Here is a 288,358-nt window from a genome sequence, read left to right on the forward strand (position 1 = left end):
TCAGTCGAATTTCCAGTTGTACATAACTTCTCTGATTGCAAATCAACATCTTGTGATTTCATTACACGATGTTTTAGTGGGATGCACAGTTTGTAACCATCTTTATCATTCACCAAACAGATAAAATGGCCAGATATAGCTTTGGTGTCAAAGTTGGTACGAAATTTCTTTGGCAAATAAATGTAGCATTTTGATCCAAAGGAACGTAAAGAGCTAAAACTGTCTGACACTTTGCCAGTCCAATTCGAAATGCATTTTACCTTGAACACTTGACTTCCCAGTACGACTGAATAGGAAAACGGCTTTCGAATGCATGAGGCCAAAACTATTTAGGTAACTTGCGACATAATAAAGTGGAGCAAGCTCATTCTGCTACGTGTCGACTTGCTTGTTCGGCAACATCATTTTCTTTAGGCATATCTGGACACGTGAGACGAACTTCAATATGAGTCCCATGTTACTATTAAACTCTCCACCATTGTCAAACCGAACCACTTTTTACATACATATTACGACCAGCACTCCTTCAAAAATATTTTCAAATTGTTAGCTGTTTCAGAGGTATTTCGCATGGAGTATATCCAAACGAAACGAAAGTAATCGTCTTTGAAAATCACATAGAAATGTAAAAAATTATGGAGTCAACAGCCACTGGTCCATTTACATCAGTATTAATAAAGTCACTGACAATTTGTGGATGATCTCTGCAAGGACTGAACGGTTTGCAATGGGATTTGCTAAGAACACATACGTCGCAAAATGAGTTGGCATCAGAATACATCACTGATACCGATATACCAAAGTAAGACAGCACATCTCATATATGACGAAGTCTCTCATGCCAACCTTGCAACTGTTCTTCTGAAGTTGCTAAGTAAATTTTTATTTGTGAATCTAGATAACAAACATGCATTTTCATACTGTTCAAGGAACTAACAAGCTTTCCAGTCCTGCGTGTTTAACTATGTTGCCGAATGATAACACTTTTCTTATCATAAGTTGCATTATATCCACGTTGTGTAGCTTTGCAAACAGTTACATACCAAACATCATCTAGAAAAGCAGGTACCCACTTGTTGTTTATGTATACTTCAGTATTTATACTGCCAAACCCAAGTGCAAAAATAGCTTCGTTGCCAGTTGTCTGTACACCTTGAGGAATCATAAACGCCATTTGTTTGGTGAAACGCGGCGTGTCGTGCCAGAGTCAGAAATCCAAAAACCAGCGATATTAGTGTGAACAAACAAGCCAGTGGCGAAAGATCTATTTGGTTTGCTGTTCACTTTTGAAATGGATGTAGAACTATTATTGCTAACTGTCCCCTTTATTTCTTCTGCGACCAAGAATTTTCGACACTTTGCAATAATTTGTTCAACTTTCTTGTAATATAGGCATGAGCGAGGTTCTTTCTCCTTTGGTTTATTCCATTATGTTGTGAATTTTTCTGTTTTCACTGTTGCTCATCCGATTTTGATTTTGCGTAGGAAGTGCAAACTGCCTGAGTTTTTTCATGTGAAGCTAATAGATTCTCAGTTTAACGAAAATTCTCAATAAGAAGCTTTGTCGCCTACTCAGAGTCAGGAACACGGTACCAGACTAACCAATAACGCTGGTATCCGGGACCTAATGTTTTCAACAAAAAAACGATGATGAAGCAGCGAAAGTGGCAAGGTTGCCTTTAGATCATTTCTCTTAGTTCATTTGCACAATCGACATGTGTTTTGTTACACATGTGACATTATCTTTCGTCGTTTCAAAGAAACAGTGGACCAGCGTTTATAATAGTTTCTATGAAAATTGTTCAAACATTGGTAAAAGGTGTTCCAGATTTCGTCAGCATCGGGATTCTTTTGTATGTGAATAGCAGCATAGCCTACTCTACTCAGGCGGGAGCCATAAATATGTCAACATTGCATATCTGTCAAATAGACGGCTGGAATCGCAGAATCGACGTCTCGTTGTACATTCTTTAACATAAAACCTGGTCTGTGGCGCCAATCGCGAGATGGGTCAAATAACATGGCCACGCTGCACAAATTGGCAACACCATAGGCTGCGGCAGTCCCTGGAGCAAGTCTGTTCGAGTTACTATGCTACGTCTACGCCTATGGTCTAGCGGTAAACAGCGCATCAGCGTAGCATATGAATGCAATGTCTCGCAGTCGAAACTGCTCATTGCCTAAATTTCTAAAGCACCTTTCATCTGAATGATGAAGTCCTGAGTGTAATGGTAGCACAGTTACAATATATTCAACTTTCTGACACAGCAGTAATCATAGATCCGTTCTGCGACAGATTTCTTGGAAGACTGTCTGCCTGTGAACGCGCCATGAGCTAGAACTCTCCGAGGCCCACCTGCTGGCGTCCGGCAATGGCTGCACTGCACTCTCTCGCTCTGTGTCGAAAGCGTCTGCTACCATTCATCGCTTTGGAGAGTATAAAATGCTTTATTGTTGTTGAGTAATTCACCATAAAAAATGTCTACCATTTCCATTTCACGCTCGACAGAAATGGAGGCAGACGACTCGTTTTTACAAGGGGCGTTCAGTAAGTAATGCAACACTTTTTTTTTAATACACCATGTCAATCTCCACTCTTGTTACTACAAAATCCTATTTTTCACGATAATCTCTGTACAATGCAATGGCTTTATCCCATCTTACTTGGAGGTTCAAATGGCTCTGAGCACTATGGGACTTAACATCTGAGGTCGTCAGTCCCCTAGAACTTAGAACTACAGGGCTATTACAAATGTTTGAAGCGATTTCATAAATTCACTGTAGCTCCATTCATTGACATATGGTCACGACACACTACAGATACGTAGAAAAACTCATAAAGTTTTGTTTGGCTGAAGCCGCACTTCAGGTTTCTGCCGCCAAAGCGCTCGAGAACGCAGTGAGACAAAATGGCGACAGGAGCCGAGAAAGCGTATGTCGTGCTTGAAATGCACTCACATCAGCCAGTCATAACAGTGCAACGACACTTCAGGACGAAGTTCAACAAAGATCCACAAACTGCTAACTCCATTCGGCGATGGTATGAGCAGTTTAAAGCTTCTGGATGCCTCTGTAAGGGGAAATCAACGAGTCGGCTTGCAGTGAGTGAAGAAACGGTTGAACGCGTGCGGGCAAGTTTCACGCGTAGCCCGCGGAAGTCGACGAATAAAGCAAGCAGGGAGCTAAACGTACCACAGCCGACGGTTTGGAAAATCTTACGGAAAAGGCTAAAGCAGAAGCCTTACCGTTTACAATTGCTACAAGCCCCGACACCCGATGACAAAGTCGAACGCTTTAAATTTTCGGCCCGGTTGCAACAGCTCATGGAAGAGGATGTGTTCAGTGCGAAACTTGTTTTCAGTGATGAAGCAACATTTTTTCTTAATGGTGAAGTGAACAGACACAATGTGCGAATCTGGGCGGTAGAGAATCCTCACGCATTCGTGCAGCAAATTCGCAATTCACCAAAAGTTAACGTGTTTTGTGCAATCTCACGGTTTAAAGTTTACAGCCCCTTTTTCTTCAGCGAAAAAAACGTTACAGGACACGTGTATCTGGACAAGCTGGAAAATTGGCTCATGCCACAACTGGAGACCGACTGCGCCGACTTCATCTTTCAACAGGATGGTGCTCCACTGCACTTCCATCATGATGTTCGGCATTTCTTAAACAGGAGATTGGAAAACCGATGGATCGGTGGTGGTGGAGATCAAGATCAGCAATTCATGTCATGGCCTCCACGCTCTCCCGACTTAACTTTCTGTGGAGTTATGTGAAAGATTCAGTGTTTAAACCTCCTCTACCAAGAAACGTGCCAGAACTGCGAGATCGCATCAATGATGCTTTCGAACTCATTGATGGGGACATGCTGCACCGAGTGTGGGAGGAACTTGATTATCGGCTTGATGTCTGCCGAATCACTAAAGGGGCACATATCGAACATTTGTGAATGCCTAAAAAAACTTTTTGAGTTTTTGTATGTGTGTACAAAGCATTGTGAAAATATCTCAAATAATAAAGTTATTGTAGAGCTGTGAAATCGCTTCAATCATTTGTAATAACCCTGTACTTAAAACTAACTAACCTAAGGACATCACACACATCCATGCCTGAGGCAGGATTCGAACCTGCGACCATAGCGGTCTCGCGATTCCAGACTATAGCGCCTAGAACCGCTCGGACACCCCGGCCGGCTTACTTGGAGGGCCTATATGCCCACATGGTACCACTCCACTGGTTCACGTTGGAGCCAACGTCTTGCTGCATCAGTAACATCTCAATTATTCACATACTGCTTCCTGTGGAGTGTATCTTTCGTTGAGCCAAATAGATGGAAGTCGGAAGGTGCTGTAAGGTGGATGAGGAAGTGCAGCCCAATGAACATTTGTGAGCTCCTCTCGAGTGTGCAGACCTGTCTGAGGCCTTGCGTTGTCATGGTGGAGGACAAGTTCATTTGCATTTTTGTTCTGACGAACAAGTTAAAGTCTTTTCTTCAATTTTGTGAGAATAGCACAATACGCTTCCGAGTTGATCGAAATCGAAAGGAAATCAAGTAGAATAATCCCTTCAGAGTCCCAGAAGACCGTCGCCATGACTTTATTGGCTGAAGGGATGGCTTTGAACTTTTTCTGCGGAGCAATGCCGCCACGCCGTGGATTGCCATCACATCTGTGTGCGGCCAGTCGGCACGTGGGAGATCGGATAAGTTTGTGTGACCTTATTGCGATGATGAGAGACGCCTCGCCCAACAACTCACCGAGCTTTTGTTCACTTCCAGCTCCCTGTAGACATTTTGCAAGCGCCTGCAGATAACTGTGATGCTCTGGCTTTCCTCCAAAAGAAATTAAATGACAGCCCTCTGCTTAGAACGCACCTCCATTCCAGACGCCATTTTGAAGGCTACGTATAGCGCCGCCAACTATCGGAACTTCATGGAACTATAAAGGCTGAAGTGACAATATTCCATAATGCCCCACAACAAGTTCCGAATTTTTCACCCGAAACTGGTCGAGAAAAAAAAGAGTTGCATTACTTATTGAACGCCTGTCGTATATAATGAGTATTGTATTACGCTGACATGTAAGAGAATTAACTTTATAGTTTGTGATCCACTCACAATACCTCACTATGTTATTTAACGTTATTATTTATCTTTTATATCTCATTTCTGTTCCTTTTATAAGCAATTCTTAATGCAGTTTTTTCATCAAGCGTTTGAATGTTTTAGTCAAGACACAGTGAGTAACTGTGGTGTAATGGATTTTACTGTCGTTGTTTGGTTTCATAGCATAAATGTATGTAATAAACTGTGTGGATAACTCTCGTTGCATGCTCTATAGTAACAAAGGCGCACTGCACAGTTTGAGGTCGACACATAGCTTCATGGAGAACTTAACACCGATTCAAAGTGATATTTAAGGTATTGAATCAGATTTAAACCGATTAAATGGAAAACTGGCGCTATCCAAAACTGGGACTGAGGCAAATGTAATGCACCACGGGCCATAGATGACAGGGGTGAATGACAGCTGCAGAGATGTGGACAGGCAAACAGAAATGCAACTATTGAGCTGACCGACCAGATGAATCAAGAGGCTATTAACAATGTCTCCTCAATGACCGTATAGGACTCTGCAGCAGACGCCTGATTCATGCACCCATGCTTACTGCTGTTAATCAGCAATGAAGCTGGAATTTGCCCATCAATACCGCAACTGGACGTGCACTGGGTGGCGACAGATGAATAATGTTTTATGCTTCATCATGCAGATGGCTGTTGGATCATTGGAATGGTTCAGGCAAGAGAAGGGAGCATTATGGTCTCAGGAATGTTTTCATGGCATTCCCTGGGTGATGTCGTCATTCTGGAAGGCACAATATATCCACACATGTATCTATCTATCCTTTGGGACCAAGTCCATGCCTACATGTAATTTTTTTTCCCTTGATACAATGACATCTACCAGCAAGGACAACGCAATGTTTCATGCAGCTTGAAGTGCATGTGTGTGGTTCAAAGAGCATGATGATGAGTCTGCTGTACTCATCAGATTTAATCCCAATCGAGAATCTGTTGGGACTGACTGGGGGAGTGGCTATGTATGTAAAAAACAGTATTCCATTTGAGTCCATAGAGGTATCACGACACTGCACTGAACAGATATTTGAATGTTGTGCAGCGGCAGTTGAATTTAATTGTTGTTGCTTATAGGTCCCCTAACTCCGACTTCAGAGCATTTCTGCTCAAGTTAGAGAGGGTTCTTGATTCACTTTGTAGGAAATACCAGAAACTAGTTATATGTGGTGACTTCAATATAAATTTTGTATATGATGGTGCAAGAAAAAGGATGTTAGTAGATCTGCTAAATTCATATGATCTGATGCAGAGTGTATTTTTTCCAACTAGGGTGAAGGGGAACAGTAGCACAGCCATACATAATATTTTTATTCATTTTTCATTACTAGATCGGCATTCTGTTAGTAAAAGCGTAAATGGCCTTTCAGACCATGATGCACAAATTTTAACACTAAAAGGTTTTTGTACTCAAACCAATGTCATATTTAATTACAAACTATGTAGGAAAGAATCCAATAGCAATAGAGAGTTTTTTAAACCTTCTCAAGGAACAAGATGGCTAGATGTTTATAGTGCTGATGCATAGATGATAAATACAATGCTTTTCTTAACACATGAGAGTTGCTTTCCATTAGAACATTCTAAATGGGGTACTAGCAGTAATGGGCAGACAGGGTGGCTGACTGGTGGGATAAGGATATCATGTAGAACAAAGGGGGAATTATATAAAAATGTTAGAAGTAGTCACAATAAAGTTACAGTAACCTATTACAAACAGTGTTGTAAGGTGCTTACAAATGCTATTAGAAAGGCAAAGAGTATGTGGTATGCAAATAGAATAGCTAATTCACAGGATAAAATTAAAACCATATGGTCAGTTGTGAACGAAGTGTCTGGTCAGCACCACAAGGTCGACAATATGAAGTCAGTTCACAGTAAAAATATTTCTGTTACTGATAAATCAGATATATGTACAGTATTTAACAATAATTTTCTGAGCATTGCTGGTGAACTGGTGAATTAAATAAAAATTTAGTTTCTGCAGGAAATCATATAAAATCATATAACTTTCTTGGCAAATGCCTTTCTGAGATTGATGTCCGAACTAATCCTCTGTGATACAGACAAGAGGGAGATTGAGTCAATAATTAAATCACTGAAGACTAATGAGTCTCATGGTTATGATGGAGTGTCTAGCAGAATATTAAAGTACTGTGCTGCACATATTAGCACTGTATTTAGCCATATTTTTAATTTTTCCTTTAGGAATGGTCAGTTTCCTGAGCGATTAAAGCACTCAGTAGTAAAGCCACATTATAAAAAGGGATAAAGGGATAATGTAGATAATTTTAGACCCATTTCTATGCCATCAGCGTTTTAAAAGGTTATTGAAAAGGCTGTGTATGTAAGGATAACTGATCATTTTATATTAGTCGATTTGCTATTAAATGTACAGTTCGGCTTAAGAAGTCGTTTAACAACTGAAAATGCTATATTATCTTTTCTCTGTAAGGTACTGGATGGGCTAAACGAAAGGTTTCGAACGCTTGGCATAGTTTTTGATTTAAGTAAGGAATTTGATTGTGTTGATCACAAAATATTGCTCCAGAAGTTGGACCATTACGGAATATGGGGAGTAGCTCACAATTGGTTCACCTCTTACTTTAGCAAGAGGAAGCAAAAGGTCATTATTCACAATGTTGATAACGGCTGTGATGTGCGATCTGAGTGGGGTACTGTCATGTGGGTGGTGCCCCAGGGATCAGTGTTGGGGCCACTCCTGTTCCTTGTTGTTGTTGTTGTGGTCTTCAGTCCTGAGACTGGTTTGATGCAGCTCTCCATGCTACTCTATCCTGTGCAAGCTTCTTCATCTCCCAGTATCTACTGCAACCTACATCCTTCTGAATCTGCTTGATGTATTCATCTCTTGGTCTCCCTCTACGATTTTTACCCTCCACACTGCCCTCCAATGCTAAATTTGTGATCCCTTGATGCCTCAAAACATGTCCTACCAACCGATCCCTTCTTCTGGTCAAGTTGTGCCACAAACTTCTCTTCTCCCCAATCCTATTCAATACCTCCTCATTAGTTACGTGATCTACCCACCTTATCTTCAGCATTCTTCTGTAGCACCACATTTCGAAAGCTTCTATTCTCTTCTTGTCCAAACTAGTTATCGTCCATGTTTCACTTCCATACATAGCTACACTCCATACAAATGCTTTCAGAAACGACTTCCTAACACTTAAATCTATACTCGATGTTAACAAATTCCTCTTCTTGAGAAACGCTTTCCTTGCCATTGCCAGTCTACACTTTATATCCTCTCTACTTCGACAATCATCGGTTATTTTACTCCCTAAATAGCAAAACTCCTTTACTACTTTAAGTGTCTCATTTCCTAATCTAATTCCCGCAGCATCACCCGACTTAATTTGACTACATTCCATTATCCTCGTTTTGCTTTTGTTGATATTCATCTTATATCCTCCTTTCAAGACACTGTCCATTCCGTTCAACTGCTCTTCCAAGTCCTTTGCTGTCTCTGACAGAATTAGAATGTCATCGGCGAACCTCAAAGTTTTTACTTCTTCTCCATGAATTTTAATACCTACTCCGAATTTTTCTTTTGTTTCCTTTACTGCTTGCTCAATATACAGATTGAATAACATCGGGGAGAGGCTACAACCCTGTCTTACTCCTTTCCCAACCACTGCTTCCCTTTCATGCCCCTCGATTCTTATAACTGCCATCTGGTTTCTGTACAAACTGTAAATAGCCTTTCGCTCCCTGTATTTTACCCCTGCCACCTTCAGAATTTGAAAGAGAGTATTCCAGTTAACATTGTCAAAAGCTTTCTCTAAGTCTACAAATGCTAGAAACGTAGGTTTGCCTTTTCTTAATCTTTCTTCTAAGATAAGTCGTAAGGTCAGTATTGCCTCACGTGTTCCAACATTTCTACGGAATCCAAACTGATCTTCCCCGAGGTCGGCTTACAGTAGAGCTGCATGTCCTCGGGAAAAATTACGGCTGTAGTTTCCCCTTGCTTTCAGCCGTTCGCAGTACCAGCACAGCAAGGCCGTTTTGGTTAATGTTACAAGGCCAGATCAGTCAATCATCCAGACTGTTGCCCCTGCAACTACTGAAAAGGCTGCTGCCCCTCTTCAGGAACCACATGTTTGTCTGGCCTCTCAACAGATACCCCTCCGTTGTGGTTGCACCTACGGCACGGCCATCTGTATCGCTGAGGCACGCAAGCCTCCCCACCGACGGCAAGGTCCATGGTTCATGGGGGGGTCCTGTTCCTTACTTATATAAATGATATACCCTCTAGTACTACGAGTAACTCTAAAATATTTCTGTTTGCTGATGACACTAGCTTGGTAGTAAAGGATGTTGTGTGCAACATTGGCTCGGTTTCAAATGACCTAAGTTCATGGATTGTAGAAAATAAACTAATGCTAAATCATAACAAGACTCAGTTTTTACAGTTTCTAACACACAATTCAACAAAACCTGACGTTTTAATTTCACAGAATGGGCATATGATTAGTGAAACTGAACAGTTCAAATTTCTAGGTGTTCAGATAGATAGTAAGCTGTCGTGGAAAGCCCACGCTCAGGATCTGGTTCAAAGTCTTAATACTGCCATTTTTACTATTCGAACGGTATCAGAAGTGAGTGATCGTTCGACACGAAAATTAGTCTAGTTTGCTTATTTTCATTCGCTTATGTCATATGGTATTATATTTTGGGGTAACTCTTCCTATTCTAAAAGAATATTTTTGGCTCAGAAACTGGCGGTTCGGGTAATAAGTGGTGTAAGTTCACGAACCTCTTGTCGACCTCTGTTCATGAGTCTGGGTATTTTGACATTGGCCTCTCAATATGTATATTCCTTATTGTATTTTCTTGTTACCAACATTAGCTTATTCCCAAGAATAAGTAGCTTTCACTCGGTTAATATTCGCAGAAATCAAACCTACATTTGGATCGGACTTCCTTAACTCTTGTGAAAAAAAGTGTGCAGTATACTGCTGCATCCATTTTCAATAAGCTGCCACTCGAATTCAAGTAATCTTAGCAGTAATCCATGCGCTTTCAAATCGAAACTGAACAGTTTCCTTATGAGTCACTTCTTCTATTCTGTCGAGGAGTTCCTTGAAAAATTAAGCTGATTCTTACTGTATTGCTGACAGTGTTTGCTTAAACTTATGGACTGACATTTTTCAGATTCATGAACATTTATTTTCACCTGTTATTACTTTTATGTTGTAATTTCATGTACTGACACGTTCCATGACCTTGGAGATTTGCTCCTCAATTTGGTACTACAGAACTTGATGTGTAAATAAAAAAATAAACCTCAATCGAGCTGTTCGTTCCGTGGTAACTTCAGCCGAGAAACCATATGCAGTTGGCCTTAGCACTGGAGTGGGTACCTTCCAGATCCTCACTGAGCCTCCACCTGCACGTCTCACAGCTGTCCGCATGCTGCAAAATGTGTCATTTGGGCTTTTGACAGGTGGTCACATTAGCCATGTTTAGGACAGCAATGACATCATTTATTACGTCATAGGATTTCCCCACGTATCCCCCTCTGACAAAGGCAAATTTCCTTAGGTATAAAATGGTGGGAAATTCAAATTTTGGCAGGAAATTCATAAAGTCAGGAAACTCAAAAAATAACTCAATTGCGTAAGTGTGTTTCCCCCACCCCCACTCCAATGATGTTGGGTTGTTGTCATGAATATAAATTGTAGATAAATTAAAAAATGATATATCTTTCCTGAGACAAAATTGGTTTTGCGGGTTCTGGCTCGTTTGTTAGACAAAGGATGCCAGCCTGCTGATCTGCTTGACATACTGTATGACATCAGAATGCAAGATGGCTGACCTGAAATACTGGCACAGCTCTACTATGACGTCAGAATCCGAGATGCTAGGACAAAAGGAATTATCTTGCCTATAGAGACCTGTAGGGTTATTTATATCAGTCAGGAAAAATGCAGGAAGCACTGTGTGGTTCTATTCTGTCTGTCCTAGATAAAGTAACTCCCCTCTGCTTAAACAACTGTTTATGTTTGATCAGTGCATATGCCATACAGCATTGTAAATCTATTGCTCCTGCAAGTTTGGATCTTTCCACTTTATATCTTTAACACCAAACCAAGGGAGGGAAAGGGCCCTCCGAACATGCCACCGCTGGGAGCAGCTGTTAAAGTAAATAAATCAGAACTGTGTTTCCTCTCCTCTCCTACGATGGTGTTTGGTTCTGTGTTGTGAATTTCTTTGCTCCTAAGAGTTTCTTTAATTTTCCATGTATTTATTCTTTGAAGTTGTTGTTGTTGCTGTGAGTCACCTTTTAGATATTAAAGGAAGAAGATCACTATTCCTAAAAGTGTTGTGTTCTTGCTATAACTTTGTATCCTAAGTTCATCCACAACAGGCTATGGGCCCAGGTTTGAACGCTTCAGGCTCTGAGAATTATAGTATTCGTTCGTGAGACTATTTTTCCGTTTACAAGGATATTCATGGGACTGCAAAATCTTTGGAATGGCAGACACAGTGCTTCAGTTGAGCGATGCTATTAGTCGTACAAACAATCGCAAACTGTCAAGTGAAGATCAGTGGGAAACATGGAAATGGCAGATTCACCTTTGTTTAAAGGAAAATTCTCTTTATGCGATTATAGATGGTACACGTCAGTGTCCGTCATTAGCGGAAGGAGAAGAACCGTCCGACGCATATCGGGGCTGGCAACAGGACAATGTTCGGGCAGCTCGTATCATTGGTACGGCGCTTGATGAGGAGCCTGCTATTCATGTAAGAAAGAAGACTGACGCAAAAGAAATTTGTGATACCCTTATGTCAGTATGCGAACAATCTTCATGGCAGCGACTATATACGTTGTTCGACTGTTTCTTTGAACGTCAAAAGACGACGCCACGTCTATAACAAAACACACGTCGCTACTTGCGAACATTTTCCATGACTTGTGTAGTGAACTGAACAAAATTAATCCAAATGCAACTTTGCCCCTGTCGCTGCTCCACAATCGTATTTTCAAAACATTAGGACCCGAATAACAGTTTCACAGGTCGACCCGGTATCGTGTACCTGAACCTGAGCAGACGACACAGCTTCTAATTGAGAATTTGCATTCGATTGAGAATTCGCTAGGTACACAGGCAGCTGGTGCTTTCTACGCAAAATCAAAATCGAATGAGCAACATCAAAAACAGAAGAAATTTGCAACAGAGGGGAGTAAGTCAAAGAAGAAAGAAAGTCATACTTGTCTGCATTGCAAGAAAGCTGGGCATATTATCGTAAACTACCGAAAGCACATGGCCGCAGAAGAAGCAACAGCAACATCTAACTACAACAATAATTCGAGTTCCAGTTTAAAAGTCAGCAACAAACCAACTACATTTCGAGCCACTGGCTTGATGTGTCATGTTAATTTTGATAGTGCAGATTCTTGGATTTCGGACTCTGGAACGACACATCACATTTCACAAAATAAACGGCATTTCGCTACATTCGAAAAGTTCCCGATTCCACAATGTGTGCAGACAGCTGACAAAGAAGTTATTTTTGCACATGGGTTTGGCAATATTCATATTGAAATATTCAAAAACAAAAGGTGGACACCTGCTTTGCTTGAAAATGTCTGGTATGTACCTGATGTCAGACACCAACTTTTCTCTGTCTGTCAAGCTACACAACATGGATATAATGTGACTTATGATAACTAAGGTGTTACCATTCGGCGACGTAGTGAAATAGTCGCAACAGGAAAACTAGTTGGTTCAGTATACAATATTAACATGAGAGTTTGTCGTCCGGATTCACAAGTAATGATTAACTTAGCAACTTCAGAAGAACAACTACAATGTTGGCATGAGAGACTCGGTCAAGATAAATGTCATGTACGAGATGTACTCTCTCGTTTCTGTATATCAGTTAAGTTCCCTAATACTACATCGTTTTGTGATGGATATGTTCTTCGCAAATCCTACCGTAAATACGTCAATGTCAGCTGTCTATTGACTCTATAAATGGTTTTCGTTACTAAGTGATTTTCAAAGACGATTTTTCTCGATTCGTTTGGATATACACTCCTGGAAATTGAAATAAGAACACCGTGAATTCATTGTCCCAGGAAGGGGAAACTTTATTGACACATTCCTGGGGTCAGATACATCACATGATCACACTGACAGAACCACAGGCACATAGACACAGGCAACAGAACATGCACAATGTCGGCACTAGTACAGTGTATATCCACCTTTCGCAGCAATGCAGGCTGCTATTCTCCCATGGAGATGATCGTAGAGATGCTGGATGTAGTCCTGTGGAACGGCTTGCCATGCCATTTCCACCTGGCGCCTCAGTTGGACCAGCGTTCGTGCTGGACGTGCAGACCGCGTGAGACGACGCTTCATCCAGTCCCAAACATGCTCAATGGGGGACAGATCCGGAGATTTTGCTGGCCAGGGTAGTTGACTTACACCATCTAGAGCACGTTGGGTGGCACGGGATACATGCGGACGTGCATTGTCCTGTTGGAACAGCAAGTTTCCTTGCCGGTCTAGGAATGGTAGAACGATGGGTTCGATGACGGTTTGGATGTACCGTGCACTATTCAGTGTCCCCTCGACGATCACCAGTGGTGTACGGCCAGTGTAGGAGATCGCTCCCCACACTATGATGCCGGGTGTTGGCCCTGTGTGCCTCGGTCGTATGCAGTCCTGATTGTGGCGCTCACCTGCACGGCGCCAAACACGCATACGACCATCATTGGCACCAAGGCAGAAGCGACTCTCATCGCTGAAGACGACACGTCTCCATTCGTCCCTCCATTCACGCCTGTCGCGACACCACTGGAGGCGGGCTGCACGATGTTGGGGCGTGAGCGGAAGACGGCCTAACGGTGTGCGGGACCGTAGCCCAGCTTCATGGAGACGGTTGCGAATGGTCCTCGCCGATACCCCAGGAGCAACAGTGTCCCTAATTTGCTGGGAAGTGGCGGTGCGGTCCCCTACGGCACTGCGTAGGATCCTACGGTCTTGGCGTGCATCCGTGCGTCGCTGCGGTCCGGTCCCAGGTCGACGGGCACGTGCACCTTCCGCCGACCACTGGCGACAACATCGATGTACTGTGGAGACCTCACGCCCCACGTGTTGAGCAATTCGGCGGTACGTCCACCCGGCCTCCCGCATGCCCACTATACGCCCTCGCTCAAAGTCCGTCAACTGCACATACGGTTCACGTCCACGCTGTTGCGGCATGCTACCAGTGTTAAAGACTGCGATGGAGCTCCGCATGCCACGGCAAACTGGCTGACACTGACGGCGGCGGTGCACAAATGCTGCGCAGCTAGCGCCATTCGACGGCCAACACCGCGGTTCCTGGTGTGTCCGCTGTGCCGTGCGTGTGATCATTGCTTGTACAGCCCTCTCGCAGTGTCCGGAGCAAGTATGGTGGGTCTGACACACCGGTGTCAATGTGTTCTTTTTTCCATTTCCAGGAGTGTATTTCATGCGAAATAAATCTAAAGTGGCTAACAGTTTGAAAACATTTTTGAAGCAGTGTGATGCTATTGGTCATAAGGTAAAAGTATTTCAGTCTGACGGTGGAGAGCTTAATTGTAACGTGGTGCTGCTGTTCTAGGAGACCATGGTATTGAGTTTCGTCTTACGTTTCCAGACACTCCTGAGCAAAATGATGTTGCTGAACAAGCAAATCGACATATAGTTGAATTAGCTCGCTCATGTTAACGTCTAGCAAGCTACGTAAATCATTTTGGACTCATGCATGTGACACAGCCGTTTTTCTACTCAATCTTACTGGGAAAACACCCTTCGAATTGTGGAATGGCAAAGTGCTTAACAGTTTTAACTATCTACGAATTTTTGGATCGAAATGCTTGCTTATTTGCCAAAGAAATCTTGTCCGAAGTTCGATGAAAAGGCTATTACCTAGTCATTTCATTGGCCACCTGAATGACAAAGTGTGGATTCCATCAAAACATTGTGTGATGAAATCACGCAATGCTGATTTTCATCCAGAAAAGCTATGTACAACTGGAAATTCGATTGGATTGGAATTTAATTCCGTACCTGAAGAAACAGGAGAGAAAAGTGAGTCTACAGTTGATCAGATTGAAACTAGTGACCGAGACTATTTTAATGAGTTACCAAATCGACGTCCAGTTCGTGAAATACGTCCCCCAGTAAAATTTAGTGACTACGAATTGGGATACCAGCCTCTCCACTCTAAAGAAGCAGATGCATAGTTTGCCTGACAAAAGCAATCCATGAAGAGCTTGCACCAACATACTTCAACGAAGCTATGGAAAGCAGTAATTCCAATGATTGGTTTAATGCGATGAAAGAAGAAATGAAGGCATTTGAAGAAAATGATACCTGGGACTTGGTAGAGCCGCAGTCTAATATATATAGTCACGACACTTACTGCTGTGAAAGTTGTTACCATTTGACAGTTCAAGTGACACTAGCGCCCCTAGCGGCCAGAAAGCTCGCCTTCCCCTGACAGCAGATGCGACGTAAAAATAATGTTTGTTTTTAATTCGTTTTGTACGTAATTTACAAAACAGTTAGTATATTTTTGCGTCACAAGTGTTAGGAGAACAGCGAGAGACATAAATGATCGTGAAATATAAATAAACAGAGCACGAACCATTGAATGAAGTGACATAAGCTGCAACATATTCTTGAAGAAATAATTAAGAATTAGCATACAATCGCACTTACTCCCCTGAAAGTAAGAGAATACACACTGTATATCCCACATATGAAGTATATAGATGCTCTTCCTTGTGTAAAAATGAAGCGACACATCACTTTTCATTACGTTCTGCTTTGCAGGAAGCCTGCTTCCAAAAATATAATTTCCATCTTATTCTTTGTGGTATCAGGTTATCTCAATAAAAAGCATGACTGTTTTAAAACTTTGTTATATCCCATTGATACATTTAACGAAAATAAGATTCAATGAATGAGTCAGTCCTAACACTTTAGCAACCCAAATGAGCCAGCTTCATCACTTTTTTATTTCTTCTCTTGCTCCTACAGACTAAGTCTTGATTCCTGAATTTAATAATGTAAAAGAGCCTCACTTTCACAAACAGTCTTATTAACAGCAGCTTGGTTTCAGCACAGCATCCAGGTGGAAAATTGGGGATGTCCATCAACATGTTCACAAAGAAAGCACCACAATTACTTATGTGAGCATATTCATCAAAAGTAGAAGTCATCTTAGTCTCACAATGAGTTAAGAATTCTTTGACATCTTCTGTACAAATAAATAGGCTTCCAAAGCTGCCTTAATAACTTTTAAAATGACAATAAACTTTGTCATTTGCATCTAAGTCTTGGCTGCCATCTACAAGTAGTGTCCTACATTTATAACAGTCATGAATTGTAAGCATTTTCTTTAATACATAACCAAACACATATCTCACGCTGTTTGCCTCTCTGAGGTCTGTTTGGATTTCCACATTTGGTAGTCTGATCACTGAACTCGCGTCACTGATGTCCAACAGTGGCGAAACAAGTAATTTGGGCTCTGCTTTCATATCCACTGATTAATTTTGCATGTTAATGAATATAACTTGGTTCCATCCAAAACGTCATCAACAAATATGTTCAAAGCGCTTATGTTACCCAAAAGTTCTTTAACACACTTAATCCTAGGAGAAAAATCTTTCCCATCAACATCTACAAATTTCCATGACTGTCTCCATGGCTTCAGTGTCTTTAATATTTCCAAATGTCTTGAGGCACTAGTAATGCAGTTCCTTAAGGATACAGGCCCTTTGACACTATATGCATTAAATACGTCAAAAATATCGTTTACCTTTTGGCAAATCTCTGCAGTAGCAGAGGCAGATGATGATATGGTGCCACAAGTAACAAGTGTCTCAATGCCTGCTGCTTCTGTATGACTCAACACATGAACTGTAGTGCTTACCTTCATTTTTGAAAATGCTGGCAGTTGGACAGCTCTTTTAGTGAGCTTGGGGGCCAGCTTGTACTTCCTTTCATAATCACTTGAGTACAACTGACAAATGTCCTTCCATGACGCAGTGCCAATCCATCCTTCATCTGTTGTGTGGATAATGTTATACCTGAATAAATTATTACGTATGCTGTTTATCAAGTGTGGGGTGTCATAAAAAAAAGTAGATCTTACTCCCTTCGTGTACTAAGCTTGGATTAACTGGTGTGATACCCAGTCTGTGCCTCCACTACACAAAATTCGAGCCTTGGTCAGTCACACATGTTTTTACAACGAAACCAATTTCTGTGAGTTTTTTGACAACTTCAAATAATATGCGCATCAGATGGGTGGCTCCTACTGGTCTTTTGGAGAAATAATATACTAATGGCTGTTTAAAATTTGAGAAGATGTCGTTAATCATTATAACTAATGCAGTATTGGCAACCACAGATGTATGTGTGAAATCCATGTCTTCAATTCCAATAACACGATCCCTGGAGCTGTCATATATCAAATTTTCCATTAGTGACATCTCATCCATAGACAAATTAACAATTATATCAGTTTCTGGTAACTGTTGCACTTTCTGCTTTAAAAGATGAAATATATTATTATTTATCGCAAAATTTAATTGTATATCTTCCACATACCTTTGTAAGGTACATACTGATGGAAGGCTAAAACAGTGTGATAAAAAACTGTATGCCTGAGTACTATAATACAACAAATTAAGTGCAAGTAATTTAGTTTCATCCTTCCATCTCGCACCACGTTTTCCATTCAGTGGTATACTGATTTGGCTTATCAATAAATCGAGAGCACATTTTTTCAAGGACTTGGAACCAATACTTTTTAAAATGAGCTTGTCCTTTTGTTGTACTTGTGTCTTGTGACGTTGTGGTTGCAGTTTATTCTTACGATGGGCACTTTCCTTGTCACATAGTAATTTTGTATTAAGTCTAATGATTTGCACGTTTTACATTTCACACGATTTTCCAATATGCGAATAATTTCACGTAATCTAAGCATTTCATTTTCAAAAGATGTCTGTGTTGCAGATTCCGTTGTTAGTGATTTTATATATGTCTCTCGTGTAGTAACACTTGTGGTAGCTGTTTCTTCTGTGTCAGGAGACAGTTTTATTATTTTTGCAGTAACACTTTCACATTTGTATGACAATTTTCTCTTCATTGTCACTAGTTGTGGCTTATTCGGCACGTCAAATAACGTAGGAACTGCATTCCATACCAATGTCTTCTTTTCCGCGCTCATGAGCTGGTTTGACTCGAAATGTAATGCACAAAACTTCACGTTACTGTGCAAATAAAGGACATCTTTTTGCAGCAGGTCCGGTCCTCTACTATTTATTAACCGTTTCTTGCTCCTAAAAAAGAAAAACAAATGCAGTAATTCAATACAGTTTAGAAAAAAATTGTAAATAAAGAGCGCTCTAATGTGATGTTTCATACCTCTGAGGGTCCTTAGGAAACCTGAAGAATGACAAATGTGGTGTCTTCTTCCTATTATTACTGCAATTGATTGCGCTACATACGCTGCCTTTCGTAAAACCCATGAATATAAACGATACTGTTTACATTTACTGAATACCGTATTCAGCAGCGCAGCTTCTCCACCGCTTGGGGCGCTGTTGTCGCGGTGTATAACAAAAATCAGCGAGTGTCGCGACTGTATATATTAGACTGTGGTAGAGCTGCCGAAAGGAAAACGTGTTATCGATAATCGATGGGTGATTCATATTAAATATAAGTCTAATGGATCGATTGATCGATACCGTGCTCGGTAGGTTGTGCGCGGTATGTTTCAACGTGCCGGAATTGATTAGTGTAGAGCTGCCGAAAGGAAAACGTGTTATCGATAATCGATGGGTGATTCGTATTAAATATAAGTCTAATGGATCGATTGATCGATACCGTGCACGGCAGATTGTGCGCGGTATGTTTCAACGTGCCGGAACTGATTATGATGAAACGTTTTAGTCCAGTTGCTCGTTATGGCGCTATTCGTGCTGTAATAGCGATTGCAGCTAAAGAAAATTCTAAACTTACTCTGTTCGACGCTAGAAATGCATTTTCATATAGTGACATGAATACAGAAATACAACATGCCTCAACCAGAAGGTTTCGATGACTGGTCAGGTCGTGTTTGTCGACTCAAGAAATCATTGTATGAACTTAAGCAATTACCTTGTTGCTGGAATAATAAGTTTCATTCATTCATGAGAAAAAATGGCTTTATTGGTTCAGCAGCAGATCCTTGCATTTATATTCGACTAAGCAAAACAGAAAAATTGCTGATTGCTATTTATATCGATGATGGGCTTATCGCAAGAACAACTGAAAGTGCGGTGAATTCATTTTTATATATGTTAAAGTCTGAATTCAAAATAACAGTGAGACCCTTAGACTCATTTGTAGGTACGCAAATAGATCAACTAGAGTTTGGCTTGTTTATTTCACAGCGAGCATACACAGAGAAGATTCTACATCGTTTTAACATGGCTGATTCAAAACCAATAAAAATCCGTGTGATAATGAACAATTAGACAGTGAATATAGTAATACTCTTGACAACAACGTTCCTTATTGTTCGGCTGTGGAATCATTAAAGTACTTGGCATTCTCAACTCGTCCAGAGTTTCAAAAGTTGCTCGATTTACGGCTAAACCCACTCCTTCTGATTGGAATGCTGTAAAACGTATTTTCAGATATCTCCGAGGTACTTCAGACTAAGATCTCTTCTATACTTCATCTGCCGCGCGGGGTAGCTGTGTGGTCTGAGGGCACCTTGCCACGGTTCGCGCGGCTACCCCCGTCGGAGGTACGAGTCCTCCCTCGGGCATGGGTGTATGTGCTGTCCTTAGCGTGAAGTTAGTTTAAGTTAGATTAAGTAGTGTGTACGCCTAGGGACCGATGACCTTAGCAGTTTGGTCCCATAGGAACTTACCACGATTTAAATTAAATTAAATACTTCATCTGGCGGTAAACTTTGTGCCTATGCTGATGCTGACTTTGCTGGCAACACTAAAACAAGACGATCAACAAATGTTTTTGTTTCAATGATTGGTGATACGGCTGTATCGTGGACATCTCAATTGCAGAAATCAGTTGCACTATCCACCACTGAAGCGGAGTTAGTTGTTGCAAGTGAAGGAGCCAAGGAGTTAGTATGGCTCAACAGACTGCTGTTGGAGATCAATGGAAAAAGAAACACGCCCATATTGTTCATTGACAATGCAAGTGCCATTAAATTAGTGTTCCACAAACGTTCTAAGCACATTGAAGTACGGTATTATTTTGAGCGTGAACTCTATCAAAATGGAGATATCAATGTAGAATATGTGTGTTCTGAAAATCAAACAAATTTAAAGCAATGTGTACCAAAATAAGACTTCTTAGCTAATGTGTTTGACCTTTTTTTTATTCAAAAGGTGTTCAGTGGACCACAGTTTGATTTGGGGAAGTGTTAAAGTAAATAAATCAGCACTGTTTCCTCTCTCCTACTATGTGGTGCTTGGTTCTGTGTTGTGAATTTCCTTTCTCCTAAGAGTTTCTTTTGTTTTCCATGTTTTTACTCTTTGAAGTTTTGTTGTTGCCGTGAGTCCTTTTAGATATTAAAGGAAGAAGATCACTATTCCTAAAAGTGTTGTGTTCTTGTTATAAAATTATATCCTAAGTTCATCCACAACAGCAGCCTTCTTCTTCTTCTTCTTCTTCTTCTTCTTCTTGTGTTACGGCCTCTGTAGGACCACAGGTAGCCTCTTCTTGGACTGCATTTTCCTCTTCCTCTCCCAGAACCCCTTCATTCTTTCTCTTCTTCTCTCCGCTCTTCTTCCGAGATCTTCAATGTCCGTTTCTCCTGTCGGCTCCACTGGTGACACTCTAATGTTTTCCTGTATGCTTCTCTGTCACTGATCTCCGGCATATTGGTCGGTGTATATTTGTTCCTCCAATTTTCCTTTCCTTCTACCTTGATCCCCAATTCCAACCAGTCCTTCCGAAGTTCAACAACCCACTTGGTTCCTGTCTTTCCCCTTGTCCTCCCTGTTGTTTCCCACACTCTCTTCATCATTCATCTACATCTACATCTACATCCATACTCCGCAAGCCACCTGTCGGTGTGTGGCAGAGGGTACCTTCAGTACCTCTATCGGTTCTCCCTTCTATTCCAGTCTCGTATTGTTCGTGGAAAGAAGGATTGTCGGTATGCTTCTGTGTGGGCTCTAATCTCTCTGATTTTATCCTCATGGTCTCTTCGCGAGATATACGTAGGAGGGAGCAATATACTGCTTGACTCTTCGGTGAAGGTATGTTCTCGAAACTTTGACAAAAGCCCGTACCGAGCTACTGAGCGTCTCTCCTGCAGAGTCTTCCACTGGAGTTTATCTATCATCTCCGTAACGCTTTCGCGATTACTAAATGATCCTGTAACGAAGCGCGCTGCTCTCCGTTGGATCTTCTCTATGTCTTGTATCAACCCTACCTGGTACGGATCCCACACTGCTGAGCAGTATTCAAGCAGTGGGCGAACAAGCGTACTGTAACCTACTTCCTTTGTTTTCGGATTGCATTTCCTTAGGATTCTTCCAATGAATCTCAGTCTGGCATCTGCTTTACCGATGATCAACATTATATGATCATTCCATTTTAAATCACTCCTAATGCGTACTCCCAGATAATTTATGGTATTAACTGCTTCCCGTTGCTGACCTGCTATTTTGTAGCTAAATGATAAAGGATATATTTTTCTGTGTATTCACAGCACATTACACTTGTCTACATTGAGATTCAATTGCCATTCCCTGCACCATGCGTCAATTCGCTGCAGATCCTCCTGCATTTCAGTACAATTTTCCATTGTTACAACCTCTCGATACACCACAGCATCATCTGCAAAAAGCCTCAGTGAACTTCCGATGTCATCCACCAGGTCATTTATGTATATTGTGAATAGCAACGGTCCTATGACACTCCCCTGCGGCACACCTGAAATCACTCTTACTTCGGAAGACTTCTCTCCATTGAGAATAACATGCTGCGTCCTGTTATCTAGGAACCCCTCAATCCAATCACACAATTGGTCTGATAGTCCATATGCTCTTACTTTGTTAATTAAACGACTGTGGGGAACTGTATCGAATGCCTTGCGGAAGTCAAGAAACACGGCATCTACCTGTGAACCCGTGTCTATGGCCCTCTGAGTCTCGTGGACGAATAGCGCGAGCTGGGTTTCACATGACCGTCTTTTTCGAAACCCATGCTGATTCCTACAGAGTAGATTTCTAGTCTCCAGAAAAGTCATTATACTCGAACACAATACGTGTTCCAAGATTCTACAACTGATCGACGTTAGAGATATAGGTCTATAGTTCTGCACATCTGTTCGACGTCCCTTCTTGGAAACGGGGATGACCTGTGCCCTTTTCCAATCCTTTGGAACGCTACGCTCTTCTAGAGACCTACGGTACACCACTGCAAGAAGGGGGGCAAGTTCCTTCGCGTACTCTGTGTAAAATTGAACTGGTATCCCATCAGGTCCAGAGGCCTTTCCTCTTTTGAGCGATTTTAATTGTTTCTCTATCCCTCTGTCGTCTATTTCGATATCCACCATTTTGTCATCTGTGCGACAATCTAGAGAAGGAACTACAGTGCAATCTTCCTCTGTGAAACAACTTTGGAAAAAGACATTTAGTATTTCGGCCTTTAGTCTGTCATCCTCTGTTTCAGTACCATTTTGGTCACAGAGTGTCTGGACATTTTGTTTTGATCCACCTACCGCTTTGACATAAGACCAAAATTTCTTAGGATTTTCTGCCAAGTCAGTACATAGAACTTTACTTTCGAATTCATTGGACGCCTCTCGCATAGCCCTCCTCACACTACATTTCGCTTCGCGTAATTTTTGTTTGTCTGCAAGGCTTTGGCTATGTTTATGTTTGCTGTGAAGTTCCCTTTGCTTCCGCAGCAGTTTTCTAACTCAGTTGTTGTACCACGGTGGCTCTTTTCCATCTCTTACGATCTTGCTTGGCACATACTCATCTAACGCATAATGTACGACGGTTTGGAACTTTGTCCACTGATCCTCAACACTATCTGTACTTGAGACAAAACTTTTGTGTTGAGCCAACAGGTACTCTGAAATCTGCTTTTTGTCACTTTTTCTAAACAGAAAAATCTTCCTACCCTTTTTAATATTCCTATTTACGGCTAAAATCATCGATGCCGTAACCGCTTTATGATCGCTGATTCCCTGTTCTGCGTTAACTGTTTCAAATAGTTCGGGTCTGTTTGTCACCAGAAGGTCTAATATGTTATCGCCACGAGTCGGTTCTCTGTTTAACTGCTCAAGGTAGTTTTCAGATAAAGCACTTAAAAAAATTTCACTGGATACTTTGTCCCTGCCACCCGTTATGAACGTTTGAGTCTCCCAGTCTATATCCGGCAAATTAAAATCTCCACCCAGAACTATAACATGGTGGAGAAATCTACTCGAAATATTTTCCAAATTATCCTTCAGGTGCTCAGCCACAACAGCTGCTGAGCCAGGGGGCCTATAGAGACACCCAGTTACCATGTCTGAGCCTGCTTTAACCGTGACCTTCACCCAAATCATTTCACATTTCCGATCTCCGTCAATTTCCTTCGATACTATTGCACTTCTTATCGCTATAAACACGCCTCCCCCTTCACTGTTCAGCCTGTCTCTGCGGTATACATTCCAATCTGAGTTTAGGATTTCATTACTGTTTACGTCTGGTTTCAGCCAACTTTCTGTCCCTAGTACTATATGGGCGTTGTGACCGTTTATTAATGAGAGCAGTTCTGGGATCTTTCTATAGACGCTCCTGCAGTTTACTATTAGCACATTAATATTGTTATTCCCTGTTGCATTTTGCCTACTCCTACCTTGCCGCGTCTCAGGAGGCGTCTTGTCGGGCCTAGGGAGGGGATTCTCTAACCTAAAAACCCCCATGTGCACTCCACACGTACTCCGCTACCCTTGTAGCCACTTCTGGCGTGTAGTGCACGCCTGACCTATTCAGGGGGACCCTACATTTCTCCACCCGATAGCGGAGGTCGAGAAATTTGCACCCCAGATCTCCGCAGAATCGTCTGAGCCTCTGGTTTAAGCCTTCCACTCGGCTCCAAACCAGAGAACCGCGATCGGTTCTGGGAACGATACTACAAATGGTTAGCTCTGACTCCACCCTGCAAGCGAGGCTTTCCGCCTTCACCAATTCCGCCAACCGCCTGTACGAACTGAGGATGACCTCTGAACCCAGACGGCAGGAGTCATTGGTGCCGACATGAGCAACAATTTGCAGTCGGGTGCACCCAGTGCTCTCTATCGCCGCCGGTAGGGCCTCCTCCACATCTCGGATGAGACCCCCCGGCAAGCAGACAGAGTGAACACTGGCCTTCTTCCCCGACCTTCCCACTATTTCCCTAAGGGGCTCCATCACCCGCCTAGCGTTGGAGCTCCCAATAACTAATAAACCCCTCTCCCCGTGTGCCTGCTGGGACCTTGCTGAAGGAGCAGCCACATGTCCACTCACAGGCAGAGCGGGCGATGCCACACGGCCAGCCTCCACATTGACCCTCCGCCTCGTGTGCCGCGAACGCCGCTGAACCCGCCACTCCCCTTGGGGAGAGGGTGGCCCAACCGCGCTCAGTACCCGCGAAGATGTCTCGACAGCAGGGACAGTGGGTGAAGCATGTAACACCTGGGGTTTACCTTGCGACGCACCAGACTCCCCACTGCCGCTACACTCCGAGGCAGCAGCCTGAAGATGGCTGACCGCAGCCATCAACACGCTCAGCTGTTCGCGAACAGTGGCCAGCTCCTCCTGCGTCCGTACACAGCAGTCACACATCCTATCCATCCTAAGGAATCAATTTACTGAAGAGTGTTAATCAACCTTTAACTAGACTGCTAATTCACTAAAGGTGGCTGTTTATTCACTAAACTGTGGTTGCTAGCCACTTCTTGTAGAAAACAATGAAAATAGCACTACCTGTCTCTGGACTGTATTGAAAACAAACACTAGCACTACTGGCACTATGGTTGACTACAGGGACTCTCTCACTGACTGTATTCAAAACAAACATGAAATCTATGGAACACTATTAATAGCACCCGACAATTAAAGCTTCCTAAAAGCAAATACACACGGAAGAAGAAGTGACAAGTAAGAAAAATACAGTTAATACTTAAATTGAGGTAGCTCGCTGCACAGCAGACGCGAAGCAGACGGCAGTTACGACGACACTGACACTGACACTGACTATGGCTGACTAAAGGGACTCTCTCTGACTGTATTCAAAACAAACACGAAATCTATGGAACACTACTACATTCTGTCCATACTTATCCTAACTACATGTCCAGCAAACCTGGCCCTTTTGAGTCTGATTTCCCCGGATATTGTTCTCATGTTCCGGTACAATTCTTCCCTAGGTCTTCCTATCCGCCTCTCTCCACCTCTTTTGGGACCTAGTATTTATCTCAGTATTTTTCTCTCTTCTTTCTCTAGTTGTTCTGCCCCATTTCTTCCTAGTGTCATCGTCTCAGCAGCATATAATTTTGCATTCCTCACCGTTGCCTTGTAGTGGCTTATCTTTGCCTCTGTCGATATATTCTTTTTATTGTATATCTCTCTCATCATGCAGAAGACTGACATCATCTTCTTTATCCTCTCTGTTATTCCCTCCTTGCTTCTGTTCCTTCCTATTATAAATTCTCCCGGGTATTTAAATTTGTCCATCATTTGCACAGTGCCTTCCGGTGTTTCCCAGTCTGCAGTGGTATTTAATGCCTTTGTCTTGTTATAGGCAACAGCAGCCTGTGTGCACCAGCTGCCTCAGGATGACTGGGTCTGGTAGCGAATAGCCACTGCACTGTGCTGCATAGAAAGAGTCCTTACGTGGCCAAACAGGGCCCTTTTGTGAGCCCCAGCTCAATGGTTGGTGTGTCGCAAGATACAGCCGTCAGACATGAAGTGCACGCATAAAATGGAGTATAGAACTTGTGATACTACTGTTGAGACAGCAGTACAGCCACAGCCAGCATGACCCAAGTTAAAATGATGTTAAACTAGAAAAATGCAGGAGAAACACCTGTACTTTAGTCCAAATGAAAGGGATTCAAAATTCACATAAGCTAAAAATAATCTATAACCCATACATATGTTCTACACGGAAATTGAAATATCAAGAGATGCACAATCATCTTCCTGATGGTGGTAGAGGTTTACAAATTCTCCTTCCAGCTTGCCTGCCTATATCTCTGCCACAACCATTAAAGTAGCTCAACCTGCCACAATGGAGACACAAGAGTACATTTGTACTAAAGCACAGTGGTTAAAAGAGGCCAACTTGGGTTTCTGCAAGCCTAGCAAGCTTTACAGGACCTGTTGCTGCACCTGAGAACAGGTTGCGCTGTTAGTCCAAAGTTACTACTGAATAGCCAGATATATGTTACATAAGTAGTTTCACTGCATTTCAGTTATCTTAATGGTGGGAAGCGCAAAATTAACAAACCACACTTACAGGAGATTGTGGAGAAATTAAGAATTGGGGAATTTATACTGTTCACTAAACAGTGCCCAAGTCCAGCATCAGAAAAGTTTTCATATGTTTATGGGGCAGCTTCAAATAAATTGGTAGATGTCTCACAATGCAAACTGTGCAAAACGTTACTAAGCATCCATTTGGGAACTGGATCAGGTTACGACACGTTTGTAAATTTGATCAGCAGTTTCCTCACTCCATAAATATTTTGAAAGAAAGCAAAGATTGTAGTGGCTGGCAAGTGTTTGTAAATTTGTGCTAAGGACTTGAGGTCACTTACCAGTATGTAAGCTTTCTAAATTCAGGACAAATATTGATTCAAATAGGAAAAAAAATGGCTCAGTGAATATTGAAAACCATGTTCTTGTGGTACACAACGTAGTGCAAAGGAAGCTTACTATGAAAGAAAAGCTTCTTCCTTCAGACATGTACTTTCTGGATTAAAATAATACGAAAAACGAACTTGGTGTTCGCTATAATTCATTTGGGGAATTTAGAATGTACTATTTTGGCCATTTAGAATGACTTCAGTCATCCAGTAATACACATCCAGGAAAAAGTAATTAAAACTAGTATAACATGGATGAAACACACTAAGGTTACAGAAACTAGACTTCCAAAACCTTACGTTTGTTGGCATCTCCAGCTTCTTAAGTGTAAAGGATCTTGACTATCAGAGACAGTTCTGCCTACTATGAGAAACATGTATTAGAGGTGACCTGATGATGCCTCAAATTGAGAATAGCCAGTACTAGACGATAGAGGGTGAAGACGCATAGAAAATCGTTCATATCGAAATAAATAAATAAGCCTGAAATACGCCAAAAAGGAAAAAGGGACAAATAAAATCCATAATTTTCTGGGCTACAATGACCCTAAATGATATATATCATATTGGGCCTTGTCTTGCGATACTCAGGTAAAAAGCCTCCAAACCCTTCTCACAGCACTACAATGAAAGCATATAGGGTAAACTGCTACATAGCGAAGCACCACGGGAAAATCAGTAGGAAAGCAAGATTCCTTTATGAAACTTCCTGGCAGATTAAAACTGTGTGCTGGACCGGGACTCGAACTTGGGACCTTTGCCTTTCATGGGCAAGTGCTCTACCAACTGGGCTACTCAAGCATGACTCAGGCCCCGTCCTCACAGCTTCACTTCTGCCAGTACCTCATCTCCTACCTTCCAAACTTAACAGAAGCTCTCCTGCGAACCTTGCAGAACTAGCACTTCTGAAAGAAAGGATATTGCGGAGACATGGCTTAGCCACAGCCTGGGGGATGTTTCCAGAATGAGATTTTCACTCTGCAGCGGAATGTGCACTGACATGAAACTTCCTGGCAGATTAAAACTGTGTGCCGGACCGAGACTCAAACTCGGGACCTTTGCCTTTTGCTGGCAAGTGCTGTACCAAAGGATGGAGCCTGAGTCATGCTTGGGTAGCGAAAGGCAAAGGTCCCGAGTTCGAGTCTCGGTCCAGCACAGAGCTTTAATTTGCCAGGATGTTTCATATCAGCGCACACTTGGCTGCAGAGTGACAGTCTCATTCTGGAAACATCCCCCAGGCTGTGGCTAAGCCATGTCTCCGCAATATCCTTTCTTTCAGGAGTGCTAGTTCTGCAAGTTTCGCAGGAGAGCTTCTGTTAACGGGGCCTGAGTCGTGCTTGGGTAGCTCAGTTGGTAGAGCACTTGCCCGCGAAAGGCAAAGGTCCCGAGTTCGAGTCTCGGTCCGGCACACTGTTTTAATCTGCCAGGAAGTTTCATATCAGCGCACACTCCGCTGCAGAGTGAAAATCTCATTCTGGAAGATTCCTTTAGTCTGCTTGGGTTGGGCATAGCTCGGTTTGGATGGTAGTAAAGCAGTCTACCTGTTCAGCAGATAACATGTGGCATTTGTCTGGCTGGCTAACAGGCAAGCATGGGCAGGTTAGAAGTGGAATGTGTGCACCTCTGGATGGTGGGCACTTGTGCACATAGTTGATGCACTATGCTCATAAAATTAGCCACAAAAATATGAGTTTGGAATAAATGTCTGCCATTTTCTCAACAGTAACATAGCCAGGCACCCCTATACTGCTTTTGATGGAAACATATGATTTTTTACAAGAGTAGAAGCTTGTAACTATTTTTGCACAAGATACTTCATGACAATAAAACGCAACTACCTTCACAAAAGGGTGCAGCGCCAATTGATGGCAGGTGACTATAACAATGGCCAACGACATACCAAAGGCCACTACCTACATCTTGTGGAAGAGCTATGAACGCTATACCTCAACTGCTGCACCTCGCATGCCAACGCCTCTCATGGGTCGACGCAGCATAAAGGCTTGCAGATTAAATGTCGTCACTTATCTAAGGCTTGTAGCTTAGCAGAAGTAGTGTGAAAGTCTGTAACTTTGATTAACATGGTAATTTAACACGTTATTTAGATACACAGAGTTTCGCTGTAGATGTGCTTTGGTGCGATGGAAATTTGATATTGATGTAGATGAAATATTATGCCATCCAGAGTTTTGAACAGAGTGAGACCCCGCCATTAAGAACAACATGCTCTTTGCTAGGAACTCATCCACTCAGTCATAATTCCCACATAAACATTCCGCATTTTGCTCATGTTGTGACATCTCAAAACTGTATTTAGCACATTGAGATCAGCGAATGTACTGAAAAAAAAAAAATCAATTTTCCATGTACCAGGTGTGATCTTGTGCTAGCTACACTGAGTACTGTGCTAACAACATTGAATCTTGCTTTTAAAACAGGGAATATCCATTGAATTATCACGTCAAGGTGTACCCAGATTGTTTCAGTCATTCAAACAAAGTCCACCTCTATTCACACCCAATACAGTGGCATGATTCTGTGTTACATAGATTGGACAAGCTCTTGATAGGCTGAAAGGAACTGAAATGTGCAATTTTTGAATTTGTAGACCCTTTATCGTCTTTCTTGAGTGAGATATGTTCAGATTAAAACGCTTTCTACTGAATTAGACATATGCACGTAAGGTGAGAGTGCAGAACACACAATGCGAACTTGCTGATAATGATTTAACACCATCCCAACAGTCCTTCGATCCGTATCATAAAGTAAAATCCACAGAGCAGTACTGCATCTACTTTTCCACGTCAATTGGACAATTTCCATGTCAGATCAACTCACCACACCAATGGACATATACATCGAAGAATCAAATGCAGTTACCCTCTGAAAAAACGAGACATGACAGCAAGCATGAAACTGAATTTCACATCTATGGGTTCCCTCCTCACCATCCATGCTGCACACATGACATCACATGTCTCCATAGCATTTGTAAATAGGGACAGGTGACATGAGTACAGAATATTGTAGAATATACATCGAATAACATGTAGCAGTACTAACCACTGAATTATCACGTTAAGCTGTCCGAATTTCCGCTACAGATCTAAAACCACAACACCTAGGGAACTAAGAATCCCACACACATTTATGATGAATACTGGTGCTAGTGATTTAACAGCTTGCAACATTTCCAAAAAATTTAATTCTTCCATCTGCTTCTCCTGTACTTTACAAAGCCAAAGAATGACTCAACTCTATCTGTGGTCACAAGCGTAACAGTTTGATATGTTTCATGCAATTTAACATGTTTAGCAGTACTACATGTCACAGGTACATAATGTTTACGTATATAGCCATTGGTATACCTTTCAGTTCTCTTCTAGTCTCGGGCCTGTATGTCAGTTTAAATAGTATGCTGTACTGATGTTGTGGGCAAGAACAGAATACTAGATAACTTCTCTCTCTCTCTCTCTCTCTCTCTCTCTCTCTCTCTCTCTCTTCCCTTTCCCCATCTCTCTCTCTCTCTCTCTCTCTCTCACACACACACACACACACACATCAACAGAGCTGTACTGTACTGCATTGGTCTTTAGGACATAGAAAACTTTCGTCATCCCTTATGCACAGAAAAATTTGCTATAAATAGTTCATACAGATGTGTGGCTCAGTTGATAAAGTACTATCAATAATAACAGCACTAGTAATAGTAGTGGTAGTAGTAGTAGAAGAAGAAGAAGAAGAAGAAGAAGATTGGATAGATTTAAACAGTAGGTCTCATAGCGTATTCAGATTGCATAAAGTTCCCAACTAGTTGTAGGATTCTCAGCCAACTCTACTGCAGAGATTACACACTTTTGATGGATGACTGCACTATTTTTTAACTAACACTAATTTTCACTGTAATTATGCCTTGGTGTGATGAAAATTTTATATTGACGTAGACAAAACATTAAACTCCAACCACCCTTTAAATAAACAGAATGTAATCTAATGTCTGCACTAGCACTGCATTTTTTAGTGATTCCTCACACAAACTGTAAATGTTTTACATTGTACGCAGGTCATCTGACATTTCTAGCAATTTCTATCCATCACTCACTATTAGTGTCCAAGCTTACGAGCCATTAAGAATATACTGGAGAGGCATGGAGAACTGTTTCCAGACAAGCTCCATGATGCAAACACAGTTATTTCCAGACTTTGAATTTCCACTATAGTCATCACCAAGGCCACCAGCATTGTATCGTGCTGCAATGTACATTGTGTGGTGTTACTCTCTGCTACATTAAATGTATTGTTACGGGATTGTCATTAGATCGACAGTTCATTGCAGTGTTAATTTATGAAAATACATGATTTACTGGCATTAAAATAGTGCTGTCAGATTATGATTGATATCAGTTATATCAGAATTTAGAACAATTAACTGCAATGTTCAACTCTAAAGTGCTGATAGTGTTATTGGATTACAGTGTGTAAGAACCATCCAAGAACGGTGAAAATATACATCAACAATGAGAACACCTTACAGTGTACTCACTTTCAGAAACCTGACACATGTCAGCAAAAGCATCCAGTGTGTGATATCCTTACATGTAGCTGATTTTATGGAATTGTCTGTAGACATCTTACAGAGACCACCAACTAGAAAACTTCAGAAGAAGTCTCTGCTATAGATTTCTAGCATGTTATTAACATGTGATATTCCAACACACTAAAATATTGAGTGGGGTAACAGTATTTATATTGTGGTGGCTTCCTAAATTGTGAAATTTTCCAAATCCCACAGTCTGCCCTAGCAGATGTCTCTCCCCTACCAGTCACATCTAGTCCCCCAAAGCACTTGCACCATAGTGGACACCTATTGACTGGAATGTCTCTCTGCAGAAAACCGCAATGTGCCTACTGGTTTCTGTCTGGAATGCCTCCAGGTACAAGGAAGCACGAGTGTTGAATGGCCGATGCAGCATCAGCACGAATGCCCCTCCTTTTGTCCTTTTGTTGTGAACTAGTGTTACTGTTTGTGAACCAGTGCTTCCATTTGAAAACTGTGCTTTCCTTTGGGACCAGCAGTTTCAATGAGAACCCTAGGACTGCCACATGATGGTTATTCAAGGACAAATCAGGTGACTCAGCCTTGTGTATGATTTGGGCAGTGCCATTGGTTTCCTAACAGGACCAGTTGCAATCTGGTGGTTTATGACTCATGCGCCATTTCCCTTTAGTTTTCCCGAGATGCTCTGGAGAGTCACCTTACAAGTTCTGGAGGCCATAAATTTCATGGGCAGTGACACACGTAAATGCTCTGTACATTGTGGTGCCTTGTGATAGCGCAGAGCACCAACGTAGACCAATCCAATGAATTTTAATGCAGCTTTGTATCTTTCTTCTTGCACGATGCCACCTCGTCACAGTGTACCCCTTTACTTTTATTCATCACTGCCCATGATATCTTCTAGAGGCCAAATTTTAGTATTTACGTTGAGCTTTCGAGCTTCGTGTAAATCTTAATGAAGTCTCCTGCCAACGACCTTTAAACATGTGTTTGTTCCTGTGCCAGCACTGATAGACAGAACCTTTACTATGCAAGTCACATCTAAATCGGGTACAGATGTGATATTTCACTTTTTGTTTTTGTTAAATGAAGTGCAGGAGTACCTACCTTAATAAATAGTTTATGCTGCCAAAAAATCGCCCCTTACTTTATCGTTGCTTCATTGGAATGCGCGCTCCACGTCCTCCTTCTTTTCCTCTTAATTTCTCCCGCCTGATAGCTTTGATGTGCATTTTGCAGTGAAATATTTTCGACACTAGCAGTGTTATCACACTGGTGACTCAGTCTTCAAGCACCCCCATCTACCGTCGTCGTTCCTCATAGGCAGCACACACTGCGTCTTCCCCATTAGGCTATCCTTCACGCACCTCTTTGTTTCCCGCAAGCTCCACACGTTGTTCGGTCATTGTTTCCACTCCGCATCTGCACTCTTACAAGCGCCAAGAGTACATTTTTTTCTCTCCCTCTCGACTGGATTCATCCTGCACTCATGACCAAAATGCAGCATATGTTGGGTAGCTGTCCCGCCAAGCTGGCCCATGAAATGTTGTCTACAGCAGAGAGTTTCTCATCTGTTCACATCACTGTAACTAGCCTATCTGAACCACTGGCTCAGGATTCTGGTAACAATCAGTTTCTCACACAGTTTAATATCTCTTTAGCAGTGTTGTGCCTCAGGCACACATTCTATCAACCCATCAGTCAAACAGAGCTTTTGCCCATCTCCCCACAATTCACACCTGTGCCTCATGCCTATTATTTCCCTGTGCTGAGGCAATCTTCACTGGGTCTGGAATCACAAGCAAGACAACAAAGTTTTCACTTACTACTGCTAAGCTCGAGCCCACTGTTGTGGCAGAGGATCACATCATCACCAGCCCTCTGCAGTGTGACAACTACCACGAATTAAAAGAGCACCTGATCGTGTGATTGGCGTCAACTGAAACACAGTACTCCTGGGCACTACTCTCTTCAGAGGAGTGTTCTGACACGAGGCCCGTCCAGCTCTTGCAGCACCTCCATGCCTTAGCTGTACTCCAGGAATTTGTGTTACAAACTCCATGAATTTGCAGGACAAACTTCTTTCCACAACAGAAATTCTTGCTTGCCTGTTGCAATCCATATAGCACTTGCTACACAGGGCTATACAGACATCGATGCTGCCACCATCATAGGCGATTGAGTGTTTTCCCCCACTGCAGCAGCAAGTCCCCCAGATGTCCCAAAGCACAACTGTCAGTGGTGCCTCCACAGCTTGTGCCTCATGATACATAGTCAGACCATGCACAAATTATGGTGCTTTTGAGCAACAAGATGGTAAACTTAACTGCTGCCCTTGCTCGCTCACACCAGCTTGCTTCCACTCCCCCCAATTTGCCCCAACCTGACACAGCCCAAGGTCATTAACAATACAGCTGACATGACCGCACATGACCCAGCGACCACCAATGAGCAGACCCGAGCAATGTGCAGACCCAAGCAGACTCGTTACCCCCCACCTGTCTGGCAAGTTGGAGAACTTGTGTGGCAGTGGGCCTGTATGCTGGTATCACAAGCACTTCAGTAGTGATGCCACCAACTGCAGGCCATCATGTTCATGGCACCCAAACACAGTCAGAAACCAGCAGTAGGTGTGCCCAGTTGCCCAGAAATTTCCCAGTATCTGTTCACGTTTGACTACCATAACCCCACCTCACCAATCACCTACATCATCAACACTGACTTGAACCTATCCATCTATTCGTGCAAACTCATCACCTGGTCCAGCCCCACCTCCTCCTTTTCCTCACCACCACAAATAGCTCTGTCATCACTACCTACAGTGCCCACACCTGGAGAGTTGATCCCCGGTCTCCCTGAAGAGCTTCTTCGAACTTTCACCATGGCTGATGTCATCGACCCAATCCTCAGAACAGATTTTATCTCCCATTTCAATCTTCTCCCCGGCCTAATACAGCTTTGCCCATTCGATGGCCCCTGCACTTGCCGCCCCACCACTCGCTTGCCATTGAACAATTTTCTTAGACTGGCTCTTTTGCTGATCCCCTTTACCCATTCCTGCACCTCACCTGTCGCCCCAGAATCCCCATGCAAGTTGCATCACAACACTTTGCACTACATCATAAACACTCCAGGACAACCAGTTCAGTGCTGTACATGTGCTCTCCTGCCAGACAAATGCAGGTTTGCACAGATTGACACCGAGAGTTCCACTGCTGTTGAAATCTTATGCCTGAAGTAAAGCTTTTTGTTCACTGCAGTTTATTTAGTACCTAAGAAGGACAGGACCTTGCACCCTTGTGATGATTATTGGTGGCTCAATGCGATGACCATTTCCAACCATTATCCCGTGCTGCTGTTACCCAGATATAGTGATGACCCTTCTGGCTCCACAATCTTTAGTAAGATAGATGGCACGAAATCTTGCACACAGATCCTGATCACACAGGAAGACACAATAATAGGGCCATCATCACATCTTTTCCCCTCTTCAAAAGCCCCTTCATGGCCATCAGTCTCTGTAATGTTGTGCAGATCTGGCAACATTTATTAGACAATGTCCTCCACAGTGCACCGGGCTGTTTTGTCCACATGGACTACGTTCTTACTTACTCCTGGGACTTGGCCAAACACTGTGAGCACATCGAAGGAGATTTTCGCCCTCCTGGATAGAGCAAGGGTCATTCTCAGCCTAGAAAGATGCGTTTTCAGGGTAGCTGGGATTAATTTCTTACGTCACACGATTTCCGATTCCAACTCAAGAGCCTTGCCTGAGAAATTCTTTGCAATCTCTAAATTTTCACATCCCATGACACATAACATGCCTCACAGATTCGCAGACACAGCAATTTTTTGTTGTTGTTGCTTCCTTAAAAAACGTTGCCTCTGTTCAGGAACCACTCACTGCTGCACTGCAAGGCGACCAAACAAAGGGTAATAAACCTGTACTGTGAACCCCACTTATGACAGCCAGTTTCAAGAACCCTAAGCACTACCTCGCCACTGCAGACCTTTTGGCACACCTCCATCCCTCCACCCACATTGCTGTCGTCACTGATGCAAGTCAGTTCATGACCGACATGTCCTTCAACAGTGCACGGGGACACTTAGCAGCTGCTGGCCTTTGTTCTGGCTAAGCTGTCCGAGCTCCAGTGTAAATGGGCTGCATACAATTGGGAACTGCTCGCCATCTATGAGGCAATGAAGTAATTCTGATTCAACCCTTTGGTTGAGGGACACTCTTCCAGCATATGCTAGTGGTCATGAAAGGCGTTGTAATAGCTATACGAAATGTGAATGCCATCTTCCGACTGATAGAGCAATCATATCGGCAGCATATTGGCAAGGTATTCATTTTCATGGACAACAATTCGCACCCCCATTGTGCACATCTTGTGAATGAATCCCTTCAGGATAACGACATCACTCGACTAGAGTGGCCAGCATGTTCTCCAGACATGAACCCTATTGATCATGCCTGGGATAGATTGAAAAGGGCTGTTTATGGATGACGTGACCCACCAACCACTCTGAGGGATCTAGGCCGAATCGCCGTTGAGTAGTGGGACAATCTGGACCAACATTGCCTTGATGAACTTGTGGATAGTATGTCACGGCGAATACAGGCATACATTAATGCAAGAGGATGTGCTCCTGGGTATTAGAGGTACTGGTGGTACAGCAATCTGGACCACCACCTCTCAAGGTCTTGCTGTATGGTGGTACAACATGCAATGTGTGGTTTCCATGAGCAGTAAAAAGGGCGGAAATGATGTTTATCCTGATCTCTATTCCTATTTTCTGTACAGGTTCCAGAAGTCTCGGAATCGAGGTGATGCAAAACTTTTTTGACGGGTGTATATTGGAGCATCACGCAGAATTATTTCCAAACTTTGAGTTTCAAATACATCCAGCATGTACACTGATCATTGAGTCACCAGCATGTGACATGCACTTGATATGTCAGAGCGGAAATGAATTCTATGTGCAGAATTGTTTCCAGACCTCAAGCTTTCACTATCACCAATATCTGAACCACTTGTCAAGCCACTACCATGGTATAAAATAGCTATGACCGATTCCACCCACACCGGCATCTCGCTGTTAGCAGTGGAAACACAAATTTGCAGCAGACACTGATAGCAGTTGCTCAGGGACCCAGCAGATCCTGCTGAGCTATGCCTTCAGCAGCTCTGACTACAAGTGGCATCTGCTGCTGTGATGTAGGATGGCCAGCGGTAGCTACACCGCCCAGTCTTCAGTCTTAGTCAGCCTCCGACAGTTCGCTCATGCATTGGTAGTGGAAGCCTCATATTGCACAATGCTTGTAATAACTGGACTTTACTGCTATTTCTTCTTTTGTAAAGTTTCTTTGTAAGACTTGGAGGAAGCTCCAAGTTAGTAAAACTTGTGTTTCATGTATTTATGTGTTCCCTAATCATTTCTGCACCTTCCTTAAGACAACAGCTAAAAGCTGCTGCACCACTCTGTAGCCCCCCCCCCCCCCCCCTCTTTACCACTGTGTATGAAGTAGTACATGCAGTATTATTCCCTGCAATATACAAGGTGAATGTGAGAGACAATAAATGTGTAGTTTCAGGCATCTCCTCAGATCATGAGCTAAGTGTAAAGATAACTTTTGAAAATCCACCATTTAGTAATATGAAAGTAATGCTCTCAGGCTATTAATGGTGTCAATTATGTAAGGATTCAAAGCAAATAACTGCTATGTTCAATGCTCAAATGCCTACAGTGTTACTAGATTGACACACAATATGTGCAGTGGACTAGACAAGAATAGCGAAAATATACAACAACGAGAATACCATACAGTGCATTCACTTTCAGAAATCTATGATCAGAAACTTGATGTTTGCTACTTCAGTCATCTAGAGGGCTGTGTATGAGTGTGTAAAATGGTTCCCATTTGTCAATGGATGTTTTGGCAATGTCTGGTATGCACTTACAGAGCTTAATTATGGAACACTTCAGAGGAAGCCTTTGCCATGAATTTTGAAGCATGCTGAGATTCAGTGCACAGCATGTACAATGCATCTGTAACATCACTACCTGACAGAGCTAGAGAATTACATGCATATTTATACTAGTCCTGTATCTTACTATGTTAAACTAAATTTAAAAAATGGAAATAAATGAGTATTTATTTCCCTGGACTGTGTTTCATTTCATCAAAAAACATTAAAAATCTTGAATGAAATATATAGTTAATATTACTAAAGTACAAACAACAGCAAAATTATTTAGATGTTCAGTAATCAAAGTCTGGAAACAAATATGGAGACTGAATACATTTCTGCTCTAATTTATCAGATAGACTGTGCAATGCTGGTGGCACGATGATTGGTGTGTATGTTGGATGTATTGGAAACTTGAAGACTGGAAGCAATTATGCGTCCTGCTCCAATATATTTACATCTACAAACATACTCTGCAAGCCACTGTACAGCACATGGTGGAGGGTACCCTACACCACTACTTATGATTTCCCTCTCTGTTTCACTTGCAAATAGAGCAAGGGAAAAATGACTATCTACATGCCTTCATATGGGCCCTAATTTATTTTATCTTATCTTTGTGCCTTTATACACTATGGATGTTTGTGATGGTAGAAGCAGTCTACAGTCAGCTTGAGATGCTGGTTCTTTGAATTTTCTCAATAGTCTTCCTTGGAAAGAATGTCACCTTCCCTCCAGGGAGTCCCATTTGTGTTCCCAAAGCATCTCCATAACACTTGTGTGTTGTTCAGATCTACCAGTAACAAATCTAGCAGCCTGCTTCTGAATTGCTTTGGTGTCTTCCTTCAACCCAACGAGGTGCAGGCAAACACTTGAGAACTACTCAAGAATAGGTCAAACTAGTAACCTATATGCAGTCTCCTTTACAGATGAACTATAATTTCCTAATATTCTTCCAATAAACAAAAATCAACCATTTGCCATCCCAACCATAATCCTTACATCCTTGTTCCATTTCATATTACTTTGGAATGTTATGCCCAGATATTTAAATGACATGACTGTTTCAAGCATGTCACTACTAATGCTGTATCTGAACATTACAGGTTTCTTTTTCCTACTCATGCACATTAACTTACTCTGTCCTACATTTAGAGCTAGATGCTATTCATCACTGTACTGGTAGATAGGACAGCTTGGCTGTGGAAGTGTCTGCTCGCTGGACTGCCGCAACTCTCTGTCCCCCGGAAAGTGATGCTGACTGCCGCCTTGCTCAACGCTCCCTTCTCAGCCGTGCACAACAACTCTTCTCTTGTCACCTCAGAGTGTGGCCGCAATGTCTGTTCTCCCCTGCTGTCCGCCCCAGACTCCCATACTCGCACTCACACCCTCGTTAGGACCTGCTCCGACAGGAGGCGCTCGCGATCGCGATCGCACATAGTGCCAACCTCAACCAGAGGAGTAATCAATAACATCTTGCGCCTGAGAGCTGCACCATGGCTCAATCACACTAACTACAAATTTTGTGTAAGCTATCTTGTATCCTTCCAGTCACTCTGCTTTGACACCTTACTGTACACCACAGCATTAACAACAAACAACTGCAGATTGCTGCCCACCATATCTGCCAAATCATTTACGTATATAGAGGATAATAGTGACACTGGCCAGTCATTGCATCATAGAGTCAATCTGAGTCAGTTTCTTCTGTCTGGAGGTGGTATATCTCTGATGATGTATCATGATAATTATCAACCTTTCACTGTGGAATGAGAGGTACAAATGGTGGGTCTGCTTGATGGTTAGTAAAGCCTGGATGCTGAAGACGAGTGATGGGAGTTGATGACTGCAGTGCTATGGGATTTAGAACAACTATCTTGGACTGCTCTCATATCCCCAGGACAGCCACTTGGTGTCTGATGTCATCAAAGATGTCACAGATCACCATCTCGGATTCTAAACTTGAAACCAGGTGGGTTAGTAGGCCCTAACTGTAGCATAACTATAGCCAAAGTCATAGAAATAAAGTTGCCCTGCTCCATGGTTTACTGTGTTGGAATGTCACATGTGAATAACATGTCAGAAATTTATAGCTGACACTTCTTCTGAGTTTTTCTGATGGGTAAGCTTTATCAGGTTTCTACAGACAATTCCATAAAATCTGCACATGTCAGGATGTCACATGCTAGATGGCTTTGCTGACATTCATTAAGTTCCTTAAAATGAAGGCACTGTAGGTTATTCTCATTGTTAATGTATATTGTCACTGTTCTTGGATGGAGCTTACACACTGTAACCCAGCAACACTATTAGTGCTTTAGAGTTGAAAATTGCTGTTAATTGTGCTAAATTCTGATATAACTGATATCAGTCATGGTCTGACTGCAGGAAATCATGTATTTTCATAAATAAACACTACACTGAACTGTTGGTCTGATGACAATCCTATAACAACACATTTAACATTGTGGAATGTAACACTGCTGTGCTATGCAATGCTAGTAGTGTCAGCAATGGATATAGTGGAAACCCTATCCAGTATATGCTAATGGCCAGTAAGCTTGGACACTAGGGATGACTGGTGGATAGAAATTGCTGGAAATGTCAGATGTCCTAGGTAGAGTCTAAAAGATTTACAATTTGTGTGAATAATCACTTAAAAATGCAGTGCTAGCCCAGACATTAGATTACATTCTATTTATAGGAAGGATGGTTGGAGTTTAATGTTTTGTTTACAGAGATCTCAAATTTTCTTCACACCAAGGCATACCTACAGTGAAAATTGGTGTTAGTTAGAAAATGATACAGTCATCCATCAAAAGAAGGCATGGATTGTTGCAGTAGAGCGTGCTGAGAATCCTACAGCTAGCTGGGAACTTATTGCAATCTGAATTTGCCATGAGATCTATTTTGAGACCTACTGTTTGAATCTATTGAATCTTTTTCTACTACTATTACTACTACTACAACTGTTACTGCTGTTATGAACACTAGTACACCCTAAAGACTGATGCAGTACTGCTCTATTGACTGTGTGTTATCTTGTGTTCTGTTCTTGTTCACAACATTAGTGCAGCATATCATTAAAGTACTGACATAAAAGACTTAGACTACCAGAGAACTGAGGAACTGAAAGGTGTATCAATAGCTACATACATAAACATCTTATAGACTACTTAAGACATGTAGTACCACCAAACATCTTAAATTGCATGAAAAATATCCAAATCTTATGGCTTTGATCCTCATAGTTAGAGCTGTTATTTGGCTTTACATGGAAAGTTGATTAGTTTTTAGTATATTTGTTGATTTCAATGCAAGATTCAACATTTTTGCTATGATATTCAATGTAGCAAGCATAAAATCACATCTGTTATGTGCAAAATTATTTATTGTGTAGTATATTTGCTAGTTTCAGTGTATTAAAGACAGTTCCAAGATGACACAAACTAAATACAGAATGTTTATGCAGGAATTATGATTAAATTGGTGAGTTTGTAGCAAATAGCATGTTGTTGTTAATGGTGGGGACTGACTGTTTTTGTTCACAACCCAGGCTTGCATGATGTTTCGCCTACATTGATATCAAATTTCCACCACACCAAGGCATATCTGCAGTGAATATCTGTGTGCCTAAGTAACATGTGAAATTATTGTATTATTCAAAGCTACAGACTTTCACACTGCTTCTGTTAATCTACAAGCCTAAGAAGAGCAATTATGTACAACTCTGCAAGCCTTTATACAGCATTGATTTGTGACATGAGTTGGCACACAGGGCCTGGCAGTGACAGCTCCCCACCCTGCTGAGTCGGCATGCGGCCTGTGGTGGTGGCAGTGCATGAATCACACCGAGCATTATGCAGTAACTAGAGCTTTCACACGTCATTCCCGTTAGGCATCTGGCTCCACTCTTGAGGTAAGGTGTTCACATTCCTTCCACCAGATCTAGATAGTTGCCTCTGCTGTGTCGCTGGCAATAGCTACAGTCATATGCCGTCAGTTGGCGATGAACTCTGTTGTGAAGGTAGCTGAATTGCTTTGTCATGAAATATCATGCACAAAAATGGTTATAAACCACTACACTAATAAAAAATCATATTTTCCCATCATATGTATTTGCCACATTTTGGATGGCTATGATTCAGATTGTAAGTAAGTATAAGCATGTTTCATTGTCAAATGTTGTTATGTTTCACTATCAAATGTTTTTTCTACATTTCTGCTGCATATGAGAGTGGTGAGTTTATGGCAGTACTGGTGGGGGAGGTGCTGGCTGTGTTACTGTCAGTAAAATAGTAAGCATCCATTGCGCAGTACCTCAAACAACCCCCACCCCTCCTATCATCAGGAGGACAAATGTGCATCTCTAGATTTTTCAATTTCCATGCAGTACGTATGTGTGGGTTACATAGGTTATCTTCAACTTATACAAATTTAGAATACCTGTCCTTTTGGTTAAAGTACAAGCATGTTTCATGCATTTTTCTAGTTTCCCATCATTTTAACTCAGGTCATGCAGACTGTGGCTGCAGTCCTCTCACAACAGCATTCTGGTACTGGGAATCAGAACTTCTATACTCCAATTTGCATGTGCACTTCATGTCAGTGCACATAGCTTGTGGTACATCACACATGAATAGTACCATTCCACCATGGTAGGTCTTTGCCATCTTTAATTACTTTTCTTTGAATACACATATATATATCTATGCCTTCCACAGCTTTAATTATAGTTCTTCTTTGTTTTACAGATCTGAACTAAAGTCCTCAGTTTATCTCTTAAATTAGTTGATAATGATGCTGTCAGTCTGACCAAACACAAAAACTCTCCTAGCTTTCTTTATGACCTTTTTGTCATTGATGGCCATTGCTCCTGTAATAGCATCATTGTTGCTAATCCTTCTGTCATTAGTGCCACTCTTGAAAAGATTGAGTCTATTTGTAACAAGGTGATCTGGAATATTTCTTTTTCGTGTAGGCTGTCAGACTGGTTGTTCAAGGCAGTTACCAGACAAAATTTTCAATATTACTTTGCAAGACTGTTTCTCCTTACAACTCATAATGAATGCATAATTTTCCCATTCAATGCTAGACAGGTTAAAGTCACCACCTACTACTACTACTGTGTACACACAATATTTTTATGCTATCAAGTTAAGGTTATCTTCAAATGACTGCATGACTAATGTCTTCCCCATGAATCACAGATATTGCCAAGGTAGGTTGGCTTGTGTGCCTTTACAACAGAGATAGCTGTACTGTATGTGTAACCACAATGGAGGGGTATCTGTGGAGAGGTCACACAAACTTGTAGTTCTTAAAGAGGTCAGCAAACTTTTCACTAGTTGCAGGGGTGACATTCTGGATGATTGACTGATGTGTCCTTGTAACATCAGCCAACATGACCTTGCTGTGCTGGTACTGAAAATGGCTGACAGCAAGGGAAACTTCAGTCATTACTTTTCCCAAGAACATGCAGCTCTACTATATGGTTAAATAATCCTCTTGGATTAAATATTCTGGAGGTAAAATAGCCCCCATTTGGATCTCTGGTTGGGGACTACTCAGGAGGAAGTCGTGATCAGGAAAAACAAAACTGACTTTCTGTAGATCAGAGTGTGGAATGTTAGATACCTTAATTTGGTACATTGGTTAGAAAATCTGACAAGTGAAATGGATAGGCTGAAGTTAGATATAGTTTGGATTAGTGAAGTTCAATGGCAGGATGAACAGGACTTCTGATCAGCTGAGTACAGAGATATAAATATAAAAAGAAATAGAGGTAATGCAAGAGTAGGTCAAATAATGAATAAGAAAATAGGAACACCACTAAGATACTATGAGCAGCATGGTGAGTGTATTATCATAGTCAAGATAGACACAAAGCCAACACCCATCACAGCAGTGCAAGTTTATGTGCAAACTAGCTCCACGGGTGATGAAGAGATTGAAAAAACTGTATAATGAGAGAAAAGTAATTATTTAGACAGATAACAGAAAGAGAAATTTTGTTGTGACAGGTGACTGCAATTCAGCAGTAGGAAGAGGAAGACAAGGAAAAATACACTGGTGTCCAAAATTAAAGCAACAAACTGCTATTCCCCCATCCTATGTCTTATTCATGATATAATCATACAAACTGTAAGCAGATATCATTACAATCACATTCTGCATGGAAAATGGCATTTCAGTAAATGGACAACCACACCAGTAATAACATCAGGGCACCTATCAAGTGGAGTAGTGTTTGCAGGGTAGTCTGCCATCCACAATCGCTGTGTACGCAGTCACAGATGGTGCCGTATGGCACAGAGAAGACGCCTACAGACTCTCTGCTGTGGAGGGCCACAGGAAGAATGGAAGCAGGAGAGTTGCTAACTGATGTAGCCCGATGGCTTAATGTGAATTGTTCTGTTGTTTCTCAGATGAGATGACAGTTTATAGGACAGGGCCAACCACATGTGATGTCAGAAAGAGTAGACTGTTATTCAGCTGGAAGGGCAAAATGGTACTGCCTTAGTACTGCACTGCAACTGGAATCTGCCCTCACAGCATCCCCTGGACATCTTGTATTGAGGTGAACGGTGTACAGAAGGCTTCAGCGGAGTAGCCATTATTGTTGGAGACCTGCTGTTTGTTTACCTCTGGTGTGTCTTCACACAAGGGAATGTCTAGAGTGGAGCTGTCAACATGCCACCTGAACGGTTGAATGGTAGGCCAAAGTTCTTTTCACAGATGACTCCCAATTTGGTCTGGAGAATGATTCTTGATGGACTCACATCTGTAGGGCATGTGTAACATGATTTTCGGATCCAAGCATTGTCGAAAGTGGACTGATATTGAGGAGGATCCCTAATGATGTGGGCTGGAATTATGTTGACCACTTGAACACCTCTTTATGAAATTGTACAGGTGAATCACTGAGATTTAACTGCTGTCAGGTACCATGAGGAGATCTTGGAATCTCATGTGTGGTTGTTGCGAGATGTTGTGAGCCCAGACTTTGTATTGATGGACAATAATGTTTGACCCCATAGAGCATGGGTGGTTGACATATTTTTGCAAATAGATGATACTGCTTGCATAGCGTGGCCTGCTCGCTCTCCCAATTTGAATCCCATAGAGCATCTCTGGGATGCACTAGGGAGATAGGTTGCATCATGTCAGTGTCCACCAACCACTCTCCAAGATTTGTGAGCAGCTCTGCAGGAAGAATGGACATTATTGCCTCAACATTAGATTGATGGCATCACTCACAGCATGTCCCATCATTTTCAGGCCTGTATTGGTGCCAGAGGTGGTCACACCCCATACTGAGCACGTTAACCAGTTGTCAGAATGTGTGTGCAAATCTGTTAAGTGGGAAAAAAATGAATAAAATTTTTGTCTACTGTTATGCATGTTGCAGTTCATTGTGTTCTATTTTCTTTATATTGTTTCTACCTTACTATCACCTCTTGATACTGTTTCCTGGCAAAATAAATGCAACTTTGCAAAATTTCCAGTTGTTGCTTTAATTTTGGACACCAGTGTAGTAGGAGAATATGTCTAAAAGTTTAGAATAACAGGAAGTGTAAAATGGCTCAGCAAGAGTGACTACAGGGCAAATGCGATGTTATAGAAGCACATATAACTAGTGAAAAGATAGATACCATGTACAGCAAAATGAAAGTGGCCTTTGGAGGAAATAGAAGCAGTTGTATGAATATAAAGAGTTCAGATGGAAGACCAGTATAAGCACAGGAGGGAAAGCTAAAAGGTGGAAGGAGTATGTAAAGGAGCTATACAAAGGTAATGAACTGAAGGCACTATTATAGAAAGGGAAGAGGATGAAGGTGAAGGTGAGATGGAAGAAGATATGATACTGCAACAAGAATTTGACAGAGCAGAGAAAGACCTAAGCCAAAAAAGTCACCTAGAGTAGACAACATTCCCTCAGAAGTGCTTATATCCTTGGGAGAGCCAGCCCTGATTAAACTATTCCACTTGTTGCATAAGATATATGAGATGGGGGAAACACCCTCAGACTTCAAGAAGAAAGCAAAAATTACAATTCTGAAGAAATCAGGTGCTGACAGGTGTGAATATTACTGAACTATCAGTTTAATAAGTCATAGTTGCAAAATACTGACATGAATTATTTGCAGAAGTTTGGGTACCAGATAACTTTAGGAACATGTGAGGCAATACTCACCCTACAACTTCTCTCAGAAGCTAGGTTAAGAAAAGGCAAACCTATGTTTATAGCATTTCTAGATTTGGAGAAAGTTTTTGAGTATGTGGACAGGAACACACACTTTAAATTTCTGAAGGTACCAGGAGTAAAATACAGGGAGTGAAAGTTTATTTACAACTTGTCCAGAAACCAGATGGCAGTTATAACAGTTGAAGACACGAATGGGAAGGAGCTGTTGAGAAAGGAATGATGCAGGGTTGTAGCCCATCCCCAATATTATTCAGTGTGTACACTGAGCAAGCAGTAAACAAAAACAAAGAAAAATTTCAAAGGAAAGAAGGAAGGAAGGAAAGATCAGTAAGAAAAATAAAAATTTTATGGTTTGGTAATGACATTTTAATTCTTTCAGAGACAGCAAAGGGCTTGGAAGAGCAGTTGAACAGAATGGACGGTGTCTTGAAAGGAGGATATAAGATAAACATTAACAAAAGCAAAACAAAGGTAATGGGATGTAGTCAAAACAGGCAATGCTGAAGCAATTACATTGGGAAATGAGATACGAAGTAGTAGATAAGTTTTGCTGTTTGAGCAGTAAAATAACATAAGATCCTCAAAGTAGAGAGGGGATAAAATCTAGAATGGCACTGGCAAGGAAAGTGTTGGTAAAGAAGAGAAATTTATTAACATCAAATATAAATTTAAATTTTAGGAAGTCTTTTCTGAAGGCATTTGTGTGGAGTGTGGCCACATATGGAAGTGAAAAATGCACAATAAACAGTGCAGCCCAGGAGAGAATGGAAGCTTTTGAAATGTGGTGTTACAGAAGAATGATGAAGATTAGATAGGTAGATTGTGTAACTAATGAGGTGCTACTGAACAGAATTGGGGAGACAAGAAATTTGTGGCACAACTTGGTTAAAAGAAGATATTGGTTGATAGGACATATTTTGAAATGCCAAGGAATCACCAATTTAGTATTGAAGAGAAGTGGCAGGCAAAATGGGGGAGGGGGAGGGAATAATATCATCAAGGGAGACCAAGAGATGGATACAGTAATCTGCAATGGTTATTTGGACATAAAGAGACTTGCATGTATCAGAATGGTGTGGAGAGCTGCGTCAAACTAGTCTTCCGACTGAATACCACAACAACAACAAAAATAATGACACATAACTAATGACTGTGAATCTGGTGGTCAGGAGAAACATCTGGTTGTTAATCTAAGTCCACTGTTCCAGGTTACTCTTGTAAATATTAGGTAATGATTTGATTCATTTTGGACTTTGCTAGACTTAATGCTTCTGCTTTTTGCTACAAACAGTCCTCCTAGCCCACCTCCATAGTCAAAGTCCCTAATGCACACCTGTGTGGTGGTGTTCGACCCAGAAGTGAGGCAGTTTGAATCAAAGTGGTGAATGAAATTTTCACTGCCAGTATTTTGCTGACAAGGAAAGGAGAGGTGGTGGTATAAAGTGCATCATCACTCCTTTTGTCAATTACAAAACTCTCAGCAGAGTCTCATGAAGTATGGGCATGTGATATTGTTGATGGTGATCTGTCTGTTGGATGGGGACATAAGCTATGCTTTGCAATCCTCTTGGTACTATTTGAGAGGCACAGGCTATGTTACAGCACCAAGTTTCACCGTCATTATCATCATCATCATCATCCAACCCAAACATAACATTACACTATATATGCATCAGTTACACTCACTTACACTCTACAAATACACATGTGACACAACTTTCATATATCTGCAAGGAAAGGGGCCAATGCACATGGAGGAAGAACACCATTTCTGATAGGCAGCTGAACTCAGTCCTTGGGATATCACAGCCAACAATCCACACAACATTTATGTTTTTTTCTCCTCCTTGTGAAGAATGTAATCTGTATTTCTGACATGTGTTCCATGAGCTGTCAAATTTCCCTACTCTCTACTTTGGGATTCAGTTCCTAGTGTGATGTGGGTGTGAACATTTTCTATAAGTAACCTGAGCTCTAGAACTTTAGTACAAATACTCTGCCAGTTAACATAATTATAATAGTTAGAGGTTTTTCACTCTTCTCATTTGGTATTGAGTCTGTTGAAACAATTAGTTTATCTGATGGTGATTTTGCTGTTGGAGTTTTGTCCAATCTAAATTCTGACATTCAAGAGACCATTTCTGGTGTATTGTGCACACCTGACCTATCCAGAGCAATTTTACAAGTATCTGCTATGTAGTGTAGGTCAATGAATCTACAGCCAGTCTCATCACAGAGCTTTGCCAGTTCTGCCTCTAGTTTAGATCCTTCACTAGGCTCCAGACCAGAGGATTCCAATCAGTTCATGCAACAATACTGTAAATTGATGGATATATAGAGACCTCATGAGTAAGGCTATCTACCTTATGTGCTTTGGCCAATCCCTGGAAAGAACTGAAATGGTCTCAGAACCCAGTCCACATATGTCACTGGTGGTGACATAAGTGATGACCTGCAGCTGACTGCAACCTTTGCTCTCAAATGTTCTCGGGATGACATCTTCCACATGGTGGACAGTAGATACCAAGTCCACATTTGGTTAATTTTCCTCCTGTGATTCTATTTCACTAAGAGGGCCTTACATAAGCCTGCCTCTGGGACTATCTACAACTTACAGCCCTTTCTCTACTCTCTGTGGGTGCCGCAAGGACTGAGGAGAGACTAGTACACTAGGAGGCAACAAAGGCCCACTGGCTCTGTATTATTATCAACAGGAGATAATATCTCAAACTTATTTATTAGACTTATGCAGCAGCCCTCCTCACAAAACAGCTCTAGATCTGGCCATGTCCTGCAATCCATGATGACCACTTCATGCCAGACCAAGGTTCTCTGCAGACCACATCAGCGAAGGAGGAGCTGAGGAGCTTTGCAGTTCCTTCACAATAGGAGACTGCCCTACTATTCCATCACTGGCGAAGTTCACAGCAGGCATATGAAGCCAGTTGATAGTGGCCAGCACAGCTTCCCTTTGTTTGTGAACATCAGCAAACTCCTTCATGACAATCTGACAATGGCCACAATCCCTATATGTATCTATGTGTGAGTTATTTTTATTATTATTGGAGGAGGAAATTTGTGTTTAACATCACTTCGACTATGAGGTGATTGGAGATGGAGCACAAGCTCATATTAGGGAAGGAATGGGAAGGAAATTGGCCATGCCCTTTCAAAGGAACCATCCCAGCATTTTTCTGAAGTGACTTAGGGAAAACCTAATCAGCATCACCAGACATGGGTTTGAACCATCGTCCTCCCGAATGGGAGTCCAGTGTGCTAACCACTGTGCCTCCTGACTTGGTCTTATTATTATTATTATTATTATTATTATTATTACTAAGGACAAAAAGGAGTAGATGAATTAAGTGCATAAGTGCAAGATAAGATTATGATTACATAAAGACTAAACCAGGAGCAATGCACAAACTTTAGTTGCTGCTGCTGTGGGATCCATGGTGTGTAGTGCTGACAGCATGAGATCTGAAGTACTACTGACATCTATTTAATGGTCACTGGTTCTAACAGAATCAGATGACAAAGGCATTGCATTATACATCAAATGCATAGAAGGTTAGTTCTGTTAATTGCAAAAATAAATATGGAAATTAAAATGCACTACACACATAAATGCACACACACAGGCACACACACACACACACACACACACACACACACACACACACACACACAGAGAGAGAGAGAGAGAGAGAGAGAGAGAGAGAGAGAGAGAGAGAGAGAGAGAGAGAGAGAGAAGCACATAATAAAACGTAAACTAAGTGCAATGCTCAAACTTAGGCAGCTTGACCGCTAAGAACTGCTATTTTCATCACACAGGACTGAAGCAACTGAATCATATTCTTTAACAAGTCTTTGATTACCTCTCCTTATGCCCCAAAATGAGGACTAGTCTTCCTCCTTCTATTACCCATCTCATTAGTTCCAAAATGGTACTCTGTTGCCTATGGAGATGAAGTAATATTATTTTCTGTCCCTGCACTACTCCTGCTACCAAAACGTTCCCCTAGAAGTTATACCCTGGCACATGCCATATCCCATACATCCATGCATCACCTCATGTTATAGCCCTTCAGTGCCATTATCTATGCTATCAGTTGTTCTCTTTGGATTATCTTTTGCATTAATGAAGGTGCCAGCCATAACTTCTGCACACAACTACACATTTTAAACTTGCACTATCTTTCCTAATCTGTTATGCTTATGTTCATCCTTCCTCTCCTTCTTGGCTCTTGTATGACACCAATAAATAGTGAATCTGTTTTCCACAGCCCATCAGTAAGAATTATCACAGCATTTTCCACTAAGGAAACAATGAATAACAACAAATCAGAATCATTGGAGCCCATTAACAAGTTCAAATGCTCATAACATTAGCAGTATTTTCCCTTCTCTTCACTCAGTGTCTTTCAGTTGTAATGCTACAAAGTGAGTCTAAAGTATTACTTTCTGATTCATTTAAGTGAGTCACAGTTATCATACTATGATTAAGTGGACACAAGGCATTCTTATACGAATAGTACTTTCCTCCTTTTACATTCATTTGTTTAAATTATACAGGGTGGTCATAAACAGTCTGAGAAGGTTATAAGGGTACTGCAGGAGAGGCTGTACTGAGAAATAACTCTTAAGAAAAAAATTTTACATTTTGCCATTTTTGAGTTCTTTGCACTTGAAGCCATTGTGCATGTAAGAAATCATTGTGTGTGCAACATCAAGCATTTGTATGTGCTAAAATGCAGTAATGCACAGACATTTGTTTGTCTGATAGTTACCATTAACCATTTGTTCAAATACTCATTACCAGCTAAAATTTACCTTTTTCTAAAGTGATAAATTTAAACTAGGTGACGAAAAGCTGTATTTGTTCAGTCTAAGGAAACCAAATGATGAACAAGTCTCTTGCAGGTTGCATGAATTTGCATGTGTGACAGCCTTTTTGGCTAATTTCAGTGCTAAATAACTTGGAAATAGCACAACATATCAAATTTTTCTTAACAATTATTTCTCATCACAACATCCACTGCAACTCCCTTACAGCCTTTTCAGACTGTTTCTGCCCACTCCATAGATACCACAAGACAATTCAGTGTGCCTATACAATTTCTACCACAAAAATATCTTAAGTTTGAGATTAAAAAGCTCTCATTTTTCATTAACAGACTTAAGCTCATGTGGAAGCTTACTGGAAGTGTATGTTGCAGAGTTCATAATTACTTAACAGTACACAGAACATGCATGCTACATGAAGATCATCCTTCCAGTTAGGCTTGAATTATTTTTGTGAATTTAAGCGGTTTGCATTTTGATAGAGTGCACTGCATCTGTCCTTTGAAAGCAATGTGAAATCATTGGCTAAAATATCGGGTGCTTCTACTGACCTGATTTTAATAGGTATTGATTACATAGTTTAAAAAAGGAGAAGAAATACTCATATCACTATATTTCTAGAGCTGTTACAACTCCTGTTGAGAGTCAACCTTGTCTTCCAAATGAAACAATCCACAATATTAAAAGTTTTTATCCTCCAATAGCTTTTGGGAAATGTTTCTTGGAACCCGGGTATTCCATATCTATCATTATTTTCCTGACAATGTATCACAGAAGCAATTTTTTGCTGAAAAATATATATTACATTAAACTGACATGTTTGTGTTTTACTTCACATATTAATACAAACTGGATGAAGCCTAATTCTATATTTCATCCTAATAAGACCAATATTCCAATTCAGAGCTTCTAAATTACGTAGTTTGTTTGGCATTTGTTTACTTACAACTTTTTCAAAAAAACTAATTCTTTGATTCACATAAAAATGTTCTTTCCACAGGATCCTTTCTCTTGGGAGAGGAAAATGTAGATATGGAACGACTTTGTTTTAGTGCTGGAATAGATGGTGCTGGAATCCATTCTGGTTATACAAGCTGCAAACAACAAACATGTAAAGAAGAGTGCATGAAGAATGACTTCCATGGAGGAAGATGTTTTTGTGGAAGTTGCAATTGTTATATATACTAATTTAGTAGTGATCTTGGGATTTCTTAAAACCCAAATCTAATGTTTTCTTTTTTTAAAGCATTTCAAAAAATATTATGAATCTGTAATCTTATAGTTCAGAATAAATGTTATATTACAGTTTGATTCATATTATCATAACACTACATTTGTGTATAATTTAAGGTATCTACTCACTGAATAGTAGAAGTATTGCATTGTCAAAAGACACAAACAACAAGACTGAGAGCTTTACTAACTTTTGGACAAATCCTTTTCCAATCTGTAGAGAAAGCATCCCACCCCTTCCCTATAATTCATATGAAGTTCATTTATTCATGACATAAATTGTTTAAGAAAATTATGAAATTATTTAGTTTTAGTCCATTTTCATATCTCTTCGAACATTATTTTCAAAACTAAGAGAAAATAGCACATCAAACCACCTTGAATGACTAGAGATAGGATGTTCATATTCACAGCACATTTACATTAGTATGTTCTGCAGAAATGACTAGCATTTGAACCACGTCAGCCTGCAGGTTCAATGTCAACATATATATCACAGCACAATGCCACCTACTAGTAAAGTGTCTCTGCAGCTGTAGTTGTGGCTATAAACGGAAGATAATGGATCAGCATGACTTGAGCAGACATGCAGGATGCCTCGCAGACATACGCGTGAACCGTACTGTCAAATCAGTGAGTTCGAAAGAGGGCATATTATTGGCATGAAAGAATGTGATACATCTATCCGGGAAATTGCTGCTCATGTGGGACAAAGTGTTTCTGCAGTGCAATGGGTGTTTGCAGAAAGGTTCACAGAAGGCTGTAGAAGATGATGAGGTGGGTGAGTCTTCACCACGCACACCACCCCCTGAGAAGATTGATACCTTACCCGAATGGCATTGCAGGACAGATCTTCAACCTCTGTGGCCCTGGTGCAACAGCAGAACAGTGTAACACATTGTACATTATCAGGGGTGACAGTTTATTGCCATTTGTTATGGCACGGGTTACGAGTGCATCGTCCATTTTTATGCCTACCTATGACGAATGTGCAAAAACATACTGATGGAAATGGTGTATGGAACAGCATCACGGGGGACAGGAATGGTCTCAAATAGTGTTTTTGGATGAATCTAGGTCCTGTTTGTCTGAAAATGATGGCCGCATTTTTGTTTGCCACAGACAGGGGGAGTAGTATCATAATGACCGCGTTCACACAAGATGTACAGTGCCTGCTTGAGGCCTTATGGTGTGGGGTGCTATTGGGTACAACCGCAAATCACAGCTGGTGCATGTCCAGGGCACTGTGACCAGTGTGACCTACATGAATGACATCCTGCGATCCATTGCCATACCCTTTCTACACAACACGCCAAATGCCATTTGTCAGCAAAATAATGCATGACCACATGTTGCTGCATGAATACATCCCTTCTTGGTGTCACAGGATGTCAGCCTTTTTGCCCTGGCCTGCCAGATCACCAGACTTGTTGCCATTCGAAAATGTGTTGGATATGGTGAAATGATGGGTGCAGTGCCGTGACCCAAAGCTAAACATCACAGATGAACTTTGAAATCAGATGAATGCAGCATGGATGGCTGTACCACAAGATGCCACTTGCACCTTATACACAGTGATGCCATTATGTGTGGAACAAGTTATCAGGGCGCATGGTGGCCTTGGTGCCTACCAGGCAACAAGGCGCATGCTGAACCAAGGTGACTGAAAGGGCTATTATTTCTGCAGAACATACTAATGTACATGTCCTGTGAATATGGACATCCTATCTCTAGTCATTTGAGGTGTTCTTTTTTTCTGAACATGAGTATACATAAATGCTTTGTGAGATATAGTGATCATTTTTAATCTACTAAAAAACTGATATTAGTCTTGACCAGCATATTTATTAATTTTATTCTGCCTTATGCATTTTGGCTTTACACTGTTCCAAAAGGCTCTACAAGAGAAATAAATGAAAAGTTAACAATGAAAAAGTATTGGCACAGTTACATAAAATAAACATTATAAAAACAGAAGAAGCAAACACTCAGAAAAAAACACTGGCAAAATTACATAAAATGTACATCTCGCTTTCTTTGTTGTTTTATGATGTGCATTTTATGTAATTTTATCAATTTTGGTCATAGAGGGTTTGCTGCTTCTGTTTTTAAAAGGTACATTTCATGAAACTGTACCATTGTTTTTTCACTGCTACCTTTTCACCTGTTTCTCATGTAGAGCCATTATGAATGGTGTAAGGCCAAAATGCACAAGGCAAAATAAAATTAATAAATATGGTGGTCAAGGCTAATATCAGTTTTTGAATGTATTTTTCTTTGTATGCAACCGGTATTAGTTTGTTGCTTCTCAAGCAGAGTTATTTAGTGTAACAAGTTGAAAATTAAGTAAACATAAAGACAGAATTAGACAATATGAAAATTTTTGGAAAACTCAGTACAGCCTCAATGGAATACAAGAAAGAAACACCATTGATTTTGTCCAATTGGTAGCACATATTTTCACTGAAAACATGATACACAAGGTGACACTAATGAGTAGTATGGAAGCCACTCACACACAACACATAATTCCTGTGATTTACTGCTGACTCATGCTCCCCACATTTTGTTAATGGTATGGCACTGTGTTGCAGAGTGCAGTGATTAGTCGGCCCCAGACTGTCTGGTCCATGTCTGTCTTGATCAGCTGATGAGGTTCCTCACCCTCCTGAAGCTAGCCCCACCAAGCTGCTTACTAATCTCATGCCTCCACTGCAATGACTGACTGCTGTGCCCTCTGTTCCCTGCCTCGCAACATGTAACAAAAGTAATATGGCAGTTGTGCCATCAGCTTCTGCTACCCGATACATTATGGTCACTCGCACCTGCCACATGACCAAACAAGTGTTGCAAGTACCGGACCCACACCTTTCTCTCTAATACAACACTTTTTTTCCATTATTCGAGAACAGAGTCAAAAGAAACACACAGAACTGGCTTTAAAATAAGCACATCTAAGCTTAATTATATGACAATGAGCCAAAACATTATGACCACCTGTTTAATAGCATGTTGTTACACTTTTTGAACACAGTACAACAGAGATTCTACTTGGCATAGACTCTAAAAGTCCTTGGTAGGATTCCAGAAGTATTTGGCATCGGATGTCTATGCACAGGTCACACAATTCCTACAAATCATGGGACGGTGGTTTACGGGCACACAGCTGGCACCCAGTATGTGTTCCAGTGGGTACTGATCAGGCACATTTTCTGGCCAAGACATCAACATGAGTTCCCTATAATGCCCCTCAAACCACTGTAGCATGATTCTAACCTTGCAACGTGGACAGTTATCCTGCTGGAAGATGTCATTACTGTATGGGGAGACTTCAAGCATGAAGTGATGCAGGTGGTCTGCAATACTGTTCACATTGTTCACTGCTGTCAAAGTACCTTTGATTACCACCGCAGATTCTGTGAAAGCCCAACTCAATGTACCCCATAGCATAGTTCTGCCCTCACCAGCCTGCAACTGTGACACAGTGCATGTTTCGTGCAGGTATTTGCCTGGATGACAGCATGCAAGGACCCAACCATCAACATGGTGTTACAATAAATGTGAATCATTCAATAGGCAACATGTTTGTATTGATACACAGTGTAAGCTCAGTGATGTGCCCACTGCAATCATAACTGATGATGTTATTGGGTCAACAAAGGAACGCATAGGAGTCATATAATGTGGAGCTCCATGTTCAACATTGGCCTTTGAACAGTGCACTCCAAAACAATTTTGCCTGCACCAGCATTGTACTCATCCATCAGATCTGCCACAGATCACTGCCTATCCTGAATTAAACAAAGGGGGATCCTCCAACCTCAATGTTTGATGATGAGATGTGGTCATCCAATACCATATGGTCTACTCATTATTTCAACATCCATCAACCACTCTCCATAGGTACTCATGACAGTAGTATGCCAACAAATGAGCAGCTTCACCATTTCATAGGTTCCTATTTCCAGCCATAGGGCCATAACAATGTGCCCTTTGTCAAAACCACTTATATCAGTGGACTTCCACATTTGTGGTCTGTATCTTAGCTATAATGACTGCCCATTTTTGTCTCTTCCACTTGCATTCTTTCCTTACTGCATCACATGCCCACAACACCACCAGGAGGCACTCAACCTCATGATGGGCAGTGGTCATAATATTTTGGCTCATCAAAATATGTATTTACACTCTTAGCTTCAGTTATTCTTATGCCTAATTTTTTTTTTATTTAAAGTTTTCCTCTTCATCATTTTTCACTCCTGCAGCTGGTATGTGTCATCATTTCTTCCTGATTTCATCTTTCATTGCTTGTTGTAGGGAATACATAGGTACAAGATAAGTTTACAATGTTTCATTTTACTTTCTTCAAGGTGGTTCTTTTATAGCTCCTGGATATTCAGTTAAACTTCTTATAAAGCTGTTAGTCTTATTGTTTCCTTCTGTAACAGACTCATGATATCAATTATATCATAGCACATCTCATCTCTGATGCTTAGCTTCTTTTTGTTCTTCCTCATACATCAAAATTCCAATCACCTTTGCATATACACCTACCCATTTTCTACAAGTCAGACATGGTACTTTCTCTCCAGTCTTGTCTTCCATAGAACATATTTGTTGTTTGCCTTCCTGTGTCACATAAATTAACCTCATTTCTTCTTAATACTTCATAACCTCATTTCCTCTCATTTCTCCATGATAGTTCTTAATAATTCTTCATAACATTTCACCAATAATCTCATCATTTCTTCATATAAATACGGCATGGAGATATGTCCATCAGGTATATTTTCCCCTAGAAATCTGCAAATGGGGCAAGTGACCATGTAATGCATTATGTATTTAAGGCCCTGCGACATTAGGTGCACATTCATTTCATAATGTTTTAAGTCCAACAACCCTGCACACTTTATAGGTTTCTCTTATGTGTCCACAGCATCTTTTTTCTCTTTAAATCCACTAACCAGTACTTTTGTAAAGACATAAAAAGCTTGGGCATACAGCTGACCTCCAGAATCAATTATTAATTCTTATCTTTGCCCCTTTTAGATTAATTTTAATAATTATGTAATTACCATCTTTTCCTTTAATTCCTTAAATTAACCTTGTTGCTTTGCATATTACACTTTTCCCCTTATGATTTGTATTACTTTCTACCTACTATCTGCTTGTGGGTCAACAGATTTCATATCTCCACGCCAACGGGAGATTCCTGCACACTGATTGGCTGGCTGCTGCAAGCCCATTCTCTGCCTCTCTGCTTCATACTCTTCTCCACTCAGACCACACATGTCTTCTTCTCTGCCTACCATCTTTGCTTTGCTGCATTCATAATGAAATCCACTGCATTTACTATTATTTTCTTTCTACTTCATGATGGACTCTTTTTTTCTTCTGTCCACACATATTGAGGACCCGGTTTTGTGCGTCCAGTGATTCTTTATAGGCCATTGCTGTTCACATGCTATTCTTGTTTGTGCCACCATTCTTCCATTCTTGCCCTTTGTGTGGCTGCATACTTTGTTATTAATCAGTGTGCATATTATTCATTCTTGTTTAATTTGATTTCTCTTTCCAAGAAAATGTTTTCTTTTGCTTGGAAATATTTGATTCTGCATCTTCACACCAATTCTACTAGTTGGTTATTTCTAGCATTTATTGTCATCTTTTTTTCAATAGAAACTATTACAGACTACAATTTACCTTCTAGTCTGGTACCGCACGCCGCGGAATTTGAATCCGCACCAGACATCATGGACGTCGAAGACCCATAGAGGTCTCTGCACCATCTGCTGTGGCAGCACAAGCCTCCTGGCCCGCTTTTAGTGTGAGGGGGCCACCGTGGAACTCGTGGTCCCAGCAGCCAATAGCAGCGCCCCCGATAGCATACTTAAGTGCCTGCCTCACGCTCACCCAGCAGTCTAACACTGCATGCGTCTCAGGACATATCGCCCCAGACAGCATATTGACTTTCGTGTTTCTATTCCAGTGGATGTGGTTGTCTTGTTTGGTTCGTTACTCTGTTGTCTGATCTTGTTGTGTCATAACGTCCTCCGTTGGTCGTGTCCGTCCCCTCCTGTTGTGGTGTTGTTCGCGAGCCGCTCCGCGGGTCCCGCCGCGTTTCCGTCACTACTACCCCGTGACCGTTCCGGTTGCCATTACAGCATCTAGTATTTGTTTTTATAGTGTCTCTTCCACACATTTTTGCACTGGTTGTTGTATATCCTGTATCACTTGCTTATACTGCCCACTTTGGGTTCTGTCTGCACTAATTCCTTCAGTGCCATTTCAGGCTGCTGTCCCAGATTTTACTTAATTTCTGTTATTTCTACTCAACATTGAGCATTTGTACATGGATTTTGTAAAAGCATTTGGACATGTTTTCTTTGGTCCAGCCCTCTGCTCTCCAGAGTGCTTCCTTTACTCTCAAAACACATACAAGAATAAAGATATTACAGGTAATTGCTGCACAAAATAAACTGGGAAAGACTGAAATATGGAAACTAATTGATGAGCTGAGTGTTGATGTAATCTGTTTGCAAGAACCATACTGTAGAAACAATAGGCACCCACATTTATCTGTAGATATGTTAACAGTTACTAGGCACGATGAGGCAATGTCTGCCATTGTGTTTACGAGTACGTAGTTCACTGTGACAAGCACATGGTCACAGTGGAAGTGAAGGATGTACAGACAAAGTGGATTGTAGTAAGCATACGCATGCAGTATTCCCATCCCATTGTACCTTATGTAGATAAACTCAGGGCAGTAGTTCTATATGAATGAAGTGCGCGTTTCTTGAGGCAACAGATGCAATTGCAAAATCCTCTCTGCGGCACAGGAGGCAAACTGCTGAATGAGCTGAGATACTAGAGGACACAATACAGGAACTTGTTTTACATCTAAAAGGTCAAACAAGTACATTTGAGGGATGAGCAGGTGTAGCCGCTAACACAGATGTCACTTTAGCAAACTGCATGGCAACAGCTAAGATTAATAGTTGACAAATGTTCCAGCACCTAACATCTGGTGACCAAATGCAGTTGTCATTGAAGGTAAAAGTGGCAATAATAGAGAGACACAAGCAGAGGAAAGCATTATTGGATTAGACATCAGAAAAATGAATTGGGATGACTTAGTCGCCTACATTGGTACATTCTTCTGGTTCAAATGTCGCAATGGAGCTACAATCTGGGCTGTGTTGGGTGTAAACCAGATATAATGTGTCAACTTCCCAACAACTGACTGTGATTCCATCACATTTTGTGGGGCAGGAAGGTCCCAGATGGCCAGCAAATGTGAGTGAAGGGATGAACACCTTGGCTATTAAGAACTTGGCCTGTGTATTGAACTTCAGTCTGAAAAAAGGGACATTTGTCCAGGTAACACTTCAAACCTGCAGCTGAAAGTACTTGAAAAAGCATATGAATTTTACTGATATGTTTCTCCAGCGTACGTCCTGACACCACAATATTGTCTAAGCAATTTGAACAGAATAAAACTTTTGTGGTAAGCTGTTCTAATTCGCACTGGAATATGGTAGGCACAGAGACGCTGTCAAAGAGTAACAGCAAAAATTTGAACAACCCTACGTGTGTGCTGATAACAATCATTTTCTGAGACTCCTCATCTACTGGAATTTTTAAATACTCATCACATAAGTCAATTTTTGAAAAATAGTGGCTGCACCAAGCCTTTCCTCTAATTCCTCAGGACAAGGCAATGGATAAGTACCAATTATTGTTTGTGGGGTCACAGTAGATGCAAAGTCAACACAAAGACAAAGTCTTCCAGAAGGCTTTGGTAAGATTACCAGAGGAGAAGTCCATCGACCAGTTTTGATAGGAGCAATAACACCACTGTTTTGCCATTCTTTAAGTTCACTTGCAACTTTGTCTCAAAGTGCATGAGGAGTGGGATGTGCTCAAAAAAACTTAAATTATTTGCTCTGCCAAGTCCACCAGAAAATAAATCAGAAAACTCCTCAATCAATTTAGTAATACTTTCTTTTGGGTTGAAAGCAGAAACAGAAAGTACAATGTCCTGAATATATAGATCAAACAAATCAAAAGGGGCTAACCCAAAAATATTTTCACAGCCTCACAAACACAACATTGTAAATGTCGCTGTTCTAGTGTGAGACTGGAATGTGGCAGGCTAAATACATGTACCAAGCATTGGGATGTCATGACCATTATATGCAGTAAGTTGTCTGCAAGATTTTGTCAACTACAGTGAGCCCAACTGTTCATAAGTGGTATGATTAAGCAATATAATGGAAATGCCAGTGTCTAACTGAAGTCACACACAGCATCCAGCAATGAATAAGTTCACAAACAGTTTGTTTGAATGCCATTGCACAGCACTTGAGTGTGGTGAAGGCGCATCCTGAATTTGGTCATTACTAGTACCAGTAGCCAGTGTAGAAAAAACTACATTCACTGAGTGAGAAGATGCTCTACGAGCACTTATGAGAGTGAATGTGGTTAGAGTTCTTATTTTGTTGCAAGCACACAGATTGTACATGACCTGGCTTTCCACAAGCAAAGCAAGTCACATTCCTTGAAGGGCAGTGTTGTCTTTTATGTGTAGAAAAGTAGTGGGACCATGATTTAATTGCAGACACATGTGTTAACACTTGTTTACTCTGGCCGTGGCATGGTGGCCTGTTCGCACACAGTGGTTGGTCACAAGGCCCTACTTGTTTGTCACTTTGCATTACACTGCAGACAGGAGCTACCTCTAAATCTACCTCAAAGTTTTCCACAGCACACGAGTCCTGATGATCAATAATTTGTAGCATTTGTTTCAAGAGTAGGATCAGAATGTTTAAGAATTTTTCCATAAATCCTACAGTCTGGCACATTGTACATAGTTGCACAATGAACCATTGTGTCACTATAGTACTGTCCACAGCTACACTGAAAATGACACTGTCATGTCAAACCCTGTAGTTCAGTGACTGACTGATGGTACGTCTGTACAGGTTGCTGCACCTCATTACAAGTTCTTTTGATTGTGGGGATTTTCCACAATCAAGATAACTTGTAACAAGATGCAACAGCCACTTTCTGATCCTTATAATAGTTAATGAGGGTGGAAACTAAACCTTCAAAAATTAGCAACTCCAGCCTACTAGTCAGGAATAACTTCTGAGGGAGGCAGCAAACTCCTGTGCTGGCTGTTGATAAAAAATAAGGAAGTTTCTCAGCACTTTGCACTTGATGTATAGCACAATGAGTGTTGAACTGAGTATGGTACTCCTTCCACTCCTCTTGCTGTTCATCAAAAGTTTAGAACTGTGGAACGCACAGAGGCAGTGCTGTGGATATGGCTGTTTGTCTGTTGTGTCATGATGGCACATTAATGAGCTGCTGGATTGCCATCATCAACTGTGACATTTAGTGGTTCTGAAACTGAATAAACTGCATTAGATCATTGTCAGCAGCAATTGAAGGTGTAGGCACAGATGGTGTGGGAGGCGCGTTAAAGACCATTTCAATGAGAGGAGCACCACAACAAAGTAAAAACACACAATTAGTAGCAATGTGCTACTGATAGAAAAGAGAGAAATATTAGTGATGTGCTGTGACAGAACAGTGTAGAGTGAAGGCAGTGTTGGTTCTGGAATCATTGTCACCAGATATTGTGTTGGCTACTATGGGAGTCAGCATGGAAACAAACAAGAAAGGAGAGAAACTGCAATGGCCAGTGGCAGGAATCCAAAATCATCTGCACAAAACACTTAAAGATTAAATTAACAGTTTATTTCTAAAAGTAAAAGAAATTTATCTTCTTGTGCCTCCTACATGCAAGTACTTTTCACTATTGCTACTTGCAGAATGAAGGCTAAGTATCTTCTTCCTATTAATCAGTACTGATGCTCTAGGAGACTGAGACTGAACTCAGCTGACCAATGATGAGCAGCTGTTTAAATCAGCATTGACAGGAAGTGCTGAAATCTGTCCTCCTGAAGGTGTGGCACTGCCCACTCTTCCCATTGGCACGCAGGTCAGTGCCTACTTGATGCCGTTTTACAGTGCTGCACTGGTAGGTGTGCAGTCAATACTTTAGAACTGAACACTTTTTAGTCTGTTTCAGCAATGATCACCAACCACATACTGTTGCACTGTTTGACTATGCTAATGGCCCAAAAGCTCTTGCAACACATTTGCTGTTTTCTGGCAGTGCTGGCTTCTGTGTGTCATGATGTGGCATCTACTTGACCAACTTGGCTCATTCTGTGGTCCAGCTTCTTCTCTCTTCTTTCTTGTATTGGTGATCTCAGTGTATCTGATGATTTGGAAACTGTTCCTACAATCATTATTCTTTTCCCAAAATTGCATCTGAAGATTGGAGCAGTTCAAGTCCTTTTGCACACTGACAAATGTAAGTTTCTCTGCCTTTTTCTTAAGCTAGCTCACATATTTTTGCTGTCTAAATTTTTAGGCAATCAGATCTGATTGTTCTGACAGCATGGAGGGTGAACTTACAATAAGGTACTTGTGACAGTCTGAGAAAGTTCTTAACCATGTGTATGCTGACAAATGCCATATCTACAACTCCAATAACTCTAATCATAGTTCCTACCAAAATACTATTGTCAATTTGATATGGTTAAATGAAGTTCACACAGATCTGAAAGCACTCAATTTATTATACTTTAAACACAAGCAAGATAATTCCTATGAGCCTAGTTACACTCGCTATGCAACCACATTCATAAACTTAACACTGTTTGAATTGTGTTTACTATTGCTGTTAAGTTGTTTATGATTGGCTTTAATTTAAGAGTGATTTTCTGACTTTTTAAATAACCTTAGTTCCTTAAATTAATAACTTTTATACTTGACCACACACAATCATGATCCTCTCTAACAGGCTTAGGCAAGACTGACTGACAATGCAAACGGCAGGCACGAAGCAGCACAATTTTAGTACAATGGGGATTCCCCATCACCGATACCAATTGCAGGATCAAAGATGCATGAGGGTACATTTGATCTGTCCAGGAAAGGATAGATATCTGTACCCTCACAAACTGTTGCCAAGAGCAGATCGATGAGCTAGTGGGTAGAACATGTGCTTAGCACAACATGCTTGATTTCAATGGCTGTTGCACAACCAGTGAATCTGTTTCCTCCCTCCCCCTCCCCCCCCCCCCCCACCCAATACTAGCTTCTCTAAATTACTGTAAATGGGAGTTGATCCTGCAATCCTCCTGGTCCCAGTCTCCCTTAGCCCCCCTGCCCCATATCATCCTTCACTTATGCCCCAGGACATTAGTCTACACATATGCAACCACACCCTCCTCTGCACAGTCCCTCTTACTCTGGTCTCTTCCTCTTACAATCCCCTCCTCCATTCCATTGTGCTCTGTATGAGCTTACTGTGCCAGTGCCTATGTTGCATTCCTATAATGCCTCTCCCTTCTGCATTCCTAAGTAATTCATCTGCTGCCTTTCCCTCATAACTGTCAACTACCCTTCCCCAAACCTCCTATTCCACTTCCCACCTTCTTTCTGCACTCACACACCCCACCTGAGACTCGACTCCACCCTACACCCTAGTCATGATTCCACCTGACAAATCACTCCACCTCAGTCAAGGTACTAAATTATTTACATTCTATCAGGGTATTCCATTGCCATTTTTTATTTACTTCAATTCCAGTTTATTTTCAATACACAAGAGAGACGTTCTATTTCAAAGTCTAAAGGACACTCGTGTGCAATACTGAAATAGTATAATAAAGCCATCCAGCGATTTAAATGAATTTTAAATGGAGAAGTAACAAACAATAGCAATTCTACAGCAAACTGTGATACAATCAGTTAAAAGTATACAGTCTATTACAGAATCATATTACCACCTAGTCCTCCAGCTAGGTGCATACAAAATGAATGTCTTGCAGTGCTATCTTCATATGTTTCAGCAGGGACAAAATGAGAAAAACTGATGATAGTTGTTTACATTGGACTATCTAGAGAATAGTTCATTATTCCTTTATGTGCTGTTTCATTTGTAAGTACTTCTGAGGAGCTCAAATGTGTTATCCACTAATCTAGAGTGTAGAATTTGCTCTATTTTCCTCTCTCTCCACACTCTTCCTGATCAACTTCTCTAAAAAATCAATAAATGAAAATGGGTCTGATGATAAGTCTTCTTGTGTGAGAATATGTCTGCAAAAAAATCTGAATATTACTGGATATTTCTCTTTACACCAAGAACATGACAAAATGCACCATCAAGGAACAGTCAACTACTTTTAAAATAGCTACTTGTAAACACAGAACTACTACACAACTGTTTTAACACTATTCAGTAGGGAAAATTTGATTGGTGAATCATGAGAGATTACAAATTCATCTTCCTTTTTTCTATGCAGCAATGTAAAAAAATGGTTTACTTATTTGGAAAAGATATCTAATTGTATTCCTCACTATATAGATGACAGATTTAAACCTCCCCATTGTCACTACAACCTAAAAGGATAATTCACATATGACATTTTCCAAGCTTTATACCCCTTCAATATTTGATAAGGATGAATGATAGATATATCAAATTACCACATTGAGCCCACCTTTGATGCTTGTCTTTATCACGATTAAGCCATTATGTTCAATAACTTCCATTAGAGTGTCCACCACATTTTGAATGAGTTGGTGCCACCCTCCCCCACCCCCCCCCCCCCCCTCCCTCTGCCCAACTACACATTATCTCATTAAAAGTATCCAGACACCCTTATGTAAAATGGAATTGACTACTATACATCATGATAGGCAGGCTCACCAGTATAAAAGGAGGCAAGGAGTACCGTGTTGTCAGTAGAGAAGCAGTAACAACAGAACGGGTCAATTAGGAGAGCTCATTGACTTCGAATATGGACTGGCCATTGGAATGTCATCTGACTAACAAATACAGCATGGACATTTAAGCTAAAGCTGCCCAAGTCAACTGTTAGTGATGTGACTCTGTGAAGTAGTGAAGTAGAAATGCAAACAAACAACAAAAGCTAAACCAAGACCAGTTGGACCTCATGTACTGACAGACAAGGACTGTTGAACACTGCAGAAGGGCGGGGGGGGGGGGGGGGGGGGGGGGTAAAAAATTGCATAAACCAGCAGAAGGAATCACTCCTGAATTACAAAGTGCTACCAGCAGTCAGTTAGGACAATGACTATGCATAGGGAGTTAAAAAGAATGGGATACAATAATAAAACAGCTCCTTACACATGTTTTGATAATCAGCACTAAGTGATACTTGATGTGGTGTAAAGAGCAATGCCACAGAACAGTGGATGACTAGAAATGAGTGATTTGGAATGATGAGTCACACTATATCCTGTGGCAATCCGAAGAAGGGGTCTGGGTTTGACAAATACCTGGAGAATGTTACTTGTCATCATTTGTAGTGCCAAAAGTGAAGTATGGATGAAGTAGTATTATTACATAGCGCTATTTTATGTGCATAACACTAAATGCAGAAGGATAAGAACACATTTTACAGCTTTGTGTATTGCATATGGTAGAAGAACAGTTTGGAAATGATGATTATTTGTATCAGCATGAAAAAGCACTCTTTCATAAAGCAGCATCTGTGTGGCAATCATTTGTGGACACAAACATTCCTGAAATGGACTGACCTGCTGAGAGTCCCAACCTGAACCCAATGTAACAACTTCGGGATGAGAGAGAGTGTTGACTTCATTCCAGAATCCAGTGTCCACCATCACAACCTTCTCTGGTTTTGGCTCTTGAGGAAGAAAGGGATACAGTTCCTCCATAAACATTCAGACACCTCATTGGAAGAGTTCCCATAAGATATCAAGCTGTTGTAAAGGTGAAGGATGGACACATCCGATATTACTGTCCACTAATAGATCTCCGGGTACTTTCAGTCAGATAGTGTGCAGCAAGTCTACACTGGTATTCCTTCTTGTCATGACAGTTCTTTTTCTGAGGGAATTCACTAATTCACTGCCTGCCTTAGAAAGGAGTTCCCAATGATGAGCAAACCGCCATTGGTGGAAGACCGACCACAATCCTAATACACGAAGTGACTCATACTGAGTGGTCCAACAGTCAATACCGACATTTTCCACAATTTTTATTTGAGTGAATATGAAGCAGCTATTTGAAGTGCATTAGAAGGCAGAGTCATATCAGGATTTAAGGCTAAACTAGAGGTATCTGAAGAACCCCAGTTATTGCTGCTAAATCCCCATCTAACACACTGCTTTCACTATAAGATAGAACTAATAAGACAACTGATTTAAAGGGCAATGTTACTTCAAACTTTGTCTTATTACTGAGATTTTGAATACATGTTAATGTGTTTTGATCAGGCAACAGTGACACTTATGATAGTGTGGAGCCACACTATAAAATTTCATAAACACATAACTAGAAGACATAAAAATAAAGTGCTAGTGTACATGCACAAAACTTGGCAAAGAAGCATGTAATAAAACAAATAAACTAAAGCTTTTTGCAAATGAAGTACTGTGCAGCTGATACTACTACTACTGTGAAAGGTGACGAACTATAGTCACTGTTATATGCATTACAAATATGGTTAAGTGTAAGGGTACTACAACATTTTCTGTGTTTACATTCATGTGATAACTGAATAAAGAATAACATTTTTCGTATACTGAGCTTATGCACAACTTTTATAAACTGCAGGAAAACAATAATTCCACCAAAGCTGCAATTATTTTATTTTTATTTTCACAAGAATGAATAAGGAACATGGCAACTTTGGTGGAAACATTGACTTTCATGCAGAGGAACAATAGTTTCACTGAAGGTGACAGAGATGGTAATAAACACATCATAATAATGGTAGGAAAACAAAGTAATTTTGCTGGGTGACAGTCACCTTCAAAGCATTCTCAAGAAATTAGAAGGTTATATGAAACTGTGACTGTCAACCAAGATCTGAATGGTCTCTCTGATCATGATGAATAAAACCTCACAATACATGGCATAAGTATTAGTGAGAATGTGACAGCTCTATTCGAAAACAGTTAGGACAATAAATGAGGAAATTACTGAGGTGTTTAAATCATGTCCCCAAGATGTGGATTAAAGGCTTGTGTATGATGAATCTGAAGCCAATTCCAAGTAGAATTTGCACAGTGAGGAAGTGGAATTAATATTTGAAAATACGTTTTCAAAAAGAATGTATGGGATTCAAACCAAAGAATCCACCAATAAGGTATGGATCACTTCTGGTGTAAAGACGTCATACAAAAGAAAGTGAGAGTCTTACATCAGATTCAATATTTCATACAACCCAGTGGAGTTAAATCATTACATAAAAATAATGAATACTAATTAAAGTCATTAAGCTTAAGATAAACAACTGTAGCAATAAAATCAAAACTCTCCAGCAGGTAACATGGAATGAGACTCATGCCACACATTCACATAGAAGATTTCTTTATAAACATTGAAAATAACAATGCAAGTAATAAAAGGATAGGGTCAGAAATATTTAATGGGCATTCTTCAAGTGTTGCTGAGAACATAGAGAGCAATGGTTCTTTAGAAAAGACCACTGAATTATTGAAATAACGTTTTCTTGAACAATTAAAAGGGTGGTTTGAAAAGTTCTCAGAATCAACACAAGAGGTCAGCACTAACGCAATGAGTTGTTCACGTGATATCCATTGGGCTGCTGCCTGTAAACATGTGGCATGTCAGTACTCTTGGAAGAGAGCTGTGGCAGTGATATGGCTCTGTTTTTGTTGTGGCGTAGTGATTTGCAAAGATGGAAAAATTCAAATGTCTCTGAGCACTATGGGACTTAACAGCAGAGGTCATCAGTACCCTAGAACTTAGAACTACTTAAACCTAACTAACCTAAGGACATCACACACATCCATGCCTGAGTCAGTATTCGAACCTGCAACCATAGCAGCAGCGCGGTTCCGGACTGAAGTGCCTAGAACCGCTCGACCACAATGGCCGGCTGGAAAAATTCAGATTCAAGCAGTGATTAAGAGGGAAGGACATGAAACAGGCCAACTTGGAGCAGGAGAGGCACCACAGGACATTTTAATTTACACTGTCTATATTTTTACAAATAAATTCATAAAACTTTGTTAGCATGACCAGAAAGGATTCAGGATTTACACTCATAGCAGAGGAAGTTCAAAAACATAACAAAACAAATTTTTTTCACATGTGAAATTTCATCATTTTTTCACTTGGTATTGGCTGCATTTGTTGCTGTAGGTACACTTTTCTTTATAAGTAAGAGAGGTTCTTCAATGAATTTTGCACAACATACAAACCATACTTACAGGTGTATGAAACTTTAGAATTTCCCAAATCTGTTAAAAACTGTGGTAAAATCTAAACACAAAGTTTAGAATGTAACAGCCCATTCATTTTTCCATAGATTAAATAAATTCTAGAGTTTCATACACCTGCAAGTATGGTTTGTAAACTGTGCAAAATTCATCGAAGAATCTCACTTACTTATGAAGAAAAGTGTACCTATAGCAACAAATGCAGCCAACAGTAAGTGAAAAAAATCATGAAATTTCACATTTAAAAAATATTATTTTTTTCGTGTTTTTGAACTTCCACTGCTATGAGAGTGAATCCTGAATCCTTCCTGGCCATGCTGACAAAGTTTTATGAATTTATTTGTAAAAGTATAGACAGTGCAAATTAAAATGTCCTGTGGTGCCTCTCCTTCTCAAAGTCGGCCTGTTTGACGTCCTACCCCCCTTAAGTTCTTTGTAAAGAAAGGTATGAAAGCAAAGGACATTCACGCTGATTTACAGAATACACTGGGGGACTCTGCTCCTTCATATTCAACTGTTGTCAAGTCGACAAATGAATTTAAATTTGGTCAGGAGAGCTTAGACGATGATCTGCGCAGTGGTCAGCCAAGATGTGTAACTACTCCAGAAATCATTGTAAAAGTGCACAAAATGGTCATGGAGGATTGCCAATCGAAAGTGCTTGAAATTGCTCATGCTTTCCACATGTCATCTGAAAGGCTATATCACATTTTAACTGAACAATTAGAAATTAAAAAGTTATCTGCAAGATCGGTGCCACGACTCTTGATGCTGGATCAAAAATGCATGAGAATGTACATAGCGGACCAATGTTTGGCCCGTTTTAAGAGAAACGAACAAGATCTTTTGCACCAGTTTGTGAGCAGAGATGAAACTTGGGTGCACTACTATACCCCAGAGATAAAAAAACAGTCAAAGCAGTGGAAACATGTTGATTCCACTCCACCAAAGAAAGCAAAGACAATTCCTTCAATGGGAAAGGTCATAGCATCAATGTTCTGGGATGCAAAGGGTATTCTGTTTGCAGATTATCTCCCCACTGGGCAAAAAATTACTGGAGAATACTATGTTAACGTCCTGGACAAATTGCAACAAAAGATATGTGAAAAAAGGGCTGGTTTAGCAAGAAAGAAAGTAATCTTCCATTAAGACAATGCACCCCCGCACACATGTGCCATTGCCATGGCAAAATCACATGAACTAAGGTATGAGATGTTGCCACATCCACCTTATTCATCTGATATGGCTCCATCAGATGTTCATCTCTTCCAAAAACTGAAAATTTTTCTTGGTGGACCAAGATTCACTTCAAATGAAGGAATTGATAGCCGGAGATGACAACTATTTTTCAGACCTGGAGGAAACTCATTTTCGAAATGGGATCAAGGCACTGGAACATTGTTGGGCCAAGTGCATTAATCTAAAAGGAGACTACATTGAAAAATTAGAAAAAGCTTCAGTGATGTAAGTACTTTTTTTCTATTTTGTTCTGAGAACTTTTCAAACCACCCTCGCACAACAGCTAATAGTAGATAAATTAAGAAAAACTAACACTTATTTTAAGAAGCAAAAAATTAGATAGTTAGTTAGTTAGTTACACGTTCTGTAGATCATTTTCATGATAGATCATAATGTTCACATAAGAACAACTAGACCAAAAAAGGAAGGTGCCAAAGGTATGGCACTCTGCACCACAAATGCCACAGAGGCCCCCCCCTCGGTACTGTGGAGCATGGCAGAGAGAAGGCTCACGAGATGAAGTTGTAATCTTGGTGCCAACGTGGATGTAGGCGGCAGCTGGCATGGGAAGTGGGGGTGGCAGTGTTGCAGCCCAGTGGTTCCAATGTCTGCATGTGAGAGGTGACATTGAGCAGAGATGAATCGGCCAAAGGCCGGATGGCTGTATCAGGAGGGAGGTCATCGTTGAGGGCCACGCCAGTTTGAGTCTATTAACTGAGACTGTCTGGGACCGTCCGTGGAGCTGGACGACGAACGTGTTGGTATTGCAATTTAGCACATGGTGAGGGCCCAAATAGGGTGGCTGAAGGGCTGCCCATACGGTGTCGTACTGCTGCATAACTAAGTTGCATGTAGCTAGGTCCTTCTGGTGGAATGGGGGGGGGGGGGGGGCAGCGGGGTGCAGAGGTGCACGACATGTGTACAAACATGCTCAACCTAGGCGGGGACATCTTTGGATGCAGTGGAAGGTGAATCCTTGATGAACTCTGTGGGGAGAAGGAGAGGCTCACAATACAGAACCTCGGCAAGCAAGGCATTAAGCTCTTCTTTATGAGCCAAGCAAATATCCAGCAGGACCCATGGGAGGGCCTCTGACCATAGGACTCCATGGCACATTAGGGTGGCCTTGAATGTGCGGTGCCACTGGTCAACAAGGCCATTCACCTGCGGGTGGTGAGCTGTGGTATGAAACTTGGTGACACCGCAGAGTCACCTGAAGAGGACGAACTCAAATTGGCATCCCTGGTTGGTGGTGAGAGACAAGGGACAGCCAAATTGAGCAACCCACACTGAGATGAAGGAATGGGCGATGGTCTCAACCTTGATGTCAGTAAGGTGGACTGCCTCAACCCAGGGGGTCACACGGTCGATGACCGATAAGATATATCTGTAGCCCTCTGGCGAAGGAAGGGGAGCAACGATGTTGATATGGACATGCTGGAAGCACCCTTTCGGGATGCCAAACTTGCCCAGAGGAGGTTGGACATGCCTGCTGACCTTGCTGCACTGGCTCAGAATGCATGCATGGCACCAATTGCGACAGTCATGCTTCACACCAGGCTCCGTAACCAGCTGCGTCATGGCCCATGTCTCAGGGTGAGCTAAGCCATGTAAGGCGGTAAAGACCCTATGGCGAAGGGCAGCGGGGACCAGGGGGTGAAGTGTGCCCATAGAGGTCTCAAAGAAGGACAGGGATTGCCAAACCAGGTAGTATATGGGGCTGGACAGAGATCGATGAGCCGTCTGATTTTATTCACTGTATATCATTGTCATTGGCTTGTAGTCAGGCAAGTTCCTCCAGATTCAGCAGTGGGGTTAGCACACAAGTGTAGGAAAGGTAGTCTGCCACAATGTTCTCCACACTGTGTATATAGAATGCATCGGAAGAGTGCTGACAGATGTAGTCCACATGGCAGAAATGCCTGGGCAGAAGGTCCTTAGCCGGATTACGAATAGTGTCCACGAGTGGCTTGTGATCAGTATAGATCATGAATGGACGCCCCTTGAGGTCACTAAGAAAATGTTTAATAGCCTCATACACAGCGAGTAGTTCACGGTCAAATGCCAACCACTTGCACTGGCTCTTATTCAGTTTCATGGAAAAGAAGCAGAGGGGTTGGGTGGAGTTGGCGATGTGCTGTTGTAAGACGGCACCCACAGCTGAGTCACTGACATCAGTCATGATCGAGACACGGGCCCCAGGGTCAGGGTGGGTGAGTGTGATGGCTTTGGTGAGAGCAGTTGTAAGGTTACCAAAAGTGTCGAGCATCGGTTGGGTCCTCTCTAACTTCCGTTTTCCAGTGGTGTTCTTGCCGGAGAGAGTGTTGGTAAGGGCCATTTGGACGCAGGCAGCTTGAGAGTTATGGCGGTGGTAAAAGTTTCACATAACCAGAAAACGACAGAGCTGAGCATAATCCTTGGGCGGAGGAAGTTTGAGTATGATTTTGACCCGAGAACCCGTCAGTCGGAGGCCATTGGCAGAGATGCAATGGCCCAGGAAGATAACGGATGTGGAACACTGTTGAGATTTATCATGGTTAATCACCACACAGCTGGCCTCGAGGGCTGAATGGACTAAAGTGAGGTGAACTTGATGCTCCTCAGCGGAGGTAGAAAAGATAATGATATTGTCTAAGTAAGCGTAAGCAAAAGGCAGAGGGAGCAAATGGAATCAATGAACCACTGCCATGTCTGCGAAGCATTTTTCAATCCATAAGGCATGTAACAGTATTCAAATAGGCTGAAGGTTGTGATGATGGACGTCTTTGGAATATCCGGTGGATGCATAGCAATCTGGTGATATGCTTTGGAACACTCTAATAAGGAGCAACTGCATGACATCTTGGATATGTGGAATGGGGTAGTTATCAATAATGGTGTGTGCATGAAGGGACCTGTAGTCCCCGCACATGCGTAAGGTGCCATCCTTTTTGGGAACAAGGTGAATAAGGGATGACCAGTTGCTATCGGAGGGGTGGAGGATGCCCAAAGCCAACAGATACTGAACGATCTCCTTGGTGTGCAGAAGTTTGGAAGCATTAAGCTGCCTGGCCTTATAACAAACAGGTGGGTCATTGGTGGTGTGAATCTTGTGGCAAGTGCCATTACTGATGGCAAACAAGCACATAGGGAAGTCAGCATGAGGAGTCAAGAAGGTATCCACAGGCAACGTCAGTTCACTGACCTTGATGAACCTGAACAATGTAGGCGGGGCGTTGGCTGCAGTCGGTGACGGAAAGCGTGATGCAGGAGTGAAGTGACCACAAAGTATCAGGAGAGGCGCATGCAGTTGCGTCTTGGAAATTCGTCCACAGCGATTAAAAGAAAACAGCAGGCAGTGGAGTGCTCAGAGCTGGAGCAGGTTGGCGAGAAGACTCTGTAGTGGTGTGTGCCGGGCTGCCTCGCTGCAGGGCTGCAGATAGGCGATGTATGGTACACCATGCATGTGACAATTCAGGAGAGGCAGAGGCGTTGCGGGTGCATAAGTCATCATTCTGGGTGCAAAGTTTGTCCATCTGGGAGCACAAGTACGGCAGATCAGAGAGTCATGTGGAGAATGTAGCCAAGGAGGTGGAGAGTGAAGTGGTGCTGAACTTGGGTGTGCACAGAACTGTAGAGCCAGAGACTTGGCAGAGTGTTGCGGCCTGCAGGTCTGGTGAAAGTTCGTAATGGTGTATAAAATCCAACTGAATCAAAGGTTCATCCATGCCGGCAGCATGTAAAGTCCAAGGGAAGGTGTGAAATGGTGAGAGGTGAAGCGACATCTTGATGGAGCCGTGGAACAAAATGGGAGAACAGTTAGTGGCGATAAAGGTGAGGGTAGAGGGGGATAGCACGTCGACAGCATACTTGGCCAGTATGACGCTAACATCGGCGCCAGTGTCGACAAGAAAGAGGATGCCAGTCAAGATATCCATGGCATAGAGGCTTCGTGTCACTGAAGCGAGTGGAGTAGCATCAGAAGATAGGCGCCATGAAGGAATGTGGTCGGACGTGGCGTCTTAACGTGCCCGCCAGTCTCCTTTGGGTACGTGCAGGGCATACAGCAGTTGCAGGTGGTGTACCTGTAAGTAGCATGGAACCATCACTGCGGGTAGGCAGGTTGGCAGTACAGTGTGGTACGGGCGGGGGTTATGGCTGACTGCGGCGAGGCCGGTAGCTGATCAGGCCGCTGCTTGGGTGAGGTCGGCAGCTGTCAGGAGTCTGCTGGCTGTTCATCCTGTTGGCCGCTAAGTGACAGCTCCTGATAGGCAGCTGAGGCGCCAAGGCAAGTGCGCTAGCTGCTGCCAACAGGGCACATAACCAGGGGCGCAGGTGAGGCAGCAGAGCATGGTGAAGATGCTGGTCATGACAGGAAGTGTAGGTGACGAATGATGGTGTAAGCCTGATCCCCCATGCATAACTCAACCTCAAGTGGATCAGTAACATGAGACATTTGGTGTAGCTCAGGTCCAAAGGCAGTTCGACCATCCACAACGTCCAAAGGGTGGCGTCAGGCAATGCTTGGTCATCGATTAAACGATTAAAGCACATAGACACCGCCAAAGTTGCGAAGGGGTGCAGTCATCAAGACGCTCCTTGTGAATAATGTGATGGATTTCCTCCACCAGAGGGTGGAAAAGGCACTCAATAAGTAGTGATTTGGTTGTTGACTGTGTGAGATTGGCAGAGAGAGGAGAAAGTCACTAATGAGGTCTGTATGTGCTTGGAGATGACTCAGCAGGTAGACAAAATGGGCACTGTTGTCGCAAATGCCGTGGATGTCCAGGAGGTGGTCTACTAAGGCTAACCAAGTTTTTGGATTGTTGTTTTGCAATGCAGGTAGCTTAGGGAACGTGCCTGGTATCACATGTTGAGGCAGCACCGGCAGGTGGAGATCGGTGTGGACAGAGCAGGACACCTCTGACGCCGAAAGTGCTCTAGCAGTGAGCGGTGCATCACCCGAGGTTTGGGTGGTGCGATGGCCACAAGCAACACACTATATGGAGTAGGCAAAGGAGGTGGAATGTGTGTAAGCTGGTGAGGTGTGTCCGATTGGCAAGCCTGACGAGGAGCGTGAAGCGGGTGTAACGGCCGGTGCCATAGCTACAGCAGGTGAGGGGCAGTCATGGTGGAGCCGTGGGGCTGCAGACCTAGTAACTGGTGCAGGTGGAATGGCCAGCGCAATTACAAAAGTGAGCAGATGGCAGCGGTGGTGCAACCACGGTGCAATGGTCGCAGAAACCGGCGCGGTCGAGGCGACCGGCATCGTCGAAATGGCGTGCATAGGGGTGGGTCGGGGGGGGGGGGGGTGACACTATGTAAATGAGAATTTACTACCTCATGCATAGAAATGCTTGATTCACAGTTCTGGAAAATTGCTGGCATGTCAAGCCATCCCGAAGGTAACGACGAACATGAAGGGTAAACCACAATGTCTTTAACTGGAAGGTCCTCCATGTTACGGTTAGGTGGCAGGCACTGTCCACATTGTGGCTGTTGTGCTGTCATGCTAGGTTAGTTGAGAGATAACACACTTAATACTGAATACACATTTATTAGTCACTTGTACACATAACAAATATGGCAGTTGACCATGTTACGCACTGAAAGTTCACACAAGAGCAACTAGTCCAAAGAATGAAGGTGCCAAAGATAGGGCACTCTGCACTAGAGATGCCACAAGTGTTACACAAGTTTCTTTGTCAGCTGAAGATGGAAGGGCTTTTTATATTTTTATAGGACATGGAGAGATACTGATACACTGTAATTACGTGTTCAGTCCAATTTAGATTTTCATTTATTATTGCTCCTGGACTTTTTGCTGATGGAAAGAAGTTGATATTTGTCCCATTTAGGGTTAAAGATGGTAGAGAGTCACAGTAATTCAGGCTCATGAGTCTAGAATGACCAACCAGTACTGCCTGAGTTTTGAAGGTACATAATGTGTTATAATTTTAACCTCTGGTATTCAACATTGTTGTGTGTTCTCACCTTGTGTTTTCTTTTTAAGCACAGCCATTCACCTCCTTTGACAGTTTGTGTACATCTTTTAGTATGTCACCAGCATAGCACAACAAATGCTCTGATGTCTTATCTATGATTATTCTGTTGCTGTCACCAGCAAACAAAATTTTGTCTCCCTGCATCGTAAACAAAATTGGGCACAATATATACTCCTGTGGGAGACATATGTTGATATATTTGGCATATGATAGGTTTTTCTCTGTGCAACTGAAATTTCTAATCGTCTGTAAAATTTCTACTTTATGTACTCTTTTTGTGGGATATGATTGAACCCACCTGTTTACTACTCCTCTTATTCTCAGCACCTCTAGTTTGTGAAGTGATCTATTGTGTCAAACACCTTGGACAAATTGAAAACAATTTGTGTTACAGAACTGCCTCTGTCCAGGGCTACATTATGAGTTTAGTAAATTCAGCTATTGCTGCTTCTGTACTACTTTCCTGTCTGAAGTCAAATTGCAATTTTGTTAGTAGATTAAGTTTATTAAGCTAGGCCATAAGTCTATCTTTCATGACTGTTTCTGTTAGCTATTAAAGTGAAGATAACAGTGATACCATTCTATTGTTTTCCGTGTTCAGGGTCACATTTTGTGTATTGGCAAAACTATGGCTCACTTTAAGTACTTAGGATAGGTACCTGAACTGAATAACTCATTTATAACATGTGTTAGGGGACCCTTTACGCTACCAGTGAATTCTTTGAGCACACACATTGAACTTCATCTACCTCCAAGAATTTTTTTAATTATTTAGCCTGTGCACTACATTTCTGGCTTTCTGTTCTGTAGTGGGAAAAAACACTATTGAATTTGGTGGTGGTGTGTGTTGGGGGGTGTCACCACATGCTTCCAGGAAAGCACATCAGGGTTCATTTTTAATTTGCTGGGTACAGGCTTACTAAACCTGCATATACTGAACTGGGGAGTGCAGTGGAATGTTGTGTGTCACAGGGAATGGAGATCTTGGCTTGACCACCTGGGTAGCAAGGATGATAGGAACCTCTTTCTTGTTTTATTTTTTTTAAACCCTCAGTTTCAAGATGTGCTGCATGCTAATGAGACATATGGCTGCTGAGGAGGGAAAAAGCCCTCAGTCTCAAGGTATGCTACATTCTAATTATATAATCCTTGTGTCAGAAACTTACAGGTACATGTACATACATTTTACACAGTTATGATTAAATTACTTTTGACCAAAACTTGGCCACTTCCAGTGCATTTTCTGTTGCTTGTTGAAGGTCATCTTCTGTAAAGGAGACTGGACACAATCGACACTGAAGCATGTGCTGGACTGTCTGTTCTTCTCCACAGTCACACCGAATATCATTTGGATCAGTGTATCCCCATTTTGCCATGTTAACTTTTGATCTTCTAACTCCAGATCTCAATCCATTCAGGGACTTCCAAGTTGTCCATTCCCTGTCATGGCCTGGAGGTAAAGCTTCAACAACTATTTTTTCAACAATGGGGAAGGTAGGTCCTAGCCCTCCATAGTTGTAACCTAGCTTTTTGAGCAGTGGTTATAAGTTCCTTTGATGTCTTAAGGAAACTATTCCTTGACTTCAGTCATTGCGGATGTTGTTCATGCCCATACAGAGGATGAGTAATTTCCTGTTCCACCGCCTTTCTTCCCTTGTTCACAGCTATCTCTCTTCGAACAGGTGGTGGTGCTATTCCTGCGAGGTGGTAAAGCCATCTGACTGGAGTGGGTTTCAAGCAACCTGTTATAATTCTGAACACAGACTTTCACAGCTGAGCAGAGCACATCATCCTGCAGCTGCAAGCCTGCACTCTTTGTCACACAAACAAGTTTCCCTACCATTGAAATACTGAAGGTTGCCAAAACTAATGTCAAAAAGGATATCAGATGCTCATGGCAGGCAGCAGAACAGACACAGAAAAATATTTCTGTTAAAATGATCTTGCTACTGTTCCTAAAATCCAAGCTGGAGACAAAAACCAATAGATCTAAACAATCAGGTCTGAAGCCATCAGACCACGTGATCTTAGTCCTGATTGATGGATCAGATGATGACCATATTATGACAAGTCCATCAAGTACCCCCAGCTTTGCTGCAGTCTCATCATCACAGAGGAAATATGGGGGGAAAGTTAGAGGAAAACCTCATCATTATGAAGACTTCCATACTTCAGTTGAGTGGGTTCAGGACACAATTGGACGTAATATGTTTACTGGCTCAGGGTAGAGCAATTCTTATCTGCCTTCAAAAGAGACATTTTAAATTCTCTGGTGCCCCTGCGCTACTTGGCTACATTCTCCACAAAAAGGACAACCTTAGTGGAGAGAGAGCTAGAGGAGGAGTGGCTATTTTCATAAACAACTCTTACCACTCCTCAGGTCTCCTTTCAGTACCAGCCCACAAGCAGTTACTGTGTCCATGCATGTGCATCATATGTTGACAATATGTTCACTCTGCCTGCCTCTGCATGAGGTGCTAGGTGAAGAGGCTCTCTGTGACCTACTTATTCAGCTCCCCCACTGCTCCATCCTCTGTCATGGTTTTAATGCACACAGTGTACTTTGGTGCTCTGCAACCAGCCCCAGGAGTAGAGCAACTGAAATCTACTCTTGTCCTCATGTCTGTGTTTGTTGAACATTCAGCGGAGCATGCAGTTCAGCACTGCAACACAATCATTCAACAATTTCAATCTCTCAGCATGCTCTCCAGTCTTTGCACACACCACTCAATGTGAAGTGGTTGATGACTTGCACTCAGGTGATCACTTCCTGATCTGGTTTCACCTGTGAGACAGAGTGGTGCCCGACATAAAGCTACCACAATAGGTGTTTAGTAGGGCAGAATGGACACTTTACAGCCAACTTCCTGTGTTTGAAGACCGTAACAGCGTCCAGGAATGGGTGGATCATATTACCCAAATGATCCACCACACTGCTGAAGCATCCATTCCACAATCTTCCACGCAGCTGAAAAGGCAATCTGCCCCTCGGTGGAGGGACAAATGCCACAATGCAATCAGGTTCAGGCAAGTGGCTCTGCGTACGTTCAAGTGCCAGTCAATGGCAGAGAAATATGTAGCCTTTCGGATAGCAAGGGTGAAATGTCAATGAATTATTAGAGACAGACCAAGAAGAGATTATGGTGACAGTTCCTGACCACCATAAACCATTCCACAAACAGTACAGTCTATGGGAAACCATCAGGAGGATTTCTGGGAGAGGAGGGAGGTGCCCAGTGGCTGCTATAACAGAGAAGGGAAGTCTCCACATCAACCAGTGAGACATTGCCCAGACTATGGCATCCTATTTTGCCACAGTCACCAATACTCCAGTTAGGATTCAGCTTTCTGATGTTACAAAGTTGCTGCTGAGAGGAGCAGATGGGTCTACAGTTCCAACACTGATGAAGAATACATTTCCCCTTATCCATATGTGAGCTGAATTATGCATTATCTGAAGCTTGTGACATATCACCTGGTCATGATAGTATCCATTATAGTATGTTATGGCATCTCACAGGGCAGGGAAAATAAATCCTCCTCACCCTTTTTAACCACATTTGGGCATCGGATCACTTTCCCAACTCGTGGCAGGAGGCAATTTTAATTAGTTTTAAAACCCGGGAAGGGACGCATATACATGAGTAACTATCATAGTGTTGCCCTCACCAGCTGTGTGTAAAAGACCTTGGAACAGATGGTCAGCTACAACCTTGTGTGGATCTTAGAATCCAGGAAGCTCCCTAATTGCTTTCAGTGTGGGTTCAGGGGGGCATTTCTTCACCTCTGATAACCTGGCCCTCCCAAAACTGGCTATACAAATGACTTTCCTGTGCTGGCATCACCTCCTGGGTATATTTTTTTTACACTAAGAAAGCCTATGATACTATTTGGAGGCATATTATACTTGGGCCACTCCCTGCATGGGATTTTCAAGGATGGCTTCCCATCTTTATATGGTCCTTCCTCTCATGACACTGTTTTAGATATTGAGTTGGTGACTTCCTCCCTGACAACTTTGAGCAGGAGAACAGCGTTCCTCAATGTAATTCTTTGAGTGTGACTGTCTTTGCCATGACTATTAATAGTATCATGTCAGTAGTTAAATGTCCTGTCCAGTGTTCTTTGTTTGTCAACGACTTCTCTCCTTGAGCCTTGCAACAACTTATCAGTTGCAACTGACTCTTCAAAGAAATGGTGATGTTTCCGGGCTTCACATTTGGCTTGAAACTTACATGGTTGCGACAGCTTAAAAATCTGAAAAGACAGTCACTAAAAGTTCTCGGTATTTTAAAATGTCTTAGGTGAAATTCTTGGGGAGCAGACCAAACGTGCATGCTCCAGTTTTGCGGGGCCTCCATGTGACCTTGGATTGATTATGGGTGCACTGTCTGGAGAGCCTCTTATTTAAAAATGTTGGATGTGGTAAAGGAATTTGGCTGGCTACTGGGGCCTTTCAAACCAGTGACATTGCACTGAAATAGTGAGTTTCAAATCAGACACTGGTCACTCCTGGTGTGACAGGTCATGCCACGTACATACGCTTACCATACCACTGCTCAGCCACCAAAGGAGAGGCTCTTTCAGACTCGACACTGAGCAATGAGGCCATACAGGATTCATGAATTCTTTTAGAGATGGGTGTGGCTGGATTTATCATTATACAACAAGGTTAGAATAAATCACCACTTTGGGTCATAAAGAGATCCAGAATTATTTTAAACTTGATGAATTTTAAAAGTAAGTGCTCTCCAGATTTTATGTTTCAATCTCTGTTTATAACATTTTAGATAGGCATCATGGGTTTACAGTTGTTACACTGATGGCTCCAAATGAGGGGACTCTCTTTGCTGTTCAGTTGTATTCCCAAACTGTCTTCATGATTCAACTTTCTTGTGACTATTCTGTATTTTCCACAGAGCTACATGCATTCCTGAAGGTACTGGCACAGATGGGGTGTCTTCAGGGCAAACACTTTTTCATCTGCTCAGATTCCCTTAGTGGTCTAGTTAATCCATGACCAACTGAACATCCTACAATGGCGGGGGAAGATGATGCTATGCTGCTGTGTCCTAGCGTATATAGGTATTTGGGAAAAGAACAAGCAGGCAATGCTGCCAAGGAGGCCTGCAGGTAACATGATGTTACACAATGTGGCATTCCTTCGCAGGCTGTCATTATGCTAGTGAGTTTGAGATCCATGCAGTTGCTGGAGGAGAAGTGGCTGGCAGTGAAGGAAAATAAGTTGTGCTTAGTGAAGCAAACTATCTGGTTATGGCATTCCTCATGCCAGTCACTTCAGCAGGATGAGATGACCCTGACCCACCTCTGAATTAGGAACTGTCCCCAAATGCATGGCTTTTTACTCTGACAAGATGACCCCCCCCCCCCCCCCCCCCCCCAGTGTGTGATATCTATCTGTGGTATGCAAATTACCATTCACCATATTTTAAATGAGTACATTTTGTATTTTGATGAGAGGACAGAAGCAAATTTGATGGTGATCTGCCTTCTATTTTAGCTGATGACGAGATGAGTGTGACAAAGAGTGTCTGGACTCCAGTTCAAGCTTTTTGGTTGAATATTTTAGTGCCTTGCAGAGAAGCTGGCTCATCCTTTTTGCTCCAGTGATCATATAGCCACAGCTATTTGAAATGCTATTTTAATTCTTTCCACTGCTTTTTCCATTTTTAGTCTAAGATTTAAACCTGACACATTACATAATATTTGTATCTATCAATGTGTGTACAAGCCTTTTTATTACCTTTCATTTGTAGATGAAATTTTGTAATTAAATTTTATTGTTACTCATCCTTAACATTACAGGCCATATCCATAGTTTTTCTTAATTTACTGATGAAGATATCCAAACTGCTGTCAGGCGATCTGTACACATATCATATGGTTAATTCTGTTCCATATATTCCAAAATTACTGAGTAATCAAGTATCAGATCTGTCTTCAAACTGTAAACCTTTCTTTACATCGTTTAAGATCATCCATCTTTCAGGGATATTCTATCATAAAAACATGCTACTTCATAAGAGGTTAAAGCTACATTCACAGTTTATTTTTCCTTATACCAATATTCTGTGACACACACTACTGAGGCATATGAGAAAAAGAGTTCTACTTCAAGCAGCTGAATTTTATTACTCACCGACTGACTGAAATTGAGTATTGTTAGATAACTAAACTGTACATCACTACTTACCTTGTAGATTTCCACTTTTCTATAGTCAATAACAATTTGTTCAGGAGTACACAATGCACTGTTTTCCATTTCTCTGCTGCACTTATTCTTCGATTTTCATCTGCAGCTGAAGTCTCTTGTGCGTCTGGCTCCCCTGCTACTTGTTCAGCTGCTGCTGTAGAATTTTCTGTAGTTTCTGATCTGGCAATTTCCTTCCTTAAGCCTACTGTGATGGTAACTGCATCTGCAACAGTTGGAGTAGGCCTCTCCACAGGTATTTCCAGTGCCACTGGTTCATCTATTGTTGTGTCCTCTTCCGCTGACAGTATTTCATTACTTTCCCATGAATATACAGTTCCCTCTGCAACGGTAGATTCAGTTCACTCGCCTGCTGTCTGGATGCTACTGTTTGTCCTGTTTTTCTTGCTTGTTTTTTCACTCTTCTGTCCCTTTTATTGTTTGTACTTTCTCTGGCTCTTTTGGTGCTGATTTTTCTGTAGTGAAAACCGTTTCACTAGCTGGTAATGAAATTAGGGCTGAGGATGGTGGCAGCTGTATAGTTTATGACTCTTAATGGAATTTTCTCTGATTATGTATAGGGTTTTTCCACATATACACCTTTTCCTTTCCCCGCAGACATCATGGCCAGTGACTCAGCTCACATCTGTATGGTGCTTCAGCACATAACTGCTTTGAGTGAAGTGTTAGATGATCCAGTGACAGGAAATCATATCCATATGATACTGCTGTGGCACTTAGTCCATGCTCTACTTTGTTGATGCTGTGCCACTTTATAAATGTACCTTATTATCTGCCTTATGTTTGAAAACTAAGTAACATTTGTCAGCTATTGTCCTGGAAGTTGCCATACCACTAAATTATTGTATCTCCTAGTGCATACTTCATTAAGCATTTTGCTACAAAAAAATCTGTGTTTATTGCTAAACTAAAAATACTAAGTTTCAATTATTCACACTGCTCAAGTCCATATTCTACATAATACACACTTCACCTACCAGTTCATTTAACGTATTAACTATCAGCTGTACTCATTCTACTTTAAAAAATTCCTATTTACAAGAAAAAACTAATGGTTATTTTGACCTATTCTTAAGCTTTCTTGGTACCCACGGCTTCCCACTTCTAAGCCAGGTATACTCCTGGCACTGGCTTGCATTAATGACCTCTTCATTGGTGTATGCAACAAATTACACTGTGGGACTAGGTGCATGGGGCTGTGTGCCCTAGTAAATTACGCTAAGTGCATGTTACCAGAGTTAATGGTTCAGCCCTCAAGCATTTACTAAATACTACCATTGTGTCTAATCCCAATGGAGCAAAAAACAAGACAGCAGGAACCCTAGGAAACAAGGTTCCCACAAGTGAAACTCCAAAATCTGAGATGCTACTTACGTATGTTGCTATTCCAGTTGAATCACCATTACAGTCTCCATCTGTTTATGACACCAGTATGAAGTGTACCTTCTTCTTTGTCTCCAAATCATCCTACTTTTGACACCACTAAATAGAAGCCAGGGCATTCAGTGACTACTACTGGTTGGTTATAAGCCGCCTGGTGCTCATAAGGAGGCACTCAAATTCCACTTTAGGCATCCATTGTTCAAAGTTTTCATGGGAGACAGGAGGGGAGATACGAGTGACATTGTGGGTGGTCACAGAGAGACAATCTATGAAGAAAACAATTCTTTATCATTCCATACAATTTGAACAATTATATGGGTGTCCCCTTGTTACTGGTGCAGCTTGTCATCTTCTTGTAATATTTCTGCTCAGCATGGTACGAACTGTCATTCACTGACTCAAAAGTGGTGTTTGGGGCACTGGACATGGCTCTGATGTGGCACGAGGCAGTCAGCTGCATCTTCTGGCATTGCCCAGTCTCAAACCTTGTACTGATGGCTGGAAAAGAGCAGAGGGCAGTCTCTGGCTGCACAGAGCTAGGTGGTTGCTCATTCATGTCTTGGACTAGGAGACGGTGGCAGGTATGTCGGCGGTGGCCAGGCAGCAGTGGCGACGGCAGCATAATCAGTAAGGCAGTGATCAGTACAGACAAGACATCGTAATACTGACCAGCTGTTCAACACAGGTGGGTTGGTACTGGGGGGTTTAAATACCGCTGTCCGGCGCTGACCGTGCAAAAGAGGCTGCGTTTCTGCGTAATGGGGAAATGTCTTGAACAGGGCCATTGATTGAGATCCAGCTGTCGCCATACTACAGTGGGTCGAATGCAGGAGCTTCATGAATGTTGGTCAACATCCCAGGCCACAGACTCGGGGTACCTTTGCATAATGCGAGTGCCTCACTCCTGCTGCATCAGCAGGTCAGGGACTCCATTGCATGGAGGCAGTCACAAATCTCCTAGTTCCAGTACTGCTGTGGTTGTGCATCATGTCGTTACAAGATGTTCACAAAAGAAAAGGACACAATAGGAATTTGTGAAGAGAAAAGAAGACATTGTCATTTTGGTGAGAGTGTTACATGTCCATTGCCTTTACCAGTGCACCTACCTCACTCAACAGGTGTCACTGGTTAGCAATACAAGTATTTCACATTTAGGTATAGTGTTTCACACATTAATTCCTCAGATTGTTCCTCTATTGTGACGTACACTGACAGAAACAAAACTGCAACACCAAAAAATATTTAATGTAGGATAATGAAATTTCATGAATACGTTTTTCTAGGTAACATATTTATGTGATTAACATTACAAGATCACATGTTAATGTAAGCATGAGGTGAGCCATTGTAAATGTGACAGGGTGGTACATTAATAATTGGTGTAAGCACCAGAATGTTGAATGCAAGCATGCAAACTTGACTGCATTGTATTGTACAGGTTTTAGTTCATGGGATGGGGTTCCATGCCTGTTGCACTTGGTTGGTTAATACAGGGAAAGTTAATGCTCGTTGTGGGTAATTCTGGAGTTGTCTGATGGTGTTACATATGTGCTTGATAGGAGACACATCTGATCAAACAGGCCAAGGCAACATGTTGACACACAGCAGACCATGTTCAGTGACAACAGTGCTATGTGGGTGAGCGTTATCCTGTTGGAAAAAAAACTCCCGGAATGCTGTTCACAAATGGCAGCATGACAAGTCAAATCACCAGACTGTCATACAAATTTGCAGTATGAATGCATGGGGATAGCCATGAGAATGCTCCTTTTATCATACAAAATCGTATCTCAGATCATAACTCCAGGTGTAGATCCCATGCGTCTAGCACTCAGACAGGTTGGTTGCAGGCCCCCTACTGGCTTCCTCCTAACCAACACACAGCCATCACTGGCACTGATGCAGAACCAGCTTTCATCAGAAAACACAACAGACCTTCACCCTGCCCTCCAATTGCTCTCGCTTGACATCACTGAAGTCGCAAGTGGCGGTGGTTTGATGTTGGTGGGGAATGTATGCTACAGGGCATCTGGTCCAGAGCTATCCTTGATGTGGATGATTTGTAACAGTATGTTCTGTCACTGTGGTGCTGGATTAGATTAGATTAGATTCAGTTTTCGTTTCATAGACCCAAAAAATGAGATGATTCTCATGGGTGTGGAACATTTCAGAAAGTATACATAAAAACATAAAACATTGGAATATAATACTTACTACACTGATCATTTGTCAGGAGATGGTCGAAGTAGGATAATGAAATGCAGTAAACTGGAACAGCTAATATTTACAGAATTAACACACTGTCAGAGTGAAACACTGTTATGCACTATTAATAAATTTATATATATACTAAGAGGGTATCTGTTCTTTCGGACATGTCCGAAAGAACAGATACAATCTTAGTATATAGTTAAGGCTCACTGGCCACTTGACCATCTTCTTCTTCTGTGCGAATGCACAAACAGTGCCCGAACTCTTACGGGGAATCGGCAATGCGCCGCGAGTAATGAGTATAATGGGCAGGGGCACTAGGAATGTAGTGCGGGACAATACGTTGAGAATGTGGGTTTTGCGGGAGGCGTGCCAGAGATAAATCCCTGCAGTCACGCTATCCTCTGTGTCCTCGGTGGCTCAGATGGATAGAGTGTCTGCCATGTAAGCAGGAGACCCTGGGTTTGAGTCCTGGTCGGGGCACACATTTTCATCTGTCCCCGTTGACGTATGTGAATGCCTGTAAGCAGCTAAGGGTGTTCATTTCATTGTAATTAATAAATTTATCATACACAAAATATCTAATCTTGACTGTTGTGATCAAGTGTTGTCAAAACTGAAATCTAACAGATATTTTTACTTAAGCTGGCTTAACAGTCTCTGTTAAGATATTCATCTATGGAGTAGGAGGAGTTGCCTATCAAAAAGTCTTTCAAACTCTGTTTAAACCATGCTTTATCTGAAACCAAGTTGTTGCTGGCAATTTATTGAAAATGTGTGTTCCTGAATATTGGATCCCTTTTTGGTCCAAGGTAAGTGATTTTAGGTCTTTATGTAGATTGTTCTTATTCCTAGTATTGATACTATGTATTGAGTTATTGGTTGGAAATAGAGATGTATTACTTGCAAAAATTTCATTAAGGAATAAATATACTGAGAAGCAGTGGTTAGAATACAAAATTCCTTGAACAGGTTTCTACAAGATGTTGTTGAATTTACACCACAAATGATTCTTATCACACACTTTTGCACCCTAAAAACTTTTGCTCAGTTTGATGAGTTTCCCCAGAATATGATCCCATAGGACATAATAGAATGAAAGTAAGCAAAGTATGCAAGTTTTTTTATATTCATGTCTCCTACATCTTACATCATTCTCACGGCAAATAGACTTGTTTAAGCGCCTAATCAATTCTATGGAATGCCCTTCCCAACTGAATTTATTATCGAGCTGTAACTCCAGAAATTTTGACACTGTCAACCTCTTCGATCTGCCTGTCTTCATATGTTATACTCATGCTGGAAGGAAATCTCTTACAGGTTCTGAACTCCATATATTGGATCTTCTCAAAGTTTAATAACAGTGAATTAGCTTTAAACCACATGCCAGTGAAAATTTGATTAGCAGCTATTTCTAAATCTGTACTTTACTTGCTACTTATTGCAATGTTCGTATCATCTGCAAACAAAACAAACTTAGCATCTGGCAACGTAACGGATGAGAGGTCATTAATGTACACACAAAAAAGCAACGGACCCAAGATGGAACCGTGAGGAACACCACATGTAATTAATTCCCAGTTGGATGAAGACCAACTGCTTACTGCACAGGTATTTCACGACAACATCCTTTGTTTCCTGTTAGATAGATAAGACTCAAACCATTTCGCAGCATTGCTGGTGACACCATAATATTCTAATTTACTCAAGAGAATGCTGTGGTTCACACATCAAAGGCCTTTGGCAGGTCACAGAAAATGCCAGTAGCCTCTGCTGTACAGTTTAATGCTGCAGATGCCATGTGATGCACCAGAGCCATATGCCAAATATGATGGTCTTCTCTCTCAGTAGTGCCGTATGGCCATCCAAAGCCCAGTCTTCTTGCAACAGTACATTCTTGTGACCACTGCTTCCAGCAATCATTTACAGTGGCTACATTCCTGCCAACTCTTTCTGTAATATCACAGAAGGAACATTCAGGTTCTCATAGCCCCATTTCATGACTTCATTCAAACACAATGAGGTGCTGATAATGGAATTTTTGTCACCTGAAAGGTGTTCTTGACTAACATCAACTCACCATGTCCAATCTCAGAGGTGACTAACGCTCAAGACTGTTACAATGTGTATTTAAAGCAAAAATGATTTGCATCTTCATAGTGGCGCTACTAGTGCCAATCTTATGTGAGAGGCATGAAATTTGAATAGACATATCTTTCAGCTGTAGAAACACACCTACCAGCTTTTGTTTATGTCATACAATTCCTCCTTGGTGTTACAATTTTTTCCCATCGGTGTAATGCCTCATGCCAAAGAATTTGAACATCCCAATCAACAGAGAGAGAGAGAGAGAGAGAGAGAGAGAGAGAGAGGCCTATATAGCAGCACAACTCCAAAAACACATGAAAGTATTCGCTCACACCCAACAATGAATACAATAAATCCATTGTCATGTGTACTGTTTTGATAACTATCCAATACCTGAATTAACTTGCAAGACATATCAACCACCAAGCAAAACAGTTGAAGACTTGAATATTATCAGGAACACATGCCCAGGTAATAGGGACATTATTGTTCATTTTCTCCCCCTCACATACCATTTGACTTCGTGTACCATAGTCTTTTACTCTGGTAACACATGACTGTGTACTATAGTTGTTTACTCTGGTAATACAGTACTTTGATACCGCAAACAGTAACATTCATAATCCCTTTGTCATGACAAACTAGTCTGCAGTAAACAATTTATTTAACAGGCTGAGAAATCCTGAGAACTGTTTTAATACTGTTATATGACTACCACACATATATGGTATTTTACAATGGCCTGTGGTTTTTTATAGGTAAATTACTTCACTCAGCACCAATTATGAAGGCAGCTCCTGTAGTGTACTATCCACAAGCCTCTCGCTTTAGTCTAAAATAAAGATATATTTGAAAATGAATCTACCTTCAGAAACCTCTAAACATATTAAATGAAACTCAGAAGAGATAGAACATGCTTTGAGCAGAAAAAGTTGACAGAAAAAAAATTAGAATACCATCTGTGATACAAATGTAGTGATATCACAGCTTAAAATACATGACTGATTGTAATGTCCGCACAAATGAGATCTGTTAATTAAAAATAAAGATTCATCCCAGAAAGTATTGACATCAATATTTAAAATTTCATATCAATTTTAATAATTAGAATTTTCAGTTACATTAATTGTTAATTATTGTGATTCAGTTTACAAAAACTGTTCCCAGTAAAGTACGTCTTACTGAGAAATATACAGGGGTTTTCAAAAAGTTTTATCTGATTTCCCAAGTCTAAATCTTCTAACAAGGGAACCTCCCCATCGCACCCCCCTCAGATTTAGTTATAACTTGGCACAGTGGATATAGGCCTTGAAAAACTGAACACAGATCAATCGAGAAAACAGGAAGAAGTTGTGTGGAACTATGAAAAAAATAAGCAAAATATACAAACTGAGTAGTCCATGCGCAAGATAGGCAACATCAAGGATCGTGTGAGCTCAGGAGCGCCGTGGTCTTGAACCAAGAACCTCTCGTTCCACAGCTGCTCACGCTAGCCACAGGACCACGGCGCTTCTGAGCTCACACAATCCTTGATGTTGCCTATCTTGTGCATGGACTACTCAGTTTGTACATTTTGCTTATTTTTTTCACAGTTCCACACAACTTCTTCCTGTTTTCTTGATTGATCTGTGTTAAGTTTTTCAAGGCCTATCCACTATGCCAACTCATAACTAAATCTGAGGGGTGTGTGATGGGGAGGTTCCCTTGTAAGGGACTGATGATAGAAACTTAATGTTGCATTTTAACTTGCACTTGAAAACTAAAAGTTTACCTTGGTACCAGTAGCAAGTTGCTGGTTCAGGTCATCTGGTGCAGCCCATTGTGCTCCAAGTCAAGGTGGCTATAAGACAGCAAAACAATGTGTTTTGTGTTCTCCATTTTAACATGTAGAATTCAGTTACAACTGTGCTGAGTGATTTTCATCAAGAGTATGGTACTGCAACTCCTACAGCTCAAAGCATTTGACGATGCAACAAGTGGTTTCAAGACACAGGTTGCTAATGGGGGGGGGGGGGGAGTCCAGAGATTGACCCTGTGTGCTCGCTCAGTCCAGAAATAGAATGCATTCAACAGAGTTTTGGATGTAGTCCACACAAATCTAATCATCGTATCAGCAAACACTTAGGCATGCCTCAGGTATGCGTTGAATTTTGTGCCAACATCTGTGTTTCAAACCATACTGGATTTAATTTGTACGAGCCCTTCATGGTGGTGACAAACAACATCGTGTAGAATTTTGTGAATTTATTCCAGGTGTGGGGCTAGGAGACAATAATTTCTTTTCACATTGAGTGTTCAGTGATTAGGCTTTGTTACATTTAAGTGGAAAAGAGAAAGTATGGGGAACACAATAGGCATATACCATAGTGAACCAGGAGAGAGACTCTCTGAAGCTTCATGTGTTTTATGCTGTTTCCTTAGAAAAGATTTAGGGCCTATTCTTCTTACAGTTACAGGAATCATGTACCTAGATATGTCTGAGCTTTTTTCACAACTGCAGGAACATACTAAAAATTTTTGGTTTCAAGAGGATGGAGCACCACCGCAGTGGCACCTGCATGTAAGAGCATTTCTAAATAGTGAGCTGTCTCAATAATGGATCACCCTTTCTTTGTTCAGAGTTTGTGAAAAACTCTACGTGCCTCCCCTACTTATGACATTACGTGAACTGCGATGCCACATAACGACCATGCTAACTCCAGACACACTTGCAAAATTATGGAATGAGTTTGACTATCATTTGGATCTCTGTAATTTGTCAGATGGAGGGCATATTTTATCCATGAAAGGTAACGAAAATTTGAATGTAAACATAATTGTCAGAACAACTCATAAGGTTATATCAGCATGCAAGTTAAAGATTTTTTCCTTGGCATTTACCAGCCAATGGTGGTCTGTCTCTGCTTACTTTTGCAAAGACCATATGTTCAGTACTCCTGTTGACGATTTCTCACCATTTCACTCAAGGCCTCCATCATCTACTGCCCTTCTTTCGCTGCTTTTAATTTTGTTTCACCACTACTGTACTAACTGAAAATGCTTCATGGGTATTTGAACCGTTTGTTTCTTTAAGGTGTCAGAACACTAACTTTTAGAGGAGCCTCCCTGATGCGTGTCTTACTGATGAAAATGTACTTTGTTTCTCCTCAATAATTGCAGTCCTGATTTTAGTGCTATGTTTCTGTACGTAAGAAGCATGTCAATGTGGGCTCTCCGTTTTAACTTACTGGGACAATGTCATTTGCACAGGCATATATCGTGTACAGTATGTTGTTGTGCTCTTCAGTCCTGAGACTGGTTTGATGCAGCTCTCCACGCTACTCTATCCTATGCAAGCCTCATCATCTCCCAATACCTACTGCAACCTACATCCTTCTGAATCTGCTTAGCGTATTCATCTCTTGGTCTCACTCTACAATTTTTACCCTCCAATACTAAATTGGTGATCCCTTGATGCCTCAGAATATGTCCTACCAACCGATCCCTTCTTCTAGTCAAGATGTGCCACAAATTTCTCCTCTCCCCAATTCTATTCAATACCTACTCATTAGTTATGTGATCCACCCATCTAATCTTCAGCATTCTTCTGTAGCTTCTATTCTCTTCTTGTCCAAACTATTTATCATCCATTCACTTCCATATGTGGCCACACTCCATACAAACATTTTCAGAAACGACTACCTGACATTTAAATCTATACTCAATGTTAACAAATTTCTCTTCTTCAGAAACGCTTTCCTTGCTATTGCCAGTCTATATTTTATATCCTCCCTACTTCGACCATCATTAGTTATTTTGCTCCCCAAATAGCAAAACTCCTTTACTACTTTAAGTGTCTCATTTCAAAATCTAATTCCCTCAGCATCACCCGACTTAATTCGACTACATTCCATTATCCTTGTTTTGCTTTTGTTGATGTTCATCTTATATCCTCCTTTTAAGACACTGTCCATTCCGTTCAACTGCTGTTCCAGCTCCTTTGCTGTCTCTGAGAGAATTACAATGCCATCGGCAAACCTCAAAGTTTTTATTTCTTCTCCATGGATTTTAATTCCTACTCCGAATTTTTCTTTTGTTTCCTTTACTGCTTGCTCAATATACAGATTGAATAACATCAGTGATAGGTTACAACCCTGTCTCACTCCCTTCCCAACCACTGCTTCCCTTTCATGGCCCTCGACTCTTATAACTACCATCTCGTTTCTGTACAAATTGTAAATAGCCTTCCGCTCCCTGTATTTTACCCCAGACACTTTCAGAATTTGAAAGAGAGTATTCCAGTCAAAACTGACAAAAGCTTTCTCTAAGTCTACAAATGCTAGAAACGTGGGTTTGCCTTTCATTAATCTATCTTCTAAGATATGTCATAGGGTCAGTATTGCCTCACATGTTCCATCATTTCCATTGAATCCAAACTGATCTTCCCCGAGGTCAGCTTCTATCAGTTTTTCCATTCGTCTGTAAAGAATTCACGTTAGTATTTTGCAGCCGTGACTTATTAAACTGGTAGTTCAGTAATTTTCACATCTGTCAACACCTGCTTTCTTTGGGATTGGAATTATTATATTCTTCTTGAAGTCTGAGGGTATTTTGCCTGTCTCCTACATCTTGCTCACCAGATGGTAGAGTTCTGTCACAGCTGGCTCTCCCAAGGCTATCAAAACTCTTCACGCAGTATTGTATCTCCCATTTCATCTTCATCTACATCTTCCATTTCCATAATACTGTCCTCTAGTACATCGCCCTTATATAGACCCTCTGTATACTCCTTCCACCTTTCTGCTTTCCCTTCTTTGTTTAGGACTCTGTTTCCATCTGAGCTCTTGATATTCAAAAAAGTGGTTCTCTTTTCTCCAAAGGTCCCTTTAATTTTCCTCTGTAATTTTCCCTTAGTGATATATGCCTCTACATCCTTACATTTGTCCTCTAGCCATCTCTGCTTAGCCATTTTGCACTTCCTGTCGATCTCATTTTTGAGACTTTGTATTCCTTTTTGCCTGCTTCATTTACTGCATTTTTATATTTTCTCCTTCCATCAATTAAATTCAATATATCTTCTGTTACCCAAGGATTTCTACTAGCCCTCGTCTTTTTACCTATTTGATCCTCTGCTGCCTTCACTATTTCATCTCTCAAAACTACCTATTCTTCTGCTACTGTATTTCTTTCCCTCATTCTCGTCAATCGTTCCCTAATGCTCTCTCGTACACTCTCTACAACCTCCAGTTCTGTCAGTTTATCCAGGTCCCATCTCCTTAAATTCCCACCTTTTTGCAGTTTCTTCATTTTTAATCTGCAGTTCATGACCAATAGATTGTGGTCAAAGTCCACATCTGCCCCTGGAAATGTCTTACCATTATATAATCTATCTGAAACCTTCCAGTATCTCCATGCCTCTTCCATGTAAACAACCTTCTTTCATGATTTTTTGAACCAAGTGTTAGCTATGATTAAGTTATGATGCTCTGTGCAAAATTATACCAGGTGGCTTCCTCTTTCATTCCTTACCCCCATTCTATATTCACCTACTACGTTTCCTTCTCTTCCTTTTCCTACTATCGAATTCCAGCCACCCATGACTATTAAATTTTTGTTTCCCTTCACTATCTGAATAATTTATTTTCTCTCATCATACATTTCATCAATCTCTTCGTCATTTGCGGAGCTATTTGGCATATAAACTTGCACTACTGTGGTAGGCGTGGGCTTTGTATCTATCTTGGCCACAATAATGCGTTGACTATGCAGTTTGTAGCAGCTTACACACATTCCAATTTTTTTATTCATTATTAAACCAACTCCTGCATTACCCCAATTTGATTTTGTATTTATAACCCTGTATTCGCCTGAGCAGAAGTCTTGTTCCTCCTGCCACCGAACTCCACTAATTCTCACTACATCTAACTTTAACCTATCCATTTCCCTTTTTAAATTTTCTAACCTACCTTCCTGATTAAGGGATCTGACATTCCATGCTCCGATGCGTAGAACACCAGTTTTCTTTCTCCTGATAACGTCATCGTCCTGAGTAGTCGTCACCTGGAGATCCGAATGGGGGACTATTTTACCTCCGGAATATTTTACCCAAGAGGACGTCATCACCATCATTTAGCCATACAGTAAAGCTGCATGCCCTCAGGAAAAATTATGGCTGTAGTTTCCCCTTGCTTTCAGCGGTTCACAGTACCAGCACAGCAAGGCCGTTTTGGTTAGTGTTACAAGGCCAGATCAGTCAATCATCCAGACTGTTGCCCCTGCAACTACTGAAAAGGGTGCTGCTCCTCTTCAGGAACATGTTTGTCTGGCCTCTCAACAGATACCCATCCATTGTGGTTGCACCTACGGTACGGCTATCTGTATCGCTGAGGCATGCTAGCCTCCCCACCAACGGCAAGGTCCATGGTTCAATGGGTGAGGGGGGGGGGGAGGCAGGGGGGGGGGGTTGTACAGTATATGAGGATGATAAAAGTTTGCCAAGGATTTGTTGCACTAACACACTGGCTAACTAGATGATGTAGTGAAAGTTTCTGAATTGGACACAACATGTTCTGAATTGGACACAACATGTTCTCTCTTACACACAAGGAGTTTGCTAGTCACGGACTTCTATGCAGAACTTTAAAATCTACATTAATCACTATGCCACGATTGTAAGAATATCAATAAAAATGTTTTAGCGTTAAATCAATGTGATGGAATATGGAATAATTGCAGAAAATTATCCAAGTATTTTGTAAATTGCCACTTTTAATTTTAGGTTTTTTACTTTCATGTGTGAAGAAAAGTTTTTATGTGTCTCGGCTAGTGTTTTGTAAATATCATTGTATTTCATGAAAATTTTTACTTCACTAAAATGGGGAGCACAAAGGAAGGAAGGTTGGGTATTATCTATCCTTGTTGTCATTAGAAACTGAGGCCAAGTTGACACTGGAAAACCCTGTGGAAGTAAATCACCTGCGGCCTAATAAAAAGAATCTTCCTGGCATTCATCTGACGTGCTTTATGGAACATCTTCAAAACCTAAATCTGAACTCCTGAGAGGAAATTTGAACCAAACACTATGAATAAAGTTTCTTAACTACTGCATGACCTTGCACAGTTCATTATAATACGAAAACATTAGCTACATAGCATTATATGACAAGATTATTATTGATGACTCCGTGTCTCCATACGCTCTAAAAAGAAAGGCTTTACCCATGCAGTTCTGTGAAAATACATCAGGGTGTATACATGGACAAGAAAAACAATTTTTCCAGATTTCCTGGTTAAAAATACACTTTTCCTGGGTGACACTTTTTTCAGAGTGAAAATACACTATACCCAGGGTGAAAGTACATTTTTTCCATTTTGAGTGAAAGATATTTGATGCATGGCAACATGTACACTGTGTATTTTTGTATTATGGAAGTATAAATATGAATTCCACCAAATACACCACAGTTGCTTCTGAGGCATTGAAATCAAGACTGTGATGTGCTCTTGTTAGCCAATCATAGCTCTTGTAATGTGACCTCTCACCAGCCAATGACAGCAGACATTCAGAGCATAGGTCGTGATGTAGTTAGCCAACAGCAACATCACTGGTAAGTAGTGCGAACACAAAAATATCAGAGGCCAAGTATCCAGTGAAATAGAGAAGGAAAAGCAGCAAGTCGATTCATGGCACTTAATGTATAATCATCAAACAGATCCAACTTGTCTCATATCAAGGAAGAGGTTATCCAATGGACAGTACTGCTAGAAGGCCAATCTGAGACCTGCGGCCTATCTTTTTGGTTGAATTCCCCGCAAAATACAAACCTGCATTCCAAAGAGGGAATCACACAAAGGCATCAACTACAGTACAGTAAATGGACAGCACTGAACAGATTAAGAGCAGGAGTCACAAAACACGAAGTAAACTTGGTTAGGTGGGGTACTCTGCAGATCACCATAGCAAATGTGGAGAAACGCAGATGATTGAACATTTGCTCAAGCACCCATAGATGGACTTTGTTTGCACAGCGGAAGATCTATATTTTTGGGCAACGACAATGCCATTAAAGCTGCAGTTTAATAGTTATTGGTTGAAATTAATATATATACAGTGAAGTCACAGCAAAAACCTATGCTTTAAAATATAACACTGCTTGTAAATTCCCCCCCCCCCCCCCCCCCCCCCCCCCCTCAAAGGTTTGGTTGTGCAGGATCCTAAGAGCACAGCTTAAACTGCAGCAGCTGAATATTTCTGACAAGCACAATTATAAATTTCACTGCAGTACACCAAAAATTCCGCGGGCTACTTGGCTGAATAAATGTTTTGCAGAGCACTTCAGCTTCTCTGTAGAAAAGCCAATTGTGTGTGAAATTGCTCAAGAACTAGCCTCACACTTTTTCTGAGGGATAATTATACTTTTTGCCATCATTGTATGATTTGTAATCTAGGAAGGAACTAAAATACATATGAAAAACTAACCTCGAAGCGTGAGCTTTTTTAACGTGCATTACTGCATTACCCTTGAAGATTTACCAAACACAAATGAGTCAGTAAAATTTTTATAATGGTATAAAGGCTGATCTTGTGGAACCAGAATATTTCTAAATGGCTGGTCCTCAAAGTGTTATATTTTGAATGAGATTCGAGTTCTCCATGCTTTAAGAAGTTCATCACACATTCCCACAGGCAACATAATTCACCTTGTGTAAAAAGAAATTTACTCTGGAACTGACGCTTCTCAAATCACCATTCACAGTATTTTCCCATGACCCGTCAGAAACATAATCTTTGTCCTAAAGCCATTGACACATTTTGCCATCAGCAGATGCTTGTGTGTGCTTTGTGTTGTTTGTTGTTGTAAATGGAGGATTTTCTTTGCAACTGAAGTTTTATTTTGGTGTTATTCTCTCGTTTATATTTTATTGCTGCAGTGTTATTCTGCAGTAGCAGACTGAAGTAAATTCTCTGTTACAGTATCAGTTCTTACCAGGCAAAATTACAAAAAATTAACTGAAAACTAAAACAATGAAAAATTCCTAGTGTTGTAAAAATGCCCTGGTTTTTCCCACATTTTTCCTGGATGTAAAAATTACCAGGTTTTCCCAGATTTCCCAGAGTGTATACACCAAAACCAAAAGTGAATAGTGTACTGCTAGTACATTGTTGGCAAACAGAAAAATCAAAGTTGGCTGAACAAATAACTTTGTGAAAATTCCGTGAATGCATATGCTGCCACTGGGTGACCATTTCATTATCATGATAATAATTATTATACAACAATTGTATATGCAATTGAGGTCCTCTGTACACATCTGCATAATACATTGCTCTCCATGAAACGCAGCACTACATATTGCATGTTCCTACTAAAATTTCAGTCCCAGTCCATTACAGTTGTACCAACACTGTTTCAGTATCAAATGCTATTTGGTCAAAAGGCTGTAACAACACACTCTACATGCTAATGCAATTATTAAGGGGATATGATGAGAAAAATGTAAGACATGGGAGAATTACCAAACTACTGAAAAATTATACTGAAACAGTAACTTTGCTTCCGCTGTTTTGTGATAGATGGCAGTAGTGGCAAGTGGTGGTGCAGGTGGTTGGTCAACATAATGCCATCAAAATATTAGTCAATTTGTGATTTCATCATGAAGTAATTATCAATCACATACGTCAACTTACAAGTCCAGTTCTCGTCATTTGTGGGAAGTTTTTATATTTTTGCTCTAACATGAAGAAATCTGTGGCTGAGGCTCAGAAGGTAATGGGTAAGACCTACGGTGAGGCACCTATTAGTGAAAGGATGTGCAGAGAATGGCTTCAAGAACGGTGATTTGGATGTCGAAGACTGGCATGCGGGTGGAAGAGAGTAGGTTTCTGAAGCTACTGACACTGACAGAAACAATAACAGTGATTGCTATCACAAGCAACTGATGCATTTGAGACTAGCACTGAAATAATTGGAAATGTTGAAATGGGAAGTCCGACTCCACCCGCTGTATTCTGCAAACATAATCTGTCTAACTACCACCTTTTTCGATCCACTGCACATGGCCTGGCTGATCAGCACTTCCGGTCATTTGTACAAGTGCAAAATTGGATCAGTTCATGGATTTCCTCAAAAGACGCCCAGTTCTTCCGCCATGGGATACATATGCTGCACGAAATAAGGGAGAGAGTAGTCACCAGCGATGGCCAATACTTTCAATCGTAAATTTCTTTTAAGTTTTTTGCAATAAAGCCACGAAATTCATTAACAAAATGGTGGAAACAAGGTTGTACACCTAATTAAAAAACTATGAAACACTGTTTCACCACTGATACAAAGTTACAAAGCTTTGCAGTACAGAAGGGGTTTTAACAAACATGCAGAAGGTGACGACACGTTTAGGAACTGTTGCTCAAACAGTACAGTCAACTCAATGGTACAAAATGTCACTGTAAAGATTTAACAAACTTAATAGATGTGCCCATGCTTTAGTAGTTTAAACAAGCACTTATAGTGAGTGTAAACATTAAGAATTGTAAATATCTGTACACAATTCACTGCTCAGCCCTTCTCAATGTTTTCACTATGGATGTATATAACTTACATATAAAGTTAGATGGCATAAGTAGCTCAATATAAAAAATTATGAGCAAACAATCCGCAAGTAAGCTCTCACCTCAGTATTTCACAGTTCTGAACCAAATAACGTTACATACACATGGTGTACTTGCCAAAAATTGTTATTGTGTACCGGGTCTAGAAGTCTTCATTTGATTACCATTTAGAAGATAATAACACTTAAGAGCTGTTCAGACAGAACCAAAACATGTCACATTAGTGTGTTTACTTGGCATGGGGAATGTAATAACAAGTCACAAATTGACTAACAAAACAATATATTTTTACTAACAGTATTGTGTTTTCCAACACACAACTATTTCACATTCAGGTTTCATTTCTAATACTGAAGCACAGTTACTAAAACATAATCATGTCGTCAAGCTCTCATCATTATTGCAATAAATATGTGTGGGAGGGGCAGGAAAAGTCAGGGTATACAAACAAGAATAACAAGCTCAAAGCAACAGATCACATCTGTTCAAATGCTTTGAAATATGCCTAACATATAAAACCTCTATTTATAACATTTTAAGGATCACAGTTCACTGGTACAATCTGTGTAATTTAACTATCAAGTAAAGCTATAACTAGAAAAGAAACACAATGAGTATTTTCTTCATAAAAAAACACATTACTGGGAGTAAATGAAGTAAAAAACGAAACAAACAATAAAGAAAAAAAGGAACATTTTTATCTAAAAATAAGTGGAATGTTTGAATGGCAAAGGAGACCAACTTCAGTCTTATATTTCTGCAAAGAAATGGTGCCAACTTTTTAAGGTCACTGAAATTTGCATATTGACATTGAGATATTGTCATTTATCCACCAAAAAACAATTTCCTTAAAATAGGAAAATGTCCTTTAAAAATGAAAAATACTGTAAATACTGTCTAAGGTTTTCTGTCATGATAGTACAAATACGTTATGAACTAGGCTCTGATAAATTAATATTTCACTGTACAAACTACATCAACACATTACAATATATTGTTCGTGGAACATGAAATTACCAACAGTACATAACTATCAGATTTTCAGTAATAAATAGTTACTCAGTTACTACAAACAACTATTCATAAATATATTACGCACAGAGTATATACATTTTTGCTCGATTTCTAAGTATTTTTAAAAATTAACATTTCATTGTGTTCATTAACTTTCCGCACATAAATAGTAGGCTACTTATGATAATAAATTCTTCATATGCATTCAGCCTCACAATGGTTCTAGGAAACTGTGCTGCAGGCCATTTCTTTACAGCATAAAGTAATGTCTCAGCTCAGTGACACTTTTGTAACTCTAAAAGAAATACATCTGATAATTGGTACAATTTTTCTGCTAAACAGCATACACCAAAGCTCATGTGCAAACTGCACAATTCCAGGTACCATAAACACGAATAATTTCTCTTACAAGAAAGTAGTAGCAGCTTTTTCATGAAATGGTTCGACGTGGGGTGACAGGTGGAGTGGAGTTGGCAGTTCCTACCCTTGCAGGAATTGGAGGAGGAACACCAGCTCTTGCTGGTACTGGTGGTGGTTGCGCTCTGTCAGGGATAGGTGGCGGTGGTAGCTGCCGCTGTGGCAGAGGTGGTGGCTCCATCTCTTGTGCATTACTACCTGATGAGTCTAATCGTGGAGGAGGTGGAGGGGGCCCACTTGGTCTTGCTGGGCAGTAGTCATCCTGAATCTCCTCATATATTGCATTGCTGTCTTCCTGTTGGTTGTAGACTGTCTCTGGAGGGGTGGTAGGAATTTTCTGTTGCACAGGTAAGGGTTTTGAAGGAACACTGATCACCCCTGCCTGTAAGAACAGTGTTTGAATCATCATGATACTCAAAATATAAATAATGCCAAATTACTTCTAACACATTAAGCCAGCATTTAGACAGTATGTAAAAAGCTAAATGTACTTTTAGTCATAAAACAAGCACTAAACAGGGACTTTCTAGACTAACAGAGGCAATTAAGTTACAACTTAATACGAAGGAAATGGATTATAGGCCATCAAAAAAGGTAATGTTTTTTTTTTTTTCGATAACAAACATACTCCTCATTTTGGCATATTCTATGGTCCAGTCCCTTGCAAGTCACACATGAAGGAAATTGAATAATTTCATTGATTTATTTGTATTTGGATAAAGTTTTACATCTGCAAAATTAAAAGTACTGGAAGAAAGGAGAGAAGCAAGTTTTGGATCAAACACTGTGCTGACAGCAAAGTCATTAGAGATTAACATAATCTCCAACACGGCAATAATGAGGGAGGAAATCAGACATTCTCTTTTCAAAGATACCGTGCCAGCATTCACTTAATCAATTTAGGGAAACAATGAAAAACGTAAGTTAAGATGGGGATTTGAGCATTGCTTCTTCTGAATAGAGTCCACAGCACCACCTCAATTGGTGAGAACACATCAGGTATTAATTCAGCACCATAATAAAGGGGATAAGTAATTAACTACAGCCTTGCTGAAAGAACTCTCAACTATCATCACAGAATTTACTTGAAGTTATTTCAGGGTGTCACATGAAAAAAAAAAACAGAATTGAGAGACAAATTTCAACCTCTTTCCTCCTGAATAAGTCTAGTACCATTTTGACCATGCACACAGTGCCTCCTTACTTGGGTCAGCCATTTTTATTATACTGTGGGGTGTTATGTAAATATGTTGCGATTCAGTCTCCTACAACAAGCAGTTTACAATAGTTGATATCCAAGAAATACTGATTTAAGTTACCTCAAACACTTCAAAATTGTGTACTGCGTAGTCATGACTGTTTTCATGTGAGCATTGGTACAAAATTATATCTAACCATCTAGATGACCCTCCATAGACCAATGAAGAATGGAAACACTTTCTGTACAGGATTTGATTTAAAAACAGATAATCATTTTTAGGAAACAATATATTACGTAGAATACGTAGACAAAAAAGTGTACAATTAGAAAGAAAGGAGGTGGTGTGTGTGTGTGTGTGTGTGTGTGTGTGTGTGTGTGTGTGTGTGTGTCAGAGAGAGAGAGAGAGAGAGAGAGAGAGAGAGAGAGAGAGAGAGACCAGGGGGATGGGGTGGGGGCAGGGGCAGGGAGAGGAGATCCACTGTTGGGAAGTATGCAAAGATTTGTCCATGTAAAAGAGGACATTAGATGGCACTCGCAGCTCCCTCCCAAATGGTAATACACTCCTGGAAATTGAAATAAGAACACCGTGAATTCATTGTCCCAGGAAGGGGAAACTTTATTGACACATTCCTGGGGTCAGATACATCACATGATCACACTGACAGAACCACAGGCACATAGACACAGGCAACACAGCATGCACAATGTCGGCACTAGTACAGTGTATATCCACCTTTCGCAGCAATGCAGGCTGCTATTCTCCCATGGAGACGATCGTAGAGATGCTGGATGTAGTCCTGTGGAACGGCTTGCCATGCCATTTCCACCTGGCGCCTCAGTTGGACCAGCGTTCGTGCTGGACGTGCAGACCGCGTGAGACGACGCTTCATCCAGTCCCAAACATGCTCAATGGGGGACAGATCCGGAGATCTTGCTGGCCAGGGTAGTTGACTTACACCTTCTAGAGCACGTTGGGTGGCACGGGATACATGCGGACGTGCATTGTCCTGTTGGAACAGCAAGTTCCCTTGCCGGTCTAGGAATGGTAGAACGATGGGTTCGATGACGGTTTGGATGTACCGTGCACTATTCAGTGTCCCCTCGACGATCACCAGTGGTGTATGGCCAGTGTAGGAGATCGCTCCCCACACCATGATGCCGGGTGTTGGCCCTGTGTGCCTCGGTCGTAAGCAGTCCTGATTGTGGCGCTCACCTGCACAGCGCCAAACACGCATACGACCATCATTGGCACCAAGGCAGAAGCGACTTTCATCGCTGAAGACGACACGTCTCCATTCGTCCCTCCATTCACGCCTGTCGCGACACCACTGGAGGCGGGCTGCACGATGTTGGGGCGTGAGCGGAAGATGGCCTAACGGTGTGCGGGACCGTAGCCCAGCTTCATGGAGACGGTTGCGAATGGTCCTCGCCGATACCCCAGGAGCAACAGTGTCCCTAATTTGCTGGGAAGTGGCGGTGCGGTCCCCTACGGCACTGCGTAGGATCCTACGGTCTTGGCGTGCATCCGTGCGTCGCTGCGGTCTGGTCCCAGGTCGACGGGCACGTGCACCTTCCGCCGACCACTGGCGACAACATCGATGTACTGTGGAGACCTCACGCCCCACATGTTGAGCAATTCGGCGGTATGTCCACCCGGCCTCCCGCATGCCCACTATACGCCCTCGCTCAAAGTCCGTCAACTGCACATACGGTTCACGTCCACACTGTCGCGGCATGCTACCAGTGTTAAAGACTGCGATGGAGCTCCGTATGCCATGGCAAACTGGCTGACACTGACGGCGGCGGTGCACATATGCTGCGCAGCTAGCGCCATTCGACGGCCAACACCACGGTTCCTGGTGTGTCCGCTGTGCCGTGCGTGTGATCATTGCTTGTACAGCTCTCTCGCAGTGTCTGGAGCAAGTATGGTGGGTCTGACACACCGGTGTCAATGTGTTCTTTTTTCCATTTCCAGGAGTGTATTATTATTGAAATCTCATCAGCTTGATTTTTCCACAGTGGAACATCTACTTTAATGTCAATTACAATTTTACCATAGAAACACATATTTTAATCTAAAAAAATTTACACAAACTGTAATTTCTACAGATATGAATCCTAATTATGATGCAATGCATCAGAAATGTTTGCAGGTACCCCCAATGGTGGCAAAGCTTTATAGAATCACTGTGCCCTTCTTTGGTTTCACCTGACAATTCCAGTAAGCGAACGTCACTGGCATGTTCAGTGTGCTCCCCCTTATATCGAATGTTACAATGAAAAAGCCTTTCCACATGAGATGCAAGACAATGTGACTTAATAGTTGCTAGCCCCTTCTGATGCAATATAAAACTGACAAATTTTCCATAGAGAGACAATCATATGGATGAATGGTTGTATCATTCATGAGAAGCTAACTTGAGCAGTAGTGAAAGCAGTTTACATGTAATACCTGGAGGAGAGAAAAAAAAATGATGGAGTCAAGTAGAAACATTCTTCTGAACTGTAAAAACTATGCCAATCCTCAGAACTTCTGTATTGGTTCATTCCCACAATACACAGTGTCCCATTTATATTGCTCACCCAAAATAACTTTTTTTCTTATGCATTAAATGAAAAATTGTTTCCACCAATGCTTTTATCCTCATTGGGTAATTCTTGCTGACAGTATGTGTTTTATGTATCACCACAGATGTAGGAGATATGGGGTAGAGGTTAAATTTTTTAAATGGAACCATGTACAATTTATTCAAGAATACACTCACCCTCTCCAAGAAATATTCAAAAATGTACCCCACTGAATCATTTTATCCATGAAACTAGTAGCTATGGAAATGATAAATAGCACATAACTTGAAACTTCCTGGCAGATTAAAACTGTGTGCCAGACCGAGACTCAAACTCAGGGCCTTTGCCTTTCACGGGCAAGTGCTCTACCATCTGAGCTACCCAAGTATGACGCACAACCCGTACTCACAGCTTTAATTCCGCCAGTACCTCATTTCCTACTTTCCAAACTTCACAGAAGCTCTCCTGCGAATCTTGCAGAACTAGCACTCCTGGAAGAAAGGATACTGCGGAGACATGGCTTCGCCACAGGCTGGGGGATGTTTCCAGAAATAACAACACAGGTTTCTGAAGAATATCAGGAATCATGTTCCAGAATAAGTCAACAACACTGGATACAAATATACTGCATGTAATAAAATACAGCATAAAGGAGAAAAGCTAAAAGTAAACACACACACGACTGCCCCCCCTCCCCCCCCCCCTCTCTCTCTCTCTCTCTCTCTCACACACACACACACACACACACACACACACACACACACACACACACACACAAACAAAACAATTGATGTACAAAAACTGGATGAACTAATCATAGCACTTCTGTATATGTTAGATATTTGTGTCTTCCTTTGAGCACATGTTCAGCAAAGGTGGAGTCTGATTTATTTAATCTCCAGCTGCATTCATGTTCAGTCAGCCTTGTTGACATTGCCCAGCCCGTTTGACCAATGTACAGTTTATTGCAGTCAGTGCAGGTTATTTTGTAGATCCCACTGTTGCTTAGTTTATCTGTTTTGTCCTTCCTGGTGAATAGGAGATTAGCTGTAGTGCCTCTTACATAAAATGATGTTTTATAATTTTGGGATTTCAGTCTTTTGCCTAGGCTAGTTTTTCTGATAGCTTACCTAGATATGGTATAGTACAGCAGTTGGTTTTTGGTATGGTTGTTATTGCAGAGGGGGCATAAATGTAGGGCGAGATTTTCCTTCTTTGTTTCTTGTGTACGATTTTGTCAACTAATTCAGGGTTACAGCCATTGTTATATGCAATATATTTAATGGTGTGTACTTCTGTTTTGAAATTTTGTTTTTACACTGGCAACGCACCATGGAATGGAAGGCTGGATGTTTGTATGTTATTGGGTGTTGTGAACATGAGGATATTACTGTGTATGTTGTTGTGGGTTTTCTGTAAAATTTGAAATTATGTGTATTTGTGGTGATATCTATGTTAAGGTCCAAAAAGTTAATGGATTTTTCATCTAGTTCCATGGTGAATTGTATGTTTTTGTGTTGTGAATTTAGATGTTCTAGGAATGTGTTCAGTTGTCTGTTGGTACCTGTCCACATACACAGTACATCATCTACATATCTGTATCAGTATTTAATATTATTACTGAGAGGTTCATTTTCTAGGAACTGTTTTCGAAATTGTCCATGAATATTTCAGCTAAGAGGGGACTGAGAGGGGACCCCACTGCCAATCCTTCTAGCTGTTTATAAATGGTACCTTCAAATTGAAAATAATTTTGTTTCAGACATGTTTGGGTGGCAAAATTTATGTCTTCTACTAGTACTGGGTTGACACCTGCTCTGTATAATAGTTCTGTCAGAATATCAAGGCATTCTTGGTCTTATGTCAAAGCGGTAGGTGGATCAAAACAAAATGTCCAGACACTCTGTGACCAAAATGGTACTGAAACAGAGGATGACAGACTAAAGGCCGAAATACTAAATGTCTTTTTTCAAAGTTGTTTCACAGAGGAAGATTGCACTGTAGTTCCTTCTCTAGATTGTCGCACAGATGACAAAATGGTAGATATCGAAATAGACGAGAGAGGGATAGAGAAACAAGTAAAATCGCTCAAAAGAGAGAAGGCCGCTGGACCTGACGGGATACCAGTTCTATTTTACACAGAGTACGCGAAGGAACTTGCCCCCCTTCTTGCAGCGGTGTACCGTAGGTCTCTAGAAGAGCGTAGCGTTCCAAAGGATTGGAAAAGGGCACAGGTCATCCACGTTTTCAAGAAGGGACGTCGAACAGATGTGCAGAACTATAGACCTATATCTCTAATGTCGATCAGTTGTAGAATTTTGGAACACGTATTATGTTCGAGTATAATGACTTTTCTGGAGACTAAAAATCTACTCTGTAGGAATCAGCATGGGTTTCGAAAAAAGACGGTCATGTGAAACCCAGCTCGCGCTATTCGTCCACGAGACTCAGAGGGCCATAGACACGGGTTCACAGGTAGATGCCGTGTTTCTTGACTTCCGCAAAGCGTTCAATACAGTTCCCCACAGTCGTTTAATGAACAAAGTAAGGGCATATGGACTATCAGACCAATTGTGTGATTGGATTGAGGAGTTCCTAGATAACAGGACGCAGCATGTTATTCTCAATGGAGAGAAGTCTTCCGAAGTAAGAGTGATTTCAGGTGTGCCGCAGGGGAGTGTCATAGGACCGTTGCTATTCACAATATACATAAATGACCTGGTGGATGACATCGGAAGTTCACTGAGGCTTTTTGCAGATGATGCTGTGGTGTATCGAGACGTTGTAACAATGGAAAATTGTACTGAAATGCAGGAGGATCTGCAGCGAACTGACGCATGGTGCAGGGAATGGCAATTGAATCTCAATGTAGACAAGTGTAATGTGCTGTGAATACACAGAAAGATAGATCCTTTATCATTTAGCTACAAAATAGCAGGTCAGCAACTGGAAGCAGTTAATACCATAAATTATCTGGGAGTACGCATTAGGAGTGATTTAAAATGGAATGATCATATAATGTTGATCGTCAGTAAAGCAGATGCCAGACTGAGATTCATTGGAAGAATCCTAAGGAAATGCAATCCGAAAACAAAGGAAGTAGGGTACAGTACGCTTGTTTGCCCACTGCTTGAATACTGCTCAGCAGTGTGGGATCCGTACCAGATAGGGTTGATACAAGACAGAGAGAAGATCCAACGGAGAGCAGCGCGCTTCGTTACAGGATCATTTAGTAATCGCGAAAGCGTTACGGAGATGATAGATAAACTCCAGTGGAAGACTCTGCAGGAGAGACGCTTAGTAGCTCGGTACGGGCTTTTGTCAAAGTTTCGAGAACATACCTTCACCGAAGAGTCAAGCAGTATATTGCTCCCTCCTACGTATATCTCGCGAAGAGACCATGACGATAAAATCAGAGAGATTAGAGCCCACACAGAGGCATACCGACAATCCTCCTTTCCACGAACAATACGAGACTGGAATAGAAGGGAGAACCGATAGATGTACTGAAGGTACCCTCCGCCACACACCGTCAGGTGGCTTGCGGAGTATGGATGTAGATGTAGATGTAGGTATGTTTGTAAATAAGCTGCTTACATCAAAGGATACTAGTTTTGCAATACTTGATATTGGAAGGTCTTTAATTTTGTTGACAAGGTCCACTGAGTTTACAATTCCAAACTTAGATTTGAGTTTTGTTTTGGTTTCGATACAGGAATGTAATTCATTGGCGATTTTGTAGTTTGATGCAGTGTAGGTTGGAACAAGTGGTCTTAGAGGATGGTCTTTTTTGTGTCATTTAGGGAGTCCACACAGTTTACGAGCTGTGGGATTCATGTTGATCAAATATTTAGCTTCATAATCGTGTATTATACTTTTGCAGGACGTGGTTAAGTTTTTAATTTCATCATTAAAGGTTTTTGTGGGGTCTTTGTTAAGAACACAGTAGGTATTGGGTGTGAGCAGTAGTTTCACTTTTTCAACATATTTACTTTTGTCCAGGAGGACCAAGGTATTACTTTTATCTGCTCTTGTAAGAATTGTTTTGTTTTGGATGATTTTCTTCTTTAGGTTATTCAGTATGCTGTGGTCACTAGATTGAGTTGTAGTAGTGTTACACTTGACCATTTTTGTATTTCACGCCTTGCTATGTGTTTGGCTGCAATGTTATTATTTATTCTGTATTCTATATCAACTTTTAATACATCAAACCGCTTAGTGGAAGGTTTATGATGAGGAGCCTATTTGACACCTTTTGCTAACACTTCGATTTTCTTTGTGGAAAGGACTGTTTCTGATAAATTTACCACTTGTTATGAAAAGTTTTGTTCAGTTTTGTGTTTATGGTTGCACTTCGATGACATAGGTTATTTATTTTAAGTTTCTGGTGTAAGAACATATCATGGATTATGTTTTGCACTTATTCCCTCATTTCATTATCAAAAACGCCGAACTCACACTGATGTAGATTGCTTGTAATTCTCATGTGTATCACTTTTAGAAACAACCGAAACAAAACTTTTCTGAATGAGTGGTAAACTGAAGGAACATTCTGTCACAAATAATAGGAAATCGTCTTGTGAGCAATACAATATTCTTCACTAAAATTTGCAATGCCTTATCTGGACTGAGGTCAAGTTAACTTCTGCAATCTTTGCAGATACAATCCTGATTCACAATGGATGGATTGTAAGAGTAACAATTTCATTTACTTGTTGATCACTTTTACCATAATCCTCTCACTACCACATGAATTATCCTTAATAATGAGGCTGAACTGCACAAAGAGTATTGGGAGGGGGTACCAGATTTAATTGTGCAACATGCATCCTACAGACATGAAGGCTACAGTCATAGTAATGTTTCTTTTATTTATATATTCTTTCATAACAAACAGAATGACTAATTTCTTTGATTCAGTGTGTTCAGAATAATGTGACTTGCTAATACAGCTTAACACACAGCGTGCTAGCTTGCGAAACAGGGAGATGACACATATGTATGCCGGATTGTGACTCAAACCTGAGACTGTTGCCTTTTGTGAGCAAGTGATCTACCGACTAAGTGATTCAAGCACAACTCATGAACCATTCTCACAGGTTTACTTCCCAGTACCTCATCTACCTTCCAAACATCACAGAAGCTCTCCTGCATACTTTGCAGGACTAGCATCCTGGAAAAAAGGGTACTGCAGATACGTGGCTTAGCCACAGCTTAAAACAGTACTTACAGCTAGTGAAATGAATGTGTCCCATATTATATTAGTCAAAGGAAACTTTAAAACTTTAATCTTAATTGATTATGGATTTGAGTAATAACTGTACAAAAACAAACCTTAGGAACTTGTTTTCTGTGTTGATATGGTGATGCTCCAGGTGAAACACTCGGCAGAGGTGGTCGACCAGGGGGGGCTGGTCGGGGAGGTGCCTTTAGCGGCACATCAGACTCTTCACCAGGACTTGGACTGTATGATCTGTCCACACTATACACGTAATCTGCTTTGTCTGTACCTATAAGAAAATTTGTATTTCAGTTTCACAAATGTGTATTATTATGTATTTTAACTTAATATCACTTTTTACATTTGTACTAAACTAAGTATACTGGTTTTACAGTTTTATATGTGAGGGTAAGTTGATATTATTTTCTTACTTTCAGATTATTCTTAATGGATTATCACTTACACTCTTGATCAGTTGTGGATGACACATCACTTGACACCTCAGGTAAAGGTTCGATGTGATCGCATAAAGGTATTGTGTTATTGCTGCAGAGCTCTATTTCCTTCAGGGCCTGATCTTGCCAATTTGGAGTTTTTAAGGAAAGATTCAATGCATGACCACAAATCTGGAAGAAGAGAGAATTACTTTCCATTAAAAGAAGGTTTGCTATTAATGTGTAACACAAAAATTAAACGAAAAGAGTTTTGCCTGTAACAATGGACTTAATGATGAGAAATACACGTAGTTTTAAACATTCAAACAAATATGCACAGTGCTTATAAACAAAGCTGTACATTCCATGGTTATCACACTAATATTACTCATCAAATGCACATACAATGTGTTGCTTTTGAAGAAACTGTTTTTGCCTGGAAATGGTGAGCATACAATATTTACATCAGTGACTTTTTTACAATAGGTACTATGAAATTTAAGATTCTGATAAAACAAGCACCACATATACAACAGACATGATGATAATTTCTAGAGGAAAGCTTCTTACAAATCCAAGTGATACACAGATGGAAGAAAAAAAAATAGTTGAATGGAATGGAGAACAAATACATACAGAAGATGAAAATACAAGGGTTACAAAGAAGGTATATGGTAGTTGGTGGGAAGAAGGCAAATGTGAAAATGGAAAGAACAGAGAAACACTTTCAATTTCAGAAAAAAAGAATGGAAAAATGTTAATTCAAGGGAAAGATGTATTTATTTCCAGGTTTTGTAAATCACTCTTGCCAGTACTTCTATCAAAGAAAATGACGATTACAGTGACATGACCTGATGGAAATCTAAACACAGTGTAAAGACATTTTTTAATCTTTCATCATAAATTTCTGTTTATTTGTATACACAGTCCTACAGAATTTTAGAAATGATATTTTCCACCTGGACTGTTATTAAATCCAGTATATTTAATAATAGTCCAGGTGGGAAATGTCTTTTTTATCATAATGTCAAAGCAATGGAAATTATAAAATGGTACTTTATCTGATAATTCAAATTTGTGCACAGCAAATTTTACATGCCCAATGACATACACTGAGGGCTTGAAGTGGGGACCAAAACAATTTGGACTAGGGAACCACATTAAGAAAGATTCTAGTTTCATACAACATGAAGAGAGAGAGATAAAACAATGTATTCCACTCCCCTATGTTTACTGGGTGAAAGATTGAAAGTAATTTATGGTGACTATGGTAAGCATTAAATTTAAAGCCAATTAATGTGGTAAACACACACAATGCTAAGTAAAAAAAAAGAAAGATACAGTATTCACATGTCACACTGCACATTCATTCCACATTCAGGTTATTTTGCATCATACATGCAGCAGAAAGGAAAGTACATCAATTAAGGAACATGAAATAATTTATTCATCAGTTTAATACAAAAAATGTGGTTCACTGCGGAAGTGTCAGAGTATGGATCCAAAGGTACTGGGTTCAATCGCCAGTTAGTGATAGAATTTTTATCTGTCACTTTTCTTTCACATCTCACAATGTTTGTTAACTTTACAAAATGCTGAGTTACACACTGTGGTTCACAAACCACGTCGAACTGTAGGTTGCCCTATAATTGGTGCAGTAAATCTATTCAAATTTCTGAGGGTCGCAATGGCATACCACCTCTAACAGGACTGTGCTTGTTAGTTCATTGTGATGTCAAACTAACCTTTGGGTTGATGCCAGCTTTACCACTATAAAACGATTCATATTTATAGTTCTATACAGGGCAGCTCTTAATATGTTTGTTTCAGACTGGATTGTGGCTATGTTGCAAGACCTTCATTTACAACATATATTTGAACAATCATCAAGTAATAGTTAGATTATAAAAGATATTTACAACACCAGATGAAGAAATATCTTTGTCCGAGTGTATTTATCAATTCATTCACACACTGTGACTTTTGACATAAAATGTCAGAGCATGGGATACAATGAGGAACCCTAAGTGTTCCACAAATTGGGTTTTGGAATAATCTTGTTGAGTAAATAACTTCAGCTGAGGTGAAGCTGTGCCACATTTAACATAAGGAACACCCCTGCGAGAAAATGGACTCCAAAAAATGAGGCACTTGGGCATAGGCAGGAAAATGTGGTGTTTAAATAATTTATTTTAGACATGTTTCTCCAAGAAACATAATTGTACAATAATCTATTACTTCTGCCATTAGCGGAGGTTGCTACTGAATTTATAGAATACTAAGTAAAGACCTAATCAACAGAATTAGTTATTCAAACAGGTGCCAGGACAAGCCACCTACCTTTAGTCTTTTCTTTTTCACTTACACACAAACAGTGTACATCATGACAGTTCACCACTCTACTGACTAACCTTCGTAACCAGCAGATGGAGGTGCAGAATCCATGCTTCTGCAGCATTGCACTGCCTTCTTTAGTTTCTGCACCACCACTGCTGTGTTAATGGGTAAGCCACAGCTATGCCAGGTTTTTGGGTCCAGTGATTAACAGTAACTTCAGAGGACTGCTAGGCCTCAATGGCTCTGAAAACCTTTCCTATCTATATTTTCATATCTTTATTTTCACTGTACTGAGACACATGTAACAGATCAGTATTACAGATTATGTTTCCATGTACGCTTGAGTAAACTATTGTCTCTCTTTGGTAAAAGATAGGGATGCTATGTTATCAATGACAACTGTGATGACTATACTGAAAATAGTAGTTCAGTATATAAGATTTTCTTTTTCAAAGTAATCACAAAGAAAATACCATATTTATCCAAGAATATTTGACCCTGAATAAAAGATGACCCCTTTTATAAGATGCTACAAAAAATTTTATTTCTAACATATTCTGACCAATCAAACTTACTAACCATTTTATTAACATAAAGTATATGTGTAAAAAAGTTAACATTATATCTATTATAAACTTATATCATGTATTGATTTTCTACATTCTTATAATACAAGAAGAAATAAAATAAACAAAAAGAAATGATTTACACTACTTTTTACCCTCACTTTCTTTTTTGCTTACTATCTAAATCAGTCATTTGTGGTACCACTATTTTTGGCTAAAGTGAAGATATGGGACATTGCCGGTCGTGACGGTGTTTCTCTATTATTCAGAGAATGACAAGGGATCAGTTTTGTATAGCCAATGGGATGATAATTTCAAGTAACCAATGAGAGGTGAGAACCAAGACAATGAATTTCTAGCACTGAAATTGAAATCATTCTCTTTTTCACTATGGTAACAAATATTTGATCCCCCCCAGAATTACACGGTTGTGGTTGTGGTTAGGTTGGGACCTAAGAGCAGTGCATATATTGCTGTGAGTGAAACAGATATCAGTAACATTTATAATCTTTGTTCTCACAAATATTTAGCTATTTCCTTCAAATATGAAGAGGTTGAAAAATCAGCCAACCAGTTGCAAATAAAGGTTTATTAGCCCTTGACCTAGGTTTTGATATTTGTAAAAATATCTTCTTCAGTGGGCCTCCTTCTGAAGGAGATATTTTTACAAATATCAAAACCTAGGTCAAGGGTTAATAAACCTTTATTTGCAACTGGTTGGCTGATTTTTCAACATCTTTTCAGGTTTACACAACTGCTGTTTCACAGCCATGTTTAAGGTCCTCTAAATATGTTGTGATTTCTGAGCTGGGGGTTATGATGGGACCTGAGAACATGACCAGAACACAAGGATTCACCTATGCTGCCATACACTAATCCAGATACAGGAAGTTATAGTCTACTCCGAAACAGTGGATCACTGCTTTCCGAGGAGGAGGAGCGATGCTACATGCTGTGCCTTGTTCATCATGACGTAGATATTATACTCACTGGCTGGCAACGAGAAGGTCATCAGTTATTACCACACTCTGAATTTATTTATCAATTAACATTTGTGATTTCTGGAAGGTTCTGTAACTTGCAAGAATGTACTATGTACGTAAGTAATCTTTTGAACCAGGCAATTTTGTTCCATGAGCACTCTCATGTGAGCTCAATATAATTGATTGATTTTAGTGTTAAGTTTGCATTCTCGTTGACAGCTCTGATCTCCATAAATGCATCCTTTCGTTTCAACAACTCTAGTGGGTAATATACTATGTCTAAGTAAATAAGTGATAACGATGACATACCTGTGTGTGAGACTTGCTGGCTGCCACCAGAGCACATTGCCCATCACGAAATGTGACCCACATTGTGTCTTCAACAAATCTGACAAGAATTACTTCTCCAATTTGACTCAGTTCTTGTAGAAGAGCCATCATGAAATTATCATCAAAGAGATCTTCTCCCGTAGCTTCAGAATCAACTGCCTGTGAATTAAGTACTTGGACATTATGATATAATATTACCAAATATAACTGATGTGTAAAAAATGTAGAACATGCAGCTTCCATAAAAAAACAAATAATCTTCTGCATATAAGAAATAAGGAAATAAAGGTATCTACGTTTTGTGCTATAAATGATTCAATGTAATGAAGTGGCTGATAGCAGAAGGGTTTTAATAAATGACACAGATAGTAAATAAGAAAGGACAGTGACTACTTAGGAAAGATCAATACTATGAAATTAATACAGTTTGCAGTGGAAGATGATAAGTGGGAAAACTGTGACAAACATGAGCAAATGAAAAACATTCAGAGCAATTGACGAGTGGGCACAGAATGATTCCATGGAAGTTTGCCTTTCTTTTTCCATTCCTCACGCAATCTTATTTCCTTCACCCTCATACCTACATTGGCTCCAAATAGTATTCACAAGCTTTTATTATGTTTTAGGTTATTTTATTGATTTTGATTTTCAGTAAGTAATAATTGACTTTCTTCCATTTCCTGATCAATTAATCAGCTATTGTTTTCTGATCCTGGAGCACCCATACCACATCCAGCTACGAATCACATAGATTTACACAGCAGTATGATACATTACACAGTAACTGTGAGCACCTAGGCACAATATAACTATGCTCGTATTCTTTATTTTATAACAGTGATGGGCAGGACACATGTTACACATAATATGCTGTTCAACACAGTCAATTGTACCAACTACATGTGAGATCATATATTATCAATTACTGTCAGCATGATCCTTATGCTAATTCTTTTCCAAAAGCTCATTAATTGAAGCAACATCTACATTGTCTATACCTGAATTACCACTGTTGCATCTGGAGGCCCAATATCCTGAATAACTTCCATGAATATTTGGCTTCGGCGCTCTTCATCTACGTGGCCCACATCAATGTCAATTACTGCGATGACTGGTCTATGGTCACTTTGTTTCAGCTCAGCACGTCCATAATGCACAAGCCTTCCTGGATTCCAATCACTTGGTAAGTCTGCAAAAATAAAAACAGTAAAACTTTCTGAGATCTAAAACAATATTCAACAGAATCGTGTTTGATACTGTGTGAAAACATACACCATATAATCTATGTTTGTCAAAAATTTGCAGAACCAATGTTACGTCAGTAGTTAAATCACAGAAGCAACCTGGTGATTATATTAAGTCATTAAGTCAGTGATTAGTACAAATTGTGTGATAAAGTCATTGTGAATCCTCAAAATAAAGTAACATGCTGCAGCATGGGCACCACAATGTGGTCAAATCATTCTAGAGAGATATTGATTCACACGCCTTGCAGTGTTACCTACAATTTTTCTCAGGTAGTTGGTGCTAGGCGTACTGAACATAGATGGATATCAACAGTATACCATAAATGATCAAATGGGTTAAGATCAAGTGATATGGGAGGCCAAGCCATAGTCATAGTCACAAATTCATTTGGGGGCAACTAAAGAGTAGTGACATTTCACACAGTCATGTTGAAACATGCATCTCCAACGAAGTACTCTAATGTCAGAAAGACATGCAAGAATATCCACCTAACATGCACCAGTCTTTGATAACTAAAGCTAGACAATGTGATCATGTGTAAATGGCTCAGACAATAACTAAGCCACCTCCTGCCTGGACACTACTTTACTAACATACAGTCTCCACAGCTTCTTGCGCCATTCACAACAGCCATGGTGACAATTGCCTTAATAGCTAAACCAACAAACAAGATTCACTGGACCATGTTACACGTTGCAACTGTTCCATAGTGTTTGTGGGTTCATGCTGAGCATTTAACTCTGTGTTGAACAAAGGGACACAAGCCAGACATCTGTTGCATTTGTCTCTGTACAGACCTAGTGGAAATGGGTTCCTGAAGAACCATATTCAAATAGGTCAAATAGGTGATGATCTGGTCCACAGTAGACCACTGACAGCCCTATAAGGTTCTGTGGAGGTAATGTGATGTCCATTCGTCAAACACCTGGGATTGCCATATGCAGCCGTTTATGCATGCGGGAACATTATCTTTGTGATATCTAATATCTACCACTGACTGTTTACCATGAAACAAGAATTATTGTGTTACCTCCTTTTTAATAATGAGACCTAATGAATAGTGATTGAGTACTAACAAAAATTCCCTGCATTGAAGATGCGCAGCAGAGGGTGCCCCATACCAACCCACCGTTGCTGGATTCTGTTGGTGTTTCATGGCTGACTGTTCAAAGCTTCTACAAGCAGTGGTATAACATGTGGGACCACAGAACACAATGTCAGAATTGCGGCCGGAAAAAGATCCCGATTAAGAGGGGCCAGAGACACGTTTTAAGGCTTGTGAATAAAAATTGTTTCCAAACCCAACAGGAATTGTTGCAGGCAGTGAATGTAGTAGGTCCATCCCAATCTGTTGGGGAAATAACATTGTGATGGGAACTGCATGCAATGAACATTTAGAGTCAGTCACTTTGCAAGGGACCATTGCTCACACAGACACATAAAGATGACAACAGCAAAGTTCATGGGCTGGAAGAATATGTGACTGGTTGTCAGAACACTCCTTCATTCTATTACATCTCATCTCACATGGCGTGCAAAATCATTTGACTCTAACTCCATATTAAATCTGTGGGATATGTTGGAATGGCAGGAAAATGCTGACATCAGCACCCCTGCATTTTGGTGTAACTGCATCATCAGTGAGTGGCTTAACCTGGATGTGACACACCTGTATAGCCTTGTGGACTCTCTTCCTAACCACAAGTTATCGAGTGCATGGGTAGAATTACACACTATTAAATGATGCTTGAAATGGTTTCTCTAGGGTTGACTAATTTTTGTCCGATGATCTTGTGTCTCAACATAAGTTACCACAAAGTTTTCTGTGCCACGAGTCTCTTAAATGGTTTCATAATGGTCTATGAATTGAAATGATGTGAAAAGCCCATAACCACCATACAGTCAAGTAACAAAAATTATTTATAGTTCCTCTTCTTTTCTTGTGTCGATTTACTAACTTTTGCTTCAATTACAGACATTTTGATCACATGAAAAAAACCATTTTTATATGTTTCACTAGCTAGCTATTCTGGATTAGACATCTCTAATATTTCTCATAACTAAACACTGAACTTATAACAAGCTATGTAAGATCAAAGCAAAAATTAAAATGTTCATTAATATGGGAGAAAGGTCAGTAAACTAATGCTTAAAAAGTTTTTACCTGTAAATAAGATATACAACAACTATGGTATTCATTAATATGAACTAAGAACAAAAATTACTTCCACATTTCATGATTTAATCTCACTAGGTCACAATGTAAACACATGAATGAAAAAGTAGTCATACCCACGTCAGGGATCTGCTTCCGCCGCTTCCACAGTACCCTATCTGTCCATGCAGGTGCTCTGCATTTTTCACTTGTGTCATAGTCATCTGAGAATAGATCATACTTGTATGTTGGAGGGAAATTAATATTTCCTTCAATAAAATTTTTGAATACAAGACCTTGATCTTGTTGATTCTGAAAAAAAGAATTTTTGTCATTATTTGCCAAGTAATTTAGGTAACATGATCACTTCAATGGCATTTAAGAAAAGAATTTCTAACATAATTCAGAGTAACACACAAATAATTTACATACTTTCTGTGAGGAAAGAAACTTCAGGGGGGACAGAGGGGAGAATATTACATATATTACTCATTGCAAAAGCATACCAACGTTATTTTCAATACTATACAATAATTTTTGCACAGAGAAAATTATATCCAATGCAGCAACAAGATCATTTACGTCACACAACTCTTACTGGACAATATGTTCAGGATGTCTCAGAGTTAGGACACCTAGACTGCATCTGAATCCACATTTTGCTGGTGGAGTTGAAGGTGATAACTGGAAAATGAGTGTCCAGGCAAAGAATTTTCACTCATTACTCTCTCTCTCTCTCTCTCTCTCTCTCTCTCTCTCTCTCTCTCTCTCTCTCTCTCTCTCTCTCTCTCTCTCTCTCACACACACACACACACACACACACACACACACACACACACACACACACACACACACACACTCACTCTCTTCAGTATTTCTTTAAAAAATGTTAGTATCATCGTTTAGGTACATCAGATTACAAGAGGGGATGATAATGCTCAGTCAATAGAGTAGTGTAGAAGGCAGGCGGTAGGGAGATCATCATTCCACTCTTCTGGTCTGTCCCGTAGACTGCTAACTGTGTGTTAAACATTTAGTAGTGAATTTCTCTTTAGTGCATATACAGGGTGTTACAAAAAGGTACGGCCAAACTTTCAGGAAACATTCCTCACACACAAAGAAAGAAAATATGTTATGTGGACATGTGTCCAGAAACGCTTACTTTCCATGTTAGGGATCATTTTATTACTTCTCTTCAAATCACATCAATCATGGAATGGAAACACAGCAACAGAATGTATTAGCGTGACTTCAAACACTTTGTTACAGGAAATGTTCAAAATGTCCTCCGTTAGCGAGGATACATGCATCCACCCTCCATCGTATGGAATCCCTGATGCGCTGATGCAGCCCTGGAGAATGGCACATTGTATCACAGCCGTCCACAATACGAGCACGAAGAGTCTCTACATTTGGTACCAGGGTTGTGTAGACAAGAGCTTTCAAATGCCCCCATAAATGAAAGTCAAGAGGGTTGAGGACAGGAGAGCGTGGAGGCTATGGAATTGGTCCGCCTCTACTAATCCATTGGTCACCGAATCTGAGAAGCGTCCGAACACTTCGACTGAAATGTGCAGAAGCTCCATCATGCATGAACCACATGTTGTGTCGTACTTGTAAAGGCACATGTTCTAGCAGCACAGGTAGAGTATCCCATATGAAATTATGATAACGTGCTCCATTGAGCGTAGATGGGAGAATATGGGGCCCAATCAAAACATCACCAACAATGCCTGCCCAAAACATCCACAGAAAAATCTGTGTTGATGACGTGATTGCACAATTGCGTGCGGATTCTCGTCAGCTCACACATGTTGATTGTGAAAATTTACAATTTGATCACGTTGGAATGAAGCCTCATCCGTAAAGAGAACATTTGCACTGAATGAAGGATTGACACATTGTTGGATGAACCATTTGCAGAAGTGTACCCGTGGAGGCCAATCAGCTGCTGATAGTGCCTGCACATGCTGTATATGGTACTGAAACAACTGGTTCTCCCGTAGCACTCTCCATACAGTGACATGGTCAACGTTACCTTGTACAGCAGCAACTTCTCTGACGCTGACATTAGGGTTATCGTCAACTGCACGAAGAATTTCCTCATCCATTGCAGGTGTCCTCGTCGATCTAGGTCTTCCCCAGTCGTGAGTCATAGGCTGGAATGTTCCGTACTGCCTAAGACGCCGATCAATTGCTTCGAACGTCTTCCTGTCGGGACACCTTCATTCCGGAAATATGTCTCGATACAAACGTACCGCGCCACGGCTATTGCCCTGCGCTAATCCATACATCAAATGGGCATCTGCCAAGTCCGCATTTGTAAACATTGCACTGACTGCAAAACCACGTTCATGATGAACACTAACCTGTTGATGCTACGTACTGATGTGCTTGATGCTAGTACTGTAGAGTGATGAGTCGCATGTCAACACAAGCACCGAAGTCAACATTACCTTCCTTCAATTGGGCCAACTGGTGGTGAATCGAGAAAGTACAGTACATACTGACGAAACTAAAATGAGCTCTAACATGGAAATTAAGCGTTTCTGGACACATGTCCACATAACATCTTTTCTTTATTTGTGTGTGAGGAATGTTTCCTGAAAGTTTGGCCGTACCTTTTTGTAACACCCTGTATACTGACAGTTATATTGTTCGCACAGTGTTAATTGTGGATGAATGAGAAGGAAACACCAAAAGAGTTACAAAATCAATCTCGTGAAACACCGCCACAAAATGGAAATGACATCTGTAACTGCACCAGTGATCTGACACACAGTAATTTAGTTTAGTTTCTGTTTCTCACTTATTTCTGTGCGGAAATGAACTATATGTGTGTATTTTACTGTGTAAACTAGTGTTACTAGTTTGCTCTTAAGTTCTTTTGTGTAAATCTTGGTGCATATCTGTGAGAGGTGATCTGCTGGCCAAAGAGCAGTCTCACATGACCCTGTTTAAATTTCGTGACCATTGCATACAATGCTCAGTGCAGCTGCTGCCATGGAACAGAAAGGACACCTATTGTCTGACACACAGTAATTTAGATTAATTTCCATTTCTCACACATTACCACGAGAAAGCAAATTGTACTTGGGTATTTTACTGTGTGGACTAGAGTTACTAATTTGCCCTTAAGCTTTTTTGTATAAATCTTAGTGCATATCTGTGTGAGGCAATTCGTCTTCTGAGGAGCCATGTCACATGACTCTGTTTAATAAGTCAGTGCCTGAGAGTTAGCTTGTTTATTTCCTGCAATAGCTTTTGTGTAAGCTGAAGTTCTAATAAAAACTAACTGTTGATACATCCATTTTCAGTAGAGAAATTTATTCCTGTTTTAAGGCCTAGCAGATCTTTTGAGCTGTACTGATAACTCTGCACAGCAGATTTTAGTGTTTGTTTATTCTCTCACTTATATTTGGCCTTCATTCCATCTTCAGTTACACCTCAGTGCTTTTGAGATTCTATTCAGTTTGATTTAGGTAGGGACCGTGCTTGTTCTGAGCGGCCACAAAGAGAACTGGCTGCTGTCCTTAAACAGCTGGAGGCTATGTTGGCCATTGTCGAAAGGCTTCTGGCTACTGCTCGAGGAAGTGGCGACATCAGGATGCTGGTGATGAGACATTTGACATGATTGGTGCCGCTGAAATCCCTTGGTGACCAGGATGTTGTTGCATTTTCTGATGCGCAACATCTGCTTGTTTGTCTTTACTAGTCAGTGAATGACAGTCAGTGGTGGGTTCATGTGTCACTGGGCAGAAAGGCGAAAAAGAGAAAGGTCCACACGACTAGTTCCTTACGCCTTAGCAACAAGTATGAGGTGTTATACAGGGTTATACAGGATTGACAATCCTTTTGAGCCAGTACTGGATGTAATGCAACCCATCAGTGTGGCAGAGGGGATCTTGTCCACGTCACAGAAGAGGCCCGTTGGTGGCTATCGGGCATACTGGGTGCAACCACTTGCAAATAGTGGCACATATCAGCACCAATGACGTCTGTTGCTTGGGTTCTGAGGCCATCCTCAGTTACTTTCGGAAGATGCCCGTGGGGTGCAGGCTATGCTAATCATTTGCATCGTACCCAGGGTCGATCAGCGTCCTTTGGTTTGGAGCAAAGCGCAAAGTCTAAACCAGGGGCTCAGACTACTCTGTGATGGTATAGCATGCAAATTCCTTGACCTCTGCTATCACACGCAGAATTGTAGGGTTTCCCTTACTAGGTCACGCATGCACTACATGCAGGAAGCAGTTACAAGTGTAGCAAAGTATGTGTGACATGCACATGGTGTTTTGTTGGGTTAGTGAACATCCCAAAAATATTTTTGCTTAGAAAGAGTGACAGGATGCAAATTGCAGTGTATCTTAGGCAGCATCAAATATTCAGTGCTGAGGTTGAAGATGTGAAGCATAAATGGCAAAAAATCCAAAACACAAAACATTGTTCACTATACCTTAGACAAGTATGTTCCAAGCAATATCTTAAGGGATGGGAGAAACACACTGTGGTGTAATAGCTGCATTAGAAAACTAAGACAGCTTCATCCCAGATTCAAGAGAAGTCAAAACATACCTGACAAACAAAAGCTGAACAAAGTGAAAATGGGCATACAATGAGCAATGAGAGAGGCATTCACATGACTTTGAAATTAAAATTTTGCCAACCAATCTGGTTTTGGTCTTACATAAAGTCAGTAAGCAGTTCAAAATTCTCTATTCATTCACCCAGTAACCATACTGGCACCAAAACAGAAGATAACACAGAGTACGCTGAAATACAGAATTTGGTCTCCTGAAATTGTTTTCCACAGAAGACAGTAACACAATCCCTCTTTTCGATCATTGTACCAATGCCAAAATGGCTGATATTGTGATAGCTGATAGTAGAATAGAAAAGAAATTAGAACTGCTTAGTAATGAAAAGGAACCAGAATCAGATGAGAAACCTACACGATTCTACAAAGATTATGCAGAAGAACTTGTTCTCCTTCTACCAGCAGTTTATCGTCGATTCTGGAGCAACAGAAACTCACTTGCAACAGGAAAAAAGTGCAGGTCATTCCCATTTACAAGCAGGGTCATAGGACTAGTAACACTAGTCTGCACTGCCACAAAAGTGACATAATGCTAAAGAAAAGGTAGGCAACTTTGGATGTTGTAATGCGTATTGTAAAGCCAAATTTCTGACCGCAGAAAAATTAGTTCTGCATACAAAAGAAGTCATGAATTCCAATGGAAGTTGGTGAACAATATTATGAATGTCAAAGAACATGGGCTTCACAGTAAAACGAATTATGGGAGGAAATTACTTATGAATTAGAGCCATATTGAAGATGCAAGGACGGTATTTTTATGAACAATAATTTGCAGGAAAGTGCAGCACCTTACATTTACTACAGTGATGAACAAGTGGAATGTGGAACCATGCAAGGTCAACATGTTGAAAAATGTCATTCACAAAGGCTAAGCTAAAAATGATTTTATTCCTCAGGGTAAGGCATCAACATCTAAGATTTCAGAGAAGTAGCACTGCAAAATGATACACAAACAATAAAAAAAGTTTTGCATCCCCTCGGTTTCGAGAGTTCCGGAGCCTGTATAGAAGATTGGAATAGAGATCAACATAATAATCATTTCCACCTTATTTATTGCTCATGAAAAGCACACTTTGCATGCTGTACCACCATACAGCGAGGCCTTCAGAGGTGGTGGTCCAGATTGATGTATACACTGGTACTTCTAATACCCAGTAGCACGTCCTCTTGCATTGATGCAAGCCTGCATTTGTCGTGGCATACTATCCACAAGTTCATCAAGGCACTGTTGGTCCAGATTGTCCCACTCCTCAAAGGCGATTTGGTGTAGATCCCTACAAATGATTGGTGGGTCACGTTGTCCATAAAACAGCCCTTTTCAATCTATCCCAGGCATGTTCCACAGGGTTCATGTCTGGAGAATGAGCTGGCCACTCTAGTCAACAATTTCGTTATCCTGAATGAAGTCATTCACAAGATGAGCATGATGGGGGCACGAATTGTTGTCCATGAAGATGAATGCCTCGCCAATACACTGCCGATGTGGTTGTACTATCAATCAGAGGATGGCATTCACATATCGTACAGCCGTTACGGCGCTTTCCATGAGCACCAGCGGCGTACGTCAGCCCCACATAAGGCCATCCCAAAACCACAGGGAACCTCCACCTTGCTGCACTCACTGGACTGCGTGTCTAAGGGGTTCAGCCTAACCGGGTTGCCACCAACACGTCTCCTATGACTTTCTGGTCAAAGGCATATGAGACACTCATCGGTGAAAAGAACGTGATGCCAATCCTCAGCAATCCATTTGGCATTTTGTTGGCCCATCTGTACCACAATGCATGGTGTTGTTGTTGCAAAGATGGACCTCGCAATGGATGTCAGGAGTAAAGTTGGACATCATGCAGCCTACTGCTCACAGTTTGAGTCATAACACAACATCCTGTGGCTGCACGAAAAGCATTATTCAACATGATGGCATTACTGTCAGGGTTCCTCAGAGCCATAAACCACTGCAGTAGTAGCCCTTTGGCGGCCTGAGCGAGGCATCTCATCGATAGTTCCTGCTCTCTGTATCTCCTCAATGTCTGAACAACATTGATTTGGTTCACTCTGAGATGCCTGGACACTTTCTTTGTTGAGAGCACAAAGTATCAATGCAGACATGATCGAACCTCAGTATTGACCGTCTAGGTGTGGCTGAACTACAGACAACACAAGCCGTGAACTCCTCCCTGCTGGAATGACCGGAACTGATTGGCTGTTGGACCCCCTCCATCTAAGAGGCCCTGCTCATGCATGGTTGTTTACATCTTTGCGCAGGTTTAGTGACATCTCTGAACAGTCAAAGGTACTGTGTCTGTGATACAATATTCACAGTCAACGTCTATCTTCAAGAGCTCTGGGAACTGAGGTGATGTAAAACTTTTTTTGATGTGTGTATATTTTTTTAACAATGGTTTACAACCAGTTATTTTAGTATCTTCACCCATATTGTTACTGTGATTAACAGTTCCACTAAGTGGAAGAACCAAATACCTCACTGCACTTAACAATCAACCAGACTTTTCTTTTGGCTAAAGCAGCCCCCACAATTTGTCACAAACCACAGCAGAATTACTACTACCTAATGGTGAAACAGAATGAGCACCAAGCTATATGAATGTTGCAGTGGAGAAATATATGATGTTTAAAACTGGAAAGTGCTCACAGCAATCGACAGCATTATACTTTTTCCATGGGCTGACTGCATGACTTTGAGAATAATTGCCAGTTGAATATGACTGACAAGAAATTAGCAGCAATTTTTAAAGGAACCTTTCAGCACAAATCTTCACACAGCTGATTCATTTGAGCTTGACAGTTAAGAAATCAGCATGTTGTTACTGACCTGAAATAGGCATGTATCAATCTATCAATAGTCTAGTCTGTGAGGCTGTTGCACCTGTAGACACATTTCAAATTTTTAGTAGCTAGGTATCTGTCTATGGAACAATAATTATGTACAAATAAATGTCCAGTAGTAGTTATGCGAATGCACATTAAAATATTTTTTATTTTTCACAAAGACAGCCAACATCATTTCACCAACTGAACCAGTACAATACTATTTACATTCAATTGGTTACTAAGGTTGATTTGAATGTCTGAAGCATGAGTGAACATCAATCAATATAATTATTTTGAAATAACTTACTTTGAAATCAGATAACTTGAGCAAAAAAGTTACATATGACCTGTCTTAGTTGCTACAGGTGTGCTTTGCTAGAATTTTCCATCTGCAATATCCATCCAATAAAGCTTCTGTTAAAATTTCAGCTCAATATCTCAATTTTCGCAACTGAAAATTATCTGTGTGACACACAAATACAAACACACACACACACCACACACACACACACACACACACACACACACACACACACACACAACCTGCATCATCAGAGAGAGAGAGAGAGAGAGAGAGAGAGAGAGAGAGAGAGAGAGGTGGGAGGTGGGAGGTGGGAGGAGGGCAGTAGACAATATGTTACTGAAATAATTTACTAACCCTAAGTTGATCATACTGTAGAATTTTATCATATTCTTTCTTCTTAATCAATTCCTTCATTTCATCTTTATCCATGTCCACACGATAGTTGAAGTCTCCACACCAGAAAACATAATCATGTGAATTAAGTGTTCGGCTCTGAAACATAAAAAAAAAAAGTAATGTTACTCTCTCTCAACAGTTTATGATAATGTATTTTCACCCAGAAAGTGAACAAATTTTATTTCCAGTTTTAATATACAAAAACATTAGCAGAATTAGATACAAAACAACCTGCCCCCCTAAATCCACACTCATTTAATGGTATGCAGTTATGTTCTGCTTTAATTGCCATTCTACATAATTTTATATGTATATGCTTATGTATGCTAAGTTTATTTGTTACCAGCTATGTACATTTATTTTGTGATATATACAAGGTATGTAAAAAAAAAGTGTACTGGGAATTTTGTAACTTCCTGGCAGATTAAAACTGTGTGCCGGACTGAGACTCGAACTTGAGACCTTTGCCTTTCGCGGACAAGTGCTCTACCAACTGAGCTACCCAAGCATGACTCATGCCCCATCCTCACAGCTTTACTTCTGCCAGTACCTCGTCTCCTACCTTCCAAACTTTACAGAAGCTCTCCTGCGAACCTTGCAGAACTAGCACTCCTGTCTCCTTCTTTCAGAAGTGCTAGTTCTACAAGGTTTGCAGGAGAGCTTCTGTAAAGTTTGGAAGGTAGGAGAAGAGGTACTGGCAGAAGTAAAGCTGTGAGGACGGGGCATGAGTCGTGCTTTGGTAGCTCAGTGTAGAGCACTTACCCGCGAAAGGCAAAGGTCCCGAGTTCCAGTCTCAGTCCAGCACACAGTTTTAATCTGCCAAGAAGTGTCATATCAGCGCACACTCCGCTGCAGAGTGAAAATCTCATTCGGGAATTTTGTAATTTCACGGGCTGTATTAGTCTAATTCGCACAATTTATTGTTGCCCTGTTGGTAAACAGTCTGAAATGTATCTGTACAATGGTAGCCATACTGGATGCTTAGTATGTCACCAGTTGTCATGAAGGTTACATACGTTTGCTTATGAATGGACAGTATTGATCGAAAGAGACAAATGGATTGGAGAATTTGCATTAAATTTTGTTATAAAAATGGGTAGAAGGTAACAAAGTTTTAAAAATGTTGACTATTGCTTTTGGTGAGTCTGCTATGAGTAAAACAAGGGTTTACAAGTGGTAAAGGCATTTCTGAGATGGCCGTGAAGAAGTTGAAGATGTTGAATGTTCTGGATGTCTCAACACACCAACAACCAATCAAAACATAGAAAAAGTGAAAGAAATGACTGTGAACGGTTGCCGAATCACAATCAGAGAAGTTTCTGATGATGATTAATTGGGTCATGCAATTGAATCTTTTCAGATGTTTTAGGTATAAGACATGCCACAGCAAAATTTGTGCCAAAGGTGTGGAATTTCGACCAACAATAGTGGTAAATAAAAGTAGTTCAGGAGATGCTAAATGAAGTCAACAATGACGCAGAACTACTGAAATGCGTCATAACACTCAACGAAACATGGGTGTATGGTATGACGTCAAAACTAAGGGTCAATCATCCCTGTGGAAGCATTCTGGATCTCCAAGACCAAAAAATGCTTGGAAATGCAATCAAATGTAAAGGTTCTGCTCATTGTTTCCTTTGATTTTCATGGCATAGGACATCATAAGTTCTTTCCAAAAGTCAAATAATCAATAGAACTACCCACATATTCAATGCTGTTTGCAAGAAACAATCCGGAGGGGGGAGGGAAGGACAGTCTGGATTTGTGGCGTAACAATTTGTGGCTTTTGCTACATGTAACGCTCCTGCTCACACTTCATTGCTTGTTTGTGAATTTTTGGTGAAAAGCAACACTGTAATGATGCACCAGCCTCCATATTCACCAGATATGTCCTCATGTGAATTTTTTATGTAAGTGTATAATATCTAATGGGGATTACTTTGAAGGAGATAACATTAATGTTGATTATTTCCAAAAAATGAAAATTCCCAAAACTTTTTGAACATACCTTGTATGTACTGCTGTGAGATTTATTATCTAGAGAACTTAGTTTCTTATGAAGTTACACAAAATTTGGTGCTACACCTTCAAAATTTAATGAAATTTTATAAATTGGAATAGCACATATGGATGTTCTTGCTACCATGTATTTATGAGCTGATATTTTGTGAAATTCAATGTTTGCAGTGATATTCCTGTGGGTCTGGGTTTGCCTGGCAGTAGAAAATAACGACTTGTATGATATTTCAATAGGCATTTCACCTTCACAGTGACTGCTTCACTTACACATTGTGATGTTAATGAATCTAGTCAAATTGCCTTATCACTAGTCAGATGAAGAAATGACCTGAAGATGAGGTACAAAATTTTCATGTATGTCTCGCAATATTAATAAATTAATCTAACTCGTTACAGTGTTCAAACTGTTGCTGCTTTTACAGTAAAAAAATTAAGTGCCTTTAATTCCACTGGTATTTGTTATCACAATTAGGTGGTTGTACTCAGTCTGCACAATGCATGATTATAAAATATTTTTGACAATGCTGAGCAAATAAAGTTGCTTACTGGCATGAAAGGTTGCAGTAGCTCAACAAGTATGAAAGAAGAAAAATTTGGTTTTGGGAAGTACAGTTTCCATCATCTGGACGGAAGGAAGATATGAATAAATCTGACAGTGGAAAATGTTTGTAACTTATTAAAATACTAAGTAGGAAGACAAAAGAGAGTCCATCCAACATTTGGAAACAGCAAATTAGAAAGTTCTCATAATATTTTATTTAGTGACTTTACATCAGATCATGAAGTGTCTGTTTTGCATTACTCTGTTATGTTTTTCTTGGCTCTAGGTCCTAAATGATATCCTACAGGGTTCTTTAATAAGAACACACCTTTTCCTCACTCCCTCCACATAAGAAATTAATGATCTGGAAAGTCTGAGACCAACTGCTTGTTCAGGACAGCCTGTAGAGCTGCTTTATATCCAAGTGTGTAGATCTTTTGGTTTACTTTGCTGATTGAAGTTTCGTGTATGACTGTTCCTCAGTGGAAGAAGAAGAAAAAAAAAAAAAAAAAACATTTTTCTCTGTAGTGTTCATCTCATCTTTAATAATTGTGAAATATTAGATTTTTTTTTTTTAGTTCAGTAGTCAAGAGAAGCTTTCACTCGCCAAGGAGAAAACAGCAATTAGTTAATAATTTACTTATTCATTTATTCTACTGTATGGCAGCTACTACGTAAGAGTGCGCCCCCGGTAGGTGAGTGGTCAGCACGATAGACTGTCAATCCTAAGGGCCCGGGTTCAATTCCCAGCTGGGTCAGAGATTTTCTCCGCTCAGGGACTGGGTGTTGTGTTGTCCTAATCATCATCATTTCATCCCCATTGACACGCAAGTCACCGAAGTGGCGTCAAATCGAAAGACTTGCACCAGGCGAGTGGTCTACCCGCCGGGAGGCCCTTGTCACACGCCATTATTATACTACGTAGGAAGGTTACAGACCACATAAAATTAAAAGGGGCTTGAAAGTTTCCACTGATGAGCAAAGAGAATTGGTTCAAAACATTTAAACGTAAGTAACTACACTGGAAAGTGAATGACCATTTGTCTAGATAACTGGATGAACTACAGTGTCCGTTTCATTCAAATATTTCTTTTTAAATGTGATTACAATGGCATGTTGGCAGCAACAACAATACACAGTTATACATATTTTATAATTATTCAGTAACCGCACCTGCTGCAGGGCGACTGTATTCAGATGTTGAAAATTTTCAAATTCATGTCTGACAGTAGCAAGATGAAACAAATTAACAAAGAGAAATCACATAAATAACAATTCATACAAAAATAACAAATGAAACTACCAGAGAAATTTTATATATTTATTGTGTACTTATATTAGAAATCTATATGTATATACCATTGGAAAATTAATTTTTCTGGTGATTTCTGCATAATCAGCATTCCTGTCAGTGACCTGTGACTGTCCTGCAGCAAAGTGTGCACAAACAAAACACAGTGATGTGCTGTAGAATACACAGCGAATTGCACAAGCTCCTTTATTCCCTGTGAGGAAAAGAATAAAAGTTGCAATAAGTATAAAAAACGTAATATAGAAATGGAAAAATGTCAATTCCTAACAAATAGTATGTATTTATTACACAGGAAAGACACACAATTTTCAGTTAATGGAGGTATATGAATAGCGTTTGGGAAAATTCGTTCATCAAATAAATCACTACTTTGCTTTTCTTTTAATTCCCCTCCCCCAGAGATATTTTTGTGACTTTTTACTTCTTCAACTATACTAACAGAAACATTTCCTTATTTGAACCTATCTAAAAGAACTTTTGCTTTTCACGGGCAATCCTCTCACCAGGAATTTGGAAAGTAGGATAAAGCTTTGAGCTGGGTCATGTGGTATACTCAGATAGCTTAAATGATAAAAGCATTAACCACAAAAGCAAGAGTCAACATTAAACTTTTAGTACAGTGCACATTTTTAATCTCTCAGAAAAATGAATTACAGCAAACACTTCGCTGAAAGATGAAAGAGTCATTCCAGGTAATCATTTTGATTTATATTTATTATTTTTCACATAATCTGCAGGTAGAATATCACACACTATTGCTCAGAATACATTAATACATGAGAAGTACAGTAAACCCACAATATAACAATGGCTCAAGTCAGTAGTATGACACTTGATTTGTATATGCATTTAAAATTACTCTGTTAATTTTAATTAATGCACAAAGATGGAGAAAATCATGGTTTTACTAAATAGAAATTTAACTGAGGTTGCAAACATGGCTAGAAATGTGTCAAACAGCTTAGGTATCCTGTAAGTATCAGAAAAGTAATGATAATTTATTGACAACCAACCTGTAGCACCACCTAACCCTGTCTTCACAGAGTCCACAGCAACGTCTCTTATATGAGGAGCATGTTCAGGTCGAATAAATAAATACAGGCAAACCCCAACTAACTGCATGTATGTTACTAAAACATACTGCGAATCTCTGGACAAGACTTTCTGTAGTTCTTCAGCCCATGCTTTTGCATTTTCTGAACTGAAAAAAATTGTTTTTCGCATTTATTCCATAATGTAAATCATAAATTTTACTAACAAAAATAAAAATTGGAGTAAGTTTATGGATAATGTACTGAGTTTATAACTGGAAGAAAGTATGAAGTCATAGCATGAATGTAAAGGAGAAACCAATGACAGCATGTTATTTATATAAATAGCTGTTATACAATCACATAAAAATGAACTGTGATGTACTATTCAACTAGGTTGAAGCATACAACAGAATGCTTCATATAATTGTGTAGTTAGTTACATGTTCCATAGATCATTTGAATGATTCTTTTATCAAAATGATGTTGAACAAGTCAATTAACATGTTATGACCAATGATTAGTGTTACCATTAATGAACACTTCACTTTTTAGTCCTACTCATACAACAACACATAAAAAGAAGGTTGCTTTTTTTCCCTCTCGGGCTACCAGTTTTTAAACAGAAATTCGTCCATGAATACGAGTTGTCCAGAACAAATGATTTTAGGTTAGCTTTACAACTTCCTTTGCTGCTTGTCGGACATTTCCTGTTACTGGGAAACAACAAAAAATTTTTGTTGCTGCATATTGAATTCCTTTATTGGCCACTGACAGCTTTAATAATAGGCAACATAGGTCGATTTTTCCTCTAGTGTTATGCGCATGAACATCACTGCCCTTCTCAAATTGTCATAGATTATTTATGGTGAATTTCTTTAGTGAATATATGCATTGAGATGGTGCAGTTAAAATGCTTAAGTACTTGAAGAGATAACTACATGATGACTGTGGGCGAACACTACATTTTATTCTTACTGTTCGTTTTTGTGCAATCAATATTTTCTTTCTAAGTGGTGAGTTACACCACAAAATTATTCCACAAGAGACGTAAGAAAGTAAACAGAAACTCTTCATAAGAGATAACTTTATCTGTTACAAGAATATACTGCACAATTAATTGTCGAAAAATTGGAGATGAAACTTGGGTCTATGGATACACCCCGAGATGAAAATTCGGTGTTCCCAATGCAAACGCAGTGAACCTCCTCATCCTAGAAAGGCACATCAGCCAAAATATGAAAGCCATGCTCCGTTTTCCCGATACTGAGGGTACAGTGCGAAGAGTTAATTCAAAGGCGTAAAGAGCAAATTTTAGAAGGGTGTACTGTGATGTTTGCAAAATGATGTACAAAGAAAGAGGCCAGAAAAATGGGCCAATCATTTCTTCCTTCATCATGACAATGCCCTGTGCCACACCTCGATTTTGATTTGCAAGATATGGCCGTAGAAAGTGTTCCTGTCTGACCACATCCACTTTACTCAGCAACTTTAGCACCATACAACTTCTGGCTCTTCCCAAAAATTAAAATTGTGCTTAAAGGAATCTGTTTTGTTGCCATTCCTGACATTAAGAGGGCCATCACGGAGCAGCAGAATGCCTTCCAAAAGAAGCCTTCCGGAAGTGCATCCTGTCATGTATTCAGTATTGTGATATGCTTTGATGGAGATTAAATCAAATGCCATGTAAGAATATTACTTTGTTTCTAATACAATTATTCATCACGTTTTTTGATCACACATCATACATTCAACTAAAATGCTATATACTGTCAGTGGTACATTAAATGCACTGCACAGTGTTGGATCCCCTCGCTGGAGGAGATTCCTAGACATGTAAAGAAAACTTCATTCAGCCTCAGTGACTCGAAGGAGCTGTACCATGATCTGCCTGCCGAAGATGCATGGTCCTTTGCTTCAACAGTTACACCACTGGATGTAGAGGGACTTTAATGGTGCCACTGTAGGTAGGGTGCAGGTCTCCTTGGCTACTGGATCTGCCATTTCATTTCCTTAAATTAGTACATATCCTTGTACCCAGGTAAATATCACTTCATTCTGTGAGTGTTTTAGACAAAGAATGTCTTTGATGTTCTAGAATGCTTTCTCTTTCTCACTCATGGAGACTCTGTGAAAGTCTGTTCCATGGGCACAATACTGGTGATCATGGATTAGCTAAGAACTTATATGCTATGAGGAGTTGTCACCATACAGACAGTTGTGGTTCACCAGCCTCAGTACATTACATTCAGTTACAAGAAGCTCTTCTTAGAGCAGTTGAGAAGGCAGCAGTAGGAAGGTGACGTAATGTGGTGTGAGGCACCGATGACAGATGGTTTATTTGGTATATGCACTGTGAGAAAGACCACCTAAATCTTGGTCATTCTCTCCAATTGGCTGCTGAGTTTGGTAGCAGCATGTCAAAATGATAAAACTTCTGTTCACTTCAGTTCAATTCAATTCATTGCTCTTAACACATAATTTTACATGCATGTGCATTTTCAACAAAGTACAAAGATTTTACAATTACAATATTTTTAGTTTACATTATTTCTTATTACACTGTAAGTCATGTTAAATTCAAGTTATAAGTGCATTTTTAGATAAGCCACTGCTTGACTCCCTTTTTAAAAGTATCCCCTGTCAATATCTTAACTTCATTTGGTAACAAGTTATTAAAACCAGCTCCTTTGACATAGGGACTTTTCGCTGTTAAAGTTAATCTTCTGTTAACCATATGAAAATCTTTTTTATGCCTTATTTCATAGTTGTGAATATCCATGTTTCTTTTTGTGACCTTAGTGTCTTCTTTCACTAGCATTATAGTTTCTAGTATATACATGGCATAAACTGTGGGAATATTGTGTCTAATAAATAGAGGTTTGCAAGAAGTTCCTGGTTTTACTTTTGCTATGAGCCTCAAGGATTGCTTCTGCAGTAGACATAATCAGCTTGCTCCTTCCGCGAAAGTCGATCATTTGTGCATAAACCCAAGATTTTATAATCTGTACAGGGTTTTGGTAAAATTTCATCAATCACAGTATTTTGTCTGTTTGGACCATTTGGTTTAAAAGGAATAATATTAGTTTTTTCTCTGTTTACTTTTAGGTTCTCTCTTTCAAAAAAGAGCTCCTGCCTTTTCAATAAATTTATGTATCTTTTCAACTAGGCTGGGCTCACTGTCTGCATAGCAGACGCCAGATGTATTGTCTGCATACATGGTGGTCAATTGTTTATTGTCAAGAGGACTTGGAAAATTATTTACATGGCATATGACTAGGACTGGACCTAAAATGCATCCCTGAGGAACACCGAAATGTATAGTTCTTATACTTGACCTTTTGCTCTCCAGTATTTCTCCTTTAGAGTAAGTAATCTCTGTGCACTGTTGTCTACCCTTTAAATATGTTTCTAGCAATTGCATGACTTTTCCAGTGACACCACTCTTTACAATTTTTGATACATGCATATCATGATGTACCCTATCAAAAGCCCTTGAGAGGTCCAGGAATACTCCTGCTGCTTGGGAGTTTTCATTTACTTTTTCAAGTACATTATGGAGAAATTGTACTGCTGCTGACATGGTATTTCGGCCTCTTCTGAAACCATGCTGGAAATTGCTTAATATGTCAGCATTGTTGTAATGTTCCAAGTTTTTTTTAAATATTATTTTCTCTTATCAGCTTGCTGAAAGCTGAGATCAGGGCAATTGGTCTGTAGTTCTGTACATGCTTTATTTCCCCCTTTTTGTGCATTGGTTTCACTACAGAAAGTGTCAACTCGTCAGGGAACACACCATCTTCAAGAACACAGTTTATTAGATGAAGTAGTGGTTTCATTAGTTCATGTTTGTATTTCTTCAATAGATTTGGAGAAATTTCATCTAATCCTGCTGATTTTTTGTTTCTGAAGTTATCAATAATCTGCAGATTGTCATATATGCTTACTGGGGGTAGTGCACTACAGTTCTGTATGTTACAGGACTCAAATTAGTGCTGAATATCCTGTTTCATAGAGAGATCATTTTCAACAGTATCTATGAAGTAATTATTAAAAATATTGCTGACTAGAAGAAGATCAGAGATATCTTTATTATTCACAGTTAATTGTACATTACTGATTTTAGTTCTGTTTCATTGTTTTTGACCTAATTTACAACTGACCAGCAAGTCTTTGAAACATTATCTGAACCTCGTACCTGTTGGCTGATTCTTTCCAATTTTAATCTCCTGACTTCTTTGCGGTACTTACATTTGTACTGCTTGTAGAGTTCTTTCTGTAACTCCGAGTTAGTCAGTCTGTGTAAACTACATATGTTTTCCATTTTTTCTTTCAGATCTTTTGTTTTAAAATCTAATCGCACAGGTTTTGATTTTGAAGGTTGATTTTTCTGGATATTCACTGTTTTTAATGGCATGGCTCTATGTAAGTGCCCAGTCGTAGTTTCAGTGAACATGTTCCATTTATTGTTGGCCCCAATGGTAGTCATTATGGATTCCCATGATTACTGAGACAAACTATGTCTTAATGTAGCAATGTTGTTTTCAGATAATATTCGCCTGTGCTCTTACACTCAGTCTGAATTTGATATTATATAATTTAACACTAGTGTTTGGCCTAAATGATCTGAGGGGTGACCATTTATTATGTCTGTTGAGATGATGTGATCATAATTTATAACAACATGACAAACTGAACTACTATGTGTGTTAGCTATCCCTGTGGGTGCTAATCCAAGAAGATCTTTAGCCCCATAAGACAAGATACAATCTGTAGAACGTTTGCTTTCCTGACCATCATGTAAAGTGCTGATGTTCAGATCTCCCAGTATGACAAGATTTACACTTCTACAGCCTGACATTAATTTACTTAAAACTCTATCAAGTGATTTCAGAAAAGCATCAATGTTGCCACAGGGTGATCTATATACACCTATGGCATAGAAAGAACAGTGCAAAATGTGATTTTAACAATTGCAATTTCAAAATCTCTGTCAACACTTGTTCTGTGGTGGTTATGAACTTACATTTTCTCAAGTAGATGGCAACGCCACCACCTTTATTGTGTGTTCTGCAGTAAAAAAACTAAACAGCAAATTTACTTGCATTTCATATAAAATGCATCTCTAAATACCAGGCCATCATTCCATTACTTCAGAAGTGTTAATTAGCAGCAGAATAATAAACAACTGCTAAACGAAATGCCTCATGGAACACTTTGGAGAACTTCGGGTCGTGCCTAGGCTGTCACATCAGAGCTCGATTGGCAGTCTTGGACAACACATGTTATCTGCGTGGTCATTATCAGTTACGTTTTAATTAGCAATCTCTGGTCTGAAAATGTAAGAACTCGATCAGCAGTTGAGGAGGACAGACATGTTCTCTGCTGCTATCAGTATTGGTTAAGAAATCAATTAGAAATCTCTGGTTTCTGGACACTTAAATGATAACTAGTTCGATAGTAATTATGCAGTTCACTGTTTTGTTTACTCTCTGTGAAAGTGTGAAGAATGGAAGTTATTTGTGATTCATAAAGTGGACTATAATTGTGCACTCAGGAACAGCATCTAGGCATAGCTATGTTAGTGCCAGCGTTCTCATCTGCAGCAGCAGCATGTCAGTAGTATGTTTCCTGGGAGTACTGTGACAGTTATGGAATAGGGAATGATGTCCTGCAATAGTATGTGTGTTCTTATCACGGCACATGTGGAGATGGGCTCCATCTAATGGATGATAATGCCTGCCCACATGGGTTTGATTTTGTAGATGAGAACCAAAAATATGAAGACTTCACGCACCTTGGGTGACTAGCACAATATCTAATACTGAAATAAAACTGAACATGCATGGAGTGCTCTAGGATAACAGACTGCTGCCTCAATATCGCCATGGAGCATTGGTGACCTATAGAAGGTACTTGTCCACTAATGGGAAACATTACCACAAGCAGTCCCAGTGAGCATAATTAACAGTACTGACATTCTGTATATTACAGCAGAGGGATACCACACACAGTGTTTGTCATCTGTGTATCCATATCACTGACACCCTACATCATGTAGCCAGGGTACCTTTCACTCCACAGATTTTCATAGCGTTTCATGGACTCTAAAGGTTCCTTATCCTACAGATATGAGTTTATGAAATGAAAGAGCATGAACTTTACTCATTGTGTTAGTTTATTTTGTGCCATGTATATTTTATTGTGAACAGAACACGTATCCCAAAAGATTATGTCATCAGAAAACGATGACAATATGCAAAATAAGTTAGTTAATTTCTTATTATGTCCAATGAAGGCACTTATTCTGAAGGGAACCTAATTATTTGAAAACATCAATGACGTGACTCAGGCTGTTACACAGCTACTTTAATTCACAGATTAATCAGCTGCATGTAACACACTCGTGAAAGTTTTGATGCAGAGCTTCTTTGGGGCTGCAAGACAATTACTGTACACAAATCAGTACAACAGCAGCTTCTGTACCAACACTTTGACACTGCTCTCACTGTCTTTATTTCTGATATGGCATAAAATGAACTATACTGTAATAATTCTTCATTCACTTAGTCAGTTACAAATTAGTAATATGGCTAATGTGGTAATGCCATTATTCAAAATCATAGGCCTGCTGGTATTGGTAATTATCAATAAATCAGTTGCATGGAAGTAGAGTTAAATATAAATAAAGCACTTTTGGAAGCTGATCTACAAATCTAAGCAGTTACTTCTGATAGCTCAGTTATTTCAAAAAAATAATAAAAATAAATAAATAAAAGAAACACTTACCTTGCAGCGACTATGTTACTGGCATTAAGATCAACAATTTCTTCAAATCCTATTGCAAATATATCAATAGGGCGGTCAGCTGAAGAATTGTTCATTACGTCAACCAGAGCTAGACAATAAAGAAAGGAAGTTGAACATAACCGATAAGGTGCAAAATTATGAAGGGTCAAAATTAGATTCTTTCTATTTCTATAACTAAAAACTAGTACAAGAGATTTCATTTTTCAATATCTACTCTACAGTTAATGTCAATTTTTCCCCTCCTGAAAATAAATGAATTAGTTCAAATCAACTATTACACAGAGTATGATACAGGGGAAAAAATCCAGTTAATTTGTTCAGCTTCCAAAATATAAATCTTCGAAAATGTGCTTCAATTCAGAGTGAATGATCTTACATACTTCTACAATCGTACTCTGAAAACCAAAGGAAAGTGTATGGCAGACAACACTTCCCACTGTACCAATTATTAGGGCCTCTTCCCATTCCACTCAAGTATGGAGCAAGGCAAAAATAGCTGTCTAGATGTCTCTGTGAGTGCTGTAATTAATCTAATCTTGTCCTCGCGATTTCTATGGGAGTGATATGTAGGTGGTTGGTGTATATTCCTTGAGCCACCATAAAAAGCCAGTTCTAGAAAACTTTCGAAGTAGGCTTGCTTGGAAACTTTGTGTGCATCGTGAAGTTTTTTCCAGTTCAGTTTCTTCAGCACTTCTGTGACACTTTCCCAGGGGTTAAACAAACATGTGGTCATTTCTCCTATCCTTTGCTGTATACATTCATCCCTTGTTAATCATATTTGGTACAGGTCCAATACACTTTAATGATATCCTAGAATTATCGCACAGGTGATTTGTGAGCAAACTCCTTTGTAGACTAATTGCATTTCCTTCGTATTCTACCAATAAACTGAATTCTGCCACCTGCTTTACCTATTACTGAACCTATGTGATACTTCCACTTCCTACTGTTACAAAGTAGAAAGGGTCACATGCAGATAGCTGTATGAGTTGACCAATTCCAGCTGTGACTCACTGATACTATAGCCATAATTTTAATAGGTTTTTCCCATTTTGTGAAGTACACACACACACACACACACACACACACACACACACAAGACCAACTCACACCTCACACTCACATGACCACTGTCTCTGGCCACTGAGGCCAGACTGCAAGAAACTGTGCATGATAGGAGAAGAAATCTGGGTGGTGGGGGTAAGGAGGAGGCTGGGGCAGGGAGGGGGAGGGATAACAGACTAGAGGTGGGGAACAGTAAAGTGCTTCTTGTGGGAGTATGCAGGAACATGGGGGAGGGGGGGGAGGGAGGGTAGGGTAGCTAGATGAAGTCAGGAGGTTAGATGACGGGGGGAAAGGAAAGGGAGAGAAAGGAAAAAAAGAGACAAGGAGAGGGAGAGGGAGAGGGGGAGGGGGGAGAGGGGGAGAGTGAGAGGAGGAGAGGGAGATGGGGAGGGGGAGGGCAAGAAGGGGAGGGAGGGGAGCAGGAGGGTGGGGAGGGGGAGGGAGGGGAATGGGAGGGAGGGGAATGGGAGGGAGGGGATGGGGAAGGAGGGGAATGGGAGGGAGGGGAGGGGAAGGGAGGGGAGGGGAATGGGAGGGAGGGGAATGGGTGGGAGGAGAGGGGTAGGGAGGGGAAGGGGAGAGAGGGGGAGGGGAGGGAGAGGAAGGGGAAGGAGGGAGAAGGAGGGGGAGGGCAGGGGATGGGGAGGGAGGGGAACTGAGTGGGAGGGGAGGGAGGGGAACTGAGAGGGAGGGGGAGGGAGGGCAATGGAGAGGGAGGAGGAGTGAGGGCAAGGGAGGGGGTGGGAGAGGAAGGGTGAGGGGGAGGGGGTGGGAGGTGAGGGAGAGGAAGGGCAAAGGGGAGAGGGAGGTGAGGGAGAGGTGAGGGAGAGGGGGAGGTGAGGGAGAGGGAAGTGAGGGGGAGGGAGGAGAGGGAGGGAGGGGTGGGAGGGAGAGGGGAGGGGGAGGGAGAGGGGGAGGGAGAGGGGGAGGTAGGGAGGGAGAGGGGAGGGGGAGGTAGGGAGGGAGAGGGGGAGGTAGGGAGAGGTGATGGGGAGAGGGGGGATGGAGAGAGGGGGAGGAGGGAGGGGATTGGGGGAGGGAGGGGCAAGAGTGGTGAGGGAGAGGGAAGGGGAGTGGGAGAGGGGGAAAGGGGGAGGGGGAGGGAGAGGGGGGAAAAGAGGGAAGGGGAGGAATAGAGAGGGGGAGGGAGAGGGAGGGAGAGGGCGAGGGGGGAAAGAGGGAGGGGGAGGGAGAGGGAGGGGGAGGGAGAGGGAGAGGGAGGGGAAGCAAAGGAGGGGTTTGGGGGGAGGGGAAGCGAAGGACGGGGTTGGGGGGAGAGGGAGGGAGGGGGAGGGAGGGGGAGGGGAGGGAAGGAGGGGGAGGGGGAGGGAGAGAGGGAGACTAGTGGGTGCATTTAATGGAATAGAAGGCTGTATAGTGCTAGAGTGATAACAGGGAAGGGAATAGGTGGATGGAGGATAGGGACTAATGAAGTTTAAGACCAGGGAGGTTACAGGAATGTTGGACATATTGCAGGGAGAGTTATCACCTGTGCAATTCAGAAAAGCTGATGGTAGGAAGGGTCCAGATGATGCCAGCTGTGAAGCAGTCATTGAAACGAAGAACTTTGTGTTGGGTAGCTTGCTCAGCAACTGGGTGGTTCATCTGTCTCCTCGTGACTCAATACCACCCACGACAGGAGCAACTGAATCACATTCTCCACCAAGGTTTCAACTATCTCTCATTGTGCCACGAAATGAGGAATATCCTACCCGCTATCCTTCCCACCCCTCCTACAGTGGTATTCTGCCACCCATTGAACTTACACGATATCCTTGTCCATCCCTACTCCACCCCTGTTCCAAAGCTCTTGCCTCATATCCCTGCAATAGACCTAGGTGCAAGACCTGTCCCATACATCCACCCATTACCATCTACTCCAGTGCGGTCAGGTCACAAGCATCATCTATCCTGTCAAAGGCAGGGAAACCTTTGAAAACAGTTATGTGCTCTACAAGCCAGTCTGCAACCACTCTGTGTTGCATTCTACACAGGCATAACAACCAATAACATGTCTGTCTGCAAGAATGGCCACTGAGAAACTATGGTCAAGAGACAGCTGGATCAACCAGTTGCTGAGCACACTACTCAGCACAATGTTCTTCCCTTCAATTACTGCTTCACAGACTGTGCCATCTGGATTCTTCCTACCAACACCAGCTTTTCTGAATTCCACAGGTGGGAAATCTTCCTGCAATATATTCTACATTCCTGTAACCCCCTTGACATCAGCCTTTATTAGTCCTGTCCTTCACCCATCTATCTCCTTCCCTGCTCCCACTCTAGCAGTACATAATGCTGCCACTCTAGCATTACACAGCCTTTTATTCTAGCAACACACCAACTAGTCTCTCTACCCCACCCCACTTATCTTTCCCTTCCTCTACTTCTCTCCCCCACCCCCTCACCCCACACTTCCTCCACCTAGCCTCCTGACTGCACCTAGCTGCCATACTCTTCTCCCCACATCCCTGCATACTCCCACAAGCAGCACTTTACTGTTCCCCACCCCTACCCTGCTATACTTCTCCTTCCTCGCGCCAGCCTCCCCTTTATCCACACCACACTGATTGCTTGCCCATCATGTGTAGTTGCTCACAGTCTGGCCTCAGTGTCCAGTGACAGTGGCCATGTATGTGTGAGTTGTGTTTGCGAATTTTAACTGTCTTTAACTGTCTCCTCCATGTGGTGAGTAGCAATCTATCATTTTCATAATACTGTCATTATTTCATACTGGATTTTCCATTGTTTGATTTTTCCATACATGTATGTTTCGTTCATGGTCAGAGAGCTCCCTATTTCTTCTCACATTGACATAAGCAGCCTAAAAAACACTGTTACTTTCAAACAGAAACTGGTGAGAAAAATTTGTCTCCTCTCCTCCCGGCATAGCTCCTACTTCTGAAAGAGTCAGAAGCACCCTCCTTGTTTTGCAATAGCACTCAGACCTTAAATACCTCTACAGCTTTCTTCACAAGATCTACGACTTTCTCGAGTCAATCCCTGAAACAAGAACACCTCTCCCTCCTGTATCTTACCTACTGTCATCTTCCATCACCTTCCTAAAATTTGGAACATCCTTATCAAATCACATGACACTGAAGGGACACCACCCCTGTTCCACCTACTTTATGCACCCACCCACTGATACATACTCCAGCCCTACTGCAGGTAGGGCAACATGTGAAATGACCCACATCATTTACAAACTGACATTTAACTGACTGGCACTTAAAAAATTGGCCACCTCCATGCTGGCAGCAGATCAAATGAATAAACATAGGAGAACTGTTTCCACAGAAAGACTCAAGACACTTACATGGCTGCTACACCTCACCAGCCATTTGGACCCTCCCACTCAGCACCAGCTTCTTGCAACTCTGGAGATGGGAACTTACTCTCCAACATATCATCACATTAGTACACGAACTAGGAAACTCGAATTTTTGCACTCTTGAGTTATGTAAATGGCTCTCGCCTACTTGATGTGTTCAATTTAATGCACCAACTGGATATATCTCAGAATTTACTGTTGGGACACAATATTAATTTCAATAAGTAGGTATGCATTAAACAAGAGAGTATTTCTGTGCTATGAGTTACCCAGCTGTGCTGCAATAAGTTCAGTGGACAAAAAATTAAGTCACCTCGAGACAAATCATTACAAGCATCATTCATACCATGTAGTTTCACCCCTGGACTTGATAACCAACTGTATTCAGTTTAGAAGTGAGTAGTCCAGAAGGTTGTGCAGCTACATCACATCAAAGTTAACCCACTCGCTGAGGGTTTGATCGCGTAATTCCACCAAACTGCTAGGATGCTGATGTCGGCACTTTACCCACTGTTCCAATGTGTACCACAAATTTTCTATGGGGTTCAAGTATGGTGATTTTGCAGGTCAATCAATAAGTAACAGGGCGGGGAAGTGTTCAGAAAACCTGTCCTGTCACATATTCTCCCAGCCCAATGAACTCTGCTGCTGTTGTCTTGAAAAAACAGGGATATCACATACTATCATGCAAATGTAGACTGAAAGGCAATAGCCGCTCATTCAGAATGTTTAAATAAACATGCTGGTTCATTTCAGTGCTCAGTTCAGTGATCGGGCCCAATTCATGATAAGAAAAACACCCCCAAAACATCACAGACCCATCTACAGCTTGAACTTAACCTTTCACACATTCAGTATGAAATACTTCATTTGGCCTCCAGTTCACTCATCAGTGTGCATCATTTGAGTGTAGGCAAAAATGTGATTCATCAGACGACATTAAGTTCTGCCAATCAAATACTGTCCATGTTTGATGAACTCCAGCCCACTGAAGATGCGCAGCTTTATGTGTGGGAGCAATGGCCTCTTGTGATGTGACTGGCTCCAAATATTTCATTGCATGCAGTTCCCGTCACAATGTTCTCTTGCTTCATTCACTGCCTGCAGCAATTCCTGTAAGGTTCAGAAGTGATTCTGATTCACAAGCCTTGAAATGCATTTCCACTCCCTCTCAGGTAGGTTCTTTTTCTGACCACAATTCTTACATCGTGTTTCATGGCCATGTGTGTTACACCACTGCTTGTAGATACAAATAGTCCACCATGAAATGCCAACAAATCCAGCACCTTCACACACCATATAGCCATGGGCATAGCCAAACACGATTGCTCCTTTTGCACTCTGTCATTTCCTTACATTTATCCTTGTTTATTTGCGGATGTCCGCTTGAAACATACATGTCTAACTGATCACTACTTGTGAATGTATGCTTTCCCGGCGTATACAGCTGGCGAAGAGTTCTCGGGCTTCCAGCCGGGTGGCGGTGTCTTCAAACTGCGACGTTTCAATGAGTGACATACTCATCATCTTCACCAGAAGATGATGAGTATGTCACTCGTCGAAACATCGCAGTTTGAAGACACCGCCACCCGGCTGGAAGCCCAAGAACTCTTTGCCAGCTGATCACTACTTCCTTATGCTCACACAGAGGCAGAGCATGTGAGGTTGAACACACAACTCGACTGCTGTGCCATTTATTCAGGCTTAAAGATTCAGCTATACGTGCACACTGGGTAGACTAATTTTTTGGCTGGTGAACTTATGAACTGACAATGATGAGATAACTATAATGCTAGAAGTACATAACTAGAGTTACATTGGTGTAATACTTAACCAGTATACAATGTTGGTATATTTCTGTAGCCTGAGCATCAATAATACTATCTACATTGTCAAAAATGTTTGATGAGCATTTTTTTTTCATTCTTTACATATTAGTCAAGTTTATGTTATAGTGAAGAAATTAGGTGTGTATGTTTGATTTCAGAACTCTATTATAGTGTTAATTTGTTATTTATGAGTTCCAGAGGGGGGGGGGGGGGGGGGGGGGGGGGAAATGATGGAAGCTCTTCTATGGAATTTAGTCTAATCCTGATGTGTATTACAACATTCTTCTAAAGTACCATAGTTTTAAAATCCTACTGCAATGCATTATTCCTCTTCCCTGTTTTGTTAATTTCCTTAGAGACATTTAAGTGGTAACATTAAATATTATCTTCATTAATTTTTTTTGTATGTTTGTTAAGCTGAATAGTAATAAATGTTTCAAATATAAAATAGACAATATACTAAAACACGTTTCAGTTGCTCTGTAGGTAGCACTGGTGTCCTGAGGGTAAAACCACCAGAATCAGCCACTTTGCCTTCTACTTTGCTTGCCAGTGGCAACACTTGTAATTCAGTTTCTCCATCTGATATCCCCTCTGCTATTTTGGAATATCAACCATTATCTGATGATGAATCAGATGAAGAGTCACAAAGAAGAGCAAGTGCTTTATTTTCAAGTACTAAAAACCAGTAAATGTTAACAAAGTAGATCACGAGACATGGAAAAAGCAACTGAAGATGACCTACTATGTGCAGCCCTTAAAAGGGCAGAATTTAGAATGCATGGAAAAAACTAATTCAAGAACAAGCAACACTAGGAAAAAATTAAACTATCCAAAACAGTGGGCAAAAAATGTTTCCAAAATCATAAAATAGTGCAGAGAATCCTACATTTCATTCAGGAAAATGCCTGCTCCATGAGTATGCATGAAAGACCCATGTAGAGAGAACTGAAGAAGTAGGTGTTATAAAATGTTTACACATTCACAAAGGCTAAAAATTTTTGAAAAGATGATATAAATTAGAGGCTTACAAGAGAAAAGAGACTTTACTCACAGCAACATAGACAAGATCATTAAAATGACTAGCACATGAGTGAATTCCAAAAAAAAAATTTCACTGTTGCCACAAGTAACAGAACAAATCTGAGTTTGTAAGAACATGTTTCCGAATGCATAAGGGCGATGTGGATATGGCTATGGAGAAAAGAACATCCAAAACCACAAGTGAAGAAATGGACAGTTTGAGGACTCACTTTGCAGTTGTTGAACATCAATATTGACACTCTGGGACAAATAAAAAATTTCTAAGTCCATCACTTGATATTACATTTACAAACTTCCTGCACAAAAACCTACCACATTAAGGAGCTCCAGAAGGACAAGGATGTAACTCATCATATGAAGATTATGATGAATGACTTTTGAAGACAATTTTTTTTTTTTTTCCAAATTTTGTGGTATGTTTGAAGATGTAAAAGTGAATGAATAACAGAGCATTTTCTGAAGATTTGATATTATGATAAAACAATTCTTGCATATTTCAATGTTATTGCATATTCCTTTGCAAATCTACATCTACATCTATATCCATACTCCGCAAGCCACCTGACGGTGTGTGGCGGAGGGTACCTTGAGTATCTCTATCGGTTCTCCCTTCTATTCTAGTCTCGTATTGTTCGTGTAAAGAAAGATTGTCGGTATGCCTCTGTGTGGGCTCTAATCTCTCTCATTTAATCCTCATGGTCTCTTCATGAGATATACATAGGAGGGAGCAATATACTGCTTGACTACTCGGTGAAGGTATGTTCTCCAAACTTTGACAAAAGCTCGTACCGAGCTACTGAGCGTCTCTCTTGCAGAGTCCTCCACTGGAGTTTATCTATCATCTCTGTAACGCTCTCACAATTACTAAATGATCCTGTAATGAAGCACACTGCTCTCCGTTGGATCTTCTCTATCTTGTTTATCAACCCTATCTGGTACGGATCCCACACTGGTGAGCAGTATTCAAGCAGTGGGCGAACAAGTGTACTGTGACCTACTTCCTTTGTTTTCGGACTGCATTTCCTTAGGATTCTTCCAATGAATCTCAGTCTGGCATCTGCTTTACCGACGATTAATTTTATATAGTCATTCCATTTTAAATCACTCCTAATGCCTACTCCTAGATAATTTATGGAATTAACTGCTTCCAGTTGCTGACCTGCTGTATTGTAGCTAAATGATAAAGGACCTTTCTTTCTATGTCTTCGCAGCACATTACACTTGTCTACATTGAGACTCAATTGCCATTCCCTGCACCATGCATCAACTCGTTGCAGATCCTCCTGCATTTCAGTACAATTTTCAATTGTTACAGACTCTCGATATACTACAGCATCATCCGTAAAAAGCCTCAGTGAACTTCCGATGTTATCCACAAGGCCATTTATATATACTGTGAATAACAACAGTCCTACGACATTCCCCTGCGGCACACCTGTAATCACTCTTAGTTCGGAAGACTTCTCTCCATTGAGAATGACATGCTGTGTTCTGTTATCAAGGAACTCTTCAATCCAATCACACAACTGGTCTGATAGTCCATATGCTCTTACTTTGTTCATTAAACGACTGTGGGGAACTGTATCAAAAGCCTTACAGAAGTCACTTACAGAAGTCAAGAAACACGGCATCTATCTGGGAACCCGTATCTATGACCCTTTGAGTCTGTGGACGAATAGCGCGAGCTGGGTTTCACACGATCATCTTTTTCGAAACCCATGCTGATTCCTACAGAGTAGATTTCTAGTCTCCAGAAAAGTCATTATACTCTAACATAATGTGTGTTCCAAAATTCTACAACTGATTGACATTAGAGATATAGGTCTATAGTTCTGTACATCTGTTCGATGCCCCTTCTTGAAAACCGGGATGACCTGTGCCCTTTTCCAATCTTTTGGAATGCCACGCTCTTCTAGAGACCTACCGCTGCAAGAAGGGGGGCCACAGGTTCCTTCGCATACTCTGTGTAAAATCGAACTGGTATTTCATCAGGTCCAGCGGCCTTTCCTCTTTTGAGTGATTATAATTGTTTTTCTATCCCTCTGTCATCTATTTCAATATCTACCATTTTGTCATATGTGTGACAATCCAGAGAAGGAACTACAGTGCAGTCTTCCTCTGTGAAACAGCTTTGGAAAAAGACATTTAGTATTTCGGCCTTTAGTCTGTCATCCTCTGTTTCAGTACCATTTTGGTCACAGAGTGTCTGGACATTTTGTTTTGATCCACCTACCACTTTGACATAAGACCAAAATTTCTTAGGATTTTCTGCCAAGTCAGAACATAGAACTTTACTTTCAAATTCGTTGAAAGCCTCTCACATAGCCCTATTCACACTACATTTTGCTTCATGTAATTTTTGTTTGTCTAAAAGGCTTTGGCTATGTTTATGTTTGCTGTGAAGTTCCCTTTGCTTCCATAGCAGTTTTCTAACGCGGTTGTTGTACCATGGTGGCACTTTTCCGTCTCTTACGATGTTGCTTGGCACATACTCATCTAATGCATATTGTACGATGGTTTTGAACTTTGTCCACTGATACTCAACACTATCTGTACTTGAGATAAAACGTTTGTGTTGAGCCATCAAGTACTCTGAAATCTGCTTTTTGTCACTTTTGCTAAACAGAAAAATGTTCTTACCTTTTTTAATATTTCTATTTACGGCTGAAATCACCGATGCTGTAACCACTTTATGATCGCTGATTCCCTGTTCTGCGTTAACTGTTTCAAATAGTTCGGGTCTGTTTGTCACCAGAAGGTCTAATATGTCACCGTCCCAAGTCGGTTCTCTGTTTAACTGCTCAAGGTAGTTTTCAGATAACGCACTTAAAAAAATTTACATATGTTTATGATAGTTTGCAGGTGCTTTATTTTGGAAATCACAAGTAGGTAACCAGCCATCTCATCTAGTGCAACAAGTACATAGCTATCTCTTTTTTTAGTTTATAAAACCAATTTCGAAAGGAAAATCAGAACAAACCTACCTTTTCAAACTAAATAACCACATTAGATCAGAATTATTTTAAACATGTTACATACAGTGAAGTTTTCAAATTCTGAGAAATTTTTAAACATGTTTCTTTCAGTAACTGCTGTTCACCCCCTTTCCTGTATTGATGTTCATTATAATTTAATTTGTTTTTATTATTTGCTTATTTATTCCCCCATCCACATGCGCATCTGACCCTTCACCTCACATTCCTCCCCTTTCTCTTTTCACCTTTTTCTGCTTATTATTCTTTAATTGAATTAATACTTCCACATTTTATCTGCTATTCCTCTTCCTATACATCCTTATGTTCTCTCTGCTACTTCTATCACGTCCGCACTGATACAGGCACTACGTGTACTAATGTTCTACCTCTACCTTAATTTATTCATTCATCCAAGGATCATCTTAAAATGATGTATGATTTGTCATCAAAATACAATGAAAATAAATGGCTGAAAAATACACATACAAACAGCTTATATATGTATGCTTTATGAGGATAGGACAGGGGATCAGCTATGGCCTTGATGAGGGAACCATCCCAGCATTTGCCTAAAATGATTTAGGAAAAGCACAGAAAATCTAAATCAGGATGGCATCGGACAGAGAAAAAACTCCATCCTCCCAAATATGAGTCCAGTGCCTTAACAACTGCACTACCTTGTTTGGTTGGACCCATTTGTACAATATCCTTTTATTCATACAGAATTTACACAAGATAAGTTGTGGTACAAAAATACATTGCTCAAAAGAATTAAAGGGTAACTTTTTTGAAACACGGTCATTTTCCCCCACTGCGACTCACAAGTTTGAAATCTGGCTCAAAGGTGCCTACAACCCTCCTCTGTAATGGTGCGAAAGCATTGTGCCCTTTGACATTGCCCGTGGTCTGGGCCATGTTTCAAATAGCAAGTTGTCAACATATGCGGTGGGGCAGGGGGGGGGGGGGGGGGGGGGGGGAAGCCAAGATCATAAATTCATGTGACGTATAAAGTGAGTTAATGAGGTCATATTGGCACCAAATATCCCCAAAATTCTGTCCAATACTACCATGGACATGTCATGCTATGGCGAGATTGTCACACATGCCTTACTAACATCTCACAGCTACTCTTGACACCTTTGCGATGGATGTCAGAATCGTGATGCCTAGCATTGAAATCATGCAGTTTTCTTATGTGTGACTAAGGAAAACATGTCAGACATACTGCCACTCGAAATAAACATGAAAAGGCCTCTAGAGGTGGGGTCAAGAGCATCAATGAAACTTCCTCTTCCCTTGGGGCTTTTATTTACAAACATTTCCCAAAGAAAACAACAGTTTGCAGCGTGACGTGCAACAGAGTGATATTCTTCACTGTGCCTGACACTGCTGTGTGGCAAAGTGAACTGCAGAAGAGAAAGGTTATTGAATTTGCATTCTTTCTACCAAAGCTTTACAAAACATCAGACTGAGAAATGCTGTACACATTCAGTGTGAAAGTGGTTAATTATGCCATGTATATCTACTAATTTCATTTTGTTTTCTTACAGAGTCTTCTTAATTCTACCTGTCCGGATATCTGAGTGTGTTAAAATGCCTGGTTCTGGGATGCAGGGAGGTGCTCAGGCCTCTGATCAAATCCACCTGGGAAAATAATGATGAGCACCGGCATGCTAGCCAGCCTAGATTTGGTTTTTAGGTGGATTCCAACATGCGACTGGTTGAATACCAGGCTGCTACCTACGTCCCATCTGTTACACGATTTGTAAACATTCTGAAAATGTTCTTACACTTGCACATGAGATAACACTAGATGCAGGTAGATAAGATACACGAATTCCATTCCCGGACGACGTAGCAACATCAGGAAGTGCACCCATCCACCCACTACCGCTAACGATGCCAAATCCAAAATAAGATGCCAACCCCGTGGAGACATGGGACAAGGCCAGGAAGAAGAAGCAGCCTTCTTAATTCTCTCACTTCTTTTCAGTCCTCTAATATATCAATATTTCATCTACATTCAGTGTTATCTATTTTAAATCACTGCAGACATCAGCATATTTTGTAATTTTAGTACATGTGACTATTTTATCTGTCAAATGGACTGTACGGCTCTCACTTTTGAATGATTTTATAATACTTGGGCTTTATGCCCTATGTTAGGGTTTATGATTTCTACATAAGTCCATGCTAATTATTATGGCACAATTATGTCATACATTACTCTATAAATGCAGTCTCCAAATGGCAGAATTTAAATGTTTCATTTAAAATAACACTTACATTGAGATCCTGAGAGCTTTGGGGCATCTAGCAACCAGTCTGATAATGAAAGGTCTTTGTACACAACACTGCGAAAATGTCTGCCACCATTCACATTGTAAGTGCCAACTGCAATGCGTGCAGTTGACATGAACACATACTCATTGCAGCGTTTACACATCTCCCGTAAAACACTTGTTGGAGCTGTAAAATTAGAAGAAACAAATATAAAAGGTAATGTTAAATTTGTATCATATTCTATGGTGTGGCAATATCATTTACATTGATACAGAAAGACAGCTAAAACCACGCTGTTAGGATTACATTTGTTTAATGTGATGTTTTATGGTAATGGAAAGTCTTCAATGGAATATAAATAATGTACAGATTAAATGTAACAACTGACAGTATAGCTGAAGGTATTGACAGGTACATAAAAATTTCAGACAAATTCTTTTTCTGAGCTAACAGAACACACGCAAACGAGCAAGGGAGCATGCGCGCGCGCTCTCACACACACACACACACACACACACACACACACACACACTCTTCCATGGCTACACTGTCCCACCTGATGACATGCTAGCAATGCAACTCTACTGTAGTGAATGGCTGTGATGGATGAAGTGGATGAGAGGAGCAAAGAGATGTATAGTGTGAGGGAGAGTGGGGGAAGTGTGGCAGATAGATGGGAGGGAGATGCAGCAGGTTCACAGGATTGGAAGGTGGTAACAGTGAGCTTGTTCTGGCCACAGACAGGGGGAATTGTGCACAGGTCATGATGATGTGGAGGACTGGATTGGGTGAGGGAGATAGAATAGAAGAAGAGGAAGACTGCAGAGCTGAAGTGGAGTGCAGAATGAGTGAGGAACAAGGGTGGAGGTGGACACAGGGCACAGTGTAGCAGAGATTCCATAATTCTCTTGGCCTCAATCTCCACTAATCCCTTCCCCACAAAGATCTTGAAAAGTAGCCATCTTAGACAGCTTATATACTATGTGATTTGAATATTTAAAATGATGAACCCGATACCTTTTTTTAAATCCTATAATTTGTTATTTCAAAGTCTTGTCTTTAACATGAATTTCTGAGTAAACAATTAAGTTTTGGCTAATTATTTGTGTATTTTGTTACATTTTAAAATTAAAAATTATAATAGGCAAAACCAATCATCTCTGACAAAAATACCCAAGTGCAGGGTAATTCATTGTTCTTAGCAATGTAAAACTGTGGTATCTCATATAAAAATAATCCATGTGACATAAAACCAAAGTATGTACGATTACATTTAATGAGTAATTACTGAATGTGTGTGTACAAGCGAAATAATATGTAAATAATATGAAAAAGATCACATGCTTGTATTAAAGGTCAAATTTATAAAAGAAATTAATGTTAACAATTTTAGTCAAGAATTTAAATATTTTGTCACGAGAAGTCTCTTATAAAGTTGTCCCAATACGATAAAACTGTAACTAAATTTTCAACAAAGCAAGAACTGTTGAAAGACAATAAATTTGATCATGGGTAAGACCACATATCTCAGTGTTATTTCAGACTTTGCCTCAATCAATGTTCCTATTCGGAGAAGATGTAATAAAATTTGAAAGTGATGTACACAAAATTATGTTTTGCACCTTCAGTCAGGCACAAAGTTTTCAGTACCCAAATCATCCCCTTGCTGAGCTGAGGAACTCTGAGGATTTTGGTGTTTGTAAGTGTGCCACTATGCACATAAATTACAGCACTGCATTAGCAGTTAGTTAATATAGTTAACAAGTGCTTAGGTCAGAAACTAATATTCTGAAAAATCTGTAGGACACTAGAGGCAGTGTTCTCCATCCCTGCCCTATGACTCAACAACCTTCTTCACACTACACTCACACCTCTCTCTGCAGTCTCCCTTCTCTTTTGTTCTATCTTCCCTTTCTCACACCCTAATGCGTCTCATCTTGTACTACATACAACTGCTCATGCCTGTGGCCAGAATAAGCTCCCAGGTGCCACATTCCTAATCCATATGTCTTGCCAACTTTCCCAGCTGTCAGCTAGTTTTCCTCAATCACCTATCCTGTTCTCTGCCTTCTTCCTCCCCTAACCCTACCCCTCACCCACTAAAACTGAATGCGGTCAGTCATGAAAATGTGTGTGTGTGTGTGTGTGTGTGTGTGTGTGTGTGTGTGTGTGTGTGTGTGTGTGTGTGAATTCTATTAGCTCTGAAAATGCTACATACATTTTTAGTCTCAGGGGGTAAAAAACATAAAAATGTAATCATCAAAGAATTTGAGGGCAAGGAGAAAATTTCTTAATTTGGCACCCAAATAATTTGTTTCACTTATTTTTTGACATGGTCCCATTTTAAATCAGGACACTTTGTGCAACATTTTCCTAATGAGTAGTCTCCATCCCATATGTGTTATTCTGGGAGGTCTGCAAAACAAATATCTACATCTATATAGATACTCTGCAGTCCACCATACAGCATGTGGTGGAGTGTAGCCTGTACCACTACCGTAATGTTCCTGTTCTTCTCGCAAACAGAGCGGAGGACAAACCACTATCTATAAGTCTCCATGTGAGCCCTAATTTCTCATATCTTATCTTCGTGGTCCTTATGCACAATGTATGTTGGTGGCAGTAGAATCATTTTACAGTCAGCTTCAAATGCTGGTTCTCCAAATTTTCTCAATAGTGTTCCTCAAAAAGAATGTCACCTTCCATCCATGGATTCCCACTTGAGTTCCCAAAACATGTTCGTAACACTTGGGTGTTGTCTGAATCTACCCATAACAAACCTATCATCCCGCATCTGAACTGCTTCAATGTCTTCTTTTGATCTGACTTGGTAGAGATCCCAATCACTCAAGCAGTACTGAAGGACAGGTTGCACTCGCATCCTATATGCGGTCTCCTTTGCAGAAGAACCACACTTTCCTAGAATTCTCCCAATAAACCAAAGTTGACCATGTGCCTTACCTACCATAATCCTCACATGCTCATTCTATTTCATATCGCTTTGTAACATTATGCCCAAATATTTAAATTACATGACTGTGCCAAGCAAGACACTAGTAATGCTGTAATCAAACATTACGGGTTTGTTTTTCCAACTCATCTGCATTGACTTACATTTTTCTACATTTAGAGCTAGCTGCCATTCATCACACCAACTAGAAATTTTGTCAAGTAATCTTGTATTCTCCTACAGTCACTCAAATTTGACACCATATCATATGCCACAGCATCCTCAGCAAACAACCAAAGATTGCTGCCCACCCTGTCTGCCAATTCTTTTATATACAAAGAAAATAACAGCGGGCCTATCACAATTCCCTGGAGCACTTCTGATCATACCCTTGTCTATGATGAAAACTCGCCGTCGAGGACAACACACTGGGTCCTATAGCTTAAGAATTCTTTGAGCCACTCACATGTGTGTGAACATATTTTTTTAACAGCCTGCAATGGGGCACAATGTCAAATGCATTCTGGAAATCTAGAAATAAGGAATCGGCCTGTTGCCCCTCATCCACAGTTCACAGTACATCATGTGAGAAAAGGGCAAGCCAAGTTTTGCACGAGCGATGCTTTCTAAAATCATGCCGATTCGTGGATGTACGATTCTTGGTCTCAAGAAAATTTATTACACTTGAACTGAGAATGTGTTCAAGGATTCAAAGCAAACCTATGTGAGGGATATTGGTCTGTAATTCTGTGTGTCTGTTCTTTTGCCCTTCTTATACTCAGGAGTCAGCTGCACTTTTTCCAGTCACTTTGGTCTTTGCGCTGGGTGAAACATTCACAGTAAATGAAAGCAAGATAAGGGGCCAGTCCTGTAGAGTACTCATTGGGTAACCAAATTGTGATTCCATACATACCTGGTGATTTATTTGTTTTCAACTATTTCAGGTATTGCTCTACGTCAGTGATGCTTATTACTATGTCATCCATACAGGGGCCTGCTTGATGGTCAAACGATTATACATTTGTATAATTCTTCTGTGGGAATGATTGCTTAAACATGTAATTTAAAACTTTGGATTTCATTTTGCTGTCTTCAACTTCCACACCAGACTGATTCACAAGTGACTGGATGGAAGCCTTAGACCCACTTAGCAGTTTTACATAGGACCAAAATTTTCTTGGGTTCTCTGCCAGACTTTTTGCTAATGTATGACTGAGGTAGTTATTGTATGCATCGTACATCAATCTATCCACAGATGCATAAATCTCTACTAATCTTTGCTTGTCATCATGTGCATGTTCTCTTTTGAACTGAGAGTGCAACAGCCTCTGCTTCCTCAGCAATTCTGAATCTTGCCATTAAACCATAGTGGGTCTTTTCTGTCCTTATCTACTTACTAGGCACATAATTCTCCAGGCCACAATTCACAATCTGCTTAAACTTTGCCCATAATTCCTATAAGTCCATCCTACTGGAATTAAGTGATGTCATTTCACTGTCTAAGTGCGATGCTAACAACTGATTATCTGCTCTTTCTAGCAAAAACACTCTCCTAGCCTTCTTAAACAAATTATTAACTTTCTTAACCATAGTTCCTATAATGACATCATGATCGCCAATACTCATTTCTGTACTTTCAATTACGTGGGCTGCTCAACTAATTGCTCAAGACAGTTTTCAGAAAATGTGTTCAACAGCACTTTGCAAGACTGTCTGTCTGTACCCCCTGCAATGAATACATAGACATCCCAGTCTATATTTGGTAGGCTAAAGTTGCCTCCAACTACCACTGCATGATCTGGATATTTACACACTACTGACCATAGACTTTCTATGAATGACACTAGACTGTCACACCAGGATCAGGTGGCTAAAAAAACGTCCAACAATCAACTCTGTTTCACCTAAAACTGTTATACGCGACCAGGTTACTTCACTGTCAAAGTCAACTCTGACCTCAACAGAGACACTACTTTTGTCAACTGCAATGAGCGCTCCCCCTCCTATGGCCTCTACTCCATCTTTGTGATATACATTCCATGACTTGCTTAATATCTCAGAGCTTTCTACTTTGGCTTTCAGCCAGCTCTTGATCTCAAGAATAATTTGATCACAAGAACTTTCTTGGATGGCAATAAATTTGGAAACTTACTTACAAATATTTAGACAATATTTAGACAAAATTTTGACAGTTGAGGTATTTTTAATCTAAACATGGTCTGACTTCCATTGCTGCATATCTACAACTGCCATAGTGTCTTGATTGTACCCGTAATGTTTTCTAGCCACAATTCTTTTATATATGAAAATAGGTGGAAGTTGGAAGGTGTCAAATATGGCCTCATTTTTCAAATTCTTGCTGAAGCACCTTTGTGGCCAATTCAACATCCTGATGAAGGCTTCGTGTCATATGTTTTTACGTACAGATGGTACACAAGCCTGATGTAATATTCACCAATTACAATTTTAGTTAAATGAGAAGACAATCCACTGCCATGATTCCTCTTATTTCTGGCACGAAGGGACACACACACATCTCATCTGTAGTTATATAGTCCAGGCAAACAGTAACCTCACCTAGAAAGTTTTGGAAATTCATTTTTTATGTTTTGAATATGGTTATTACAAATTTTAACTTGGAAACATCAAATCATCCTCGTAAATACAAAAAAGTTTAAATGAAGTCACAAAATTTCAGTTCTCTTCCTCATAAAAGGAAAAGGATGCATTTTCAAGTAAGACCATTCAATAATGTTGGATACCCATAACTTTTGTGAAGCATAAGTCTTTCAGAGCCAATTTAAGGCAGGGATACATAAAGAAATCTGCCAGTGCCCAATCTGAAGAATAAGGAAGGTGCTGAAAAACAGCCATATTTCGTTGAGAGAGAAAGCTGAATGTGTGGATCCCACTGTGCAGATGCATCTTGTGGAGGTAATTCCACTATCCACTCTGACTTGCTGGACAAATTGCAGCAACCATTTCAAAACTCCCTCGTAAACTTTCACATTGACAGTTCGACCTTTGGGTAGAAATTAACAAAAGGTGATCATCATCATCATCATCATCATCATCATCATCATCATCATCTTATTATTGGATCCTGTCAACCAATTTTTCTTGGGAGGCAAGGAAGATGACGAATATCATGCCACTGGCAGTTGCTTGGTCTCTGGACCATACCTGTAGTATCAGGACTCATCTCCTGTAATGATGGTTTCCAAAAACTGCAGATTCCGGTCAGAAATTTAGACAAAATTTCCAGATATTTTCACTTGAGTTTCCTACTGCTCATCTGTCAGTGTGTGTGGTACAAGCCAGGCACCAATCTTCTACTGTTTTTAAATGTTCATCAACAACAGTGCTTACACAGTCTTTGCTCATCTTCAACTCTTCCACTATCATTCTGAAATAAAGCTGCCATTCATCCGCAAGCATCCATCACCCTTGTTCGATATTTTCTGGCATTGCGCGTGATGATGGTTGACCTGAATGCGCTGCTCATCCTTGGCACCTTCCTTTCAATTTCTAAAGCATTTAAACCATTCAAACACAAACTTTTTTCTCACTGCTTCAACACCATACACTTGCACCAACATTTCATGATTTTCTATCTCCATTTCCCATAACTTGAAGCAAAAATTCATGTTACCACATTGTTCCATTTAACAATGACAAGAGTTCTTATACTGGCTACTTTACCTTGTTTGCAGTGTGCACCGCTGCTTCACTTCAGTGATGTGCACAATAGGGGCACTTGTCAACATCTCTTTCAATGCGAATGTGTGGACACCCATCCTACACAGTGTGGTTTCTAACATAGGATACAATTCATCGAACTTTAAAGACATTCCTTGTATGTACAGGGTAGTTACAAGTGCAACTACTCCCATAGGTCCAGTGTGGGCTGTAATTATCACATGGCAGCAAAACATAGCAGATATTCTAAAGTGCTTACGCAGAACCGATTTACACTGGCTATCAACTAGTTCCAATTTTGGTGACCAGGTGCAAATCTGGCACTGTGAGTGCAAGAAAAACGTATAGAAACATTTCCATATCGAGTGGATTAGGAATGGGATGTGGGCAGAAAAGGTCAAACAAGTGAGAAAGGCATGGGTTGATTTTATTATTAACCGTCACTTACACTATTTGTTCAATAGGAGCACTGGAGACATTGACAAGATCATGTACCATGCCAGATTTGCACCTGGTGGTCTAAATTGGAACTTAGTTTTTTCCAGTGTTCATCAGTTCCACATTAATGCATTAGCATATCTACCAAGTTTCACTGCCATATAATAATTACAGAACACACTGGACCCCATGAGTAACTGCACATTAATTATACCCGCACAGTATACAAGGTGTGATCAACAAATAATGGGAGTTTTTGTTTTCCTTAAAGAATCTTCACTTATTCATGAACATCAACATTGTTCCCTTCAAAGTAATTTCCCTCAGATATAACACACTTGTGAGCACTTTTTCCTATCTTGGAAGCACTTCAGGAACTCACTATTCATTATCGTGTTCGGTGCCTTCAGCAACTGTTTCTATCTCAAAAATGGTGGCAAAACTATGTCCTTTCATGGTTCTCTTCAGCCTTAGGAATACAATGAAGTTGCAGGGGACCATGTCTGGCAAATACAGTGGCTGAGGCAATGCAACCTCCCTCTCTCTCTCTCCCTCTCTCTCTCTCTCTCTCTTTTGTCAAAAAATCATGAACATGTATTGAGGTGTGAGTGGGAACATTATCATGATACAATTTCCATGAGTGGCTTTGCCACAATCCTGGTTGTTTTCTTCGGGTGGCTTCACACAAACACCACATAACTTACAGGTAGTATTCCTTATTGATAGTACGGCCATACAAAAGGAACTTGTGATTCACTCTCCCATTGTAATATAAGAAAACAGTAGACCATTCACATGTGATAGAACTTGTTAAACTTTTTTTGGCCTGTGCTCTTCAGGCATTTTCCATTTGGATGATTGGGCCTTGTTTTGGATGTTGTACCCATTATACCTGTTGTCGACTTCATTCAGCAATTCCTGAACGATGTCTACACAATGTCATTTTTTGTGGTCAAAGTCCAATTTCAGAACAAATTTTGCTACTATACATTCCATGTCCAAAAATGCTCAGCATGAGCCAAAGAATATGCCAACATCATTAGCAACCTCCCTGATGGTAATTCAGCAATTTTCCAGAACTATTTTCTTCACTTCTTCCACATGAATGTCATTAAGTGCCAGAGTGTCCAGGATGGTCATCATCTTCAACATCTTCTCGACCCTCTTTGAATGTTAGTGCCAATTATAAACTCTTGTCTTACTCATAGTAGATTCGGTCAAAAGCCAAAGTCAATATTTTGAATATGGTGCTGCACTTTGTTCCATTTTTAATGCAAAATTCAATGAAAATTCTTTGACCCATCTTATTTGAAAGTAAAAATCCACCACGCACTCAAAAACATGTACAATCTTTTTGACTATCAACAATAAACTAAATATTCAAAACATCTGAAAATGCAAACATACATCAGAAACATGTGTACCAACAAGATGAAAATCAATTTAGAAAATTGGCTGTGAAACACCCGCGAAATTAAAAAATTCCTTTTACTTTTTGATCATACCTTGGATAAAATAGGAAAAACATTTTATGTAGAAAAGAAAGATTACATCACAGGAAATACATGTTTAAATCAAAGTATTATTGGTGTGTTTATTCTGGAAGTTCCAAGAAGCTAGAGTTATTCTACACCCTCTGCTCACTTGCAAAAGGCATAAACAGTGCTCAATAGTTTTATCAGACCTTCATTTTAGTGATTTGCAGGGTATGGATGTAGGTGTAGGTGCAGGAGCAGATGTAGGTGTAGAAAGTGGAGGAAAGCTCGAGGAATCAAACAAAAGCATCCCATCAGCAGACCTAGTGTGGAGCTTGCAATACACAGGCAGAGACATAAGTAGAGGGAGCAAGTGAATAAGAGCAAAGGATGTAGTAGGTTTGGGGGAGGGGGGGGGGGGGGGAACTGTGCCTCCCAGCTCATTATTGTAATGAGTGCTTGTTCCAAAATGATGCCCCAGACAAAGAAAATCATTAGGCTCAATTTCTAGGGAATTTAGTTCTGTTTAATTTAGTATTGAGTGATGTTAATCAAAAAGTATGTTGTCTTCGTGTTATGAGAAAAAAGAGAAGAAAATGGATTTTATCCAAGAAAAATTGTGTGTGTCAAAGTTGAGATTCATGATTAAAAAAAAAAAAAAAAAAAAAAAAAAAGCTTATCTTCAGAATTTCTCCAAAAATTTTCCAACAGGACCCCTTTCTGGTTTCCTTGTGATTTGCCTAATAAATTACCAGCCTAAATTAGCTGCATTTTTTTTTATGGTACAAACATTGTTGAGTGAATTGTTTTTGCATTTGCTCTTCGTAAGCAGATTCTAAACACCGCATTTATCTTTCACAAAGCTTTTTCAAGTTAATTCTTCATGTTAAATGTACTGAACCTTTTCTCCTGATTTACTTATGGTGACAACTAATTCAAAAAGTTGTGATTACAGATAGTCAAATACCATATGATGTACTTTCTTGACTTTTAATCTGTGATTGCAGTTCTGCGATGTCCTTCACACTGATCATATTCAAGAGAAGCACATCCATATTTGAACTCAGCCAACCACTTCTTAATTGGTGAATATTAAGGCACAGACTCCTTGCAAGTCTTCACAAAATTCAGGTGAACTTCAGTTGACTATAAACTGTCCAAAACAAATAACTTTATGACAGTACAATATTCCATGTTGTTGGCTTGAACAAAACATGTGACACAACTACTTAAAAGGGGAAAATTTAACAAATCTATTACATATATAAAGTTGCAAATTATTTTCAAATTGCACAATATGCACCAAAATAAGAAAATAAATTCTTTTGACACAAATGTCATCTTGGTGAAAAGTACAGGTATTCTCTCCTTTCCCTCCTAATGTAACGGATGTTTATAGTAGGAAAACATATCATTAAATGTGACTAATCTTGTGTTGAACATAAAATAAACCAATTTCAGTAATCCATAGTGTACCACATGATATCAAATAATAATCAGAACATCTGAAGTGAAAAAGTATTGAAATTATGTTACAAATAACTTACCATGAAGTCTGTTTGCAGGTAAAAGAATGCGAGCTCTATCAGCCAGTTCTGTATTCAAGGTACTACCCAACAGAAGGATATCAATTGCCTCTTGTTTACTATTATCTAAAAGATTGTTTTGAATTGTTCTAGCTGCTGATCTGGCTCCATCCATCAGCTGAAATAATTTATTTACTTTTTTGATATCATCACAAATGAATATAATGTGAATTTTAAAGTAAAGAAATCAATACTGCAGCTTCTGCAGTACTAACAGAAAAAAAAATTAAAAAGATAACTTTTAACTGTTTTATAGAATCCACTAATGTCACTGAGTTATGGCAGAGAATATAAGCATGCAAGACGTACAGTATCTGAATTCTCCAAGATTATGCAGTAGCTGTCAAATACTACTAGGGGATACATGCAGCTAACTTACATAAATGGTTTGCTGTTTTATGCACCTGCCACAGTTGCAATGCTACATGCCTAGCTCTTTTCATTTATCTTAATAGAATATAACTGCCCATATACTGTCTTGGCAATACTGAACACACTCATGATGTTCAATCTAGATAAATTATGTCAAAATTTGGTTGATGGTTTAAACTGTATGATATTAAAAATTCTTTAAGTTGGTACACAGCATTTGCTTTTTGTATTTATAGCTCTCAGAGGATAGGGCCTTATGACCCCAAAACCAACTGCACTGTAAACTGAACAACATATTAAATAATGTAGTTGAAAGTAAAATTTGTTTCATACAATAAAATCACCCACAACTGACAAGCTTTTAATGACACTCCATTTATAACTGAGACTACTAAGTATGTAGCATGTTCTTTCCAGAAAGACATACAGAATTAAAGTCAAGTAATCAATTACAAAACCATGGCATGCTACTGGAATAAAAATATTCTGCCACAGGAAGAGATAGCAACTTTGCACTCACAAAAGACACAAATCCCAGGCAGTTAGAGGCATTATAAGGCTTAGTCTCAGAGCTTCAATAAAGTGATCAGGAAAACAAAATTTTTGTGCATAATGACTGAAATTACCAGATTCAATGACAAATCAAAAACAACACAGAACCTGATAGAGAGAGAAACAAGAAATACCTCCTCCGGCAATTTCAAAAACATTGCTCTGACCGTTAACAATCCACAAATAGTTGACAGCAAGAAAACAGATGAAACATTTAGACCACTTGTTAACTGTCAGATCTCAATTTCACAGTGTGACCAAAAGAAGGGAAGTACCCAAAAGACACGGTGAGATGTCAATGTAACTTCGCACATGTACACACCACCAGCTGGTATGTAAATGATTAGAGTTGCAATTCTCTGTGGAGGGTAGAACAGGCATCAGAGTGCATTTGTGTTGCTCATATTTAGTGATTTTACCAGGTCTGGGGTGTGAACAGCATCAGGTGCTGAGTGATCACTGAGAATGATACAGAGAAGCCGTGTACTCATGTGAGACAGTGTTACACCTGACAGAGTCTGAAAGGGGCCTCACCATGGGTCTCCATTTGGCTCCCCGGTCAAATTGTGCAATATCCAGATATATGGGGCATTTGGATGTGACAGTAGCTGATACTGGACTGCATGGGAGCAAGGGGGCAGACATACGCATTGTCAAGGTTCCAGTCAACCATCTCTGACCACCACAAGGAAGGGCAACCATATTGTGCCCCAAGCCATCCAGCACAAGTAATAGACTCCCTGCAATACCAGGTCTTTTCAGAAAATTCTGGAACTTTGTCCACATAATTTTTCTACACTTACTTCTTACTTACTGCGCATGGTCTCCTTCGAAATACCCTCCTCCACAACTGATACACTACTCCCAACTCCGTTTCCACTTCTGGAAGCAATCGTGGTACCCATTTTGGTGGATCATGAGAAGCACCATCTGCGAATTTTCTTTTATCTTGTCTAGCATTGCATATCTTTATCCTTTCAATGTGGTTTTCAACTTTGGAAATATATATAAAATAAATAAATAAATAAAATAAAAATAAAAAAGGCTGCATGGGCCAGGTCTGGACAGTATGGAGGATGAGGCAGCAAAGTGATTCAGTTCTTTGTACAATAGTCATGCACAAACAGGGATGAATGTGCAAGTGCTTTATTGCGATCCAAGGGCCATGAATTGTCTCGCCACATTTCAGGCCTTTTCCTTCTCACATTTTCTCGCAGGTGTTACAACACATTTCGATAGTAGCATCAATTAATGTTTTCTCCCTGTGGCACAAATTCATGATGAACTAACCCTTCAAAGTCAAAGAAAACAATTAGCATGGCTTTCACATTTGATCTGACCTGATGAGATTTTTTTTGGTCTTGAAGAACCTTTCCTGCCCATTGTGAAGACTGAATCTTGGTCTCAACATCATGACCATAGACCCACATCTCATCACTAGTTATGATAATCTTAAGAAACATCCCATTCACATCTGCGTGATCCAAAAGCTTTTCACAGATAGTGAGGCGAAGGTCTTTCTGGTCTAGACTCATCAGCCATGGGATGAACTTGGTGGCAACACGATGCATTCCAAGATGCTGTGTCAGGATTTCATAACATGATCCAACTGAAATGTTACATTCTTCTGCAATCTCTCGGACAGTCAGTCTTCGAATAGCATGCACCATTTCGCTGATATTGCTGACAGCGCGTCATTGGTAGATGTTGATGAGGGTCATCTAAGTTACCTTCCGCCCAGCCATTTTTAAACCACATGAACCATTTGTAACACTGAGAAGCACTCATCACCGTAGGCTTCCTTCATCATTTGGTGTGTCTCTGTAAATGTTTTCTTGAGTTTCATGTAAAACTTAATGCATACACATTTCTCCTCTAACTCTGCCATCTCGAAATTTGCAAACTGTGCAACATAATGTTCCACTCAATACAACACTGAACAATAATTAACACACATACAACAATGAAACTGCCGACAGTTACACATCAAACAGGAGTGTGCAGGGATGCCAATTGCATTTTGCTCCAAGGCACCATTGGTGCGAAATTACAAATGTTCCAAAATTTTTTGAACAGACCCCATCTTCTGAGTCATTCTGCACCACTGGTTGGAGACTAGCAGTGGCTGGACTAGGGAACTACTGTCCCATGCATAGTTTGGAGTGGTGCTGTGATCACGAAGGATGAACTGGTGATGAATGACACCACATTGTGTTCAGCAATGAATCACAGTTTTACACTACCCCATTGTGTTCAGCAATGAATCACACTTTTACACTACTCCAGAGGCCATTGTCGCTAGGTAGGGTGGTCACCTGGAGAGAAGTCGCAGTCTTCTAATGTTTTGGAGAGAGACAGTGGTGGTTCTCCTGGCACAAGGTGTGAGGTGCCATTAGGTATGACTTCAGGTCACAGTTGGTAGTGACTGAGGGAACTCATGGCACAACCCTCATTCACACATGGCATGTGTGTTTATGAATTGTCTGTGTAATGTTGAATTACTCCTGTAGCCAGCAAGATCCACGGATATGTGCCTGATAGTACATATGTGGGACCAGCTCAGATGTCAACTCCATCCCAGAGGCTGGTATCCAGGATATCAAGGATCAGTTACAACATTTGTGGGCCATCTTGCCTCAGGAGCAGATACAATGGTTCGACTGAATCAGTGTGTGCACCCAGATGGAATGTAACGTCATACAAACATGCGGGTTCAAACCACCAATTTCTTTGTAACTTTGACTTGATTTTATAATCACTGAAATAACACCACATACCCTCTCAAACCATGAAATTTCATTTCGTTTCCTCCTCCTCCTCCTTTGGATGGTTAACATTTTTTGACAGCCAGTATACGTTACAGTGGGTCCTCTGGTAAAGCCACAACCATATTAAAACATAGTTTCTACATACTCTGTAATCAGATAGATACAACCTCCATACTCCTCATGTATATAAATAATTGTAAGTTCTTTGAGGAATAAAAATTCTGCTAGTATCAACATACCCCCCCTACAAAGGAGTATATTCAGCGAGAACGAAATATGCTGCGATTGTACCGCTTTACGAGTCTGGGGATGTAACACATGTCACAAACCATCACCCTCTCTCTCTCATTCTTAACCACATTTTCATAAATTATCAAAAATGCATTCTACTATGGAGGTGTGGTGCATCTTAAAAACTAGAACATTACTACCATGAGAGTTTGGTTTTCTGAAAAATATTATCTAAACCAGAAGCTATTTCCTCTTTCAGAAAATGTCTTGGCATAGCTGAACAATAAGAAGTTGCTGATTGTCATCTTATGTGAACTGTTCAAAGCATTTGATTGTGTACATCAGACATTCATATAGAAGGCACATCACTCTGGAATCATGAGATAATTAGGTAATTTGTGGTATCATACTTCAAAGACCAAAAAGGAGGAAGCAGAAGATAGCTAGACTTATCAAACAGCACCTCACAAGGTGCAGCACACTATGAAAGGGGAAAAATACTGCAATGAGTTGTGGTGCCTGCATTATAGAATAGTGTTTAGCATTGCTGGCTGGCATGCTCATGGCTGTCAATTCAAGCCTGACCACCAGCAATTATTTTTATTTAATATTTCTCATTTCTGGAAGGTTCCCAAAATGTTTTACATTTGCAATGTTTGTTTATTCTGGAAAATTCAATGTTTGTATAATCATCAGCGTTCTGGGATACTCAATGTTTGTATAAATAGCTGCACTGTCCACCCAGGTCAGTTCTATTCTGGTTATACACTGGTGTTTGTAATAAATACGTTTTCAGTGTTGAGTGTCATTTTATTGATGACCCTGCTTTCAGATGCGGACTTGATTCCGGCTACAAGGCAACATTGTTTGGCGGAGAGCCCAAGTACTTCAAAACATCTACATCATCAAGGCTTCCATCAGCCAATATTGCAGGCAGTACATTGTTCCAAATGTCCTTATATTCAAGAGACTTGTGGTTACCAAGTCAGCTGAAAGTCAGCTGCATATCAGGCATCCATGAGTATTTTCTTGTGATGCTGGTCAAGGTCCAATGAAATGGCTGAAAGGGTTCGACACAGTGACCAAATACAACAGGAAGTGTTTGGTAAATGTATACTTTTACTTGGGCACAGCTCAGTAATGGTTCAAGAACAACAATGAGAAGTTCAATAGCTAGGGCAAATTCCACATTGACTTATCAAACAGTACCTCACAAGGTGCAGTAGACATTTTGTGTCAATCAATGGCAAGTCCACTTAGTAGAAGAGCAATTGAAGTACAGGGCCCATGGAGAAATGACATAATCCTTGCAAAAATCCTGTAATCAATGTAGCAAAATCTGGAAAAGTGGAAGAGAATAATTTTTGATGTCTGACTCTACTTTTCATTTGCAGGAAATAATTCATTGCTTTTGTCGAACTCTTGGTCTGGACATAAAAACACCTCTGTAATAATAAAATATTTAATCTCAACAAATTAAAGTCTCGACTGATAGGAGTCATCTGTAATGTAACACTTCCTCGACATTCTTTACTCTGCTAGTCACTTGAGTAACAATTATATCTGCAACTGTTGAAATGTCAGTATGAATTGCAAGTTATTCAAAAATTAATAATTTGAGAATTTTTGCTACAGTGTAAAAGCTTGAAATCTGTGTGTGTGGACTTTGTGCTACATGGCACTATGTCCTCTTGTCACGGCTGCTCTGCTTATTCGCCAATTTGTGAGCTAGACAGGAAGGATTGTACAAGACCACTGTTCTGTGTGTGGTGAAAATGATTAAAAAATATAAAAAAACTTGCATATGCCTTAGCACCTAAAATTATGAAAATGCATTTCTTTCAGTGTATTGTTCCTGTGCAAAAAATTTCAGGGCAGGTTTCAACATGTCAGACTGGACCACTCCCTTGTTGTGGAAGCACTGTAACAAATGTGTCTGGAAAGGCCAGGTGCAGAATCACAGTATGGAGGGTCTTGGTCCCTGGTTCCTATTTCAGCTGGGAACATGGGGTCAAAAGTTTCTGCTTTAGCCTGAACTAGAAGCTATTTGTAAAGCCATTTGGACATGTCTTACAGTAGCTATTTTACAGTATATTAAGCAAAGTTTAAATGACAAACTGGAACTAGCACCCAGGCAAATTGTGTGAATAGATTAATTTCTTTTGCAAAATATTTTAATTAAGCTGAAATTAATGCTCAACTAATGACACCATTTGTATATGCATCTTTGAGATTTTATTTGAAAACACACAAAAAAACACATTTTTGTGGGACTTTTTGAAGTGGACCACTTCTATACTTTATTGAAACTGATATGAATTGGTTCAAACATTGCACAGAGGCGGGTAAATGGATAAATTCAAAATGAATTTTTTTATCCCATAATCTTTATCCATTGTCAAGATATAATTGTTTAAAGTCAAGCTAAATATACCACATGAAATTTGTTCTTACATGAACTGAATGCACAAAAAAGGTTTAAACTGAAGTGAATAAATAAAAAATGCTTTCTTAAGATAAAACTGAAAACATGCTTTCAGAACTCTACCTTTATTCAGATTTTACATACAAAAAACTTGTTTTTTCAGAGTTTTTTTTTGAATGGATGCAACTTTATGTTTCAAACTTGTGCAAACTGGTTCAGATTTTGTAAGGTGGTACACAAATACATGTTATTTTGTGAAAGCTTTATCTGTTGCCCCAATGTAAGCAACAATAAAGAAACCTATACCAGATCAGTTGTCACCTAAGTCAACAAAATCTATGTCAGTTGCCACGCTATGGCAGTCTAATGTGAAATTATGGCAGAGTAAAAGTTGGGAAGCAGAACGAAAAATGCTCCTATCGTAACACAAAAAAGTGAAAGGCGACTATGTCTTGGTCAGAGTTAGGGGTGTAAAATAAGAGAACTAGCTTTTCAACTTATCTTGCAGCTTCAAAGACATTCAAACCAAAACATCTTGACATATTCATGCTTTTTTTATGAGTTAAATCTACTTCCCCATTACAGTGAGCTCTCTTAGCTGTGAAGTGTTGGCACACCTGTATCTCCCAATTTATTGGCTAAAGTCCGTGATCCTGTGCACAAAATCAGGAGGATTTGCTAGCCATAGTAAACAATATACAATATCATATGGCTAAAGAGCATACATGCAATAGTTAAAAAAGTTTTTCTGGCGGATAGAATCCCTGAGGGTGGACTTGTTCCTGGAGGGGAAGCTGAAACAGTTTTTTGATTTCTGGGTTGGGGAGGCAGGGGCTGGTGGGGTGGGAGGTCAATTTTTGCTGTGAGAGGCCCAATTTTCCACCAAACTCACCACTTTAGAAGTATATTGAGAGATGTAAGAGCAAACACACTCAATTTTATGTGCTTCTTGAGAGTAGCATGCATCTACAATAGGGAGTATCAGATTGTGGGGTTGCATCTATAATACAAAGTATCCAAGAGTACGGGATGCATGCAACCCAAATTTTAATGACACGTTGTGTCATACTGCACAAAATGACACATGCTATGTTGGATGACACCATGGCATGTGTCACAGTATATGACGTGATATCACATATCATGTTACTTTACTTGACATGATGAGTTGCACTGCACTGCCTTGCATTAAATGACATGAGTATTAATACTAACAAATAAAAAAAGTGTGAATATGTCACAATGTTTTGATTCAAATGTTTAAGCTGCCAAATACTAGTTCCCTTCTTTAACAACCCTAGATCTGCCAAGGACATATTCACCTTATTGGGGCTATGAAAGAAGCATTTTTCATTTTGATGAGTGTTGTATTTCATTGATGACCATGTTTTTGGATTTGGACCTGATTGTGATTATGACATGACAATATATCATTGGAATCTGGGATCTGTTACGAGGCCTTTGCTGTTTTGTATAATCACCAACAATAGTCAATGAGCAAAAAACCCAGCTTCACAATGTTCGCTAACAATGTAAGCATTGTATTGGATATACTTCTATTTCAAATTAGAATTATGTACAATGACATGTAGAAAGAGATTGTGGTGTGTTTCACTGGCGACTCACTCTCAATAAACCTAAATGAAACTACGAGGGATGTTCAATAAATAAAGCAACACATTTCTTTCACAGTCAAATTGGTTGAAAAAATTAAGAATTTGTTGTGGGCATCGTGGAATATTCCCACTTCAGCTCCTATATTTTCATGAAGTTCTGATATGTGGCGGTGCAATGCATTACATTCAAAATGACACACGTTAACAGAGATACGTTCCAAGCAGAGAGCCGTCATTCAGTTTCTTTTGGTGGAAAATCAGAGCATCGCAGATGTTCATAGGCACTTGCAGAATGTTATGGAGACCTGGAAGTGAACAACAGCATGGTGAGTCACTGGGAGAGGCGTCTGTCATTGCAACAAGGTCACACAAACTTGTCCAATCTCTTGTGTGCTGGCCAGCAGCACACAGCTGTGACTCCTGCCATATTGGAACAGACGGACACAATTATTTGAGGTGATTGATGGATCATGGTCAAACATTTTGCTGCTCATTTGGCTGTCTCTGTTGGTACTGCTGACACACTCATCCACCTGTTGGGGTACTCAGAGGTGTGTGCCGGTTGGGTTCCTCGCTGCCTAACAGAAGAACATAAAGAGCAAGGAAGGACCATCTATGCAGAATAGCTTATATGTTATGAGGCTGATGATGGCAATTTTATGTCTAACATCATTAAAGGTGATGAAACATAGATTCACCATTGCATACTGGAGACAAAATGGCTATCCATGGGTTGGCACTACACCACCTTTGCTCCAAAGTAAAAGTTCAAAGCCACACCCTTAGCTGGTAAAATCATGGTGGCAGTCTTCAGGGACTTTGCAGGGGTTATTCTGTTTGATATCCTCTCTCATGATGCAATGCTCATCTCTGAAGTGTACTGTGCTACACTCAGGATACTGAAGAAACGACTTCAGCGTGTTTGCTGCCACAAAAATGCAAAAGAACTTCTCCTTATCCATGACAACACAAGGCCTCACACAAATCTGGGCACTCAAAAGGAGCTCACTAAACTTCAATAGACCGTTTTTCCTCATCCAACCTAAAGCCCAGATTTCGCACCTTCCAACTTCCAGCTGTCTGGCCCAATGAAGGAGACACTGCATGGGAAGCAGTACATGGATGATGGGGAGGATGCTGATGCAGAAAGATGTTGACTCCAATATTGACCAGTAGAGTGATACTGTCCGGGCATACAGGCCCTCCAAGTAAGGTGGTGCAAGGTCATTGTACTGAATAGAAACTATGTTGACAACACAGTTTTGTAGCCAAAAGAATGGGAAATAATATGGTGTATCGGAATAACGAATAAAACCAAGCAGCTTTCAGAGAAAAGGAGTGCATTACTTATCAAATGACCCTTGTAGTTTCACAAAAACCACAAGAATTCAGAAGTAATTCACATTACACATAACTGACCAACCTATGAAGCAAATGTACAAAATTGTTAGATGTTCACACAGACAGTAATCTGAACTGGAAACATTGTAACATCTTTCACACACAAGAAAAGGCATAATCTTCTTCAGCAATATGACAATTCAAAGAAAAACCTCCATGGTGCAGAGAAGAGTGCTGATGTTCACATGTGGCATATTTCTGAACATGTCATATCAAATCCTTTTCAAATTGCTTGATGGTATGATCGCAACGTACATTCCTTGATAAATTTTGTTATAAACCACTCCTCTAATGTGACAGAAAGAGAGTATATCACACCCGTAAAACAATACAAAATGATGGTCAACTCTGCAGGCTCTAGTACTTGTTGATAAAAGGGGTGTAAAGTATGTTAATACTAAAATCTTTAATTCTCTATCAAGCAGAATTAAATTCATGAGACAATAAATATTTATTCATGTACAACTTAAGGCAGTACCTGCCTCTCTACTCTCTGGATAAATTCTTTACCAAAAGCTATTAAAATCTGAAAATTCCCCCTGTGTATATCTGTGATAAACACATTTAATGTGTAGTTATTTTTTATTGTTTCTATTTGAACAAACCAAATATGAGAGTTAAACTTAGCCACTACGGATCTTTTTTAATACTTTGATCATATATTAAATCACCCGTAACAACAAACAGCAGCAACCAGTAACTCAATGAAATATTTGTTTAATTTCACCGCCAGTTTCAAGCAACTTTCACACAATCTTAAAATGAGGCTTACAGAAGATTTACATTATGATTCTTGAAGTATTTTATGACTGGTTCAGTTAGTTTAGCTATAATGGTTGTGAGGGTATGATGAGTAAAAAATATTTCAGTTTGAAATTGCACAGGTGTGTCTTCCTTGCAGCACAAATTGAAGTCCATTGAAACAAAGAAAGCCTATAAGGTACTAAGCTTAGATTTAATATTACTTAATGCGTTTAATCTTTTCCACATACCTTGGAACCACCTTGTATCGCTCCTGTTCCTGCATATATCTTACTCACTTCATTGCCATTATTAATCCACATCTGCCTAAAAACTTCTTCGAAACGTGATACTATTTGATGTTTTTCCATCAAGTTCAACAAGTGTAGTTGTTTTGCTAATATCTACAGAAAAAAATCACATTGGTGAAAATTCAGTATAAAAAAATACCTTAAAAGAATTAAATCATTAAAGATATTTGCAGATATAGTGCATGCACAACTGCTATTGATCATTCTCCTCCTATCCATTAGGAATAATTAGATTATAGAGATCAGTGTCACAAGTGATACAATACTTGTATCTTTCACAATAAACATAAAGGGTAGTAGTCTTTGCACCATACAAAAATATAAAAAAATCGGAAATTTTTGCAGCTTAGATTTCCAACACAATTAATCTCTAGCACGACAAGTAAAACTTTTTGTGGTACTGTGCTTAACTCTGTGTCTCAATTTTTGGGATGTGTGTTCACTTGTATGGGGGTGGGGGAGAGATGAAAATGCTAAAATTATAGCTTCAATGGACCAAAACATTGTAGCTACTATATTAGAAGTAAAATTTCCAATGAAAGCAATAAACTTCCTCTGGCTCTCTTTACATTACAGAGCCCGTCATTTACAAGTCTTTTAATACTTTTTAGATACTGTGGGCTTTTGATAGCTATTTGGCTGAATATTAACAGAGTATCGCGGAAGAGTTTTGTATTTTTAGACTTAGGTGAACTTCCATCACCCACTCTTCAGCCACTGCAAAACTTTGGTTACCGTACCTCTTTTTTATTTTTTTAATGCAAAGAACATTTACATTTTATAATATTTCTAGAACATTCTAAAAACCATTGGCCATTATCAACCATATAATTTGTGAACTCAGCAGAAAAATAACTGATAATGCCACAGTAAAGGGAGAATACAAAAAACAGATTTGCAATAGCAGGATAAAAAATTCTGAAAAAAGAGAAATTTGTGTACACTGAATGTAAGGTTAGTTGTTTGGAAGTCTTTTCTGGAGGTATTTGTCTTGACTGTAGCCTTGTACAGGAATAAAATATGGATTATAAAATGCACAGACAAGAAGTCAATACAAGCTCTTAAAATGTCTCGCACTACAGAAGAATGTTGAATGATGATTAGTGTTTTAGGGCGCACAACAACGAGGTTATCAACGACCAAGAATGTTGAAGATTAGATGGTTAGACTGGATAACTAATGAAGATGTGCTGCATTGAACTGTAAAGAAAAGAAATTTATGACAAAACTTGGCTAAAAGAAGGAATCACCTAATAGGGCACTTTGACATATCAGGTTGGTTGGTTGATTTAGGGGAGGGGACCACACAGTGGGGTTACCAGTCCCATCAGATTAGGGAAGGATGGGGAAGGAAGTTAGCTGTGCCCTTTCAAAGGGCCTAAAGCGATTTTGGGGAAATCACAGAAAACCTAACTCAGGATGGCCAGAGGCGAGTTTGAACTGTCGTCCACCCGAATGAGAGTCCAGTGTGCCACCATGATTGGTGACATAGCAGGAAACAGTAGGGACCAATGACCTCAGCAGTTTGGTCCCTTTGGAATTCACACACATTTGAACGTATCAGGAAATAGTAAATTTGGTAATGGAAAAAAGTGTGTGTGTGTGGGGGGGGGGGGGGGGGGGGGCTACAGCTTGATTATATTGTTTCTCAAGTGGAGATTGACACCATAATCATTCAACAGAACTATAGTCCATTCAAAATTACTTGATAGTTGATGTCTGTCACTTGCTGCTATGGTGTTACCACATCGGCTGCTGGCTAGTGCTCGGTTATAGGTAACACAGAAACACTGCAAGTCACTTTACAACTGCTGTTAATGTGTAACACGGAGCAATGTTGGGAATAGCTGTCATAACATATGCTGGAAATGAGAAATGCTCTGTCAACAGCTGCGTTAGATGACGTGTTTTGTAGCCCTGAATTTAAAATCTTGTTCTAAGCTAACCACAACTTTTGACGTGTAACATATCTGAGAAAGAAGCAGAACTAAAATCATGATCACTTTGTTCATGGCTATTAGAGCTAATCTCTACAAGCACATTCAAGATAGAAAAAGTTCAGTTTCAGGGCTAAAAGCAAACTGTTATTTCTTACTATCATTTGTTACCTGAAACTATCTTCAAACTGGTTACACAAGCTGTCGTATTATCACAACCAATGAGCAGTCCTTGTAGGTACTCAGTTGCAGATTATAGATCACACAAACAGATTCCAGACGAAAAAAGGATAATAGGTATAAAGGTAAGAGCAAATAAAAAGAGTCAATATGTTGATGAAAATTATGTAGCAAAGAATTATAAATAAAAAATTACACCAATTAACTGAATAAAAATGATAATCTAACTCTTTTGATTAGATTTAGAAATAAAAAAAGAACTGCAGCAGCTGATGAGGTCAAAACCCACGGCCTTCAACATGGCTGGTTATTATGCTAACCACTGCACTCGTATTACAAGACAGAGGCAGTATTTGCCTATTTGACAGTGATCACCCAGTCACAATGATGAATTGCAGCCTTCAAAAGCTTGGTCACACGCAATGTCATGTGAAGCTTATATAATGTAAACCGATGTGATTATGATAACCGCATATGTGACACTGAATCGTCTCTTGTGCAGAAGTATCCAGTAGTGTGTTTAGACAGTGCTGCATTTCATTGGCATCATTGTGTGTGTGTGTGTGTGTGTGTGTGTGTGTGTGTGTAGGGGGTTATCATGTATGATGAAATATAACAGAAAGGTGCCAGACCCATGATTTGGGATCCAAACACATCGAGAAAGAAAGCCAGACAACAAACTGGAAGTGAAGTGACTAACTGTTGTGGCAGTTTGGCAATGGCAAACAGTCCAGGCATGACATTGAGTGCTGTGATTGGAGGAAACAAGCTCTTACACAATGAGTGTCAACTATCAAGTAATTTTAATCAGACTGTAGATCTGAAAGTCTTCTCATGAAGTTCTTCCAACATCAAAAGCTGTATACATCCCACAGCTGCAATTGTGCTGTCAAGCCCTTTGCGATCACTAGATGACCAAAATCCTTGTGCTCGAATATGATGCCCTGAATGTTTCTTTCACACTGACCACTTCTAGAATCTAATAACAAGACAGATATTTCACCCTCACTGGGAAAGAAAACACATTTCAAATATCTTTCAATCTGGCCAGAAGTCTGTTTACCAGATTTCAATGCTGTCACAACAACATTCGGGGCTTCAAAAAGAGATTCATGAATTCTTGGTCCAAACTTACCATTAGTTTCTTTTACAACCATGAAAAGGATTTCAAAGGGCTCTATGTCTTAAGTACAGCTGTAGAACGTATACAGCTTTCGATGTTGGAAGAATTTTGCGGGGAGACTACCTGGTCTAGCTCTGCTGAATGGTTATGATGTCAATCTCCACTTGAGAAACAATACAATTGCACTGAAGTCAGTAGTCCATAATCAGTTCTCTTCCCTAATACTTACCAATGTACTGAAATACGCCTGATACCAATCAGAATATTTAGAGAATCATCACCCTTGACAATTTGAAATCCTGCTGAATTTTGTTTTATATTGTCATATATTATGTGAAGAAATTTTGTTCACTTTATTTGCATGATGTAAAAAAAATGTTATGGTGTAGGCATTCCCTTACAGATTACCATTGTTGTAATTATTTTCTATTGCAGTAATGCATTATTTATCACTGTCAATTAACAAAATACATGTATGTGCAATGAAAAAAAACATTAAAGTAAAATGTCCAATAACAATTTAAATATTAAACAAATATAAGTAAAATAAATAATTAGAATAGTAATGAATAACTAGAAATTTTAATTAGATACATTGAAAAATACTCCAACAGCACATTTTGTAAAGCTTATTTTCGAAAATTGGAATTTCAGAAACCAGCTTTATTACACAAGGATGTATATGGCTTGAAAGCTTCTTTAGTTTATGTTGTAATAAAAGTTTTCATTTTTCAGGATTAGTTAATGGTGGTGGGGTGTTTTGCAAAATTTCAAATTATTATAAAAACTGAGTATACAGTTTTCTAGTACATTAATTACACATAAACTTTTATATGAAAACATTTTTGTATATCATCATATTGAAGATATTCCCTTTTAACCTAAAAATGCTAAATTACCTTTCAAGGTGTGTTTTATTCTTCAAAAGTAAAATTGGGCAAAAAGAGATATGTATTGTACTATTTTGTCCCCTCTACACAATGACAAGATTAATCAAGATCGTTTACTGACACTTGAGAATGTTCCCTTGTAAGTGTTTTTCACCTCATCACTCCTTTGTGTTCAAGTATACTGTATCCTCACCACTTACCCCTGAGATTACACAACACAGATGTTCCCTTGTCCACCTTCTTCAGGCACCACAGTGCTATATGTCTTTTTACTATTGTCCTAGTGACAAAACTGATCACATGGAGGTGGTTGTGTACCATCTGCACTGACACAGCTATCCCAGTTGCCTCCAAAAACTCAACACACAGTTCTGTTGCATTAGCCTCAAGACATCTACAAGCCATAATTTGTAGTTAGCTGCCATCAGCTGGTGGTGTATATCATGAGGTTAGTGCAAACCATGTTTTTTAGTAGTTTATCCTGTACACATTATTATAACTAGTTTTTCTTGACATAATCTATGTTGAATGGATAATCAAAATTTTCACAAGATTTTTTTACAGTCATTAGAATATTTTTTCTGCTCAACAGCTGCCATGATATGCCATATTTCAAATCAAGCTGTCCAAATTTTGAGAGCACATCACCACTTACATATAGAATTAAGAGATATCTCATAATTAATACTGAAGTTTGCTTTGGAAACATTTCACTGGAAAATAATTTTTGAACTACTGATTTTCTTTTTCTTCTATTTTTAGGCAAAGTTCTCTTGTTTCTACTCATGCTTTATACAGAGAGCATTTCCTTTTGTAGTCTTTAACTGATGGTCCTTAAATGTGTTTACTTTCCTATATCGCTCATCTATACCACTGTTCACATTCTTTCATTTTAATTAATTGGCTATTTTTCGTATGGGTATTTGAATCACTCCCCGTCTTTTCCATGCTATTTCCATAGTTCTGTACTCTTGTTTTTGGTTGCAGTTTCAGTACAAATCTTAGAAAATTATGATGCATCAGCATAAGAACAGTACACTTAAACATTTATTGTTACAAAAAATTTCATATTTTTCTATCTTACATAAGAAATTATTTTGTGTACACAGTACTATAGCAAACATCTAAATTTATGTTGTGGTACTGTCACATAAACTTAGAAAATACTTTTGCACACATTGATAACTTTCTGGAATGTGCTCTGTATCCTCTCCATAAGAGCAAACACAGCTCTCTTTCTCAACAGTGGTCAATTTTTTAAAATTAAAATTTTATATTTTTAAGTAATGCATGGGACTCTGCACACAGGAGAAAAGAAATAATAAAAAGAAATATCAAAGCTCACATGAGAAAACAATAATTACTTCAGATATTGTTGGAACAGCTGTGTAGTTTATAGGCACTGGTGGTGGAAGGAATTATCATTACAACATATTCTCCGCTCCCATAATTGCCCAGCCTCAATTTCAGGTAACCCAATATTGCCATTCCCTCCACCCAACAGTTTCCCTTCCTTTGTCCTGTCACTCCCTCTCAGGCCATGCTGCTTCCCACCGGCCACTACAATTGTGCTAGCTTATAAACCTGTCACCCCTCGCTCCTACATTCCTAGCCAGCAAATGGGCATCCCTCTGAGATTCTAGCTGTCCCCCCCCCTCCCCCCCCCCAAAAAAAATCCATCTCCCTGCCTCTCCTCTCCCCTCTCCCTTTACCTAGCCCACCCAACACTATCTCACCACAACCAATCCACCTGCTGCAAAATAGCATTAGCACTTCCAGTGTAGCTGGCACCATTTAGGGGCATTGGCACACGTGGGTTTTACTCTAGCTCGTCAAAGGATAACTCCAAAAGCTACCAAGTTTTCCTTCTTTTGTTTGTGCCTATTGACAACTCAATGTTTCTGCTTTTCAGTAAGTGGTTTCCTTTAATCCTAAAGTATTTAGATTCTACAAGAACTTTCCTATGATGCACATAAAATAAAAAGGACTTCTTATCAATACAAGGAGGAAAAACAAAGGGATCTTTTTTTTACTCATAAGGTTTTAGAGCTTAATTTCCATCAAAGTATGTCAATCAAGCATTGTAGCTATTTTTTTACACTGCAGCCTAAAAATCCTCCCTAGTTTCTGATTTTCAATCATGTGACAATAAAGCATTGCATAAATGCCGTGCAATGAAACAATTTAGTTGCATTCAAACTCTTCTCTTGCTCACATGCAAAATTTTTATATGGCAGTAGCTTTACCGACCAGCTGACTCGACAGTTTAACAAAGCATGTATTTTACACAGACTCCAGTGAGACAGTATTTTGTTGGCTGATCTAATAACAAAGGATACATAGTCTTTGTGTTTTATACTCAGGGTGTCATTATAGGAGTTTCTTTCTACTTACCACTTTTCTTAATGGAAGCACTACTAAGCCTAACATCCATGCTCTTGGTGGAGTGCAAAGCAGTAGCCAGCCCAGACTCTTCTTGCAACTAACAAACATCCCCTACCTCTATGTACTCGATGTTCCCCAAAAGTGTCAAACTCATCACAGTAGTTCTGAAATCTGCTTCACTGGACCTGTCTTGCAATATATGTTTTATTTTTTGTAACACCAAGTGAGGCAAATTTCTTGTCTTCATTGTCACTAACATTCACTATGTGCCTCCAGACATATGTTTCAAAGTACACATGTTCTGCGGTGGTGTGATATGTGTGGTTGGAAACAAAGAACACACTTTGCACACCACAATTGCAGTATAGAAACTTTTATTGTTCCAAGATGATCACTATCAACAGTCTTATGTTGCCATCATCTCATCTTATGGAACTTGTTATAAAACTGCCATGTTTCATTAAATGACGTCAAAGTAAAAAAGGCACTCCGCACATATACATGTTTTCACAAAACACCCGTTGAATGAAATGCACAAAGTTGATAACATCCTCATACTATTCACGCATATCAGTGTTGAACATAATAAGCTTTTTCCACAGCACACATCCTTATTACTGTGCAGCAGGCTTGGGAGAACCATGTCAGATGCAGATTTGTATGGATGGTATTTGTATGGATGGTATTAGAGAATGATCATTTGTGTGCATTTTGCTGCACCACGAATAAATATAGACATGAATTTGGGGAACTCTCGAAAATGTAGAACACCTATGGCTGGAAGGTACAAATTAAGGTAGAATGGTCACATCGGGTAGTTGGCACTGGCAATGTTCTTATTAAGCAAAAGGTCCTGTGAGCCACACTTACGACACCACTGTGAGCCACACTTACGACACCACTGGCAGGTACTATAAACAAATGTGGAGATGGGTACAGAGTAATCAGGCACATCATATGGCACTGGCATTCTATGAAAAACCTGTACATTGCAGTTACAACAGTGCCTAGAAACCTGCATGTTGGGGCCAAAGCAGCCTTGGAAAACCTAACATTACAATTATTAAAGAACACTTCATTCATCCCCTCCAGAGGGACTACATCAGAGGCGTAGGAAAAGTAGTATAAATAAGCAAACCCAGAGGCTCTACACAAGCATTCATGTTGTCATTCTGACAATTGTTTAAGTTGCAGGCCAACCATGGCAACCATCTGGTGATGAATTTTGGTGGCCAACTAGCCTGTTTAACCAACCGCCAAGTTCCATGTTATGGATGTGCCACAGCCATTGTGAGGCAGGTCCAAAACTTGATGCATGGCAACTGCAGCGTCCCTTCTACCATTACTTCAAAAATTGGTTTATGTGACTGATGTGTATAACAGACATTTTTGTTGAGAACTGTGTCTTCATGTCGACCAGTGAGTTCATCTCCAGGACCTGGTAAGATATCCAGTACTTAGTTAAAAATTTCTTTGCTTCCCCCCTTGGCACATCCATGACTATGGTCTCTCAGGTACCCAAAACTTCAATATCCAGTTGTTCACTAACATTTGTGCTACGGTACTAGCCCGTTGGCCTGGCATTGGTACCATTGCCGAAAATCAAGAAAAATGATCAGAGAATGTACATATTTCCTTCAGGTGTTTTATTAAATGGCCTGAGGAAATCCAGCCCCAACGTAGAAAACGGACTGGGTGCCTCTGGTAATCTTTTCAACAGCACTTTGCACATATGGCGCACAATCCCTAACATACTGCTACACGTCACGCTTCCTGTTCCTCCACCAAAACTGCTCTGCTACACACCTATCCATCTCATGTAGCCCTCCATGACCTGACAACATATAGTCATGAGATTGGTACAAAACTTCCTTCTGAAAAACTGCTGGAACCGCCGTATGTGGACTACACCTCATTATTTGACACAGCAAACCATTGTGAATAACAAAATGTCACTGTGACGGCAATTCCTGGCACTCCCTATCCTTTTTTTGTGCCCTCTGCCACTCTTCCATGCTCCTCCCTAATGTCCCCAACATCACTACCCCACAACTTAATGCATGTGCGCTTGCATGGGATCTCCCTTACTTATGGATTACTTAGTACGTGAATTCACTAGCCTTACGTGCCCACCATATTAATCTACTAGACAGAGCTTTTAAACCAAGCAACCATTTCAGAGAGGCATGGTCTGTGTCATGACCTACCATACAGGAACACTGGAAATACGTAATACCATATATGACTGCCAACATCTCTTTCTCACTCATTGAGTAGCTACACTCTACTTTGTATAGCTGCCTCGAAGTGTAAGCTACTAGATGTTCTTAACCATCTTAACATCTGTCCCAAAACACAACCAACTGCTTCATTTTTAAGTGTATCATGAAAGAATAAAAACAATACTGGTCTGATACTAATATTTCTTTTAATTTTTCAAATGGCACTTGACATTCCTGCGACCAATGGGATTTTGCCCCTTTTTCAGTAGCTTCTTCAATGGTTCATTTGTTTTGCACAGTTCCTCATGAACCATCTGTAATAATTACATATGTTGATGAATGAGTGTACTACCTCAGTTGTTCATGGCATTGGAAAATTTTAAACTGTGCTTGTAAGATGAGGATTGGTCTGTATGCCATGTTCACTAATCATGTTCCGCAGATAGTTTACCTGAGTTTGTACAAAATAGCACTTGTCCATACTTAACACCAAAAGTGTCAACATAGTCTGCTAAAGACATCCTCCAAATGCCTCTAATGCTCCAGTAAATCCTTCGAAAAGACAGTTATGTCATCTAGATACACTATATAAGTTTCTGGTTTTAATTCTCTCAAATACTACATCTAACAAAGCTAAAAAGTTGCAGCTGCATTTTTTAGTCCAAATGGCATGTGCTTGTAATGAAAGTTTCTGGTTTTAATTCTCTCAATACCACATCTAACAAAGCTAAAAAGTTGCAGCTGCATTTTTTAGTCCAAATGGCATGTGCTTGTAATGAAAGTGGCCTCCCAGCACCGTAAATGATGTTTTTGGCCTTTCCTCATGAGACACTTCCAACTGATGGTACTAGCTCCTGAGTTCCATACTTGTACAGAAGTGACACTGACACAGATTATCCAAAGTTTCTCTGATGTTTGGAATTGGATAAGCATCAGAAAAGGCTCCTGCATTTAGCTATCTATTGTCGCAGCAAAATCTATATTTCCTTGTTCTGTCCACCAATTTCTTCAGCGCGACCACAGTATTCATGCTCCAGGGGCCATAATTAATTTCTATGATGCCAAACCATAGTTGTTGCTCAATAAACTCTTCTGCTAATGGTAGAAGGTGCCTCGCAATGCAGAGTGGCTTCATATAAATTGGTGTGCTATCTGTTGTCAGTGTGATTAGTGCACTGGACTCACCTTTAGGAGGATGATGGCTCAAACTTGCGTCCTGCCATCCAGATTTACATTTTCCGCGATTTCCCAAAATTGCTCCAGGCAACTGCCAGAATGGTTCCTTTGAAACAGTACAGCCAATTTCCTTCTCTGTGCTTGACACAACCTGAGTTTGTGCTCTGTCTCTAATGAGGTAGATGTCAATGGGACGTTAAACCCAATCTTCCTTCCTTTCTTCCCCTGTCAATATGTGATGTCACTGTTGTTGCTGGTTACTCTCCATCTGTACAAAATAAATCACTAAACCTCAATAACAGGTTTTGCATATCCTTTCGATCACTGCCCTTCAAGTGACCCACTTTCCCTTGTAACACTTCCGTGTTGACAATTTGCTTCAGCTTTCCTCCAGACTCAACATGTCAAAGTCATCATCTTCCAAGACTCCCAGAGTGGCTATTACTGCACCCTCTGGCAGATGATTCCACCCTATTATCACCAGCCCCACATAACCTATACTGTGGAGGCCCCAGTCTCCTCTTTCCCAAGAGGTCCAGACTGATAACGGACATGTGAGCCCCTGTTTTACCAAAAACCTCTGTTTCCTGCCACTCACCACCACTAAGCAGCACTATCTCTGTGCACTAACTTGTGCAGTGTTATGATCTAACAGAATTGCCTTCCAACGGTTGAAGCACTCCCATTTGCATTTAAAGGCTGCTTCCCTTGCTGGTGCTTCCCACGTTTCCTACTTCTACAGTCAGATGCCCAGTGGCCCACTCTGCCACATGCACAGCAGCACTCTGGTTGTCTATAATGCATCCTTACATGCCCCTCCTGACCACATCTACTACACCTGATTTCAGAAGCGAACACCTGGTTGTCCACACTCAGCTTTGCTGCAGTATCCACATCTTCTGTATGTGTTGTGATCCTAAGAGCTGATGCTAAGTCCTGGAGGTTTTCCATTTGGACTTCCCATGACATCTCTGTGAGTATACCAGGCAGAAATGTCCACTGTTCTATGTTCTGCCTTTTGCAATAATGCCCTGTTTGATTCTGCATTCTGGATCTGTACATATGTCTTTGTATTCAGTTTATGGATTCTGTCCAAGAACGCTTCCACAGACTCTTTAAGATGCATTGACAAAGTACTTAGTTTCTCCTGAGAAAGATACGCACTGTTTTGCTAAATGTACCACTGGCAAGGTCCAGTGGCCCACTGCTGAAACATTTGTACTTTAATCAAAGTCTCATGGTATACAACATATGCTTCGGCATCCCCCACCAAACTCATACTAGCAACATCCAGGGTTATTTTGTCTGATCACCCATGTGTTACCTCGGTGCCCCTAACATCTTTAGTAAAAATTGTCACGTCCTCCATTGCTGCAGGGACATACGAAACAAAAGGCACTTCAGTCCAGACTTATTCTCATCTAACTTGAACTGTGGCTGAACCTGACTTGCTTTCCCACCTTCTAACTCACAAATAAGTTTGAAATTTCTTTGCTTCTCATTCTCCAATTCCTCTCTTAATGTGTGCACTTGCTGAGTTAAAGCAGCAACTGCATCCACTGTAGTAGCTGCAGGTGTTCCCAGCGTTTTTCATACTCTACTTCTACCTTAATTCAAATGTTAAAAAACAAAAACAAACAAAAACACCTATTCACCCACCCAACACATAAAAATCGAACCAAAAATTAATTCTTCTGGTGAATTGTCACCCATCTACACTCAACTACCATATGACTAATTTGCCTACACACGGAACAAGTAGCTGCTACACCACTGGTACATTGGCAACCAGCCAGGAGGAAAAGAGTCACCAGGGGTAAAAGGACGGGACCTGGAAATGGTGAGCAACACATTGTGCATGACGTGCCAGATAAGTTAAGGTTGCATAAGTAAAGTGTACGCTTGTAATTTGTTGGGAGTATTTCAGCTTATTGTGTCAGATTGTGTATATTTTTACTGCGGTAGCGACAGTTTTTCTTTTTTGTGGATTTGTTAGTTTTTATTCATGTTGTTATTACTGATGATTTTATTGTGTATTGTGCATTCTTGGAAGGAGGGAAGGTTGTGATCTGCTCGGGTGGCCACGTATGGAATGGTATGTGGACATGTGATGCGAGTTTGTTTCTGGGGAAAGTAAATGGGACGAGTTGTGGGAAGGAGCTCCTGCCAGCTTGAACTTAATTCCAGAGGACAGGAACACATTGGTTATATTCAGTATTCACAGTGGAAATTGCAGGGTCAAATTGCTATGGAGGAGGAAGATCAGTATGGTTGAGAAAACTTGAGCGTCAGGAAAGCAGAATGATTATTAATGGCATGACTTGAGCAGTAATCAGCACAGACTTTTTCCTTATGGCTACGCTCACAGGCTCAACTGTAATGAAATTGTCACAGAATATGTTGCATTGTCCGGAAGGATCTCTGAGGATATTACTCCTTCAAAATTTAATCTATTTAAATAAAACACAGAATCCAGAACTTATGCAGTTCTTTGATAAATTAGGAGCCCCAGCAAAGGAGAATTTCAATGCAACAAATGTGGCATCGTATACATCATTTCCAGAAACAACAGCGGCCCAGAGTGTTGATAGTAATCGTATCGGCTACCAGCTGTGGTGTGTTTCTAGCAGGCTCTTGCGTACTGTATTTCTGGGTTAAGCACAAGTAAGCACTAACTGTAGACATGTCGGTACATCAATTATTAGTAGAATGGTTGGCTGGGGAGGAAATTAGTTTTAAGGACTTGATTAATATGGAAGAGTATAATAGGAGTATAGGTAGGTAGTTGGGGGAGGGGGGGAACAAAAAGTGTCAAGAGAAGTTCCATGTGGGGACAATAAACTGTGAATTGTGAAGATTGTCCTAAATTTACAAATTACTACAGTTAAGTAATGGGAGCCCGATAATAAAGATTTGGGATGAATCTTCACGGAACAGAGGAGGTATGCACTGCCAAAAACAAGTATAGGAATGGGTTTGGGGAATTCTTGAAAATTTTGCACAGCTATAGCCAGAAGGTAGAAGTTAAGGGACCGATGGACACATCAGGCAGCAGACACTGCCAATATTGTTATAAAAGCAAACAGTTCTGCAAGGGAGGTTTACGAAACCACTCACAGACAAGGATGCACGGCCTGGTGGGCACTATAAACAGATGTATAAGTGGCTGTGGAGCAATCAGGTGCAATACAGGGCACTAACATGCTATGAAAAACCAGTATGCTGTAGTTACAACAGCAACTAGCAACTTGCATGTGGGGGCTGAAGTGGGCTAGGGAAAGCTAATGTAATTATTAAGGAACACTCCACTTGTTCCCTCCAGAGGGACTACATCAGAGGCATAGGAAAAGGAGTATAAATAATGAAGCCCAGAGGCTCAAGGCAAGCAGTTGTGTCACCATTCTGTTGTAGTCTGAAAATGGACATAATGATGATTGTTTAAGTTGCAAGCCAACCAAGTTGACCATCTGGTAATGGATTTAGGTGGACAACCAGCCCACTAAATCAACCACCCAGCTCCAAGGTATGGAAGCCCCACAGCTGTGGTAAGGTGGGGCTAGAAATTGGTGATGAATGGGTGGGGGGAGCAGGGAAGCAGCCAGCCTCTGCTATCTGGGTGATATTATCTGACAGATTGCAAGCTGATGTTTGTAAGGGCAGAGTTGGGATGTGATTTTGCAGCCTCTTGGGTACAAGGCTAACCTCCCAATCATCAACCAAAATGCTCTGGGCAGGCGACTGGAGCTGTCGAGGCTCTACTACAATGATAGCTGCTGGCTATTACCCTTCGATGGACAACAAGTAGTGCTTGAGGGAATAGGTAGCTGCACTCTGGAGGGCAGGAATGTGGCTATTGGTTTGGCCAACACCCGCTGCCAGCCATGACGCCCAAGCAAGGACGGGAGCTGTTATGTCATGGGGACAGAGCATCCAGCTGCTGTAGCAATGTATTCCAGGACTGGTGTTTGCACTCATACAAGTATACAAACTGTGTGCCATCACCTGTATCAGCAGAGACACTGCGTATTCTTTGGCAGAATAAAGATCAATGCCAAACTTGTCAGAACATCTCTGCATACCCCAGTGTGATTCCCCCCCCCCCCCCCCCCCTCTCTCTCTCTCTCTCTCTCTCTCTCTCTCTCTCTCTCTCTCAACACAGAATCTTTCACTCACCCTCTGAGGCCGATGGCTCATAACAATTTTACAAATGTGTGCTTTTTATGAAGATATGTATACGTTTGGAGTGCCTCTTGTACTCTGACTTTATGTAATGTAACATGGCACTTTTATAACAAGTTTCATAAGATCAGATGATGGCTGGGGGAGACTGTTGAAACCAGTCATCTTGGAACAGTCAAAGTTTCTGTCATGTGGACATGGCGAATGAAATGTGTTCTTCATTCACATAAGTTTTAGATTAATCAACAGAGCTAAACCTGTTTTATTCACGTGACTTATTCTATTCATTATCTCCTTTTAAATTGTAATACTTGTAAACAGATCTATTTTCTTGGACTTCTGTAAAAATTTGACAAATTCTTGTCCATTGGCAGTTTTTAGAAGAATGCATCAAACATCAAGCACTTTCCAGAAGGTGTCCCTAAGAATATCAGTTACTTAAAGCTGTAATACTTACACAGTATTATCACCACCAAAGAGTAGTAAAGCTATTCAACACACACATTTTGATAACATATATCATAACCTTTTTGTTTTCTGTCTGCCAAGATTAACAGGCAACTCTGATTAAAATTTAAATTATATATTGTGTTGCTAACGTACTTCTCTACTCAATGTAATTTTCTACAGAGGTGACAACCTTATTTTCACCAGCAAAGTAATTTGTTTTACTGTCTGTGCCATTTTTAAAACTGGGATCAGAATCAGATAATGCCAAAAAGAAACAACAGTTTACATATTACATCTGGGCACTGTCATGCTACAATACAGTTGCATCCTCCAGACCAATAACATCCTGGAATTTACATAATGGAAACTGCTGTGGACATAAAAATAGTGAACAAATTTTAAAATAACTATCAGCTCTACATGAAAACTTATAATGATGCCACACTAAAAATAAGAATGTAAACAAAAACAACAAAACATAATTTATGTACCTCCAGTCCAAAAAATGTCTGCACACAGTTGGTCCGATCCAAACAGTCTAAACAGTTGGTTCTTATGGCGCCTTTTTGTTCACTGGAATATGAAAAGACATTGAGAGTAAATAACTTACATGGTATCAAACTGATAAGTGTAATTTGCAATTTCATATTAAATACCTAATTCCCAAAGCAACATTCCTCAGCAGTGATTGTTGCACGTGATAGGTTGGCAACACACAACAGGTTTGGAAAGATAATTCCATGCACTTCAAATTTAATTTAAATCTACAAACTTCTAATTTGCTTTTAAAATTGGTTGTTTTCCCTCAGTTCATATCCTTTCACCCCACATAAAAATTATATGACAGTTCCTTCATTGCTTCAGATATGGAAATCTTTGCTACTTTACTTTTAACCTTTGGTCATCCTATACACACATGAAACACAATGAGCATTGAATAAGTAAGGCAACACATTTTTTCCTTGGCCAATTTCAATTGAAAAAATGTAGAATTTGTTGTGGGACATTAAGGAATATTCTCGCTTCAGCCCCTATAGTTGGCGGCGCTATATGTAGCCTTCAAAATGGCGACTGTAATGGAAGTGCATTCCCAGCAGAGAGCTGTCACTGCATTTCTTTTGGCAAAAAACCAGAGCATCATGGATATTCACAGGAACTTGCAGAATGTCTATGAAGACTTCACAGTTAACAAAAGCACAGTGAATTGTAGGATGTGGTGACAGGAGCTCACAAAACTTCATTGAGACTTTTCTTCTTCATCCACCCAACATCCTGGATCTCACACCTTCAGACTTCCATCTGTTTAACCCAATCAAGGATGCACTCCAAGGGAAGCAGTACATGGATGATGGGGAGATGACTGATGCAGCAAGATGTTGGTTCCGATGTCAACCAGTAGAGTGGCACCACGTGGGCAAGCAGGCCCTCGCAGTAAGGTGGCTTACGGATGTTACATTGAACGGTGATTATGTTGAAAAATAGTATTTTGCAGCCAAAAGGGTGGGGAATAATAAAGCATATTGGAATCCTCTATAGAACCAACCTGCTTTCATTTAAAAAATAAGTTGCATTACTTACTGAACACCCCTTGTATCTACACCTACTTACATAATCTGCAAGCCACCATATAATGCATGACAGAGGGTACCTTGTACCACTGAGTCATTTCCTTTTCTGCTCCATTCGAAAATGGAGAACAGGAAAAACAACTCTCTATATGCCTTTGTGTGATACCTAATTTCTCTCAGCTTATTTCCACAGTCCATACAGAAAAATGTATGTTGGCAGCAGTATCATTGTCCTGCAGTGAGCTGTAAATGCTGGTTCTCTAAATTTCCTTAATAATGTTTCACAAAAAAACATGCTGCCTATGGATTTCCATTTGAGTTTACAGAGCATTTTCATAATACTCGTGCAATGATTGAAGCTACCGGTAACAAATCTAGTAAGATGCCTATGAAGTGCTTCAATGTCTGCCTTTACTCTAAACTGGTGAGAATACCAAACACCTTAGCACCACTCGAGATGGGTTGCACTAGTGTTCTACTTGCTGTCTCCTTTATAAATGAGCTACACTATTCTAAAATTCTGCCAATAACTGGAGACGACCATTCACATTCCCTACTACTGTCCATATGTGCTCATTCCATTTCATATGAATTTGTACCACCACACCTAGATATCCGATTGAAGGGAAGGTGTCAATCAGCACAACAATAATACTGTATTCAAACATTACAGCATTGTTTTTTCTTTTGATCTGCATCAGCTTATATTTTTCTACAGTTAGAGCATGCTCTCACTCATCACACCAACTAGAAATTTTATCTAAATCATCTTGTATCCTCCTATAGTCACTCAATGATGGCACTTTTCCATATGCCACAGTGTCATCAGCAGTCACAGATTGCTACTCACCCTATCTGTCATATCGTTTATGTATACAGAGAACAGAAGGTCCTACCACACTTCCCTGGGGCACTCCTGAAGGTACCCTTGTCTCTGATGAAGCTCACCATACAGGACAATGTACTGGGTTCTGTTACTTAAGAAGTTACCACTTACATATCTGAGACCCTATCCCATATGCATGGGCCTTTGTTAACATTCTGCAGTGGAGCAGTGTGTCAAACAATTTCCAGAAATCTAGGAATATGTGACCTGCCTGTTATCCTTCATCCACAGTGTGCAGGATATTGTGTGAGAAAAGGGCAAATTGCATTTGGCATGGGCAATGGCTTCTACATCCATGCCAATTCGTATACAGATTTTCTATCTCAAGGAAATTTATTATATTCAAACTCAGAATTTGTTCATGAATTCTGCAACAAACCATTTTTAAGGATATTAGTCTGTAATTTTGCAGGTAGGTCCTTTTGCCATTCTTATATACAGGGGTCACCTTCCCTTTTTTCCAGTCACTTGGGACTCTGAGTCGAGCGAGAGGTTTGCAATAAATGCAAGATACACAAAGAGCCAATGCTGAAGAGTACTCTCTAAAACCAAATTGGTATTCCATTCAGATCTGATCACTTATTTGTTTTAAAATCTTTCAAGTTGCTTTTAAATGTCAGGGACACATATGCCTACGTCTTCAATACAGAAGTCAGTGACAGTCAAATGATCGTATGTATATAAGACCCTCCAGTGAGAATGTTTTTTTTTTTTATGCAAAATTTAAAACTTCAGATTTTTCCCACTTCCACCTATTGGCACATCTAGTTGGCAAGTGACTGTACAGAAGCCTTTGACCTGCTTGGTGATTTTACATAGGACTAACATTTTCTCAGGTGTCTGGCAAGATCTTTCGCTAACGTATGATGGTGGAAGTAGTTGTGTGGTTCATGTACCATTATTTTTATACACACATGAATTTCTACTAACTTTTGCCTGCAACATTTACGCATCCTTTTTTTAACTGTGAGGTCAACAATCTCTGTTCACCTGGCATTTTTTTAATTTTGTTATTAAACCATGATGGGTCTCTTCCATCCTTAATCAACTTACTTTTCCAGAGAATGAACTACAATCAATTTAAACTCTGCTCATATTTCCTGTACATCTATTATACTGGAGCTACGTGGCATTCACCCACAGTCTACGTAGGACACTAACAAGATTCAATGTTTCACTAAAGTTCTATGCACGCAAATTATGTTAACGTTATTGGATACTCATTCCCATTTATCAACTAACTGTTTTTGTCAAAACTCTTAGTGTAGTCTTCTTCCACAGTCTAGCTGTGTCAAAGTTTCTACCTTGTTTGCAATGGACTCAATCATGAGGAAAAGATCTTACATGACACATGAAAAAAAAAAAAAAAAAAAAAAAAAAAAAAATACTTGGACACCTTGGTGATGCCCTGGATGTTGTCACACAGCACCTTGTCGCAGTTGTCAGAGCTTTTTGTAGTACATCGAAAGAATTTTGTTGAGCACCACCCCAGATAAATTTAGCATCATGTTTTAACAATTCTTGGAGTGGCCTGGCTTTGATACAAAAGTCTTTGATAAAACGACTGTAATAAGAGAATAGTCCAAGGAAGCTACTCACATCTCTAATACTTTTAGGAATACGAAATTCCATTATAGATCACACCTTTTCATGGTATGGCCGCATACCATCATCACCTTTCTCTTTGTTGCCTATCTCTGGAGCCTGCAGCGTGCAGAGTCGAGCTGACTGCCGAGCTTACTCAGCTCTGGTTAACACCAGGCCCATGTAGTCATCGTCCACGTCATCAGGAGGTAATGGAAACACTTTGTTAAGTGAAGTTAGTGTCGTCATTCATCTAATTACACCTTATTCTATATGACAATATGTGACCTGGTCCACCTATTACAGTGCCCTGCATTGTATAGCTCTGTCCATGCAAAACAAGTGGTTGTCATATAGAATAAAACTACATGACTGACAACTGGGTGTCTGAAAACAACACCTACAGACAAGGTTTATTGCTTGGCCGGTATTGTACCACCTAATTGCTTCTATTTGTAGGATGTCACAACTTGAACCTACAGTTCTGGTAATTAGTGTTACGATTTTTTCTCTTCAAGTAATTTGATACAGTCCAATAAGAAGCACAAGTTGTCAATACCATTGTACTGCATCAACAACAGCTTGTTGTGAATCTTGCTCATCAGTTTCTAGATTAATATCCCCAATAGTTTCTCCTGCTGTATGATAATGTCCAAAGTAACCAGTACTTTTATAGGATCATGCCTTCAAATTGGTGGTAGCTTTCACAGGTATAAATCATTTGGCTACTCCACATATGTGCTTTTCACTGCATGTATCATGTGTAGAAGCTAATCTTCTTCTTTTCACACAAATTAGTTCAAAATCTCACTGCTGTATATATGTCACTGATAGAGTTGAAATGCTGAAATTATTGGACCCTCTGATAAGTATCATTTATGGCATTAACAGATGTATTGATGAATTCTTGATTTCTTTCTTCCACGTTCTTTTGTATAACTTTTCACAACTTTCCTTCAGTCATGCTGCCATGTGAATTTACTTATTGTTTTATGATGTGCAGAAATTGTATTATTTTATCTTGTTGATCTTATCATTCTTCTAGTGTACTTCCAATAGCTTTAAATATGTTTTCATTGTTAGCCTGACACATACTTTTTGCAGATAAAATGACACAGTTCTGCTCATTATGTAATAATTTAATTCAGTTTAAATTTCATGATTTTTTTTTCTGGTGCAGATTCATCTCTGATATTCTATATTTTTGTTCCAATTTGTTAGCTATCTTTAAAGAGACCTTTGGAGAAAAGAGAACCACTTGCATTAATATCAAGAGCTCAGATGGAAACCCAGTTCTAAGCAAAAAAAGGAAAGCAGAAAGGTGGAAGGAGTATATAGAGGGTCTATAACAGTGGCAATGCTCTTGAGGACAATATTGTGGAAATGGAAGAGTAAGTAGATGAAGATGAAATGGGAGATACGATACTGCGTGAAGAGTTTGACAGAGCACTGTAAGACCTAAGTCGAAACAAGGCCCCGGAAAAAAAAAAAAGAAAAAAAAAAAAAAAAAAAAAAAAAAAAAAAAAAAAAAAAAAAAGCCCTCCGCCACACACCGGCAGGTGGCTTGCGGGGAAAAAAAAAGAACCTCTGCTTCTCTCTAAATAACTGTCCCATACTTTCATTAGCGCATGCCATTACAATAATTCTGCTTGAAAAATTAAACAGTGTATACTTAAGTTTAAATAATTTTGAATGCTAACAAACACATGCTGTTTGTGGGCTAAAACAAAGGCCTATGAGGATTTGTATCACTCCTAGAAAATTATCACAACTACAACTTTTGAGAAGGTGCCAGGTCTATCAGCGTAATAATTCTGACACTGTAATAACAGTGATTAGTATGAAGGGGTTCCCTAACGGTAGTGACAAATGTGACAACTGCTTTGAGTCCAGTATACTTTTTGAGTTAAATATTGTTCTTCTGTTAAATGTCATAATTGCCGTTTAAATTTTTTTTTTAATGAAGAAAACTGGAATTTTGTAAATACATTATTAGAAAAACAAGCACAATCTCCAACAAATGAGTCAGCCTCAGGGGCCATCATGCTAATACCATCTAATGCTGCCTCTAGCTTTGCTCACGCATTCGGGAGGACGACGGTTCAATCCCGTGTGTCTGGCCATCCTGATTTAGGTTTTCCGTGATTTCCCTAAATTGCTCCAGGTAAATGTCAGGATGGTTCCTTTCAAAGGGCACGGCCGACTTCCTTCCCTAATCTGATGAGACCGATGACCTTGCTGTCTGGTCTTCTTCCCCAAAAAACAACCCAACCCCCCCTTGCTCACATCCTCTGTTCAGTGAGAACACAGTCCACAAGTCTCTTCAGGCATGCCACATCCAGATGAAGCCATTTACTGATGATTAGATCCCACAGGGCGGCCTAATTTCAGATATGAGGATTCTACAATTCATCCGATATTCCAAATAGTCTCAAACATGTATTATGAGATCAAGATTGGTTGACAGGATTTGTTCACAGCAGCTCATCACGCAGATATAGATGAAAGGCAGCACTTTTTCAGTGGGGAGGAGGAGGAGGAGGAGGAAGAGGAGGAGGAGGGACAGGGTTGACAGAGGGAAAGGGTTATGAGGAAGGGAAAGGAGGGGGAGGATTAAAGAGAAAGGAGGGGGAGGATTATGGGGAAGCAGACGAGACAGGAATGGTGACGGAAAAGTGGGAGACACAAGAGGAAAGGGAGAGAGGGGAGGAAGCAGTATGGGGATGGAGACAGACAGACAGTGTGGTTTGAGATGATATAGAGGGGAAGGTGTATGGGGAGGGTAACTAGGATTAGGAAGGATGTTTGGGTGAGAGGGATGGGGAACGAGATCAGGGGAGGAGAACGGGGCGTGAGACTAGGGGGAGGAAAAGGAGAACAGAGACTAAGGGGAGGAAAAGGGGAAGTGACACTAGGTGTAGGAGAACAGGGAGCGAGATTAGGTGGAGGAGAAGGGGAGAGACTACTTTTAGGGGACCTGGGCGGCGACTGCAGGACCGGACCGGGGCGGCCACTGTGGAACCGGACCAGGGCGGCTGCTGCGGGACCGGGGCGGCCACTGCGGGACTGGGGCGGCCACTGCGGGACCGTGGCCACTGGGGGACTGGAGCGGCCACTGCAGGAGGGGGTGGGGGCCTACGGGAGAGTGTGGGGACTATGGGAGAGTGTGGGGACTACAGGAGAGTGCCAAAAGTGCATTAAGTGCAATATCCTCGACCTTTTTTTCTAATACTTCAGAATGTCAAAGGTCTTCTGTGTTAGAACCTTCAGATGCTTAATTTGGCAAGCTTCTCAGCAGCATTGAGACAGCAGAACCCAGAAACTTTTTCAGAGTTGTGAACAGCAGTCCATCATTCTCCAAGAACAGCAACAAATGTTTGTAACAAGGTTTTTATCAAGTCCTACGATATTACATGGGAATAAAATCACAACATACTACGTGTCATTCACTCTAGTATTTCATTTGGAGGGAATTAACTCACAGAAGTACTAAAATTATTCGAAGCCAACATTATATTCGAAAGTCTTCCAAAAAGAAATACCACAGCATGCTTAAGCTGACTCCTGACAAAAGGATTGAAATATAACACTAACACAGAGTACCCATAAACAATAAGCAGGGGGGGGGGGGGGGGGGGGGGGAATCACCCATTCCACAGGCACGTATATGTGAGTATACTATATCCTTCCATGTTGGGATATTGTTTATACAGGATGTTTCAAAAAGAATATATGTATTACAAAGTATTATTTTGTCCCAACTATCGATTGCTGTGCCTCGACTTGGCTATTTGAGAAACAAATACATACTCTAGTTTATATTAATAGCCGCTAGATGTCAGTTGTCCTCTGTTTTGCTTGGTAATCGTCAAATGTTTAAAATGGCTAATCCGCAGCAGAAATCATTTTGTGTTCTCGAGTTTGCGAAGTGTAATTCCGCGATTACAATGCAAAGACGTTTCAGGTTGAGGTAGCAAACTGATCCTCTGAATGGGTGGAACATTCGCAGATGGTATTGGCAGTTTCTAGACACAGGATGTGTATGTAAAGGAACGAGTCATGGCTGCCTTTGTGTCCCTGAAGAAAATGTTGCATGAATTCAAACTGCTTTCCAACATAGTCCTTCAAAATCAACTCGTCCTGCCAGTCGTGAGTTACAACTGCCTACACCTACAACTGCCTACACCTGCAACAATTCGGCGTATTTTGAGACTCAGTTGTTATGAAGCCGTATAAGTTACAGCTGTTACAAGATCTGCGTTCTGATGACAAACGCAAACGTGTGGCATTTTTTAACGAGATTCTTGACAGTACTGACATGACAACACTTTTGCACAATGCATCGTGTTCAGCAATGAAGCGACTTTCCATGTTAGTGGTCAGGTAAACAAACATAATGTTCAAATTTGGGGCCTACAGAACCCAAATGCAGCCACTGAACATGTACGAGATTCGCCCAAAGTCAATGTGTTTTGTGCAATATCCTGATCATCTGTTTACGGCCCATTCTTCTTTGATGGAAACACGGTTAACGGTCAGCAGTATCTCTCTATGTTACAAAACTGGTTGTTTCTGAGGCTGCACAAAGACAACTTCATTTTTCAACAAGACGGGGCACCCGCTCACTGGAGTCGCCAAGTGCATGAATATCTGAATGAAACTCTACCGAACTGTTGGATCGGTTGTCAAGGAGCTGGCAACTTAGCATGTCTCAGCTGGGCTCCATGGTCACCAGATTTAACACCCTCTGATTTCTTCCAGTGGGGTTTATTCTTAGCGTTACTTCAAAGTGCGTGTTATAATGATGCAGCTGTAGCTGGTTAAGGCATCTTCAGCACTCATGAGTAATCCTTGCCTGTTGACAATGCTTTTTAAATTGTAATTGACATGTCATGTGTGCGCTTGGTGCAGCACAGCAGCAGAAGTCAGCATTATTAGTTGGCGGCACTAGTTAAATTTTGATGCATGAGATGTGTATTTGAATAACGTATTTGGCCTTACTATTCATGCTGTGTTCTCATGTTATTAACAGTAGTAGCAAGTTGAAAATTGGAGCTGGTCATTGTTGTCAACCAGAGGCACTTGTGTGAGATGTGCGTGTTCAGAAGTGATGTGGTCAGTCTTAATTATTTACGCTGAGTTTCCATGGGCACAAAGTTTGATTGTGAAGTGATGAAGGTGGTATTGTGGCACATGGGATGTTACTAAAACAAAGTGTAGTTGCACTGGTTTGAAATGGGTAACAATTTCAGTAATAAATAATGTCCTGTCAACAATGAGGTCATTAAATACAGAGCACAAGCTCAGATTGTTTCAAGGCTGGGGAAGGAAATCAGTGGTGTCCTATAAAAGGATCCAACCTGGCACTTGCACAGAGTGATTTAGGGAAATCACACAAAACTTATATCAAGAGGTCAGACCCAGATTTGAACCAGTACCCTCCCAACTGGGAGTCTGGTGGGTGACTGGAACCTTGACGGTGAATACTCCTGCTCTGACTTTTCCATGCAGTCCAACTGCAGGCCACATCTGATCACGGTACAAATCTTCATAATGCATGATTCGCCCAGCTGAGCAAATGGAGATCCACAATGTGGTCGCTTTCAAACACTGTCAGGTGCAGATAATGATTTTCTCATATGAGTACATGGCACCTCTGTGTCTTTAACAGTGACCATTCAACATCTGACACTGTTCACCCCTCTTACATACAGTACGACAAGGCATGGTACCAACGTTAAACATAAGCAACACTCATGCATTCTGGCTGCCATTTGACCTGCCACAAAGAATTGCAACTCTAATAATTTACTGCTTGCCCATGGTATGTATGTGTACGAAGTTGCATTGACATCCCACCATGCCCTCTGGGTGTTCCTTCCACTTTTTTTGTCAGGCAGTATATCTTCAGTAATACTGAGCTATAAGCCACTACTTTATATTGGTGTAAACTGTTTCTACTGGACTATACAACACTAAAAGCAACATTAATCTGAAAGTAAACAATACTCGAATAACTTTGTCCATTCATTATACACGCAGAACAGCCAATTGTATACCATAGTCATATAAGGAGTGTTTAGAACTGTGCTAGGGACAAGTATTACCATATAGTGTTTCAGAGTTCATTATCAATAAAAATACAACAATGCAACTATATGTCCTCACATATAGCAGCAATATTGTTCCCCATACGTTGACGGGTATTTAGTACAGTACTGTGGGGGCACATGAGAGTTCACACACAGACTGCACTTTAGACAAAGATGACATGTCAGTATTTTCTAGCATATCACTTGAATTCTCTCATGCTTCAATTAGCTTTCTGCAAAAATTTATTAATCCTCGAGTAAAATTTTTAAAATTCTCTTTTGAGCACGACACACAATCTTGCGTCATGTTTTGTGAAAGGCATGTTACCTTTGTTTAAATGTTTTTACACTAGTGCTCATCACATATTATTGTGGTCATCACATTTTATATCAGTTTACACAGCAGTACCACCCTATTTCATCACTACATGCAAAATAAACAAAATACATTAAAAGTTAAACTGCTTCTGCCAAAGAAAGTTATTTAAAAATAATGAATATCCAAATTTCAAAAGTAATAAATGTAAACTACGTGTACACAAAGGTATAAACAAATCTAAACTGTAGATTTTCAAAAGTTTAGCTAATGAAATGCAAATAATTTAAAAAAAAGAGAGGAAACTAAATACTCACCAAAAACCATTCTTGAAAAAAGTAAAAACAATATTCTTTCCTCTTATACAAGTAGAAAACATAGTAGTTTCCGACATAATGAAAACCATAATGAAAGTTAACTTTTGCATCTTTTTATGTGTCGTCAGTCAAAATTTTTTTCTCTTGTTTTAATTTGTAATACTTTCATTAGTACAAATACATTTCAATTATATCTTCACCTGCTCACCAGAACTAAAGTTTGGCAAAGCTGTTAAACTTGCAAGAAATGCCTGGGCACTATACAACTCTTTTCAGGCTAATTCAAATTTAGATCAGTTAACTCAGCACTAGTGTTCAACCATTCAACATTCTGCTCCAAAATTATTATTATATTATCTGTCAATTATTGTCAATATGGAACAAATAGCAGGCTTCAACATTACAAAAAAGGTTGATAATCGACAGTCTTCAGAGTCAATTTGTCCTGGCCAAGACCAAAACCATATCCAGGATTCAGTTTTTCATGAATAACTATTGTGAAACTTTAAATTATTTTATATGTTTATGTTTAGTTACAAATGGAGCAATGATGATATAATCACACTCGTAGTACAAATACATGGCACTTGTTCTTTAGTGCTCCACAGTTCTTATGACTGAAACACTAATAGCACGAGGCTCTTCCTTACAGTCACTACCAACTATCTATACATATATATTCATTGACTATGCATTTTATCAAGCGAATTGTTCCTCAACATCTGACTGACAATAACACCAATCTTTGTGACAATGGTAAAGATTTTACCCAATTAATAAAAATCTGATGCAGAACAGATATGAGTACTCTTCCATTTATCTACTGCAATCTGTAAATGCATCCAGTTACTATGTTCCTTTTAATGTAATTATATTACCTGAACATTTGGTAGAGCCCCTAAATTTTCACTATTTGCATTAAACATTTTAATAGGTGTTTAACAGTTGATACAGAGCTGAGTCACTACTAAGAAACTGTTCACAATTTCAAATAAACACTTCACCATCTGGATAAATATTGTAATAATATGGAAGGAATGAAGGTATGTGTGAACATATCTCAAAACACACACACACACACACACACACACACACACACACACACACAATAAGGTGTAAAAATCATCTCTCCTTGAAATATCACAGTTTTTATCATTTATTTCAAGACATCTCAAGTGCAAAGCATTCTGTTACACAAATAAAAATTACAACTAAGTAGCAACTTAGGTAAACAGTCAAACATAAATGTTGAAGTAATAATACAAAACTTACCGGTAGTACAAATTTGTTGCCACGGCTTTCATGAGTATTAAAGAGAACTTTGATTTTTGATGAAGATGAAAACCCACTTGCAAGAAACTTGCCACCTTTTGCTTCAGGCAAACTTTTCAAAAATTTATAGAAATTACTTACATCATTGCTAAAATCTATTGTAGTCAAGTTTCTTAAACATAAATACGCTAATTTCTCTTGTATGAGAATGTATGTGTGGAACTCCAGCATTTTTGAGAGTTTAATATTGTTAACTTTATCACAGTGTTGTGCCAATCTAAAAACTTGGGTTCACATCTTGCACTAATGATACACAGAACTCGCTGCCAGACAGAATTTCTCTGACAATAGTGCCAGTACTGCACATGTCCACTGCTAACTACCTCTTTCCTCAGATTATAATGTACAGAAGGTTCTGGTTGAGAATAATGAATTATTTAGGAATAAAGGAAACAACTCACCTAAAGGCAGAAGCACTGCATCACCTACCGATACACACACTAAAGGTACAGAGCTTTACTTTGCTAGCTTTCGCAATTGAATTCCTTTCTCAAGCTGTAGAAGAAACATGCACACGTGCACGCATGCATTGTACTGGGCTGAGGTGAGGGTGCTGTGTGGGGTGGAGTGTGGGACGGAAAGAGGCAGCAGGCAGGGCTGGGGTTGGGGGGAAGCGTCTAGCAGCTCATGGGAAAACGGGGAGCCGTCCCTGGGCTAGCTATGGTTGCAGGTGGGGGGTGGGGGCACGTGGCAGATGGCTGAACACTCGATTTCATAGACTATGGTGTGAGATGGCAGCACACAACCAGCTGACATGTATTGGGGGGGAGGGGTGGGGAGAAGAATATTGGGAAAGGTGTGGAGAAACACACACACACACACACACACACACACACACACACACACCTTGTTTGTTTTTGGCTACAGTTTGGCCGTTCATTCTGGTTGACAGCTAGTTGGTTGTCATATCAATGTAAAATGCTGTGTAGTGGTTGCAGCAGAACTGCTATGTAACACGGCTACTTTCACAGGTGGCCCAGCCTCTGATGAGGTAGGATAAGCCTGTGACGGGACTGGAGTAGGAGGTGCTGGGTGGGTGGATAGGGCAGGTCTTGCATCTGGGTCTTCCAAAAGGGTATGACTCCTGTGGCAGGAAATTGGAGGTGGGAGTGGCATAGGGATGGACTAGGATGCTGTGGAGGTTGGGTGGGCAGTGGAAAACCACTCTGGGAGGGGAAGGAAGTATCTTGGGTTAGATGTCCCCCATTTCAGGGCATGATGATAGATAATCTAAGCTCTGACGAAGGACGTGGTTCAGTTGCTCCAGTTCTAGGCAGTATTAGGTGACAAGGGGAGCACTTCTTTGTGGTTTGTTCTTGGGATGGATGTGAGGATCAGGTGTTTGTGGGGATATGGCACAAGAGATCTGTTAGTGTATTAAGTCTGGGGGGTACTGCCTGTCTGTGAAGGCCTTTGTGAGGCCTTCACCATACTGGACAATGGAGTTCTCATCACTGCAGGTGCATCTGCCATGTGTGGCCAGGCTGTATGGGAGAGAATTTTTAGTGTGGAAGGGGTAGCAGGTGTCAAAGTGCAGGTACTGTTCGTGATTTGTGGGTTTGGTGTAGACTGAGATGTTGATGTAGCCATCTGAGAGGAAGAGATCAACATCTAGGAAGGTGGTACAGTGGGTGGAGGAGTACCAGGTGAAGTGGATGGGAGAGGTGGTGTTGAGATTGTGGTGGAATGAGGATAAGGTGTCCTGGTCTTGGGTCCAGATTATAAAGATGTCATCAATAAACCTGAACCACACCAGGCGTTTGGGGAAGCTAGGAATGTTTCCTCTAGGTGGCCCATGAAGAGGTTGGCACAGGAGGGTGCCATGCGGGTGCCCTTGGCTAGGCCTAGAATTTATTTGTATACCTTCCCTTCAAATGTGAAGTAGTTATGGGTTAGGATGTAGCTGATTAAGGAATGAAGTGATGGGTTTGGAATCTGCAGGGCGTTGGGAGAGATAGTGTTCAATTGCAGCAAGGCCTTGAGCATGAGGGATCCTGATGTATAAGGAGGTTGCATCTACAGTCATGTCCATTATAATTATCCGGGCTGTTATGCTGTGGTAATTTACAGGCCCACCAGGAAGATACAGGAATACCTTAAGCTTGCCAAGGACGCTTGCAAACCACTGGAAAAAGCTGGAGTGTATAGGATCCCATGCAGCTGTGGTGATGTTTATGTGGGTACCACTAAAAGAACTGTTTCTAAACGTTTGGAAGAGCACAAGGGAAATTGCAGAAGAGGAGAAACGGAACGATCAGCTGTTGCGGAGCATGATTTCCAGCCATGGAACCACAATATTCGTTTCGAGGAGACGCAAGTACTAGCGGCCACAAGCGGATATTACGAAAGGCTCTACAGGGAGGTAATCGAAATCACTAAACACCCAAATAATTTCAACCGTAAGGAGGAGGGTGTGAAATTAAACGGCATTTGGATGCCAGTGTTAAAGATGTGTACCACCCGCCTACTACTGGGTGATGGCAACGGCGATCGACAGCGATGGACAGCGGCCAATTGCACTGACGTTTTCAAAACACATGACGATACGCCGCGGCGTGGAAGCGCGCGGACACGGAATTTAGCGGCAGTCAGTAGCGAGCCAGTGGGTGTGTTGGACCTTCCATTGAGCTACGGACCCCCTTGAAGATGTCTCCTGCAGTTGGAGACGAAACGTTGGGAATCGACACAGAATTCATCAACCAACCACGGCATAACAGCCCAGATAATTATAACGGACATGATATTTCCGGCCGTGAAAGTCTACATTTTAGTATGCATCTACAGTGACGAGTAGGGACCCAGGAGGTAAAGGTGTGGAGATGGTGGAGAGCCAGTGCAGGAAGTGGTTGGTATCTTTAATGTGGCAGGCTAGGGTTTGGATAATTGCCACAGGGATCATACTCTTGTGAAAGACCCAGGTGCAAGACCCTGCTCTATCCACCCGCCCAGCACATCCTACTCCAGTTCTGTCACAGGCTTATTCTACTCCATCAGAGGCCAGGCCACCTGTGAAAGCAGCCATGTTATACATCAGCTCTACTGCAACCACTGCACAGTGTTTTAAATTAGTATGACAACCAACTAGCTATCAACCAGAATGAATGGACACCGTCAAACTGTTGCCAAAAACAAGGTGGACGAATCAGTGGCAGAGCATGCAACAGAGCACGACATGAGATTTCAATGGCTGCTTCTCAACCTGTGCCATCTGGATCCTCCCCACCACCTCCAGTTTTTCTGGGCTGTGCAGATGGGAGCTATCCTTATAGCACATACTTTGCTCCCGTAACCTCCCTGGACTAAACCTAAGGTAACTTGCTGTGTTGCCCATCCCCCACCAAACAGTGTGAGTGTGATTGTACAACACCCATTTCCTTTTCCCCTAGCTAGCCCATGGACAGCTCCACACTTCCCCCAACCCCCTCCCACCCTGCCTGCGGCCTCTCCATTCCTCACCCCACCTCACACTGCATCCCCACCTCAGCCCAGGCAGGCATTTGCGAGTGTGTGTGTGTGTGGGGGGGGGGGGGGGGGGAGGGGGTTGGAGGGTGGGGGGGGGGGGGCACGTGCGCATGTTTCTCCCACAGCTTGAGAAAGGATGTCCATTGTAAAAGCTAGCAAAATAAAGCTCTGTACCTTTTGTGTGTGTATCTGTTCACGACACAGTGCTTCTGTGTTTAGGCGATCCGTCTCCTTTATTCCTACATAATCCATTATTCTATCTCACATTTTAATACTGAAACCAGCCTTGTGGTAACCAGGTGAGATGGTGCCATGGTTAATTCATTTTACTTCTTCAGGAAATACTGGGTTCAGAATCCTACACCATTCATAACAATTTCAGTTTGCATGCTTTCCACAACACGCTTCTCTCCAAATGTAAGGATGGGCCCAGCAAATAAGGCACAGCCAACTCCTTCCCCAATACCTGTCCAATTGAGCTACTAGTCCATTATCTAATGCCTTCGATATCAACAGAACATTAATTGGGCCTTCATCCCATCCTGTACCATCACTACTTTTAGGCCAGGAGCACAAAGGGCAAGATCCTCACTGCTTCTGTTGTGGTAACCAGAGATCTGCGATATTCATTGCATAACAGTTGGGTTGGGTTGTTTGGGGGAAGAGACCAAACAGCTAGGTCATCAGTCTCATCGGATAAGGGAAGGACGGGGAAGGGAGTCGGCCGTGCCCTTTCAAATGAACCATCCTGGCATTTGCCTGGAGTGATTTAGGGAAATCACGGAAAACCTAAATCAGGATGGCCAGACGCGGGATTGAACCGTCGTCCTCCCGAATGCGAGTCCAGTGTGCTAACCACTGCACCACTGCATAACAGTTAAAACGGCAATGAGGTATATGTAGTTAGTATTTTATGTTCTGAGATAAAAGTAAATATATTTTGTCATGTTCAGATGTGAAGAACAGACTGGGTTGTGCCCGTAGGCTATAAATTGGTGGTGAGAGGCCCACCCTTCCCACATAGAGCCCCTAAGTGGACATATAATGGTGTTGTCTTAAAACTTGTCATAATACCTGCTCCTTCATAGAAAGTGTAGCACAAAGCTTATGCTATTTCATCACCTGCGACAATCTATGATAGGTATTGTCCTAGGTCCAATTAATGTCACAGGTCTTTGGTATCGGCACAGTCATCAAGGATGTTATGAACCGTTAATGTTTCTCCACATGCGCACTGCAGTGTTTATTGTCACAGTATAAATTCATGAGTTATTTTGATAAGTTCAATTCCGAGAGAGCATAAGGCAATACCTTCTCTTCTTGAGCTCTGTAGTGATGCCTGCCAGACCTTGGTGGTGTGTTTGATGGTCCGTAGTTTATCGGATTATGTGTTACCTTGCCATTTATATTCTCATTTCTTCATGATATGATGTCAAATGTGTGTCCTTAAGTCAACCCTTGGAATATCTAGTTTGAGTATTTCCGTCCCCACTGTACCTTTGGCTAATTTGTCAGCCACCTCATTACCTCGAATGCTGATGTGACTCAGTGCCCAAGAAAGGGTATCACTGTATTGCATAAGGCATAAACTTGATCATAGCTGGCAGAGACCAACTAATGTTTAGGATAGCACTTGTCTATTGTTTGCAATTCACTCAAGGAGTCACTGCACATAATGAAATTCTGTTTCGGGAAAGTCATTATATTTTGTAGTCCTCTATGTATGGCTATGAACTCTGCAGTATAAATACCACATTAATTTGGTACAGGACATTGTTTCAAGTTCACTTGTGTACATCTGCATAAGCGACTCATCCATCATCTTTTGAGCTTCACTATAAATGTTTCTGCGTTACTATCCTTTTGTTTATTTTGGCTTTGTTATGCTTTTGTTTTTGACCTACGTTTAGACTTCACTTAAATCATACATGCTTCCCGTTCTTTAGAAGCAACTTTCTAACATGGATATGTAACCAAACAATATTAAATAACTGAACTTAAATTGTATGGAAGGGTTGGGTAGGGCTCATTGAGTGAGGTATGGAAATGCTTCAATGCAAAATCTCACATGTGCATATCAACGCAAGAATGAATTTGAAAAGACTCATACCTTATAACTTGATCATCCTTCATGTAGAAAAGAGCAAATGACTTCAAATATAATTCAACTTTGGATTTGAGTTTTGAAAGATTTTTTGTGTTTCCACCACGGCACTCCTGATGGTAGTCAAACACAATATGTGGAACATCTTTGGCATGCTCTGAAGACTTATGATGAGCCTAGGGGCGGAAAAGAAAGAAATCTTAGTAACATCAAAATTCAATGACTGAAAATAGGTGTTAAAAGTATCTTATGTGTCAGCTAGCATTGTATTTCTCAAAAAACTGATATTTAATAACTTTGGTCAATAACATACATTGAATAATAAGTGAGACAGTGCAAATTAATATATTTCCCATAACACTCCAGAATAATCACATGAACACCATTATTTACAGCATTGTAAGGGTTTGTGACGAAACGTCCTTATCGTAATTATGATTATTCAGGCACTTCCCTATATGTTAAACTATTAATCAGCGATATCTTATTATTACATTCAATGTATGCTAAATATGGTTATTCCAAAAATTCTATTTGGGATAATCATCCAAAAATTATATCAATTTTGCTCTTAAAATTGTTTTTATTGTACATAAACATCTCTAGTTCATAGAAGAGATTAAATGCACTAACTTTCGTTCGCCCCCGCTTTTAAACAAAGGAAATAAAAACCAGCCAAACCCCCTGATGTGAGTGCCATTGTGTTCCCTATGGTGTACAAGTAGCTTGTGAACTGTTACAGACTAGGCAGTATTAGCTTCCAGGACAGTTAGGTGACAATCTGAAATATGAAAGTACACCTCAGGATCAGATTTTAACAGGAGGAGGAACAGCTTTCTGCTTATGTTGGGAAATGAATATTTTGAGCACAGGTGACAAGTAAGTATCTTGACAGTATGGTATCTTCCAATGACCTAGTTGTAGGTACTATGTGATAACTGCTATTGCTCCTACACTTGCAACAAACTAATGTCAGTTTCAATCCAAAGGTTGGTTTGAACAGTACATGACTTTACTACGCATGGATCTATTGGTGGTGGTATGCCCCTGCCATCCTTAGACTTAACAGCTGAAAGATTCAGATATCTAAAGTGTAACGTGTACTCCAAACCTGGCCATTTTTCACATACATAAATCATTGCCAGAGATGAAATAAGTGATACATGGCAGATAAAAATCATAGGGTCAACTGAGCATATAACACTTAGCCAAACTTCACCTGCAACAGTAGGACCATTATTTTGAGATTTCCCAACAAGATAATGGTGTGTTGCTGTTTTTTTCTGTAGTACACTACTATTGGGGAATTTTTATTACTACTTTTCTTAAATGGAACTATTATTTGCGGCCACAGCAAAAATTCACAGAAAGGGTGAGTCATATCTTCAGTAATATGTTATATGAGTGGCATATAATGGAGCTACAGTGCAATGCTACATTACTGCTGGTCAATTTTCAGCTTTATACTTCATAAAAAAATAACTTTGACACACATAATATTTTTGTAAGAAATACATTAATTCAGGAAATTATACATGAGAACATGCATTTAGGCCATTCAGGTTTACAAGGAGAAAATATGGTAAAGTGCAAAACTGTCAGAAGAAATCATGTAGCATAATCATCCTCTATTGCAGAGACACCATCAGTTCCTCAATGGATTATGTTGTGAACTTTTTTCTCCAATATATATGCAGTAATCTGTTTTTGATGTTTGTATTTCAGTTTTATCTTTTATATCACATACTGGCATTATCAGAGGAACAATAGAAATTTGTAGCACCCAGGATATACAGCACCAAAGTCTGCTTGAAAGTCTTCGTCATTTCTTTAAACTGAAGAACAACCTATTGCTTCCTATTTTGCAGTTACAGATGCAATATTTAGACAGCTTATCCCCTAAGTCTGTTATATCACAACTTATACAAGAGTATTTTATGGACAACATAGTCATATGTAGTTGTTAAAGTAGTTTACTATCCTTGACTTCTTATTTAGTCTTAAGATACAAAATAATACACCTTAGTTTATGCTGACACTCGTTTCTTAAAGACCTACAGCAAGTTTCAGAACAAATCATCTGCCAAGATGTACTACACAAGTTTACATGCAGTCTACTAAGAAAACCATGAAAATTACTGTTAAGGGAATATGCTTGTAATCATACGTGTTACTTCCTCATTTTGTACAAATTGTTTTGCAACAGGTTTGTTAAAAAAATTCAGGGACATTCGTAATTTTGCACCAATGGTCTGTTGGAGCTAAATGCGGTTGGCATTCCTGGACACACCTGTGTTTAATGTGTAACTGCTGGAAGGTTCATTGTTGTATGTCTGTTAGCTATTGTTCAGCACTGTATTGAGTAGAAAGTTGGGTCTCACAGTTTGCGAATTTCAAGATGGAGAGTTAGAGAAGTTTGCGTGAAACTCAAGAAAATCTTTACAGAAACACACCAAATGACGCAGTAAGCCTACAGTGATGAGTGTTTAAACTGCAATCGGTGTTACAAATAGTTCCCACAGTTTAAAATGGTAGGACGCCTTTTGACGTCTACTGACGATGCTGATGTTAGAAATGTCAACGAAATTGTGCATACCAATTGAAGACAGGCTGTCCAAGAGATTGCAGAAGAAAGTAACATTTCAGTTGGATCATGTTATGAAATCCTGACACAGCATCTTGGAATACATCGTATTGCAGCCAAATTCGTCCCACGGCTCATCAGTTAAGACCAGAAAGACCTTTGCCTCACAATCTGTGAAGAGCTTTTGGATTGCGCAACTGGGAACGATACGTTTCTTATGAGAATCATAACTGGTGATAAGAAGTGGGTCTACGGTCATGATGTTGAGACCAAGGTTGTCTTCACAATGGGTTGCTCAACGAATTAGGTCAAACGTCAAAGCCATGGTGATAGTTTTCCTTGGCTTTGAAGGATTAATTCATCATGAATCCACAGGGACAAACTGTTAATCAATGGTCCTGTTGGGACGTGTTACAACACCTGCAATAAAATGAGAAGGAAATGGCCTGAAATGTGGCAAGACAATTCATGGCTCTTGCATCACAATAATGCACCCACACATTCAACTCTGTTGGTGTGTGATAATTGCACAAAGAATGCAATCACTGTGCTGCCTCATTCTCCGTACTCTCCAGACCTGGCCATGCAGACTTTTTTTTTATTTCTAAAGTTGAAAACCTCATTGATAGGATGAAGATTTGCAACGATAGGTCCAGCATGAGGTGTACCAAGACTGCTTCTGAAAGTGGAAACAGCGTTGGGAATGATGTATCAATTGTGGAGAATTGTGGAGGAGAATATTTTGAAGGAGATTGTGCACAAAAGTAAACAGTAAGCGTACAAAAATTTTGTAGACAAATTTCCAGAATTTTTTGAACAGACCTTGTATATTAACCTGTCTCAAAACTAACCACACCTGAAAGACAAATTGCATAAGTGCATTATTACAGCACAAACATATAGTGCAGTGGTCTGCATTCATATGATTGAACTATTTAGTAACTGGCACAATATATCAATCAATTTTAACTATGCACCAACTGCAGTTGCTTAGATTTTCACGGTAGCAAAATACAAACTATATGTAATATTAAAAAATGTAGAACATACTAAATGTTCTCATTGGTTTATAAAAATTAACTTTTGAGTAATATTTACAATTGGTGCTACTTTCACGGAAGGTCAATAAAAACTACCTGGAACAGCTGGCTCAAAATAGCTTCTCCTTCTTTACTTCCAATGAGACTAGATCCAAGCAAATTGACAATGCACTGGTTCCCATAACGCTGTTTCATCATTTTCATATGCCTATCAAAAACAGGTGCAGATGCTTCAAATCCTCGTGACATCTTCACTTTGTGGGATCCAACCTGAAAGAAATGAGAAGTATTAATGAACTGATTTTTCTTACTGTCCTATCTCTAATCATTTCGGCACGATGTTAACCTCTAAAATTCATTCCTTCCTTTTCTTCTTCTTGTTCTTGTTCTTCTTCTCCTTCTTCTTCTTAGTATTACGTGAATATGATTACTACGTCAACAGCTAACACTTCAGCAGTCTTACACAACAATACAAGGCTGTAAGAGAGCAATCAAGGGAAAAAAAAAGAAAGGAAGTGACAGTTTAACATTCATCGATGTTATCCACATATGGGGAAACTACAGATGGAACACACTCCGGGGCAACATTTTCCCCAGACATTAGTAAATGTGATACATTGAAAACAGGATTAATAATTCCATATTTATGCTTGAAGTATGATATATTTTATGACACCAATATGAACGTAGTAGTTGTTGATATGTTCAACAGATGAATATTCGCAAAATATACCACTGCACTAATTTGAAGGTCATGTGTGACATTTAATCTTGTAAAATAGGTAACATCTCCAGTTTTAGGCATCCGAAGAAATCCCACAACAGACATGGCCTAATATGTAATATAACTTTTTCTGGTGACTAGTGATTATGCTTCAATACAACACTATTAAAGCTGTGATGAGCCTCTTCATTTGTGTCATAAAATCCTGTAATTTGTGGTACCCATTGAAATAGAACAACTTGACAGTTTTGCAGACATCTACACTACTGCACCATGGCTTCTCTCACTTGGCTGTTGAAAACACATGGCTGGGTCAGCACAAAAATGTCACCATGGGCTGATGCAAGAAGCCTTGTAGGAGGGAAGAAGGTGCTCACTAGCACAGCATTCTTTTGCACGATGCTGCAGATAGACTCTGACAGCACAGCAAGAATGCCAGAGTGGTAACACAGTTGACACCGCAGAAGCAGCCTGTAGCCCGGCGACCTAGATTTCAACACGTCAATGATCAACAACGAGCTACTTCCTTGTTGTATGTGGGGAAACAATGGTGGACTGAGCAGGCAGAAATACTGCCTGTTCCAGCTATGCAGAGTCTGTTATCCCCTGCAGTCAGCTACAAGATGTAATCTGTTCACAAAGAGAAGACCAGAGGTGGGTGTGGGGGGTAAAGGAATCAAGCTTTGCTTACCGACTTCCAGCACACAGGCTGCCAAGGGGCGAGGCACAAGGAGGAGGGGGGGAGGTGGGTGGGTGGGGGGGGGGAGGGGAACAAGCTGCTTGTACGTTACACAGTGTTGGCACGACACTTGCACTCACATATCAATTTATGCTCCACACAATGATGACAGTGTCACCTGCTGGCTGCCGTACCACCTGTTAACTGCTGTTTATTGCGCATCTATGAAAGTGAAACCTGGGACAGGAGCATAACTAAAGCTTATAGCATTTTGGAAATAAAAATTTACAGTTTCATGTTGAATAATCGTGCTTGTTGCTACCAATCCCACATCAGTTCTCATGATGATTGTCATTTCTATAAATAGGCAAAAATATTGACATGTGATAGAACTTTTACCTACTTTCTTACTTAACTTTATGTATTCAGGTCCAGAGGACTGCAGACAACTACAAGGCTCTTTTCCACTGGGTTCTATTTCCAGCTTTCCATCCATAGTCGCCCTCTATGCTGATCTGCAGCAAGTCCTTCCATCTTCTGCAGCAAGTCTTTGCACCTTTCTTTGGTCTGCCGCGTGGTCTTCTTCCATGAGGGTGGGGATAAAATTCATGGATTTCAAAGGTCACTGGTGTTTATCCATCCGAACAACGAACAATATGCTGCCCTCCCCATATAAGCCTTTTTGTTCTCATCAGACCTACAATATTTGGTCTGTTATATATACCATCCAGCTCACAATTATGTCAGATCCTCCTTGCCCTAGAGATGTCATCTTGTACCAGACCATAGATCTTTCTTCACACTTTTGACTCAAGCAGAAGATGGTTATTTAAGTTGTTTCCATGACCACATAGCTCCACAGGCTGGATAATTGTTTTGTACAGCTGGAGTCAGAAATTCCTTGAGAGACTGCACGACTAACAGCTGACTCAGATTAAAGTATGATTGGTTTGTGGCTTGGATCTTTCCTTTGATTTCTGCCTGACACAATGCATACTCTATAAAGGTTACCACCAGATATTTAAAATTATGAACCTTTTGTAGTATTAGGTTCCTATTACCAGTAGCTGGAGAAGGGCTCTTGAATAGGCATGTGTCCTGCTCATCACAAATTACTCAGTCTTTGATTCATTCTTAAAGAGAGAGAGAGCATGCTCGTTCCCGTCTCCACGCTGTTACTCATCCACATAAATTCTTGCTCAGATCTGGGCAACAGGATCATGTTGTCGGCAAATTCAAGATGTGCTATTTTCTCACCATCTACCTGGATCATTTCAAAATTCTTATGGAAAGCTTCCCTAATTACCTTTTTGAGTACAAGGTTGAAAAATAATGGTGATGCCCCATTTCCTTGTCTCAACACTGTGTTTACATTAAAGCTCTATGTGACTTGGTTCCCAAGTTTCACTCTGCCTTCTTAAACAGTGAAACAGACTCTCATTAAGCTGACAAGTTTCTTGGGTAATACAAATTCTGCTAGGCACTTCATCTGGCTCTCCCAGTGAATGCAGTCATATACATTCTTAAAATCTATGAAGAGCACGTGAAGGTCTCTGCCATATTCCCACATCTTCACAGAGAGCTGTCACAGTACACAGACTTTGTCTGAAGTTGAACAGCACTTTCTGAAACCTTCATGACATTTGTCAGTCATTTCTTGCGAAAATAGTTGGATTCTACCATATGTACAGTCGGACGAGATCTTATAGCAGACACTCAGGAGGGCAATTAATATGTAGTTGGTGATGTCCATTGTTCCGCCTTTTTTGTGTATAGGGCAGATGACTACTGTCTTCCAATTTTCTGGGATCAGCTCCACAATCCATATCCTCTTGATTAGTTGATGAATTCTCTTGTGAAGCCTCTCCCCTCCAGCTTGAATGACTTCTGCCGGGATTCCATTTCCTCTTGGACTTAATTTCCTCTTTAGCTTTATTATCTGTTTCTTTATTTCCTTCAGAACAGGTGCGGATAATCTAGATCTACAATCTCACATGGTTGGAATTCAACTACCTTTGGCATACCAGCTAAACAACTGATCCATTACGCTACAGAGTGGATTCAATAAATGTTGTCACTACTGCAACTTTAGTCATGTAGTGAATCACAGGAAATTATTGTTTGCTGATTACTCATAAATTGGGGCCCACCAGGGTAAACAACTCCAAGGTGTGATAATACCTGGGACCCTAACCTACACAACAGCCACATATGTGGTTTCAAAAAGTCTCCCTGTAAGGAAAACAGTGCAAGGAATTCCTACAATCAATAACAGTGCTTTTACACACACAAATATAATTAAGATTGCACTGTAATTCAGACACAGGGAAAGGCAGTTTCAAAGCACTGTTGAACTGAAAAATTTGAACAGCAATTTACCTCTTTTTGCCAGGAGTTTCTGGCTACTTTCCACGATTATCTCTGCAAAATGTCCAAACTCTTCTATCTGTGCTGAAGCTTGTTCCTGTGCACATCACAGTTCATCTCATTGGCTGAGAAAAAGAAGGTGGAAGGAAGGAAGATAAGGGTTTAGCATCCTATCGACATCAAGATCATTAGAGATAGAGTACAAGATTGATTGCTTCAAGGACCGAAAAGGGAATTGGCCCTACCCCTGCAAAGAAACTACCCTGCCATTTGTGAGTAGTGATTTACCTAAATCACATAAAATATATCTCTGGATGGCCAGACGCAAATTTGAACCATTGTCCTCCCGAACGCAAGTTCAATGTGATAACCACTGAACCACATTGCTTAGTGAGAGGGTGAGAAACACACTATATTTCCTCTCCTGCTAGCACCACTCAGCAACATTATTACAGTGAAACTCCACTTTTACACTTTTCAAGGAACTTCACAAAAAAAAAGTGTAAAATGTAAAATGCAGGAAATAATGTTTTAAACAGTAAAAGTTACTGGATACCTCCTTGTATTTTATGTATGATATATGTACATAACGGGCATCGAAAGACTTGTCAAGGACATGTTTATTATATAATGAAGGTTTGTTACCTAATAAAAACCACCAATGTAACTGGAGCTGATAACTGTCTGGGAAGTAGGAATGTTGGAGTCAATTTCATAGGTCATAATTGATATTTTTGAAAGCCTGCAGCTGTCATTCATTATGTAAATAATGAAATACACTAGTTACGTATTTTTTCATGATTAGCACGACGCGTTTTGAGAATTTTTTCTCATTGTCAAGAGCAAATATGTAAATAAGTATTTTGTGTGGTGTTTAAATGTGTGTTAATCTGCATCTCTTGCACTGTGGTCATGTTTTTGAGGTTATCAGGTACTGTGCCTCACAAACTATAGTTCACATTGTTTGTCTGTGTAATATCACAAAAAATACATGGGTCAATACTGCACTTGACAACGAGAATAAATTCTGAAAACACGTTTTGCTCAGTGTGAATAAAATACGTAACCATTGCTGTGTTTAAACTAAAGACATTTCAGCATTGCAAAGTGAATGACGGTGTCAACTAGTGCTCCAAGTGGCCATACGCTGAAACATGCTAAATATGGTTCGACAAAGGTGGCACGATGATCACAACAATCACAAAAATGTGTTTGCCCAGTAGAGACAGTTTGGAAATGGTTGTGATTGGTCATAATATCTTCATTTGAACGAACCTAGTTACTCCCACCAGCCACCATGCCAAGTAGAGCTTGGCAGTGGCGGGAGATAAGGCACGAATTGTTCCAACTTTTACATGTTTACCGGTTCAAATCCGTTGAGTAGAGTGCCCTGGTGTCAAGAAACTTAACCACGTAATATTTGTAAACACTACTGGATTGCCAACATCATGCCAGCGCCATTTTCTCTCCACAAACATTTTTTCGTAATGCGTAAATCGCGGGAAAATTATAAATACGTTGACACAAAATCAGGTGCAAATTAACATTGTGGGCATAGGAAATTTGATGGGACCGATAAAAAATGTAGTAAACGATGGGAAAATGTTAATTCTGGGAACGTAAAAGCGGGGTTATACAGTAATTATTTTTCTTGCTCCACTCCATAAAGCACCACCTTTTGCAGTTTTCCGGGAAGTGGAAAACGTATCTGGCACTACCCATGATAGGCCAGGAACTGCTTCATTGTTCATCAACAGATGTATTAATTTGCGGCACAACACAACACGGCACAATAATTACTTCACAATGGCTACATGTGGAAGTTTCTGTATTACATAGCTGAGTTTGCGATGGCCAGACAAATGAGATGAGCAGGCTGAGGTCGACCAACTTCTGCCAATAAAGAACTAGGGTGGCCTCATTCTCTTTGTGAACCGGCTATAGTCCACACCTGTCATCGACCTGAAACGGCTGAATGCTATGCTGGGGTCCTTGATTCAACTTTGACTGCTTGAGAACTTTCCCCACTGACCTGCGCAGACACTCAAGCCATTGCGATCGATTGCACAGTCTGTTATGGCAGTGTGCTTCCTGCCAGACCGGTGACCTGATATTGCAGTACTTCACCAGAGTGATGACCATGTAACATCGGCTCAGCTGCCACTTGCTAGACAGGATGACGCTGCACTCTGGCTGTCACATGGGGCAGCTTGTTAAGCTGAGCATCTTTTTTTGACCGATAACAGCCCCCACCTTCGAGGAGCTCAACACTGCCTGGCAACACTACGACTGTTGTATCTTTTGCTCAGAATAAATATATTTATGTAATTGCTGTTTTTACACAAATCCATGAAGTGCCACCCTAGTAATTGACACTCAGTGCCATCTTCACCTGTAGTGGGGTACCTGACCTCATCAGCCATCCTGACACCCCATTACAACTGATGACAGAAGTGGCCAAGTAGATCTGGAGAAACATCAAAGTTCTAAAGTACAGAGTCATTATCACCACAGTGCTATGCGTGAAAAAACAGTTTCCTGGTTTTTCCACACTGGAGAGCAGGCCATCTTCCACCAGATTTCCAGTTCTGGTTTGCAAGAGGAGTGCATGACAGACTGAGATGATGATTTACGGGTGCGCAAAGTAAATTTTGGAAGGAATGTATCCTAGTTTCTGCCCAGTTGTTATGGGATATGCAACTTTTGTGATTCAAGGAACATGACTCAATTGCTGCAAGTAGTTTATTTTGAGTGGAGGCATCGAGTTATAGTAAGAGGAGTTATGACAGTGGTACAATTAAGTGTCCTCCTTATCATCCCATTTTTTCCTTGTTGTTTTCTTGTGTATTAGATAAAGGTTGCACAATGCTAGAGTCAAAAACACGAGCACTTACCACGCAAGAAGTGACCAAATATTTGACAGAACTGCTTAGTCGATACCAGATAATGCAGGCCGGAATAAGCAACTGGATACTTTGAAGGAGTCTAATGCAGCACTACATAAGCAATGAATGCTGTAACAGAGGATAGGGCCTTCTCCAGTTTCACTCTCCCACCTTAGGTTTAGCTACTGCTGGAATAGGCAAGAGATGAGAGGATATACTGAGATTTATGGATAATTTATTGACAGTTGTAGAGCTACAATTTTGAACAGATGGACAGCTGTTACAGATCAGTTTTGCCTGACAGTGGAAGCAAAAACATTTTATGTACCATGAAGATCAAAGGAATATGCAGTCATTTGATGAACTTAGAAATGGCCTGGTACAGTGTTATATAAAGCAGAATAGCTGCAGATTCTATCGCAAACAATTGAATGGGGTATCACAGAAGTAAAACGAGACCAAGAATTCTATAGATACGATAGGGAAGATCAATACTTATCAGTTGATGGATAGAATCGTTTTGCAGGAAGCGGAATTTAGAGCATTAGACACATTCTTAACAGGACTGCCACCTAATGTGTCAAGGAAGGTAAGTGCAGAATTTCTCGAGGACCTGGTTCACGCTATTAGTGCAGCCTCAGCACAGTAAGACTGTGGTGACAAAAGCTGGGATAAAAAAAAGCCCTCTCTGCTGACATGAAGTGCTTTCGCTGAGGGCATTCAGGGCATATTTGAAGAGAGTGTTGCCAAACACAGTGTAAAAAAAAAAAAGTGAGAAAGTGGGACACTGGGAGCAAGAGAGCAGAAGTAAATGGTGTAAGGGAAAAAAGAAGAAGATAAATAATCAACTGTTAAACATGACAACTGAACAGTGCTACCAGAAGTTTTCATGCTGTGGAAACCAAAGCAAAGGTGAAATCTTGTATGACTGGTGCAGTGGCTAGGTTCAGTGATGTTACGTTTTCAGGTTGGAACAAAATGATTCTGGGAAAGTATGGAAGTTTTGTCTCGTGAAGGTGAAGGGCACTGCATGACCCTAGGGTTAGATTTCCTGTATAATCATGCTGAAGTCGACCTGGGCAACAGAAGGTAGATCTCAGAGGAACAGTGTTCCATCTGGGGGAAACTGTTGATCGTAACTTGTTGCCACAGCTTTCACCTGCACGAAGACTGATAGTTTAGCAAAAATGTGGTGGATCAAACCAGCATAAATACTGCCCTTTTCAGCTATGCATTGCCTGTCACTACTTGCAGCCAGCTGCAAAAGGTACACCACATCAGTAGTCATTGTGAAATGGATCACCTAGCAGCTACTACTAGACACTGCCTTCGCTAGTTGCGGAACTACTGTCTGTGTTCAAGTATGATGCCGCCAGGAGTCGAACTGGTGCCTTCCAGCCAGAGGACCAACTGCTAGCCAGCTTTTACATAGTTCAGGGTCCCTATCTGGAGCCCCATGGTTTGACGACCAACTGCTGGCCAGCTTTTACAGAGTTCAGGGTCCCTATCTGGAGACCCATGGTTTCCGCCTAGTTGGTTGGTGGGTTGGCTGGTTTAATAATTAAAGAGACGAAGCATTGGTCCTTCCTACCTGGAAAAGGCAAGTTGCCAAAACTGCATACCAAAGAAGCACCTAATGCACGCAACTAAAGGAGAGAATAGCTGAACATCTACTTGAGGTCCTCAAAGGCAAAGAGTGCTTTGGGGAACATACCCCCCCCCCCCCCCACCACCACCAACAGTTACCAGAGGCATCCCACCCAACAATGCGCAGAAAAGACTATTGACATGCACAGGGCAGACACAGGAAGAATACCAAGTAAAACACAGTGCATGAGAAGGGGAAAGAAGAGCAAAGGAATGGGTAGGGTGAGGGCTGGGGGAGACCACCAAGTGCAGACAGTTGGTCCCCATTCGGGGCAGAGGAGGCAAGGGTGTCCTGCCAACCCCTCAAAAAACCAAGTCAGCCACTGAGGCATCATCCGCCAGGGGTAGCGAGTCAGGAAGATTAAGAGTCCATACAATGGGGCTATGTTACGACAGTACAGCACACTGTGGACCACCGTCAAATGGGCACCACAACAACAGTGGGCCAGATCCTCACAATGGAGGAGATGACCATGAGTCCGCCAAATATGGGTGATGTAGAGCTGGTTGTGGGGGGGGGGGGGGGGCTGGAAGGAAGAGAGGGGAGGGGAGAAGAACCCATGCCAAATATGCTAGTGAGGGTGTTCTTCCCCAAATGGCTCACACTATGGAAATAATTTTGAAAGGGATGTTAAGTCCCAAGAAGGACAAGAAAAAATCCAAAGAAGGGAGGGTGCCAAAGTGAGACGAGACAATAAAGGAATAGCAGAATGGAGGGAATGGCCAGGTCACCGTGAAGGGAAATACCGAGAGAGAATGGGAGGGAGAGGGGCAGGAAGCGGAGGAGCTAGCAGGGGAATGGATATGGCAATGGGAAAGCATCCCGGGAGGGAAGAGGTTGCAATAGCTTGGGCCCTGTGCATGCCACACACGCACCCACAAAAGAGCCGTGGGCCCCCTGGTGGGGGATGGTTCCAGCCCGAAGCCTAACTGGCAGCAAAGCTGCCGCTTGTCTTGTGCAGACACACACTGCAGGTAACAGTCTCTGAACGCTACGCCAATGTCCTTGAATCAACACTGCATACTTGACTACTTTTCACACTGAGTTGTGCAGCAACTCCAGCCAACAAGATCACTGCAAAGCCTGTAACAGCTGCATGCTGTCCAACAGCCTCAGGGTGTCACACTGTGTTACTCCATTGGAGTCCTGACCACATAACCTTGCCTCAGCTGCTGCCTGCTCAACAGGGCTATGTTGCACGCTGTCCATTACACGAGACTGCTTGCTGAGCTGACCATCTTTTCCTGACCGAGACCAGCCTTCATCTTGGGGGGCACTAAGCACAGAATGGTAACACTACAACTGTTGTATCTTTTGCTTGGAATAACTGTATTTATGTAATGGCTGTTTTCATGACTTGCCACCAGACATCCACCTAGTTCCATGAACAGCGTCCCTATTAATCGACACTCAATACCATTTTCACCTATAGCAAGGCACCTCACATCATCAGTCATCCTGACATTGCAGGAAGCTAGAAATTATGTGTGATTCTTTTAATGATTTAAGTGTTGCTCATTTGCTTTGTGTATCATTTAGACACAAAGCCGGTTAGAAAATTTGGCCTAACACAAATTCACATGAATTATTACAAGGTAACACACAAGCTGTGAAAGCATTTATGTTCTATGAAAAAACCAAAAGTAATTAGTAAACATTCTCTATTACTTAAATATAATGTGCGTAAAAATTTACCTGAACTCCCGGCTGCTCCCAAAAAAGTGGCACAGAACCTCGAGTCTGGATGTAGGATGTTACTTCATTATCTAAGAATATCACCTGCTCAGTTTCCACAAAATTTGCTACATGTCCATCATCATTACTACCACGAACATTGAACCTGTGTGAACAATATTTTACTTCTGTAGTAAGGTATGTGTACAGAAACAGTGACTGCAATGATAAACATGGAAGGAAAAAAATCTGCCTTCACAAAAAATGCAGTTATCAAATACTATTAAAAGAATAAATTAGTCTACTGCCAAAAAGGCTTTACAATGGTTAAAATATCTCTATTAGAACAGAAACAGAGAACTGATGTGGTCTTAAGCGCACTTTAGTTCCTACACCCTGTTGAGCCTCATGGTACAAATGACAAAAACAAAACTGGCCTCACTATCTTTTATCTCATGAAAATCACATAAGAACTTAACTCTGTTATTTTGAGTCACCAAATGAAGCACATACCTGTTGCAAATTTGCTACTACTGAAGCCAAGTTTATGTTCTACATATACGATAAGAAAATGGTACAACACTTGAGTACGTATCAGTGGTCCTTAATAAGAGAAATACAAGCTATCACAAAATGAACAAATTACTCATCTTTACTGGTATTACCTTCAAAAAAATAATTGCTGTAATTTTGAACTTCCAAAATATAACAGAAGAGAATTTTTAAAGATACAAACTATTTTATTGAGCTGGAAGAACTATTAATTAATTATACATATTTCCTGCATCAGTAAGATAAATATGAAAGGTAAATGAACATCCATAAAACTACACTTATTCACCTGTAAAAGAACAAAAAGTATGCTGTGTAATTTAAAGTTTTACAGTTAACAACTGTAGTATTAACAACACCCTTCAAGTCATTTTACAGTGAGTAATTGCAGTCAACAGGTTAAAAGCTGAAATGCTAGATTAACATGACGTAACACTTGAAATGTATTTAAATAAATAGTAATACCTTGTACCAGCACGTTCACAGCTCAGGCGTGATATAATAACTGCACGAGCCTGCCTATGACCAACATAAACAGTCCTTATTTCAACACTGCCACACATAGCTTTCAGAATCCAGTTAGTAGAGCTTACACCAAACCTCAGGAGATGAATGTGGAGCATGCGATTCCTAATTAAAAGAAAAAAAATTAATAAATTTAACATGTTAATACAACAAATAGTATTAATCACTCTTGGGTGCTCATAACACCCCCCCCCCTTCCTCCTCCTCCACACACACACACACACACACACACACACACACACACACACACACACACACACTATTCTTGGAACACTATTGAACCCCACAACAGGATGACTGCACCCAGTAACAATCCCAAGTCAGCAGTCATCACCACACAAACAACAACTCAAATTTCACTTGTTTTAGCAACAATCACACATGAGTCATAAGTTAACCTACACAATGATGACAAAAAAGGTGGAAAAGATATTTCATATCACACGCACATTTCTTATCTCATTCTGTCCATCAATGAGATTCAGAAGGCAGGAAATTGTGGTGCTTAGGTTGAAGCAATGTTCCTTGACTTGTTTACAGGGAAGTCACTATGCCAGATTGTAGCAAAATGCAGGAAGACTTGCAGTAGACAGACATTTAAGGCAGGAACTGGCACTTCCTCCTCATCAAATATTTGTCATAATTTTTTTTTCCTTTATTTATTTAGTTATTCACCCTTTGGACATTCGGCACAACAATAAACTATAGGTCAGACACATTATAGAAATAACACGTAAATGTATAAAACATTTACAAAGTAGGACAGGATTAGGTGAGGACAGGGTAGGAAGTTGAAGATATATGTAAATACGTAAGTATAATACATAAACAGGCAGAAAGATTATCCAACCACTAAATGGATGTCAGCTGTGTCTATCACATCTATACATCACATCTACTTTTACCTGGTTTATTAAAAATTGATGGCTATAAGTTCCAACACACACTTACAGCCTCGTATGCTACAATCCCTGAACACTGCATAGTACTTCAGACAAAATATTCATACATACTGGGTATCCCTCCACCAGCAGTGTATTATTTTAAGATGCTGCCTGACCACTAGGAGCAGCTCATGCCAGCTGCAACTATAGGCTCCCTCTCTTTGAGCTCCTGGCTCTGTCCAATCGAGCCCAGTATAGGGATCTAGACTGGGCCACAACACTGCTCTGGCAGCCGCTCGCAGAAGATGCTCAACAGCAGCCGCACTGAGCCACTAGCCATCATCCTCGGAAGCTTTCGACTCCTCCAATGCTGTCCTCCCCAGACTCACGTCCCAGACTAGTTTTCTTCTGTGGAACTTAAGACTGTGAACCTAAGCTAGTAATTACCATTACGACCTACATCACAACAGACTTTGACTTGTTCGTATTTATATCAGATTAGGAGGATGCTTTAGTAGTGTCTATCAGAATCTACATTATGTTGAACCCAGTTCTTTTTGTGCCGCACTAATAAAGTACCATTTATGCACTACTTGGAAATCATCATTTATTGCATGTGTACCTACCACTCAGGACAGAACACATCACAAACTATCACATAAAAATTATTTCTTCAGTCAAGATTCTTCTGTAAGTATGTCAAACTTATGAATAACAACATTCAGCAGCATGAAAGGCAAAAATTTTTAACTGGCCGCATTATACTGAAGTTGTATGGTGGTCAGAAAGTGGTCTTGGTATAAAGTCTTGAAGAAGTTCTGGAAAGTTACTCATTTCATTTCTTATTTCGACATTACTCCTCAAATTCTCCCGAGAAATATAAAAAATGCAAAATGAAAAAAACTTGCTTTTGCCATATATCTGCTCGTAACATGAAACGTTTTTGCATTTTTGAGTAAAATCATTCTATTCTAAACCAGATAAAATTCACTACAGTTTTGGCCATAATGAATCTCTTTGAAAAGAGCTCAATTTGGGAACAAGTAAATATCAAAACTGTCTTTGAGAAAAAATTACAAGTCTTTTGCAAAAGTAATGATAAGTAGTGTGGGAGTTGCCGTGGAGCATTGCATTTTTAACAGGCACAAGTTGGTAGCTTGGGGTGTGGCAACATGTGGATCACAGTAACAGACACGCAAGAGGACTGCAAAGCCAGGATATCTGAGTGCAGCAGTAAGCCGTATCACACAGCAGTAACTGTGAAGGCAGTGGGATGATATCACCACACCAGGAAAAGTCTCTCGCTATGGATGATGTGAATAGGTGCATATAAATATGTCTGAATTTTGAGGTAGGAGATCACTTCTTCTCATCGGAAACCAGCAGTAGCACCACCACGATGCCAGGGCTATGCCAGACAGTGAGACGGCCAGGCACCACCAGCAAAAGCCACGAGTGCTGAGTTGCTCCCAGCACTAAGTCCCTCATTGGACTTGGTGCCACAGCCCCGCCTACCTGCTAGCCATGTCTGCTGCTGCTGAGTTCCTAGTGGGACTTGGTGTCATTGCAGTAGCCACGGTCCAACTGCTGTCAGGGGGCAACAGGTCTTAACTCGGGCACAGCTGTCTGCACACTGGCATGGTGTCACAAGTGGTGTGAGGGGCCGGAGGGACTCCACAACATTGAAGAAGGTAGCAACCCACTGTTGTCAATGGATGTGGCCTCTAAAGGTTGCCAGACTACCATGGGCATACCGTCAGCAATGCAGGGCACCAGCTCAGCAGCCAGGTTGGATGCCACCGCCCATACGTCAGCACCAGCCAGGGACAACAGAGGGAGGCAAATCTGCCTTGCTATGTCATCTAATAGTGTTAATAAAAGTCATTCTTAACTATCAACAGTGTTTCCACTGCACCCCCCCCCCCCCCAAATCTCCACCACTCACCGACACACCCTTCAAAATAATGACATGGAATGCACTGCCTTAGACATACTGAGGCAGGTGGGTGGGTGTTGATGGCAGCATTTTGAGTCTGCTCACCCAAAATTAATGGGGCCTCAAAATCCTGACAAGGGAGAGTGGTGTTAGATACAAACTTCAAAACTGCTTCTGAATCAATACTTGTGTGCTGGGCTTCACTGCTGACAAAAATGCTGTCAGACTTCTCAATAATGCCATTACAGTGAAGCAGTACTACAATTTGGACTACAGTTATGGCATCTATTTCTGTCAATTACACTCATTCCAAAGAATGTCTCGAGATTATTGGACACACAATGTCTATCAAAGCAGAGGACCTTTGACAAGTAGGCTATTGTCTGCCAACAACACTACCACTAAATGCTGACTGGCACCTGCTACAGCTGCCTTTTGCCAAAAATCTGACAATCTGGCACCTCAGCCCGCAGAGCCTAAAATTGGCAGGCCATTCCTGATAAACAACCTGAGCTTGACTCGCTATACAACATTTGGTGTACACAGTTTGACTTTCAGATAGAAATACTCAATAAATCACATCACTTGTGTTGGAAAAAGGTGATCACTTTCCTGATCCTCAACATTTGTGATCAGCTTTTTTAGCATCACTCTGGGCGAACTGGTTGCACAAGTTGTGGTCCCATGTGATGACAGAAATGAGGGACTTAGGACCAGAGCTATGCACTGTGAGCTGCTAGTCGCTGACCCTTTCCACTTGCCTGCCAGCCTGCCTCATTCTGGCAGGCCCATGCCAGCACTAGGCTGGTCCAGACAGCCTGTAGCTTGTGAACTGCAGCCAGACCCAAGCTGCAACGCTCACTCTGCGTGTTATGTGACATCCGTGTCTGCACTGCAGTGCCCGTCTCATCTACATCTTGAAGGGTCATACATGTAAACTACACATGAGTAGGGTAAACTAGGACCACAAGAACTATTCTGTTACTGCACAAGCAGTGCTATGTACTTTTACATTTACATGCAAGAGATTTAATGAAGTTGTGTAATGTAATATGTGTTTGGATGCATTACATAGAAATAAAAAAAATCCTCTGTTGCTTTTTCTTTGTAATTAGTATTTTTCGTTCAGATACAAAAAGTGCGGTGTGTACTCTACAGTAAAGAAATCTACATATTTGTTGATGAAAAAACACAAACTACGGACTTTTTAAAAGAGTAAACTGCCACTTGATTGCATATTATCATCTTATCTTTTGTACTATCCAGATTTTAACTTTTATACCATTATCACACACAATGCTAAATGTTGCTTGACCATTATTAAGTCATATTTGTTAGGGAGTCCAAAGCAGGTAAACAAGGGTAATACATCTTTAACATGTAATTGTGTAGGAATGTGGACTCTCAAAGACATAGTACAAAGGATAAATGTAATAATACACAGTCACATGACAGTTTACTCTTTTAAGAAGTATTGCATGATTGTGGCTCAATGCCATCACAAACTTTTTACAAATGATGGAGTTTGACAGTATAGTTTTATAAGACAAAAAATCTACAGTGAGTATTTACATTGATAAACATGAAATTGCTCTACTAAGCAGTGGCAGAAGAATCCATTATTACAAAACCTATATAATTTTGTATTCATTTTCTTGCATCAATTGTCAACTTTATTCTGCTCTTGGCCCCTAAATTAACAATATTCAGTAAGCAACAACAATTGTGCAAATAAATGACATTGGTACTCTGATAAGCTAGTGCCTGTCAGACTGCTGTTTTCCCTTGAAATGTTGATTTATGAAACTGTCAATATAAAGTTTAAAACAGTTTATTCTACTTTCTTAACCATAGATTAGTGCAGCAATTATGTCATGGTTGCAAATTGGTGGGAAAGTATAGCTACCCACATAATGACACCCTAACATATCTACAGAGCTCATCCAGAAATTGCTTTGAAAAATGACAGTTCACCGCTTGCTTCACACTTGTAAGTAGCATCAAGTATGATACTTCAAGGGTTCATGGAATGTGATCTCTTCCTTTAGGTTGAACAAGTTAGAGGAGTTGACTCAGGATGGTGAGTTGCATTTACTTTTTGGAAAACACACAGTCAATTGCAGAAAACATACTGAGGCAAATGACATTTCCTGCCCCACTATATGGTCCATATTCACCAAATCTAAAGTCACATCAGTAAAAAAATAAATTCAAAATATCTGCCACTGCCACTTTCCACTCCCAAACAAAAATACCTCTCTATGAAGTCTTTCACAACTGGATCCTTGGGTATAAATTTCTCAGTTAACTTGTGTCAGACTCCGATAAACCACAAAGTTTTTGATGCAAGAGGCTGTGATCGAAAGCCTAAAATTTTCTTCTAATCTGATGTGGCAAGTTAACAAGAACTTTTTTTCCCAAAAAACCTCTCTCTCCTGAGATATTTCCTCAGAGCACTTCTCCTATTCCACCATTTATAAGTTCCCACATTGACACAGCAAGATAACACTAAGTAGTTCCCCATTATTTTATTTGAGACAGAACCATGTTCACAGCATTCATACACTACCACCTCAAAGCAGATCAACTTGAACAATACCAATTAGACGTATATGATGAAGGATGGTTCTCTTCGTTCAACAATACTACATACACAACTGCAATAGTAGTAGTCCTTTTGTGTATTGACTAGCTTCTTGTTCTGACAAGGATAAGAATTCTTCAGATATGCTGTTTCCCTGTGGTTTAGAGCATACTATTTCCTGGGTTGATCATTTCAGGACTGTGCTACCATCCTAGACCAAGTATCTGTTTCATGTCACAGGTCCAAGAAGTTCACTTTGCTATTTCTGCCACCCAAAATCACACTCTCTCTCAAGTCATGAAAAATATTCCTACAATAGTTTATTTTCCAAACAGTTAATTTGAATATCCTTAACAATTATATTTACCATATGATCACATGTTGTACTTCGTGAAATGCTTCAGTTAGAGATGCAAATTACATGAAACACCCACTGGATTGCCACAATTTCTTTCTCATAAGGAACTGCAAAAAACTGATTGATAATAGTTTATAATAATAAAATGAAAGAAAAAGCTTCATTTTTTTATGATCAGTAATTTGTAATTCTTCTTAATTTTGTCTAAGTCAGTTACAGTACAAGCCAGTGCTTACATAGTGTATGGAACTGGGTCACTTGTCAAGTTCAAACTGTGCTGCAATACATGTCTACTGACAGCAGGCAGCCCAGTAGAGCGGAGCCCAGAAAGCCAGCCTGGGCACGGGGGGAACCAGTAACTCTAGGCCACATTAAACCAACGTAAGCTATGCGAACCTGCCCTTTCTCGGGCAGGCTAACATGGGCTGGCAGCATGTGATGCACATCACTGTTGAGGACACACATCTACCATATCACCGGTATTTCTTTACTGATTTCTCCTTGGCTGTCAATTTGTGCATAAATGAGTCCTCCACTTACAAAAAATTTTGTGCATGCTAGTGTTACTACTACCCTCACTAATCCCAAATCTCTCACTGCAAATCTGACATACAGTTGATGACTTTCCACAAGCATCTGTCGCATTTACCCTATGTTGTTTGCTATACATCTCTTTTACAGCACCCCCCCCCCCCCCCCCCCCCCACTCTCATACACAGCGTCGTCAAGAGTTCCCTCCCCCTTAAAGCATTTGAACCAGTCAATCACTTTTTTGGTTTGGTTGTTCGGCGAAGGAGACCAGACAGCGTGGTCATCGGTCTCATCGGATTAGGGAAGGATGGGGAAGGAAGTCGGCCGTGCCCTTTCAGAGGAACCATCCCGGCATTTGCCTGGAGTGATTTAGGGAAATCACGGAAAACCTAAATCAGGATGGCCGGACGCGGGATTGAACCGTCGTCCTACCGAATGCGAGTCCAGTGTCTAACCACTGCGCCACCTCGCTCGGTCAATCACTTTTTTGCTCATGATGTCCTACACTCTTGTACCAACATCACGTGGATCTCTACTACCAATTTTTGTGCTTTCTAACAACTCTGTATGTTTATTACATTATATTGTCATGATCTTCAACTCAAAATGTTATGTGTTTACTGGAAGTAGCAAAGAAGTTCCCATAGCTTACTGGGTTCAATGTTATGAGTTTTTTCTTTGTCTTTTCAAGTGCATACACACATTACTGGCATTTAAGTATTAGTTGATCAATGAACTTTTTATATGCATATTTTATTTATGGATACGAACCACTTATTCATATGTATTACCATATCTATCCTTCACATCCAGCTCAACTTATCTGAAGTTCTCACAGAGCAATACCATATGAGGCATCAACGCTTACACTCTTACTGCTAGTAATTTTTGGCTGTCATCATGTTTAAATTCACTTTTCCTACAATTAAATAACAATCATCTCATCATTACATTATTAAATTATCAAAAACCCAGCTACTACTAGAATATCGTACTTCCCATGATCGCATGTGACACACATTACCAATACTTGTTTCAAGGACAGTAACTTTTAGCAGTTTATATTATCAATATCAGTATGTCACACAAATATGAACTGTGAAAAACTGCAAGATAAGTACTGACTTTGACACAAAACAATTTTGGAATCACGCCTATACTGACCAGTTTTAAAACATGCTTCATCATCTTACATATATTGCAGAAGTATCACAAGTAAAAATTAGAGAAACTATATTACTAAAAAAACTATCCATAAACTGAACAAAAATAAATTCAAAACATAATGACACCAAATGGCTTACACATGTACAGAATAGTGTTTAACAAGTTACTGTATCATTTGTCATGCTAAAGTAATTATAGTTACAAGGTTAATGTGTAGTTCAGGGTACCTCACAAACAATGGTATGAGTAAATACTGGCAAATGGCAGTGTGCAAAAATAAGCCATACAAACAAGATTTCAGGCACTGTTTTGAACTTGCATTCTTTGAAGAAAATACAGTACTTCCTCTTCTCTCCCTCAAATTATTATTTGCATTTCAATCCCCGTCCAAACAATTGTCTCATTGTTTACTTACCAAAAAAACCTGTTGTCAGTCTCCCCTGTTCTTTGTCTTCGTTGGGCACAAAGAGTTATGTCGAGGCTCTCATTTGATAATGACCATGAGAAGTAAAAAGTACCCGAATTCAACAGTTTTCTGACTTCTGAAATGCGTTCTTCATCTTGTGGTTGGTTCCGTAGTGACACAAATGTAGTCTGAGTGATGCGAAAAATTTCTGAGTCTGCTATCTTTCCTACTGATACACATCCTGTCACCATTACCAAGTACAGTACTGTACTTTCTCCTGTAATGCAAAAAATTCGAATTGCACAACTAAGAAGTAATTCAAACAAGTACAAGTAATGTTCATTCTTTCAAGTAAAAATATTATCCATTCTTTACAGTTTTACACACACACACACACACACACACACACACACACACACACACACACACACAGAGAGAGAGAGAGAGAGAGAGAGAGAGAGAGAGAGAGAGAGCGAGAACTCTACCCAAACCCAAAAGTTTAGCTGATTTTTTTTTCCTTCTTGCCTATGACCCTTAATAACCCTTTCTTGGATTCTCTATTGGTTTGACAACCAAATGCGTTACTAACTTTGAAAAAGAGATGCAGTGAGATAAGGACTACTCGTTTTCTGTGGCAGGCATAAGTTGGTAATAGTTGTAAGAAACACTGGACAAAAACAATCTGTGGGTATCTTGCGTTGCATGTTCCAGAGTAACAGCCTAACAATTCACGCAAATACCGACATACATCCAAGAACTGCTTTTTTACTTCATAAGGGCTGTAGAACAAAATCTATTCACATACAGTATACAATATATCTAAGTTAAATGAAAAATAAGAATGCCCAGTTACAGTGTGCATACTATAACATGAAAGAAATAAATCCACACATTCCAGTGCCATACATCCAGGCAATGCTGGATAAGGACTTAATGCTTTAACACACTAAACTATCCAGACTGGAATGAAACAATAAATATTGTTGTAAAATTCTGCAAAAATACAAAATATATTAAGTCACAAAAAGGTAAGCTATAGTACCGAACAACCATACCAGTATTAACAAACAAAAACAAACTACTTAAAAAATATTTACAAAACAGGAAAACTGGCATTCCTAACACGACAGCCACTGTCAGTTCAAATGAAGAATGTGGTATTGAAGATAAGATCTGACTTTTGATAATGATGATGTGGCATATGGTGTCATATAGGGGCTGTGTTTGGACGATGGTTTGCAACAAGTGCACATTTTGAAGCACAGGTGTGTAGTTTGAGATGACACACTTGTGGTAAATTTTACTGTCAGGAATGTCGTTGAATGTGTTGTTATTTGTAAAGGACTGTTATGTGTGTTGGCTGCCAAACAGAAATTTCTCTGACCATGAACTTCAATAGCTGAATGTTGTTGGAGAAAATGCAAGAAATTATATGCCATGCACCACATCTTTCTAGCAAAATGGCTCTGAGCACTATGGGACTTAACATCTTAGGTCATCAGTCCCCTAGAACTTAGAACTACTTCAACCTAACTAACCTAAGGACATCACACACACCCATGCCCGAGGCAGGATTCGAACCTGCGACCGTAGCAGTCTCGCGGTTCCGGACTGCAGCGCCTAGAACTGCACGGCCACCGCGGCCGGCCCTTTCTAGCAGAAGTACGGTGTATTGGCTGAATAAGTGAAATGTTATACACGTAAAAAACCAACGAAGATGATTGACAACTCCTTCCTATAATGGCAATAGGTTTATGTGATGATCTCAAGAGGCAAATAATGGTGGTTGATTTGATGGGGCACATGGTGTGATAACACAAGGTTTCCACTGTTGCAGATTTTACTTATTATTTTCTTTACAGTTCATCAGTGTCACTTTATGTTCACAATATGGGAGTCAGTGCTCACTGATTGGTTTTCTTTTTGCTAGGAACTTTTTTTCTGACTATAAAATTTAGAGGCAGATGAGGAACTTGGGGCAGTAGCAGAAACTGACGAGAAGCTTTTGGGAAAGTTTAGTACAAGAAGAGTATGAAATCTGTTGGTACTTGGCTGTGGGGCAGACGTTGTTTCAAGGAGTGGAAGTTATGAGGTGTTGTCTACTTTAGTAAGTGAATGAACTAAGAGGGTGCTTGTTGGATTCATAGAAGAGTATACTGAGGAGGGATCAAGCATATTACTGGATTCTTTTGTTTCATATTGGGATTTGGGGAAGAGAAGGTTTCATAATTTAATGGCTAATCATAGAAATGAATTTAAAAAAATTCTATAACTAGGGTTAGTATTAATAACACAAAGGCATGTTGAGGAGCTATAAAATCTGTTTTGGGGAGGGGTAAAAAAGTGCTTGTCTCCCTTGCGGACTCACTTGAAACTGCCAAAAAATAAAATGTGACAAAACCATATAAAATGTACCATAAGATCATTAAGATCATGGTACCCCAATCTCCAGGTAGCCTATATAGTTCAATCATAGACCAGGATACCAATTAATCGCCCCCCCCCCCCCCCCACACACACACACAACTATAAAAGTCGATTATCCCAATTCCCAGTTTACCTCAACCCTACAATAGGATACCAACAAACCCTCCCCCTACCCCCACTCCTTTACAGCAACAACATTTCACCTATATAGGTCAACTCTAGAGTAAAAGTGCACTTAATGGTGTCTGCAGCTTTCCTGTTGCGTATTGCACTTGGTAACTGCAAGCGTAGTGAATGATGGGAAGTGAACATGATGAATGATGAGGTAGATAGATCAAGACAATGGAATCTATGACAAAATAGTTTTCGATAAACGTCATAAGTGGTTCAATGTTTTTTATTTAAATCATGGGAGAAGGTAGGTGGATCAATGCTTTTAATTATATCATGGGAGAAGGTACATGGATCAATGTTTACTAATAACAGAGTTGCTTGTTCAGTACATTAACAAAATTTACTTAAAAACATCTATCCACTTAACTCGGTGGTTACGCAGGCACTGTTTAAATTCAACAACATTTTCTGTTCTATATGACAACACTAAAGCATGCTATCTCTTCATATACTGCGCCAAAAATAGTAGGGAGTTTTATGCTTTTAAGTATTTTCTGTTTATTACAGTTTATTTTGAAAGGAGGTAAATTTTCCAATAACTTAATGTTAATTTTCTTGTTTTGGTATAAGAAAACAGATACTAGCTGATGCCTCTTGGTTTTCAGTGGGCATTTGGGTAGTTAATAGAGGTGGATGTTTGAGAGCAACATTTCAACACTTGTTATTGAGGTATCAGCTGCAGCCTTGCATTATAACTGATTTACTACTTTTTGAATATTACTGTTTTGCACTGTAGCTACAAGCGTTTATGGAATATACTCACACCATTAGTTTCTTTCCTCCCCTTTCGATATCACTGTTTCACAGCTAGTTAATATTGTGGAGTTAAGTTTATTTAAGTAAATTGGTGATAACAACATTAGTTTTATTGTGTTTTAGGGGATTTATATGTGAGGTTAGCGGATTTTTTAATTTCTGAGATATTTTTCTATTGGGTGGGGCATGGACTGAGGCGTTTAAGTTTGTCCCTGCACCAGATCCCCACCTTCCTCTGGGTGTTCCATTAATTACATAATTGTTTTATTATTTTTAAAATATTTTAAGAATGGAATTGTTTTCTGTTTATTGTGGTTGTATGAACGACATCATATCTGCTATCTTGAATTTGGACAAATTGCATGTGTTCATCATTAAACGACATCCTCGGTCAACATTGACACCTGGTATCCAATGCTTTGATGTTCACCAACAGATACTACGACAACAAAAAACAATCGCAATTATCAATCAGGAGTAACATTTTGACTAACTGGTGCATGGGAAAGAGCTACCCTTGGTGTTTTACATAATTTAAGCACAGTAGTTAAAACATATGCAAATACTTAGATTTCTTTATTATCTAATACAATGTTTCTGAATTTATCAAACAACTTTAATTAGCGGCATTTATACAAAAAAGTGTGTTGTACACAGAGTGAATGTTGGCAATGATGGACTCTGCTTGAAATTGAAAATGGCAGAACAAATCACAAGAACAAGATCAACATGACACAACAGTAATGTGTAGATAAATAAATGACCAGGCTGGGGGAAGGAAGTTTTAAACTTTTATCTGGAAGCTTCAAATACATGGTATAGTAAAACAAAGTTACTGTAACTCCAGTATCTGATGTATAAATATGGATATCTTTCAGAGTACACAGTGGCATCCAGGACAAAATATTGACTTATGATAGGGCTTTGGTTGACAAACATGAAGGTACGGTTCAACACCTTCCATGCTCCACCTAGACATTGAAAATTGGCATTATCATGTAGCATCTGTTGTCACTTTAGCTACATAAAATGAATGTGTATGTCCTCCACCAGTACCATTTATGGGACTAAATGTGACACAGCATGAAAAATGGTACAAAATTCAGGTCTAGGGAAAAATGCAATCCACTGGTATATTGTTCAAAGGGTGATCCAAGTTACACAGATACAGCCTGCACTGTTTATGTTCGAGATGTTTTCAACGAATGTTGTTTGTGTGTTTTGTTTACAGTGTATCATTAGTTCATGAACGTTTCAACGGCTTAGAGTGTCACATTTACTACATCAACATAGGTTTAACTGAGACCAAAAAGTATGATCGTACGGGGGTATCAAGCGAAATTTGTAACTGGAATGAGGATTTTTAGGTAGGGAGGATGCAGCATGTTATCTTGGATAGAAAGTCGTCGTCGCCATATGTGGAAGTAATTTTGGATGGGCCCTAGTGATGTGGGTTTAGACCCTTGCTGTTTACATCGTATATCAATGACCATGCAAACAGTGTTAATAGTAACCTCATGATTTTTGCAGATGATGCAGTTATCTATAATCTAGTACTGTCTGAAAGAAGTTGCAAAAGTATTCAGTCAGAGCTTGATAAGATTTCAAAGCAGTGAAGAAATTGTCAACTTGCTTCAAATGCTCATAAATGTAAAATTTTTCAGTTCACAAAATGTAAAAAACTTATTAACTTATGACTACAATATCAGAGAGTCACTGTTGTAATAAGTCAACTCATACAAATAGCTGGGTGTAACACTTTGAAGGTGTAGGAAATAGAAGGATCACACAGGCTCAGTTGCAGGTAAAGCAAAGCGCAATGAGTCTACAACGAAGTTTGTTTACAAATCATTCATGTGACCCACCATAGAATACTTTCAAGTGTGTAGGACATGCACCTAATAGGACTAACAGGGTATATTGAATGTGTAAGGGGAAGGGCAGCACAAATGGTCACAGGTTTGTTTGACCCATGGGGGGAGTGACACATATATGCTGAAAAAACTGAAGAGACAGACTATTCAAGGTAGGCACAAACTATCCCTTGAAAGCCTATTTACAAATTTTCAAGAACCAGCTTTAAATGACTCCATGGATATACAGTACTACAACCCCCTATGTTTACTACTTAAAGGATTGTGAGATTAAGATTAATTGCAGCCGAAGCAGAGGCATTTGAACAATCATTCTTCCTGCACTCCATACATTAATGAAACAGTTCTAGAAACCCCAATAACTGGTACCACTTCACAGTGATGTGCAGGGTACAGATGTACATGTAGATAATGATCTACTAAGAAGCAGAGCTTGGATAATCTTGAATACTAGACTTATACATAGACTGGTTAATGCAGACAGTGATCCATACAAAATTATTTAGTTTGATATGATAGTGGCCCCCTGTGGTCAAAGACTGATCTGTACCACAGCCCGAGGTCTATGTTTGGTAGGAAGCTGATAATTTGCTTGTGAGGTGGTGAACTACAAGATAAAAACTGTGGCAACAATTTGATCTATATGCCAAAGTCTATGTTTGCTCCATATTTGACGTACTTATCAGTACAAATTCCAGTAACTAGAATTGCACTAGAAAAAAGCTGTGTTGCAAGATAAATAAATCCCTAGCAACTGGTTTGGTGCATGTCACATATGTTCATATATTTTTTTTCTAGATTTCATTAGCAGATATGCAGTTTTAAATTTTTTATTTGCCAACTTTTAATTTTGAGTGTTTTATCACACAAAAGCTCCAGTTACACTGAAGGTCTGATTAGTTTGTTGATAACATTATCATGTTTGGTAGTGACATCATCTTTTAGTTGTTTCCTGAGGTTCAATTCTGTGCCATCATAATATTTGTGTGGTATTGTGTTGTCCATCATTCCTCCAAATTCAGCTATAAGCAATATGTGGATTGTATGCAACTATTCTACATTCAGTCATGGTCATTTGGCAAGAAAAGGAGGTGTGCAATGCTCCACTGTAGTTTTGTATTCAGTTGATGATACATAAATAAAAAGAAAAACACACATGTAGTACATTACATCACAATATACTCAGTCCATATAGAATATGTATACAAATCAGAGAAAGATTAATAAAAAATGAACAGCTGATAGTTTGTATACATTTCCTGTGCACAACTGCACTTAGCACAATCTTATAAATAACAGAAGAAATGCATATTACTTCTGCTATTTCTGTTCTGCTTAATAATTTCTACAAAGAAGGGTCAACATGTTACAAACTGAAAGATCTTTCGGCAGACATTTGTACACTAACGCAAATAAACCCAAACAATACAGTATAAACGCTAAGAATTAATATTTTAACGATAACTTTGTAAGGACGATTATAGCTATCATGACCAGAAATAGAAACTGAAATTACTACTTCCTTATGGTGAAATACTACATATTGCTTCGAAATACAAATACAACATGTCAGTAAGGATACCGATATTACCTGCATTAAGTTGCAGGACTCCAAGGCAGCCGTAAGCATCCAGCAGCTTCGTATACTGCCGTTTGACAGATTCCACCTCTAATGGAGCTGAAACAATAACATTTGGTATAACTTCTCACTTCCTGCTGGTGTGTTTAGGTACAATATCAATGACAGTTATAAACACTCATACGAAGCTTGAACGCTTTTAACAACTGCAAATAACCACAAACTGAAGTCGGCTAGGGGCAGGCGAGGGCAAACGCTATGCTTTTTGTACAGCAAATGTCATCATTTTCTGTCAATAATAGTGATCAAGAAAGTGTATGATCACCGGGCACAAGACCTAAACACACAAGAAATACTTACACAATACTGCTACTGCCTGTGATTCAAACAGGAGGGACTCTTCTCTGTTTCTCTGCTCCAGCAGGATACTGTAAGGCTTCGGTGGATTCACTTTTTCAGAAACTTTAAAACCTTTTCCCATTGCCATGATTTTCTGTTGTTGGTAAAACGGCAATCTACTACAGATAACGTTTACGTACACGTAATATTAATAGTAACAGTTGTTCTTGTTTTAAGAAGGCTCGCGTCACTCGAACATATCAATTTTGACATCTGTTTTCATCCAACCACAACACATTCCCGCCCCCCTCATACACATACATGCACACCCCCACTCTTTTCGCTTGAAACTCTTTGAGTAGAGATCCGCCGAAGAGGCTCCACACCACTATTATCATTACCAAAGCCGTTAAGAGTTGTATTTGAAACGTAAAACGTTTCGCATGTTCCTCACGATTGTAAAATATGGTAGACTGATTATTACTGAAACCTAAAATAGGCTCTTACTGATAAACTTGGACGTGCGATTTTTCTAGTGTATAAACTAAGATATTCTTTCAGCAAAAACGTACTAGATCTCTGTTGCTACGCGGTTTTTCAGTTGCACCTACTAGAGAAACTAGAATTCTACGGCATCAAAGGAAACAGTCTCAGACTATTAAAAGCTTATCTTCACAACCGTAAACAGCTAGTTTGTGTTGTTAAGGAAATGTCAAACATAGAAAATGTTAAAGTAGGTGTGCCTCAGGGATATGTACTGGGCCCCTTACTGTTTTTGATAATGATCAATGACCTCCCCTCCTTTATTAGACCCACCACTGTATTGTATGCAGATGATACGACTTTTCTTCATAGCAGTAACAATCTTAATAATCTTTAAACCTGTGCTGAAAATACACTCACTCACGCAGCATATTGCTTCTGAGCAAATGGTTTCCTGCTAAATGAAAATAAAACTCAGCAGATAATCTTCACTCTAAGAGACAAGTCACTATCTGATGACCCTAGTTCTGTTAAATTCCTGGGAGTTTATTTAGACGAAAAGCTATCCTGGGGCCAACATGTAAACTATATTAGTAGTAAGCTATCTAGAGTAATTTATTTATTAAGACAACTCAGAAATTGTGTACCTGAAACATACATCAGATCTTCTTATTTTGCATTTTTCCAAAGTATAATATTATATGGCATTATCTTGTGGGGTAACTGTAGTCATATACATGACATCCTATTATTGCAGAAGAAAACCATTAGGATAATTACAAATTCTTCACATAAGGCTCACTGAAAACCCTTATTTACTAAACAAAAAATTATGACAGTAATAAACCTCTATATATACAATGTCTTAATCTTTATGAAGAAGAGCCTACAAGTTGTGAAACGTAGAGAAAATGTACATTGTTACAACACAAGAAGCATCAAACACATATACACGCCTTACCACAGATTATCAAAATCAATAAAAAGCTATGAAGTCACAGGGCACAAACTATTTAATAAGCTGCCACATGCTATACAGGATCTTCGTGAACATGCATTCAAAGAAAGACTGCATGAATGGTTTATTGCCCACTCGTTCTATTATATCAATGAATTCTTCAACTGTAAAATGCAGTAATCAAACAGATGACCCATTGTACATTTATTGTAATATAACCTAAAATATTTCAGTAGTCAATACCTTATCACACCGTATTATAAATTATATCTTCATTTGACATTGTCAATTGCTGTAATGGCCTAAAGACAATAAAATCTTTATTATTATTATTATCATTAGTATGGGATAATGTTATGGGGAAATTCACTAGGTGTAAACTGAGTTTTCAGATAGTAGGGTAAAGCAATCAGACGTATTCAAGAATCGCGTATTGCAGAATCCTGTAAGAAACATTTCAGTCTACTTGATATAACGACACACCCACGTCTTTATGCGTATAACTGCTTAATATATGTAAAAGATAATATACAAAAATTTACTCAGAGAATGAATGTACTTATGCGCAATACCAGAAAGAACTGCATGCAGGCCATGCCAGATTCAAGTCTTTCACTGATACAAATTAGCCACAGATGTATAATAAGTTGAGCAATCGGAAAATCTGCAATATTTCTGGTCGAAAACAGCTTCCGAAGAATCTTGAGACTTTCGTAACAAAAGTATTGTGTTTTTCATTCATGCTATAAACACTGAATACATTAATCTAGTTCATGACTAATCAATTTTTGATTAACTGGCGAACCCTGGAACTCAGATTGAGTAAATTTTGTGTCCTCGTCAGTATTAAAATTTAACAAGAGGAACATGTGTAATGGTTTGAGAGGCCAATGCTCACTGATTCTGTAAAACAGTTTTGTTCATTGGACCTTTTCATGAACATATTATTAGTGGTATTAATGGCTGTAGTTAAGCAAATGATAGTATTAGCGACTGCAATAACTTCTTATTCGAAGGGCTCTTCTATCTATCTATCTATCTATATCCGAATCCCGCTCCAGCTACTGCCGGGTCTGGGTGCTGACGAGTCCTCTCCATTTGGCTCGGTCCTCCCACCACTTTTCTTCCTCCACTTGCTGCCAGGTCACACCTCTCCTTTCAACAGATATTCTCACTCCCATTTTCCACCGTGTTCTTGGGCGCCCTCTAGGTCGTTTCCCATCCATCTTTAGTTCTTCCATAATTTTAGGGAGTCTCTGCCCATGCATCCTCTTAACATGCCCATACCATCTTAATCTCTTTCTTTCAATTTCTTCTCTCATACTTTCTTGTTTGAGGTCCTTTCTAATCTCTACATTCCTTACTCTGTCCATTCTTGTTTTTCCCTTAACTGCTCTGAGAAATTTCATTTCCCCTGCTTGCAGTCTGCTCCAGTCCCTTTCTTTCATTGTCCATGTTTCTCCACCATAGGTGACAATAGGGAAGTAATAATTCTTATACATCAGGAGTTTTGCTCTTTCTGAAACTTCATTATTCCAAATCAGATGTTTTATTGTTTGGTAGAAATTGCCTCCCTTCTGTAACCTCCTATTAATTTCGTTTGTTATTCTTCCATCCCTAGATATTTCACTCCCTAAATAAGTGAAACTTTCTACCACTTTGAGGGGTTCTCCATTCAAGGTAATATTTCCATTGATTCCTTTCTCTCTTCCAAATACCATTACTTCACTCTTATCTTTATTTATTCTTAATCCATACCTTTTCATTATTTCCTTCCACGCATCAAGTTGTAACTGTACATCTACCTCTTTATCACCCCATATTACCATATCATCTGCAAAAATCATCTTTTTGTCTTTTTCTTTTACTATATCTTTAACTGCCCTATTCATTCCCTCCATCACAACATTAAAAAGCGCAGAAGATAGAATACTTCCTTGCTTAAGTCCTTGTCTTATTTCGAAGTATTCAGTGTTCCCCAATGGTGTTCTAATTCTACAATTGTGGCCTCTGTACATTGTCTTTATAACATTAATGTATCCATCTTCTATATCTATCTTCTTCAGTTCTTCCCAGAGTCTTTCCCTGTCAACTGAGTCATATGCCTTTTCTATGTCTATAAAAACCATTATCACCCTTTTGTTATACTCCCAACTTTTTTCCATCAGTTGACGGATAGAAAATATCAGGTCGATTGTGCTCCTTCCTTTCCTAAACCCATGCTGTTCTTCACTCAGCTCCTTTTCTATCTTTTCACTTATTCGATTTAATAAAATTCTTTCAAAAATCTTGGCTGTATGACTCATGAGGGTTATTCCTCTGTAGTTTTTACAAAGTCTTTTATTGCCTTTCTTGAAGATTGGAACAATGTCTCCTGTTCTCCAGTCGCCAGGTATTTTACTATTTCTCCACTCGCTTGATAGTACTCTATACAGCCACTGCATTCCCACTGGACCTGCTGCTCTTATCATGTCCACTGATACTTCATCAGGTCCTGGGGCTTTCCCCCCATTCATCTTCCTCACAGCTTTTTCCATTTCTTCCTGTGTAATTTGTCCTAATTCTGCTTCCCAACTTCTCTCAATTTCTCCATTATTTGTTGTTTCCTCATGTACCTGGTCCTCAGCGTTTAACAGCTTCTTAAAATGTTCTTTCCAGAGATCTTTTATATTCCCTGGATCTTCAATAATGGTACCGTCCTCTGTTTCCATCTTTACTGGTACTTCAGAAGCCTTCCTTTTATTTTTCATCATTTTATAGAACATTTTCTTATTGCTCTTCACATCTTCTTCAAGTTTTTTTGTAAACTCTTCCCATGCCTTTTTCTTTGCTGTTTCCACTATTTCTTTGCACTTCTTCTTTTCCTCTATATATCTTTTATGGTCTTCGTCATTTTTAGTTTTCCACCATTTTCTCCATGCTCCATTTTTTCTTCTAACTGCTTGGATTGTGGTATCATCCCACCAACTTGTCTGTCTTATTTTTTCCTTTCCAGATGTTCTGCCACATACTTTTTGTGCTGCTTCAACCAAAGTGTCTTTGAATAAGCTCCATTCTTTTTCTACATCGCAGAAAACTTCTTTTGGAAATTTTTGTGTTATTAATTCTCTGTACTTCTCAGCACATTCACTCTCCTTCAATTTCCAATCCCGTATCCTCGTCACTTTCTTCTGTTTTCTATTTTTCACACACTGATTCATTTTCCATTGTCCCACCAGTAATCTATGGTCTCCATCAGCACTTACACTTGGAATTACCTTCACATTTGTTACTTTCTCTCCCCATTCCCTATCTACTAGAATATAATCAATTACACTCTTTGTTCTTCCATCCCAACTGTATCTGGTGATAACATGACTTTCTCTCTTCATAAACCAGCTGTTTGCTATTTTCATTCCATTTCTCTGGCACAAATCCAGGAGTCTTTCCCCTTCTTCATTTCTACCTCCATATCCAAAACATCCCAATACTTGCTCAAATCCCTTTCTGTCTTTGCCTACCTGTGCATTAAAATCTCCCATCACTATATTAGCACTCTCTATATGGTTTTCTAACACATTTTCAAAGTCCATCTTCTCTCGAAGGGCTCTTCATAAAACCTATATTAAAATCACCAGCAAACACTTTTTCTTTATTTAAATGAAAGATCAGCCATTTGACTGTATAGATTATTCATTCTGTTGTAGAATCATAATTTTGGCCTTTGCCCATTTTCAAGGACCACATCAAAATTCCTGTTTTGCTGGGATTCTATAGTTGGAGTCACAAACAATGTCGGTCGAGTTTAGGCTTGTTCTGTGCACTTCCACCACGCATTCTCCAAAAGCCTGTGAGCGTCAAGTAGTGTTCTGAGCGCACTGCTGCAAATGTTGTACCCATTGAGAGCATTAAACGTGATCGGACTGAGTTATTTCGTGAATTTTTATTCTGTTTATAGTGAATTGTCATGGCCACTGGTGGTGGTAAGCGATAAATTCTACACATGCAAATGAGAGACATAATTTGCAGGATATAAGCTTACATCAAGCGCAAAGCATTTGTATACGCATACTGTAGCTCTTTCTTAGAATTAGCAACATTGCATGGTCACATGATGCTCAGAGAGGCAAATTATGTCAACTGGGTTTGATGACTCTGATTCATCAATGCAAATAAGTAATGCATTAATTTTACTTCTCTGTCCATTTTAAAATAATAAATATAGCTGGAATTTCAATGTGATATGTGTACACTCCTTAATTATAATCACCGTTTGGTTCTGAGGCTCTAAGAAAAGCTGTGATTACATAGTAAATTATGGGGATTCAGGCCTGTTGCCGCAAACTATGATTCTTTTTGAAAGTTTGGTTGGTATTTTTATCATTGATAAGTTCGAAAACTCAGTATGAAATGCATTATAAGAAAATCAAAATTACGAAATCCATTAAATATACAACTTTAAGTAATAACTATTCAAATCACATTAGGCTCTACCACCTTTTATGTCTATTGCCATTATTAATTTATTTTGTTCACTTTTGGGTTCTATAGTAGCATTTCTAAGTCTTTATATTCTAACAGGCTGCCATCCGCAACTAAATAACGTTTTTGAAAGTTTGGTTGGTATTTTTATCATTGATAAGTTCGAAAACGCAGTATGAAATCCATTATAAGAAAATTAAAGTTACGAAATCCGTTAAATATACAACGAGTACAAAATAAGATTAAACACAACTTGGAAAATGTAAAATAGGTGAAGTATTGATGGTGTTATACCATCCCTCCATAATGAGTGAGATGAACTCAGAAAGAGGAAGAGGTGTTAGTATTGTGCTATGCATAACTTGGGGGTAAGTATTTCTATAAAGGAAAGAAGAAGAAAAAAACATAAAGTGGATGTGTTATGCGGAATGTTGGATATTTTATAATCATTATTGTTATTATTTATTTGTATAACAATTTTTATCAAACCCCAACTCTGTTTTAGCTAAGTAATCCTTCAATGTATAAAATGTATTGCATAACAGGTACTTTTTAGCTGCCTTTTTAAATAAGTGTATTCCTGCAATTTTTTCAATCTCTTTTGGTAATTTACTGTACAGTTTTATTCTTTGGTAGAAAATACTGTTTTGAGTTTTACGTTTATTTTTTTCTTGGTAAATGTAAATTGAGTGTATCTCTTGAGCTCGACTACCATTTTTGGTTGCGATTCTTATACCTCTTTTCTGGAGTCTGAAAATTATGTTCATATTTTGTGCATTTGTTCCTCAAAAAAGAATGCCATAGCTAAGAATTGATTCTACATATGAATAGTATGCAACTAAAAGACACTACATGTTACACACTGATGATAGGGTTCTAAGGGCATAACATGCTTATGACATTCTGTTTGCAAGTACCTTTGTGTGTTCACACCATTTCAACTGAGAATCAATATTCATTCCTAGAAATTTTGCATTTGGTACACCACAGTCTATAGAGGTGCCATCTACATTTAATTTAACATTGTCATTTTTCCTCTTCAAACTGAAATTCATGGGATTAGTTTTCTTTATGTTCAATGTCACTTTATTGCTTATTGAACAATCATAAACTTTCTTGAGAGTTTCATTTGCTTTTTCAGCAAAGAGTTCTCTTGTTTTCTCAGTGACTATAATAAATTCAAACTTACTGTCATCAGCGAATAGAATTTTTTCACCATGAGTAACACTACTGGGAAAGTCATTGATGTATATCAGGAATAGTATTGGTCCTAATATGTTACCTTGTGGAACCCGTATATTAATGTATTTTGATTCTGATAAGTGTTTTACTAAATGTTTAGATCTATGTGAAGTATGTGGTATCTCTACTCTTTGTACCCTGTCTGTTAGGTATGATCGTAACCAGTCATTAGCTACCCCTCTTATTCCTAATGCTTCTAATTTATTTAATAAAATCTTGTGGTCGACAGTATCAAACACAAAGATCCAAAAGTACGCCTGTGACACACTCATCTTTATCAAGAGGATCAAGTACAACTTTTGTGATTTCTGCTATGGCTGACTCCGAACTTTTGCCACTTTGGAAACCAAACTGTGATTCACTTAAAAGATTCATTAATTTGTCCTTCATAATTGCTTCTATTTTTGAGAATGGTGATAGCAGGGAAATGGGCTGGTAATTTTCTATGACTCCTGCATTAACTTTCTTAAGCAAATGTACAACTCCTACTTATTTTAACTGCTCTGGAAATGTTCCTGATATGAAGGATTCATTTATTATATTTGTTAAGGGGCGTTGTATAATCCCTATGCATTTTTTTAGTACACACAATGGTACTTCATCTAAGCCAACTGACTTTTTATTTTTTGGACAGTTTTATTGACTTCATTCTCTGTGGTTGGAAGGGACATCATTGTATTTAATGCAACATTATTTACAGGTGTTATATTTGTTTGGGAGAATTTTTACTGTAACTTCTATGCATTACTTGAAAAATGCTCGTTTGCATAGTTTGCTAAGTGTTGTGGATCATTTATTACCTTATCCCCCTCCCTTAGCAGTATGTTACTCTGCGTTTTTTTGCCTGTCCCTGTTTCCTTTTTTATAACATCCCACACTGATTCGCTTTCATTCTCTGCATGAAATGACTTTTTTGCAGCAATCTGCACCTTCCTATAGATCTTTTTGTATTTTTGTAATTTAAGAATTCTGGATCATTGCGAATCTTTTTCATGGAACTGAAGTGTTTAAGTGTTTGAGAGGACTTCTTAATGCCTGCTGTTATCCATCTGTTTTCGTGAGATGTTGATACAGACATGTGTACTTTTGGAAATACCTTTCCAATGTTCAGTTGAAACAATGTGGAGAATTTAGAGAATTTAATATTCACATTCTTTTCCTTATGCACATCATCCCAGCTTTGTTTTTCTAGTTCTTTTGAAAAACCTTTTATTTTCATTTCTGACAGATGTCATTTGTAGGCTTGTAGTTTAGGGAATGATTCGATGCCTGATTTTACTGTTGTTATTTGAAAGAGCTGGTCTGATAGTCTGAGATCTCTTACAGCTACATCACATTTTTCCTATCCATACTTGTGGCCACATGGTCAATTACTGATGAAGTCATTGTAGTAACCCTTGTTGCACTATTGACGGATAGGGACATGCCAGAACTTTGAAAGATGTTTATGAAGGTGCTGCTGAATTGATTTATGATATTGGTGTTGATGTTAATGTCCCCACACAGAATTATGTTGACTTTTGTACTTAAGACTTTATCTAGAACTTCTGTTAACTTATTGAAAAAAGTGTTATTAAATTATAACGAAAATATCAATTTCACATTAATTAATGAAAATAATGTTTCAAGGCAGTCTTACAGAAAGCTGATTGGAGGGATGAGTATCATGTGACAGATGACAATTCCAACTTTAATGCGTTTATAGGAAGACCTCTATCAATCTTTACAGCTGTTTTCTCAAGAAAACAGTCAAGAATGGCACTAACAAGAGATGAAAGAAGTTTGAGATTACAAAAGGGACCAAAATGTCACATACAGGGAAAAGGAAATTATGTCAAATGATTAAGAGAAACAGGGAAGTAGGGCTGATTTCATATTATGAGAAATACTATGTGGTTTTAAGGTAGTAAGACGAACATAAATAATTATTGATAAGTCTCAGTGCTTATTTCCTTTTCAAAGCTTCTGGAAAAATTATGTACATAAAAATCAATATATAACTCATTGAAAATAAAGTCACTTGCTCATATTCAGATTGGATTTAAAAAGGCTCTGTCCACACAACATGTTATTTTTCAATTTACTAATCAGATTATTCAAAATTAAAGTGACGAAACACCACCAACTGGGATTTCCTACAAGTGATGAAAAGCACTTGGTTGTGCACTTGACAATATTATTCCAGGGTAATTGAAATACCATGACATCACAAATCTTACTGGTAAACACTATTCAGACTGTCTAATTAAAAGGATGCAGAGTTTTGTATTAAGAAACTCTGTGTGTGTACACAATGAAACATCATATTCAGAATAAAGAATAATCTTTACATGTGTACATATGGATTGATAAATTGTTAGTTACCTGTTGCATAGATCATTTGAAAGATTCATTTATTGAAATGATGTGGAACAAGTCACCTTACAGGAATTATACATTTAAAAGCTAGTTTTTTCTGCGCTACCAGTTTTTAAATAGAATTTTGTCCATAGACTAGGAAGAGCTATCCCAGAAAAAGTGTTTTACATTAGATTTAAAACTTGCTTTGCTACCATACAGACATTTATGTTACTGTGCAAATGACAAAAAAATTTTGCTGTAGCATATTGAACCCCTTTCTGAGCCACTGACAGCTTTTACAATAGGTAATAAATGTTATTTTTTCCTCTAGTGTTGTAGGTGTAGGCATCACTCTTTTTACCAAACTGTGATGGATTATTTATGATAAATTACTTTAGTGAATATATACACTGCCAGAAAAATTATTACACCATTTTATAAGTTTTCAATACTCTCAAGATTTATTGTTGCAACAGTACATGAAATGATTACATTTACAGATAAATAGCATGAGCAGGTATGAGGTACCAGGTATCGGCCCCTGCTCAAACACCTGTATTAGTATGTGGTGTAGCCTCTGTGGATAGCAGTACAGGAGATGAATGCAGCATCCAGCCCACTGCACATCTAGTGAATGCTGTTCTGGGACATGTTATGCAACGCCTGCTCGACCTGTTCAGATAGTTCTGTGAGAGTTCTTTGTTGGTGAGTAACCTGAGTCACTTCTCGTCCCATCACATCCCACATGGATTCAATTGGAGACAAGTCCAGATATTGTGCTGGTGATGGAAGTTGCTGCACATCTTCCAGAGCATATTGAGTTTCATAGGCAGTGTGTGGGTGAGGATTAGCTTGTTGGAACAACACAAGAACAGCAAAAGACTGGGTCTAAAAATATTCTGCACATACCGAGCGCTGGTTAGTGCCCCCTCTGGAAACACCAAAGACAAATCAGAAAGGCCTGGGGTGGAGCCAGTGTGTATTGCATGAATCCACTCTACAAGACAGTCGAGTTATGTATGTCGATGCAGTGGTGTGAGTGGAAGACAGGCAAGACGTGTGTGCACCCAGAGTCCCACTGCTAATAACCGGTTTGCAACGGTTCATGTTGACACATCTTGTCTCACAAGCCCTCTTATCTGTGCTGTGATAGCTGCACGATCTCCCACTGGAGCCTTTACAATACAACGATCCTGGTGGGCGTCTGTGACGTGTCGACTTCCAGAACCTCGTCTATGGGCGTGAGAATGTTCACATGACCACTGATAAGAGCATCGTTGCCCAACTGACACAGCACGTCCAACTTGTGCGGTGATTCTCCAAAAGGTCGATGCCGCCACTTGGAAGTCCACAATTTGATTCCTTTTATGCTCAGCCAGTTGGCTGTAGGAAGCATGAGTGCATCTCCTGGCCTCGTTGTCTGCTTGCTACAGACGTTTGCACCATACTGAGCCCTCTGGCTGTGACCGTTCCCTATTAAAGGTAGACACAAATGGAGCTCTGGCAGCTATACCAGTATGGTATCCGTGGGCAGAGGACATTGAAGCCATTATTAGTGCATCTGCCATCCCCTAGGTTACATATGCCATCTTCAGATCAAAATCGACGTCGTGTTTCCAGGTGTATTAATATTTTTTTACAGTATTGTAAATTGTGATGGTGCAGTTGAAATACCTAAATCGTTGAGGAGGTACCTGCATGATAACTGTTGGTGAACACCATATATTATTCTTTCTACTTGCTTTTATGAAATCAGTATTTCCTCTGTAAGTGGTGATATTGAGTCCCCTTTTGGTTCAAATGGCTCTGAGCTCTATGGGACTTAACATCTGAGGTCATGAGTCCCCTAGAACTTAGAACTACTTAAACCTAGCTAACCTAAGGACATCACACACATCCATGCCTGAGGCAGGATTCGAACCTGCGACCGTAGCGGTCGCGCGGTTCCAGACTGAAGCGCCTAGAACCGCTAGGCCGCAACGGCTGGCGTCCCCTTTTTGTTCATGATAAATGTAAATAATCTGCAAATGTGTATCCAAGAAGGAAAAATATTAGGTTGGTGCATAAGTTCGTAGCGTTTTATCATAAGCTTAATGAACACAACAGATAAAACATAGCAGAGAATTTAGTGGTCAATAATATATTTTCCTTCACTATTTACAACAGTCTACCAATGCTGGCATAACTTTTCTATTTAGTGACTGTATAAAGCACGTGGTTTTGAGGCAAAGAACTCTGTGTGCCATGTTCAGAGTGTATTTTCATACAGATAGGACGTCTCTTGATGGTTATTCGAGACAGAGCGGAAAAAGTGAAAACCTGAGGGCACGAGATCAGGTGAATAAGATGGGTGTGGAATGACTTCCTAACCCAACTCCTGTTTAGTGCTTATTGTCAGTCTAGCGGAATGCAGGTGGGTGTTATTGTGAAGTGGCATCACTTCATGCAATCGTCTGGTTGTTGTTCTTGGATTGCATCTGCAAGACGTCACAGTTGTTGACAATAAATGTCAGCAGTGATGGTTACACCCTGAGGAAACAATTTGTAGTACATCACACCATTACTGTTCCACCACATGCATAACATTTCCTTTTGTGGATGTGTGTAGGTTTTTGTACAAGGAGATACTGCTTTGTCTGGGCTCAACCATTCCTTTCTTTTCGTTATATTAACGTAAAGACACTATTTCTCGTCACCAATAACGATACAAAACAGAAATGGTCAGTGTTGTTCATGAGTCACTTGTGACGAGCAAGCAGAGATATGTACATTTTAACCCACTGATTTGTGATAGTTTGGCTTAGAGCATGCAATATCCATTTAATTAGATATCCTGCAGTAATCAGATACTACAAAAACTACTCAATCTTACTATGAAAGATTATTTAAAAAAATCAAGGAACATGCACATAATGTCAGAAATCAGTAATTTCAATAACAAATTAAGGCTTTATGGAATGTAGTGAAACGAGAAACATGTCAACCAGCAACAGAAAACGATAGCTTCACTATTGAACTGGCTATAAATAATGATCAGTGACAGGTAGCACACATATTTAACAATCATTTCTTAAATATGGTAGAAACCATAGAGACAAACAGTTTGGAAGAAAAAGTATCTCTCGTCAAATTCAATCATATGAATGTATCACTGCTTTTGCAATTAAGAAAATTATACAGTCCCTCAAAAGTAAAAACTCATCACGTTTTGATTGCACTTCTAATAGAGTACTTAAGATTTGTTCCCATATAATAAGCTCAGTCTTATCTGAAATATGTAATGCACCACTAGCTCAAGGCATTTTCCCAGAGAGATGGAAATATGATGTTGTTAAACCCCTATTTAAGTAAGGTGATAAGAGAAATGCCAATAACTTCAGACATGTTTCACTGCTGACATCATTTTCCAAAATCATTGAGAGGGTGATGGAGCCTAGAATAATACCTCACCTTTACAACAATAATATCTACAGCAAATCATAGTTTGAATTTGAGAAGAGTTGCTCTCCTTAGAAACGCCATTTACATAGGCACTCACCGAATTTTACAAGCATTAAATAATAAAGTAGGACCGGCTGGTATTTTTTGTGACCTATCTAAGGCATTTGACTGTGTGAATCACAATATTTTCCTATATAAATTTAAGTTTTGTGGGACTGATAGTATAGCCAACCAGTGGATGATGTCATATCTAACCAAAAGAATGAAGAAAATTGTATTTAGTGGTTCACCCAACATAGTCTGAGGAATTAATTCTGACTGAGGCCTATTTTTGTTCCTCATATACGTAAATGATGTTCTGTCCAATATACTATAAACAGAATTAGTTCTTTTTGCAGATGACACCAGTACTGTAAGCAATCCAAGCATACATGCAGGACAGAAGAAATGGTAAGCAAGGTTATTAAAAGTATAATTGACTGGTACTCTGCAAATGGTCTCACCCTCAATTTTAAAACGACAGAACATAATCAGTTCTGCTCATCCAGGGGAATTATACCAATGTTGAGGAAGTAATAAATATATTGGAAGCTTCAAAGTTCTTGGGTGTCCATATTGATGAAAATTAAAACTGTGAAAAGGACATTTTGGAACTCATAAAACAACTTGGTTCAACCACTTTTGGATTTAGAATCATTGCAGATCTTGGGGAGAGACAAATCAGTAAGCTGACATATTTTGCATATTTTTATTCAATAATGTCATATTGAGCAATGTTCTGGGGTAACTCATCTTTAAGAAAGAAAGTCTTCATTGCTCAAAAATATGCTGTAAGCATAATATGTGGTGCTCACCCATGATCCTTTTATAGATATCTGTTTTTATAGAGTTGGGCATTGTGGCTACTACTTCGCAGTATACTTATTTCTTCATGAATTTAGTTGTAAATAATCCACAGCAGTTCAAAAGGAAAAATGATGTACATAATTACAGTACCAGAAAGAAAAATGACATTCATTACTCCATGTTGAAGTTGTCTTCAACACAAAAAGCGATGCAGAATGCTGTCTGATGGACAGCAAAGTAAACTTTGAAAACTAGCTGAAAAGTTGTTCCTTGACAACTCCTATTCTATGGAATAATTTCCATTACAGTAATGTATATAAGATCGTGGGTAGGAATTACTAACTGACATCAGTATATTAAAATGAAATAAAATAAAAACTTGTAAATGTTCAGCATGAAGGCATTTTTACACATTAATTTGTGATGAATATGTAAAATGACTCATTCAACGTCATTATACTGTACTGTGCATAATGTTCTATGGAACATGAAACTAACTAACGTAGATAAAACACAATACACAGTTATACAGTCATCACACCATCAGAAATATTAGGCCAGGGTACACCTATGAATGAAATAGAATATCCCAATCTCTTTGGTGTTTATATTGATAATAATCTGAACTGGATGTCACATGTAACAGATATTTTTAAATTCTGTAACCTTTGCATTATGTCTAATAAGATTTTGGAGAAGAAAATGTCGAAAAGTTGACTTACTTTTCCAATTTTCATTTGCTAATGTGCTATTTCATCAAGTTCTCGGTATCTCATCATGCAGGAAAAGTTAGTTTCCTGCACAGAAGGGTATAATAGGGATAATATTTGTTGTCAGCTCTAGAATCTCTTGGAGACTGACAACAGTTTCATATTACATTTACTCCATCGTGATGTTTATTATCAACAATGACACACAGCTCAAAATCAAAAGCATAATTCATAGATATATATAACACTATACACTGAAGTGACAAAAGTCATGGAATAGCTATATACACATATACAGATGACAGTAGTACCGCATACACAAGGTATAAAAGGGCAGTGCTTTGGGGGAGCTGTCATTTGTACCAGGGTGATACATGTGCAAAGGTTCACAACTTGATTATGGATGCACCACGCGAATTAACAGACTTCAAATGTGGAATTGCAGTTGGAGCTAGGCACATGGGATATTCTATTTCGGAAATTGTTCTGGAATTCCATTTTCCAGGATCCACAGTGTCAAGAGTGTGCTGAGAATACCACAGTTCAGGCATTATCCTCACCACAGACAATGGAGTGGCTGATGGCTTTCAATTAATGAGTGAGGACAGCGGCATGTGCATAGAGTTGTCAGTGCTAACAGGTAAGCAATACTGCGTGAAATAACGGCAGAAATCAATATGGGACGTACAACGAACGTATCTGTTAGTACAATGCGACGAAATTTGACGTTCATGGGGTATGGAGGCAGACGACTGATGCAAGTGCGTTTGCTAACACCTATCTTCGGCTTGTGACCATATTCGTAGGACCCTAGACGACTGTGAAACAATGGCCTTGTCAGATGCATCCCGATTTCAGTTGGTAAAAGTTGATAGTATGGTTCCATTCAGAGGTGTACAAATTCCCCTTGCAGCCTGCTTGCCCCTAGCTCCTCTGCAACCATTCATGCAGGTCAGCCTGCCGCGACGAGAACACAAGAGTGGGCGTGTTCTGAGGCATAGTAGGTATTGCAGCCGACTTGGGCTCCCGCAAGCCCGGGCTACCTGTGTTCCCGCAGGCCTGCCGAGCTTCATGGGGCCCGCTCAGCTTGCAGCGCCTGACAACAAGTTGCTCTGTCAAGCTATCGTGACTAGAGTAGCCAGGTAGTTAGCCCGCAGTTCATTTATCGCAACGGTGGGGACAGCACAATGAATAGGTTCAACTTTAGTGAGACTGAAAAAAAATTGACAACTGGCGAATATATGCTGGTAACGAAACAGAGCACAAGTGCCGCATGGGAACGTTCTCGTGTGTTTATGAGACCGCTTCAAATAAACCGGTAGGTGTGTCTCAATGCAAACTATGTAAAAAGCTTTTAAGTACTTATTCGGGAACCTCGAGTATGTTACGACATGTGTGCAAGTTTGACAAGCATTTGTCTCACTCCGTAAATGTCTTGAAAGAGGACAAAGATTTAGTGGCCGAAAAGTGCGTCGAAATGTATGCTAAGGACCTGACACCATTTAGCTGCATAGAGGGAAAAGGATTTCTTAATTTAGGACAGACACTGATCGATATAGGTAAAAAATATGGCTCAGTTGATATTAAAAATATTATGCCTTCCCGAGTGACAGTAGCTAGGAAAGTTCAAACCTTAGCTGATAAAGTGCGCAGCAAAATGCTCCCAGATATAGTGCATGCGATTCGTTCTGGTATGTGTACCAGTACAATTGATCTATGGACAGACAATTACTAAGGAGAGCATTACATGTCCGTGACAATGCATTTCATAAATTCAGACTGTTGTTGTGATCTTCAGTCCCGACACTGGTTTGATGCAGCTCTCCATGCTACTCTATCCTGTGCAAGCTTCTTCATCTCCCAGTACCTACTGCAACCTACATCCTTCTGAATCTGCTTAGTGTATTCATCTCTTGGTCTCCCCCTACGATTTTTACCCTCCACGCTGCCCTCCAATACTAAATTGGTGATCCCTTGATGCCTCAGAACATGTCCTACCAACCGATCCCTTCTTCTGGTCAAGTTGTGCCACAAACTTCTCTTCTCCCCAATCCTATTCTATACTTCCTCATTAGTTATGTGATCTACCCATCTAATCTTCAGCATTCTTCTGTAGCACCACATTTCGAAAGCTTCTATTCTCTTCTTGTCCAAACTATGTACCGTCCATGTTTCACTTCCATACATGGCTACACTACATACAAATACTTTCAGAAATGACTTCCTGACACTTAAATCTATACTCGATGTTAACAAATTTCTCTTCTTCAGAAACGCTTTCCTTGCCATTGCCAGTCTACATTTTATATCCTCTCTACTTCGACCATCATCAGTTATTTTGCTCCCCAAATAGCAAAACTCCTTTACTACTATAAGTGTCTCATTTCCTAATCTAATACCCTCAACATCACCCAACTTAATTCGACTACATTCCATTATCCTCGTTTTGCTTTTGTTGATGTTCATCCTATATCCTCCCTTCAAGACACCATCCATTCCATTCAACTGCTCTTCCAAGTCCTTTGCTGTCTCTGACAGAATTACAATGTCATCGGCGAACCTCAAAGTTTTTATTTCTTCTCCATGGATTTTAATACCTACACCGAATTTTTCTTTTGTTTCGTTTACTGCTTGCTCAATATACAGATTGAATAACATCGGGGAGAGGCTACAACCCTGTCTCACTCCCTTCCCAACCACTACTTCCTTTTCATGCCCCTCGACTCTTATAACTGCCATCTGGTTTCTGTACAAATTGTAAATAGCCTTTCGCTCCCTGTATTTTACCCCTGCCACCTTCAGAATTTGGAAGAGAGTATTCCAGTCAACATTGTCAAAAGCTTTCTCTAAGTCTACAAATGCTAGAAACGTAGGTTTGCCTCTCCTTAATCTTTCTTCTAAGATAAGTCGTAAGGTCAGTATTGCCTCACGTGTTCCAGTAATTCTACGGAATCCAAACTGATCTTCCCCGAGGTCGGCTTCTACTAGTTTTTCGATTCGTCTGTAAAGAATTCGTGTTAGTATTTTGCAGCTGTGGCTTATTAAACTGATAGTTCGGTATTTTTCACATCTGTCAACACCTGCTTTCTTTGGGATTGGAATTATTATATTCTTCTTGAAGTCTGAGGGTATTTCGCCTGTTTCATACATCTTGCTCACCAGATGGTAGAGTTTTGTCAGGACTGGCTCTCCCAAGGCCGTCAGTAGTTCCAATGGAATGTTGTCTACTCCGGGGGCTTTGTTTCGACTTAGGTCTTTCAGTGCTCTGTCAAACTCTTCACGCAGTATCGTATCTCCCATTTCATCTTCATCTGCATCCTCTTCCATTTCCATAATATTGTCCTCAGGTACATCGCCCTTGTATAGACTCTCTATATACTCCTTCCACCTTTCTGCTTTCCCTTCTTTGCTTAGAACTGGGTTTCCATCTGAGCTCTTGATGTTCATACAAGTGGTTCTCTTATCTCCAAAGGTCTCTTTAATTTTCCTGTAGGCAGTATCTATCTTACCCCTAGTGAGATAAGTCTCAACATCCTTACATTTGTCCTCTAGCCATCCCTGCTTAGCCATTTTGCACTTCCTGTCGATCTCATTTTTGAGACGTTTGTATTCCTTTTTGCCTGCTTCATTTACTGCATTTTTATATTTTCTCCTTTCATCAATTAAATTCAATATTTCTTCTGTTACCCAAGGATTTCTACTAGCCCTTGTCTTTTTACCTACTTGATCCTCTGCTGCCTTCACTACTTCATCCCTCAAAGCTACCCATTCTTCTTCTACTGTATTTCTTTCCCCCGTTCCTGTCATTTGTTCCCTTATGCTCTCCCTGAAACTCTGTACAACCTCTGGTTCTTTCAGTTTATCCAGGTCCCATCTCCTTAAATTCCCACCTTTTTGCAGTTTCTTCAGTTTTAATCTACAGTTCATAACCAATAGATTGCGCTCAGAGTCCACATCTGCCCCTGGAAATGTCTTACAATTTAAAACCTGGTTCCTGAATCTATGTCTTACCATTATATAATCTATCTGATACCTTTTAGTATCTCCAGGGTTCTTCCATGTATACAACCTTCTATCATGATTCTTAAACCAAGTGTTAGCTATGATTAAGTTGTGCTCTGTGCAAAATTCTACCAGGCGGCTTCCTCTTTCATTTCTTAGCCCCAATCCATATTCACCTACTACGTTTCCTTCTCTCCCTTTTCCTACACTCGAATTCCAGTCACCCATGACTATTAAATTTTCGTCTCCCTTCACTATCTGAATAATTTCTTTTATTTCATCATACATTTCTTCAATTTCTTCGTCATCTGCAGAGCTAGTTGGCATATAAACTTGTACTACTGTAGTAGGTGTGGGCTTCGTATCTATCTTGGCCACAATAATGCGTTCACTATGCTGTTTGTAGTAGCTTACCCGCATTCCTATTTTCCTATTCATTATTAAAGCTACTCCTGCATTACCCCTATTTGACTTTGTGTTTATAACCCTTTAGTCACCTGACCAGAAGTCTTGTTCCTCCTGCCACCGAACTTCACTAATTCCCACTAAATCTAACTTTAACCTATCCATTTCCCTTTTTAAATTTTCTAACCTAGCTGCCCGATTAAGGGATCTGACATTCCACGCTCCGGTCCGTAGAACGCCAGTTTTCTTTCTCCTGATAACGACATCCTCTTGAGTAGTCCCCGCCCGGAGATCCGAATGGGGGACTATTTTAAAAAATGGCTCTGAGCACTATGGGACTCAACATCTGTGGTCATAAGTCCCCTAGAACTTAGAACTACTTAAACCTAACTAACCTAAGGACATCACACACATCCATGCCCGAGGCAGGATTCGAACCTGCTACCGTAGCGGTCACGCGGTTCCAGACTGAAGCGCCTTTAACCGCACGGCCACACCGGCCGGCGGGACTATTTTACCTCCGGAATATTTTACCCAAGAGGATGCCATCATCATTTAATCATACAGTAAAGCTGCATGCCCTCGGGAGAAATTACGGCCGTAGTTTCCCCTTGCTTTCAGCCGTTCACAGTACCAGCACAGCAAGGCCGTTTTGGTTATTGTTACAAGGCCAGATCAGTCAATCATCCAGACTGTTGCCCTTGCAACTACTGAAAAGGCTGCTGCCCCTCTTCAGGAACCACACGTTTGTCTGGCCTCTCAACGGATACCCCTCCATTGTGGTTGTACCTACGGTATGGCTATCTGTATCGCTGAGGCACGCAAGCCTCCCCACCAACGGCAAGGTCCATGGTTCATGGGGGGGGGGGGGGGGAATTCAGACTGGTGTTTGAATAAATATGTACTGATGTGTTCTGCGTTTCCTGACTGCCCAAAAACTGGTTCGAATATTCGAAACGAGTTGGAAGATCGCTTAGAAACTATGGGTGTTTCTCGTAAAGACATTTCCAAAATTACGTTTGTCACAAACCAGGGCAGTAACATTGTCAAAGCTCTCGAAATATATTAGCGCCTTCCATGCATGGCTCGTAGTATAAACACAGTCTTGAAATATGTTCTGAGCGAACAGTTTTTGAAAGAAAATGTTCCAAATATATTAGCCACTCTTAATACAGTGCGGGCTACGGTTTCCTACTTCAAGAGAAGAGGTCTCTGTGTGAGACTGAACTCATCTTCAAAGCAGTGGGTTTCAACTCGTTGGAATAGTTATTTTGACGTGCTTGTATCAGTCCATTCTCAAATTAATTCAGTGAAGGCTGTCTTACATAACGAAGGTGCCTCTGTTAAGATGCTGGGTTATGACCACCATATAAGTGGCCAGCTTATAGCATTTCTTAAGCCGTTTAAAGACGCCACAGTTGATCTAGAGGGTGACAAGGAGCCAACCCTACATTTAGTTCTACCGTGGTTTTATGCCTTAAAAGCTCACTGTACTGTACGGGATAACGATGAAGAGGTTTGTAATTTTATTCCATCTGAATATTATAGAACCACTTGTGAAATATGTATGTTGATAAAATGTATTTTCAGGACATGAAACCTTTGAAACAACCAACCGGTGCCTTCCTAGAACAGAAAATGTGCGTTAGTATGTTGCATAAAATTGCAACGTTTATGGTGCCTGACTACCGCACATAAAGTTAACAGAGGATAAAAAAATTGATGTTTACCAAGCAGCACGACAGATGTGTGCTGAAGGTAAGCTCCTAAGATAATGCATATATTCTTCATCTACATGTACATGGGTACTCTGCAAGTCACACGCAAGTGCTTGGTTGAGGGTTCATCGAACCACTTTCAAGTTATTTGTCTCCTATTCTCGAATTTCGCGCGGGATAAAACACCTACATCTCTCCGTCTGAGCGCTGTTTGTTTTTTATTTTATGCTGATGATCTTGTCTTCCAATGTAGATGGGACTCAACAATATATCTTCGAATTCGGAGGTGTAAATTGGTGATCGAAATTTCATATATAGATCGCGCCACGTCAAAAAACGCCATTGTTGTAATGATTCCCATCCCAACTCCTGTATAATTTCCGCGACACTCTTTCCCCTGTTTCACGATAATACCAAACGAGCTGCCCTTCTTTAGACTCTTTCGACCTCCTCCACCAATCGTACCAGAAAAGGCTCTCCAAATGAGTAGAAATGTTGCAAAAGAGTGTTTTGTCATTAAAACGCCTACAACATTTTTCGTATGTCCATTCCTATTTAAATAGGTCGTAATTGTAATCAGAGGTATTAAGTAGAATCTACAGCCTTTAGATTTGACTGATTGATCTTGTAAACGAAGTTTAACGGACTTAGTTTAGTACACACACGGATAACCTCGCTCTTTTCATTATTTATTGCCAACTGCTAATTTTCACACCAAAAGTATATATCTTATTTAAATCGTCCTGCAGTTAGTTTTGATCTTCTGGTAACTTTACTGAACTATAAATGATAGCATCATCTAAAAACTATTATAATTTCAATTATGTGTAGTACGATCTTCACATTATTCTGCAAATATTAATTGGAACCTGTATAGTTTCAGTACAAGTGCCCACTTACAGCACCCAAGAAACAAATCCAGGACATACAAAATGGCGAAATTTGAGGACTGGGCAGAAGAGTCTCCTCTCCTACACGATGAAGTCAGCAGATACTTACAAGAACACTGTGTGAACGAGGGAGATATTCTACAGTGGTTGGAAAATTAATTCCCAACGACTTCCTCGACTTTGCGTGTGTGGCAAGAAAAATATTAAATATACCAGTCACTAGTGCATCTAGTGAGAGAATTTTTAGTTGCGCTGGAAACCTAATTAGCGAAAAACGATCACGTCTTAATGCAGACAGACTTAACGATCTCGTCATAATTAATTCAAACACTAATCAGCAGGCACATTAAGAATACAGTAGAACATTAAACAGGAAACTATGAGTTTGAGTGCAAATTGGCTAATTAAGAGTGCAGTTTTCTTACTTGTGCTTTCTGGGCGTCAATTTCTGAGATAGAAATGTTGTAATGCATACAGTTCATTTTTATTTTAGACTAAACTTTTTGATTTCAATCCTCCCAAGTGACATTTATTATTGTTTGTAAACTATTTTCAGTTTAAAAAATAGCCAAATATTTTTAGGAGTATCTGGTTTGGCCTAAATAATACTTTCAGGGGAACTGAGGGAAAGTTTGTAAATATTTTATATTGAAACGTGTTCTGCAAAATAAAATATTCATTTGTGGATTAAGGCAATACACATTATGAGTTTAAATTACAATTTATTTTGTTGAGTTCCACACACATTGCGAAATGTAATTTTATTCCTGTATTTCTATATTAAGGGGAATCCCACAAGCAGGGTCAAGATACTGAAGACCTAGACACTACAAATGCTTTTAAAATGAAGAGCGTCTTTTTCCACGAATGTATTGTAGTAGGAATATAATGGAAACTCTGAGCCACTCTCCACAGCGTCTACGTCTGCTTCATGAGGGTTCAGACTCGTCGTTTTGGTCTGTGTTATGATGGTCTACAGTCGTCGTTTAGGTTTTCATCATGCAAGTAAACACTCGTCGTCTAAGTCTGCATCATGAGGGTCCGAAATATGGTCCCTCATGAAGAAGACCTAGACTAAAAGTATGGACTCTCATGACGCAAACGTAGACGCCGCGAAAAATGGCTCAGAGTCGCCATTGTATTCTCAGTACTATACTTTTTAGACGATCTGGATACGAAACAAGTGCTTGGATTTAGTTAAAATGCATTTTGGCAATTTAAAATGATTTTGCCAATTTCGAATGAATTCACAGAACCATTAAAATACATCCTGGAAAAGTAGTTAAATATTTGTGTAACTGGTGTCATACTTGGCTGAAACACACTAAAGTTAAAGAATCTAGACTTCCAAAATCTTAATTTGGTTCTCATTGCAGTACAGTGGTTATCAGGGGCGTAGATAATTTATTCTTCTGGAGAGGGGACCAATTTTCTTTTTGGGGGGTGGAGGTTCACTCCTTTAGTACAAATATCCATCCGTTTCAGTGTTGAAAACTGCAACACAGACTGCATTGCGTTCCACTAAAACAAAAAACACTGCGTTCATGGGCTCGGAGCCCCCCTCCCCATTATCTACGCCCCTGGTGGTTATCTGTGGCTTTTAGTGTACAAAGGAAGGAGCTCCATTTTCAGTGATTGTCTGCTTGCTACACAAACCTGTTTGAGATATGATCTGATGGTGGTTCGAATTGAGAATATCCAGTATTGAGAGATTGTGAAGACTCGAAGAAATCCTTTTATATTTGACAAGTAGCTGAAAACCCGGCGTTGCCTGGGCATTTATTTATTCCATACTCTCGTAGTCCATCTTCCTTTCCCTATTTTCTCTCTATCCATTTATTCCTCTCCCACTATCTCTCTGTTCACCTCCCCCCCCCTCCCCATCCCTTGGCCCATGTCCTCCCACCCTCCTCCTCCTCGTCCTCTCTCTGTTGGACTCCGCCACCTCAGTTCGTCTCCTCTTCACCTATCTATGAAAACTCATATATATCTGTCAACTTTTGTGGTGATCAGTGAAGCAGTGAAAAAGTTTATTGCTAGGTAGAATTTATTGCAATACTTTTTGACACGCAGCATTGATAGTTTTGTTTTCTGATGTGTAAACAAATGATGTTGAAGGTGTCTCGACAGGGGAATATGCGACACACAACTGAAACCGTATGTACTTGATAACTTCTCATACTCCACTACTCCACAGAATAAGTTTACTACATCTGTTAAAATGGTTGGCATGTTGCTGTGTTTTACACTATAAGAATGTGAAATATAACTTCAAAACTTAATAGTTTCTTGTCGTAAAGAAAAGTCACAATTATCATCCATAGAAAATTCAAATAACTAAACCAAACATAGTAAAAATTCCGGACCTCAATCCATTACCAATGGCATGCTTTCCTCCTTTAAAAGATTAATGACCATACCTGTATTAATTAATGTGAGATGAATAGGAAAATGTAAATGTAAATAGTGTTACTAATGTGTAATATAGGGCTATAACCTATGAAATGAATCTCAGAATGATTAGGTTCACTTAAGTGGTACGTATAGTTGAAACATTCCTCTAGGTTGTTGAAAGTATTACTGGTGGTGAATTTCGTAAATCGTGCCCAGGCATATTCGATTTTGGAATTTATTTTGCCTGAACAGATAAAAAATAATGAATAATTTTTCATGCAGTGTTTCCTGCTGAAGCCTAAAATGAACTGTCAGCAATGTTCTGCTTTCATATCATAATTTATCGAAAGTTACATTAATGGTTGCATCCATGAGCATTCATCTGAGAAATAAGGTTAACATTAATTGCTAGGTAGCATATATTTGCTGAGTTGAGGTTTTTTGTTCTTCTGGGACTTCAAGTGTCACTATTGACCATACACATCGAATTAGGCTTTGTCGTTTAAATTATGTAGATGTATAATTACAGACCTGCAGAATATAATTTGTCTTCTAAAATGTCATATTAATACTATTCACTTGAAAGAACTCTTTTACATCATAAAATGAATTATCTGACAACTGATTATACAGTTTAACCTGAAACAATTCTGAACATAGGTAGAACTGAAGATGGCAGTTTATTAGCACTTCACAGGCGGCTGACATAATTTTATGGCCCTTGCAGGGAATGGTAACGTGTGGTGAGCATAATAATACGTCACGACAGTTACGGTGATTTTCCGCAGTTTCTAAGGTATTTTTGCGGCTTCTGGAATCATCTGTGAGCACTGCAGGCTTTGTAGAAGACAGTAGCAGTATTACATGAACAGTTCACTGGTTTTGAAACCTTTGTTATTGTCTCTTGTTTCGCAGGAATTAGATGACGTTCGAGTTCTCTCTATTTTGTGTGCTTTTATGTTGATTTTGTGTTCAAAAGGAGAAACGTTGGGAGAAAATGATTTTACAAAGCCCGTGACGAGTCTACAGATGATGAAAACGAAATATCTGATGATTCAGATTATACATACTCTGAAAATTCTAGTACCTGTAATTCTAGACTATTATAAGTATTAGTTTCTGTATATGTTTATTGTATTATTTTAGTTGATTGTGTTGTTACGAAGGATTCTCCTACAGGTATAGCAGGAAATGAATGGGAGCATAGAAGCCCAGTGTGTGTAATATTGGAAACTATACTCCACTATGAGGGCAAAATTTTGCTTTGAACTTGTGTTCAGTGCGCTTCTTTAGGTATAAATTAGCTGTAAATGAAATTTAAACAGAAAGGTCACATGTTCGCTTACATATTTGAGTACTAGAATTGCTTTTTAGTTTGTTTTCTGTGCTGATTACTGTTAAATTGGTGTTTCATTTGCATATTCAAGATTTAACACCAGCAACACCAAAATATGTGCATGTAAAGCAGAAAGCCTAATAAACCTAAAACTGTTTTGAAACTCCAAATACATTTTTTCCTTTTGCCTTTGGTTCTGTGTAGGTGAATACTTTCGTTTACCCCCTTAAATTCTGTTATTTTCATTTGAACATATGATAATGAGACAGATATTTACAAGCTGAAAATTATTATGGGTATCTTAAGGTACTAGAGAGACACCAAAAGTAATCTACTGCACCAGCTGAGCACAATGCTCGTATAACTTCTTGGCACATTCAGTATATCACTTATATGAAAAGAGTGTCTCCATATCAGCAGTCCATATGAGAATCGGACAGACCAAAATCTGGAAAGTGGACACTACATCTCTCATTTTCCACAACAGGTATGCTACCCTTGCCTATTTGTTTGAAAATATTTCTGATATACTCTTCCTAGGTAAACCTGGAGTCGATAGGAAACCTCTAAGTGTAGGTAACTTACATTTATATCTTTTTATAGTTCTGATAGAAGATACTGGGTCTCATCTGTGTAGAAAACAAATTTAATGGAGGAGAAACAGTTCATGTCTGCTTCAAGAGATAACTGTATTTGTTTCAAGACAGATGTGTTTCGAAGGGTGGTACTTATAGTTGTGTCATTTCTATGGCAGATCATGGAATTAGGAACATGAAGTGCCAAATCGTTATTCTGTATACTGAAAAGGAATGGTCCAGGAACTGAGTCTAGTGGTATAACTATTTCAACAATTTGCATTGAAGAATGTTTGTTTTACTTAGAGAGAAATTATTTTGTGTTACTGAAGTAAAAAGCATTTGCTTTTGATGATTATGTTGCCCCTAAAACTCAAGCTTCTTAAGCATTATTTCATAAATAATAGAATCAAAAGCTTTGTGTAGGTGACTTAAAACAAGAGGGAACTTATCCTTAGTTTCAAAATCTTTGATTATCTGGTTCTTAATGTCAGGGACTCCTGGAATAATATTTTATACCAAGCAGTAATCAAAAATCTTTCTTTTGAAGAACAGAATGAAGAGTAATGAGCATTTTTCCAATGAAAAGTATTTGAATGCAGTATAGTTCGTTGTTGCATCTGTAATAAGTAGTCTGTCCTAACTAGCTGACATTCTCTATTATTCACCATTACTTCACTTCAAAAAGACTTACTTTAAAATGCAAATAAGAATATTGGTCTTTAGAGTAAAAAAATTTAACAGCAGATGGAATGTTTTACTCAATCATTCAGCTGCATATATAAAAATACTATACTACTGTCTAACAAAAAAAAAAAAAATCAGCTGAGGTAAGCTGTCACAGATTTAAAGTTTATCTTGATATGAGATTAGGCAATAATTTAACGAAAAAGTGGAAAATATATCACTTGAACCTATGGAGGAATTCAGATACACACAAAAAAATACATGACATATTTGCACAACAAGAAAGTAGGAGACTGAAGCATGACTTCACAGCTAAGAAATATGAGCTCCTGGTTGTGTTTCAAAACTGGCTGGTCTGTAGCAAAGGAACAGGGAAGAATGCTGCCAATGTCAGTAAAGAGTTAACTGGAAACCATGGTAATTTTGCAGACACTTTTAGTAAGCAACATCTTAAGGGCTGTTTAAATGATACCACTGAAAATGACATTTACATGAAAAAGTAGTAGATTGTAGCGATTGCATTAAAAATGAAGTTGCGACCTGTAACTTATAGAATATCTGAATGGAAGATGTTCTATAGTTGATCAATATCATGAAGATTGGAAAAAAATCTAGAGGTCTGTGATGAAATTCCATGCTTTCCACAGATGACATAGTAAGACATCGCATCAAGGAACTTTACTTTTGTTTGGTATATTTAGATATAATTTAAATAAAAAAGATATGCTTTTGTCTCAAGTTATTACCCTGTATTATTAATAAAAAAATGTTAAAATAAATGAAATGTCTGACAGTAACATTCTGGATCTTGTGCATTAGTTTCTGGCCAAAAGATTAATAACAGTTTTTGAACAATCCCCACTGTTCCCATCAATATTCACCTGATTCGCCTAGAGCTTTTTCAAACACAAAAATGCTCTCAAGAGGTAGTACTGTGAAAATGTTGAAAAGTTTCAGTGGAATGTGATGATGACATTATACTACATAACGCTATAGACACATAATACTATAAATAAATGAATAAAAACATTCCAGCCGGATCTTTTGTTAATTTGTCCCAGAGACACTACGATTAATGCTGTGAGTCGTGGTAAGGGAATGGGTATACTCTGTAAACTAATTTTTATATGATTTTGTATTTTATTTTGATGTCATTCCAGGATTTATTGCAACAACAGTGTATTTTAGAAGTACCCAATATAGTTATTAGGGTTTGAACAAGATTTCTTTGCACAAAGAAGGTTATTTGCTATTACATTGTCTTCACTCATTTCGACTTGTCCACTTCACACAATGTTTAGCATAATAAAGGTTTTTATGAACATTATTCAACGTGATTCTTGAAGTTTTCCTGGCATACTGAATATTCCATGGGGTTTTGAGATTGCAGCTGTATCATGTTGAGTACTTGCCACAATATTTCGGCTGGCAACCGTTTAGCCTCTTCAGGTGTCCACCTCTGGAGATAGCAAGTTCACGGTGTCGGCAAAAATTGGTGCGGAAACGCATCTGGCAGGATCCTAAGGGAACAGCAAGTTTCCCACGCCCGTGTTCCCAGGTTCTATTCCCGGCGGGGTCAGGGATTTTCTCTGCCTCGTGATGACTGGGTGTTGTGTGATGTTCTTAGGTTAGTTAGGTTTAAGTAGTTTTAAGTTCTAGGGGACTGTGCGTTGAGCATGAGCGCCACACTCACCTTTTGCAAAAAAAGGTTCAAATGGCTCTGAGCACTATGGGACTTAACTTCTAAGGTCATCAGTCCCCTGGAACTTAGAACTACTTAAACCTAACTAACCTAAGGACATCACGCACATCCGTGCCCGAGGCAGGATGCGAACCTGCGACCGTAGCGGTCGCGCGGTTCCAGACTGTAGCACCTTTAACCGCTTGGCCTCCCTGGCTGGCTCACCTTTTGCAGCCCAGTAAGTTGGCCATAGGTGAAAATTATCTTAGCACATGACACTCTGTGGATTATTCTGCCACAACAATTTTGGCCCTGGCGAGATCCTTTTGGCATTCAGTAATTAAAGAATGTGTGGAAATACATCTAGCTCAACATCTTATAAATCATGACTGCAGCTTTCAACTGGACAAGGCTTGGGACCCATTGATCTATGTAATTTCTTCTGAGAGAAAACATCTTATTCATAATGACACATCTGACGATATCTGACTTTGTTTTTAGCTCTGCGATCGCGCGTGCCTACAGAGTGCGGACTTGTAGTTTCACCTTCAAGCATGCATCTGTATGCCACAGATGGAACAGTATTTGTAGAGCGCGGGGACTTTGATAGAGGACGCTCCTGTGACGACCGCTAATGCGCATACATCTGCATGCCAATTTTTGCTATAAAGTCGACACTGTGAACTAGCAGTTTCCAGTGGCGGACACTCACCTGAAGGTGGCTGAACGGTTACCAGTCGAAATATTGAGGTAATGAGTCAACATGATCCGGCTGCAATCCCAAAACCTCACAGGTTATTCAATATAGTGAGACTGTATACTGCATACCTTAAATGTGGACTAAAATCGTATATAATCCCAATAAAATTATATAATACGACTTTTGGAGCATCAGACGAAAATTCACTGCTGCCACAGCCAGGCAGTAGCAATAGTAATGCTCATTCATCAAATAGTCAGTTTATAATTATACTCAAAAATATTCTTAATCAGTTGTCTACCGTATGATCAACAGTGAGCACCTTATATCATTCTTATGGAATGCTATTGTCCAATGAAAAATACCTTTATCAAAGATGAGCTATGCTAGAATACAGTTTCGTATGGCATTACTGAATGAAATAGTGAAGCATGCTAACTTACTAATTTGTCTCTTTCCAAGTACTGCAATGACACAAAACGCAAAATTGGATGACTGAGTTGTTTCAGAAGCTTTAAACTACTTTTTTTTCATCCACAGTCTCATCAATTTATAAAACAAATACCTTTGGAAATTTTGCCGTCCTTAATAAGTTCTGCTCATGCTTTAAATTTATCACTCTTCATCTACCCTTTGATCTGCAGAAGTGAATACATCGCATTTTCTTAAAATTAGAAAAAGATACCATTTAAAGAAAAACACTCAATAATAATTCTAAACAAGTTATTTACAATCTCCTCTGTTGCTGTACGTCACTTTGGACTGATTATAATACTTGTGTCATCTGTAAAAAGAACAGATTATGCTTAATATTTACTAAATGGGAGAACATTAACATACGAGGTGCGACGGTAAAGTACTGAGACTGATGTGAAAAAAAAAAAAAAATGTTGCGTGCCGTTTCAGTCAAGTTTAGTGTTGCCTCTAATTCAAAGTAGTTCCCTTCTGATTGCACACACATTTTCCAGCGTTTCTGCCATTGACGGTAACATTTCTGGAACTCATCTTCTGTAATATCCTCCAAGACTCTCGTCACAGCTTTTTGGACATCTTGTGTTGTTTGAAAATGGTGTCCCTTGATCGCCGTTTTGACTCTTGAAAGTAGAAAAAAGTCGCACCGAGCGATATTTGGTGAATAAGGTGGCTGTGGTAGTACTGAAATTTGTTTTGAGGTTAGAAACTGCTGTACTGACAGAGCAGTATGGGATGGCGCATTATCGTGATGCAGAATCCAATTATCAGCAATGTAGGCATGGACACGAAGAACTCTTTTATGAAGTCTTTCTAAAATTTCTTTGTAGTGATATTGGTTAACTGTTTGTCCAGGAGGCACACAGTTTTTATGAACAATCCCCTTGAATCAAAGAAGCACACAAGCATGAATTTCACTTTTGACTTTGACACGCGAGCTTTTTTTGGTGTGGGTGATCCCTTTGAGCACCACTGCAAACTTAGGCGTTTTGTCTCTGGATCGTACTGAAAAAAAAACCAACTTTCATCACCAGTGATAACACAGCTCAACAATTCTGGATTGCTCTAACACATCGGCTGCCACATTTTCCCATGTTTCTCACTATTGTGGTTTGAGATTTTTAGGGACCATTTTTGCACAAATGTTTCTCATACCAAGATCTTCAGTTGATATTAGACGAACCATTTCTCAATTAATGCTCAGTTCTTCTGCAATCATTTTCACGGATAATCTTCAATCAGATCGTACGAGTTCACGCACCCTGGCCAAGTTGACATCCATCCGTGAGGTTGATGGTAGTCCACTGCGGTCTTCATCTTGAGCATTCTGTAGAGGACAAGGGGTTATTTTAGGAAATATGTGATTTAGTGTGTTTTAGTGCGCAATGCGCCAGCCTTACGGCAGACGGCGGACAAAGGCTGGCCGGCGCGTTATGCAGGTGACACAGTTTTGCAACGAGCGTCTGTATGTGTGTACGTGTGGGGCAGCCATCAACAGCCAGAACGCAGCATTAGCAGACTTACGCAGGCGCTGGCCACGTGTAGCGTGGTTGCGTTAGCCAACTCATCGAGAATTTTCTAATAAACACGGCGCCTTGTAACCGGCGGATTCAGCAGCTGTCTGCACTATTTAAGGGCATCAGAAGTGGGCATCGGCATTCGGTTCGACCGATTGGGCGTTTGGTCGCAGTTTCGTCAACGTCATCAGTGAAGCTGTCCCCGAGGACCGGCCGGTGGAAGGCGTTGGCCGCTGCTGCACCGGTGACTCCCAGCATCGTCACGAGCCGCAGCATCTGCAGGGGCCACGCTGGGTCGGGCCTCATGCTGCTAAGCTCCTACCACCTGAGCAGCCGCTGACCGAGCACAGCGTCGTGTTCCCCGGGCTGCGTACATCAGCACGTCTCCACCACGACACGAGCGGTGGGGCTGAGCTACCAGAAAATGTATTAAAAAATGGCTCTGAGCACTATGGGACTTAACTGCTGAGGTCATCAGTCCCCTAGAACTTAGAACTACTTAAACCTAACTAACCTAAGGACATCACACACATCCATGCCCGAAGCAGGATTCGAACCTGCGACCGTAGCAGTCGCTCGGTTCCAGACTGTAGCGCTTAGAACCGCTCGGCCACTCCGGCCGGCCAAAATGTATTAGAAGAACCAACAATAAAGAGGAAGATTGCTGAAAACAGCCACCTTCTTCTACACAATCACGCCCCACAACCCCGACCACGTCACCCAGTCCGGTCATCCTATTACAAGTGGTGTCAGTTGGGCAACCTGCACATCACACACTCCTGTTACAATTGGTGCCAGTAGTGGTCTTCTCCCTGGATTTGGAGGAAATTGTGGCTGGTAATCGACGAGGATATGTGGCACATGAGAAACGCAATAATGGATCAGCAACTCCTGCAACATGAAAAGTAAGTGCCAATTTTTCGTTTGGTGGTTTTGTCTGAACCTGTAGCATAGTCCGTCTTCCCTTCCTGTTCTTCTTTCTGGGCTTACTGTAGTCTTGATTCGATAGCTGGTAGTGATGGAACAGTCTGTGTCAGCTGAGGTGGCTGTTCAGCAACTACCTGAGCGAGTGTCAGAATTAGAGATAGAGCTTGCTCAGTCTAAAGAAGAGAGCAAGGAACGGTTTCCTGTTAATGCAGTAATTCTTGACACTAAAGCTGCGTCTTTGGTCACCCGTTTCTCGGGAAAAGCTGGGGAGGATGTTATGATTTTTTTTAGAATCTTAGCATGGCCGCTAAATTGGGAAATTGGGTTGCAGAAACACTTTTGCATGTGGCTAAGTTGAAAATAACTGGGGATGCCAGAGGGTACGTTACATGCTATGAAGAATTAAGGGATGCTCGGACATTTGAAGTAGTCAAAAAAGGGTTGCTGAAGAGGTATCGGAGGAAAAATACGTGTAGATATTATCGGGAACAATTGAATAGAATGTATCAAAGGAATGGGGAATCAATAGAAGCTTTTGTAGGTCGAATTCGAAAAATTAATGTTAACACCTATAAGCTAACGGATTCCGATAGGGTTAATGAAGCCATTCTGCAGGAAGCTGAGTAGAGGGCACTAGACGCATTTTTGTGGGGAATACTAACCGAAACCTCCCTTAAGATTAGGATGGAATTCCCTAAGACTCTCAATGAGGCAGTCGGAATCGCTGTGGCGTTAGAGGAAGTTGAAGCAGTAACAAAGACGCGGAACAGGAAAGCAGTGTTTAATGCAGGAATAAAATGTTTCTGACGGGGTCTGATGGGACACATTAGACACAATTGCAAGGAAGTGCAGTGCAGGAAAAGCAGACGTTGGAGTCATCGGGAGCGTAATTGCAATGAGTCCTGGGAGAAACAGGATAGGAAACCACAAGGTGGGCCTCACCCCACTCAGTTAAATGGGGCAGGGGGTGGTGTGTCCACTGTGCAACACTCCCGGTAAGGATTAATGCTAGTGCAGAATCGGTGGCAGACTTTTTTCTGACTGGCTTGTTGAGGAGCAGACCGTGCAAATTTTTATTGGATACCGGGTCTCAGGTATCCGTGGCGAGTAGAAATGTACTCGGTAAAGTAGAATTAAAACCACCACGCTGGGCGTTAAGTGGCGTGGGTGGGGGACAGGTGAAGTCACTTGGATCAGCGGTGTTAAATTTCTGAGTGGAAATGAGGAACTTCCAGGTAAAGGTAGAAGTACTTCCAGTTGTTGGCAGCAACTACGATGTCATACTCGGATTGGATTTCCTGGTTGCGCATCACGAAAAAGTTAACCTGGAACGGCGGACAGTAGAACTGGACGGAATACAATTTCGCCTCGGTTCTGCGGCCGAAAAACCATTACTGTTGCAAGGAACTGCCCAGACGTCAGGTGGGCCACCTAAATTGCGTACAAGGTCCCTTAGGGTTAACTCGTGGGATACTATACCGAAGGGTACGGGGAAAATAATCTGGGCGGATGTTGGAGCTAGCGTGCCGGTAAATTCGCTGTGTGTCGTTGAACCTTTGTCTGAGAATGAGCCGCTGGATAAAATGAAGTCTTTTACGCGCCATACCGTGTCCTACATGCGGGAGGAAAAAAGGTTGTGCCTGTCAGTATTGATAATTTTGACCTTGAAGAGGTGCAGTTAGCACGGTGTACCGTAATATCGAATCTGGAGATAATAGGGGAAGATGAACTGGATAAGGATTTCGCAGCAGATTACACAATGCCAGGAGAGTCTGTCAGCTGGTCCGCACTGAGGGGTAAAGTATCACATTTAGAAGGGCAAGACAGAGAAGTCATGGAGAACCTTTTGACGGAGTATAAAGAGTTATTTAATTCTCATGGTCTACTGCCCGCCACACCATTAGTTCAGCATTACATCCCCACTGGGAATGAGGCACCGGTGTATAAACGTCCATATGGTGTTCCAAAAAGTTTACAGCCTCTCATGGAAGAATTTATTAATCAACAGCTCAGGGATGGGATAATAGAAACCAGTAGTAGTCCCTGGTCTGTTCCTGTCGTAATAGTGGGTAAAAACTCACCTGATGGTGTCAAGGCATATCGTTTTTGTTGTGATTATCGTTTCCTGAAGCAAAAAACTGTATCGGATGCATACCCAATGCCTAATATCACTGAAACTCTGGATAATTTGGGTCAGTGTTGGTACTTCACGACCTTTGATCCTCGAAGCAGGTACCACCAGTTGGAGGTCGCCCAGGAAGACCGACTGAAGACAGCTTTTTCAACACCTACAGGTCATTTTCAGTATCGGCGAATGCCTTTCGGACTCAAAAATGCTCCGGCAACCTTCGAACGGTTACTATATAGCGTGTTACGAGGGTTGAAACCTAATCAGCGTATGGTATATTTAGACGACATAATTGTTTTCTCAAAGGACGTGCAAGAACATGTGCGCTATTTGCGTGAAGTTTTCGATCGTCTGAAAGCAGCGTTGTTATCTCTTCATATGGAAAAATGTCATTTTTCGTTGCAAGAAGTCCGTTATTTAGGTCATATTATAGGACAGGGGGGTGTCCGCACGGATCCAAAACTTGTAGAGGCGGTAATGAATTTTCTGACACCCACAAAAGTAAAAGCATTGCTGTCTTATTTAGGTCTCGCCAATTTTTACAGGAGGTATATTCCAAAATTTGCGGAAATTGCAAGGCCCCTCACGCAATGTTGAAGAAGGGAGCAAAATTTCACTGATCAGCAGAATGCGAAGAGGCTTTTCAAAAGTTAAAAAAATTGCTAACATTTAGTCTGGTTTTCAACAACCGAGAAGGAGTTACTGGCATTAATTTTCGGTGTAAACTATTTCCGGTGTTATTTGTATGGACGACGATTCTAGGTGATTACTGACCATGCAGCACTTAAGTGGTTGTTAGGGCTTAAAGACCCAACGAGTAGGTTAACTAAGTGGGCTTTGCATCTTAATGAGTACGATTTTGAAGTGATTCATCAACCAGGTAAATCGCACGGAAACGCGGATGGTCTTGAGTCCTAAAGTATGCGCCATGCAATCCACAGGAATAAATGAGAACAAATGGGTGGAGGCACAAACCGCCAACACAGATTGTCAACGATTTACCTCGCAGTGACAGTTTGTCGTGGAAGACAGGATATTGTACCGTAAAACTAGGAACGGTTCACGCGTAGTCGTACCAGAAAAATTTCGAAGCGAAATTTTAAGGCAAGCACACGATTCAATTTTTTCTAATCATTCGGGTCGAAGAGCAACAGAATGGAGGGTAGCACAGAGTTATTGGTGGTCAATGCGTAGGCAAGATGTCGATCAGTACATAAAGAATTTCATTCCATGTGCTCAACGGGCGGAATTAAGTCATGAGAAAATTGTGTTGCAACGACTACCGGAAGCAGATAGACCTCTCCAATTACTTGGTGTAGACGTCTTGGGACCGTTTGTGCAAACACCAGTGGGTAATCGCTATGTTTTAACAATAATAGATTATTTTTCGCACTATGCGTCTATGACAGCTATTCCGGACCAGCGACCTGACACAGTGGCTCACGCAAATGGTACATCAATGGATATTGAAATTCGGAACACCTGAAACTATAATTACAGATCAAGGGACAATCTTTATGTCCGATTTGATGAAACAGTTATGCAAGTTGTTGCGAGTAAAGAAATTGAGAACGAGTGCGTTACACCCGCAGGCTTATGGTCAGACTGAGAGAGTTCATCGTACAATAACTAAAATGTTAAGTTATTATGTAAATTCGCAACACAACAATTGAGATACCCTATTGGCATTTGTAACCGCGGCATATAACTCAAAAGTGCATGAAAGTACAGGATTCTCTGTATGAAGTACTGTTTGGTAGGAAGATGCCATCTCCGTTTGAATTGGTTCAAAAATGGTTCAAATGGTTCTGAGCACTATGGGACTCAACATCTTAGGTAATAAGTCCCCTAGAACTTAGAACTACTTAAACCTAACTAACCTAAGGACATCACACACACCCATGCCCGAGGCAGGATTCGAACCTGCGACCGTAGTAGTCCCGCGGTTCCGGACTGCAGCGCCAGAACCGCTAGACCACTGCGGCCGGCCCTGTTTGAATTGGTCAAGACCCCACCAGGAACCGATATTTCGCCTGTTAAGGATTTATCGACAAAGTTGAAAACAATCTGACGGCAGGTGAAAAAAATGGACACTAAAGCGTTAGAGAGACAGGACAAAGTTCACAATAGAAAGGCGGCTTTACCCAAATATCATGTAGGACAATGGGTGATGATGACTAATCTGTATGTGCCAAAAGGCAAAACGAAGAAATTTGTATCCCATTATCAAGGTCCTTTGCAGGTGATCGAGATGACATCGCCAGTGAATGTAAAATTACAGCTTCCAACTCGCCCTACTATTGTGCATGGAAGCCGAATTAGGCCTTTCAAGGGGAATTTTGAGGAACTTCCGTCATTGTCTGCAGTAACTTCTAGTGGAGAGAAAGATGAATCTAAGAAGAAGAATAAGAAAGGAGTAGATAAACAAGAGAGCCCAGTTAATAGTGGAAGCCATCAGACATGCTATTATGCTCTAAGGCCACGCATAAAAAGGAAGAGCTAATGTGAGTTGTTTTTCTTTTGTTTCTCAGGAGACGTAACGTTCTGGTAAGACCAGCAGTTCCAGCGTCATGGGTTGCGCTGAAGAGGGAAGAGGGAAGGTGTGCACTATCTCTCAGCATAGTTATTCTGTTTTGCTGTTGCAACTTAGCTGAAGCCTTGAAGGTATGCCCTATATCAAGTGGTGTTTTGTTCTTGCGACAAGAGGACGTAATTATGTCCGGACATCAATGGACCTTAAGGGTGGACTGTAATATTTGGGCGGTTGAAGACGAAATCTGTAAATTAGAGGATACATTTAATGAACTTCATTCCAGTCAAGTGGCTAATCAGTCAAGGTTTAATGACACACAGAGGGAATATCAGCTACTACGATCAGCTTTTGCACGTTTACAAGCTCAGTTGCAACAAGCTGCTGGGTTACTCCCGCATGTCCGTAGGAAAAGAGGATGGTTAGGCGCAGGTGGCTATATCCTAAAAACTGTTTTTCGGACCGCTGACGCGGAAGATGTTAAAAGTATTAATGAAACGCTACGGCAGGTACAGGATAATGTGAATAGCAACCAGAGAATGCTAGATCTTCATACAACCCAATTAGAGAGTTTGGAGAATGATGTAGTTAATAATACGCACCAATTGCGAGCTTTGGCCGCGACATTGATGTCCCACATTAAGGCCACAGCCGACACAACCTATCGCGACTTGGGTATAATCAAATACCGGTTGGATAACATCGATTCCCAGCTGATAATCGCTAAGCTGCTCCGTTTTCTTGCTAATAGTATTACGGAAGAACGCATAGAAGCCACGGAACTACAGGAGACTTTGTTGCACACAATGAGCGGGCACCGAACTCCGGTACTCTTACCTTTGGAACAACTTCGGGAAGGATTATGGAAAGTTCAATCGGAATTGCCCGTATCCCTGTATCTACTGACGACATTAACAGACGAACACTTATCTCTGTACTACAAAATGGCCACTGTTACCAGTACACGGCCGGGTACCCTTCTGAGAATTCATATCATAATACCATTAAAATTTAAGGATTGTAAATTTGAATATTACGCCTTGCATACGTATGCAGTGAAGTGGGAAATTTTGCAGAAATTCGTGCAATTAACTGTACGGGAAATACTGTTAGTGGCATGTAACAGACAAGCTCATGCGTTCCTCAATGCACAAGACTTGTTGCGTTGTCGAACAAGTCCAGTTACCATCTGCCCCACGAAAATGTTACGCACTGTTCCCAAATCTTGTGAATATTCTGTACTCCGCTCTCAAGAACCAGTCGCGGAGCGCCCTAAGGAAATTATACCAGGCATGATGCAGTTCTTTCAGCAACTGGGTCCACATTGGGTATTCTGAGTAATGGAAAACACAGTCGTTATTTGCGTTTGTTACGAGCAGGGTACGCAAGGGAGTACGCAAAGAATGGAATTGCAGGGACAGGGACTGTTAATTAACGGCACACAGTGTGATGTTTCAGGGCCAACTTTCCGTTTACCAGCCGTGATTACTGGAGCTACAATCATGAACATAACACGCACATTGATCTATGTACCAAACCAACCGGTGCAATTCGTCACGAAATAAAATCTCACTCTTTTGAATAGCACATTAGACCCGACTTTGCTCGCCTCTTTGGACCGGATGCTAGCAGCTCAGGATGGACGTATAACTCTGGAACATCTTTTTCAACGAGTGCATGAGTACCGTATTGAGCATGAGCAACACTTACTAGTTATTGGATCATCAAGCACCGCCACCTGTATTTTTATCTTTGTCGTAGGATTAGTGTACTATCGGCTCAAGAGGAAGGTAGCCCAAATTCCGCCCCTTCCAACCTTTAACCTAAGGGTCCAGACAAAATCACTGAACAGTTGTTAGGCACTGCAGCAGAACATTGAGTAATGTTTATGAACAAAGATTAGACTGAGGATACAAGTGAATGAACACAGTGTAAATAGTTAATCAATAGCATTTTGTGGTGTTTGTGAAGTGAACTGTAGTTGTTTTGACTTTTTGGTTGAATTCAGAGACGAATTCTTTTCGTACAATGGAGGAATTGTCGAGGACAAGGGGTTATTTTTAGGAAATATGGTGCAAAATTGTGATTTAATGTGTTTCAGTGCGCAATGCGCCAGCCTCACGGCAGACGGCGGACGAAGGCTGGCCGGCGCGTTATGCAGGTGACAAAATTTTGCAGCGAACGTCGTCGGTATGTGTGTATGTGCTTGGCAGCTATCAACAGCCAGAACGCAGCATTAGCAGAATTACGCAGGCGCTGGCCATGTGTGGCGCAGTTGCATTAGCCAATTCATCGAGAATGTTCTAATAAACACGGCACTGCATAGCCGACGGATTCAGCAGCTGTCTGCATTATTTAAGGGCATCAGAGGTGGGCGTCGGCATTCGGTTCGACCGATTGGGTGTTCGGTCGCAGTTGTGTCATCGTCATCAGTGACGCTGTCCCCGTGTACCGGCTGGTGGAGGGCATTGCCAGCTGCTGCACCAGCGACTCCCGGCGTCGTCACGAGCTGCAGCATCTGCAGGGGCCACGCTGGGCCAGGCCTCGTGCTGCTGACATCCTACCGCCTGCGCAGCCACTGACTGAGCATGGCGTCGCATTCCCTGGGTTGCGTACATCAGCCTGTCTCCACCATGACACAAGCGGTGGGCTGAGTTACCAGAAAATGTATTGGAAGAACCAACAATAAAGAGGAAGATTGCTAAAAACAGCCACATTCTTCTACCCATCCACGCACTACAACCCCAACCACGTCACCCGCTCCAGTCATCCTATTACAATTCGTTCTGCCTTCACTAAACGTTTTACACCACCGAAAAACCTGAGCTCATGACATAACATCCTCTCCAAAAGCCTTCTGAAGCTTGCCGTAATTTGTCGTCGTGTTTTCACCCAATTTAACGCAAAAAGAAATGGCATACCGTTGCACAATATTATGTGGTTCCAATTCCGTGATGAGAGACACAAACACGTGTTTACTTATTAGAGAACAATTCACGACTGAGTAGTTTCATAGATGTGCTGCTTGGACTAGAAGCAGCTTATAGACCAAGGTCAAAGATATTGTCCCTATGGAAGCCTGCAGGGTTGCCACATCTTGGAAAGAGACTCAGTCTCATTACTTTATTCTCACACCTCGTATATGAGAAGCAACAGTCGATCCTATATTGAACTTTACGGAACTCCATTAGTGATTTTCCCCCACTTAGGAAAATTTGCTCTGTCTATAGCTGGTGACGTTAAGTATAACTCCCTGCATTCTTTATGACAACTATGGTGTGAGCCATATGTTCATTACACTATTAATTCCATAAAATCTCAGTTTTCATAACCAAATTTTTTTATTTATATAGTTAAATACTTTGAACATACAACAGAAAGTAACATCTGATGGGGCTAGAAAGTCTGGTGAGCGGTTTTACACGTACAATTATCATTTGACCAACCTTTCTGAAACCTAAATTGTGGTCTGCTAGGTGTATTATTGTTACCAAGATGGCGTACTATTCTAGATTATATAACTTCGTCAAAAATTTAATGAAACGATGTCAGCAGTGAAAAAGGTTTGTCATTATTGTTATCACTCCTATTCTCTTTCTTATGAATGTATTTACCAATTGTGTATTTTAAACTCAATGGAAAAATAACCTGAGTGTCAAAGGAGTAGTGTGTGGCCCTACAGGAGCAATTCCTGCTGGTGGGGATGCGCAAAAATACACAAGAAACGCCATGTATTCCTACTGAGTCTGATGCATGTATATCCATGCAATGACCCCTGAGCAAAGGGTTCCTGTGGTGTACAGAGCTATGTCATGTAAGGGCGAGTTCATGATGTTTTAAAAACATCGATCCCATAAAAATAAAATGTTACCAAATATAATGAAGAAATTTAAAATGAACTGTCAGATGTCTAAGAGACATGGGATTGGAATCATAGAATGCTCTAACTCTTTATCAAGATGGAAATTTAAGAAAATTACTTGATCAGCTGGATGAGTATTGACTGGATGTTAGAGCTATTCAAGAGGTGAGATACTTAGGTGAAGGAGTAATAGAGAACAAGTGTCATATGGTACTTTATAACTGCCAAAAGAAAGATCACATGTTTGGTACTGGTTTTATTATAACGAAGAGAAAAAAATCATATTATAATAGAATCCCAGGCGGAATCACACAGGTTGTGCAGCTCAGAATCAGAAGGAAAACCTTCAACTATAATCCCACATGCACTCATGCTCCAAATGTAGAGAACAGGGAAAAAGAGAAGGATGCCTACTGTGATGAATAAGATGAAGTATACAATGAATGTCTGAAAGGAGACCATAACATACTTTTTGGAGATTTTAAACATGCCTGAAACAGCAACTGTTGAAATTCTTCACGGTAAATGATGACAGCCAAAACAGGTGCAGATTTATTACAATTCTTGACCAAGGTTTCGGTATGTATAAATATACCTCCATCAGAAGTAAAATATCAAAAAAGTACATCCTGCAATGGAGATTAATAAAACAATTGTACCAAAGGCGTCGTCAGTACTTAAGACATCTTCTCCATTTATACTACATGATTATGGACACAGGGTCAATGCAAACACAGTTTAGCATCAGTACTTTATAGGCGAAGTGCTGGAGCTACATTGTGTTTGCATTGACCCTGTGTCCATAATCACAAACAACAAGTTAACAAACAATGATTAAAAAGATATTCAACACAGTGCCTGGAAGAGCCAGCAGAGTTGGAAATCAGATCTAAAATTGGAAGAAAGTGTCAGAGAGGACATAGGGAAAATAGTAGTTCTGAATTGGATGAGTTTGGTATTAACAGGGAAGGATGGAATAATGTTCTATGGAAAGCCACAGCTCACAAAGGGATGTTATGCAAATGATGATGATGATGATGATGGAAAATACCCTGACTTAGTGAAGAATTAGATATTTAATAACAAGTGGTACTAGAATGAGATTTTCACTCCGCAGCGGAGTGTGCGCTGATATGAAACTTCCTGGCAGATTAAAACTGTGTGCCCGACCGAGACTCGAACTCGGGACCTTTGCCTTTCGCGGGCAAGTGCTCTACCAACTGAGCTACCGAAGCACGACTCACGACCGGTACTCACAGCTTTACTTCTGCCAGTACCTCGTCTCCTACCTTCCAAACTTTACAGAAGCTCTTCTGCGAAACTTGCAGAACTAGCACTCCTGAAAGAAAGGATATTGCGGAGACATGGCTTAGCCACAGCCTGGGGGATGTTTCCAGAATGAGATTTTCACTCCGCAGCGGAGTGTGCGCTGATATGAAACTTCCTGGCAGATTAAAACTGTGTGCCCGACCGAGACTCGAACTCGGGACCTTTGCCTTTCGCGGGCAAGTGCTCTACCAACTGAGCTACCGAAACACGACTCACGACCGGTACTCACAGCTTTACTTCTGCCAGTACCTCGTCTCCTACCTTCCAAACTTTACAGAAGCTCTTCTGCGAAACTTGCAGAACTAGCACTCCTGAAAGAAAGGATATTGCGGAGACATGGCTTAGCCACAGCCTGGGGGATGTTTCCAGAATGAGATTTTCACTCCGCAGCGGAGTGTGCGCTGATATGAAACTTCCTGGCAGATTAAAACTGTGTGCCCGACCGAGACTCGAACTCGGGACCTTTGCCTTTCGCGGGCAAGTGCTCTACCAACTGAGCTACCGAAACACGACTCACGACCGGTACTCACAGCTTTACTTCTGCCAGTACCTCGTCTCCTACCTTCCAAACTTTACAGAAGCTCTTCTGCGAAACTTGCAGAACTAGCACTCCTGAAAGAAAGGATATTGCGGAGACATGGCTTAGCCACAGCCTGGGGGATGTTTCCAGAATGAGATTTTCACTCCGCAGCGGAGTGTGCGCTGATATGAAACTTCCTGGCAGATTAAAACTGTGTGCCCGACCGAGACTCGAACTCGGGACCTTTGCCTTTCGCGGGCAAGTGCTCTACCAACTGAGCTACCGAAGCACGACTCACGACCGGTACTCACAGCTTTACTTCTGCCAGTACCTCGTCTCCTACCTTCCAAACTTTACAGAAGCTCTTCTGCGAAACTTGCAGAACTAGCACTCCTGAAAGAAAGGATATTGCGGAGACATGGCTTAGCCACAGCCTGGGGGATGTTTCCAGAATGAGATTTTCACTCCGCAGCGGAGTGTGCGCTGATATGAAACTTGAATGTGGCTCTAACTTATTACACACTCCTTCAATATTTTGATGAAATAAGCTAACCTTACTTTTCTGTGAACTTTTTAAAAATTTGCAGGAGACTTGTGGTATTTTAATTTATTTCACAACAGGGTACCTGGATCCTATTTCTAATCAAAAAATGGTACCTCTCTGACATAAGGGTCTGTAGATGGTCAACATACTTCATTTACTCAGAGCTGTAGATGATCATTGTTGACTGAAATTAATAACTTCATTAACAAACATTTGCGCTCTGTGAATGGGTTAATAATAAATAATTATAGATTTATTTATTAATTTTTATCTTGGAGCTAACTGACGTAGCATATTTGACCACCATTATTATATTTTCCTACACTGTAACACTTTGAACCATATTAAGAATGATGTATCTTAACAAGATCTTTAATGCATTGTATCACTTAAACTGCATATTTTCGTAATACACAAGTATAACTTTGTAGTGCAGTAAGTACAATATGTAAACACAACATGATCAAAGAAAATCATGGACAAGGTTCCTCACAAAGATGAAGGTTAGGTCTCTAGAAAATATGAACTTGATACCAAAGTGAAATTATTTATCTAAACCTGTAAAAATTTTGAGTGCAAAACATACATGGGTCATATATAATATACAAGTACAGTTGCAGATCTCTGGTTGTGAACAAAAATTCAATCTTTGCACCAAAATGAAACTGCCTGTATTTATTATCAAAATACGTAAAGATTTCGAGTATGAAACATATGTGGTACTACTATCATAACTTAATTTTCCCTCAACATTTAAAAGAAAGTCACAAAGTTCACATGTTGGCACTACAGGTGTTACTTACAGGTTAAGCTGCACTTGGCAATGAGCATAGTTTGATCTTTTTATCACATTTTAAAGAAACCAAATATTGTCTGTGTTATTAATCATCATACATGTCACTTGCTTATTGATATTACTGATCTAACTTACAGGCAGAGGTGCACTTGTCAAAGACTGACTTATATTGTTATAGGGAAGCTACATCACACATTGACAAAATGCATACTGAAAAGTAGCAATACACATTTGTATTGGTAAGAAGAGAGAGTTGCTATACTTTCAACTACATTTCAAAGTCACTTCTAACATTACAGCAACGCTGTACAGTACAAAAGATTTGTCATTTTCTGCTGATAATACCAGTAAAATTGTAAGAAATTGTACCAACACATTGGCATTTTACAGCACAATTGCAACAAAATGGCCAATTTCATATTCAGTTACAGATAAGCATCAAACAAAATTGTAACAAACTGACTGATACATCATCATCTCACAGCAAATTTGTAACATACTGCCCTATACATCAACAAAATACAGCAAAATTGTAACAAATTGTCCAACATATCTCCATTGTTACACAAAACTGTAAAAAATTGGCCCATACATCATCATCACCACACAAGATTGTAGCAAACTGCCACACATGTCACCAACTAAGTATTCATACACATCTTAACATGTACATATACTAACACAAATGGCATAAAAAGAGGATAATATTGTGAATTACTTTCATAGATTTGGGAATTGACTGCCTCATATGGAAATAGTATGGTACTTCAGAAACTATATAATGAAGTCTAATGACAATACATTTCCTCATCTAAAAGTCAGAGGTGTGGTCACCTTTGTTCAAAGTTTCTGAACCTTAGATAAATTAATATTCAGTACATCCTTACAGAATTACAATGGATACCATTGAACATGCCATAATGCATAGCCAGTTGGATAAAAACTTGCATATAACTGCTGTCTTTAATCCCACTCCAAATTTGTCACATCATATTACAAAACTACCTAATTCAAACTATTCTATTCACCTATACTTCCATACCACATGTTGTGTCAAGAACAATAAATTCTACTTCTTTATCCAGACAGATGACCAGGAAAATCTGGATAGAGTTATTTTAAAACTTGGAACTTACGGATTCCATCAGATTCTTTCCGCTTGTTGAGGGAGAGGTAGAGTCATAACATCAAGAATGTCAACGAGCATCAGTTATAATAAAACTCTCAAATGAAAGAGATCTAGAGTAATGTATATGTGAGACAAAAAGCAAAAGGGGACCTCTAGTAGAAGTACAAGCAAAAATGTATGATGTGTAAAATATCCATTTCCATATTTTGTGTGTTATATTAATCTACTTCCTTCTGCACATGCTCATATCGATTTTAAAGTTGTTCGAAGCTAACAGGAGTCAATAATACCATTAAAAGCAATCTCTGATAGTCTTCTCAAAAGGGACCTCTTGTTGTGATTGAAAAAGAAACCTTAAAGGCAACAAAACATACAAAAAATATTCAGAATGTTAACATCTTGTGCACTGACTGTAACATTCCTGGAAGTTATTTAAACAATTTTGCTCCTGTATATGTGTTACATTAGTTTTGACGATTAGCTCCACCTGGGTATAAGATTGTGGAATGACCAAGTTCACCCATTCACACACTGGTTGGGGCAAGATATGTTTCAGAATTAAGGATATCAATTAGAGACCAAGACACAATTCTCGTGGATTTTGAAGGTGACTGTTGGATTATAGTTAAGGAAATGTTATGAGTATTGTATACAAGCAACATGCCAGTATACATTTGTCTGAAAAGAAGAAGAAAAATAACAAAAATTTGAAAAATGTGTTAACTCATTACAGTCGATAAGTACTATCATTATTATGTTACACAGTGTTACAAATACCAACACCATTTTCTGAGAACTCTCACTCGACATTGCATTTAGTGAAAAAGAAGACGCAGAAGAAGAGAAAGAAGAAGAAGAATGCAGTGATGAGTAACATACCGAATGAGAGAGAAAAAATTCTCAATTACAACTCCATTACTCGCATCCAATATCATAAATATAAATCATTTTGTCAGCCAGTTTTCACTCACAACAGTGCCATACAAACATATACCTACTTCCTTACAGGACTCATCTGTGTAATAAAGAAAGACTTCTCAATGAAACAGAAGCAGTGAAAGCAGCTGACATTGTCGTAAATAAAGCTCTGTATTTCACCCGTTATCATAAATACAATATTGTTTGAATAACCAAGTTACTGGGAACTGCAACACTAATGAAATTCTGTGCATCTTTTACACCAAGTGACACAGTTACATTTCAGAATGATAGTTAGGGAACGAATGAGCAACTAAGAGAATTTGTTTGTAATGATGGACGTTTCAGCTTCTGCATGCCACCAAGTATGATACTTGGGTTCGCAGAGAATTACAGGAAGATAATTTCAAACGCTCACTGATTCGCTGCAGAAAAAAACATTAATTGTATTGTCTCAGGTACATCAGACACTAAAGACGAAAACTGTATTCGAAAAAATGTACTGAAAATGCGAGAAACTCGAGTCTCCGAGGAACATATTAAAATGATCTGAACGTTGTTCTTTTTTCTTAAAACGTATCAATTATTATGTTAATTTCAAAAAGCCATGCTAATATTACAATACTCATATATAAGCGACGTGGTTGTTGCGTGACCATTGCTGAAAAACATTCGCTGCAACAATGTGAGTGGAATAGCATAGAAATAGAGAAGGTTAGAATTAAAGATATTGTCTACAATGAAGTAGCCACAGGCGGAACTCTCGCTCGGTTGGAGAAGGAAGGGCTTCAGAAACTGGTCATTCCTTATCAAGCAGATCATCATGGCATTTACAGACAGTAAATTTTACGTGAACTAATGAAGAATATATGCTGGTGCTCCAACTTTCTGCAAACAAAGTTACACAGAAATATGAAGCATGTGTGCAATGGGTTGCATAACTGTATGTTAAAAAAAGCATCTGAAATACGAAGCTCACGCTTACAGTTAGGGTCAGCATATCCTTCTCAATCAGGACATATAATGTACTAAAGCAGTTCCTGTATCGTTTAATTAGCCTTCGGCCAAATTTTCTATCAGTTCGATGTCCTTTACCCAAATCTCTCAAGTTAGGAAATGCCTCATCCATATGACTCAGTTATACAGAAGGATCCAGCGAAACTCACGTTCTGCCTAATGACTGTTGCCGTATTGATTCCCTCAAAATCTGATCCTTGACAAATCAAACACACAGTAATTCTACGGAGCCAGATCTGGAGCACAAGGAAGATTAGAGATTGGGGTTTACCGTCTTGTCAACGAGAAGGCCGTTAGAGGTGGAGCACAAGTTAAGATGGATAAAGATGGGAAACGATATCAGCTATGACCTTGCCAGCATGAACTGAAACAGCGTAGCCAGTGAGAATGTAAATCTGCATGTCCAGAGGGGATCTGAACCACGGTTCTCGTCTATGTAGCTCAGTGTCTGAAGCACTGAGTCATTTCGCTTGGGAAAAAAACACTAGGCATTCTTTTATATTTACCGTTTTGTTCTCTATTGGAACGTGTTACATGGGAACGAATGTTGCCACAGTTAAAACAAAAAAAAAAAACCTTATCCCTACCTGAACGTTTATTCACAAATACACATTGCATTTTATCCAGGTAACAGCCAACTTCGGTGGTTTCTCTAAGTGTGTACAAATCCACAATGATCACACGTTTGGGTTACCAGAATATAGTGAAAACGACATGTGTGAAGTCAGTCTGCGTCAGTAATTCCACCCCAAACTTATTTTACAGTCCTTACATACTTGCAGTCATTCACCAATCAACGTACACACCCTACAGTGTAGAATACGTGCGCTAATTTGTAATGTCACTAAGAACTTCAAGGAGCTATAGAGACCGATGGTGGATCACAGAGAGTAAATAAATTGATGGAGAGAGCAAACAATGAGATAAATGAATAGTGTCTATAAGTTTTTTGTTTAATAACTTAACCCACGCATTCCAGCCATGACATTCATCTAAATTAAAGCTGTAAACGGTTCTTTACTAAGCAAATCTGTCGTTTCATATCTACATCTACATACACTATCTGATCTGGACACCTCTTAGTGGATATTAATACGAATGTGTCCAACCTTCGCCTTTATGATGGCTTGAACTCTGCTGGGAACACTTTCTGCGAGGTATCTGACTGTATGTGGAGGAATGGCAGTCCACTCTTCTTCAAGAACCGAAGCCAGAGAAAGTAGCGATGTAGAACGCTAAGAGATCGGGGGCGAAGTCGACGTTTTAACTCATCACGTAGGTGTTACATTGGCTTCAGGTCGGGACATTGGACAGGCCAACCTACACTCCTGGAAATTGAAATAAGAACACCGTGAATTCATTGTCCCAGGAAGGGGAAACTTTATTGACACATTCCTGGGGTCATATACATCACATGATCACACTGACAGAACCACAGGCACATAGACACAGGCAACAGAGCATGCACAATGTCGGCACTAGTACAGTGTACATCCACCTTTCGCAGCAATGCAGGCTGCTATTCTCCCATGGAGACGATCGTAGAGATGCTGGATGTAGTCCTGTGGAACGGCTTGCCATGCCATTTCCACCTGGCGCCTCAGTTGGACCAGCGTTCGTGCTGGACGTGCAGACCGCGTGAGACGACGCTTCATCCAGTCCCAAACATGCTCAATGGGGGACAGATCCGGAGATCTTGCTGGCCAGGGTAGTTGACTTACACCTTCTAGAGCACGTTGGGTGGCACGGGATACATGCGGACGTGCATTGTCCTGTTGGAACAGCAAGTTCCCTTGCCGGTCTAGGAATGGTAGAACGATGGGTTCGATGACGGTTTGGATGTACCGTGCACTATTCAGTGTCCCCTCGACGATCACCAGCGGTGTACGGCCAGTGTAGGAGATCGCTCCCCACACCATGATGCCGGGTGTTGGCCCTGTGTGCCTCAGTCGTATGCAGTCCTGATTGTGGCGCTCACCTGCACGGCGCCAAACACGCATACGACCATCATTGGCACCAAGGCAGAAGCGACTCTCATCGCTGAAGACGACACGTCTCCATTCGTCCCTCCATTCACGCCTGTCGCGACACCACTGGAGGCGGGCTGCACGATGTTGGGGCGTGAGCGGAAGACGGCCTAACGGTGTGCGGGACCGTAGCCCAGCTTCATGGAGACGGTTGCGAATGGTCCTCGCCGATACCCCAGGAGCAACAGTGTCCCTAATTTGCTGGGAAGTGGCGGTGCGGTCCCCTACGGCACTGCGTAGGATCCTACGGTCTTGGCGTGCATCCGTGCGTCGCTGCGGTCCGGTCCCAGGTCGACGGGCACGTGCACCTTCCGCCGACCACTGGCGACAACATCGATGTACTGTGGAGACCTCACGCCCCACGTGTTGAGCAATTCGGCGGTACGTCCACCCGGCCTCCCGCATGAACACTATACGCCCTCGCTCAAAGTCCGTCAACTGCACATACGGTTCACGTCCACGCTGTCGCGGCATGCTACCAGTGTTAAAGACTGCGATGGAGCTCCGTATGCCACGGCAAACTGGCTGACACTGACGGCGGCGGTGCACAAATGCTGCGCAGCTAGCGCCATTCGACGGCCAACACCGCGGTTCCTGGTGTGTCCGCTGTGCCGTGCGTGTGATCATTGCTTGTACAGCCCTCTCGCAGTGTCCGGAGCAAGTATGGTGGGTCTGACACACCGGTGTCAATGTGTTCTTTTTTCCATTTCCAGGAGTGTATTTCAGGAACGTTACTGTCCGCAAACTATTACCTCACAGATGCTGGTTTTTGACAGGCTGCATTGTCATGTTGGTACAACAATAGTCCTCTCCGAACAGTTCCTCTGCTGTACGCAGTACACAATGCAGCAAAATGTGTTACTGTCCTGAATTTAGCGTTTTAGTAAATGCAATAAGGGGACCAAGCCCTAACTGCGAAAAACGCCCCATAACATGACACAACCTCCACCATACTTCACTTTTGGCACTAAACCTCACGTCAGGAAACGTCTTATAAGCATTCACCCAACCCAAACAATCCATCGGATTGCCAAGGGATATAGCGTGATTCATCACTCCTTTCCAGCCATACACCTCCTAGTGGCGTCGCTCTTTACATAAGACTAAAGAAATGCGTACCTGAGGAGGTTCTTTTTCACTCCCTAAGCACACTCTGTGCTAGATGGACTGCTGGTAGCACTTTGAAACTCACGAGTGATTCCCTCCGGTAATTTCATGCGATTTTTTTACAGCCACTCTTGCCCGATGGTCCCTGTCCATCAGTGCATCAGGTCTGCCTGGTTTTGGTTTAGCTACGGTTGTTCCTTCGCATTTCTACTTAACAGTCACATCACGAAAAGTCGTTTTTGGCAGTTTTAGAAGGGTTGAAATGTCCCTGTTACATCTGTTGTTCAGGTGACATCCAATGACTGATCTACGTTCGAAGCCACCGAGTTCTCCCGACCGACCCATTATGCTGTTCCGCGCGACTGCTACGGTCGCAGCTTCGAATTCTGCCTCCGGAATGGACGAGTGTGACATCCTTAGGTTAGTTAAGTTCTGTTCTTAATATATATTAATGACTTGCCATTCCGTATTGACGAAGATGCAAAGCTGGTACTTTTTGCCGATGATACAAGTATAGCTATCACACCCAACAGACAAGAATCAACTAGTGAAATTGTAAACGATGTTTTTCAGAAAATCATTAAGTGGTTCTCTGCAAATGGGCTCTCATTAAACTTTGACAAAACACAGTATATACAGTTCCACACAGTAAATGGAATGACACCATTAATAAATATAGACTTCGATCAGAAATCGGTAGCTATGTGGAATATTCAAAATTTCTAGGTGTATGCATTGATGAGGGGTTGAACTGGAAAAAACACACTGAGGATCTGCTGAAACGTTTGAGTTCAGATACTTATGCTATTAGGCTCATTGCAAATCTTGGCGATATACATCTCAGTAAATTAGGTTACCACGCCTATTTTCATTCTCTGCTTTCGTATGGCATTGTATTCTGGAGTAACTCATTATTGAGTAAAAGAGTGTTCATTGCACAAAAGCGTGTAATCAGAATAATTGCTGGAGCTCATCCAAGATCATCCTGCAGACACTTATTTAAAGAGCTAGAGATCTTCACTGTAGCCTCACAATATATATATATTCACTTATGAAACTTGTTATTAACAAGCCGAACGAATTCAAAAGTAATAGCAGTGTACATGGCTACAACACTAGGAGAAAGGATGATCTTCGCTACTCAAGGTTAAATCTAACTTTGGCTCAGAAGGGGGTAAATTATGCTGCCACAAAAGTCTTTGGTCACTTACCTAACAGCATCAAAAGTCTGACTGATAGCCATATAGCATTTAAAAGGAAATTAAAAGAATTTCTTAATGGCAACTCCTTCTAATCATTAGATGAATTTTTGGATATAGTAAGTGCGTAATTTCCCCAACCCCCACAAAAAAACAAAAATAAAAAAAATAAAAATAGTAAGTGTCATGTAATATTTTGTGTAACGTAATATCTTGTATAGACACCTTTTATTAACCTGACACGTTCCACATCATTACGAAGTGTCGTATTCATGATCTATGGAACAAGTACTAATCTAATCTAGGTTTAAGTAGTTCTAAGTCCAGGGGACTGATGACCTCAGATGTTAAGTCCCATAGTGCTCAGAGGCATTTGAACCATTTCGTTGTTACTGCTACTCTACCAAAACCACAGTACTCTCTGCCTTCTTTTATACTGGCGGGTTGGCATCTCGTGACATCTAGCTGTCAGTTCTGCACTGCATAGAGGTGTCCGGATAATTTAGGCCAGATTGTGTACTTACTCTGCAAACCATTGTGAAGCGCAGGGCACTTATTCGAGCGCGGGAAGAATGATGGATTAAATGGCTCAGTGCACGATGTACTTAACTCGGATTCTTGTTTCCGCAGTCCTTGTGGGAATGATGCGTAAGAGTTGTAGTATATTACTAAAATTCCTTAGTGGTTCTTGAAATATTGTAAGTTGGCTTTCGCTGGATAGTTAGCACCCGTCTTCAAGCGCCTGTCCATTCGAGTTTTTCGGCATCTCTGTCACACTCAACGAAAGCTAAAAAAATCTTGTGACCGTAAGTTGTGGCCTTTTTGTACGCATTAAGTATTCTGTGTTAGCTCTATTTGGTATGGGACCCACACACTTGAGCAATAGTCTAGGATCGGTAGAAAGAAGTTTTTGTAAGCAGTCTCCTCTGTTGCCTGATTGCGTTTTCCCAGTACCATACAAATGAATCAAAGCCTGAAACCTGCTCTACTTGTGACTGAGCCAGTGTGGTCATTCCATACCACAGTCTTCTATGAGTTGACTAATTCCAATTGCAACTCACTGATGCATTATCACAAGATGCTACCTTTTTTCGTTTTGTTTAGTGCACAATCTTACTTTTCTGAACATGTAAGTCGGATGGATAATTTTTGCATCACTTTGAAATCTTACCAGAATTTGGTCGAAGACTTGTGTATCCTTTTTCAGGCAGTGCTTCATAAATGATATTGAATCATATGGGAAGAGTCTATAGCTACTATTTACATTGTCTGTCCTGTGATCAACATACATCATGAACGGTCCCATCACACTTCCCTTAGTCATATCTGTGATAACTTCCTCATAACTCGATTACTCTTCATAACATGCTACATCATCCCTACCAGTAAATGCTCAATCCAATCAACAAATTTTTGAAACCCCATATCATCGTTCTTTCAATAACAAGTATTGGTGCTGTAACGAATCAAATCGACAAATATTGCATCTACCTATCTGCCTTAATCCATGGCTTTCGGTATGTAAAGTGAGAAAAGTGTGAGTTGAGTTTCGTATGACCAGTTTTTTGGGATCCATGCTGGTTGGCGTGGAGAAGGTAATTCTGTTTCATGTACCACATTACGTTTGAGCCTAGTAAATCTTCTAAGACTTTACAACAGGTGAAAGTAAAATATATTAGAAGGTAGTTTTGTGGTTCACTTATGGTGCTCTTTTTAAGGATTACCTGGACTTTCTCAAACTATTGGGTACAGTTTTCCTTTTTTTCTTTTTCTTAGATTCAGATACTATTTTGTTAGCATTGTGAGTAATGGAAGGGCTAACTCATGCACACATTCTGTGTAGAATTTGATAGGGATTCAGTCAGTTTTCGGGATTTCAGAGGTTTCTCACTGTCGCTGATTCTGGTATATATTATCTCCACAATAGTGTGAGAAGTATACCGGGATAATATTCCCGGATTTCTTTTTTAAATGAATATTTGAAAGATTAGCATTTTTGTTTTGGCTTTGGCACCCTCAGTTTCAGTTTCTGTGACATCCATGACTGTCTGCAAACTAACTTTGGTATCACTGACAGCTTTTACATATGAGCAAAACTTCTTTAGGGGTTGTCAGAGGTCTTTCAATAACATTCTGCTCAGATAATAGTTGTTTAAGACTTCAGATATTGCCTTCTAGGTAGACAAGTAAATTTCAATTATCATTTCTCTATCTACAGTCATATGTTTTGTTTAGAATGTGCTAATGTTTTCAAAAGACACAGAAGGCTTATAAGAAGTGATAAAAATGCAGTCAATGAGACCGGAAAGAAATCCTTGTTGATAGGAAACTTGAGATGGAATAGGTGCATCATGAAAGAAGCCCAAAGTACAAGGGAAAAATGCGTCATTAAGAAAGGACTGAAGAACTCCACATAACATGCTGTTTAAAAATTATTTTACTCCTCCATTTCTTTAATTTCAAGCTTATTTTAAAACTTGCCCTATTAAGTTTCTCCATTCGTTATTGAAGTTTATCTGCATAAGAGGCTGCGGTGCAATTAAATAGAAGGAGAAGAGGATATATTACATTTCATTGATTACAAAATCAAGTGAAAGTAGAATAAAATTAAGAATCCAGTGCACGGACACACTCCTGAATCCTTTTGAATATAATTCTGAGTCCCTCTGAACTCCTTGCATGTGCTAATTTGACTGGGAAAGGTGTCGTGCACCCTTTGTATCACATTCTGAAGCATGCTGGCTGGTAAATGTTGCATTTGGCCTTCGATATTCTGGAGATTTGCGCTGGGATGGAGTCACCGTCTGATGTAGTCCAACACATGTTTTAATAGGGACAGAGTAGGGGATCAAAGGAGCTAAAAGAGTATCTCCACGTATCGCTCGAAGTTCACAGAGGCAGGGGAACAAAGGAGCTAAAAGAATATCTCCACGCATCGCTCACCTCTTCATAGAGACATGTTTCTTGTGTAGACGAGAATTGTTCAGTTTAAAGATGATCCTTGGATAGTTGGTCATGCGAGGTAATATGCGACGAAGCAGAATGCCCTTGTAGCACCATTGTGTCGTCAGTGTTTCCTGAATCACTTTCATAGAAGGTCTGAAATAGACTTGGCCACTTTCTATGTTTCGATACAGTGTATCGATACGTGGAGCTGTTTCAGTGTTTCGGAACGGCTACGGTTCACTGTTTCGAAACAGTGGTGTTTCATTCCACCCCTGTCTCGGATAACTGGACCAGATTCGGTCTCGAGCCAGACACAGAAACTGTATCATTGTTTCAAAATAAGGCTGTTTCAGTCCACCAGTGCTTAGAACGGACTTATTGTATCGAAACAGTGATGTTTCATTCCCCTATGTGTCGGACGAGATTCGGCCTCGGCACAGGTACTGAAACACATTTAACATACCACTTCATGAAACACTTTCAAGAGTGTCGAAATCTTTTTGACAAGCAATAGCATGAAGCTTAAGATATCCGAAAATAAAGCGTCGTTTCTAGCTGACTGTCATATTCCGAAATGGCGTAACATCTGCTTTATAAACACTAACCAAGCAATAAAACAACGCATACTATTCACATTCAAAATAATAAATATGTGACAATCATTCAGTTAAATTACACTTTTTGATAACATACGCTTCTCTGTTCATGTACAGTAATCATATTAAGAAACGTAAGTAAGCCTACAAAATTTTTAATAAAAAAATGCGGAGAGTGACAGTTGTTAGACATATACATAAATTTGATGTAGGTATAATTGCAAGCAATCTGTTTGACATATCACTGATAGTGTAATGGTGAACGGGAAGGACTTGGCAGCATGGTGAATTTATAGTAACGGTTCGAAACACCTTGAAAGACAAAATTTTTTCTGTTATATTTTGTTATTTATTCGAATTATTTGGCGTTATTTGTGGCTCTATAGTCATTGTGCCTATTATCCTCAATGATTCCCTTTGTGTACATGGAAATTAGCAGGATGGGTATATTAGCCATACTAACGGAATGTGGGAATCCCAGTAGCATATCCGTTGTTTCTGCAGTTTGCTCCCACCTCCAGTTCCATCCGTGGTGGCTCTTCTGTCTTTAGCTATGGCTGTCCTCAGCCAATTGAAAAGTATGAAAGTCACACGACACAAAAGCAGCGCATTTGCTGCAGAAATACGAAACTGCCAAGACGCCTAAGTGATAACTTCATACTTTCTGCGATATGATTAGCGCTCTCGCACCTCATTTGTGTTTGTGGACATACTTATACAGTAGACAGTCAAGATGATAAAATGTGTAGGTTTATTAGATAACAAAACACAAACTGTTTCACTGTTTCGAAACAGCTTATCGAAACATTACATTGTACTGTTTCATTTGTTTCGAAACAGTTACGTGTTTCAGTTTGCCCATCTCTAGTCTGAAATCATTCGCCATGGTATACCCTACCAAGGTGTTAGAATCTGTTCTCTCACGTCGGCGTCACCGTACTCGCGGACGACAGGCATCCTAGGTAGTACAGAACCGATATTTCGTATTGAAAATGATGCGACGCCACTCGTTAACAGTCCATGCTTTCCGTGAATGGCACTCTTCAAACGCAGTCGTTTCTGTCGTGGAGTCAGTGGCGGACTTCGCACTGGATGGAGGTTTAGTAGCCCGACTGCAGTTAGTGTTGTAGTGCGTCCATTACTTAAACTACAAGATTCAGAATTGACATATCTAACAAAATCTCTCTCTCTCTCTCTCTTTTCTTTTTTTCAACGACCGATAGCTGGAGTGTAGATCTGTGCACTGTACGCGAAGGGTCACACATATACCCACTGGAACATGGTTTCGTTGACTGTTGATTGTCTTGAAGATACAGAATGAACAAATCTAGCACAGTTGATCCCGATGAAGTTTTTTTTTTGTTGGACTACATGCAACAAAATATTAAAGCACGAGATGCTCAGTATCTAACATAGTTCAGTGACACATGTCCTGGGCCAAGTAGAAGTCACATACTCCATCGTTTTCTACTTAATAAGGTTGACATCGATGTACTGAAAACTATGAACCACAATTCCCTGTACGAGGATATTCCCTTATGCCCTGTGGCAGGGACTTCGGGGCTATTAAACGGCTCATCTCTAAGAGTGACAGAATATGTGCAGTGGAAGTATACAGTGGGCCTTTGAAAAGAGCAGTGTGTCTGAAGAACGTAATGTTCTAGCTTTCAAGAAATAGTGACACAGGCACTATGAAAACGTGTGTTTGTCTGTTGATACAGCAGGAAGTGGTATTCCTAAGGAAAATAAAATTACTTCTCAACTGCCCAAGTTGAAGCATGTTGAATATAAATCTGGTATGAAAGGGAAGACTGTTGCTTATGAGTATATTAATGGACTAGACAAACACACATGTCCTCTTAAATGCTACATTGAGTTATCTGTCTGAGTCTACCCCATGAGAAAGCAAAGTCACTGGTGGTGTTCCAGTAATGATAAGAAAAGTAACTGATCTCGTGAAACTTGCACAGCTTATTCTTGCAGGCTACAGTGAGTTTTATGAGACTGAGACACTTTTTTAAAAGGCCCACAACACACACAGAAGGTGAGGACAATGAATGAGAAGAAAAGCTGCCCGTAATTATTACTCCATGCATATGTTCTTCTAAACATTGTTATCAATTTTGCTCATTTCCTGAGTGTGACATAATAGTAACAAAATTTATATCTGGAACTTTATTTTTTAATTCATTACATTTTTTAAGAGTCCTGTGATTGTAAAAGTCGTACTTTGCAATATACACTACTGGCCATTAAAACTGACACACCACGAAGATGACGTGCTGCAGACACGAAATTTAACCGAAAGGAAGAAGATGCTGTGATATGCAAATGATTAGCTTTTCAAAGCATTCACACAAGGTTGGCGTCGGTGGCGACACCTACAACGTGCTGACATGCGGAAAGTTTAGAATCGATTTCTCATACACAAACAGCAGTTGACCGGCGTTTCCTGGTGAAACGTTGTTGTGATGCCTCGTGTAAGGAGGAGAAATGCATACCATCACGTTTTCGAGTTTGATAAAGGTCGGATTGTAGCCTATCGCGATTGCGGTTTATCGTATCGCGACATTGCTGCTCGCGTTGGTTGAGATCCAATGACTGTTAGCAGAATATGGAATCGGTGGGTTCAGGAGGGTAGTACGGAACGCCATGCTGGATCCCAATGTCCTCGATCACTAGCGGTCGAGATGACAGGCATCTTATCCGCATGGCTCTAACGGATCGTG

General features: G+C 40.2%; 1 protein-coding gene across 1 annotated transcript; it reads right to left on the reverse strand.

Annotated features, from left to right (window-relative positions):
• Nucleotides 1–98,158: 98,158 nt before the first annotated feature.
• Nucleotides 98,159–231,527, reverse strand: LOC126184900 (synaptojanin-1). The gene is made up of 21 exons (XM_049927547.1): nucleotides 231,219–231,527; nucleotides 230,871–230,957; nucleotides 224,058–224,325; nucleotides 216,123–216,287; nucleotides 215,127–215,271; nucleotides 205,225–205,398; nucleotides 201,511–201,680; nucleotides 184,335–184,416; nucleotides 169,242–169,394; nucleotides 158,846–159,002; nucleotides 148,740–148,922; nucleotides 136,186–136,294; nucleotides 129,379–129,566; nucleotides 128,413–128,558; nucleotides 124,452–124,589; nucleotides 116,505–116,679; nucleotides 113,963–114,153; nucleotides 112,944–113,123; nucleotides 108,778–108,940; nucleotides 108,428–108,603; nucleotides 98,159–99,706 (listed from the first exon to the last, which is right to left on the reverse strand). The coding sequence occupies exons 1-21, from the start codon at nucleotides 231,343–231,345 to the stop codon at nucleotides 99,338–99,340; spliced, it is 3,546 nt and encodes a 1,181-aa protein (XP_049783504.1). The 5' UTR covers nucleotides 231,346–231,527; the 3' UTR covers nucleotides 98,159–99,337.
• Nucleotides 231,528–288,358: the final 56,831 nt, after the last annotated feature.

Source organism: Schistocerca cancellata, chromosome 4 (genome assembly GCF_023864275.1).
Source record: "Schistocerca cancellata isolate TAMUIC-IGC-003103 chromosome 4, iqSchCanc2.1, whole genome shotgun sequence".
In the NCBI taxonomy this organism is placed as follows: Eukaryota; Metazoa; Arthropoda; class Insecta; order Orthoptera; family Acrididae; genus Schistocerca; species Schistocerca cancellata.

Bases quoted from the DNA above. Each gene is read 5' to 3' on its own strand.
- LOC126184900 (XM_049927547.1), bottom strand. From the start codon at position 231,345: ATGGCAATGGGAAAAGGTTTTAAAGTTTCTGAAAAAGTGAATCCACCG. The intron at 124,590-128,412 runs GTATATACATAT...TTTATGTTTCAG, and splicing joins GAAAAATTAATTTTCCAATG to AGCCGAACACTTAATTCACA. The intron at 114,154-116,504 runs GTATGACTACTT...TTATTTTTGCAG, and splicing joins GAAGCAGATCCCTGACGTGG to ACTTACCAAGTGATTGGAAT.